The sequence below is a fragment of the Phyllostomus discolor genome, chromosome 13 (assembly GCF_004126475.2).
Source record: "Phyllostomus discolor isolate MPI-MPIP mPhyDis1 chromosome 13, mPhyDis1.pri.v3, whole genome shotgun sequence".
In the NCBI taxonomy this organism is placed as follows: Eukaryota; Metazoa; Chordata; class Mammalia; order Chiroptera; family Phyllostomidae; genus Phyllostomus; species Phyllostomus discolor.
The window spans coordinates 51,361,334-51,586,135 of NC_040915.2; the positions used below are offsets into that span (position 1 = coordinate 51,361,334).

At 54.0% G+C, this 224,802-nt stretch overlaps 6 protein-coding genes, 1 long non-coding RNA gene, 3 other non-coding genes and 2 pseudogenes across 17 annotated transcripts; 3 read left to right on the forward strand and 9 right to left on the reverse strand.

Moving 5' to 3' along the window:
* Nucleotides 1-4,518: 4,518 nt before the first annotated feature.
* On the reverse strand, nucleotides 4,519-62,830 carry GCN1 (GCN1 activator of EIF2AK4). Its single transcript, XM_028528847.1, has 58 exons — nucleotides 62,780-62,830; nucleotides 58,410-58,512; nucleotides 52,752-52,815; nucleotides 51,576-51,707; nucleotides 51,010-51,118; nucleotides 48,028-48,126; nucleotides 47,800-47,934; nucleotides 46,953-47,021; nucleotides 46,714-46,822; nucleotides 45,544-45,618; nucleotides 45,128-45,256; nucleotides 44,017-44,067; nucleotides 43,569-43,667; nucleotides 43,178-43,351; nucleotides 41,497-41,649; nucleotides 40,178-40,270; nucleotides 38,572-38,647; nucleotides 38,257-38,416; nucleotides 37,101-37,290; nucleotides 36,884-37,008; nucleotides 36,028-36,206; nucleotides 35,446-35,539; nucleotides 34,165-34,278; nucleotides 33,851-34,049; nucleotides 32,524-32,679; nucleotides 31,888-32,069; nucleotides 30,571-30,651; nucleotides 30,074-30,217; nucleotides 28,949-29,076; nucleotides 28,625-28,814; nucleotides 28,343-28,413; nucleotides 27,531-27,696; nucleotides 27,007-27,201; nucleotides 25,744-25,990; nucleotides 25,231-25,352; nucleotides 24,827-24,941; nucleotides 23,732-23,911; nucleotides 21,320-21,540; nucleotides 19,575-19,643; nucleotides 19,237-19,375; nucleotides 18,952-19,148; nucleotides 18,613-18,755; nucleotides 17,433-17,550; nucleotides 17,104-17,319; nucleotides 15,826-15,990; nucleotides 14,313-14,474; nucleotides 13,949-14,041; nucleotides 13,557-13,700; nucleotides 13,203-13,472; nucleotides 12,845-12,958; nucleotides 12,151-12,381; nucleotides 10,282-10,475; nucleotides 10,060-10,174; nucleotides 8,088-8,184; nucleotides 7,550-7,698; nucleotides 7,044-7,151; nucleotides 5,708-5,926; nucleotides 4,519-5,205 (listed from the first exon to the last, which is right to left on the reverse strand). Exons 1-58 carry the CDS (start codon nucleotides 62,795-62,797, stop codon nucleotides 5,080-5,082), a joined length of 8,016 nt encoding a protein of 2,671 aa, XP_028384648.1. The 5' UTR covers nucleotides 62,798-62,830; the 3' UTR covers nucleotides 4,519-5,079.
* A 1,253-nt stretch (nucleotides 62,831-64,083) lies between these two features.
* RPLP0 (ribosomal protein lateral stalk subunit P0) lies at nucleotides 64,084-67,797 on the reverse strand. The gene is made up of 8 exons (XM_028528194.2): nucleotides 67,707-67,797; nucleotides 67,344-67,445; nucleotides 66,292-66,467; nucleotides 66,096-66,183; nucleotides 65,757-65,903; nucleotides 65,451-65,636; nucleotides 64,704-64,844; nucleotides 64,084-64,319 (listed from the first exon to the last, which is right to left on the reverse strand). The coding sequence occupies exons 2-8, from the start codon at nucleotides 67,395-67,397 to the stop codon at nucleotides 64,155-64,157; spliced, it is 957 nt and encodes a 318-aa protein (XP_028383995.1). The 5' UTR covers nucleotides 67,398-67,445; nucleotides 67,707-67,797; the 3' UTR covers nucleotides 64,084-64,154.
* Nucleotides 67,798-71,014: 3,217 nt separating this feature from the next.
* Nucleotides 71,015-116,947, reverse strand: PXN (paxillin). 3 transcript variants are annotated; one of them, XM_036014426.1, is made up of 15 exons: nucleotides 116,769-116,947; nucleotides 82,556-82,782; nucleotides 82,153-82,268; nucleotides 81,666-81,802; nucleotides 81,369-81,570; nucleotides 80,434-80,569; nucleotides 77,982-78,884; nucleotides 76,808-77,083; nucleotides 76,281-76,592; nucleotides 75,648-75,749; nucleotides 75,246-75,416; nucleotides 74,990-75,163; nucleotides 74,263-74,344; nucleotides 73,995-74,143; nucleotides 71,015-73,137 (listed from the first exon to the last, which is right to left on the reverse strand). In XM_036014426.1, the coding sequence occupies exons 1-15, from the start codon at nucleotides 116,779-116,781 to the stop codon at nucleotides 72,871-72,873; spliced, it is 3,267 nt and encodes a 1,088-aa protein (XP_035870319.1). In that variant the 5' UTR covers nucleotides 116,782-116,947; the 3' UTR covers nucleotides 71,015-72,870. The 3 variants fall into 3 exon arrangements, with proteins under 3 accessions (XP_035870319.1, XP_028383838.1, XP_028383839.1); XM_028528037.2 differs by lacking the exons at nucleotides 76,281-76,592; nucleotides 76,808-77,083; nucleotides 77,982-78,884 and having other exon boundaries at nucleotides 116,769-116,939; XM_028528038.2 differs by lacking the exons at nucleotides 75,648-75,749; nucleotides 76,281-76,592; nucleotides 76,808-77,083; nucleotides 77,982-78,884 and having other exon boundaries at nucleotides 116,769-116,937.
* Nucleotides 116,948-122,551: 5,604 nt separating this feature from the next.
* On the reverse strand, nucleotides 122,552-122,645 carry LOC114510459 (annotated as a pseudogene).
* Nucleotides 122,646-128,160: 5,515 nt separating this feature from the next.
* LOC114510515 lies at nucleotides 128,161-128,301 on the reverse strand. Its single transcript, XR_003685679.1, has one exon. It is a non-coding gene; the product is annotated as a U4 spliceosomal RNA (small nuclear RNA).
* Nucleotides 128,302-128,915: 614 nt separating this feature from the next.
* Nucleotides 128,916-129,056, reverse strand: LOC114510516. The gene has a single exon (XR_003685680.1). It is a non-coding gene; the product is annotated as a U4 spliceosomal RNA (small nuclear RNA).
* A 3,966-nt stretch (nucleotides 129,057-133,022) lies between these two features.
* Nucleotides 133,023-141,734, forward strand: SIRT4 (sirtuin 4). Its single transcript, XM_028528472.2, has 5 exons — nucleotides 133,023-133,201; nucleotides 135,748-136,245; nucleotides 138,800-139,094; nucleotides 139,212-139,424; nucleotides 141,303-141,734. Exons 2-4 carry the CDS (start codon nucleotides 135,749-135,751, stop codon nucleotides 139,362-139,364), a joined length of 945 nt encoding a protein of 314 aa, XP_028384273.1. The 5' UTR covers nucleotides 133,023-133,201; nucleotide 135,748; the 3' UTR covers nucleotides 139,365-139,424; nucleotides 141,303-141,734.
* A 4,622-nt stretch (nucleotides 141,735-146,356) lies between these two features.
* PLA2G1B (phospholipase A2 group IB) lies at nucleotides 146,357-151,512 on the reverse strand. The gene is made up of 4 exons (XM_028527148.2): nucleotides 151,197-151,512; nucleotides 149,381-149,543; nucleotides 148,771-148,898; nucleotides 146,357-146,568 (listed from the first exon to the last, which is right to left on the reverse strand). Exons 1-4 carry the CDS (start codon nucleotides 151,435-151,437, stop codon nucleotides 146,444-146,446), a joined length of 657 nt encoding a protein of 218 aa, XP_028382949.2. The 5' UTR covers nucleotides 151,438-151,512; the 3' UTR covers nucleotides 146,357-146,443.
* A 5,239-nt stretch (nucleotides 151,513-156,751) lies between these two features.
* MSI1 (musashi RNA binding protein 1) lies at nucleotides 156,752-179,845 on the reverse strand. Of its 5 annotated transcripts, none has more exons than XM_028528482.2 (15): nucleotides 179,665-179,822; nucleotides 179,458-179,498; nucleotides 178,816-178,897; nucleotides 178,633-178,717; nucleotides 175,677-175,718; nucleotides 173,768-173,860; nucleotides 170,123-170,171; nucleotides 168,842-168,924; nucleotides 168,231-168,348; nucleotides 165,510-165,590; nucleotides 164,220-164,276; nucleotides 161,341-161,409; nucleotides 160,404-160,558; nucleotides 159,881-159,944; nucleotides 156,752-158,544 (listed from the first exon to the last, which is right to left on the reverse strand). In XM_028528482.2, the coding sequence occupies exons 1-14, from the start codon at nucleotides 179,721-179,723 to the stop codon at nucleotides 159,903-159,905; spliced, it is 1,056 nt and encodes a 351-aa protein (XP_028384283.1). In that variant the 5' UTR covers nucleotides 179,724-179,822; the 3' UTR covers nucleotides 156,752-158,544; nucleotides 159,881-159,902. The 5 variants fall into 5 exon arrangements, with proteins under 5 accessions (XP_028384283.1, XP_028384282.1, XP_035870510.1 ...); XM_028528481.2 differs by having other exon boundaries at nucleotides 160,404-160,591; XM_036014617.1 differs by lacking the exon at nucleotides 164,220-164,276.
* Nucleotides 179,846-179,865: 20 nt separating this feature from the next.
* On the forward strand, nucleotides 179,866-185,111 carry LOC118498010. Of its 2 annotated transcripts, none has more exons than XR_004900531.1 (2): nucleotides 179,866-183,067; nucleotides 183,328-185,111. It is a non-coding gene; the product is annotated as an uncharacterized LOC118498010 (long non-coding RNA). The 2 variants fall into 2 exon arrangements; XR_004900532.1 differs by having other exon boundaries at nucleotides 179,867-182,567.
* A 2,741-nt stretch (nucleotides 185,112-187,852) lies between these two features.
* On the reverse strand, nucleotides 187,853-189,949 carry LOC114509385 (annotated as a pseudogene).
* A 25,743-nt stretch (nucleotides 189,950-215,692) lies between these two features.
* On the forward strand, nucleotides 215,693-215,796 carry LOC114510498. Its single transcript, XR_003685673.1, has one exon. It is a non-coding gene; the product is annotated as a small nucleolar RNA U13 (small nucleolar RNA).
* Nucleotides 215,797-224,802: the final 9,006 nt, after the last annotated feature.

The window sequence follows — 224,802 nt, forward strand, 5'->3', positions numbered from 1 at the left end:
GAAATGAGCCAAGATGGGGCACTGTCCAACATGCTGGCCCAGGAGGGCAGGAACACAGGAAACAGCACCGGGGTCTCCTTTGACGGAACCGTAAACCGGCCCTTCATCCCACACCTGCATGGCTAATGCCACACCTAGAGACGTGGCAGCGGCCTTGCCCTGCCCTTAGGTAGAGGTCTCAAAATCAAGTGGACATTAAGTACCTTGACTGTGGGGATCACCCTGGTATCCTCTGGGGCCCTAACACATGGTAGGCACTTGGGTGCCTACTGAATTAAAGTGAAGCCACACAGCACGTGAAGAATCAGAAGGAATATCAGAAATAATGTGGTGGAACCCTCTCAAGGTTGCTTTACGTGGGGAATGGGCCAAATCTGGGAGCTAAACACCCCCACTCCCACCAAACTCTTCAATGCATCCCCTCATCTTTTAAATCAGATCAGTGGCTCTCCAAGTACGGCCCGGGGACGCTGGGGCTCCCTAAGCCCTCTCTCAAAGAGTCAGTGAGGTCAGAACACTGAGATGGCATCTGCCTTTCCCACTCGCTCACTTACGCGTCTGCCCTGGGGTGTTCCAGAGCCCACGTGGCATGTGACACGGAGCAGACGGACTGCAGGAGCGGGCTCAGCAACTGGACCCCAAACAGACGTGCGGAAATGGGAAACCATGCCCATCTCACTAAAGTGGTCTTTGTTTTGGAAAACAAGTTACATTGGTCATGGACAGTTTTTCGTACAAACAGGTAACGGATTTATCATTTTTAAATGAATAAAACTTTTAAAGTTGACCAGTTTGGATGCCTAACACGGGGTCCTCAATAATTTTTCTAAGTGTAACGGGGCCCTGGGGTCGGTGTTCGAGAAACGCTGGATTAGATTCAGCTGCACCCCAGCTGCCCACCTCCCTTTTTTATGGGAATCTGCACGGTCAGAAGGGTCTCCTCCAGCCTGTGGCCGGGCGCCACCTCCCAGCAGCACCGGAAAGTGCCTGGTGTGTCCCACCCAAAGTCCCACCGCAGTGGTGGCCCTTGGACCAGTTGCCTGAGCTTTGCCACCTCTTCCGAGTTGCCTGAGCTTTGCCACCTCCAACACTGCCCACCCCACTGCAGGCTGCAGGGGACCTCCTATCAGAACCAAGGGGCAGCTGGGGACCACCCAGGGAAGTGGCTGGGCTCAACCTGTTATGGGAAGTGGAATCCAGTCACTCCGCAGAGCTGCATGCCAAGAACTTGGTTACGTTCTTTTGTTAAATTAATTCACCTTCCCAAAATTATTTTTATAGAAAGGCCCTGGGGCTTGGTGACCAGAATATCAAGAAATATGGGTTTTTCCGGTTAGGCAGCCAACTAACTGGCTGCACAACCTCAGAGATTCTCCTTCCCATCTGCACCTCTACCTTCCCCCTCAGAAAACCAGGACCAGCTCCTCCGGCCTCCCCCACGGGTGTGCCAGAGCACAGCTCCGAAGGCCACGGCGCAGCTTCCCCGCCCGGGCACGGAGGACAGGGCCCGCCGTGCGCGCTCACGGGGTGTTCCCGACCCTCAAACCCGGTGACTGCCGCTCCTCGGAGAAACGTTTCTGTTAGGGCTTCAAACTTCAGGCTCAAAAAGTCACCAACACAGCTGCAAACCCTGGGCCCAGCAGGTTCACCCCAACGACGACAAGAGGGCTGTCCCGGTGACACGCCCCGGGTGGGAACAGGCGCCCGGCTGGTGTCCCATTTCTCTCTGCTGACACCTCACACGACTCGCAGCAGCTGCGAACGTGCACCTGTGTGTCCCGGCCCGGGCAGCGTGCATCGTCACTCGCCGCAGGCAGGCCTGTGAGACCGGACCGTCACCGTGCAGACACGTGACACAAGGACGCCCCGGGAACACACTGGGGGTCACGTGGGTGACCCCAAAGTGGCAAAGCTGAGGTTCAAACCTGACCTCAGAATCCGTGCGGCTCCGCCACACACAGTACGCTGTACTAGGACTCGAAAGCGCTACCCGCATTTCCTCAAAAATATTTAGGACCTAGATCTTTTAGGTTTGGCTGCTTATTTCTCCCCATTCGAATTTAGAAAGGCTCGAAGGCAGTCTAAGACACATCCACACAGGCCCATACTTATATATGAAAAACACTCCTAACTGCCAACTTGTTTCAACATCTGCCCTCAGTAAAGTGTCTCCAAGTCCCTGCAAATAAAAGAGTCCCTCCGGCATGTCCTCTGCCACTCTCCTGAGCCCCTGGCACCACGGCAGTGTGACCGGGCAGCTTAACCTGTGGGTTTGGTTCCCAGAAGGGGTGTGACGTGTCATGCTTTCCCACATTTTAAAATAACCTCGACGCTCAGGATCCCCGAGGTTCCGAGGGTGAGAGGAAGGACTGAGAATGCTGTCCCGCCTCCCCGGGCTGGCCAAGGGCCTGCCCTATCGTTGCCTTTCAGGGCCATGGCAGAGAAGGAGGGGCACCCTCTCTCCGGGGGGCCACTGAAAGTCTTGAGACAATAAATGTCTCTTCTAAAGACCTTCCTGGCGAGTGTCCGGGGAACGGGGTGAGGTGTTGCCGACCAGGCTGCAGAGCAGCTGGGCAAGGCCTGGGGTGGAGGAGCCGATGGCCGGCCATCCGGAGCAGTGGCAGGGTGGCAGCCGCTGGGCGCTGGCTGCCAGGGAGTGCTCCGGGACAGAAAAGGCTCAGAAACACTGTTCCTATGAATGAGCAAGGCTCCTGCCTCACCAGCCAGCACGGAAGGAAGAGCAAGGCTGAGGATCTGAGCTATGGAGGCGGACTGCCGTTTATTAGCCACGTGACCCTGGGCAAGTGACTTCTCTGTGCCTCAGTTTCCTCTGGGAAACACTAGTAACGAGACAACCCACCTCATAGGCTGAGAAGATTAAATGAAAAAATGCCAAATGTCATCTGTTACAATTACTATTAACCCCTAAAGGGCAACTTGGAGAACAGAGATTTTGAGAGAGCTTCCATTCCCAATTCCCCATTTATAGGTGACAAAACCGGCCGACGCGGCTGGCAGGCTTGCCCGAGGTTGCACAGCCACACCAACCACCAGGGCGGACAGCGCTGCTTCTGGCGCCAGTTCCTCCGGGGTGTTCAGTCTGAGCCGACCATGCCTCTCCGTCAGCTCCACGGTCAGGACCGGGACAGCCCTTCAGAGCTCCCTCCCTGGGGGCCCGCATGCCCCTCCACACTCAGGAGTGAGACTCGCCGTGCTCTGGAGCCTCGAGTCGCCCGCCCGCCCACCCTGAACAGAGGGCACTTGTCCGCCTCCAGTTTCTGGAACTGGAACCTGCTGTTTTCCCTTCAGATTTGGTGGAATGTCTCCCACCTCTAAGGACCTCAGGGGCCCCTCCCAATGTCAGAGTGTGGGCTGAACACCAGAGGTGGACCCGGCATCAGTGCGAAGACCCCACAGGAAACACCAAAGACCACCACAGGGGCTTAGCAGAGGTTCCCAGCTTACAGCCCCTCACCCAGAAACCTCACCTACCTCCCCGTGGCTAACCGGCAGCGCCGGCCACATGTGCAGACAGCCTGCTGGACGTATGCCCCAGGCAGCCGGGAAGACGCCGATGACTGCATCCCAGAAGCGGGGAACAGTTACAGTTGCCATGACTACCAAAAGCTGAAACCACTGGCCGCTTTGGCTATGGAGACTGTGGAGACTCGGCTGACCTCTCAAGGTCCCTTCCAGCGCTGGGACTCTACAGTTACACTGAGCCAGCTGAGACCAGGTCTGCTGCAAGAAAATAGAAAGTCCTGTGACATGCAAGGCGTAGGCATCGAAAGCAAGGATTTCATCAGAAATATCTTAAGAGGTCACCTCGTCTATCTATCAGAAGTGCTGAGTCACAGGCCTTTCTACCTCTGCCACATTATTAACAAGCAAGGCCTGGCTGTTTCTGGTGTAGCACTCTCTGGACCTTTGCAAAAGGGAGTTCACTACCTCCACGTTTGACGTTTCCTCCTTTTGCAGCTCTGATCCGTAATTTTAATAGAGGTTTATTTCACACTGTGACCAGGGAAAACGGCCCAGAAACACTTGCGTCACTAAGCCCAGCAGGGTGTGTGCCACCAGACAGGACGCAGGGATCACGAGCCTTCTAAGAACCAGGAGGAAGGAAGTCATTCATAAAGGAGCAGATGCTGAGCTGCCACTCTGACTTCCCCTGCAAGTCCTCCGCCCGCAGGAGCGGGGTTCCCGCTCCACAGAGGAAACAGGGAGCTCTTTAAAGCCTGGCTGCAGAAGCTCCCCACGTCCCTGTGTCAGGACAGAGCAGGGAGTGGCTCATTCCCCACTCCAGGTAAGGTCGCAGGCCTGGCCGCACAGCTTTCCAGACCGGACCCCAGGACAGAGGAGTCTACAGACACCTATGCCACTTCCGACAGGAAGAGAGCACACCCAGAGGCAGAGTGTTGCGGCCGCTTCATGCAACAGCCGCCAGCCTGCCTTATCCCAGATGCAGGAGGCTTCGTGTTTAACGGGTGTCCGGAGAGTTTTAAAAATCGGCTTATGTCAAGATTTAATCAAAGCCTTTATTAAACATTCCTCCTTCAAACAACCTGCCTTTAAACCTGTCACCCTTCCCCGACCTGTGAACTCCAAGGCGTCATGAGTATCGTGTTCACCCGACAGGGGTCAGATCTACTTGGGCCACACAACACGGAAAAGCCACACCAAGACACACCACGCTGGGCAAGCCGACGCAGTCCGGCGCCCCACTCAGGCCCTGGGCCACAGGCTGGCAGCGCCGGCTCTGGAACCAGAGCTGCTCGAACCCAGAAGCAGCAGCCGAGGCCTGACCGGCCGTGCTGCCCTGGACGACCGGCCCTGGGCCTCCGTCTGGGGAGGCTCGCGCCCGAGCACTTTCCTCTCCGGAGGGGCGGGAGGGCGGTGGAGGAGGCGTCTTCAGTCGCGTGTGGGTTTGATTTAAGGCTTTGGCTGCGGTCTGTTGATGTAGTAAAATACTCTCTGGGAGTGCCATCTCCGAAGCTCCCCGCTGGAACAGGCGTGTTTTCAAGAATGAAAACACCGCATGAAGAGGTGGAGCCGAGATGCTCCCGGGGCCCAGGCCCCTCAGGTCAGGATGGTGTCGTCCACTGGCTCCGTGGAGTCGGCCTGGCTGGCCAGCTTCTTCAGCGACCTTCGGTTGCACTCGTTCAGCATCTCCAAGCTGGCCCCGTCCAGGATCTTGGAGAGGGACTGTGGAAAAGACGGAAACGAGGGGGCAGAGTCAGAAAACAAGGCTTCAGGTTTCTCCGACCGAAGACTGAAATGAGTGTTAACCTCAGAGCCAGAGCCAGAGCCAGAGGGCGACCTGGCCAAGTCCGATCACCTGGCTCCAGGGAAGGCCAAGACCACCACTCGCTGCACAGCACGCTGGCAGTGGCTTGGGCCTGCAGCGCTCTGACCATGGCCCAGGCTCGGGGCTCAGTGAACTTTGACGGGCAGCCCGGCCAGCACATGTTTCACAGGTTTGGGTGCCACATGACATTTGATCAGAAAAAAATGGCTCTGTTGCCAAAACAGGAAGAGAGGACTGTTTCCGGGCACTAGACCAGCCACCCGGTCACGGTCGGACCCCCCACACTCACACACACAGGGGCGCACGGAAGAGCAGGGCGTTTAACACTGTCCCGCAGGAGACCTGCAGGACGAGCCCCCACAGCCTGCCCTGGGGGGCGCTCCAGTCCCAGGCTCCCACCTGAAACACCTCTTCGCCCTGCCTCATCTTGAGGAGGTTGACGATCGCCTGGTCGCTGTAGGCCCTGACGACGGTGTTCTTATCCTTGGTGTTGTCGAGAAGAGCCTTGAGGATGGGTTTGATGGCTTGGGGGTCCAGGGGAGGCAGCGGGTCCTTATTTGCCCACCAGATCATCTTCTCGGCCACCAGCCTGATGTCGCTGGACGGGTTCTGCAGACACTGCGAAGAGGCGCACAGGCTGTTTCAGGCAGGCACGTCTGGTCTGTTTCTCAAAGAAGCCCCCGTTCCCCCCCGACACTCTCTCCATCACGGAGACTGGCCCCACTGCTCCCTTTCGATGCCTCCCCTCGCGTGGGAAGGTGACAGGGTGGGATGCTACTTCATCTCGTGCCACTCTCCCCGTGCTCGCTATTCTTGGCCTGCACCGGGCTTTCACTTCCTCAGACGCACCGTGCACCCTCCTGCCTCGGGCCTCTGCACTGGCGGGTCCCCTGCCTGGGACGTGCTTGCCCCAGATTCTCGCTTGGTGGGTTCCTCTGTGTCCACGCTTCCAGCCTCAGTCCAAACGCCAGCCTTCAGAGGTCTCTCCTGACGGCCCCATTTAGGTCAGCACACTCCCCCCGGCTCTCTGCGCACCCCCAACTCAAGATCTTGTCTGCCTGGTTTGTCTCTATCCTTCCGGGGTCCAGCCCAGCCTCGGGCACAGCAGGGCCTCAGTAAACAAATGCTGATGAAGAGCTTCCTTCAGGGAGATGTCTGCAGAGGCCCTGAAAACACTCAGCAGGGATCTGGGGGTCTGCAGGGTGGGGGCCTCCACCCTTGGGGACCTCACTCACTGCTCAAAGCGAGGTCCGTGCACCAGCAAACCGCCACGGCCTGGGGACTGGCCAGAGGCAGAATCTCAAGCCTGGTCACATCTCTTAAGTCGCAGGTTCTGGTCCTGACTCGTGCGTGCAGTAACGTTTGAGAAGCGCGCTGTGTTACACAGGCTGCGGGGGCCCCACTGTCTGGCTTCCCGGCGTGTATGCCCCACAGCAGCCACGCCAGCAGGTGCCACGCCCACTAAAGGGAGGCGCGTCCCTGGTTTTACAAAATCAGGGCGCCTAGGGAAAAGTGCTTAAAATACTGGCTCTTGACTGGGGTCACAGGCCTGTTTGAGAACCTGACAAAGGCTGGAGGAAATGCACACACAGCCAGTCTGTGTTCCATCCCTCAGGGCTCGGAGAGGTGCCTCGGGCTCCCCGGGGAGAAGTCCCCGGGGCACGGCCAGTCCAGGCGCTCACCTGCGGTGCTCTTGGGTCAGGGGCCCTCCCACAGGCCAGTGGGCCCCGCTCACCTTAACAAACAGGCTGGAGAGTTTGGCGGGCAACTGTCCTCCTGCCGTCTCAATGTGGTGCTTCATCAGGAAGCCCATGCCTCGGACCCCGCTCACCGCAATAGGGATCTGTGGAGGGAGGAGAGAGCTACAAAGGGCAGCCTCCTTCCTTCCTTGGAGCAGCAGGGCAAGGCACGACCCCGTTCCCCAGGACTCTCCGGGATCCCGGCTCTGCACCAGCAGCCACCCGACCCCACACCCAAGACTCCTCGACAACCCCCCGCCGACAGGCTGCCCTGGCCGGAGGCAGACGAGCAAAGTCCACGTCACTGGTCCCGGGAACAGGGCTCAGAGACTTTCTCCCTGGAAAGGACCCGTAGACGGTTCGACCCAAACCACTCGCTGTTTAGATGATGAAACTGGGGCCAGGGAGAGCAGTGACTGGTCCGAGGGCACAACAAGCTACCAACGGCAGAGGAGTCTGGCCGGGGGCGGGGCGGCCTGGTCTGGCTGCCGCGTAGCCTTACCCTGTCTGCCATGGCGTTGCTGAGGATCATGTCCTGAACTTCGCTGCTGTATTTGCCTGTGCAGAGTCTGCTGGGAGCCACACTCACAGCCACGGAGAGGGCCAGGCTCCGCCCGTGCCGAACCATCCAGTCGATGCCAGACACGTCCGCTGGGTGGAAGGACACAGTGGGGTCAACCGGCACTTAACAGCATGTCCCCTCCAAGCCCACGGGCCTGCCCCACCTCCGAGAGACTAGCGTGCCAACTCATCCTGGTGGGAACCCCGGTCCACACTGCACTCGGGCCTCCTTGCCCACAGTGGCACGTTAAGGAGAGGATCCCGCAAACCACTTCAGACTTCCAGCTGTGTCCTTCGAGCAGACACTCAGGGCTACAGGGGCACTAGAAACTTTTGTTTTAACAGCTGGAGTCCCAAGGAGAGGGCAGTCCAGCTGCCAGAACTCCCTCTGAGGGGAAGGGGAGACAGGTGTCCGCGGCTCTCTCCCAGGGCTGAGAGGCTCAACTGGGAAGCCACCCCGCAGTGCACAAAATACCTACCCAGCAAGCACTGCTGAAGAACGGCGCTCAGCTCCTCTTCGGTCAGGAAGGCACACAGCTCCCCGAGGCACCCAGCCGAGGAGATGCGGGTATTGTCCTGGCGGAGCAGAGAAGGGGCTGAAAGGTGGCGCCAGCCATCCCACCAGCTCCACCGTCACCCGGGTGACAGTGCCCAGGGCGGACAGCAGACCAGCAACTCAGGAGCTCGAGGTGCTGCCCTTTCTCCAGGCTCTGGTGCCCCTGCTGCCCGACCAGGGTGGCCACTCACTACAAATGCCACTGATGCGGAGTGAAAACTACTCACCCAACACCCTGCTTAACTATGAACCTCCAGGGTGGGCACCTGGTCATCACTGCCGTAACGGCAGTAACGACTATCTTTCCACAGCACCTCGCTTCTTAGGAAGTCTGCATGCCCCACACCATTATCTCAAGTACTATGAACAGCCCTGAGAGGCAGGGAGGGCCACAGAGAGGGGAGCCCCTGCCCACCCAGCTGGAGAACCCCTTGAGCTCTTTTCCCCCCCACAATCCTGGGTGTCCAGGGGGACTCGCTGCTCTCTATGTGGGTGTGCCACTGCCACCTATATTAGGGTTTGTCATAGAAAGTCACACTGAAGCCACTAGTCAACCCAGCATCTGAAGACAGGCCAAGGCCAAGCGTTTTCAGTTGAAATCGCAGTCAGACTCACACACGGCTCCTCCCCAGTCGGCTGACGACGGGACGCTGAGCGAGTGGACGTCAGGTTCTATGCCGCAGTAACAGCAAGTGCCAGCCTGACGCACCTCCCCCCACACCAACCACACCACCGACCAGCGACTCGACGACCCACGGGGAGGCTAATGCCGGGGTGGCCCCCTGAGTTGCCACTTTCGGCCCAGGGGAGGTTCTGAGTGGGAGGAGGGGGGTCTGTCGGCCAGCACTTTGGGCCCCCGAGCTCCGAGCGGAAGCCCAGGTGCCCAGGGGAGCTAAAGATGGCTCCTCCAACGCTCACGCTCTCCAACAGGATCTATTTTAAGCTCCATTGTGGTGAAATGCAAATTGGTTTAAATACTCACTTTTGCTTCCACTGTCTAGGGCCCTGTAAAACCCTGACAGACTGTGACTGAAAGAAGGTAGCCTCCCTGGGGAACCGCGGGGAAGGCGGGCTGCAGTCAGGGAGGCGGGGCTGGGGGTCAGACCAGACCCGAGGAGCCGTGACAGGTGCGGCGGTGGCAAGGGCCGGCCCGTGTGTGGGCGTGCAACGCAGTGCACGCGTGAACCCAAAGGCCATTCCCCAGAGACCAGCCCCACAGATCAAGTCCAGCCACACAGCAGAAGGGAGAGAGAACGTTCCTACCCACAGACGCAGCCCCTGCTGCACCTGCCACGGTGCTGTGCAGCCAGTGGGCCATTAACAAACGTTTCCAGACTGGGGAGGAAGGGCCGGCTACACCGACAGAACCGGGATAGGACCGGGAGTCACAGGGCTCCGGCTCTGGCTCCGACTCTGCCACGGGCTAGGGTGTGGGTGCGCCAGGCACGAGTCTCCCTCTCCCACAGAGCTCCGGCCTCCCACGGGGACAGACACCAGACACATTCTCCTGAAGGCTGTGACCACGCGTTAGTCAGCTCTGGGCTCAGCCCTTCTGCTCAGCAAGTGCTTTCCAAACCAATGAATGAACCTTTGTCTTACAAAGGGGGAAGCGAGGGGTGAGAGGGAGAGTGACCTGTTTACAATCGCAGAGCAAGCTCTCGAGCGACCTGAGACTCGAGGACCCTCCCTTCCCTCGTCCCTGTGTAAGACAGTGTCATCCTCAGTACTGCCGGCCTCGTGGCCCCCCACAACCACAGGCCAGAGAACCACAAAGGACGACGTGAACGTCAGGAATGGCGACGACTACGGACCCACTGGCAGCTGTACCGAGTGCGTCTAACGCGACGCAGAGCCGCCAGCCAGAGGACACAGCCCACCAGCCCCTGCAGCCGTACCTCGTCGTGTCCCAGCATGCTCAGCAGGAGGGAGATGATGTTCTTCCGGATGGCCGCGTCCACCTTGCCCCCTGCTCCCTGGATCACAAACCTCAGGGCCTGCAGCATGGTGTCCCTACAGAACCAATGCACCCTGCTGAGACCCCGGCTCTCCCTCACGACCGCTCCCGCCCCACAGGCCTGGCCTGGCCTGGCCACGGCACAGCCCTGCCGGCCCCTCACCTGACACCTGGGTCCTCCATGACACGGATTCCATTCAGCAGCTCTGTGAAGAGAGGGTCCACCTTGATGTGGATGGAAATGAGCTTCCCCAGCGCATCCGCGGCCTTCAGGCGCACGCCCCGGTTGGAGTCCTGCAGCGCTTTGGTGAACGTGGTCTGCAGCTGCGGCAGGAAGGGCTTCAGGGCGATCCCGACCTGGGAGGAAAACCCACCCCCGACAGCACGGCTGAGGCACGGCCCAGGCGTGCTGCAGGCACGGAAGTGCCGGCACACACCAGCAGGGGCTGGGAGCAGGTGTCCTGGAGGACAGGGTAAAGACGGGATCAAGTGCCATCACACACCAGCTGTCACACGCGGGCTGGGAACAGGTACCCCGTACACGGGAGAGCCCAGCGCAGGCAGGTCGTGCTCTGCCTCCTCTTGTTTTCAGCGCCCTTCACTGCACGGGGAAGAGTGGCGGGGGAGGAGAAAGAGCTGTCAGCTTGGCCCGGCGGAGACCTGCCCACGTGGGCCAGTGACTCGGAGCCTCTGTCTCCGGACACGTCACAGAGCAGGCAGGCAGGCAGGCGCTGTCTGCGCAGCTGAAGAACCGTCCTGGTCAGAGACGGGGGACGACCTGGGCGCACAAGGACGGTGCCATCTACCGAGCACCTGACATTTGCCCCCAGCACGGTCCCATGAAACAGACGACCTCTGAAAGGCATCCCTGTGCACATGTGCACCCCCCTCCTCCCACGGGAAATCCAGTGTAACCCCTGTCCATCTGCAGAAAAACAGGTACACTAGTGACAAAACGCAGACGCGTCCAAGACTAAGGGTTTCCTTATTGCTAAATGGGAAAGCCAGAACAGCTCCCTGCAGGCCTGCAAACCCCGGGGTCGGCCGGCTGCAGCCTGCTGGGAGGCGCACTGGAGCGGGGGCGGCAGGTACGTGAGGCGGGAGCCACCCGCCTACGAGTGGTGCCTCACCCGGGGCCTAAGGGACAAATTCCATGAGGGGCGGGCTCCACTTGTAGGCAAGAAGGCAAAGTGAAGATGATACCTAATTTTTAAAAAAGGGCTCAATTTTCTACAGATGGAGGCTACTGATGCTCACCATCCCATTTTTAGCTGGAAGTTGCTCCCCACACGTACCTCAAAAAGGAAAATAAAAAAATGCTAAAGATGTTAAATTCACTTTTGTTTCCCAACCTCAAGTTATTCATTATTTTTTATAATAAATCTTGGTTCTGTTTATCTTTTTTTACATCTAAAGGGCTTATAATTATTGCCCCCCAAAACATCGGAAATGGTTAATATTTTGGGTCTTTGCTTCTTACACTTTTGGCAAAAAGTAGAGTTACTTCAGCTGCTCTCCAAGTTCCTTTTCATTCTCTCATCAGATTCTACCTTTCCCTTCATGAGGAGGAAGAATGGAACAACAGTGAAAGCATACTTAAATAACGTTTTAGTTGTATTTACATGGCCCTGGATTTTTTCCTTTGAACCAGTAGATCTTCAAATAAGACCAATAAATGTGCACCGAGTGCTCAGAATGTGCCGGGCGTTACCTCCTCTGAGGCCCCGTCTCACGGCCCGGCGCGAGCAGGCAGCACCAGCGCTCTCACGCTGTCAGCGAGGACACAGGCTCAGTCAGAGGCTAAGGGCCTTCCCGAGGTCACTGCAGCCACACAGCCCTTCAGTGGCAGGCCTGTAGTTGAGCACTGTGACGTGTGAGTCTAGAATCCGAGCTCCTCACGCCCTCTGCTATGCCATTTCTCCACGATAAGCTGTCACTCTCTGCCACAGGACACCTTGGACCAGTCTCCTGCAGACAGATCTATCCTCCAAGGTCCAAAGGGACCAAGAGATTGAGCCCAGCAGTTGCTCACCTTGGCCAGCAAGAGGCTGAGGGTCTCGAGCAGAGCTGCCTTCACGTTCCAGCTGAACCGGTCCCCCAGGATGCGGATCAGGGGGCCGGTGATGCTGACCACGGAGGGCCTCAGGGCGTCGGCCGAGGTCAGGCGGATCACCAAGCCCAGAGCTTTGGCGGCTTCCTCCTTCTGCTCCGGGCTGCCAGTCAGGACCCCCTCCCGCAGCACTGGGAGAATGGACGTTACCCCCTGACAAGAGAATCACGCGTGAGAGTCGAGTCTCAAAGGCACTGGGCCCAGGCCTCTGAGAGTCCAAAGCAAGGCGCTCCCATCACCACCCTCTCTCTGCACAGCTCCACATGGGAGGCTGACACAGGCTGTTGGGATCCCAGCTGGGGAGGCTGCCAGCTGGGGAACAGCCTTGACTTGATGGTGACCAGAAAATAAGAGTCCCACCAGGCCTATCACACAGGCGCAGGCACTGCGGTCACCTTGGTGACTCACCCCACAGCTTAAACCGAAGGTGGCATGAACCCTGTCCCCATGACCACCACGGGGAAGGAACACACGGTCTGCGAACGTGAGGAAGAGCACCTGGTCCGCTGCCCAGTTGACACACGGCTGCCCCGGCTGCCCCTGGCCAACCCGGCCGAGGGTGAAGGCGGAGGGAGGCTGCGGGCCCCCGGCACCCCGCCCTCGGGCCCTGGCTCACCTTCTTGGGGAGGCAGAACCCGGGCACGTGTGCGCCTTTGCTCTCGTTCCCCACGAGCCGGATCTCCTTGTGGAGCTCTTCGATCAGCGCCAGCTGGTTGCCGGCATCCAGCTTCTGCGGGAAGCCAGGGCAGAGCAGAGAGGCTGTCAGAGCTCTGAGCACAGCCCTACTGAGACCACTTCGCAACAGCGTAGCAGGGGGGAGGGTGTGGGTGGGCGTGTGAAGGAGAGTGGCCGTGAACAGAGAGATACAGGAGCCAGGTAACAGCTACACGGGGGTCATTTTAAGAGTCTAGTCTCGTAGGCGTCTGGAACTGCCTACAGCCAAAAGCCAGTTGTGGGGCCAGCAGTGCCCTGACCTTGGTGATGGCGTTCAGCGCGTCCCAGCTCTCCTCCAGGACCACAGGGCTGGAGTCGTTGAAGAGGCGGATCAGGCCCGAGACCAGGCTCCGCAGGTGGCTGGTGTAGTCAGCCTTCGAGCGGGAGCAGTAGATGTTGAGGATGATGGCGGCGGCCTGCCTCATGCCCACCTCGGGGCAGCGGGTGGCTTCCAGCAGGTCCTCGATGATGATCCGGTGCCCGACCTCATCCTCCACCGAGAGGATCACGGCCTGGCAGTTGGCCATCTCCTGCAACCACAGGGGACGCTGGGCTGAGCACCACGAGGCCAGACGGGACTGCCGGGAACCGCCGGGAGCGGCCCTGACACTCACCAGCTGCTCGTCTGGAGTCCCTAGCTTCTCCTTCAGGGCCAGCATGACCGCGGGGAGGATCACACCAAGGTGACGGGTCAGGGCGTCACCCGCCACAGATGAGAGGAAGGCCAGCACCCGCGTATTGACGGGAGGGGTTGTCAGCTGTAGAGTGACAGATGCCGTCAACTCGAGGAACACCGCCCACGCCTGCTGCACTGGGCTCTGGGGGCGCACGTGCAGCCCCCCTGTGCTCAGGGCTCAGCGTCCGCTCCAGGGCGTCCTACGTCCTGCACCCACCACCCCCCTCCCCCCGTATCTGAGCTCCTCACAGGTCTCCACAGCAGGCCCGGGAACAATGAGGCGGCTATACCTTCTGGGCCAGAGGGGGACCGCCACCGGGTGGGAGTTACCTTGGGCACGAGGTAGGGCAGCACGACACGACTCTTGATGGCCATGACTTGCTTCAGGCCATCCAAGGCGTATTCTGACACCTTGTCGTCCTCCTACGGGGGGACAAGGGGCGACACTGAGGAGCTGGCTGCTGTCCCCACCTCTGCTGTCTGGACCAGCCACCACCGACTTCCTTCTCCACTCTCCTCCCTCCCGCACTGCACCCACACTGTCAAAGGAGAAGCACAGAGCCCCATCTGCTGCTACCACACCCACCCTGCCGGGGCCCACACCGCGGCTGCCTTGGCACCATGAGCCCCTTGTGCTTCGCTTCTACGGAGACGGTGAGAGCCAAGCTGGTGGGTGTGTGGCAGACCCACTCACCAGCTGCTTCAGCAGAAAGGGGAGGATGTCCTCCAGGGCCTGGTGGCCGATGGTGGAGTGCAGCTGCTCGAAGGTCTTGGCCGCCGCCTCTCGGACCTCCTCCAGAGGGTCGCACAAAGCCTTCCTCGCCGTGGGCACCAGGGACTCGGAAAAAAACAGCACCTGCAACAGCACGTGTGCTGCACCTGACGTGGTGGGGACGGGGGTGGGCAGGGGGGCAGGAAGGACAGCCAGAACCTCTGGCCCAGCTGGGCCACTCCCACTCCCAAGGCTTTTCCTTTAGCCTGGCTGTCTTAGGGGAAACGTTAAAATCTAAGACGGCGGAGAGGGTGTGTGATCCGCCTGTGAGGCGTCTAAACCCAGACTTCACAATCAGCAGCTGGGTTTCTAGGCTGAGGCCTCCAGACGCTCTCCGCCCCCTGCAGGAGCTCCAGTCCTGCCCAAAGCGAGGCTGCCCGGCGTCGCCTCTCCTCGCCCAGCTCATTTCTCGCCTGTCCTCTCGGAAAACTTCAAGTTCTTCTCCAAGTCACACTCAAAGACCTGCTCCTTTATGGAGCCCTGGGGCTATCGTGGGGCCAAAGACAGCTCTGTTTCCCTGGCAACCAGTTCCACCAGAGCAAAGCTGCCTGCGAACCAAAGGGCTGGTTACAGCTGGCCTGCCACTGGCAAGGCCTCCGTCTTTGGGGACTCAGTAGCTGCTCAAGGAATCACAACTCTCTGGTGACAGAACTGACTTGTATTCTTTGCCAAATGCAAATAAAACCCCCAAATGCAATACTTATACTGATACACACAGGACACAGATCCAGTAAATCCGATGAGGATGCCCTGGCTAAGCCACTGGCCACGTACTTACATTTCTGACCAGCCACCACGTCACCACTGTGGTGCCTGCCTCCCGACCGGGAGCCCGTGTACACACCCAACCCACCCTTCAGGAAGGTTTCAGGGATCAGTGACCTCAGACAGCAAGTAGGGTCAGTGAAAAGGACTCCCAAAGCCCCTGAACTACCACGGGAACAGTACCGTTGCTGGAGACGGTACACTCCCACCTGCCAGGTACTCCCCCTCATATACTCTACTCCTGAGAATGAGTGTACAGCCTTCCTGCCCCCACTGCTCCCCACCCCTCACACACAGGCACACCCCCCTTTGCCTGCACAGGGTACCGCATACTTCAACTGAACTGATACATTGACACAAGGGAATAATTGAGAGCAACCTCAAGAATGGTGAGGAAAAGACCGTCTGGGATTTCCGAAGGCCACTCAGAGCCTCGAAATCATTTAGTTCTCAGCCAGCAAGTCGGATAGGAAAGCTAAGGGGCAGGAAACTCTGGTCCGCATGGGCCCCGCCAGCTTGCCAGCAGTGCCCTCCGGAGTGAGGTGTGCATGTCCTCACTTGGCTGACGTGAAGTGTCCCTAGTGACGCAGCTCCTCCTGGACCCGCCCAGCAGCCCGGAGTCAGGTCACCTGCAGGTGCAAGGCCCGCGGCGCCCACGGAAGACACTCACAGCGTCCCGGCTGGTGGACTTCATGATCTCGCTCAGCCCGATGCACACGCCCTGCCTCTCGTCGCTCTTCGGAGACCTCAAGCCTTCCTCAAGGATGGGGATGATCTCAGGCAGGATTTTCTCCCCCAGCTTCCGCACGAGATCTCCTAATGTCCTCGCCGCAATCTGTCAGCAGAGATCAGACCAGGACATCAATTCCCTGCGAACTTCAGAACGAGGGCCCTGGAACCTCCTGGACTTTACCCGAGTCACTGATTGGACTTCCCCAAATGCTCTTACCCCTGCAGAGCCCCCACAACACCACACGATGAGAGGATCTGGGTGTCACACACACCTACACAACCTGAGGCAACAGCCGGCACCTCGCATGCGAACAGGAAATTCAGCATGTGCTCTCCAGTCAAGGGCCAGTTTCCCCGGACTGAGACCTGCAGCCTAGAAGTCACTTAACCCTGTGCCCTTGCTCAAGGGGAGCTGAACTTGGAACCAGCACTTTAGGGAAAAAACCATTTCCTCTGAGGTCTCATGCAAACCCTTCTTCAGAGCCAAATATTTAGTTTGTCTGCCAGGGATGGGGGCTGGGAGTGGGCCGAAGGGGACGGGCAGAAGCGAGCATTGGCGGGGCCGGCCCTTCCTCCCAACGAACACTGCCCCGCCCCCAGCCCAGCACGTCAGCCGCATCTCACACCATGCTCGCTCCTGCCTGCCTTCTCTCTCCAGACCTCAGCCCCTACAGTTGGCATGTTCCTGCCCACCGCAGGGCCTTTGCACATCCCGTCCTTGTATCTAAAGCACTACTTCCTCTGTTCGGAATAGTCCTTTATCACCTCCTCCCCTGACTACTGGTTACTAATCTTTCATCTTCAAGCACCACTTCTTCACAGAAGCCTTTCCTGACACCCAAGCTGGGTCAAATGTCCCTGTTATAAGCATTTGCAGCACCATGCAGCACTTGCCACAACTGCATAAAGCTCCTGTTTGTGTATTTGATTAACATCCATCTCATCTACCAGACTGTGCTCCAAGAGGACATGGAGTACGGCTGCCTCTCTTCTCCATTACATCCCCAGTCTTACAACCCTGCTTAGCAGATAACAGTTGCTTAATGAGCATTTGCTGAATGACCAAGTAAATAAACACGTGCTCCCTGTTAGACAGAAGACCCGAGGTGCTCTCCCAGTCTCTGCAGACCCGTCTTTCTAGCCTCTGAAAGGAGGCCTCAGGGGTTGCTAGGTCAAGTGTTGCCAGGGGTTGCTGAACGAGGCCCAGGAAACTCACCGTCCTCTTGTCCGCACACGTGCTGGCCAGGAAACCCAGCAGCAGCCCGAAGAGAGTGGGCAGGATCTCGCGCAGGGTGCGGGGAGTGTTGGAGACCACGATCTTCCAGACGTGCAGCGACGCTTGCCGCACGACCAGCTGGGTGTCCGAGCGGCCCATGTACAGCCCCGCCAGCACCCGGTTCCGCCGGTCCACCCCCAGGGCAGTGATGATGGCCTGCAGCCGGCGGAGAGCAACAGAGAACACGGGGCGGTGAAGCCCCCGCAGCGTGAGGGCCCAGCACGTGCCGGCCGCCGGCACGGCAAGGAGGACAGAGTCTAGGCACGCACCTTGTTGGACTGGGCCGTCCCAAAGTTATCGTCCTCGGAGGCAGTTTCCGTGGTCATCTTTCCGGTGACGCCCGAGATGTGGAACAGGAGGTCCCCGAGGAGCTGGACGGAGCTGAACCTGAGAGGGAAGCCAAACGCAGAGTCACACAGCGGCGAGGGGCAGTGCGGGGCCCAGCCAGGCAGCGGGCAGAGAGAGGCCGTGAGGAAGAGCACCGGAGACATTCACGGTGGCTACTCGGGGGGGGGGGGGCGGAGAAGTTACAGGCGATTGCCATTTCTTCACACCTTCCCATGAATTTTCCTGCCAAGTTTTCTACTAATGAACATTAGTAATGAAAAAGAATAAGTACTTTTCAAAAGAATACGTGAAAATGTCTATGATAAGTTACTTTAAAGAGAAAGACAGCACAGAGTGAAGCATTAGCAGGAGCCCAGGAAAGCTGACCACCTGGCCTGGAGGTGTCCAAAGAGGCCCAGAGGACAAACGGCATCTCTCTTCAACTTAAGTGAGGCTTAACGATCATAAAAAGTAACAGTCACAAACGTAGAATTCCAAAAATACAGAAAAATATAGAGTATGGGTAAACCATCACCCAAACCCCACTATGCAGGCAGCCACCCCAACACTCCAGTGACACCCTGTACATCCCCCAACAGTGACACGCCCTCCCCCCTGCCCCCCGCTCGGTGCGGGAAGCGAGCCCGCAGCTCGGGCGCCGCGGTCCCGGCAGCTGCGGGCCGAGGAGCTTGCTGCGCCAGCGGACAGCAGTCCTCACGCCATTCCATGTGACGGCTGATTACAGGTTCACAGTGTGGGTGTGCTGCGACTTTTTTAAGCCAACCTCCGATTCTTCAAGTGATAAACAATACTGCAACGGACCCCCTTCTAGCTACACCTTTAAACACTTGACCAAAGTTGTCCTTGAAATAAGTTCCCAGAAGAAAACTTTCCAGGTTAAAACGCATTTGCGTTTAAATTGTAATAGAACCGAAGGTCTGACTGAAGACAAGCTTTTACAGGAAGACTCTGAGTGAGGACATTGCTACAGGAAACGGGAGAATCGCCAGATGGTCAAAAGCAGAGATCTCCTTGGCGACACTTCGCTCTCTATTTCCCGGCAGAAGCTCCCCGAGTGCACAGCTGGGGCCCTGGGCCGTCCCGTCCCGCCTGAGCTCGCACCTTATCCTCCAGAGGTCGTCGAAGAGGCCCTGCTCCAGCTGGGGCAGCAGCAGGGCGATGGCCGTCTCGGCGTACATGGAGATGACCCGCTGGCCCGCGCGCAGGGCGGTGTCACGCACAAACTCGTTCTCGTCGGCAAGAGCCTGTGCACAGAGCGTGGGTCAGCCAGGGCTGCCTCCCCGAGGCGCCCAGACCCAAAAAGAAACGGGACTCCCTGGACAGCAGGGTGCGGACTCCCGCCACCAGCCCCAGTCGGCAGGCCGCCCTCGCTCGCCAGGAGGGCACACGCATCCCACCCTCCTCGGTACCCGTCTCCTGGGCCCGGCCACCAGTGCCTACTTTGAGGATACAGGGGATGATGGGCCCCACATAGGGAGTGAACTTGTCCCCGAAGGTGATGGGCAGGTAGTTGAACATCATGATGTAGCCATCTCGGACGTGGGGCGCGATGTCCACTTTGCTGGCTGTGGCCACAATCTCTGGCATCAGCTTCTCCAACTTCTCCACCCCCAAGCCAGCCATGACCTCGGCCAACCCTGCAACAGGAAGACAGAGTGAACCCACCGGATCCGAGGCCCCTAGCGGGCACTCCTGGGGCGGCCCCTGGGCCTGCGCCGGCCTCACCCTGTGCAGCGCCGGAGCGGTCCACGGAGCTCTGCTCATAGGTCAGCGTCTCCATCAGCCACGGCAGTAGGTCCTCAAAGCACGACTCCCCCATGCCCTTCACCATGGCCCCGAGCGCCTTTGCAGACACCGTCCGCACCTGTCAGGTAACCGAGAGCAGGCGTGGGGAGGAGCTGAGGGTTCGAAACTAGGTGACCAGGCAGGAGCAAGGAGGGGTCCCTCCGGTCTCCTTCCCTTTACCAAACACAAAAGCAGCTTACAGGAAACCCTCAGGAACCAATTTTCCTGGGGACCGGGCTGCAGTGACGAGCTCCTGCCCTCTCTCCTCCCAGACTCACCTCAGGGACAGGGTCCAGAAGAGAGGCCTTCAGGCCCGGCGTCACACTCGGCAGGTAAGGAGCCAAGTCCTGCAACAACACAGGCGTGACTCAGGGGGAGGCCGGACCTGCTTCCTCCAGGACCCGCTCGCTCTGCCAGGGGCACTGCACTCACGACGCTGCCGCTGGGAGCACTCGGCGGGGGCGCTCCCAGACAAGGCGGGGAAGGGCACTGCTGGCCCCTGGAAGGGCCCCGAGGCCCGTCTTCGAGAGGTCGGCAGAGCCGCCAGCTACAGCTCAGTGCTCTCACCCTCCTGCCCTTCTCTTAAAACCGAGGCCTGCCCCGCCTCTGGAATCTTCAGGAAACTATTTCTGGTGTTCTCCTTTCGGACTTGCATTATCATTTTCCCTTTGATTTTTTAACAAAGATGTTATTTATTTTTAGAGAGAGGACAAGGGAGGGAGAAAGAGAGAGAGAGATCATGCAAAACATCATCAATGTGCAAAACATCAATGAGTTGCCTCTCGCACACGCCCCAACCGGGCACCTGACCCACAACCCAGGCATGAGCCCTGACTGGGCATTGAACCAGCGACCTTTCAGTTTGGGGGATGACACCCAACCCACTGTGCCACACCAGTCAGGGCTCATCTTCCTTTTCTTCACCTTAAAAGGTTTACATCTCTTGATATAGCATTCAGCTTTAGGGAACAGTTTTAAATATAGAAAAAGCCTTATGTTCCTAACGGCAACATCTAAAATGCAAAAAACCCTGGATACTATGTGACCAATGATAGGATTATGTAACTTATAGTATATGAACTTGTTGGATACATAATTATTAAAAATCACTTTTGTGAATAACTCATTAAGCTTGGAAATAAGTTGATGTTCAAGAATATGACTTGTTTAATCCTCATCCCAGGATGTATTTACTGATTTTTAGAGAGGGGAAGGGAGGGGGAGAGAGAGAGAGAAACATCGATGTGAGAGAGCAACAGCCATCAGCTGCCTGCTGTACACGCCCCGACCAGGGCTTGAACTCACAACCCAGGTGTGTGCCCTGACCGGGGGTCAAACCCACAGCCTTTTGGTGTATGAGCTGATGCTCCAACCAAATGAGCCACATGGCCAGGGCAGGAATATAACTTTTTAAATGTAATTAAAAAAAAAAAAAGGAACATGAACAGGAATTGCTTTAGTGCTGGAGGACTATGGCTTCTCCACAAAAATTTTTTGTTTTTCCTGTTTTTCCATTTCCCAGATTTTCCGGGATGAGCCACCCTCCCACTTTACTCCTGCCCCGCAGCTCAGTGAGCCGGGCAGAGCTGGGCAGTGCGGTCACACGGGCAAGGCCTCGGGAGCAGGTAAGCAAACAAGGTCCGTCCCCCCTCGTTTCCTGAGAGGCTCACGGAAGGGAAGGCTGGAAACAAGAACACGCTGCAAGCAGTCAAAGCCTCAGCCACTTTCCCCACACTCCTGAAAGGTCAGAGGTGAGGCTGGACCTTTCCTGCACTTCAGTCTGTAAGAGGGGCCCATGGTGAGGGGCCTCCCCCCAGGCTGAGCGGACAGGGACTCAAACGCTGTGCTGCGAGATACCCGGAGAACCTCAACTCCTACCCTCCGCCCCAAAATGCTCCGTGTGTCCTCCCAAACACAGTCAGAGACCCAGTGCCCACACCCCCCCACGCTGCCTGTGCAGGGACTCCGGGCCCTAAACCAGCGTCCCTGGTCCGTCCTGCACCGGCCCCAGCTGGGCTGCTACCTTCTGGTCTGTCAGGGAGTACATGTTGCCAATGATCTGGGCTGCCATCTTCCGCGTGTCTGTGGAACGGTCCTGGAAGGCCCTCTGGACGATGGGCATGATGAGGGCCAGGGACGGCGCGTCAATGAAGTGGACAAACTTGGTGTCCAGCAGGGTCTGCAAGCACTTCTGGGTCTTCCTGGAGGGGTCGGTCAGGGCATCCAGCAGCACTGGGGCAATGGCTGCGTGTCCAAACAGAAGAGAGGCTGCTCTGTAAGAGTCTGTGGTGTGGCAAAGCCACCGGGCCCCCAGAACCAGAAGGATCAGAGGAGAAGGGAGTCCAGGGCAACCGCTGCCGGAAGCCCCTCGAGTCACAGCCCGGGAGGCCGGCCTGTCTGCAGAGAGCAATCCTTGCTGCGGGAGCAGGAGCTGGCCCGCAGGCGGCAGCTGCCAGCCCTCTGCAGGGCGAGGCTGTGCGCTGGTGGGACCCTGCGGGCTGGCTTCCGTGGGCACCGGGTTGCATCCCAGTGCCGGGCCTCACAAGACCGCTTGCTCAGGCACCGCAGACCTCATTCAGAAGGCGGCGGCCCAGAGTGGTTTTGTGAAGGAACCTTTGAGACATCAAAACCAGCGATGGGAGTGAAGCGCACCACGCACGGAGCAGCTACGCCCAGATACGATGAGCCCTCGAATTCAGCGCCATCGGTCCCGCAGGAGGAATTCCAGGAGGAAAGCCTGGTTTATCTTTCCCATAAGCCCAGGAAGTTCAGCCATTATAAAGCCCATGTTGCTTGTCAACAATTTTTTTTAAATCTAATGACCCCATTTAAAAATAGGCAGAGGATTTGCACAGCTCTCCAAAGAAGATATGCAAATGGCTAATAAGCACAAGACATTCAACATCACTAGTCATTAGGGAAACGCAAATCAAAACCACAAGGAGACGCCACTTCACACCCACGAAGGCAGCTGTAGGCACTGTTGGTTTTGCAGATAGTGACAGTGCTGGCACCTGGAATCCCGCTCATGCGCTGCTGCTGGGAGTGTGGACGGGTACAGTCGCTGTGGAAGACGGTCTGGCGGTCACTCAGAAAGTCAGGCACCGTAGGACGAGCAACCCCACTCCCGGGGGTGTCTAACCAAGAGAGCTCAAGCCTTGTCTGTAAAAACAGACTTGCGCACAAGTGTTCCCAGCAGCACTGGGCTGAACAGCCAAAAAGAGGAAACAACCCAGGTGACCATCAACGAATCAGTAAACAACACGTGGCCGGTCCGTGTGCACGATGGACTGTCCCTGGGCCACAGAACAGGATGCAGCACTGATACAGGCTACGACATGGGGGAACCCCGACAACACTATTCTAAAATGCTAGACACAAAGGCCACATGTTGTATAATTTACATGACAGGTCCAGAATATGCAAACCCATGGCAAAAAATAGATTTGTCAGGGGCTGAGGGCAGGGGAGGAAATGAAGAGTGAATGCTAATGGGTATGGGATTTCTTCTGGGGGCCATGAAAATGTCCCAGAACTAGAGAGTGGTGATGCTTATGTATAAAAACCACTGTATTATACCTTGTTAAAAAGTGAATTTTATATTATGCAAATTGTTTCAATTAAAAAAGAAACAAGTCTGGATTCTCAAAATGAAGCCACTTCTACTCATTTGGCGGAGATGAGGCTACACCGGGCCTTAGATAGCCCCGGGGCCACTGGACATTGCAAAAAACAGCAACACAATCCAAGGGTACCTATTCATCCCTTAAAAACAAACAAACAAAAAACCCCCACCCTTTTCTGAGTGAAAGAAAAACCCAGTAACTCAGCCTGGGCTGAGCGGCTCTGGGTGGCACTGAGACTCCAGGCTGCGGCTGCCGCCTAGAATTCCACACGTGAGGTGCTGGTGGAGGTGGCTGGCCAGGCTTCGTTTCCAGAAATGAGCCTCTGCCCACCACTGCAGAAAGCACCACGGTCGAGAGCACAGGGCAACAGCAAAGGGAAGGGACCACCTGCCCCTACCTTCCCCTCTCTCACAGTTCCTGCCATGAGCTAGGCTGGGAAGTCCCCACCGACCCTCACGCTGTGGATGCCGCTGCTATGGTCCAGGGCTTGTCTTCCGAGTCCGCTGACCTCAGGGCTCGGCTCAGCGCACAGGGCTCCCTCAGTCAAGGTGCTTCTGAGCCAGTGACTCAGTTTCCCTGCCTGTGCCGCCAACGATAACCGCTCCAGACAAGCAGGAAAACCCACCACTTCCAAACTACTTCCTGTTCATCATTCTAGAAAAAGGGCTTCCCAGAATTTACAGTTTACTTCACTGTGAACATATCTGTCCTCAGAAAGCAAAGATCTTTGCTGAATGAATGCGTGCTCCCTGCAGTGTCCCGGGACGGGGGAGGGGCCAGGGCCGCGGCCCGCTGTGGGAGAGGCCTACCCAGGATCTCCGGGTTCCTGATGACGGAGCCGATCTGCCGGAGCGCCTGCTGTCCGGCCTTCTGCACTTTGACGTGGGAGTCGGTCAGCACCTCCGTGAGCTTGGGCACGATGTTGGGCAGACAGGACGACAGCTGCTTGGGGGCACAGTAGGCCATCGCCCCGAGCAGCTCCACCGACCCTGCAGACGGCACAGGCCAACAGTCACCTGGGTGGGCCGCCTGGAAGGGACAAGCAGCCTGCTCCTCTGCAGACTACGCTCAGGCAGGCCCCGGGCAGAGGGCAGGGGGCAGAGGGCAGAGGGCAGGGCCGGGGAGACTGGCTTGGTCCTGGCCACACTCCACGGCCAATTCACTCAACTGAATTTCTCCGGCCTGTCCCCTCATCCGCAAGTGAGGACACTGATTTAGAGCTGTGATTTTTCAAACTGGGGGGCAAAGCCTGAGGGGAAGCCAGGTGAGAGGCCCCAGACCTTGACCCTCCCCAGACCACAGTAGCTCTGCTTCTATCTCTCTGCACATTAGGATTCCAGGTAAGATTACAATTTTTAAAAAAGATTTTATCTCTTTATTTTTAGACAGAAGGGAAGACAGAAAGAAAGAAAATGAGAGAATATCCATGTGTGGTTGCCCCTTGCACGCCCCCTACTGGGGACCTGGCCTGCAACCCAGACATGGGCACCAACTGGGAACCGAACAGGCGACCCTTTGATTTGCAGGCCGGCACTCGATCCACTGAGCCACACCAGCCAGGGCAGATTACAATTTTTAAAAGGGGTCTAATGGGGCAGGGAGTTGGGGGAAACACTTAAAACTCACAGAACTAGCCACAGATCAGCTTTAAAACTCTGGGCTTTCCTGATTTAGTCCCGCGGCTTCTGTCGGAGGCCTGTTCTTTGCGCTTTCAGCAAAGAACACAGACCAGTGAGGGGCTGGGCTGCCTGCCGGCACAGAGTCTCGGCCTTACCCCCAGGCCCGGGAGCACACACACAGGACAAGCGCCGTGGCTGCCTGGAGCCCCTCCCCCCCCCCCCCCCCCCCCAGAGCAGTTTTCGGGGCAGGAAGTTGAGACAAAGACACAGAAGGGAGCGGCTTACCGGCTTTGGTCCTCCAGGACTCCTCCTCCAGGGCGGCCAGCAGGGAGGGGAGCACCAGCTTCACGCCGTGCGCACTCAGGTTGCTCATCACAGCCTTGGCACAGTCATCTGCAGCCTCGAGGGCGGAGAGAAAACGTTCAGGGGCCTCCCCACCTAAGCAGCGGTCAAGGCCGGACTCGAGACCAGCCGTTCCCCAGGGAACCAATACTTCTTGAGGGGTCTGCTGTGTCGGACCCCAGGGCCTGCAGGTACAGCTGAGGAGGAGAGCCGAGGCTTCTCACCTCATAAAGCTTCATTCAGACTTTTACTGAGAAGCAGGGCAGCCCACACCGATAACTGGGGCCCAAGGTACAGGCAGGGACTCTGGCAGCACGGCAGGTCTCACGTGCAGCCTCGGGACTTACCTCACGCACATACTGGTTCCCATCCCCGAAGCACAGCAGCAGGTGGGGCAGCACGTGCACCACGTACGGCTCGAAGAGCTTCCCCAGCATGGTACAGAGCATCTCGAAGGCAAAGAGGGCTCCTGGGGGAAAGAAGGCAGGGCAGCTGGGGCAACCTCCCTGCCACCTTCTCACCCTCTGGAGACACTCAGGGCAGCCGTGGGACTGAAGTGCTGCCCCACGAAGGCACAGCCCCCTCTGTCTTCCTCAGCGGCACAGATGCGGCTGAGCAGGAACGGGAGGGAACAGGGGAGCATCCATCACTTCTTGGCACTAACAGCCAGAAGGGCAAAACCTCCCCCAGCTAAGACATCGCTGAGTTAGAAGGTCCAGGCCACAAAGCAAGAACCAGACGGCACGAGTCACACACAGCTGCCCCTCTGCAGCACACTCACAAACATCGCCCCCCAGAGGGGAAGGGAAGACCAGTTCCTACCTCCAGCAGCCATGGGGACTGAGCTCAGAGATGCTTACCTTCCCTCCGGCGGAAGTTCTTCTTGTCCTGGATGGCATCGGTCAGCGCCGCCATCATTTCCTGCTGCTTCAGCGACAAAATGCCCAGGCCCTTCACCAGGCCCGCCAGCCCGTACGCGGCCCCTTTGCGCTCGGCATACTTGTCCGACTCCAGCAGCTGCTGCATCAGCCTCTGGATCATCCCTCCGGCATCCTCCTTGATGGCTGGCACGAGGGGCGGCAAGCAGCTGGCCACGGATTCCTGGACCTAAGGGAGGGGTCGGCCTTGTCAGGAACCACAGCCTTCCCTGGTGGCTGACACAGCCCTGCACGGCATCTCCCCATGGATGTCCCTGAGCCCCATCTCAGCCACTGCCTGTCGGCCAACACAGGAGGTCAGAGAAGCGAACCGAGTAACACACTCATGTATGACAAGGCCCCATCAGCTCGCTCACTACACCTGCCCTCGACGAGCACAGCAACCATCACGGTGCTGTTTCTGGTCCCAAGGGAGAACCTGGGCCTGAGTGGGTAAGAAACTCCAGGAAGACTACACCCGCTCAGAGTAAGATCCAGAAAAGAGCATGCCACTGTGCCCCCACAAAACCGACCCACATCTCCCAGTTTCCGACCCTGTCCAAGCCACCCGGAAATCAGGCCGGGCCTGACAGGGCCAGGACCAAATCGAATGGAACCAGAAGATGCTGGCAGTCGCACCTCCCAGCCACCACGCCGTCAGCCCAGCTCGAGAGCAGAAAAGCATCCTGCTACCGGGGCCCAGGCGGGACCTCTGCAGGCCAGGTTTTCTGACAACGTATTCAACCACAATTTTGAGAGCCTGCATTTGATGAGGGCATTCTGGGTGGTCCAGAATGCAAACTGCAGAAAATATATGTAAATGTGTTTTTCAAAAAGAAAAAAAAACCCTGCACTGTGGCTTGGAGGCTGAGTTAAAAGGCCACTGAAGCATGTAACGAACACGGAGAGAAGCTCAACACGAGGCAACCACTGGCTTTTTTAATCTCTGTATCCCTAACGCCAAGTTTACACCAAATGCAAAGAAGACTGTTAAAAAATGAATAGAAAACTCAAAACTATCTAGGAGGTCTGCCAGAACAAAGAAACAAAATAATCCCGTTTGGGGGCGCTCCTGACCGTGAACCAGGCTGTGCTCTGAGAGAGGAGACAAGTCTGTGTGGAGAACTGGGCCTTCGGGCCCCTGGCACCCAGCTCCCCACCGGCAGCCCCCTGCCCACCCGCAGTCCGGCCGCAAGCAGCAGGCACCTGCTGGGATGGGGTGGAGAGGGCGGCGATGAGCTTGGCAACGATGGGCTTCACTTTGGGGTCGCTCTTGTCCAGGTGCTTGGCCAGAGAGCCCATCAGGACCACCACGCTCTGCCGCACGGCGTCGTAGCTGGCATCGTTGGGTGCGTTCTTCAGGAACTCCTCGAACACCGGCAGCAGCGAGTTGACGTTTTCCTGAAAAGCCAAGTGTGGCCAGGGCTTCCTTTCACGGCAGCCCTGCAGGGGACGGCAGTCTCTGCCCCAGGACCAAGCCCCAGCTGCTCCGGGACAGCCACCCTGACAAGCCTACCAACAGTGCCAGCGGCGCTGCCAGTGTTCTGGCAGGACTGCAGCCAACTCTGAGGAATCTAACTCCCTTTGGGGGTCTTCCTTGGTTCAAAATAAATACAAACGGAATCCTCCATGGGGCCGGGGCCGCACCAGAATTGCCACACTCAGCCTCCCTGAGTCCCCCCTGCTAAGCTCAGCCATCTCCCCGGCCCTCAGCCGGCTGGAAGCCTTACCTTCCCGTGGGCATTGAGTGTCGCAAGGGCTGCATCCAACATGCACTTCCGCACATCAGGGTTCCGGTCATTGAGGGCATCAGGGACAAAAAACTGAAAGAGCGGCTTCACCTGAGAGCTGTCCAAACACTGGGAGAGCTTGTTCAGGGCCAAAGCCAGGCCACACCTGGGAAAGGAATGGGAGTGTGTCAGGGGATGAGAGCCAGCCACGGGTTCCTCTGTGCAGGCATCTGGCCCGGTGAGCCACAGGAGGGAGCCTGCCAACCGCAAACCCTGATGTGCAGGGCAGAGCTCGGCATAATCCCATTGGCCAGCGCTTACCCCCTGGTCTACACAACGGTCTGGCACAGCCCACCTGTCCAACAGAAACCTGCCATCTATATACCCGGAGTCTCCCACCTGCAGGGGACCAACTCTGCCTCCGTCTCCCCACGTGAGTGCAATGCCTGCCCCTCCACCTCCAGGGCAGACTGTGGGAAGAGGTAGGTAAAGGAATCGGATGTGAAGACACTCGGGAATGGGCCTATTCTACAAAGGCAAAATGACGCTATTCTTTTTAGCTACAGAGCAGTAAGAAGGTCCCCAAGGACCTCTGAGGACACAGAGGCTGGAGGAAAGAAGAAACGTGCCCAAGGCCACATAGGCCGGGAGAAGCCAGCACGTGAATTCCGGTCTCTCTGACTCACGGGGAGGTCTAGTCCTTTTCTGCCACTGTTCAACTGATCTGTGCTGCCTGCTCGCGTCACCCAGCCCAGCCAGCTTGCTGCCTCTCGGCAGTTCTGGGTGGAACAAGGGCGCAGCGGCTGTTATACCTGGCTTCCCACTGATCCGGAGGCGATTCTGAGATAACTCGTCCCAAAGCATCCAGCACCGGGGGTGGCCGCTGCAACAGAGAGGTTGACAAATGAACTGCGGTGCTCCTCCCAGCCAGGCCGCGCAAGCCAGCCACCTGGGTGTGAGGCTGCGGTCATCGCAGCCACCCTGAGCCACCCCAGTGAGCTCCCAGACTCCTGTCTGGAGCAAGTTAGAGGCTGAGCAGAGTCCGACCCACACTCTCACCACTCGGACCGCTTCCGGGCGCAGAGGCTACTCACATAGAGCTTCTCCTGGTAAATCTCCATGAGCCTGCCCATGACCTCGGCCGCCTGCCGCTGGTAGCGTGCCACGGCCTGGGAGAGGGCTTCGGCTCCGGCCTGCCTCACAGCTGCTTCGTGATAGATGACGTCATCGATCAGCAAGGAGCAGAGGTCCGGCTGCAGATCTAGGCCCATCATCAACCAGAGCCTGCACAGACCGCAGGGTCGGGGCTGGTCAGACAAGGCTCTGCCTCGCCTGCCCTGCCAAACCCCACCGCCCAACCCTTCCCTTGCCATAGGCTGAGCAAGCCGGGTGCAGCTGCTTCCTAAGGCGGCTCTCACCTCTCTGCCAGCTTCCGGATCTCCTCCTCCTTGTCAAACTTGACCACCCAGAGCCTCCGCAGAAGGTTCAGGCCATTCTTCTCGTCGGTGTCAGGCGTCGGCAACACCATGTGGAGTTCCATCAGCCCCTGCACCAGAGCAGGATGGAGCCACGTGAGGCACAGCCTTGCGAGGCGCCTCGACCTGCCTCCTCACCTCACTCTAGGGCCTGTGCTGTCCAAGACGTAGCCCCCAGCCACACATGGGTCTTCAAAGTTATATCAAGTAAAATGAACTATAAGTCCTCATCGCACCAGCCACATTTCAAGTGCGCAATAGCAGCATGCTGGCTAGCAGCTACCGCACTAGACAGCACATACCAAAGTATTTCCGTCAACACAGAAAGTTCACCAGACATCACTGATCTAGGGCATGCCATGGATCAGCTCCACTACTAGCTGCTGTCTCTTCAGATGGCTTCTCTTCCCCTCTCTCTCTCTCTCCCTCTCTCCCCCTCTCTCTCTTTCTTTCTCCACTACTAGCTGCTCTGTCTCTTCAGACGGTCTTTCTTTTCCTCCCTCCCTCCCTTCCTCTTTTTCTTTCTTCCAATAGCTTTTCTTTTGTGAAATGATAGTATGTGGTGGTAGAATCTTTTCTAATGTAAAATTTTTTAATTTAAGTCTAAACATGCCAGACAGACAAAATCTCAAAAGGAAAGGACCTTCATTCACTTCAAGTTGTTTTTAAGAAAAGACATCGACAGCAGGAAGCTACAGCCTGGTGTTTGGGAACCACTGTCTCATATTCCAAACAGATCCTTTAGTTTTTGGTCCAAAAATACCAGGAGAAGCCAAGGGCGAGGCTGTGGGATAAACTAATCCTATGAGTCATATCTGTCCTATAAAAACACTAAGATCCACATCCCAGTTTACAAATCAGGTGAAGTCTTCCGAGGAAGAAAAAGTAAGACAGCCGTGCAGCAAAACTGCTTAGTCATTCCGGTTCCAAGAATGACGCTGACCCACACCCTGCCACCTCTTCTCTCTGCCTCCCAGACACAGCGGCACGAATCTGAGGCCTCTCCCATCAGCTCAAACCCTTGCACAAGGGAGGCCTCAGGGGCTCTGCGCGGACGCGAGCACGCACCCGGAGCGCGGTGTCCCGCACGCTGGCACACGGGGACTGCAAGGCACAGAGCAGCACGTCCACCTCCTCCTGCTCCGCGAAGGCACAGCCTTCCTTGCCGCTGCTGCTGGCACACAGGGTGGTCAGGGTGTCTGAAGCCAGAACCTAAGGAAGACATCGATCCTCTGGGCTCAGTTCCACAAAGTATTCACTACCACGGAGTCAGGCAGGGGGCTGGGCAATGGGCAATGGGGCCAGAGAGGGGTCTGAACTGGGAACGCCCACCCCACAGCCCAGCTAGGGCTAAGACCCCAGCTCTGGGGCAAGGCCAGTGGCAGAACCCAAGGTGAACCCTTCACGAGCTGAAAACGGTGAGGTTGTCTCTCAAAAGCAGCCCTTTTGCTCAAGTGCAAAAGTAAGGGCTAAGCAAGGGAACTAGGACTCAACCCCACACACCGTGACCCACGGTCAGAGTCACAGACCGAGTCGCAGCCACAGCCCACTGAAAACCAAGTCACCTGCAGGCGAGGAGAGCCCGACTCGATCACCCCAGTCAGGAGGCGCAGCATGGCCACCCGAGGCAGCAGCTCCGGGCCGTTCTGGGAGGGAAGAGCAGGTAAGGCAGGTGAGGCTGTGGGGAAGGGCTGTAACCCAGCCCTGTGGCACATAATGCAGCATTCGCTCGCCCACCGCGTGGCATTCTGGGTCTCTTGGCCAACTCCATGGCAGAAACCCCGGCAGGTTCACAGCTAAACCCACACTAGCCAACCCCAGTGAACCAGGATGATCCTGAGGGACTTAAGAACTAACTAACTCTGAAACTCCCTGGAAACTCACAGGAAAAGAAATACAGGTGGCCCATAAACATATGGATACTTAACTTGACAAGTAAGTAAAGAAATGCAAAATAAAAGGAAGTACCATTCTCTCAGTCATTGTTGGCGAAATTAACTCTGTCTGAGGCTGCACTCACTTGGGAGAAAAGGGAACCTAGTAAAGCTGGAGCTCAGAACATGGCGCATCACCTACCAGTCCCGCACCCAAGACTCTGTCCTATGGAAATGCTCACGAGGGTGCGCCAGGGGCATATACGTACAAGGGGGCACACCACAGCGCAGCTCAAAATAAGGCGAAGTCAGAAACCACCTTAAAAAACGGTGCACCCACAGCACTAAGTTCCACGCAGCCTGTACGGTCGGTCAGGGCGACCCACAGGCACCGCCTTGGGCGGAGACCCAGCGCAGAGCCCCAGGAAAGAAGAGGTGCGATGGCCTTTGCTCTGCGGAGCATGGGGTGTGAGTTCTGCGTGTGCAGTGAGTTCTGCGTGTGCACAGAGAAGAGTCCACAAGGGTCTACCTGCAGTGGTTCGCACACATTACCTCTGGAAGTGGCATTTCTTTGCTTCTTTATTGTTGGAATTTTTAAAAATAGGTGTGCACTGCTGTGGCAAATTTTTAGAATATAATCTATTCCAAAGAAAACCTCTCAATAAACGAGGTTCAGTCTCATAATTATGAGCAAACCAAAGGGAGAGGGGCCAGCACTGTCTTCTGAGTTAGAAACAAGAGAAGCACAGTAAGTTGGTGCAAAAATCCTTCAACTTCCTCAGGTCAGAGGCTCTCAGGCACCGGCGGCCTGCACGCTGCCCCGAGGCCCTGACAGCTGCCGGAGGAGAACGCCTGGGCTCTCCACGCCCCCCCCCCCCCCCCCCCCGAGGGCTCTGCAAGCACACGCTCCACTGCCCCACCAGGACTGCCCACGGGCCAGGGAGTGTCGAAGGCCCCAGCCTCCTGACCCCCCTCCAGCCAAAGGGAGAGCTCAGCTCCCCTGCCAACCTCATCCACACGCCCCGGCGGGTTGCTGGGCGAGGCCCTCAGCTGGGCATGGACAGTGAGGATCTGAAGAATCTGGGCCATGCGCTCTTCTTCCTCCTCGCTGCGGTGGGGCATCTCGGTCAGCACCATCTTCAGAAATGGGAAGACTAAGGAAAAGGCTGGCGCGGACAGGGGCGCAGCATCTGTGAGCAACAAGCAGATACGACCCTGACCCTGCAGGCAGGGCAGGGCACCAGGCGCCGCTGCCTCGCTTCCATCCTCAGGGCCAGTGGGGAGGGCTGCGCCCCTCTCTGACACCCCGAAGCACACGGGATGACACGGGTAGCCCAGTTCTGAAGCCAACCCGCTCCCACCCAAACACTGCCCAGCTCCAGAATGAGAGTTAAAGCAGACAAGTAGGTTCCAGCGACAAAAAGGAAACCGTCAGTGGGGGCTACAGTGCCTCGCAGAATACCCGGACTGGACTCGGAAATCCTCCACCTGGTCCGACTCCCCCGTTTTTCAGATGAGGAAACCAAGGCCAGGGAGCGGGGAGACTTGCCCATGGCCACAGCCTCAGGAGGCCCCAGGGGGTGAGGCAGTGCACTCACTCCCTGTACCAGCTCCCACCACCCCCCTCCTCGGCGCCGTCCTTACCTGGCTCACTCTTGCCCACCCTGCTGGTGATGGTGTGGCTATGCAGCAGGGCCACCGCCCTCTTCACGGCCACCGGCAGCTCCTCCTGGCACCACGACTTGTCCAGGGCACACTCTGGCCTCAGCAGACGCAGAGTCACGTGGCTCACCAGGGTGCCTGCGCCCGAGAACAGAGACCGGCGGGGGATGAGCCGCACAGATAGAAGAACCTGGCCCAGCGCAGAGGGGCCACGTCCCTCTGACTCCACTCCGCCGTGCCAGAGAGTCCCTGACCTAAATTTTCGTCTCCTCGTCAGGACTGCACTGAAGGGGAGGCGGGCAGGCGCCGCCCTGACACTAAGATGCGAGAAGCACACAAGGGCAGGCAGGAGCCCCCCGAGGTTATCCAGGCAAGAGCAAAGCTCCTGGGGCCCCGCCCTCCACGCACCAAGCCCCGCTGGCCAGGTAACGGTCTGGCAGGCTCCACGTGTGCTGATCCAGAATGGCTTTCCAGACTCGTTGTATTTGAAGTCTAGTTTTCAATTACAGTGTACGTTCAGTATTACTTCGCATTAGTTTCAGGTGTGCGGAATAGCAGGTAATCATCACACACCTTACAGAGTGTTCCCCTGGCACTCCCAGTGCCCACCTGGCACCCCACACAGTCATCCCAGGGTTACTGACGGTGTTGCCTACGCTGTTCCTTCCGTCCCCGGGACTGTTCTGTGACTGCACCTGCACCTCTCAATCCCTTCGCCTTTCTCACCCGGCCCCACACCCCGCCCCTCCGGCGACCATCTGCCGTCTGTTCTCCGTCAGACTCATTTCTCCAGAACTCATTTTCACTCAGTGCGGTTCCCACATTCCAGCCGCACCCAGGGGGCATTCCCTTAAGGCCAGGAAGGAAGTCTGCTCAGCTCCCGGCCACGGCCACCCTACCCGGTCTCTGTTTCACCGGGGCCAACGGGATCTGAAAACCAGAGCGCTCTTGTCACTGCCACCTGGCCGCTCAGGAGCTCCGGGCTGCACGGACCAGCCACGTGGCACCGAACCCCCCCCTGCTGCCACCAAGTTTCTGACTGCTTAGGCTTAAACTGCTGTGGAAAGGTCGCACGGACCAGTGTCCATACCCCGGGCCTCGGAGGGAAGGCACGGCAGCATAAACGGGACAGAGGAGAGGCCCCACGCCCCCCTACAGATACGCAGCTGCAGGCTCCCAGGCTGCTTCCACGTGGAAACAAAGGTCAGTACTTAAGTCACCACGTGGCTCCCTGCCATGTTCAGGGACACCCCCGCCCACCTCCCAACCCGCCCAGGGCCAGGCCCACGGCCAGGAAACGAGGACTGACCCAAAGCCTTGAGCCGAGGGGGCATGACACAGGCAGCCAATGACAGGAAAGGGTTCTTGATCCGGGGAGCGGCCAGGGGAGACTTCAGCAAGGGCAGGAAAGAGTCGACCAAAACAGGGATGTACTGGGTCAGGCCAGACGGGTTCTTGGCCAGGATGGTGTCCAGCAGCCCTAGCGCCGCCTCCAGCTCACCGTCCAGCTGCAAGCAGATCACCCGGAGACAGGTCAGAGGGGCCCTGCTCCGGGACGGCGCGAAGCGGGCCTGGGGCACCCAGCACGCTCACAGACGGAGTGTGGCGGTGGCGGCCACTCACCTCCTGCAGCCGCCTCCGGATCTGCGCCTCCTTGTCCAGCTGCGCCTGCAGCATCTCCTTCTGCTTGCTGGTCAGCTGCACCTCCTCTTTGATGCCTTTCTTCTTCTTTATCTCCTGGAGGCAACGAGCACAGCAATTCCATCTCCAGGGAACAGACCTCGCTCCCCACCACGGACAGCAAGCTCGGCGCCACGGTCAGCACCATGCCAGCTCCCAGTCTGGGACCTGGGCCCCGAAACCCAGCGGGTGGCCTCCTCGCCCCACCTCCCATGAAGCCCATAGCCACCCGGATCCTACAGAACAGGGAGAGCAGTAAAGAAGCGATTTTTTTAGTGGGTTCTCTACTGACAAACACAAGGAAGGCCTTTTCATGTTAAGAGAAATGAAAAATTTCTCAATGTGCTAAGAAGGGCATTCTGGTCCACACAGCTTCAGAATCAAAACTTCAGCCTCGCCTCCTGCCCCGTCCCTCCCCGAGGATAAGCCCAGGGCTAGAAAGGGCCAGGAGAGCACTCATTCACTCGGCGAGTACTGCCTGCGCCGCGCACACCGCGCACACTGTGCTCGGCACCTGCACTGCGCCGTGCACACTGTCCATGCGGGGACACCGTGGGGAGTGAGACCACACCCTGCCCTCACAGGGCGCACAGCGTAGTGGGTGAAGACAGCCGATGAACATGCAACCAACTACGCAAACAGGAGGACTTCAGACCACGGGAAATGCTGCCAGGGGAAGAAGCATGATGTGCAGTGAGCAAGAAGAAGGGCGGGGTCTACCCTGGACCGAGTGAGTGGGTGGTCACCTGTCTGAGAGGCAGACATGTGAACACGTGGGCTGAGACGTGGAAGACAAGAACCCAGACTCATAATGACCAAGGGAACAGCAAGGGCTCTGAGACAGGGAAGCACCGCGCATGTTCTGTTACAAGCTGAATACAGCCACCGACCCATGATCCCCAGGGGCTGCCCCAGCCTTCAAGGGGCTGGGTGGAGAGGCATGAATTCAAGCAACAGCACTCAGTGAAGGAAATGTGTGAACTGTGACTGGCACCCAGCAGAGAGAAAAGTATTTCCCTTGAGGTTCGAGTAGAGAAAGCTACTAAGAAAGAGTAAATAAAGGGGGTGGCGGGATGCCCCCCAGAGGGGTAGGGGGCATCAGAGGAGCGTGCCACTGGCCTCAGAGTGACCCAAGGGAAGAGCGAGCGTGCAACAGGAAGTGCCACCAGCTCGGGGCCACCGAGCTCGGCCAGCACCCCTTGTGCAACGCCTGGGTGTACTCACCTCCTTCAGCTCCAGCTCGATAATCTGCTCCTTGAAGGAGTACGCCTTGTTCTCTCGCTTCATGTTGGCTTTTTTCATGCTGTCCTGCTGGGCGCTGAAACAGCAGAGCAGGTAATCAGCCAGCCTCAGAGCTGCCACCCGCCCTGGCCGGGTGGCTCAGCTGGTTGGAGCACTGTCCCAATACACGGGGGTTGTGGTTCAATCCCCAGTGAGGGCACATGCAAGAATCAACCACTGAGTGCATGGGTAAGTGGAACAGTAAACTGGTATCTCCCTCTTCCTCTCCCTCTCCCCCCCTCTGCCCGGCTTCTCAAAAAAAAAAATAAATAAATAAAGCACACAAGTCCCATCAGCCTCCCGCCAGCTGTGAAGTCCCAGGTGGCTTTTAAGTAGCATGCACCAGCAAAGTGCTGAATACTCAAAATGCCCTTGCTGAAGTGCATGCCTGGAACAGAGCAGGCACTTGCCCAACGAATGGAGACTTTCCTTCACTCCTACAAAGGAGGCATCATCTCCATCCTATACACAAGGGAACTAAGGCTGGGGCAGGAATGGCAACGGAGCCCACGAGTGGCATCTCACCCCTGGATGATGGATTTGTCGTACAGCTCCCCGGCAGGGGTCTGCATGATGGCAAACTCCTCCCGAGTCACCTGGAGCAGTGCGGGGTTCTGCACGGAGGCAGTGATGGTGCTGATGAGCTGCGGGAGGACCCGGTCTGGGGACAGGATGGAGAGGGAGCCCATGGCGTTCATGGAAGACTGCCGGGCAAACACAGGCGCGGTCAGTGTGCACCAAGGCTGGCACTGGAAAGGGGTCCCACCCGCCGAAGTGCCCCTGGCAATCGACTCTGCTTCTTCTTGCACCTGCCCATTCTCTCTGAGCGTTACCCACGGCAGTGGAGAGCGGTAGTAGGTGCTTGCCTCCTCAGCGAGCCTTTACTACTCATCAGAGGTGGGCATGTAACCCAGACCAAAAGGACCGCCCAGGGATGAGCAGAGGACCCAAGTCAGGCCAACCAGGCCGGTGAGACCCCAGGCCAGCTGAAATGGCTGGAAAATGAAGGCTCCGCCCACTGGGGTCTATGGGGGACAAGCTATACGCCTGGAACTCCAGCCGCTGTCCTGCTACCAGAAAGGGCAGCTGGAGAATGGAGCCCACGTCATGGAAGGCAGAGAGACACAAGTGGAAGAGACACACAGAGTAAAAGAGGCACCAACAACAATGTCCTGACAATGACATCGAGTCCCTGTCCAGGCAGAGCCTGGGGCTTAGCAGCTAAATGAGGCAGCACATTCCCCTTTGCGCTCCAACCAGTCTGCATTTTCTGTCACCAGCAACCCAAGGGTCCAAACCCGCATTTCATCTCCACCCGTTTGTTCAAAGTCCCCTGCGGGCACTCTGACCGGAGGCCAGAACCAGCTCCTGTGCCAATCACCTGGTTCAGGGGACTCTGCGTGGTGATCCTGGGAACGATCTGGTCCAGGTGCCTGGTGATGAAGGCTTCGGGGTCGATCTTCATTCTGGCCAGGAGTGCTGGCCAGAGCCCGGCCTGCGCCGCCACTGAGGAGCAGGGAAAATTGAGGCCTTGTGCTGAGGGCACTCACACCTGCCCGGCACAGCCCTGACTCGCCCGGCCCGCGCCAGCCACGGACCTAAGGATGGGTGGTGGGAGATGATCAGCATCTCCTGGGCCAGCTGCTCCGTGTTGGCGACGTCGCCCTCCAGCCCAGGCACGCCAGAGATGAGGCACAGGGCCTCCTGAAGGACCCGCGGCGGCACACAGGCCTTGCCCGTCTCAGCCACCTCCCCAGCATCGGCCACCAGAGCCTCTAAGGGCAGCACCTGCGAGAAGACAACATGTGAGCCCCCACCGCCCAGAGTCCTGTGCGGGCCTGGCGCACAGTGATGCACGGCTGCCTCCCACGTGTGTCGTTCTCAGGGGTCCGCGCTCGAGTGGAGACTGATGCCCAGCTCCCTGCGCTGGGGCCCGCGACGGTGAGCGGTGCCTGGAAGGAGGAAGCACCGTGACTCCGCACCAGGTGAGGGAAGAAGGCAACAGAAACTGGTCCGGGAGGCCTCGCCCGAGACCACAGGTCTGTCCCGGGCCCGCACCCTCAGGGAGGCTCAGGGAGGGAGGGGAGCCGGGCACAGAGGGCACTGAAAGAGGACGTGGGTCTTTGGGGTCAACTCCCAATTCTGCACCCAGCAGCCGAGACACTACGCCATCATTTCGGCTCCTGGAACCCTGGACCACTCATATAAAACAAGGGCAGTAAGCCTATCTGCCTTTTAAAGATGCTGTGAAAAATCAAAAGGGAAAATGGCAGAAAATGCTTTAAAAATTATCAAGTACTTTAAAAATATTAAATGTCACTCAATTACTCAGGAATAAAAAGGCTGAGCTACATATCAAACAACATAGAGAGAGTCTTTAGAGAGGAAAAGCAATTAGAGCAAACTCTTGAGCACCATGGGTTTGCAACTGGACCCACAGTTCAAACCACGCTGATCAGTTGTTCAAGGGTCAACTCTGCACACGGAAGTCCACACATGCACAGGGCCGACGGGAGTTACAGTTGAATTTTCGGCTCTGAGAGAGGTCGGTGCCCCTAACCTTCGCACTGTTCAAGAGTCAACTGTATACGAACTTGGTATTACTGGAGCTTAAGGGCGGGGGGAAGGTTCTGGAATCACAGAGACTGAGTGAATGAGTGAGAACGGCCCAGGAGCAGCCCATCCAAAACCCACGGCATGAGCAGGGCTGGAGAGGCGGGTCTGAGCCCCAGCTTGCAGCCCAGATGCCCTCACCTTGTGAGAACTGAGGACAGTCTTCAGCTCCTCCAGGAGTCCGTACGCCAGCTTAAAGCCCCCGAGAGAGGACAGCAGCTTCCGAACCGTCTGCTGGGCCTGCCTGCGCACGTGCCAGGTGCGGCTCAGGAGCACCGCCACCAGGGCCCGGTGGTACTGCCTGCAAGGACAGGGCGAGACCATCCTGGTGGAAGGCCGGGCACGGGGTTCTCCACAGCCAGCCCTCCCACCACCCCCTCGGCACCCCCATTTCTCAGGCTCCTGCCAGGTTCGCCTCCTTTGGCCCAAGGGGAAAGGTAAGCGAGCCTCACGTACTGGACTTTGCTGCCGGCGAGTCTGTGCGGGTGGTCGAGGAAGAGTCTTTCTGTCAGATGCAACATGGTACACAGGGCTAGAAGGGGAGAGAGACAGCACAAGTGTTTTTAAAATAGAAAACACAGCCCTGGCTGGTGTGGCTCAGTGGGTTGAGCGCTGGCCTGCAAACCAAAGGGTTGCTGGTTCAATTCCCAGTCAGGGCACATGCCTGGGTTGCAGGCCAGGTCCCCAGTTGGGTGCAAGCAAGAGGCAACCACACATCGATGTTTCTCTCTCTCTCTTTCTCCCTCCCTTCCCCTCTCTCCAAAAATAAATAAAATCTTTTTCTTAAAACAATAAGTAAATAAATAAATAATAAAATAAAATAGAGAACACAGCCCTGGCCAGTGTGGCTCAGTTGGTTGGGTGTCATCCCACAAACCAAAAGGTCGTGGGTTCAGTTCCTGGTCAGGGCACATGCCCAGGCTGCAGGTTTGACCCCTGGTCTGGGCGCACATGAAAGGCAGCCAGGCGGTGTTCTCTCACATCAATGTTTCTCTCTCTTTCTCCCTCCCTCCCCCTTTCTCCAAAAAAATAAGTATTTTTTAAAAATTGAGAAGAAATCCAGGAAGAACTGGAAAATGACCATCCAGATGTATGTGTGATCCTCACTGGATGTGGACTGAAAAAGCTCATTAGAATTACCTTCGTTTTGCCTACTATGAACACGTGTGTGGAATAAGGAAAAGTATACACTTTCTTTTAATGAATTAAAAACTACTGTCACTTCTGAAAATAATTAAAACATTCATTATACGCTGACACAGAGTGATTTCCAAATCCAGACAGCACACTGTATATAGCAGACAAGCTACCACTTGTGTAAAAAAGGTAGAGAACTAACACATAAAAGATATCTACTGGTACAAAAATACAGTATCAAGGATGCACAGAAGTGAATAAAATTGGTTCTCTCTATGGAAGGGAAGCTGGGTGACCAGAAATAAAAGCAGGGGTATGATTTTCAGTGTGGACCCTCTTGGATCTTCTGTTTCTGTATTAGGTGAGTGTATCTCCTACACAAAACTATTTCTTTTAAATCAAGGAGTGACTAACAGTTGTAGCTCAATAATAGGATGTTGTGATTTATGGGTCAAAAGACTTTTCAAATCACCGATCGGGGCAAACATCCCTAAGGCAACCCAGGATTTCAAGCATGCATTTCAAGACCCACGGCTCCCCCCCTCCAACAGAAACCAGTCATTTCTGTGTCTCCTGCAGGGGTGGAGCTAACCACACTCCACCAGAGCTTCTCAGCGGCTTCGCAGTATCAATACAAGAAAATCTCTGCGACAGCACCCACCAATTACCCAATTAGGTATAATTACACCTAATACCACAGCTCCACAGCGATCATGCTCTGTCTCCATGAAACTCCCACTCCCCCCACCCTCCCCGTTTCCCTAACCCTCCTGCGACAGCAAGCTCTCGGCCAGATCACTCTGGTCCAGGGTTCTGCAAAGCCGACTGGTCAAAACAGCAGGCAGTCAGGGAACAGTCTGCTCTGAAGACCCTCCAGCGAAATTCAATCCCAAACTTGAGTTCAAATGAGGGCACAGTAACTCACCATCCTCCGAGGCCAGGAGGAGGAACTTCTCAGACGTGAACACCTGCTTCTTCTCGTCCACAATCAGCTGCCAGAAACTGCTCAGCTTGGCCTCTGCAAGAAACAAAAGGCCCCTCCATGACACAACTCGCCACGCCCACCAGGGCTGGTCCCCTGCATCCTGAAGCTGCTGCCACTGGCTCTGCCGACAGACCCCCCACTGCAGGGACAGGTCACTGCTAGGCTCTCCGTCCTCCCCGGCCTGAGAACTGACCGGTCCTTCTGGTATCACCACCCATATGAAAACCCTCAGTGGCCCTCTGCTGCCCATCTGGAATGCCCACCTAGTCCAGCACCAGGCTGAAAGACTTGAGGTTCACACAGGGCGCTTTCCCTGCTCTTCCCCCAATGGGGCTGGTCTGACCCACACTGCACTGTTCCCTCCCAGCTGGCCAAATCCTTCCCAGCCTCCGGGGCCTGGCTCAAACATTCCCCCCTTTATGAAGCCTTGATACCCAGCCCCTAAACTAAAAGCAATCCCTCCTTCAAAACTGCATTAATGCCACATTTTGCCTTAAATGGCAGGTATACTTTTGCATCTCCCCTCTCCCACTAGACGAAAGCCGTCTGAAACTTGCAGAAGCAAGGTCATGCCCCCCAGACAGCCCAGGGCCTTGGCACTTACGCAGACGGCCCGTGGTACTATGTGAAAAGGGCTAAACTGGGCTTCTAACCGCAGGAATAAGCTCAGGTCTGTCCCCGTGCAGAGCAGAAGGTGGACTAAAGAAAGCATGGAACACCACGCAGCCACAGAAAAGAACAAGGAGGCTTTCTGTGGTGCTCCTTTGGAGTCTTCTCCAAGTTACGCTCAGGACAGAACATGCCACCATGTACAGTACGTGCCCGGCGTGTCTCACTGCCAGCACACTGTCTGTGGGGACGAAACTGGTGCCATTGTCCAGGGTGGGGGCGGACTGAGGCTGGAAGACGGACAGGCTGGCTAAAGGGAAGCTTCTCATGTGACACCCCACAATGTATAACCGATGTTTAAAAAGCTCCGCTACTAAACCCAGGTCAGCCCGGACACTATCTGCAAGTCCGCCTCCCAGAGCGCTGGAGCAACAGGGTGAAGGAGGACAGCGACAGAGGCCCTGGCTGCACTCCCGTCACCCAGTGTGGCTCTCAGGCTCATCCCAGCAGATGACAAGCTGCCCCGTGGGCGACCCAATTTATAAGTGACCGAGCTGATGCCGTAAAATCCCAAACATTGAGACACTCCTCCCAGGGGCTCTGAAAGAGGCCCTCGTCTGCGATCTTCCTGGGCGTCTCTGGACTCTTACCCGCCTGGGCATCAGCCACCGAGAGCTTCGAGAGCAGCAAGGCTGCAGCGACCCCTTCGGTGACTGTGGGAACCTGAGTGCTTTGGGAGGCCGCCTTCTCCACAGTCTGGGTGAGCAGGGGCAGTAGGTCCAGGGCCTGCAGTAGCGTGTCACCTGTGGAGAGAGTGCCAGCCCTGTACAGAACACCCCACTCCTCGGGAGCGGGAGGGACCTGAGAAGGGAGCCACCCCCCAGGTCTGGGCTGGCTGGCTGAACCCTTCCGTTACCCCGTGAAGTACCAGGAAGAACTGGAATCAGAACCTGGGGCTTAAATCAAACTCTACAACCATCAAGTAGGAGCGAGGAGGATCCTTCCTAACCCAAAAGCACGGCTGTTCGCTTGGTGGATAAGGAAACAGACCGAGAGAGGCTGAGTCGCCCAAGGCCACACGGCTAGTTTGAGAGAGAGCCGGGCCCAACCTCGTGCCCACCCATTTGTTTCTGGGGCTCTCCCCCACACCAGACGGCCTCTGGACCCAAATTCCAAAACCAAAACCAATCTGCTGACCTGTGAACTAAACCCACTCAAAAGAAAAAGCAGGCCCTGGCTGGCGTAGCTCAGTGGATTGAGCGCAGGCTGCGAACCAAAGTGTCACAGGTTCAATTCCCAGTCAGGGTACATGCCTAGGTTGTAGGCCATGACCCCCAGCAACCGCACATTGATGTTTCTCTCTTTCTCTCTCCCTCCCTCTCTCTCTCTCTCTCCCTCTCTCTCTCTCTCTATCTCCCCCCTCCATTCCCTCTCTAAAAATAAATAAATAAATAAAATCTTTTTTAAAAAGGAAAGAAAAAGAAAAAGCAGCAACCTGTTAAAACTACAGCTGAACTCATGTTCATTACTGAACTGGTACACCTGAACATTTCATAATGAAACAAGTACTTCATCCAGATGATGTCACGGGTTTGAATTCAAGAAATGCTTGTTTTAAAGGCTAACGTTATGTTTATTCTAAAAGCATAGAGCAAAACTGGCTCAAGCCGAACAGACTAGGTCCAACTGAGTCTCTGCACCCTGGAGCCCAGTCTGAAGTCAGGGGTGATCGATGCAGCAACACGGCAAACCGACACGTGGGGGCGGGCGGAGGGTGTCCGCTCTCTAGAGGCGGCTCTGGAGTCCCCCCATTTCTTTAAACACAGCGCATCCTCAGTTTAAACTTTAAAACAAAGGAATGCAGGCCTGTCGCAGAGGTGGAAATCAGTATTAGAGACTTTTACCTTGCGATCAAGCTACAGAGATTCGCAAGTTTCCCCCAGCTGTTTGGGAAGGGGGCGGGGGCCCAATGACAGGGCCGTCAGCACTAAGGCAAGGGCAAAGGCTGTTTTTCATCGATCCACAGTGCAGTTTATATGAGCCGGACCCTCTAAATCAGCCCTGTCACAATCACTCCTCCATGATTCCAGATACTGTCGTGGCAGGCTCCGGTTCTGGGTCCTCCCAGAAAAAGCTTGTCCTTTAAAGGTCTAGTACCAGGGAGAAGCCAGAACCTGTTATGAAGATTGGGCGGGTTCTGGGATATAAGGATGACTGTGCGCACGCCCCCAGAGGCTCTGGAAGAAGCAGTGCCAACAAGCTGGACAGAAGGGGAAGCCTGACACGGTGAGACGCCCTGAAGACGGGGCCGCCTCCGCGGGGGCCTCTCACCTCGGAAGCAGGCCAGCATGCACTGCAGGTAGGCGTGCCTCACCGCGGAGGTGGAGGTTTTAAGGCTGAAGGCTTTCTTGAACCATTCGGTGAGCTTCTTGGGGACTTCCGTGGTGAACCGGTTACACCAGAGGGCCAGGACGGAGACGGCGTGCACCAAGGTACCTTCGTGAACTAGGGCGAGAAGCACAGCCCAGTCAGTCCGACACCTCGGACCTGCGTGGAACCACAGCCAGCGGCACGGAAAGCCGGCAGGAGCACAGGGGAGCGGCAGCAGTGATGCTTCGGGCGGGCGCGCCCTCCGGAGGGGCTCACGGCAGGCCGGCCCCGACTGTGAATACCGGGGCAAGGATGGGTCCAGACTGATCCTCGCCGCACCGCGCAGAATTACCTTCTTGCTGGAGGAATGGGATGAACAGCTCGGCCACGGTCCCATTCAGGACTTGACTGGAAGGCCCAGACACCACGTGATGACTGACACTCCCGATCCCTAGAAGGCAGGAGAGCCCCGCTCAAGTCCTCTTCCACACAAAGCTACCCACACTCGAGTCTTCCTGCTGCCGCCCTCCTCCCCAGCAGCCAAGCCTCTCCTCCGGCCGCCACTGGTCCTCCTTCTGCCCCCTTCCCACGTCCCACCTTCCCCAGATGCCAGGCCTCCCACTAGACTTCAACAGGGCCCACTCGCCCAGCAGGCGGGCAGCAGGGTCCTGGGAGCCAGGCTGGGGTGTCCCAGAACGTCAGAGGGGTCAAGTTCCAAAGGAGGACTCTCCTCACCTAACAAGTTACATTATACCTCATCTACTAGCCCACTTCCCGGGGCCTGTGGGAAAGTTCTGTACCTGAGAGGACGCCGATCTTCTGGGCCACGACGGTGAGCTTCCCCTCCGAGCCTGGGAGGAGAGATGGCAGACACTCGAGTTCACACCTGCCACACTCCCCAAGGGCACCGTGCGTGCCACGAAGATACAGTTTTTGTATCCAGAAGTGGCCTTTCTAATGTGCAGCGTTAAAGCTGGGTTTAAAATAATACTGGTTTGGCCAAAAAGTCCATTTAGTTTATTCCATAAAATAAATGACACATTTTTCATTTGCACCAGTAACTTCATTGATATTTTGAGTATGTCGGCTATCTCCCACTATCGGCTTCTCGTGGGCAGAGGCCAGGGCTGCTGCTAAACATCTTCCAGTGCACAAGACAGCCCACAGCAGAGCATTATTTGGCCAAAATGTCAGTAGTACCAAGAAACTTTGCAAACCACTTCTGACACATTTGATCAGTCATGGTACTTTCTCCATACGCCACACAAACCTCTTTCTACATTTCCGTTGCATTTTTCTCTTTCTTGAAATAATAAAGCATAATACGCCAAAAATGTGTATTTTGTTCCATCTTCAATATTAAAATGGCTGCACAAAAATTCACCAATTTGCATGTTTTTTTAAATGCATGCTGATACGACAGCTGTCACAATCCAAGCCAAGAAACCTGTTTCTAATGAAGTTGAAGACAACCGAGCGCCAGCAGAGTCATCCTATGGACGAAACTAAACAAACTTTTTGGCCAACCCAGTATTTCCCAGTTTTTTTCTTCCTGACTAAAAAATGAAATATGATCTTACAGAATATCTGAGGAACAGAAAAAAATCAAGAAAAACACTTAAAAATCACCCAGGTTCCCAAAGACATCATCAACATTTTGGCATATTTCCCTCCGGTTTTCCCCTCAGTCACGCACACACTTACAAAAGTCAGAGCGAGACCGCCCGACCTCACCGCCCTGCACGGGCCTGTGTCACCACTGCGCATACTCGCCCTCCGCCTGGCACCTCCCCCGGGCCACCCGGCCTTGCCACACGCAGACTCAGGGCACCGGCCCCCGGCGGGTCCCAGTGAAGGGGGAATGTCAGGCCCCACACCTCAGCCGGCCCCTGGCCACACAGGCGCGCTCACCTCCGAGGATGGCGAACAGGTGCCTGGTCAGGGCTTCCGTCGCCGCGGAGTCGCTGCACTGGCGGGCCAGGTTCCGCAGCGCCAGCACGGCCTCGTCCATCAGGCGCGGGCTATTGGACTTCAGCTGACCTGCACACACGGACGGACGGACCGACGGACGGCCACTGCTCAGGAGCCGCCGAGGGCTGAGCGGCCAGGCTTTTATCTCTGGCTTTGCCAGGCTCCCAGCGCTTCAGTCCTAGCTCTAGCGCTCACTCTGACGGGCCTCAGGGAGGAAACTATGCGAATGTCATTGAGGTTAAAGCCTCATTTCTAACCTGAGCTGTTCCCATCCCCATTTTCTATGATAACTGGGACAAGTACAACCAAAACCCACGGTGCCATTCCTGGGGCTGGTGAGGGGGCGGGGCACTCACTCGCCAGTCCTTTCACGATGTCCAGGGCATACTGGCTGAGGTCGAGGGTCACTGCCGCCAGCAGGCTGGAGATAGCTGAGGGGGACAAAGCACTGACCTCGTCAGCTCACATGTAACACTCACTTTGCCCTGCTCCCCACAAATGCCATGAGGCCTGCCGTCTAGCCATACAGAACTGTGACCACTCTTCACCTCCAAATGGCCACATGGGTGGTCACACCGTTGTCCCTAAGCTCTGCTGTAAAGCTGTGTACTGCCCCATCCCAATCAGCAAAACCACCCACACTCCTTAGCAAGATAAAAAAGGGCAGCCCTGGGCGGTGTGGCTCAGTGGATTGAACACCAGCCTCCAGACCAGAAAGTCACTGGTTCGGTACCCAGTCAGGGCACACACCTGGACTGTGGGCCAGGTCCCCAGTTGGGGGCGTGTAAGAAGCAACCAACTGATGTATCTCGAACGCATCAACGTTTCTCTCCCTCTCTTTCTCCCTCCCTTCCTGTCTCTCTAAAATAAATAAATAAAATCTTTTTTTTAACACATAGTATGGTATCTGGCTCATGACTATGTTTAATAAATATTTCCTTTCTTCATTCCCTTTTTTTAAAGATTCATTTATTTATTTTTAGAGAGGGAAGGGAGGGAGAAAGAGAGAGAGTGAAACATCAATGTGCAGTTGCTGGGGGCCGTGGCCTGCAACCCAGGCATGTACCCTGTCTGGGAATCGAACCTGCGACACTTTGGTTCGCAGCCCGAGTTCAGTCCACTGAGCTACGCCAGCCAGGGCAAATAAATAAAATCTTAAATAGAAAAAAAAAAAAAAGGACAGAGACTGAACCCTCACGTCCCATGGTTTCAAGTGCCAACTCCACACCAAGTTCAAACTGTCCAGAGCAGAGGTTCTCAACTTGAATGGTCTCCAGAAGGTCCCTGGACCCCTAACATGGTGTGCAGCATTCTCAGCTGACATGCTTTTGTACATTCCTCTACCAAGAGGGCCGATAAATTCCAACATGTCCTGAAAGGGTCCCTGGTCCCTCTCCGAAAGGCCGGATGAGGTACGCAGTGAACACACCCCTCACCTCCCCCCCAGCGCTTCCCACCGCCAGGTGTCGGGGATGCCGCTCCTCAGGCAACTCTCCCTGCCACTGCCCAATCCGGCGGCAACCTACTTTCAATGACGTTCTCCGGACTCCGCAGCAAGGACTTCTGGATGGTGGGCAGTATCAGGTCCTTGAACTCCGAGTGGGACATGTATCGCAGCAGAGGGGCACAGGTGTCCTGTGAAGAGAGAGGAGTCAGGCACCCAGCCCTCACGGGCACAGACGGAGAACGAAGGACAGCTCTGAGTGGCAGCACTGCAAGTGGGGCTGAGCTTGGCCAAGGTGCGTAAGCCCCACCCCTCACTCACCAACAGATACTTCTGAGGCTTCACTTTGCTCATCAGGACGTTCTTCACATAGAAGTCCAGCAGGGCACTCTAGAGAGCACGAAGGCCTGGTCAGACCCCGGCCTTCTGAAGTATCGCATCCCTGGCCTAAGGGATCCCTCTGGTGGGAATGTCTCCCAAAACATACAAATCAGTGCCCCAAATTGTATGGGGTCAAACACAGAGGTGCCACTCCCCGTTTAGAAATCCTTCACGGCTTTCCACCATTCCTGGGATCAAGTCCAAAGTCCACAGCATAGCTCACGCGGCCTGCCTGGTACCCCGCCGGCAGCATCTCACACACCTCTCCACCCCAAACGAGACACTCCAACCCCACTGGCCTCCCCCCACAGGCTGCTTTCTCTGCCCAAAATGCTACTTCTCGCCTCTTGACCTTGCTAAAGCCTACCTGCCCTTTAAGTTTCCCCATTAGAGATGTGTTCCCAGACTCATAATCTAAGTAAGGTCCTGGTTACAGAGTATCATGGGCTCTTGCATTTCCCTTTGTAGTGCTCATCTCAGATAGATTAGGACGGGATTCACAGCTCCCATGCTCACTGCCACACGCCCAACACCTGGCACAGTGCGGGGCACATGGCAGCTGCTCAACTGTGGGAGAACAAATGACCACAGGCAAAATGAACAGGCAAAACTATCATCTCAGGCTATGCCAGGGCTGGAGCAAAAACTTTCCAACTTCTCAAAGTTCATACATCACGGTGAAAGGCTGGGGTCCTGAGTGAGAAAACTAACAAGCTCCAGACGGGGCCAGCAGCTGGGGCCGCCACGACAAAACCAGGTCCCCCCGCCCTCCAGCGAGCCCACATGCCTTGTACTGATTAACCACGTCCGTCTCCTTGTGGCTTGTGCAGAACTGCACCAGCAGCCCCAGCATGCCTGCGTAGCTCTGATTGGGCTCCAGGCTGAGAATGGCCGATAAGTACTGCTCCACCAGGCCAGGGTTCTGCGGAGGAAAAGTGCAAAGCAGATGTGCCACGTAGCACCGGGGGTAGCACAGGAGAAGCGATGCCCACCACCCCCTGCTGCCGCCTGTCACCTCTTTCCACAGTTTGGTGAGCTTCTTCACAGCACCGGCCACGGCGTGCTTGTGGGAGCCGCCCAGCACCTCGAGCAGGAGCAAGCACTGCACCTCCACCTGCCGGAACCAGGAGGCTGAGGTCAGCACATGAAATGGGAATGGAGTCCTCGTGGCCCTCATGGCCTGGCCAAGGCCTCCATTGGGCCAGCCACATCCTGCAATCATGCCCACTAGGGCTCTCCCACTCGCTTCCAGCCACACCCTCCTCCCTCCACCCCCGTGGAATTACATCTGGCCACTCAAGCGCTTCATTCATAAATATTTGTTGAGCACCTTCTCTGAGCCAGACAATGAAAACACAGGGAGAACAAGACAGATGCGGTCCCTGTTCTCGTGAACCTTATAGTGAAGAGGAAGACGTATTAAACGAGTAAACACACAGACGAACATATAATCCCAGACGGGTTCGGTGCCATCAGAAGAACAAGTGTCCTCCTCCATGTATTCGTTCACCTGCCTTAACTTGCACCGTGTCGGCACCACAAACCCCTACTGGACACCGAGTGAATGGCAGGCACTGTGCTAGGCACTGAGAGACGGAAGAGGAAGACCGGCCAGTGAGACGGCCCCGGCCCGTGTGCGGCTCGCTGCAACCCCGAACGAAGCACATAGTGCAGACTCAACCAAAACACCTCAAAGAGACCCTATGCACCGCAAGTGCCAAGGTCACTGGTGAGCAGCATGACCTGCCGCCTGAGGAAAAGGGCGTCCTTAAGAAGGGTGCTGAATTCCAGTGCGTGTGTCCAAAACGGTACCTGTCCAAAGTTATTCATTGCCACACTTTCTATAACAATAAAAGACTGTAAACAACACAGATGCCTACTGAGGGGGACTAGCTACACATTGGTGCTGTGGCACGCCCACTCAAAGGACTGGCCGACAGTTACACAGAACAAGAACTCTTTACACACTACTCTGAAACAAATTTCCAGACGGGCTGAAGAGAAGAAGCAGGTGGAAAGGAAAAAGCACACCATCACTGGTACAGATACATCTGCTTGGTCCTGGCCACGGAGAAGGGACCCGCACACATCAGGAACTTGTGGCGGTGGCGGTGTCCTGGGCGGCAGGGGCAGGGGCCAGCAACGAAACCAGTATATCCTTCTACGCCTGCTGAACTCTGAACCATTTATTTCTTTAATTAAAAAGAATTTAAATTTAAATTTTATTTTTTAAAGATTTTTTAAAAGATTTTATGTATTTATTTTTAGAGAGGGAAGGGAGGGAGAAAGAGAGAGAGAGAGAGAGAGAAACATCGATGTGCGGTTGCTGGGGGTCATGGCCTGCAACCCAGGCATGTGCCCTGACTGGGAACCGAACCTGCGACCCTTTGGTTCACAGCCCGTGCTCAATCCACTGAGCTACGCCAGCCAGGGCTTAAATTTAATTTTTAATGAAAATAATAAGCTTGCTGACATTGCATTCGGAACAATATTGCTGTTCCCTCCTCCTGGAATGTGCCAGCCTCAACCTGGGCTTGGCTGGCTCCCCTGCAGCCGTCAGGTCTCTGCCCAAACGACACCCCTCGGAGCAGCTTTCTCCCAACACCACCCTCCACCATGTTCCCTCCCTCTGCCCACTTTCCCGCCACAGGACTCCACGTGTTCTCGTTCGTTTGTGGGCCTGTCGTCCACCTTCTCCACAAGGGCGCAAGCACCACGACAGCACGGTCCTCTGTCACACTCCCTGCTGCAGCCCACGTGCCCGGCACTTCGGAGGCCCCAACCTGAGGCAACTATAACTTGTCAACATCAGCAGCGAGCAAAGGATTCAAGACACAGAAAACACAGCTGCGGTCCAAGCTCCTGATGCTTTTGTTCCCATGAACACGACATCCCAGTGTTCGCTCCTCCTGCAGGCATACTGACCCCAGATACTGGTTATGAGAATTCATTGGGGATAAGCCTAGGAGGGAGCCCATGATGAACCATCTTATAAGGAGGCCTTTTGTTGCCAGTGAAAACCCACACTGTGAACGGAGTCCAATTCCAGCACGTCCACTGCCTGGGAGGTTTCAGTGTCCGTCCCCGTCAGCCATTACCGACGGCCATTCCACGGTCACCCGCAGACCTGCGCTGGGTGAGCTCCCAGGGACAAGGCTGTCAGCGCATCTGACCAGCTGGGGCTCCTGGTTTTCTGAGCCCACTCCCCACTTACCTGCACGGCCCTGCCCGAGTTCTACAGCCCTGTCGCCTGGTCTGAGCCCATCTTCATGGCGGCTCTTTGAGGCCGGGGACGGGGTTGGTGGTATTTTTTCCCATTTTGCAGGTGAGGAAATAGGCTCAGAAGTTACATACTTGGCCGAAGCTCATGCCAAGACACAGACCCACATCAAGGTCCTCGGAGTCCTTTTCACTGAACTGCAAGACCACTCCTCTTGCCTTCCACGAAGCCCATCTAGACATTCAAAAGAACCGCCTAACCTGGCCTGCTGGGCCATCTCTGGTGAGTGAAAGGCAAGGCAGGGAATGTGAAAGGAGGCAAGAATTTAAGGACCAAAACACCTGGCAAGAACTCCATTCCATTGGCCAGTTCAACACTGAGACCCAAACCCAGGGAATGGAATGGTGAGCAAAAAATCCCCAAGTGAGTTACTCAGTGTTTTCACCAGTTTATTTGCGCCCTGGCTGCCTGCCCCTGTCCAGCCTGCCACGTCTTCCACATACGCCAGAAAGGCAGGGACCACGTTTCTCTCACTTGTTACCGTATTCCCAGTGCCTAGCACCATGCCTGACACGGAGCAGCTCCAAGACGGCTGATAAACAGATGAATGTATCATGTTGCTCTCATGCTCATCCACAGAAGTCACACACCTCAGGACAATCCAAAGTGCCAGGCCACCATCACCAAGAAGAGCACTTGGCAGAGAGAACGTGCTCGAGCATGCCCCAACTGTGTGCAGAGCTAACCGCCACGACTCTGAAGACCTGAGGGACCTACCAGCTTGTTCCAGGTGTCCCCTTGCCGCTTGGCTCTCGAGGGAAAGACAATGCGCACCAGGAGGCAGGTCCAGGACAGGGCCAGCAGGGCGGCCGAGCCACTGCTCTTACTGCAGAGGGGGAGAGGGCAGGGCAGGCAAGCGGTGAGTGCAGAGCAGCAGCCTCCACCTTAAGGACAAATGGTCACCGCAAGGCCCTGATCGGTGTATAGGACCCGCCCTTGACCTACAACTGAGAACTTGGAACTAGCTCCCAGAAATCATCAGTGACAATTCAGGACAAAGGGTGCAGGTCTCATCGGCCAAACTACCATCTTTGTTGCACTCACTACTATAAAACATAACCAAAAGGATGGTTTCTCCCATTTGGTGCCTGGTGGGCATCTGGTGTTCCCTCCCGCCATGCGGGCTCCTCCCCCCATTGCAGAGGCAGACTGCCGGTGCCATTCACAGTCGCCAGGGGAAAGGGGGCAGGCATGCTCACACCTGCTCGGTGCAGCTCACCTGCATCAGATTCCCCCGAGCAGGACCCCGCCAACCCCTGCGGGCCGCCACCTCTAAAACTGACCTGGGGACGCCTGCCTTGGAGCCAATGCCCGAAGACTGCAGGGAGTGCAGAAGGTTCTTCGCAGTGGCTTCTGGCTGGGCCTCAGCCAGCTGCTGGATGGCGGCCTGGAGGGCCCTGCGGGACGCCGCATCTCTAGGGGGAGGAATGAAGGAGACACGTGAACACGGGGCGTGGGCCGGGGCAAGGCGGCTTGGGCCAAGTGCTGCTCTTTTCCTGATCTTCTCAGAAAAATCAGGCTGCACTGTGTTCCAGAGGATCACAGGCAATGGGAGTAGGAAATAACTAGGTAAATCTACCTCCTCCAGAAATTCTGGAAGCAGCTAATCAAGGGCAAATGAGCCCCGGCTGGTGTGGCTCAGTGGGTTGAGTGCTGGCCTGCAAACCAAAACATGCCGTTTCAATTCCTGGTCAGGGCACATGCCTGGGTTGCAAGCCAGGTCTCCAGCTGGGCGTGTGGGTGAGGAAGCCAACTGATGTTTCCCTCTCTTTCTCCTTCCCTTCCCCTCTCTCTCAAATAAATAAAATCTTTAAAAAATATATAATAATAGCCCTGGCTGGTGTAGCTCAGTGGATTGAGCGCGGGCTGCGAACCAAAGTGTTGCAGGTTCTATTCCCAGTCGGGGCACATGCCTGGGTTGCAGGCCATGGCTCCCAGCAACCACACACTGATGTTTCTCTCTCTCTCTCTTTCTCCCTCCCTTCCCTCTTTAAAATAAATAAATAAATAAATAAAATCTTTAAAAAAAAAAGAGTTAAATATATATATTTTTATATTTAATTTATATTTATATATATATATATAAAATAAGGGCAAATGAGCCATTAACACTGTAAGGGCGACACCTACATTTAAGGAACACTTATGGGCCTCAGACTAGGCCAAGTGCTTCGCACGCATGACTAATGTACTCACAGCGTGGCAGGCACTGTTCCAGGCATTTCGTGCTTTCTAACCTCGACCTATGAGGTGAGTAATGGCATCATTCTGCCTCCAGGCGAGGAACCTGAGGCACAGAGAGGCTAAGGGACTTGACTGGGGTCCAGCAGCTAGTAAGTGACACAGCCCAGACTGCACCCAGGCAGTCCCACTCTGAGCCCTGGGGTCTGTCCGCTACCCTCTACCGCCACCTGCCGGCGCAAAGTGCTCCGGACTCTGGGCCTCCGGCTGGGACTCACCTGTACCGATGCAGAGTCAAGCAGAACAGCTTGCAGAGCCCTTTCACTGCTCCCTCCGGCAGATCTGAAACCAGAGATTATACAGAGACTAGTCAGTAAAAACCGCTTCGTGAGCATCTGCTCGAGCCAGGCATCGTGTCCGGCGCGACCTCTGCCCACTGGACACTCCCTGTTCATGCGAAAGAGAACTCCCAAGAGGAAAGAGCAAGGATAAAACAGGCCTTTAGGAAAACACCAGGCACAGAAAAGCTCTCAGGTGGGCATTTGTTAAATGAATGAAACTGAGGCAATACAAACAGCCTCAAAACTGAACAGGTGGGACTTCCGGCCAAGATGGAGGCATAGGTAGACACACTGTGCCTCCTTGCACAACCAAGATAGGGACAACAACAATTTAGAAACAGAATAACAACCAGAACTGACAGAAAACTGAACTGTGGGGAAGTCGGACAACCAAGGAGTTAAAATAGACACGTTCATCCAGACCGGTAGGAGGGGTGGAGTCGGGCAGCCAGGCAGAGAGGGGTCAGGGCACAAAGAGCAGTGGGACCAGGCGTGTAAGGCATCCCGGGCGTACAAGACCACAGCAGGTGGACCCTAGGCGCGCAGGCGGTGGCTGGCAGACCCCAGCCGAGGGGTGGCAACCAGCAGACCCAGCAAGGCGGCGATTGCGAAGTAAGGCACTGCTCGCAACCCAGGGTCCCAGCGCTGGGAAATAGAGCCTTGGGCACTGATTGAAAACACCTGTGGGGGTTGAGGCCTCCCAGCCTCAGAGGAGAGTTTGTTGGAGAGACCCACGGGGTCCTAGAGCGTGCACAAGCCCACCCACACAGGAATCAGCACCAAAAGGGCCCAGTTTGCTTGTGGGAAGTGACAGAAGGGACTGAAATCCAAGAGAGAGCGAAGCAAGCACCATTGTTCCCTCTCGGACCCCACCCCCACATACAACGTCACAACCCAGCGACTAGGTTGCCCCACCCTGGTGAACACCTAAGGCTCCACCCCTCATATGTAACAGGCGCAAGACAAAATAATAATAATTATTATTATAATATATATATATATGTGGCCCAAACGGAAGAACAGATCAAAGCTCCACAGCAAAGACAACTAAGCGAGCCAACCTATCAGATGCACAGTTCAAAGCACTGGTGATCACGATACTCACAGAATTGGTTGAATTTGGTCTCAAATTATATGAAAAAATGAAGGCTACACTAAGTGAAGTGAAGGAAAATGCACAGGGAACCAATAGTGATGGAAAGAAAGCTGGGTCTTATATCAATGGATTGGACCAGAAGGAAGAAATAACCAAATAGAAAAGAATGAAGAAATAAGAATTTTAAAAAATGAGGAGAGGCTTAGGAACCTCCAGGACATCTATAATTCGGACGTTCCAACATCCGAATTATAGGGGTACCAGAAAGGGAAAAGGAAGAGCAACAAGTGGAAAAGTTATTTGAACAAATAATAAAGGAGAACTTCCCCAATCTGGCAAAGGAAATAGACTTTCAGGAAGTCCAGAAAGCTCAGAGAGTCCCAAAGAAGGTGGACCCAAAGAGGAACACACCAAGGCCTATCACAATTACATTACCCAAGATTAAAATGAAGGAGAGAATTCTAGAAGCAGCAAGAGATAAGGGGACAGTCACCTACAAAGGAGTTCCCATCAGACTGTCAGCTGATTTCTCAAAAGAGACCTTGCAGGCAAGAAGGGGCTGGAAAGAAGTATTCCAAGTCCTGAAAGGCAAGGACCTACATCCAAGATTGCTCTATCCAGCAAAGCTACCATTTAGAATGGAAGGGCAGATAAAATGCTTCTCAGATAAGGTCAAGTTAAAGGAGTTCATCCTCACCAAGCCCTTATTATATGAAATGTTAAAGGGACTTATCTAAGAAAAAGAAGATAAAAAACATGTATGGTAAAATGACAGCAAACTCACAATTATTAACCACACCTAAAACAAAAACAAAAGCAAACTAAGCAAACAACTAGAACAGGAACAGAACCACAGAAATGGAGATCACGTGGAGGGTTAGCACCAGGGGAGTGGGAGGAGGAGAGAGGGGGAAAAGGTACAGAGAGTAAGTATCATAGATGGTAGGTAGAAAATAGACAGGGGGAGGGCAAGAATAGCATGGGAAATGTAGAAGCTACAGAACTTATGACACATGGAGATGAACTAAAGGGGGGAATGTGAGTGCTCGGAGAGGGTGTGCAGGGTGGAGGGAAATGAAGGGGGGGTAATGGGACAACTGCAATAGCATAATCAATAAAATATATTTTTAAAAAAGAACTGAACAAGCTATTGAGTGGAGGTGCTAGCATGCTGGGGCTCTCCTGCTTCTCCATCTGGATGCTGGTTACACGGGTGTGTTTAGTTTGTGATCATTCCGTGAGCTGTTCCTTATGCTATGCGTGCTTTTCTTCATGTACATTCTAATCAACGGTTTTAAAACCTAGGACAAAAATTAGAGTCGTAGGAGGGATCAGAATGGGGAAAAACATCTGTACCTGGAGTGTTTTAAAAATGCAGACGTTTGGCCTAATAGGTTAGCAGGCTATGGAAAAACAGAAAGGAGGAGACATACGTGCCGGGTGGCGTTAACATAAGCCAAGTGCAGGGGTGGAATTCGCAATGCCTGTTCCGGACGCAGGAGGAGGCACTGTAAGTCCCAGCACTTCCCCAGTGCGCCCAAGGTGCCAGGCCCTGCCCTGAGCACTCCCCACACGGCAACCCACTGAATCCCCATGAGATGGGTCCCAGGCCTGAGCCCACTTTAAGACGAAGAAACCAGCCCTGGCTGGCGTAGCTCAGTGGATTCAGCGCGGGCTGAGAGCCAAAGTGTCACAGGTTTGATTCCCAGCCAGAGTACATGCCTGGGTTGCAGGCCATAACCTCCAGGAACTGCACATTGATATCTCTCTCTCTCTCTCTCTCCCCGCCCCCTTCCCTCTCTAAAAATAAATAAATAAAATCTTAAAAAAAAAAAAGACGAAGAAACCAAGACACAGGGAACCAAGCAGGCCAGCCAAGTGAAAGAGCAACTCTGGCTGAACAACAGGGCTGAATAATGGAAGCCCACCTGGGACGGGATCTGCACGCCAGACGGAAGCACACAGACGAAAAGGAGAGGGGTCTGAGCAGAGCGGGGTGTAAGCTGCAGCGTGAGACCAGCATGGAGGCACCAAGAGCAGCAGGCCCGGGGAGGGCTGGCCTCACCCTTCAGGGGCCTGCCCAATGGAGGGGAAATAAAAGAGGGGCGGGGCCAGTTCCCCCAGGCCCAGAATACTGTACTGGTCCATTGGATTTGGGGCCATTTCGGTAACCAAGGAAAAGAGTGACTAGGATCAGAACCAGGTAGTAGCCAAGAGAACAGTAACAGTGACAGCTAACACACACCAGGAGCTTACCAGAGCTGGCCAGGCACCGCGTGAAGCTCCATCCATACATGTTCTCTGCACTCACGCCTCACCCCAATCCTGTGAGCGAGGCACTACCGCTCTCGCCACGCTCAAAACAAGGAGTAAGGCTCAGACAGCTTAAGTAGCTGGAACCAGGTCACACGGCCTTAGCGGCTGAGCCGTGGCTAGAACACAAGCCTGTCTGAGTACGGAGCCGTGCCCCTCATAGCCGACTGCTGCAGCAGAGGTCCGTGACTGGGAAGATCAGGCACAGGACCTGCTGCATCCCAAAGTCTCAGGGTTCAAGGACATGACGGCAGGACTGAGGGGAGCGTCAGAGAGGCCTCAGGGCCGGGCCGGGCTGAGCCACGCTGACCAACTGCATCGAGGGTCAGAGGGCTCTGAGAAAGTCTCCCACTCCTCAGCCGGACCGAAAATACCTCACCCCGCCTTCGGTTAACTCACTCGGTACCAGCTTCCCCGCCAAAAGGAGAAGCCAGGATGACGGTCACTACGCAATGGCTCCTGCTGCGACTCAGAAGATTAGAAAATTGAGAACTAACGATTTCGTGCAGAGTAGTTAACTTCCCACAATCAGCTTATATATCAAAAACTAGAAACATTTTAGAAATATCATCCACCCTGAACTGTATTAGCATTTCAGGGTGACTGAAGAGTAAAATCTCCCTGAAAGATCTCCACACACACACACACACACACACACCCATACCCCTTACTCCATAAGAGGGGAAAAACTGCAACGCCCAGCAGCTCCTTAGCAGGGCCAGCCAGCCATTAAGGTTCAGAAGGTGTGTACAGACAGTAAGCTGTCAACAATAGCCTTGTCTAATTGGGACCCTGCTGGGAAGAGTGACCAGAAAGACTTTTGAAGATGCCATAAAAGTCACACACTAAAGCACTAAGACCTGGGAGACTCTCGTAGAAGCTCACAAACAGCAATTCACTTCACTCACACACCACTTTAACAAGCTGGGGTACGTTACCAGGCAACAGCAGACCAGAAGCAGCGAACGAGAACTCGGGAAAGAGCGGTAGAAAGCGAGCTCTCGACTGAGGAGAGGTCAAAGCTGACGGAAAGGGAGGCCCGACCCTCTACAGCCACGGCCCTCGGACTTCGGAAACACAGGACTCACCCTGAGCGTTTGTTAAAACACGGACGCTGTGCTCCCCTCTCCCCCAACCCAGGGTTTTCAAATTGGTGTTGCTGGGGTAGAGCTGAGAATTCGTTTCTCAAACCAGTTCCGAGGCGCTGCCGATGTTGCTGGCCTGGGGACCACACGCCGACAAACACCGCTGCATTTGCGAAACACGCCACAGGAAACTCAGAAACTAACCAGGATCGCCTGGGCAAAGGCAAACCAGTCTTACACACCCCGGCCGGTGGCAGGGACAGCCCTCAGTTACAGCACAAAATCAGGATGAATGTATGTGCTTAGTTAGCATCTCCAAAGATGGGTTCCCCAGACCCTGAACGGCTTTCAAAAAGGGCAGGGGCTGGGAGGCTGTTGGAGGAAAATAGGAAATTAAAGAAAGCGTTATAAAATTAAAACACCTTCCTGGAATACGCTGTGAACCTCTGGTGGGCATTAACAGATGTGACATCTCCCACACTTATTTGAGTTTGGAATCTGCTACTGGCCAATCACCTGCTACCATCTTGCTGAGTTCCACCCAACACTGACTGGAAAAATTATGTCCCAAGTCACAAAGAAAATGTTTTTGCATCTGGTAAATTACTTAAGAAAGACAGTTGGGCCCCAGCTAGGGTGGCTCAGTGGACTGAGCGCCAACCTGCAAACCGAAAGGTTGCTGGCTGGATTCTCGGTTTGGGGCACATGCCCGGGTTGAGGGCCAGGTCCTTGGTTGGGGGTGTGCAAGAGGGGACAGATCGATGTTTCTTTCTCACATTGATGTTTCCCTCCCTGTCTTTCTCCTTCCTTTCCCCTCTCTGTAAAAATAAATAAATAAAATCTTTAAAAAACTAAAAAGAAAGAAAGATTGTTACTATCTTTTAGAACTGTTTCCAATTAAAATGGTTAAAACTATTCAAACCTTTGGTACCTAAATGGATAAACTAACCAACTGTTTCAATGCAGATTACAACAAGGAAATACAGAATGTCAAAGTAGAAGTGGTTACAAGGAGGGGAAAAGAAGGCCATGGTTCTAAACAGAGAACAATTGATTTTGAAATGGAATCACCTCTAGGCCATAGGGGTGGAAAATAAATACCTTTTCCAGCGACACATTTCCCCAGGTCACTAAGGATTTCTCGCCGTTCCTTCACACTGGCTGTTGTCACCTTCCCTGCGAAACGCTTTAGTGTCTCGGAAACCTGTGAAGATCAAGCCCACAGAGAAAGTGTCACCAGTCAGACCACAGATCGATGAGTGTGTGAGTGTGTGTGTGTGTGTGTGCACGCGCGCGCAGAATTCAGGAAGGAGCTCTCCAACCCAGGGTTGCTCAGCCTCCACACTACTGACTCTTGGGGCCGAACAACTCTGTGGCAGGGGCTATCTTTATCCGCACTCCCGGGAGGCACCCAGCAGACCCCAGTCACAGCATTCCGCTCCCTCCAAACGGCCTCCGGATGTCATCAAATGTCTCCCAGCAGGCAAAATCACCCCTAGCTGAGGTGCACTGCTTTATCGCAGTCGGCCGACTGGTCACTATAACTCACTTACACTTGAACAAAAAGAGGCAAGACAAAAGGCAAAAACCTCAGGACAGAAACTGTCTGTTCAGAATTATGCAAACACTAGCGAGGACCTACTATATGCCATGTATGTTCCCTTTATATTATCACACATTAACAGCCCACAAGGGGCACATCAGCACCCTGGCGCGTCAACAGTGGGGCGTAAACATAGTGGTGGGAGGGTGAAGAAAGGCTGAGAATGAATCCCAGCTCTGCCTCTTACTACTACCTGTGGACACTCATTCAAATTATATCATCTCCTTGGTATTCAGTTTCTCCATCTACATGATGCAGATGATAGCACCTACCTCATGGCTGTTATGGCACACAGGGCTACACACAAGTGAGATAAGGTATGCAGAGCATTTACTCTCATCACAAACACAGAGCTGGCTGCTACTACTACCAACCAGCCTTCCAGGCGGGCAGCAGTGTCCTCATTTTACAGGGGACAAAGGAACTAACTGAGAAGGGAAGTCAGTCATTGCTCAACTGGGTTGGAGAGCCACCGCACCTGCATTTTTGAAACTAAACCTGAAACCAGCACGTCTATAAACTCATGCCAACCAGTCCTTGGCTTTCGAGCCCCATCCCAATCACCACAGCTGCACACCCCGAGCCTAAGACTCAGAGGAGGGCGGTTTGTAAACGCTCCTCCATATTCTCCTGAGCGGTGTTGTACACAACGGGCAGGGCGTGGAGCGGGGCACGATAATACCCAAGTAACTGACACACTAGTGCCATCCTCTTTTCGGGGACATTTCAGACAGGCCTTATTAATAAAATATGATTCATGGGTACAGAGAATAAAATAACGCAATTTTCCTTATATTTCTATCCCTGCTATAATTCTACTGGCAGTGAATAAACTCACATCCAATGCTGGCTTCTGTGTAAATGATTTGTTGTTTTAATATTGTCTTTTGTCTTTCCAGTCATATACACACACACACAATTAAAGAGTCAAAGTCAAAGAGTCCTGGGAGGTTTGCCATAAAGACTAGCCCCGCTCTCACTCTCCGAGGGCACCTGCTCTCACCAGTTCTGGCTGGTTATTTTGGTAGTTATCTCCATCTTCCTAAATAACTTGCTGATGTTGCTACTTCTTTATCTTTCAGTTTTACTGCCTTTCTACCATAGGTCTCTTTTCCCATCCAACCCCACCAGGCACACCCCCCGCCACTATACTCCCCATATAATTCCTCAGTTTCACAAAACAGGCTAGCTCAGTAGTCAGTGGTAACATTATACACGTATGGTATTAACTCCCATTTAATAAACTATGTTTACTATCCTGCACAGCTTTTTAAATTAACCTTCAAGTCCTTAATTGCCTTTTCCCACCTCACCTCCCTTTGCCTTGCTTTATCTGTTCTAAAAGTAACTCGATCCCAACATTTCTAATTGTTTAAATCTCAGTGCATTTCAGCAAATCAGAAAGTCTACCAAATTTCGATTCCTGAAGAAGCCTCTCCCAGAGCCTCCCAACCTGCTCCAGTTTGGCAGGGAGTCCGCTAGAGCTGGGACCCAGAGAATGTCATCTTCCTCATGTTTGGGGAGCACAGCCTCTGTTTTACGAAGTCCTTGCCAGTTCGAAAACGCCCTGGCCTCCTACCTGATTTAAGTTTGTCTAGACACAGAATTCTGGGTTGAAATCATTTCCTCAGGAAGACTGAAGACATTTCTCCACCGAGTTCTAGTTTTCAGTATTGTGAAGTCCAATGTCACTCTGATTGTGGGTCCCTCGTGTAAAACCCGATTTTTGCCCCCTGGAAACTTTCAGAATCTTCTCTTTGTATCCAGCACTCTAAAATTTCACATGGACGTGCTCTATTGTGAGTCTGTTTTCATCCACTGTGCTGAGCATTTTCGGTCTGGAACACATCCTCCAGTTCAGGGACTGTTTCTTGAATTACTGACTTGATGATTTCCTCGGATACAGGACCTCCTGTGCTAGTCCGCCCAGGGATCCTGTTTTACACTCCCAAAAGAGAAAATGTCCGGTCTTTTGCCAAAATGGAGAAAGAAAGCTGGGGATCTGACTGTATCTGAAAATGGCTGTCAATCAATCCTAAAATAGCCCTTCCTACTCTTGCACACTCCCAGAGATTAGCTGATACACCCAATTTCCAACCAGTCAGAGATTTTGCCACGTATGAGTACCTGCAGTGTGAATCTGGTTGGTTCTCAGCTTTCCTAAATGTTGCCTTAGTATTCATTTCCCTGGGGTCTGCTATGTCCTTTCCCACTTACCACTTGCCAGCTTCCAAAAGTTAGCTGCTGTTGCCTGCTCCTCTTTCTCCCCATCTTGGTGGAGCATTTTTTTTTCTTAAACACTTACTAGTTTTAGTGACATTTGAAGAGATGGCAAACACACATGCAACGTATACAATCTACGTCTACGGACATAAGAGGAGCCCTACTTTATCTCAGGGAATCCTCACAGCACCCTAGAATTCCCACACAATATCATTTTTGGTCTTTCCATGACAATATCAATTTCCTGACTATAGTTTCTCTCACAGAGATGAAAGAGCTTTTCAGGTTCAAGGCTCTTTCTTCCTTTCCTCAATCAGAAAATGAACGTTAGCCACTTGGCACTCTGTCAGAACAAAACTGAGGAAGGCATACTGAGATCCTTCAGAAGAGTCGTATCAGATGCACACAACTTTAAAGTTCACAGATTTCTCTCCAGAGTAGCACATCCACTAGAACTTTCTGTGGCAATGGACATGTTCTTTGGCACTGCCCAATACAGTAGCCACAAACCACATGTGGCTACCCATGCACTGAAATGTGGCTAGAACAAGATCCGAATTTTTTCATTTCATGAATTTAAACTAACTCATGTAGCTACTTGGCCAAATTAGCCATGTGGCCAATGGCTACCATACTGAACAACATAGCTCGAGAGGTTTTTTTTTTTCACTTTAGAGTGTTAAACTTTCAACATGTGTTCCCCCAACCTAAGAAACTTTCAAAATAACTCAACTTGAAACAAATTAGCTGCCCCTTGCACAGGAGACTCTCAATGAGCATCAGCCTCCGGCATCAGGGCCACATTATCACAGTCAATGCCCTCACCCTGAAGACCCACGGGGGCGAGCCAGGCTGTTCCTTAGACACCTGCTCCTTTCCCCTTAATGTCGTCTTTTCACTGTAAAACACAAGCACCAACGAGGCTGGGATGCTCTCCCTGAAGTACAAGGTACCCAGAGCTGACAACACCCAAGGGTGAAAGACTCTTCCTGGGTATTAACAGATTTTTCTTAATCCAACCCTGGATCTAATATTAACAACCATCGTATAAGGAGCTCTACTTTATCTGAGTCCTCACAACAACCCTATACAAGGGATACTATTGTAGCCCCATTTGACAGATGAAAATACTGCGACTTGGAGGAGTTAAGTTACTTGCCCAGCGTCTCACAAAAAAATCAACAAGCTGGAGCTCAAACTCAGTTCGGTATGAATCCAAATACTATGCTGTAAGTCCCTGTGCATAGTAGGTGCTCCATAAATATTTGCTGAATTGTTAAGTTTAAGCAAGAGTTGGCGCTGGCCGGGCTCACTGTTGGGGGTCATCGGAGAAATGGGGTAGGGTCTCCAAAAGGTGAACTGCAGCTATTTCAGGGTAGGGGAAGTCCCTGCCGGGCTCCAGCTGCCGAAGCCCAAGCCAGAGCCCCTGACTCCTCCAGCCCCTGTTAGGGCTGCACCGCCCCAGCCGGGGGCCGGGCCGGATCCGGAGCTGGAGCCAGGAGCGAACAGCCTGGGGCGGCCCCGGGCCGCGCCTTTCGCAGCCATTGCACGCCCGACCCCTGGGCTAACGACACCTGCGGTCCCACCCGGGGGCACTGTCCGCGCCCAGTCGCTGGCCACCTTGCCCCGCAGCCACCCGCCTCACCTGCGTGTCCGCCGCCATCCTACCGGCGCTGACTCCGGAACCATTTCCGGAGCGCTTCCGGGTCACGGCGCGGGCCCACGCGGCAGGGCGAGGTTCGCATCTCTCTGTGGCCACGGCCTGGCGCCCTCGGGCGGAACGGCGGTCACGGCTGCACAGCCCAGGCTCGGAAGTCAGGCAGACGGACCCAGTTCCCGGGCCCACCACTGACGATCTGAGCCTCCTCGCCGGCCCTGCTCCTCGGCCCGGGGATCCCGGTGCCCTTCCCGACCTGGCTTCGTGGCAGATGAGTCTAGGGGATTTGTAACTCGGTGAAACCGCCCTGCAGCCTCCCACCGTCTGCAGGTCTCATTTTTGGAGACACCTAGTCTCTTAGATGGCAGGAACTGAAGTAGGTAACAGGGAGACAGGGAACTAGGGTCTTGTCCTCAGAGTTCGTAACCCAATGGTGCACCAGAGGTGTTAGGAAACAAGGATTCAGGAGCTGAGCCTAGCCAGGGGAAAATGCTGAATGCTCCAAGGTGGGCGCTTACACAAGGCTACAGGACGGGAGGCTAGACGGCAGGAAGGGCCTCATGGTTCCTGGTGAGTTGTCAGAGTTCTATGAACTGTAGAATGGGGTCTGCATGGCTTAGTTATTGGCCCTCTACTACTAGTGCTTTGGAACTTTTGACCTGAGACCAAGTCACAACAAATACATCCTTGTACAAGTCACGACTACCCTTGCAACAATCAGGTGCTTTCTCTTAATATGGTCACCATCCAGTTTGAAAAACCCTGGCACTCATTGAGTGCTGACCTTTACTATCTTTTAAGCCTACTCAAAGAATCAGAGGAAACTTGACTCATGGCCCACAGCCATGGAAATAATTCTAGAATTTTAAAATACTATCCCAGTACATTTTTTAATTTTTAAAGATTTTACTTTGAGTGTGAGGGGAAGGGAGAAGGAAACATCGATGTGACAGACACACATCAGTTGCCTCTTGCTCACTAACTGGGGACTTGGCCCACCATCCAGGCATGTGCCCTAACTGGGAATTGAACCAGTGACCTTTTGGTTTGCAGCCTGGCACTCAAATCACTTGAGCCACACCAGCTAGGGCAAATTTAATTTTTTAAAAAAGTTACAGTTAAAGCTGGCTGGGCTTAGAAAAAGTATTTTATGTTAGGAAACCATCATTACACTTGCAAAGAGGACACCCAAATGCCAACTCCAAATGAAGCTCTATGGTTTTACCATGGTTTTAGTTTCTGGCATACAATGCTAGAAACCTCAACATACACAAAATGAAGAGCCCAGAGACTTTTAAGAGAAGTAAGCCTTTATTTCCTTGTTTCACAAATAAAGCTGGCCGAGCAGGCTCCTTTTTGGCGATTAGTCAAAGAGACCAAATCCCATATCCTCGTCCGACTCCTCCGACTCTTCCTTTGCTTCAACCTTGGCTGGGGCTGCGGCCGCAGCGGCAGGAGCAGCAGTGGTGGCGGCGGCCACAGGGGCAGCAGCCGCAAAAGCAGATGGGTCAGCCAAGAAGGCCTTGACCTGAAAGCAAGGGGGGTGGGGGGAGGAAGTTCAGTCAAAATGGGCACCCACGACCCATCAGCCCTTGTAGAGCTCTAGTTTAATGAACAACTTCCAAGACTTCCCTGAAAGTGATAGGGCAGGATGACAGCTTCGGGCATGGCCCAGTGAGCTCAGGCCCAGCCCTTACCAATTAACTAACCCCTCTTAGGGCTTCTGGCCATTCATAAAGTCAATGACACACCCCCCCGCCCCCAACCCCTCAAGTATACTTAAACAAACAAACAAACAAACAAAAAAACACCGTATCTGCTATGCAAAACTTAACCATACAAGTGCTCACTCAGCAGACTGCCATTTACCGCCCACCCAACTGCCAGGCCCACCATGCTGGGTTCTTTTTACCTTTTCAGCAAGTGGGAAGGTGTAATCAGTCTCCACAGACAAAGCCAGAACCCGCTTGTACCCATTGATGATAGAATGGGGCACTGAAGCAACAGTTGGGTAACCGATCTGCAGGCAGACGCTGGCAACGTTGCGGACACCCTGTGGCGGGAGGGAAAATTACGTTTTAGGTGAGGCATCTTTGAGAAAGAGAAAGGATAGTGAAGACCAAGCAAAGCTCAGTGCAGACAGAACTTGCTGGGCTGACATCTCAGGATACTTCATCTCATACCAAATGATCTTGGGCAAGGGAATTTAGACCCAGCCATTTATAATTGCTTCTTACCCTTATTCCCAACATGGGCATTCCCTATACAGTCACGATGGTGATTATTACAAAAGCCACCACTTTGTGAAACAAACTGTTAACACAACCATTGAGTTCCATGAGAAAAAATGTGCAACTACTGTCGGATAAGAATTTTTCATCCACTAGCAAAAGTCCCAAAAAGCAGGTCGAGTTAATCATGGGTTATTGCAGGCCCCGGAATAGCCCAGCACTGTTTTCTGAGGCTTTATTTACTCATGAATTCATTCTCCCCCAACACTCTTCTATGGTTACTGCCATTTCACAGGTGAGGAAACTGAAGCAGAGTGAACTGTCCTTGGTCACATAGTTGGTTTCCACGGAAGGGCCAGGATTCAGGCCAAAGCTAGACACGCTCTCAACCATTCATGTAAGAAGGGCCTGGAACGGGCAGCACGTACCTCCAGGAAGCGGGAGTGCAGAGTCTCCTCAGTGATGTCCAGCACTTCCGGGTTGTAGATGCTGCCATTGTCAAACACCTGCTGGATGATCAGCCCAAAGGAGAAGGGCGAGATGTTCAGCATGTTCAGCAGCGTGGCTTCGCTGGCTCCCACTTTGTCTCCGGTCTTAATCAGCTGCACGTCACTCTAAAGAGAAAGGCAACCGCTGGCAGTGAACATGTGAACATCCTGGAGATGGACCGTCACCGAGGGGAGGGGAGCCCCCACTACCGGCCTGACTGGCATCGGCAAGCCAGGTCCACTCACCAGGATTTCGATGGTGCCCCTGGAGATTTTAGTGGTGATGCCCAAAGCCTGGAAGAAGGAGGTCTTCTCCGGGCCCAGACCAGTGTTCTGGGCTGGCACGGTGACTTCACACGGGGCTATGGCACCAGCACGCGCGGCAGCGGGCACCTGAACAAAGAACAAGGAATGCGAGTTCTCGCTCCACAGATACAACCTGAAAATGGTCAGTTTTACTTTTTTTTTATTCTTTATTGTATTTTTTCCATCACCATTTAGTCCCCATATACCCCCCCCCCCAGCTTTTATTTGAAGGAACCAAAATTGATAATGTCTCTTAAGGCGACCTGATTCTCCTCTTACCTTATTGGCCAGCAGCATGTCCCTGATCTCCGTGAGGTCCTCCTTGGTGAACACGAAGCCCACATTTCCCCGGATATGAGGCAACAGTCTACAAAGACAAGTTCACAGACAGGCGGTCAACTTTCAGCACCATTCTTCTCCAGGACAAGGGAGAAGGGCACAGAGGAAGACAGAGCCGGCCAGATCATTCACTGACTTCTCCAGAGCGGGGTTGTTTTCCAGGTGCCCTCGGATGGCCTTGCGCATCATGGTGTTCTTGCCCATCAGCACCACGGCCTTCCCGCGGAGGGACATGCGGATCTGCTGCATCTGCTTGGAGCCCACATTGTCCGCTCCCACAATGAAGCATTTCGGATAATCATCCAGAAGTTGCTACAAAAAGCAGCCAGAAACAAACCAAGTTTAAGTGGAAGAAAGGAGAAAACAACAGGAGAAACCAAACCCCACGACAACTGGTTTCCATCTCCCTCCCTTTCCCCTATGCTTCTGAAGTGACTCAGATGCGGGCTGACGCCTCCCACTCGGAGCCACCTGAGCTGTAACACGGCCAGATTTGTCAAAGACTGGGGTTTGTACATTCAACCGGAAAGATTTTAATTTAGGCCTCATTTTTTAACTTTTCCCAACTTGAGGATCTGTTTGACTCACTAAAATGACTTAAAAGAAAAAGAAAACTGTGTCAAGTAAGGCTGGATTCACAGCTTTCAAAACACAACACAAAGCAAATACCATGAGAACTGACTTGTAGAATCTAGGTCCTGCTAAATCGGCATTGTGTCTGAAAACCTTCATGACAAATGGGCAAGAATATAAGCTAAGCTCCACGCTCCGGCAGCAGCGTTGTCAGAATTTCAGGATAGGGAGGGCCCACTTACTCCAAAAAGTAAGTGGGTGTCTTGACCAACAAGACCTAACTATGCAGCAACTTGCCTTTTTAGACTGAGGCCCCCACTGCCTCACACTGTCCCAAAGACGTAAGGAGAGGAGTAAAACAAAGTGTGATGAGCGCTGTTTGGATGCCAAACCTGGGACTGGATCCCACTTAGTTCCATCTCAGGAGGCACTAAAACCGCCTGACCCTGTTTATCTGCAACAGCAGGTACGCACGCAGGGGTGGCAGGCATTTCTTTGTGAACTCATTAGACTAAATGAGATTTGCCCAACACGGCCCAATTCAGCCGCTGATTTGTCCCTATTAGCCCGCGGCGCAGGCAGCACGTTGGGCGCCTCCACCCACCCCGCACTTACGATGATCTTAAGGAAGTAGTTGGACTTCCAGGTCGCCCTGTCTTCCCTGGGCATCACGGCGGTGCGTCAGGGATTGCCACGCAGGGTTTAAAGACGATGTCACTGAGGAGAGAGAGGGAGCTCAGAAACTCCGACACCCGTCCCCGTACCGCCCCGCCGGACTCAAAGCCAGAGGCCTACTCGGCCACGCGAGAGTGCCCGCCGGCCTGGCCCGCGTTGCCGCGGCCACCACTTGGAGAGCGCGAGCCGCTGCCGAAGCCCCAAGCCACACAGGACTGGACCCCGCGGGCTCCAAACCTGCCCGCGAAAACACCCATCCTTCCCGCAGCCTGTTCCCCCGGCGCCATCTGGCAACGCACGAACCTCTCACGAGGACGCCTGGAGAGAGGAAGGCCCTACACCAAGAGCAGTATTTATAGGCGAACAAAGTGACCAATCAGAAGCCTCAGAAAGCGCCCCACCTGTTGGCTGGCGAAGTACAACTGACGTCGGCAGCCATTGGGTGATATCGCTGCCAGTCATTGGGTAATATCGCTGTCAGCCAGCCTACCGGAAGCAGCTCTAAAGACGGAAGTTAAGGAAGAGTTCCTATTGTTGCAGAAACCTTCTCAGAGCTGCTTCCCTCTGCTGGGCGGGAGCTGCTTTTGTGCAGGCGCGAGAATTTGTGACCTTCACGTTTCCCGCGGCACCTGCCCTGTCGCAAACTCGAGTATAACGCGGAGCTGCGAAAGAGTTGCACGTGCCTTAGAAAGAGAATGGTCTCTGCCTCCTCTTCAGTTTGTTCTTCCCTCTACAAAAGCAGAGGGATGGTTTAAAAACAGATCGTTTCTTCAACTGCTCAAAATTCTTCAAAAGCTCCCCATTTCCCACAAAGTAAAAGCCCTAACTGGCCTACATTGTCACCCCCAACCTCTACCCCTGTAATCGCATCTCCTATTTTCCTGCCCATTTTAGGGCTCTTGCACCCGTTATTCTGTCTTCCTGGAAGGCTCCTAGTGGGTATCCACCATCCTCCATCAAGACTTGGCTCAACTATCACCTGCTTAACCAGGCCCACTCTGATAGCCTTATTTAAAATTACAAAAAATAAAAAATAACTCACTCCCCCTCCCCCCTTACTCTGTTCTGTTTTTTCAGTAGCACTTATGCTTTCTAACCACTATATAATTTATTACATTGTTCTTTGAATGTCTCTCCCTGCAAGAATGCAAGCTCCACAAGACAGATTTGTTTCTTTAAATCCTCACCTGAGGATACATTTATTGATTTTTTTTTTAGGGAGAGAGAGAGAAGGAAACATCGATGTGAGAGAGAAACATCAATCGATTGATTACCTCCCTTATGCACCCCAACCAGGTATCAACCCTCACCCAAGGTATGTGCCCTGACCAGGGATGGAATCGGCAACCTTTTAGCTCATACAGGAAGACATTCCAACCGAGCCACTTGGCCAGGGTCACAAGCCAGAATTTTTTGCCTTGTGCCTAGCACGCTGTAGGCATGTGATAAATATTTGCTCAATGTATGAATGCAGGGTTTGCGGTCACATGGCCAGGATCTCCGCATTCTGTTAGTTCCCATCTATGTCATCTTGGGAAGTGGCTTCACCTTGCTGACTCTGTTTCTCATTACTTATCTGTAAAACAGGGTAATAGTATCCACATTCTAGAGTTATGGGTATTTCATGAGATATTTGTTAAGACTTAACAGTTCCTGCAATGCAGGAGGAACATTGTAGTAACATTGTTACCACAAATGTTAGCTTCTTTTATTATATATTCGTCTAACACTTACTTGAACAAGTGTACTACCTCGGTAAATATATTTTTAGCTCTGACCAGTGTGGCTCAGTTGGATGGGCGTCATCCTGAAAAGCGAATGGTCACCAGTTCGATTCCTGGTCAGGACACATGTCTGGGTTGGTGGCCTGGTCAGGATGCGTAGAAGGCAACCAACCTGTTTTTCTCTCACATCGATGTTTCTCTCCTTCTCTTTCTCCCATTCTTCCCTCTCTCTAAAAAATTTAAAAACCTAACTGGGGTGGCTCAGTAAATTGGTCCTTCTCCTGCAAACCCAAAGGACCCTGGGTTCCACCCCAGTCAGGACACACTGCCTGGATTTCTGCCTGCCCCCAGTGGGGGGCATGAAGAGGCAACAGACTGATGTTTTTCTCACTCTCTCCCCCTCCCTTCCCCTCTCTCTAGAAATAAAATCTTTTTTAATAAATATTATTTAAATTATTTTTAAATAAATGTGCTTAGAAGCTACAGCAAAAGGGGTGTTTCTCCCTATCTTTACCCTTTGCACGTGACCAAGTTAGAAATCTATATTTTGTGACGAGCCAGTGTAGAGAGATGCTGGAGTTGATTTCTGCTAAGACCCTTTATGAACAGCGAGGTATTACTGCATGCTCAGCATTGTGCCAGGTGCTTTGTGCATACTACAGTTTGTTAGTCTTTGCAACAACCCCCTCCAGAGGCACCGTTTTAGTATTTCCATTTTATTGCTGAGAAAATTCAGAGAGGTTAAATAGTTTGCCTAAGTCCCTCAGTCAGCTAATGATGGCTTCAGAACTTAAATCTAGGAGCAAGTTCAAAGCCCATGGGCCTCACTATGCTCAAGTCTCTTCTAGACCCTGAGACTGTCTCCCCCTAAACACACCTTTCCAGGGATATACATACTCACAGATACCTTCCCAAGGACATCCCAGGTCTGCTGATTTAAGTACTTCTAATTTCAGTACATCAATATAGTGGAATGCCATGAAACCATTAAAAAATGCAGATCTATATTTATTGGCATGGGAAAATACTCACAGGGGACACTTGAGTGAAGAAGCAAATTATGAGGCATTGTATTATATCCATTTCTATAAATAAAATAAGTGCAACATGGGCTGGAAGAATAAGCCAAGTCATTATTTTTGGTTGAGAGTTGAAGGTAATTTTCACTTCTGAGCTCACTGTGAAATGGGCAGGGTTCAGACTAGAATTCAACCTGCGGCATTTGGAGGGACATTCCAAACAGGGAAACTGAAGCCACAGCTGAAGAAGGAACAAAGCTGTTCAGGAAGCTCTCGAGGAGGCCAGGGGTGGGGTGTGACCAGAGGAGGAGGAGGGGCAGAGAGAGCAGGCAAAATTCTGGCTAAGCGCGAGGAAGCCTGCAAATATAAACATAACCACCAGGGGGCAGTACGGACCAATCGCCAACTGTTAGACTGCCCCCTTCACCCAGGAGGGTTCTACACCCGGGAGTTGTGCCCGCCCGTGGTGGGGGTTGAGCGGTCAATGCAAGAACACAGGCAGAGGCAAGCCCTAGGTTCATACATCTTGTCTGTGCATTGCTCAGATAGCCTGCTGCATGTTGGTTCTCCCCGAACCTCTTTCCCAATCTGCAAATGAGTGTAAGACCACACACAGGCTCCTGTGAGGATGCCCTTGGGGAATCCAGGCAGGGCTGAACAAAGCAGTTCCTCAGCCTTCCCTGACCACCCGGAGGACCTGCCCTCACAGAGTCCCTGAGACAGGGGTCCCACCCCCGGGGCTTTCTGCTTCAAGTAAGAGAACACTGCCCTTGTGAGCCTGGGACAGTTTGGGTTCCCTTTTGGGACTACGGTTTCTCTTCTGGGACTGAGCTGTCATCTCAAACCGCAAGGAAAAGGCACCACGAGCACAGGTCAAAATAATGGCAAACTTTATTGGCATAAATCACAGGAATCGAAATGGGGAAGAGCCAGGTTAAAAGTTTACAGAGAAAAAAATTAAAATCACATCATCAAATAACCAGTGACCCGGAGGATGGACCACAGAAACCCCTTCCTCTAGGGGAGGGGTCTGGGTGGGTCATTGTAAACTGAGCAGTAAGGCCTATGGGTAGAAGTGGAGACGTCGGACCTTTGGAGGGGCCTGGCTGACCTCCCCAGAGAGCCCAGCGCACTCGGCCTCTGCTGGGAGGCTAGCAGAGTGGTCTGGATTGTCCTCACTTTAGACCCCACTGGGGCCCCTCTCTGCTGACCAGGAACCCCAGGCCTGCCGGCTGCGGCTTCATCCTCGGCAGAGAAAGCTCCAGGGGCTTCCCATGGCTTCAGCGGGATCCTGGCCGTCTGCCCGGAATCCTATCACGCTCCCTTGCAACGACCGGGGCCCCATTCCCCAGACCTCCGGTTTCCAAGGAGGGCAGGAACCTTGGGGGAAGAGATGCCCAGTGGAATCAACAAGACCAACGGTCAGGGTCAGACACCAGCTTTCCCGAGGAGGAGGAGGAGGAAGGAGCCGCCCAGAGGCGGCGAGGAGGCCAAGAATGTTCGGTGGGTTCTTTAGGTCACAGGGGAACAGACGCTCCTAATGGCTTAGACGAAAACAGAACCCCCAAAGTATACTTCCCCCTTCTCCTCCCTCAGGAACTTGATGGATGAGGTTCGACAATCCTAGGCTCAGAAGGGCAAGACACCCTTAGGCCAGTTTCGGTTAAGAGCTTGCTGGCCTGGGTGGTAAGGAAGGGGTTTCAAAATACAGCAGTTTATAAAACAGTCCTGGTGAGCCGTGAAGTGAAGGAAGGGGAGCCTCAGGGCCGCTCCCGCTTCACCTGCTTATGCTGAGAAAAAACAAAATACAAATGGCTTCCCTGCCCCCAGCCCTCAGTACAACGAGGCACACCCCGGCCCACAGCCGCTGTCGCCCACAGCACCGGTGGCGACGGACAAGGAGGGGATTACAAAAAGGGGGATGATGTCTTTAAAATCTCTTCAAAATCGTTTGGATAGAGAAGTAAAAGCAACTCAGACGAAATGAATTCAAACCTCAGTGTAGAAATCTATCAAAGTCGGTACAGTGTCCAGGCACGAGGTGAAACGCCCCGCCCACGCCGTCCCCAGGGACGGAGGAAGTGACTAGAAAACATTATTGCTGGAGAAGCCTGTCTCAGTAGAATCAGAGCAGTTGCGGAGGGTGGGGGGCCGTCGCCCAGGCCTGGGGAGACTGGAACGGCAGGAGGAGCACAAGGAACCCCCTGTGGCCCCCCGCCCCCGGGGCACTTCGACCCTCGGATGGACGGATTTATGCTGGCATGGTCTGGAGGGAGCAGTGTCCCCCGATACTCTCAGAGCAAGGATGATTTGGTCAGAGGGAAACAGATAAAAAGAGACCCCATCGGTCCCCCCCACAAAGGGGGCTGCCTGCCCTACCCCCGGCTCCGCTGCAGAAATGGGAGTAAGAGGTGGCTCCAACTGCGCGGCGCTGGCCTGGCCGGGAGGGTCTGTGGGCGGGGCCCTGCAAACCCCGGTCTGCAGGAGGAGGAAGAGGCGGCAGCCTGGGGCAGCTGCAGGAGGAGTGAGAGGCCCAGAGGCTCCGGCAGAGGGAAAGAAAACAGGTGGAGCCCTTTGAGGCCCCCTTGCCACCCTGCACAGCCGAGGACACGGGTTCCAGTTTCAGTGGGGCTTGGCCCTTCACGCCTGGGCGAGGCCTCTGGGTCACAGTAGCAGTTGGGGAGGCTGGGCCGGGGGACGGGGCGGATGCAGGGACGAGAGCACCTAGCAGAAGAGCTTGAGGAAGCAGTTCTGACAGTAAGGCTTGTCGTTCTGCTCCTTGAAGGTGCCCTTGTTGAGCTGCTTGAGGCAGAAGGCACAGACGAAGTGCTCCGGGTGGAACTTCTTGGCCATGGCGGTGATGCAGCGGCCCGTGATGGGCTTCTGGCAGCCGGAGCACAGCGAGCCGCGCCGCTCGTGGTAGTGCACCTCGCAGTAGGGCTGCCCGTCGTGCTCGAAGAAGCTGCCGTTGACGAAGGGCGTGAAGCATTCCTGCCGGGAGAAGGGGGAGGCGGAGGAAAGGGGGCTCAGCCTGGGGCGGGGGGCGGGGCGGAGTGGGGGGGCGGGGCTGAGGCAGAGCCCTGTGCTATGGGCTGCCATGGTTGGGAGACAGCTGCGGCCGTTTCTCTCGCACTTGGGAAGCGATCCCTCCGCGCCAAGCGCAGCGCTAAACGCAACGTAATTCTCCCAACAGGGGAGGCAACTCCGGCCTGAAAGTTAAGTGACTTGCCCAAGGTCATGCAGCTACTAAGCTGTGCAGCCTGGACTTGGAGACTCAGGTCTGACTCCGGGGCTCCAAGACCGGAGCCTGAAGCCCTGGGGCAGCAAGAAGGGTTCCGAGGTCAGACTCCGCACCCGCCCTCCTGTGTGGAGACACACACGCCCACTCGGGCGTACCAGGCCCCGACAGGTCCTGCAGTGAACAGCGTCTGCCAAACTCGTCTGGTCAGCGGGCCCTTGCTGGATCCCCAATATTACCTTTATGGCCTCCCATTGCCCCCCAGAGTTCAGTTTGAAAACTAATGGCCGATTCTGTTGAGACTGGGAAATGCTTGCATTATCTCACTCAGTTCTCACGTGCCTTCTCCTGGACGGGAGGGGCCGCCACACAGGCCGAGGCTGCGGACACAGCTGCCTTGCAGCCGGCCTCTCCCAGCCTCAGGACAAGCCTTGGCCCAGGACCCCCTGGACCTGCGCAAGCGTAGCCCCTGCCTGTTCACCCCGTTAATAACCGCAAACAAGGCCTCCAAACTGGACCAGAGAGCACAGCAAGGGGGGAGGCCCTTCCGTCCCCACCGCAGGGGGGCCCTTCAGATGCAGGGGGAGAGGGCGGCGCGGCGGCTGCTCACCCGGCACACGAAGCACTCGGGATGCCAGAGGGTGTTGAGGGCCGAGATGTAGTTCTCCAGGATGGCCCGGGCACAGCCGCCACACTTGGGCGCGAACATGTCGAAGTAATCCTTCCGGCAGTAGGCCTTGCCGTCCTTCTCGTGGAAGCCTGAGGGGCGGGGGCGGGGTCAGGGCCTCCACTGGCGGAGCCCCCCAGCTCCAACACCAGCAACGCCCCCCTCCCCGATGCGCCGGGGGCAGCGAGTCGGCCCACCCGCTGCTCGGTACCTTCGGGCCCGAAGAAGGCGCCACACTGGGCGCAGAAGAAGTGCTCGGGGTGCCACGTCCGGTCGAGGGCTGTCACCACTTTCTGCGAAAGCCAAGGGCGGGGTCAGAGTCGAGCCGCCGGCCCACTGGGCGGATCCCACCGCGGAGACTCCCTGACAAGGCTCGCCTCCTGCCTCCTTCCCACCCCCCGGCCCCCCAGCCCAGGAAAGGGCAAACGTCGCCCAGATGGGGGTCTCCCCTCACTGCACTCTGAGTACCACTGAGAGCTCGGATTTACTGAAGGAGGTGACATGCCAGACACCTTCTCCTCTGTCCCCACTGAGGCTCCACACGGAGGGGGGGAGGGTGTCACAGGTCCGAGTGTGTCCATTACTTTATGTGACGAAACCCAGGCTCAGCGAGGCTGGGCATTTCCCTGTCACGGCCCAGCGGGAGAGGGGGAGCCAGCTCTGCACCCCCTGGATCTGGGCAGGGCCCCCAGCCTCTCGGTCTCCACAGGAGGGAGCCCCAAAAATGGCGGGAGACAGGAGGTGGGGGGCCTGACCTGCATTAGGGCCGCAGTGCATCGGGCCTGGGTTTGAATCCCAGCCCCACCACTTCCTAGTCTTGGGAGCCCGGGCATGTGACAGGACCTGGGTGAGCCTCGGAGGGCACCCCCGCACCCTCTGAGGGTGACTGTGGTGCTGTGACCAGCCGGCACCGCCCCTGCTGTCGGGCCCGGACTCACATCCAGGATGGGGCCGTTGCAGTAGTAGCAGCGCGGGGAGAAGAGGGTGTGGTAGTCCTTTTCACAGTAGGGCTGCCCGTCCCGCTCGAAGAAGTTCCGGGACCCGATCTCCTCCTGGCAGTGGGTGCAGACGAAGTGCTCGGGGTGCCACGTCTTCCCCATGGCCGTCACGACCTGAGGAGGGAGGCCGGGTGTGACCCGAGGCCCTGGCCAGACACGGAGCAACCCGCCCTGCCCCACCCCCGCCCCACATCACCTGCCCCGCGATGGGCTTCTTGCAGGCCCCGCAGACCCCTTTGGCGACCGTGGCGACCCCCAGTTTGTTCAGGTCGGACTGCAGGCTCCCCAGCATGCTGTCTAGCTGGCTCCCGGGCTTTGGGGGTCCCCCGGGGGGAGAGCTGCTCCCCGTCTTCCCCTGGGCCATGAACTGTGGAGACAGAAAGGATGGATCAGGGCCAGGGGGGCCTTCTCCCCTCTGGACACGTGGGCCAATGGAGGCGTGAAGTGCAGCCCCCTCCAGGGGACTCGAGAGCCCTGGGGTCGGGGGTGGCGTCCAGAAGACGTCCCTGCATACGAGGGGCTCAGGTACCACAGTGACCCGACTGAGGCCGGGGAAACACAGCAAGCGGGACACGGAGACCCCGGCCTTGGCACTGACCCTTCCCTCATGCCGCCCCTCGGGGCTGCTCTGCCTGCCGCTCGGAGGCCAGCCCGCCGCCCGGTGCGGCTCTCCGTCTGCCCTTTGCTCCGGGCCCTGGGGCTTAAGTGGGGGAGAACACGAGAGTGAGGCTGTTTCTTCAGTTCGGGAAGGAAGCAGAGGCCGTGTCATCGGACCACTCCACAAAAGGGAGTTGAGGGTGAGAGCGTCCCCACCCCCCACCCACTGGCAGCACCGAAATCTGGAGGAAAAGGCTCGAGTGTCCCAGGAAGAGCAGAGAGAGAGGGGAGGGTGAGCCAACCGAAGGCAGGGACCCCGGAAGGGGAGGGGACCGAGGCCAGAGAGAAGAGGCTTCCCAGGCACCGCCCGGCCGGGGGACTGCAGGGAGGAATGGGTTTTTGGTTTCCCTTCTGGGCCTGGCTTCCTCAGGTGGGCCCGGGGCAGGACCGAGGGGCAGGAGGAAGGAGCAAGCAAGACACCCGCTGACATCCCGGGGGGGGGCGGGACACCGGGTTAAGTGAGGGTCCGGAATCGGAGAAAGGCCTCGGGAAGGACCGGGGAGCTGCGCTGGGCTCGTGTGGGCACGCGTGCCACGGGGGACCAGCAGGGCTCACGCGGGGCCCCGGGGCCTGCCTGCATCGGGGGGAAGAGCGGGTCCTCGTCGGTCTGGCAGCCCACGGACCTCACAGTGCGGGGCGCAGGAAGCGGGGAGGTGGGCCGCCGCGCGTCTTCCTGCGGCCCCTCCCCCGCATTCTGGCCCCTGGGAGACCGACAGGGGAGCTCGGAGGGCCCCGGGGCGGAGGGGGCGGGCAGGCTGGGCGGGGGAGAAGAGCCGCTGGCCACGGCATCGCTGCCGCGCTGGAGCAAAGGGACAGGAGGAGGAGGAGAAGGCAGAACAGGGAAGGTTCTTCTCAGGGGAACGGGAGAGCCGGGAGGAAAAACCACCTGGGGGGAGGAAAGGAAGGAGACAGATGAGGGTGGAAGAAACACGAGCTCAGCAAGCGGGGGCGCGGGGAGGTGATACCCCCAGGCTTCCCCAGGCCTTTCCCACGCTGACCCACCCACAGACATACCCCGGGCTCCCCTCTGACCAGAGCTGGGGAGGGATCGGGCCGCCAGCTGCCCTGCCGCGGGCCCGGCCCTGGGCACCTCCCCGCTACCTTCTCTACCAGCTGCCCCTCAGCCCGCCGCCCTCGAGGCTGCACGGTGATGACCACGCCCTCCGTCATCCAGTCCTCGGCGCAGGCCCCCGCGGCCCCTGCAGCCCCCTCTGCCTCCGGCTGGATGCCCAGCCGGCCCTGCAGCTCTGCGATGAGCCGCTCCTGGGAAGGGTTCCTGCTCAGGGTGGCGGGGTCCAGCCGGCGGCGAGGGGAGGGCTCCCGGGACATGGGGTGCGCGTGGCCCGTCTCCCGGCTCCTCCTGATCATGGAGCGGATCTGAGGGGGAGGGGGAAGCTGTCATGGCCCCACTCTGGGCTCTGCCAGTGCCGCTCAGTCCACACGCAGGCGCCCGGGCAAGGGAGGGCCGAACAAAACCACCGGAGAAGAGCCAAGCTGAGGTGCGACGGAGGCGGGGGGGCAGAGCAGGCTCTGGGTGCTCAGCTCCAAGTCGGCACTGACCTTGGGCAAGACAACTCACTTGCAGGGACCTCAGCTCCTCCATCCTTGAAATGGGGTGACAGCATTTTCTTGGCTGCCTTGTAGGGTTATTGCTTCTTGTGTATAACCTACTGGTTTGTAGTGGTTTTGGGTTTTTGTTTTGTTTTTGGAAAGGGCATGAAGTTTTAATCAAGCAAGAAGCAAATACTACCAGTAACGTCAGCCCTGGCGCCGTGAGGACTGCGTGCTGTGTTCTAAGCACATTCCAGGCATCATCTCATTTAACCCCCTGGACAACCTTGGGGAGAAGTGCTCTATGATTACCCTCATTTGAAAGATGGGAAGCTGAGGCTGGTGGGGGGTTGTCCAAGGTCACACACACAGCAAGTGTTGGGGGCGGAGTCTGTGGTCAGTTCCACGCGGTCCCAAAGCCCATGCCTTTAACCATTCCGAGCACGTGACCTCGGGCGTCAGGGGGCGTGCACCCAAAGGAAAAAGCCTTAAACGAAAAGCGGGCTGCCACCAAGAGAGGTTCCCAGGCCCAGGGAGCTCCCCTGGTCCCACAGAGACCACCATGGCCGGAGCCTGGTTGTCAGGGTCACAGGTCTGGGCATCTCAGGACTTGCCACTCAGGCAGACATGCGCAGACTGGGAGGCGGCATGCAGTTAGCCAGGAGCGGCCCACACTCAGGCCCGGCGAGGGCCAGGCCCAGCAGCCGTGCAAGCCGGCGCCTGCCTGGCCGGAGGTGGAGATCCTCTCGGTGGTCTTGGGGGCGTCCATGACCACAGCCTGTGGAAGCTCCGGCCGCTCCCTCGTGGCCTCGGCGGCAGCTTCGGCGGTGCCCCCTGGCCTCCGGTGTGTCTCGGGCCCCTGGGCTGGCCTGGCCGGGCTTCCCCTCGTGGGCGTCCCTCCACCTAACTGCGCCTCACTGACTGGGGCAGGGCGGCTGCTCCCCGGCCCCGCTGGCCCTGGCCTCGCCCTCTCCCTCAGCTGTCCACCTTGCTTCGTGAGACTCCAGGTATCTGGGAAGATGGCCTGACGGTCTACGGCCACGAGTGCGGGCTCGGCTACTTCCTGGAGGCGGGGCACAGCTCCGCAGGGAGTCTCGGGCCCAAGTGCCCCCAGAGCCCACGGCTGCTCCAGCGTGGCAGCCAAGGCCTCCTCTGGGTTCTCGGGGTTGGCCGACAGCCCCTGGGGGTCTCCAGGCTCCGGGGGACCGGTGCACTGAGCCCCGGGTAGAGTGGGGCCTGGGGGAGCCCTGGGGAGCTCACTGGTGAGGGCTAGCACGTCCCTGCACACTTGAGCCTGGCTCTCTGCACCAGATGGCCCCAGAGAACCCTCTGCAGAGGAAGACCTTGAGTTGGGGGTGTCAGGTGTCACCCCTAAACCAGCTGTCACCCCCAGGCCAGCCAGATCAAGCCAACTGGGGGCCACAGGGGCTAAAAGGCCCTTTCCATCAGCATTATCCTCAACGCTGAGGACCTCTGGGGTGTGATCCTGGCCTCGAGGGGAGGGTTTAGGAATGGATGGCCCGGGAGGAGGAGGAGGGGGAGAAGGAGAAGGAAGTATGTGGTGTGAGGACGGAGCTGAGCTGGGCAGCAGCCCCAGGGAGTTCAAGGCCACAGCCGAAGAGCTGGTCTGGAGGAGGAGAAAGACAAAAGGCAGCGGGGAGGAGAGAGAGAAAGAAAGAAAGAGGAGAGGTGAGGGAAGACGCTCACTGCAGGGGGTGGGCTGGACCTGGGGCCCCGAGAGCCGCCCTCTGTGCTGGCCGGGGCGGCCCCCGCAGAGCGAAGCACAGGGACTGGCCCCCGCAGAGGACCCGGGCACCCAGCAAGGGTTTCCTGGGCCACGTGTGCTTGGCCCCCGTCAAACCCGCGCAGCAGGAAGCAGCCTCTGCGGGAAGCCTGTGGAGCCACCCCAGGGAGGGTGGGTAAGAGGGAGCAAAGACGAGGGTGAGGTGGCCATGGCAGACAGGCGGCCGGTGGCGGGGCGAGCCCAGGCCCAGGCCCAGGCCCAGGCCCCATCGGGGAGGATCAGCCGCAGGCGGCCACTCCACCTCTTCCAGCTTTGGCCCATTTCTCAGCTGGGCCCCTCCCAGACAAACACGGCTTCCGGACGTCCCCCCCACCTTGCTCTGGGCACGCAGTCAGACCCAGCTCAGCCAGCACCAGCTCAGCTGCCCATGGAGGCATCTCGAAACTGGCTCTCAGAAAGGAACACCATTCTCGAGGGCGCTGGGGTGCGGCTCCCCTCAGCCAATGCCCGGGCCCAACCGACAGGCTTGCTTCTGACCCTGGCTGCTCCGAACTGCGGTGGTTCGCCGCCCTCCCTCCCCAGCCCCACTGCCACCCCCACCACAACACCCCAGTGGAAGGGAGGCATGGAGGCGCCACTGGGACCAGGAGCACACAGCCCACTGGCTCCCCTTCTCAGGTTCCCCAAGTCATACACCAAAGTCGTGCACCCACATGGAAGGTGCAGTCAGCAACTGCTGGAGAGTCAGTCAACAGTAACCCCCATGGAGGCCCTGCATCTTCTCATAACACATCTCCGGCCTGGCCGGCCTGGGGAGGCCCCGGGGGCGGGGAGGGGGAGGGGCAGTGCAGGGAGCCACATGCGGGACTTGCCCAGTGGCCTGAGGAACTAGGTTTCCCACAGACAGAACCTGCGGGGGATTGAGAGGCCTGCAGAGGAAGAGCGGGTAGGAGGGGAGGCTGGACAGGGAGGCGTGTGGACGCAGGGGCCAGGGGCAGAGAGAGAGGATGTGATGAGGACAGCCGGCCGGCGTGGGAGTGGGGCTCCGGGGCAAATGACTCCTCAGGCACAGGATCCCACGTCCCATGTGACCCAGAAGAGAATGCCCACCCCCACCAAGACCGGCCGTCAACACAGGGCCCTTTGTCCCAGCCTCCTGACCCCTGCCCTGGGTGGCTGGGAGCCGGGAGCACCCCGAGGAAGGAATGTCCCCGCTGAGCACTTCTCTGCCTTCACAGAACCGGAGACGGCTCGGGCCCCACCAGCCGGGCCTGGCCCCCCCATTCCCTGGCAAGCCCGGGGCACGGCGGGGTCCCCGGCTCAGGGCAAGACACCCAAGCCGAGGGGCCGCGTGCCAGCTCCTCACACTGAGGTGTGGGAGGAGGAGGACAGGGGAGACACGGGGCAGGAAGGAAGAGGAGCCTCAGGGCACCTTGAAATCCGACAGGGAGGCCATCAGCTCGTCCAGCTCCCTGGTGGCAGAGGAGGCCGAGATGCGCGTCTGCTGCTGGCTGGGGGTGACCCGCTGCGGGCTGCTCATCTCGCCCTGGTTCACAGTGATGGCGGGGCTGGGGGGGGCGGGGGGCATGACATCAGCAGGGATCCCAGAGTCCAGCCCCGTGCTCCCCCCGCGCGGCGGCCCTCCCCGCCTCCGGAGAGCAACACGGCAGCTCCGGCACTGGGATCCCGCCCCCCCCCGCCCCAGGGAAGCCCGGCAGCTCCTGGTCTCTTTGCAGGGAGAGGGGGTTGCCGTCAGCCAGGGGAGGGGCCCGAAGGTGAGCCGGCACGGGAGAAGAGGGGGCTGCTCAAAGGACAACGTTTGCAAGTAGACGCCCAAGTTCAAGCGGGCCGGTTAAATGAGCCCGAGCACCATGTGCGCACTCGTGCAATCGCTCCGACGGCAAGGTCACACTGAGAAGAGCCAACGCTCAGACAGCAGTCGCCGGCCACCTCACCTGCTACGAGCCAGAATGCAGGGCTGCGTCTCACCCTATTGAGGCGGGCGGCCTCATCCCCGCTGTCCCACATCCCTGACCCCATTTTACAGATTGAGAAACTGAGACTTGAGAGAGACACTTAACAAGGGCAGAGCCAAGGCCTGGGACCCCGCTCGCTGTGCGGCTCCCAAATCTGTACTAACGGCCACCAAGCTACAGGCGCCCACGGCAGGCGTGGCGGCTCTCTTCTGGCGGGTGGTGGCGGGCGGAAGGCGGGAACGGTGTCTCATCGCTGAGTGACTCACCACCACCCTCCCCGGGTGCCTGGGGCGGGGCCCGGTAGTCGACAGGCCCTCGCGGAGGGGAGAAGGGGTGACGGGGGGGCCGAGCGGGCGGGCCCGGAGCGGGGGCACACCCGGTGGGCACTCACACGGGGCTGGGCACCGAGCTCTCCAGCTCGTCCAGGAGACTCTCCACACTGGGCCGCACGTCCTCCAGGCCACGGGCCCCGTTCCGCTTGGGCTTCTCTTTCATCGGGGGCCCGGCTTTGACGCCCAGCAGGCTGTTATTCTCGGGGATGCCGTAGTGGGGGCTGAGGGCCCCGGGCAGCGGGGGACTGGAGTTGGCCTCGTCTTGGGAGAGGGAGAGAGAAAGACACTCAACCCCGAGCCCTCCGGGGGAGTCCTCCGGGGAGGGGGCAGGCCCCGCCCCAGAGACCCGGCCCCACCTGTGGGGAAGCCCGGCGGGTTATGCTGCACGGCGTTCAGCTCCAGCAGCAGGCGGTCAAGTTCCGAAAGGTTGCTGCCCAGGGAGGAGCTCATCATGGTAGGCGAAGGCTCAGCCGACTTCTGCTTGTTGGGGAAGCTTTGAGAGACAAAGGGGAGATCGCACTGAGATGCGCTCCCCAGCTCGGGCGCCCCCCAAAGTCTCCAGGAGGGCAAGGCGGAGGAGACATGGCGTCTCCACGGCAACAGGGCTCAGAGTGGGGAAGGGATGTGGTGAGAAGAGGGGAGGAAGGAAGTCTTGCCTCAACTGCTCCACTGCCCGGGGTGACGTAACAGCTGGTGTGTGTGCATGGAAAAGGCAGCAGGGGGTGGGGGGGCGCAGCAACAGGGCCGCCAGCCAGTCGAGGGGCACGATGGGCTCGCCAGGAGCCTCGGGGACCCAGGCTTCCCGAGCAGGAGGAGGCGCGAGGGCAGGGGCCGGGGCAGTACCTGTACACGTGTTCCTCCTCGCCAGCGCGGGGACACGGGGGGCCAGCGCCGTCCTGGGGGATGCAGGCGCTGGACGTTTTGGCACCGGAGCCGGACACGGGCGGCGGGGACTGAGGCTGCAGGAGGGAGCGTGCTCAGAGCCTGCCGGGGTCCCCCCAGCGGGCTGCTTGCTCCCAGGCAGTCTCACCAGGGAGTTTCCACACTGACTGGAGGCAGGTGATTAATGCCCAGTCACTGCCCCCCGCCCGTCCCGTGGCGTCTGGTGGGGAGGGCCAGACGTCCCCTGGCCTTCTCCCCTTCCTTCCCCTGAGCCCGCTGCTCCCCTGGCTCCCCACACCGCGGCCAGACGAGCTCCTTCAGCCGCAAAGGCCTCTGGGAGCTTCGGCCTCTCGCCCCCACCTACCTGCTGGTGGGTGAATCGGGAGGTGCTGGGCTGCCACTGGTCTAAGGGGTCAAGGAGCGCACCGTTGAGGGCCTCGCTGGACGGTGGGGGAGGGACGGGGGGCGGCACGGCAATCTCCTGGTACGTATGGTTTCCAGTTGGGTAGGAGTAGGGGGTCTCCTCAGACAAGAACACGGGCCGCTTGGAGATGTGGGAGGTGGTGGACTCCAAGTCCTCCAGCAGGGCGTCTGCGGAGAAAGGGCCCAGGGAGTGGGTAAGAAGCAGGGACCCCACGGCCTCCCTGCCTGCACCTGCCCCGCCCATGGGAGAAACAACTAGCCTCGGGTCAGGGAGACACCAGCCCGGCCCGGCCCGGCTAAGAACCAGCTCCCAAAAAAGCGGCTCTCTTCACCGCCACCCAAACTGAGGGTGCTCTGGGGGTTTCCTGGAGCCGCCCTTGAGGCTCTCCTACCTCTGGGAGTCGGGTACCTGCGTTCCCTCGGGACAGGGACAGGGCCATGCAGCTGGCTGGCTGGGAGTCAGAAATGCCTGCCCGTGGCACTCAGGGCCAGGCGGGGAGAATGGGTGGGAGGGGCCCCACGTCACTGGGAGGGGCCCGGCAGGGCCAGGTCTCACTCCATTTCCAAGAGCCTAAGCTTTCTCAGCTTCCACACTGGGGGAGCCCCCTGGGGTGGTACCTGCCTTCCTGACCACCTAGAAGCAGAACCTCAGGCTCCGGGCTCCTTGAGGTGTGTGTGGGGGGGGGGGGGGGTGCTGGGACTAGGCTGGTGCGTGTTCCCTACCTCCCTGGACCAGCCAGGGTGGAGTGCAGTGGGGGGGGGGCCGCAGTGGCAAGACTGCTCCATAGGCTGTTTCTGTGGAAGCCTGGCAAGCGGCCCGGCCCCAGAGGCTCCAGGGCCCCCCTATTCTGCTTTTACCAGCAGCAAAGGAGCTGAATCGGCCCTCGGGTGCTGGCTCCGCCCAGCCTCCAGACAAGAAGGGCACAGCAAGAAGGGCAGGGGTAGCAACTGTGGACCTCCCCTCTCCTCACCCCTCCCCTCACCGCTCCCTCCCAGGACCTCCACCAGCCCCACAACCGGAGAGCCTGGCCCCACGGCCACACCTGCATTCCTGCCACGCTCAGGGGCTTGCTCACTCTCACCTCTCTGGTGACCTACTGGGGACTCAGTCCCTGGCCCTCGGGATAAGAACGTGAGAAAGCAGTGGCTGCACTTACTGCCATTTCCTAGTGACGGGCACTAGTGACAGGCAGCGTTGGGCACTTTCGCATTCCTGATCCTTCTACTGCCCCACGAGGTAGAATTCTGACCCTTCCTTCGCAGATGGGGAAAGCAAGTGATGTGGTGGGACTCGCCCCAGATCACAAGGCCAGTGACCGACAGGACAGCCTGACTCCTCAGAAGCCCTAAAGCCCCAAAATCTGGCCTGCAAGAGGCTGCTGTGAGCACCAGGTGATGCCATAGTTAAGGGTACAACCTCCCAAAGGACAGGGCCCACGCTGTCAGGGCTGCCAGCCAGATCCCTCCTTGTGGCCCTGGCCCCCACCCCGCCCCGCTTTAAGACAGTGACAGGGAAGCAGGGCTCTCACCAGGCCCTGGTCTGAAGGCCACCCCCTCCTCCCGGCTGCCTGCCTGGGTCTCCTTCCCCCCAGGCCGGCCACACCTACCGCTGGCTCCTACCCAGTGGCTCAGAGGGGAAGCCTGCTCCCAGGCCCGGGATCCCAGGCCCCGCAGCCCAGCCCCGATCTCCTGACTCCCGAGGAAGGTCAGTCCGGCAGCCTCCTCCCACTCCAGGTCCTTTGGAAGAGATCTGACTTCCTCCCTCTGGCAAAGCGGAACTAGACTGAGTTGGTGTCTAGGTAACAGCAGAAAAGGAACCAGCGTGCGGGGCCAATCCCAGTGGCCTCTCCACTGCCACACCTGCCGGCCTGGCTTCACGCAGAGAGAGCCCCGATTTTCTCTGGCCCAACCCGGTAAGGGTGGGGCTTCTCGTTCTTCCTCATGGGCGGAGTCAGACGGGAAACCCCGCAGGGCTCCCCAGAGCGGGCAACCAGCGCAACCCAAGGGGGTGGTGGCAGGGGCAGCGGCCGTGCTTGAGCCCTCGCCACATGCCAGGCGCTCTGCCTGGGTTACCTCTCTCTCAACGACACTAGTTCGGATGGTAAGACTGAGGCTCAGCGGCCAAAGCGAGTTGAAGTGACACAGCTTGGACAAGAACTTGGGTTTCTTGGGCCCCAAACACTCAACAGAAGACAAGAGAGTCAACCTTCCCCGTCAGACCGTCTGAGCCAGGGACGCCAGGCCCTCTGCATGTAACACCTTCCCGCGTCCCTCGAGACACGGCTCTCAGGCGGGCTTATTGGTTTATGGGCTGGATTCTGGTTTATGATTTCAACGGGCTCTTCCAACACGGATTACACCTGGTGGTCTGAAGTTGCAGTCCTGGTGTGCAGAGACAAAAGAGTTGAAGTTCTGGAGTTGACCCAGAGCTGAGTTCAAGCCCCCGCTGCTCTCTCCATCACCCGTGGCCACGCAGCAAAATCACGCAGCTTCCCCGAGCCTCAGTCTCCCCAGTCAGCTGGTGTGGTTTACACAGGACAGTGGCTCCAGCACACACAGGAAGTGCCGACACCAGCTCTTATTGGCTTTGTGGAATTCAGAAAAATAACCTTCCTTCAAACAGATGAGGGTAGGACGCAAAGCACTGAGTTCTCCTACGACGTCGGCGGTTAGGGTGCAGGCAAGGCATGGACAGGGCGGCCTTACTAACACAGAGAGAACGGCGAACTAATACAGCGACACTGGCAGGGAAATACGTGCGGACGTCAGGGAAAAGGCACATCGTTTTCCAAACTTCTGAATGGGCTCGAGGAACCCCAGGGAGGCCACGCAGTCGCAGGGCCTGCCGTGTAGCTTCCTTCTCTCGCGCCACCCCTCGTCTCTGCTCAGAGAGTAGACGGGGCATGGCGTCACTGTCCCCCTCTATAAACACCTCGGGGGAGAGAGCTGGGAACACAGGAGGCAGCTGGGGAGCACACTCTGACCACCGCTACCTCCCCCAGGCGGCTGTATGGGGGTCACAGGTCAAAGTTTCCTTCCAAGTTCAGCCAACTCCTCTGCTTGAGTCAACAGAGGTGGCGGAGTCCGCCCGCAGGCAGCGCCCCGGAGGGAGAGGGCCCCCAGTTCTCAGTTACAGCCACTGCCTGGAACCCACCCCCTAAATACCCTAGCGGTAGGCTCAGGGGTTCCTCCAACCCAGACCCCAAAGAAGGCGTCCAGAAAAGGGGGCCGAGGGGAACACAGGTGTGGTAACGAAAGCAGTCAGGGCTCACTCTTCAGGCTAGGGAAGGCCGCCAACCTCCTCAGCGTCTCCCCAGGCTGGGGGACCCTCCCAGCTAGTCAGAGCCATCCGGAATGCCCCCAGTCCAGCTACGGAAGGAAGCTCTCTCCCTGGGACCTCCCAGCCACTTTCTGGAGGAAACCACCTAGATTCTGAAAAGTTTTTGCCTCTCTGGGCCACGTGAAGAAGGCCCTGGCACTTCCCTTCCAACGTCTGTGTGGAGAGAGAGGTTCTCCTCTCCAAACTGGGGGCCAAGAGGGGCAAGGACCCCGCGTGCCAAGTCTCCAGCTGTCCAAAAGCCACTCAGCTACACCCTGGCGACGAAGGGGTGTAGACCTTCCGCTGCTTCCCGCCAGAGGGCGCTATTGGCCCACCGGCTCCCTGCCGCCAGGAGTAACCGAAGGTAACCTCGCGCAATCACGGAATTTCGGGCTAAGGAAGCCCCGGGAGCCCAGCGCCCCCCGCCCCCACTCCCAGGCCCAGGGTAAGATTCAGCACCGGGAAGCTGGGCTGAGCTGGAGGGCAAGAGCAGAGTCCAAGGAGGAGCAAGAGGCGGGCTGGGTGCCAAGCCTCCGGCCCGTGCCTGCCGCACACTATCATTTGAAGGTGCGACCCAAGAGTGACGCAGCTGCGGAGATCCACAGGACTCACGCCCTGGCTGCAGGCCCTGGCTGCCAGCACCGCCCCCGCAGATGCACCCACGCAGATGCACCCACGGCGGTGCCTGGCCTCGAGCAGCGCTCAGAGCACCAGCGGCTTCAGGCCCACGGAGCACTTGGGCCAGGCGGAGGAGAACAGGCCTTATCCCGGTCCCAGCCACTGAGTTACGGTGCGTAATCCTGAGGGCCTGTTGGGCGCTGCCGGATCTGCAGCCGCGAGTGCGTTAAGACACAGGTGCCGGGCTCATTGCCCCTGGAGGGGACCGAAGGGCAGGGCCCGTCTGCCCGCATTCCAGGGCCAAACACCCCCAAGCGTTCGGGACCAAAGAGGGAATCCGGGGGGGGACACTCATCCTCCCAAGGTTGGGCATGCCCCCGGACTCTGGCTCTGGGGATGCAGGCTGACCCGCTGACACATGGCACCCAATAAGTTAATCAAAGAATCCTCTCCATCTCTAACTTCGACTAGCATATAAAAACAGGTCAGAGCTCTTTAACAAGACTGGCCTGCCTCTTCCTCCTCCCACCCAAGCCCCAGCCACTCCTCAGTCTGCGATAAAGACTATCAAGAGGTCTAGAGCTGAACAGGCACGGAGGGAGCGAGATAAAGGTCCATCCAGGATCGTGTGTGTGTGTGTGTGTGTGTGTGTGTGTGTGAGAGAGAGAGAGAGAGAGAGAGAGGGGAAGAGAGAGAGAGAAAAAGAGAGAGAGAGAATCCTGACCCCTTCCCTCCCCCCAGGCTCTGAGTCTGAGCACACTAAGCTGTTAGAACTCCCACGGGGGGGGGGGGGATTCCGAGTCACATGGACTCGGCTCAGTGGCTGAGCTGCCCAGCGGGGCTACTTAGCAGTTCCCGTGCCCCGGTGTTCCTGTCTGTCAGATGGGAATCCCACCCCTTACTCACAGGAATGAGGATTACAAGAGAAAACACATATCGAGTCCTTGCTCAGCACAGTGCTGGAATAGGGCGCACACTCAGTACGTGGGGGTTGCTCCCCGCTCCCAGAGAGGTGGTTAGACCTGGAGGGGACAGAGAAAGCACCCCTCATGCTACCCCACTCCTGGGGGCAAAGGATGCTGCAGTCGCGGGCCAGCAGTTGGGGGCACCATTCTGGGGAAACCAGGCCCCCTGGAGAAGCCTCCCTAACAGGGCTCCAGGAATGGGACGGGTAGCAGTGGGGCACCTTCGGGTCCCCGAGTCCTCACTGTCAGACCTGCCCCAGCGCTGGGCCCCTCGACGCTCCTCCCTTCGGCAGCCCCAGGCAGAACTAGAAGAGATGGGGTCCTCTGGCCACCCCGAAGACCCCACCTGGACAGGCCTAGGAGAGGCCCACAGCGAGAACAAGTTGTTTTTCAAGACTCGGTCACTCGCCCTCTTTCTGCAGGCCAGGTCAACTCAGCTCTCACCGCCCCCGGCAGGGGCTGCCAGCTTCCTGAGGAACTGACAAGCAGAAGGAAGGAGCAGCAAAGGCGTCCAGAGAGCCGCAGCACGGGGCTGCCGGAGCGCAAGGGCCATCCCCACAGCCCAGGGCCCGCTGTCCATCCCGCACTTAGCACAAGACCCAGACTCTCAGAGAGGCAGCACCCCAGCTCAGCAAGGCCCTTCCCTGCAGGTCCTGGATCGGCCCAGCCTTCCCGCCAGTCTATCTCGCTGGGCTCAGACCTCTGAGCAAGGGAGGTCTGGGGCCCCGCTGCTGAGTGCCTGCTGGGTGCTGGTGGCCCAGAGTGTCAGAGAAGCTACCCAGCGGCCTCCTCACTGCTGCCTGAGCTCAGGGACTGAAGCAGTGAGCAGGGCTGGGCCCTTCCTAAGGAAGGAGCTGTGTAAACAGGCAGGGCCAGCGCCTGCGGATGGTCTCATCTCGGCCCCTTTCCTGAAACGCTTCCAGATTAGGAAGGAGAGCAGAAGGAAAAGACGGCTCTCCCCTCCCCCAGCCCCGAGCGCAGGAGCGCACGAGCAGAGGTAATCCAATCCGCGGCAGTGGGGTGCTTTTGCTCCGTGAGTAACTCCCCAGGAATGGGGAGCTGGGTATATTTATCCTGATAACTGTCCTGGGAGCAAAGGCAGACCTGTGGCCGGGAAGGGCCAATCCACAATTAGGCCAGATCTGCTCTCCCCCACCCAGCCTGGGGACCCAGGGCCTGGACACTGACTAGGAACTCAATCTCCTGGAGGGGACTTTCCTGCCAACTTGGGTTCTTGTCAACTGACTGTCTCCTCTCCAAGAATTCAGCTCTAGAGAGCGGAGGCCCTGTCTTGCTCATGCCATGGCCCCAGCAGCTAGAATGAATGGCTGGCTGGCAGAGGGACCGAAAGGCGGAAGGACCGAGAGGCGGAGGAAGGCAGGGAAGGAGCGGCAAGCACACGGGACGGCCAGGAGGCTACGAGTCCAGGCCCAGCCAACTGAGTGCCCGTCCACAGGTCACACCACGCCCCTGGGTCGTCTTCTCTGTCTGTAAAATGGGCAGAACCCAATTTGTCCCCATTGCTGGTAGCAAGCTCAGAGGAAGAGATGACACAGTTTCAGGTGAGAGCTACGGAACTTGTCTCCATCCAAGATAGTGCTGCCCCGGGCAGGAACAGCCCTCCCTAAGGGGCTGGGCAGGAACCGATCAATCCCAAAGTGCCATCTGAATATGCAATAACCATGCCTGGAGGTTGTGAAGACGCAGCCGCCCTTCCTCCCCTCCCTCGGCTGACTCATGCCTCACTCAGCAGGAACTGCCGTTCTACCCTCTCGCCCCGAAGGAAGTGCAGGCTTGGTGACACACCGGAAACCAGGGGAGAAGGCCGGGTCTTCCAATCTGCGGCCGAGGGAGGTGGGAGGCGGCCCGGCCCTTCCCGGGGCTGCCCGCAGGCTTCGGGGGGACGTGGTTTCCTGCTGCCTCCAAGCCCCTCCTTGCAGGGCTTACACAACAAGGAGTGTCCCGCAAGCCAGCTTTCTTTACTGGGGGCCTGGCCTGTGCCCAAGGTCACGGAGCACAAGTAACACAAGTAACTGGAGCCTCGGGAGAATAAAGGCGGAAAGGCAACGCCCAGAGGTCACCGTGAGTGCCAGGCAGAAGCCCGACCAAGCCAGGCCGCATGGGTACCTGGCACCCACCCAGGACCCCCCACTGATCAGGCTCTCAATCTGATGCGGCTCCAGGAGGTTAAGCAGCAGCAGGTGGGAGGAGCCGCCCAGGCTTACCCAGCGCCCCACCCCCCACCCCCACCCCAGAGGCACAGGAACAGGTCCAGGCTGGCAGGAGAGCAGCCTCTTTTCTACTGCAAATAACTCATCTCCCAGTACAGGACCAGCGGGCCCCACCCTCCCCGCCAGGTCCCAGAACACCCTGAACACATTTCATTGGTCAGATTTCGGCCACCTCTTCAGGTCACCCAGAGACACCAGGCTTTTTAAGGTCACGTCTGGGGCCCGTCTCCAGACCCATCCCACAGTCCCCTCCGTGGGTAAAGCACGGCTCCACACGCAAAAGGGCAGACAGCCTGGAACCCTGCAGCCTCAAGTGCTGGAACTCTCCTCAGCTCTCGCAAATCCGTCCGGTCCAGTCCTGCAGTCTGGGCTCTTCCGGGCGAGGCAGCCTGTGGCAGAGCGGCAGGAAGGCTCCGTGGGCCCCTCACCCCCAGCTGGTCACCAGCAGGGGTTCGGAGGGGCTCAGAAGCGAGAGTCCTACGCCCTACAGAGACCCGAAAGGGAAGTTCAAGAGTTTGCCCGCCGCAGTGAGGAGCTGCAGCCTTTTCACCCCTCAGTCGATTTCACAGCACTGGCCACCCACCCACTCTCTGCCAGTTCAGGGTCTAACCAGTGAACACAGCCCACGGTGGCCACGGAGCAGGTCAGGGCCTCCCGGCCTCAGGGAGCTGGGTCATTTCCCTAGCTCTCTCTGGTCTGCCTCCGCCAGTCCTCCTACAGCACCCCTAATGGCTCCTGCATTTCACTGGTCCCCAAGTCGCCTCAATTCTTCCTGCACGAGGACTCTCCCCCTCACTTTCCTCCCTTCCTTTTTGTAACAGGCAGGAGGCAACCTGGACTGGCACCTGAGCCCACACTCGGCCCCTTCCCGAACTACTGGGCTGCAGCGCCCTGCTTGGGGCTCCCCACGCCGATCCAGCAGTCTGAATGTGTCGGACGCCCAACCGTTTTTGCACACACCCCCCACCCCGTCATTCCCGCCCCTCCCACTAGACAGCACGCCCTCCGTGGACAGAGACCTCACTCCCCTCACTGGATCCCCAGCACAAGCACCCTCATGGGCGGGCGGACGAATGCCAGAGGAGGAGGAGTCACAGTGCTCTGCCACCCACAGCCCTCGCTGCCCACGGGGTGACACAGGAGCCCTGGGGCTGGCGTTCTGGTCTGCAGCTTCTCAGAACACGGCCCCAGACTAGCCTTCGCCGCTTCCTTGGGCCCCCTCAGGGCAACCTGCCTCTCCTACCGAGCTGGGCCCCGCCTTCCCTTCCCGGGGGACTGCCGAGTGCCTTGACTCACAACAGCGAGTGTGCTCCGCCCCGTTGCCCTGTCCACAGCCAGGATATTCCTGCCTCCGGGGGGCCGGTGGGGGCGGGGCACAGGAGCCGCCTCAGGCTGAACCCAGAATACCTTTGGAGGATCCAATTTACTCGGGAGTGAGTAACTCAAACCACTGCCTTCACTTCAAACAAGCCCGGCTAAATTTAACTGTTAAATTAAAACAAGCAAGGTTATGGAGTCGAATACGAAATGCACATGAACTGTAAGGTAAAGAAGTGAGGCTGCAAGGAGGCCTTTTGCACGTGCGCTTTGGGGAGCGATGGCAAGCAGCACCACAAGGCCACCGCTGTCCACACAAAGAGCCACCCCCGTCCAAACCGCAGGTCTGGCTCTCCGCTGGCACTGGGAGCAGGGACAGTAATGTGGCTGGGTACCCTGCTGGCACCTGACCAACACGGCAGTGTGGCAGAGTGGACAGAACCGGCCTCCAGGAAGTGAGGTGGGCAGGTCCAGGGCTACTGCTCACCAGCCTGGGTAGCGAGTTCCTATACCACTCTGGGCTCCTGCTCCTCAGACGCCTCATAGAGCACACAGTGAGAAATCAATGAAAACGCGTTCGAAAGCCACCGTGAAGGCTGGGGAGCCTCCTCTGCCCTCCCACCGTGACACAGAGGAGACGGTAAATAAACCCCATTACTGATTTTCATCTGCCTTTTGGGCAGGAGCAGGAGGAGGTGGAGCCAGGGACCGAGGCCAAACATCTTGGGAGCTGAGACAAGTCCGTCACCAACTCAGGCCTCCTAGCCGAGCAAACCACTGACCTCACCCCTCCCTGCCTCGGGCTCATTCCAAGTCCTCCTCGGAGAACATCGGCTGAGCCCAGCAGCCTCCGGCTCACTCCCCAGCAAGGACACAGGCAAGAGAGCAGAGCGAGGAGGTGTCTGGGCTCCAGAGCCCACCCCCACCGCCACCCCAGCTCTGCTGCCTGCAGGGAAGTCACAGCTATGGGAGCCCTGTGGCTTTGAACCAGGAGTCAGAAAAACAGAAGGAGCCGCCCAAGTTGCACGGAAGCTCTCAGCCCCCGCCCTCCCCAAGGAGGAAGCCCCGAGAAGGCCACCTCTGCCCCTGCCGCTGAGGCTCCGGGCCCAGCAGAGGGCTGCAAAGGGCCGACAGACAGGGCTGTGCGGCCAGAAAGCTCAGATGGGGGAGGGGGAGGAGAGTGACATCATCCTTCCTGAGCCTCCACCAGGACCCTGGCCGCACCCCCATTTCCCAGATGCGGACACGGGCTGGGGGACGTCCAGTGAGTGTGCTCTGCAGGCAGGCACGGCCCCCACAAGGTCAGCTCTGCCCAGCGGCACGGGCCCGTCTGCTGTCCTCCCTCCACGGCCCACGGAGAACAGCTGTCAACAGCCTTCCCTCGTGCCGCCTGTCGCCACTCTCTGGTCCCCAGGGTCCCGAGAACAGTCCAAAAGGGCTGGCTGCGGGGTGCCTGTCCACCACTGCCCAAGCACCCTGGTGCTCATCCTGCTCCTCGCCCCCTCCCTTCTTCACCCTCCGCCTGAGGCGGGGCTCTGACCCACCGATGAGCCCCCACAGGCGGCACATGGGGCTCCAAAAGAAGGCTGGACCTTCAAGTTCTAGGCCGACCTGCTGCTGTACGGTCACCGGTCACCATGCGTGTTTCCGTCCTGTGACCGGCCTCGTCTGAGCCTCGAGGTGCAAGCCAGGGCAGCCCAGGCATGGACCTGCATCCCCACTGGCAGCCAGGGGCCTTCCTGCTAGGCAAGGGGCGGGCCTGGGCACAGAGGGGTCAGAGCCGGCAGAGGCAGCAGGCGGTCAGGGCCCCTCTGGGGGAGGGACAGGGAGCAGCTCAGGCCCGAGGTGGAACCGGCCGGCCGTGAGGGGCGCCACTGCCCAGCCGCCCGCCGGCCCTGGGCAAACGGTCACGAAGTGCCGACATCTGCAACTCACTTGCTTTTTTTTTTTTTAAGATTTTATTCCTTTATTTTTAGAGAGAGGGGGAAGGAGGGAGAGAGAGAGGGAGAGAAACATTGATGTGAGAGAGACAACAATCAGTGGCTTCTCACACGCCCCCAGCTGGGGACCCAGCCCACAGCCCAGGCACAGGCCACCACTGGGAAGTGAACCAGTGACCTCGCGTCTGCAGGCCAGCGCTCAATCCACGGCGCCACACCAGCCAGGGCACAGCTCATTTGCTTTTAATTTTAGAAGACAGACTGAGGGGCGGGGGGGGGGGGGGGGAAGCAGACTGAAGCAAGTTCAAGATTATCCCATGACCATCAGCCCCACACACGAGTGTTCCAATATGATTTCTTTTTTTTTTTTTTAAGATTTTGTTTATTCACTTTTAGACAGAGGAGAAGGGAGGGAGAAAGAGAGGGAAAGAAACATCAATGTGTGGTTGCCTCCTATATGCCCCCATCTGGGGACCTGGCCCACAACCCAGGCATGTGCCCTGACTGGGAATCGAACCCGCAACCTTTTGGTTCACAGGCCAGCGCTCGATCCACTGAGCCACAGCAGCCAGGGCCCAATATGCCTTCTTGCACGAGAGAAAGAGCTCAGGAGTGCACGGAACCCCAGGTGTGGCCTCAGGAAGAAGGACAGGCAGCGCACAATGCTCATCTGCCAGAAGTGTCGTCTGCAGCGCAGCTCCCTGCGCGACTCGGGTTGGAACCGCCGACGGAGACAGGCAAGAGCCCGGAGACGGGCGGATGGGAGGGGAGAAGAGCCAGGGCCGGCTGCCCTCTGCGTCCCACAGTTGACCCTCCGTGACACTTTCGCTTCCCCAGCGGCGTGTGCACCACCCAGCCCTGGCCGTCTCAGCCTCACAAGTTCTGGGCGTCAGCTGCTCAGTTCTGGGCAAGATGGAGTTCTCCCGGGGCCACGTGACAGCTGGTGTCACACAGTCTGGCACCTCCTGAGGCCAAGGGCACAGTGTAGGGAGGGCCCATCATGTGCACGGGAGCCTTGAGCCTTTTCCCAGGCCCTCCCGCCCCACCCACCCCCAGCCGCAGGTCCCCTGGTCCCCGTGCTGGCAGGCAGCAGGCCTGCCCCAAGTCCCTGGCAGGACGGTGTCGCTGATCTACAAAGGAAGGGTGCCTATGGCCACTGCCCTGAGGACACAAATTTTTTTAAAGAAAGATTTCCTTCCTTCCTTCCTTCCTTCCTTCCTTCCTTCCTTCCTTCCTTCCTTCTTTCCTTCCTTCCTTTACAGAGAGGGAGGCAGAAGAAAGAGAGAAACACTGATGTGAAAGAGAAACATCCATCAGTTGTCCCTTGTACGCACCCTGACCAGGGACAGAACCCGCAACCTACGCACGTGCCCCGACCGGGAATAGAACCAGTGAACTTTCGCTTTGCAGAACGTCGCCCAAACCACTGAGCCACACCAGTCAAGGCACAGCTTTTGCAAGAAGCCCAGATCCCTGCCAACTCTCCACACTGGGAAACCGGCCTCTTCCTAGACAGGGAGGGAGCAGATAGAGGCCGCAATCCTCATGGCCTTGGCTAACCAGAGTCACACCAGGAAACCACAAGAGAAAAGAAGGAGGAAAAGACGGACTTTTCTGAAACAAAGAGCGTCCAGAGAGACCTGGGCTGTCGGTGTTGCCAGTGGGGCTCCCGTGGAGGGACACCACCATGCAGAGGAGGGCGGGGCGGGAACAGAGCCAAGGTGAGACCCCATCGTCTACCTGCAGGAAGCCCACCCACCCTAGAGCTGAGGCAGAGAGCCAGGTGGGCGGCAAGCCTCAAGGGGGAGCTGAGCGGGTGGCCCACGCCCTGGGGCTCACGCCGCAGAGAGGGTCCCCGGGCCCCAGGTTGGCGCGGTGCGACCTGGCCTGGCGTGGTGCGGTGTGGCCAGCCGGTTACACCAGGAGACTGGAGGGGGCGGGGGAGGTGTCCCCCTCAGTCCTAATTTGGATTTAATTGGAGGAGACACACTGGAGCTCTGGGAATTCGCCCCAGCAGAACCAGGACAGATGGCAAGACACTGCCCAGCCACAATGCCAAAAACACCACAGAGGACGCCCCCCCAAGGTACACACACACAATATTCCAAAAATCGGTTTGGAAGTTGGATTGTAAATAGTGGGGACTGTCTTCCAATGGAAGCAGTGCTTTGAGGGGGATATCTGGGTGACCCCCACTGGCCCTCGGGGTCTGCAGTGTCTGCGTGGAGTGCTTTCTCGCTCTGCGGAGGCCCCCCGGGCCGGGGGCAGGCCCACCAGAGTCAGGAGCATCCAATCCCATCGCTCCATGCGCACAGCGCCTGCTCTGTGCCCGGCGGTGTGCTGTGCGCACTGAGGGGGCGGCTGCCCTGGATGCGGCTGGTCTAAACTTCCCAAGGATGGGCAGGCCCAGAAATCCTGTGCCTCTGTCCCCAAACAACTGTACAGAAAATCGGGGAGTCTCATGTTTACCCTGGCAACCTCTGGTCGCAACGCAACTGCCAGTGGGGGCCGCCACCTCTTGCTGCCGCCTCCCTCTGTGGCCACACAGGAAGCGGTCACCAAGGAAGTCAGAGGGCTGACCGAGCGCCACCGGCCACTGCCCTCGCCGACACCGCCCTTTTCTCCTTCTTAAAAGTGGAAGTCTCGGTCCTGGCCGGGTAGCTCAGTTGGTGGGAGCACTGTCCCCACACACCAAGGTTGCGGGTTCGCTCCCTGGGCGAGGCAAATATAAGAATCAACCGGTGAACGTACCCATAAGTGGAACAGCAAATCCACGTTTCTCTCTCTCTAACTCTCCTTTCCTCTCTCTCTAAAATCAATAAATTAAAAACTTTTTTTTAAAAGTGGACGTCTCTGCCCCATCCACCCCGCCACGCTATGCCCACAGTCTACTGTCTTCTTCCGTGGGCACCGCCCTTGAGAGGGGTCGCCTGCAAGCACGGGATGGGGGTGGGGTGGGGGTGGGGCGCCTGGCCCCCTGCACTGTCTCGCTCCTCACCCAGGTGAGGCAGAAGCTGGGGTAAGAGGAGTCACATATCTCTGGCTGGGAACAATGGCCCCTGGGGACAACTTTCAAAACACGGGCACCAAGAGCTGCCACAAGACTCTCCCCAGTGTCCGGGTCCTCTGAGGGAAGCTCCCAGGGGCCGCGTGCGCCCTCGGGGCCAAGGGCAGCTCGGGGTGGAGTGGCAGACAGCAGGAAGTGCCGGTGGCTGCTGCTAGCGGTGGCCCCAGGGAGCTGGTGGCAGAGCCCAGGCTGCTCAGGCCGGTGAGCAGCGACGGTCAGGTGCACACTCTACCCTCCCTTCTGCCTGATGCTGCAGGTCCTTCACTTCCCACCCTCCCTTCTCGCTGAAATAGGAATTGTAAGTGGTTACAGGCTGGCTCGGAGAAATCTTCAAGGCCTCTTCCAGCAATGAACTCCGATTCTTATCTTCCCAGAGGGGACTCTATAGGCAGGGGGACCAAGGGAGGGGGCGGGTGAGGGAGGCCGTCAAGACTGCGAAAGAGGTCACCGGCCTGAGCCCTGCAGAATGACCCCCACCACGGCCACCTGGACGTGTGTGTGCTGAGTTAGTCTTAAGAAATCAGGGGATTTCACACCCAAGCCAGGATTTCTGGCTTCTCAGGAGCAGTCAGAAGAGCCGGCCATGCTGGTCCACGTCCCTGCGGGACAGCCACTGGCCACAGCACGACATCTAGGTCCCTTCCTGTCCGGCCCACTTCATCCATGCACAACGCCTGCCTGCCTGGCCCCAGCAGGTTTGCAACATAGTGCGGCGTGGACTTTGTAGTTGAACTGGACGACACCGCACCTCTTTGAGCTCAGTGCCCTCATCTACAGAAGGGTGTGGTAACAGCCCCCACACCACTGGGTTCCCAAGGCTTATTTGCTCCAGCCATCCGGAGGACTGAGTGAGATAACAAATGTAAAGCAGGCCTGGCATATAACAGGCACGTGGTCCATATGTATCATTAGTGCCTGCCTCACCAGGTGACTCCAGGTGACGTCCTTGACCGCCTGCCCCAAGGGGTAAAAGAGCACCCAGCACAAGCCCTGAGCAACTGTGGAGGAAGTGCTCTGAAAGGTGCCAGGTGGGGGGCCCAGCTCTGGCACTCTGCCCCCCACTTCCATTTGCTAATATACCAGGACTGGACCGCTGGTCCCTGCCCACAAGGACTGGGTGGGTAAAAAGTTGACAGACTCGTGCAGGACCCAACTAAAACTGATCTCTCTCCCCCGCTTCAAAGCCATGCCCAAGTTCAAAGACTTGCCAAGCGGAAGCATCCAGAGGCCCCTGTGCTCGGGGTGTGGGGAGCTCAGTACACAGAGCCAACGGGAGGAAGGGCACTGCCGGTCCTCCTGGAGGTCCGGTCCAAAGGCCAGCCTCCCCGCCCCCAGTGCCATCTGCTCTGGCAACTGCGCTGCAAGGGAAAAGCCCAGCGATGGGCCAGCGTGGTCCTTGCTGTGCCTGCCCGTCCGAGGTCTCCGACTCCCGCTTCTGCCGAGGGTTCAGCCTCTGGGGCAGCACTGACACGGGCCACTCTGGACGCACTGACACGGGCAGTCCGAGGCTCTGCGTGTCAGACAGGACAAGCGCCAGCTTGCACTTGGCCCAGCACCCCCACCCCCGCCGGCTCAGCTGAGCTTCCCACCCGCGGGCACGAGGGTTCCTCACCCCCCCTTCCCAGAGCAAGGGAGGCGGACAGCCAAGGAGGTGGGAACCTGGCATCCACGGAGGACCCTCTCGGGACTGTGCGGGCCGCCTGCGCGGTCTCACAAAACGGCGTGTGCGTGTCCCTGCAGCACTGCGCTGGGGAGACGGGTCAGCTTCAGGGCCCAGGGGGCCTGGGAGTCTGCAGAGGGAAACCGCTGCCGGGACGACACCAGCAGCTCACCGGTGGGTCCACTGGAGACAAGTCTCATCGCTCGGGGCCGAAGCAGCCTCCCCTCGGCCTCAGGCCCAGGGACCGAGGTGTCTGGAGTGGGCCTGCTGGGCGGGACGCCGGCAGCACACACCCTCCTCTCCAGCAGAGCCGCCGCCCAGGAGGGCGCACGCAGCGAGTGGGCACCGCCTCCCTTAGTGTCCAGGGCCCCCCGTGAAGGAGGGCGAGCGTCACACACCTGCACCCGTCCCGGTCCCACCTGCCTCCTCCAGTCCCTCCCACCCTCTCTGGTGCCGCATCCTTGCCAGCGGCGTCCCCAGCAGTGCTGGGCACGGGGGAGACAAAGACGCAGCATCTTCCCCAGGAAGCACTAAGCGGGGAGACTGTCCCAAAAGGCAGGGGGAGAGGAAAGGCGGGGCCTCCCTGGCAGAGGAAGGAGCAGAGGCAGAGGTGAGGCGCAGCCTGGCGGACAGAGGGGCTGGAGCTCAGGGTACAAGCCCCAGCTTGGTGGAAAGGGAGTCAGGGACCCAGGGCCGGCGGCAGGACCCGGCCTTACAAGGGCAAGCCCAGGGAAGCTGCCGGCCAGCCAGCAGGCAGGGCCAGGCTCGTGTGTCAGACCGCTGGGGCAGCGAGTGCGGGAGAGGCGGGGAGGGGCGGGGCCGGGCCGGAGGAAGACCAAGAGTCACAGCGCTCTAAATAAACCTGGCTAAAACCAACGAGACCTGGTCACTGGGTGGCTGTGGAGAGACAGGGAGGAGCGCAGGATGCCTCCCACAGTCTGCTTCCTGTGCGAGGACGAGAGGACGGAGCAGGCCCCCGTGAGACGGGGAGACACGGGGGAGCAGGAAGGAAAGACAGTGCACGGGAGGGTCGGGGTGACAAGGGCAGCGATGGAGGCCAGGCTGACCACCGGGCCACACAGGCCGGGGCCTGCTTTCCTTCCCCAGCGACATCGCCTAGGAATCTCCCGGGGCCCAGAAAGCGGCGGTTCGGTTCGGGACACGATATGGGGCTGCCACTCCAGTCTGCTCTTCCCTCTGAGGGCAAGTGGTCCTCCCGGCCTGGCCTTGGGGGCATGTAGCCCGCACGGCAGGCTGCCAGCCCCAGGCGTTCTCAGAGTGTGCAGGATCACCTGGGGTTCCTCCCTCCGACCCCAAGGCCCAGTGCTGAAGTCTGCCCCTCCCCCAACAGCTCCCCTCCAGGAGAGGGGTCAGGCCAAGCCCCATGACCAAAAAGCAAGTTCGGGCTGGTGTGGCTCAGTGGGTTGAGTGCCAGCCTTTGAACCAGGGGGTCGCAGGTTCAATTCCCAGTCGGGGCGCATGTGGGCTGGGTCCTCAGTGGGGGGCCTGCAGGAGGCAGCTGAACATTGATGTTTCTCTCCCTCTCTTTCTCCTTCCCTTCTCCTCTCTCTAAAAATAAAATATTTTTTAAAAAAGTTCTTCCTGACAAATGAGCACGGGGGATGGTGGGAGGGGGGCGGGAAAGGAAGGGGACTCACCACGCACCCTCCACCCCATGGACAGCCCAGGACAATCTCCGAAGCCTTGGGGAAATGCCCTTTAGAACTGGCCCGGGGTCCCAGCCCCGTGGACCCAGGGAGAGTGTGACACACAGAGCTCAACATCTGACGGGAGGATAAGGGAAGCCCCAGAGGCTGGCCCCACCTCAGCTGTCACACCAAAGCCACCCCCGAACCGTCGTGCCGCTGAGGGAGTAAAGGCTGGCGGCCACCACCGTGCAGGGCCCCGTGGCTCAGGCTGAGTTTCACCCTGGGGAAACCACGGGGAGGACACGGTCGCAGCCCCCTGCCGGTGAGCTCGGCCGGCACTCGGGAGCCTCCTGCTGCTGCGCCTGCGTGTGCGCTGCTCCCTCCCCCGAGGCCGCCTGCCTGTCTCCGTACCAGGCGAGTCCTCCCTCTTCCCTTGAGACTGATCACGGCTCAGCTTCCTCGCGTGCAACGTAAGGATAAAAAGATCCGCCTTGCCCACCTAAAAAACGGGAATGTGCAGTTTCTGTTCTGCAGGCCTCTTCTGCAAGAGAACCCCAAATCTTACTAGGGAAATGCTTATTGACGATATAAAGGATGACAGTTCAGGGCTTTTTCTAAACGTCAAGATTCCAATCAAGATGCACAACAGAGAGTCAGTTGAGGGTACCATGTCTTCCAAGAAGCCCTCCCTGACCACATTCCCAGCACAGGGTTCAAGACCCCTTTCCTCTGAGTCCCCAAAGTACTGCTCACTTCCTCTGAGAACACACATTACACGGGTAGAAACTGTCTGTGTAGATGCCTGTGTCCCACCAGCCTGTGACAGCTCAGCAAGGGCCGGGGGTGTGGCTTCACTATCTACCTTCAAGTCTTCAAACAGGGCGGTGCCTGGCACACAGGTGCTCTGCGGACAACGACGGGGTGAATGCCCCCCACCGAGCCCATGTGCTGCCGAGATCTGCCCCCCCACCCGCCCACCCACCCACGGCACCCAAACCACCTGTGGTCTCCACAATGGCTCGCCACAGGCAAACCACCGTGGGCGACAGCCACACACGAGAACACACAGGGTCCAGGCCCTCCCTGCTCCTCTGACCCAGAAATCCCCTCGGCTGTGACCTAGTTCACACCACCCCTCCCCAGCCCGCACCACTCCTACCCTTAGAAAATATATATATATCAAAGGAACACGCCACAAGACTTTGCGGCCAGAGCACAGCAGCCCCCTGTGGGCACCTAAGGTTTAAACTCACTGTGTGGCCTGTCTGTCTCCCTCCGGGGTGGGGGGGCAGTCAGTGAGGGGGGGCGAGGCCCACAGGAGTAAGGCAGCAGCAGGGAGTCTGGGTCCCAGGCAGAGTCAGGACCAGGGACGGGACGGCACTTGCACTTGTGCCGGAGAAGGAGGCGGAGGAGAGGCATCGGCAAGCCCCCGTGTCTCGCCAGCTCATCTGGTCACACCTCTCCAAGGTGTGACAGGGGAGGCAGGGGACATGAGCTGAAACAGGAAGATTTTTCTGAAACGTGCGTCACCGGAATGTGTCAGCAACACCAGCCGGGGGCTCTGCGGCTGGGGGTGGCCGGGAGCATCACAACCATCAGGACTGACTGAGCCTCAGGGAGACGGACGGACGGATGGAACCACAGAGCATGGCACGCACCCGAGACCCACAGTGCCAGGGGAAGCTGGCCAGGGGGAGGAGGAGGGAGACGGGATTTGGAAGAGAAACTGAAAGGGAGAGGAAGGCAAAAAAATAATGTTTTGCAAACTTTTTGTTCATTTCTTTCGACTTTAAAAGGCCCTTTTTACAGAGAAACAAAGGATGCCAGAAATAGTAAATTTGTGGGTAAATATAAAAGGCTAAAAATGTGGTCTGAGTATTGTGATACATGTAGACATAAAATTTATGACGACAATTACAAAGGCCCGGCGGGAAAAATGGAAACATGCTGTTGTGAGGTTCTTACATCATACGGGATATAGTGTGACATGGTTTGAAGATCGATTATAAGTTAAACCATAAAAACCACACAGCACCCCGGCTGGCTCAGTGGATTGAGCGTGGGCTGCGAACCAAAGTGTCGCAGGTTCGATTCCCAGCCAGGCCACATGCCTGGGTTGCAGGCCAGCTCCCCAGCAACCACACATTGATGTTTCTTTCTCTCTCTCTTTCTCCCTCCCTTCCCTCTCTAAAAATAAATAAAACCTTTAAAAAAAAAGACAGAGAAAATCGACTAAAATAAAAATTTAAAAAAAAAACACACAGCAACCACTTGGGGTGGCGAACACACAACACAATACACGGGTGATGTGTCCCTGAAACCTGTATCATTTTATTTACTTTAAAGATGTTTATTTTTAGAGAGAGGGGAAGAGAGAAAGGAAGAGAGGGACAGAGCGTCAATGTGCCACTCGCACGCCCCCCGCTGGGCGCCTGGCCCGCAACCCAGGCATGTGCCGGACGGGGAACGGAACCAGTGACCCTTCGGTTTGCAAGATGACATCCAACCCACTAAGCCACACCAGTCAGGGCCTATATAATTTTACTAACCAATGTCACCCCGATAAATGCAATTTAAAAAATTTCAAAACCATACAGCAACCACTAAAAACGGCAAGCCAATGAGGTACAGCTAAATAAGCCAACAGCAGAGAGAAAATGGAATCCTAAAAAATATTACATGAATCCAAAAGAAGGAGGCAAAAGAAAACAGACTAACGGACAGATGGTACAAATGGAAAACGAGTTTTAAGATGCTAGACACACCCACTCATGCAGATAATTACTTTAAATGTTAGAAGGGCTATATACTCAAAAGGAAAAGATTGTCAGACTGAATAAAAAATGCAAGATTCAACATATACTACTTATAAGAAACACTTTATTTTCTTTAATGTTTTATTTAGTTTTAGAGGGAAAGGGAAGGAAAAGAGAGGGAGAGAAACATCAAATCCAAAAAGAAACATCAATTTGGTTGCCTCTCGCACGCCCCCAACTGGGGACCTGGCCCACAACCCAGGCACGTGCCCTGACTGGGAATTGAACCTGTGACCCTTTGGTTTGTAGGCTGGTGCCCGACCCACGGGGCCACACCAGTCAATGCTACAGGAAACACTTTCAATATAAAGACACAGACAGATAGTTCCTACTGGTTTGATGTGTATAAAACGATGGAGAAAAACAGAGCCTGCTAACAGTAACACCCAGAGGGTTGGAGCGGTTCTGTTAATAATATCAGACGAGGCGGCCTCCGGGGCAGGAGCGTTATTGCCAGGGGCAGAGAACAGCATCTCGTAATGATAACAAGGTCAAGACGTAGCGTCCTGAATGCACACACATCCAGTGCCAAGGCTTCAGACCAGACGAAGCAAAAACGGACAGAACTGAAAGGAAAACAAGACAAGCCTACGATCACAGCTCGAGGTGTCAAACTCTGTTTGTTTGAGAAAGGTCAGTCCCTGAGGAAACGCCCTTCCAAAAACAGCCGGAGAAGAAACAAGCACGTAATCCTGGAGCGGAGGAGCAGCAGGCAGGACAGGGGCCGACAGCGGCCCGGGTGCGGGAAGGCTCGGGACCCCGGGTTCTGCTCACGGAAGCCGAGGGGGCTGGGGGGGCAGCGGCAGAGCAGGCAAGGGTCCCTTCCTTTTGCTGGAACCACAGACTCCCCCAGCTCACGCCACACCCCCCGGCGGCTGTCAGTCCCTGACAAATCCCGGTGGGAGGCCGTGTTCAGTTCCACCCCTCACACGTGTGGTGGGCCATGTTCTCAGCCACGGCACTCCCAAGCACACTGTGGTCCACGTATAGGAGTCACACACACACACACACACACACACCAGCCTGTCCCCCTGTCCCCGCCTTCCCCACTGGCACTGGGTAGCATCACAGACTGACAACTGGAAGCCTCCATAACACACCCAAAGGGGCCACAGTGCACTGGAGCTGCCTGTGGACCCCAGTCCCGGCCCGGCCACCCACCAGCACCCACCCCAGACGGGCCGCGCATCCTGTCTAGGCTTCGGCAGCCGCGTCTATGAGGGCACCTGCTTTGCAGGGATGATGTGAGGTCAAAATAAGGTGACGCACGCGACAGGGCCTAGCACAGAGGGCATTACGTTGATGCTGGCGGTTACCACTCCAACTACGTAAACACACAGGCACTGAGAAGACTTTACAGAAACTCATCAGAGTATTCGCTATGGGTAGGACTGGACAATTATCTCTCCAAGTTCGTAACTACTGTTTTCTTTGTGCACCTCTGTGGTTTTCAAATTTTCTACAGTGAACGTGTATAACATTGATAATCAGTAAAAAAAAAATTAAATGTCAAAAGGCACACGAATTAGTCCTTTCAACAGACATTTATAATCTAGAAAAGTAAACTTTAAAAACAGTGACAAGATATAAACCCCCAAAGAACTGAAAACAGGTGTTCAAATAAGTACTTGAGCGTGAATGTCCACGGCAGCACTGGTCTCAACGGCCGAAAGGTGGACACAACCCGAAAGTCCACCGACAGGTGAATGGACATCCCTACGATGGAATATTACTCAGCCGTTAACAAGGATGCAGTAATGATACACACGACGACACGTATGAAGCTCAAAAACATTATGCTACATGAAAGAAGCCAGTCATGAAAGTCCATGTTTTATACGATTCCATTTATGTAAAATATCCCAAACAGGCAAATCCATAGACAGAAAGCTGCCCATGGTTGCCAGGGGCTGGGGGAAGGAGTACGGGGAAGAGACCTCGCAGGGGGGACAGGGTCCCCTTTGGGGGTGATGAACCTGTTCTAGAACGAGATGGAGGCGACAACCGCACACGCTGGGAATGTACCACACGCCTCCACGGGCTTGTTCGGGTTACAACAGCTAACTGCACGTGATGTGAATTTCATCTCAGTTAAAACAATGAAGCATATGTGTATCAACCGTATGCACGCTTCTGTGTTTACAAAGGTGTAACGAACGAACGGTTGGAAAAGATACACACCGAACTATTAACAATGGTTCCTGCTGCCTGGTAGGGAAAGGAAGACCGGACTTTGTGCCCTTTTTTCCTTCTTCCTCCTCCAATAAGCACGTATCTTCTTTGACGTAAAGAGTTTAACAAAAGTAAATAACCTCAGATACAAAACGACAGGACAAGGTCTCTAGGAACAAAAAAACAAGGCTGGAGGCTATGATGGCCCCCAGAAGGGGCAGAGAGAGGAGAAAGCACAGGCCTGCTTTGCTGCAGTGTCCTGGGCAAGCCCTTTCTTCTCTAGGGCCTTACTCTGTCCATCTATAAAATGGGTGAGTGGAACCTCGTAAGCGATCTTCAAATGTTTTTACGTTTTTTAACTTTCAGATTTTTAAAAAGCCACAGAACTCCTTCTACAGTCATAACCTTCAATGGAAACCCAACACGTAAACAGATAAAAAAGTGAGCAGTTCTAACTGAAAAGGTGATGGCTGGAGACACCCCCCCAAACCCCAACCACGGGGGTGACACCCTGAGCCCCTTCGAGCCCTAGAAGTGCAGCGGTCCGGGCAAGACTGAGTCACACCAGAGCCACAGAGAAGCAAGTGTTGCCTGTTAACCCCCCAACAGGACATTCATTTGGAGGAAAGTGGGCAGAAGAGAAAAGGGCAGAGCTGGGGGGAAGCCCAAGCCAGTGACACCAAAAGGAGCTGCTACCAGCAACGCTATCAAGAGCCAGTGACCAGGAAGTCAAAGGTCCAGGGGGCAGATGGGCGGGGACAGCCCGGGCCCCCACACCTCTGTCAAGGTCAGGCAGATAACAGCTATCTCCGGGCCAGCGTTCCTGCCGCTGTAGGGGCACAAACAGGATGTTTGAAAACAGATGACCAGAAGTGACCACAGGAAGTCACGACAACCACCTCCAGGTAACACTCCTCTCCTCCCCCCAGCTTGTTTCCGGTGTGGCTGTCTCAGCAGGCCAGGCAAAAGGACATCGAGTGCTGCCCTTGGCCCCGTGGCTCAGCTGGCTGGAGTGTTGTCCGTACAACAAAAGGTTGTGGGTTCGCTCCCCGGTCAGGGCACAGGCCTGGGTTGCGGGTTCGAGCCCCCACTGGGACACCTGTGGAAGGCAACTGATCAACGTTTCTCACATCCAGGTCTGTCTGTCTGCGTGTCTGTCTCTCTCAAAAAATCAATAAACATCCTCAAGGGAGGATTTAAAAAGAAAAAGATGTCGAGCGCTAACTTCCAAAGAGAGAAAAAGGGCAGGAAGCCTTGGAAAGTCCGGAACACAGCAGAAGAGGCCATCCCAGGCGCTGAGACAGGGAGGGAACAGCCCCAGCGGCCACCCTGCCCCAGAGAGCAGCCAGGCTGACCCTGTGAGGAGGGGTGGGGAAACCACCCGGCCATGAGTGAGCACAGAGAGGACTTTCCAAGCTGGGCAGCCCAGGACCAGGTGAGCCCGAGGGGCAACCAGGCTGAGTCTGCCCGCAGTGCAGTGTCCCGGGTGCCTCGGCCTCTCCATCACACCCACCTCGAGGGGCCAGCCAGACTCAACTGTCCTGGCGCTCACCCATGAAGGGAAGCCACCCCGGAGGGCCAGCCGAGCCGGGAGTCCACGGGGGCGGGGGGGCTCAGGGCAGGGAGTGGGGGAGGGCAAATCCAGAGGAAAACGGGGCAGGCTGTGGGACACGCCCATTCCCACCTGAGGAAGAGGGGCGTCCCTGGAAACCGAGCGAGGGAAGGCCTGGCCAGGACTCTCTGAGCCCCTTCCACTGCCCGACGGGGCCCAGGGCTACGCCAGCAGATCGACTGCCCCTGACAGGGCACGGCGGCGGCAGGGCAGCCGGCTGCTGGGTGGGCTTCTAGCTCGCGGCCAAGCCCGCTCTGCTGACAAGGACCGAGGTCCGTGGTCCAGAAAACCGGTCGTTCCTTTTCTGCTGCTACCAGGGGCCGCACTGGCCTGGCCCCACCCTGAGAGGCCTCCTGGGTGCCACGGGGCAGCCTCCACAGCCCGCCCCGCCCACAGGAGGCCTGGCGGGCGGGTCCTGGGAGAAGCCGGCGCTGCCCTGGAAGCAGGTCCTGGCGAGGGCCTCTGCGGCAGGTCCGAGACCAGTGTTATGTGAGTGATCAGTGTGAACCAAGCCACCGAGCAACCTCCTCCCCCAGCCACTTCCTCCTCAAAGCCACCAAAGAGGCTCAGGGGAGATGAAGCATCACACAACCAAATCCCCACGGACTCTGGCGGCCCTGGGGTACGACTGAGTCCCCTGCGGAGCAAAGCCGAGCCGAGCCTCCGACGCCCACCCAGCGGGGCCAGGAGGAGTCCTGCATCGCACTCTCCTGCAGACGACCAGAGTCAGAGTCCTTCCTGGGGCCCAGCTGCGCGGCCAGCCAGGCTCTCATCTGTGCTAAGTGCTCGCCACCGAGGCCACAGCAAATGCAAGCAGCGGCTTCATGGGGAGGTGACAGAGAAAGTCAAACTCCCAGAGCAACGCCTCGCTTAGCCGAAGGAGGAGAAATACTGAGCACTTTAAAGCCATTTCAGGGAATGCACCTGTGTCACAGATCAGGGGGCTCAAGTCTCGGGGTGAGAGGTCATCTGCCAAGGTCACGCAGTTGGCAAGGGGCAGCACCCATGCAGACCCGGGTGGGGCAGACAGCGGAGCCTGCGTTCTGTCCGTGGCATCAGGCTGCCTCCCACCCGCCCGGGGCCCAGAGGGTTCCTCGCGCTGGTTCTCCAGAGGCGTGGTGTGCTGGAGGTTAGGCGTCAGAGCGGATGTCCCTGGTTCACACCCATTTAACTATCAACCGACACCCTGTATGAAGCAACTGCAGAGAGAACCCAGCCATACTGGGTGGGAAGGGACATTTGAAATGCAGAAAAGATCGCTGTCTTCAGGGAGCTTATGGGCTGGGGAGAGAGGAAAGGGAAGAAGCCAATTTACATAAATTCACCAAGTTTACTAAAGTGGAAGGGTCAAGAGGTTAGGGGTTTCACCCGGAAAAAAGTCTGGCAGAAGGAGGCCAAGCTGAGCCCGTAAAGGCACTGGGCGAGGGGAGACGCAGGGGGAGGAGGCTGCTGTCGGCAGCGTGGACAACAGTCCGGACTGCAGGCGGAGGGCAGCGCCCGGAGCGGTCAGGAGTGAGGCGTAACTCAGAGGATGCAGTTCAAGGAATCCCCAGACTTGGCAACTAACTGTGTGTTCGCTGTAAATATAGGGCAGAAAGAGCATTCTTAGAACCTCCCCAATCAGGGCCAGGGGGGAATGCGCTCCCGGGAGCTGGGCCCTCTGCAGGCAGCAGAGCCGAGGTGGGGGCTGCACTCGTGGGGGCCAACCAAGGGGTGCCGGGAAGACAGGTGACCAGGGTGGCCAACTCCGGCTTTCCAAAAGAAACGGCCGACCCAACCGGTGTGGCTCAGGGGGCTGGGGGTCGTGCCACAAAGTGAAAGGTCGGGGTTCGATTCCTGGTCGGAGCACATGCCTGGGTTTCGGGTTCAGTCCCCGGCCAAGGCACGTGAGAGAGACGCCCAGTCCATGTTTCTCTCTCACACAGACGTTTCTCTTCCTCTCGTGCTCCTTCTCTTCCCCCCTCTCTAAAAACAAATAAATAAAATCTTTTTAAAAAGATCCTATTTTAAAAAAAGAAGAAAAGAAACAACATACAGGTTTTGTAGATGTGATCTCCTGATGCTTTAAATGTTAGCAACTAATTTGGAATATTTCAAATACCGTTAAGGCCAAGCAACGTGGGTGTGCGGGCCAAGCCAGCCTGCGATTCCTGGTCTCCGCCTGGAGGCGCCCAGCGCGAAGAACCGAAAAGGGAGTGTGGGTTGGGTGCACGAGATCCACGATAAAGTTCTTGCACCCTTATCTGTGGTGACACTGGGTGTGTCCCCTTCCTCCGAGTCCCCAGAGTTTCAGTTTTTCTTCCTCATCCGTCAAACGGGGAAAACGGCCCTCCGCCCCGAAGGCTGGTTGTTGGAATCGTCAGAGATGACGGAGCCAGTGAAACTACCACCCGAACCTGGAAGCGCGACGCCAAGTGCCCGTGGCTTCACACGGGCCGAGGGGGAGAGGGGACGGCCCCAGCGGCGGCGGCAGACAATGGGAGAGGCCTCCAGGAGAGGCTGAGAAGGAAATGAGTCGGGTCTTTGCTGGCGTGCAGGCCGGAAGAATCCGGACAATGGAACCCACGTCAGGGGTGGAAACACAAACTTAGGAGCTGCCAACACACAGCGAGAAAAGAGGTCACGCAGGTAGATGCGCTGACCCAGGTGCCTGGGAGGGAAACGGGGGGGACCCAGCGAAAGCTGTGGGGGACGCAACAGAAGCCAAGCTTCAGGAAGGGAGGGGGAGCTAGGGCGGCCAAAGGAGGGGAGGTGGGCCTAGCGAAAGGGAAGAGGGGCCCGGATGTGCTAAAAGCAGAAAAAGGAGCAAACCAAAGACGGCAGAAAAGTGAAAACAGAACCGGAAGAAAAAGGGTCACGAGGGGAACCTGCAGACGCACCGATGGGAGACACGGGCTGGGAGGGCGCTGGGGCTGTGCACGGTGTGGAGGCGGGAAAACACACGTGGGGGGTGGAGCACAGAGTGAATGGACAAGGAGGGCCTCCTGGGGGGTCCGTCTGGTCCGTGCTAGACACCTCCAAGTCCCTCATAGCATGGGGCCGCCCAGCCTCCAGAAGGCAGGGTTTGGGCCCACGCACAGCCTGCTCAGCACAGGGTGTTTCTGCTGTAGCCAGCGGCCGTTCTCCACGGCTCACTCCAGAAAGCACACAGACTGAGGGCCGGCGGAGAACCCGGACGCCGGAGGATCCCTGGGCCCACTGGGAGGCGCTCTCCGGAGGCCCCTGCCCACCTTGCCCTTGCTCACCCGGGGCTCCACTATTGGAAACAGCTGGAAGCGTGTGCCCCGCTCTCCCCAGCGAGAAAACAGAACAGAACATGGCTGCTTCTGCCAAGTGAGTTCTGAATAAGCTGCATTCCATTTCATTAAAACAATTACCTGAGCCCCAGCCAAGAATTACATAAAGCTTCCTCCCGGCACCACCCCTCCCCCCATAAAACACACATCACGCTGCTTTTGAAACAGGCGGAGTGAGGCCGTGACACACTACGCCGAGACCACGCCGGGAGGATCCCAGGAGCCCGACCGGGCGGCCGGCCCCTGCGTCCCGGGACGCCAACAGGCAGAGGTGCGGCTCCGAGGGGACCTCCACACGAAGCATGAGCCTCGCCAGGGCCTGCCGGCTGCCCGCAGCGTTCCCGGCGGGCAGCACAGCTCTCAAGGCCAAGGGGGCCGCTGGCGTCCGAGTCCAGCTATTTGTCTCACACAGCTGGGAGGCCCGAGTGGCCCGGCTCTGAGCTGGCCCAGAACAGGACCAGAGGGACCTAGCTAGGAGCGGGGACCCCAGGAGAGGGGGCCTGAGGTCTGGGGAGCGAGAGGTCCCACCCCGCTGTGACCAGCGAAAGCCTGGGACCGCGCTGGCCCACACTGCCCGCAGGCTGGTGGAGTTTCTCGGGCCACAGATAAGAGAGGGTCATGACGTAGACTGAATAGCATTTCACCCCCTCCCCCAGGCTCCCGCGGCCCGGAGGCTGTTCTCTGCCTTTCCGTGGAGCGCGGCTCCGCCTCCCCACCCAGGCAGCCCCTTCCGAACCCCCCGCGGCCTCCAGGCCCGGACCCTGGTCATCGCCACACCCAAAGGCACCCCAGAGCGCGCCTCCAAACACTGGCAGCTCTCCGGCCGTGGCTGGCCCTGTTTTTTTTTTTTTTTTCCTGCAAAGGTCACGGTGGCTGTGCGCCCCTGTGGCAGCGGACAGTCGCCGGTCGCGATCTCGCCAGGCCTGCTTGGCTCCCGTCTCTGTCCACCCAGTCTCCGCACCAGCCGCGCAGCCGTCGCGGGCCCAGGGTCACTCATGCCCACCACAGGCGGCCGCTCCCGAGCACCCCAGGCCGGACGACCCTGAGCCCGCCGTGGAAAAACAAGGCTTCCTTCCTTCCTTTTTCTGACTTTTTATCGTGAAAACACCTAAACACATACAGAAGCGGAAAGCCATTACAATGAGGACCCATATACCCTCCACCTAGACTCAAAATTAACATTTTGCCCTTTTGTATAAGAAAACACGTGCCCCACCCCCATATATACAGGGTGGAGCAAAAGTAGGTGCACCGTCGTGAGTACGTGAAACCATTTACTCTCTGTCATTCCCTGTAAATCACTGCTGTGTTCCCCGTATGAACCGCAGCCCGACTTCCACCCCACCCCTGCACACGCTCACGCAGCCCCCTGTCACTGCGTTACTTAAAAGAGTTGCCCGCATCGTGACGTTTCACTCCCAAATGCTTCGGTGTGCACCTCCTAACACTGGCAGTGCTCTCCGTAAAACCACAATACCACAACCCCACAAGAAAGCGGCATTAAGAGGCCATCTCTGAGGGGAAAACTGGCCACCAGGGCTCCGCGGGGCCTGGCCGACCGCACATGCTGCCTGCCACGGGCCCTGGCCCGGCATCCAGGCCTCCCTGGAGAGTCCGGCCCTGAGCCCCACTAGCCAGGCAATCGGTCCGCTGGCTGGAGGGCTCATCGGGACTCGAGACTCCTGAGGAGACCAGGACCGAAAGGGCAATGTGGGCGTGGGGGGCTGTGGAGGTCCCAGGCCTCCCCCAGGTGAGCAGACAATCCTGGGTGCCCCTCACAATCAGCTGCTTTGTCAAGATTTCGGGGAAAACTCAGCTTCCTGATTCTTCCTCTCCCTCTCTTCTCCCACAGGACACCCTCGATTCTCCACCTGAAAGGCTGTGGACAACTTCCTCCTGGCAGCCACGTACAAACGACAGGAGGGTGTCTGTATGGGGAGCGGGACACAGAGGCTTCTGATTCCACCTGGAAGGGGAGGAAGAGAGACCGGGAAGGACCACCCCAGGTCTCCCCCCGCACACCTGTGCGGCACGCTCACAGCTCTGTCTGGAGGGTAACAGGCGACCGGGCTGGTGACACATGGAGAAGCAAGGCCCTCCACTGAGCAAGAGATCCTGCTACAGGTGCCCAGCATCCCAACCTGAGTCCCAGAGATAGAACAGAGGTGGAGAGAGAAGAAGCCACAGAGTAGAGGGGGAGGACAGATGTGGCTTCTGAACAGAGAATGGAGAGCAATTGAACCAACAGGCAAACGAGATGCGATCCAATGTCATGAACTGACAAGTGAGGGCGGGTTACAAACTCAACTCCGCATGAAAATCTCAGCCCTGGGTCTAATCCTGTCCTGCCACTCACTAGTGGGTTCACCCTCTCTGTGCCTATTTCATCATCTGTGAAAGGGGTGGCAGTAATAATAATAATAATAGAACCTGTGCCTCTGGTGGCCCACGTGACTCAACAAAACAATGTATGTCAGGCGCCCAGGACAGTGCCTGCACATAGTAAACGCTCAGTAAATACTATGGAGAAGAGTTCTGCAAACGCTGGAAAAAAGAAAGCTGTTCTACAGAGGTTTCTAGTCAGTGGAGACAATGAGACCAGGACCACCAAGGGGAGGGCTGAAATGAGAATGAAGCTACGAGGAAGTGCTTTTAACATCTCTGATCTTGAAACAAGGTAAGGGTCCCAGGGAAGCTTTGGAGGGTAGACTCACTCCAGGTGAACGGAGGGAGAGGGCCCCGGGTGGTGTGGGCAACTGGCTGGGCAAACCAACAGGTCTCCGGTTCGATTCCCGCTCAGGGCACATGCCTGGGTTGCAGGTTCAGTCCCTGGTCATGGGGCGTGCAGGAGGCAACCAATGGATGCTTCTCTCTGACATCAATATTTCCCTCCCTGTCTTTCTCCCTCCCTTCCCCTTTCTCTAGAATCATTTTTTAAAGATTTTATTATGTATTTATTTATTTTTTAGAAAGGGGAGGGAGAAAGACAGAGAAAGAAACATCAATGTACAGTTGCTGGGGGTCATGGCCTGCAACCCAGGCATGTACCCTGACTGGGAACCGAACCTGCAACACTTTGGTTCGCAGCCCGTGCTCAATCCACTGAGCTACACCAGCCAGGGCGGAATCATTTTTTTTTAATGGAGGAAAAGGGCTGCTCAGAGAGCATCAGTGGTGACTCTGTCCTTCCACCAGCCCCTCCAGCTAAGGGCCCACCCACTCTCACCAATGCACGGCGATCACTGGGGAAGCTGGAAGGAAGACGGAGATGTTCCCTTGGAAGACCTCAAACCCACAGTGGTGGGGCTGCGGCCCCCAGAACCCCAAACCTTTCCACACTAGCGAAGCCGTGGCTGCCCAGGCAACAGACAGCTTAGCGCAGCAGAAAGGGCGCCTGCTAAGAATCAGACACACCAGGGTTCAAATCCCAGCCCTGCCCCTCACTAGCAGAGAGCCCAGAAGCCGCTCTGGCACTGCCGCAGGGCCCCCTGGGAGGGCACGCCACTCACTCCAGGAGGGCCTCTGCCACAGGCCCAGCAGCTGGGTGCCCTGGCCCTGGCCTAACACACACAGGCACCACAGACAGGCCAGCCCGAAGTTCAGACTTTCCATACAAACAGGGAGGCTCCACAGCCCCAAATGCCCCAGGCAACTCCCCTGCTCCCCAGCCCCCCCAGCCCCCCCAGCCGCTGTACCCCTCCAAGGACAATGAGGCACTGTTTTCTGGAGGGTCAAGACTGCTGAGAAGCTGAGAGAAGACATGTCCAGATTCCAGCGGTGGCTGGGCATTGCCAACAGCCGGCTGTCCCCTTGGGAGGGGAGGACGGCAAAGCTACCAAGGTCTGACCTGGCCCCTACCCTGCCCAGCACCACCATAGAGGCCACATTCTGGGGATGGCCCCCGGGGGAGAATTTTAAAGGTCACTAGCAGTCACTCAGCAAACCCCATGGCTCATTCCCCCTCTCCCACTCCCCGATTAGTCACTTAACACTCCTTACTTTATTACGATTAAAAGTACCAGGACCTGAACTGGATCAGTCTGGGTTCCAATCCCAGCTCCCCGCCCCCACCCCACCCCATGGCCCTGCCAGAGCTCAGGTTTCGGCATCTATAAAACGGAGAGAAAACATCTCCCTCAAGCCCTGGCTGGCGTAGCTCAGTGGATTGAGCGCGGGCTGTGAACCATAGTGTCACAGGTTCGATTCCCAGCCAGGGTACATGCCTGGCCATGACCCCCAGCAACCGCACATTGATGTTTCTCTCTCTCTCTCTCTCTCTCTCTCTTTCTCCTTCCCTTCTCTCTAAAAATAAATAAATAAAAGCTTAAAAAGAAAACACCTCCCTCTCACCAAGGCTGCGATGAGACTCACCGAGTGCCCCGGCCCCTGCCTGTCTCCCGTCCAGCAGAGAGAGCATCACTAGGGGACCACAGCTGTGGACACAGGCCCCCCGAGCACACTGTCCCCCGGGAGTGAGGGGCGGGCAAGGAGTCAGGTCAGAAAGTGCATGCAACCACCGCACACCTCAGAGCTGTGGGAACTCTGTCCAGGAAACTCCGGCCAGAGAACAGGGCGAACTCTCGGCCAAACCAGCGTCGAAAGAGTAATGAGAAAAGCCGCCCTCCAGCACAAAGCAGAGAACACACAGGGAAAGGCTGTGTTTATGTTTTTCTGCCCGAAGACTTACAAATTTGTAACTTATTAAGTAGCAAGCACATGGGGAGTCTGTCACCAGCAGCCTTGGGGAGGGGTGAGTTCCCCAACTTTTTAAAAAGATTTTATTTATTTATTTTTAGAGAGAGGGGAAGGGATAGAGAAAGAGACAAAGAGAAACATCAGTGTGTGGTTGCTTCTTGCATGCCCCCAACTGGGGACCTGGCCCCCAACCCAGGCATGTGCGCTGACTGGGAATCAAACCGGCGACCCTTTGGTTCGCAGGCTGGCGCTCAACCCACTGAGCCACACCAGCCAGGGCATCCCCAATTTTTTTAAGACCAAAAAGCAAAGTCACAGCATGGACTCTTGGCTCCGCTAGCCTTGCCACAGGATGACCGTACGCTCATCCCTGTCTCAGGGACCCGGAGCCTCCCCCAGAGGCTCACAGCTGAGGGCACTCTCGGGAGAAAAATAAAAACAAGAGGCCTGGCCTCTGCGTCCACCCTAACTAAGGAAAACAGCTGACGGGAAGGGTGCGCTGAGCAGTCAGCCAGACAGCTGATGGGGCCTGAGCACAGAGGCAAATTCCTCTCCCCTCCTGCACGCCTCATTCCTCCCACCCCAGGCTCCGGTCAGCCAGGCGTGGCTGGCCCCCTGGGAGCTTAGGCCACCACGGAGCCTGGGCAGCCGGGATCCAAACAACGGGGGAGGCTGTGGCAGAAGGCGGCAGAAGTTACAGGTGGCAGCCCTCACCCCGCTGGGACCCTTCCTTCCCGAGCGGCTCACTCCCTCCTCAGGAGGAAGGCCCTCTCCTACACCACTGCTGCAGATGGAGGCGCCAGCATCTGGGCTTCCAGTCCCGGTTGCCGCCTGGGGGCTGTGCAGCCTTGGGCAAGTGAAGCAACCTCTCTTAGTCTCCGTTTGCTCAGTCTGTAAAAGGCAGGTAGTAATGACAGTGGTGGCCCTGGGGGGCTCATATAAAGGGCCGCTGGGAGGACAGCACGAGTAGAAAGGAGCCCGGGGAAGAGCTCCACGGACAGCAGATTCAAAGCCCTGCAGCGCCCCTTGCCAGAACACCCTCCTTCCCTTCAGAGACAAACGCGGTCTCCTGGCCGTACATGGAAGACTGTCAGGAGACAGGAATTCAGGGCTTCCGGCTGCAAACCTGTTACAAGGCCTTTCTCCTTCACACAGCACAGGAACTGTGTAGAAACCTGGAGACTTTCAGATCCTGATTTTAAAAATATCTCCCAGCCTCCTTTCGGCTTACTTATTTTTATGTGAAAAAAAAATACCTGCCCGGAAGCCATGCCAACCTTGAGTGTGTTGGGAAAGTGGGTGCCAAGCCCGACCCGACGGCTGAACTGCGCTTGGCAGCCATCGCGCTCTGCAAACAGGCAGGATCGGACCCGCGCCATCCCCAGGGGGGGCAGGGGGGTCGGGGACGGGGGTGGGGGTACATGATCCCAAAGCAGCAGCCAGGCAGCCCTGAAGTCCTAGTCCTCCTCCCCAGCCCCCTGGAAGGCCCGTGCCGACAAAGGGCCAGCCTTAGCCTAGTGCCCCGTGCCCTCGGGGGAGGCCCATCAGTGGGGGAGTGGATGAATCCACTCCTCAGAGCCTGCGACAGAGGAAGCACCGATGGTCACACAAGGCACCCACAGTCCCGAGGGGGAAGACAAGGCTCCTACAGAGAAGAAGCGTCCCCCCTCCTCACCTCCCCAGCTCAGGGCCCTCCAGCTCCAGGCAAAGAAGGGCAGGAAGAGCGAACGCTCCCGCCCCAGAGTTCACACTGCTCAAGGCATTCCTAGAACCCTGGCACCAACCCCCTTGGCTGCAGTGTCTGGTTCCAGGAGACACTCTCCCTGCCCTAACAGCAAATCAAGACGGGAGTGAAAAGAGTGCTTTTGGAGCTCCAATAACACGAAAACAGTGAAACTCTGTTCCGGGCATCCTGTCCTCCTTTCCCGTGCGGCTTCCAGCAAGGCCTGATGCTAGGTGGAGTGGAGGGACTCTGCCAGCCGACATGAGTTCAAAGACGGCCAAACCTTGAGGCCCACTTCCCTCCTCACTCCCCTGGCATTCCATCTCACGGGCGTCTGGGAGTGGGGTGAGAATCCTGTTTCCCCAGATTAGTCTGGCCCACGGGCAGGAGAGGGCAGTCAGCGAAAGGGAGTGACCGGCCCGTGAAACAGGGCGCCCAGACCTGACCTGGGGGGTTAGTGGGGCACGCGGGAAACTTGTCTCTTTGTAGGGCAGCGGCTCCTCTCTAACTTGTGAGTCTGACTAGTGACCCGAAAGAGGTGGGCTCGGAGAGGTTATCGCTGAAGTGGCAGTGGTCCCGGAGCGGGTGGGAGCGCGCCCTGGAATTGAGGGACCAGCCTGTAAAACTAGGCAGCTGCTCCCCGACTTGGGCAATCTGTGAGGTGGGGGTGGGGGAGAGCTCTGTGAAGTGAGGGTCCCAAGGCTGGGGAGGTGGTCTGATTCAGGCAGTGAGGTCCTGCCCCCGAAGCGGACGGGGCGGGTTTTTGAGGTGCAAGCTGGTCCCTGAGGCTAGTGTGGGAGATGGGGGTGGGTCCCTGAGGTCGGGGGTCTGGAGGTGGGGCCGTCCCCCAGGCTGGGGATGGCGGCTGTAAGGACCGCGGCGAGGCCGGCCTGGTCCGGGACTCAGGCCCGGTCCGGGATCCCGGCCGCGCGGAGCCCCGGCCAGCCGGGACAAGAGCGGAGACCAGAGCCGCCGAGGGTGAGATCCCGCGGCCCCAGCCGATCGCTCGCGCCCGCCCGGCCCGGGGCCGCGCGCCCTTCGCTGCCTCCCAACCTCGGCCTCCCGCTCACTCACCGAGGTCGTCCATGGCGGGGCTGTGGGAGCCGGGAACCGACTCGACGTCGCGCTCGCTGCCCGTCCCGGGGACGATCCTTTCCGCCCTGCAACTTTTCCGCCGCGAGCTTCGGCCCGGAACGGAACGCGCTGCCGCCGCGCGCGCCCGCGCCCACAGCGCGCCCCGCCCCCCGGCTGTCCCCGCGAGCACGCGCGCCCCGCCGTGCGCCCCGCCTGCGGTCGTCCCCGGGAGCAAGCTGGCCCCGCCCCGTGCGCACGCTAGCCCCGTCCCCTCCGCGCCCGCGAGCGCGCACCCAGCCCAAACGGTGGGCGAAGCTGGGCGGGGCGGCGGCGCCCCCTTGCGGCCCAGCCGACAGGTGGGCGCCCCCCAGGCCTTAAGGTCCTCCAGTCGGTCTGTCATCTCAAAGTCACTTGCCTGGCTTCATCTGGACGACAGATCCATCGGCCTGTCTTGATATCTCAGTCTGATCTGTGTCTGTCCATCCATCAGTTGGAGAGTCAGATTTGTCTGCCTGTCTCCCAGTAGATCACCTCCCAGGAGAACCCTAAATCAGTACCAGGCCAGGAACCTTTGGAGGACCTTTCCTGGGGTCGCCCTCAGGGCCCATGGCAGTGTAACTTGAAGCCCAGCCTCTGGGGTCAGACTCACTCCCTTAATCTTCCACATGTCCACCCTCTCCAGAGTGAGAGTTCCAAAACTCTGCATGGAGCAGAAGGGACCCCACCTTACACATGAAAAGAAACACTACAAGGGGGTTACAGCTAGCGCCAGGCACAGTGTCCTGGAACACCCACTGCCACCCCAGACCCTGGAGGGCTCCGCTCCCATAGACTCAGAAATCCAGTAATAATAATAGCTGCCATCCCCTGGCTGGCATAGCTCAGTGGATTGAGCACGGGCTGGGAGCCAAAGTGTCCCAGGTTCGATTCCCAGCCAGGGTACATTCCTGGGTTGCAGGCCATAACCCCCAGCAACCGCACATTGATGTTTCTCTCTCTCCCTCTCCCTCTCCCTCTCTCTCTCTCTCTCTCTCCCCCTCCCTTCCCTCTCTAAAAAAATAAATAAATAAAATCTTTAAAATAAATAAATAAATAAATAAATAATAGCTGCCATCGATTAAGTGCCAGATACCATATAGCTGTTACCTAAATTAATTCTCACACAGGTGGTTATTGCTCTTAGCCCTTCCCCACATTTTTCAATGGGCCATGGTAGTCTGTCGATTTTATATATAAATGCACTGTAAGCACAGATTCAAGCTCCCCTCCCAAAAGAATGCAGCCCCGAGACCCTCTGTCAGGCCAGGTCCTCCCGGAAGCAGAAACCAGAGCGAGCTGAGCTGCGGTTGGGCCTGTGAAAGAGATGGGGAAGAAGCGGGACCGGGTGAGGAGAGACTCAGGTCTAACAAACAGGAAGCCCCAGAACAAGAGGTCAGAGAGGGGTCCCTGCTGGGCAGAAGCGTCTAGGCCCCAGTTCCCTACCATGCTCAGCCATTGGCTGGGGCTGCCCGGGACGAGTGTGGCCTTGCATCTGGAAGCTGTCATTCCTTGAGCTGGAAAACAAGCTCTTTTTTGAAAGCAGAAACAAGAGGTTCACGTCTGCAGCTGCTACCGCCTCCTATATTAAAATTCAGGAACCCAGACTGCCCCACAGCCAGGCAGTCACTCTGCAGCTTGCCCTCCCAACTGCTGTCTTGTGGACACGTCTCACAGCTGCACTTTACCCTCAGTGGGGGGATTATCTGGTAAGGTCTCTCTGCCTACCAGGCTGAAAGCACAGGAGGGAGGAACTGTGTCCGTTTCTGCTCCCTGCGTGTGCAGACTTAGTATGTGTATGGCAGAAGGTGCTCAATATACGTTTGCCGAATGCCTGGCAGGCATGGCAGGAGTTATGCAAACCACAGCCCCTTCCACAGTTTAATAGAAGACTCTGAAGATTAAGACTGGGCGGTAACTCATTCACTTACCCAGGAGCAGAACAGCGGGGTCACAGATAATGTTTTAAAAATGTATATTTAAGTCTCATCTTCAGTCCCCTGCTTCAACACCCTAGTGGCTTCTGTTGCCCTTGGAATAAAATCTGGACTTTTCTGAATGGCCTCGAAGGCCACCTGTCAGATTTTGTCTTCTTCCAGCCTCCCCTGGTCATCCCATTCCAGCCACACGGGCCTTCACTATGTCGCTCGAGCACGGCGAGCTAGTTCTGACTTCGGGACCTTCGCAGCTGCGGGCCCCTCTCTGGAATGTCCTTCCTAGATCTCGGCACGGCTGTTCCTGTTCAGCATTGTAGACTCCGTTCACGTATCACCTCTCTGCAGGTCCCGAACATTTTCTCTAAACTCTTTGCATCCCCCATTAGACCCCATCCCCATATCCCGATTTATTTATGTTCACCTGTTGACATTATGTTCAGTATTTGTTTGTTTGTTTATTATCTGTCTCTCCCGTCCTCGCTAAAGAGTCGGCACTCTGAGATGAGGGACTGTGCCTGGGTTGTTCACTGCTTGCTCACCAGTGTCCGGCATGGAGGCTGCTCAGTAAATACTGTTTGAAAGCACGAAAGGCCGGGGACACAGAGGTACAAAGAGACAAGTGGGCTGTGCTGTGGAGTTGCCGTAGCTGCAGGACCAGGGTGAGAACCCCGGGATCCTGGCTCCGAGCCCACACCTCTTTCCTCTGTCCCAGGCCACTCACAGAGCTCTTCTAGGGTGACAAGCCTCCAGGGCAGGGTGCTCAGCGGCAGTGCTGGTTGTAAGAGCAACGAACTGGAAACGACCCAAATGTCCATCAGTAGGAGACTGGTTAAATAAATTACAATCAGTTCTACAAAGGAAAATCATGTAGCCACAGGGAGATCGAGGAAGCTCTTTATGGACCGCTATGAAACAGTTCTAAGATCTAAAAGTTTAAATAAAACTGAGCAGTGTGTGTAACATGGGTGCCTTGGTGGAGAGAAGTGGGAAACGGTTTATTTGTCTGTGAGGTGCGTATACATGCTGCAGCATCTCTGGAAAAATAACTCAACTCTAGTGTCACTTGGCAAAGGGCGGGGGTGGGGTGGGGGAACAGGTGGCAAGGGGGGGGTGGCGGGAGGGGGGAGGAGATTTCACTAAATACCCTCTGGGATCTTTTGAATTTTGAACCACACATGCAATTTCACCTATTCCCAGAATGAAATACATTTGCAAAATAAAATGCCACTGCGCTGTAAGAATGATACTGCAGACACCAACGTGATTCAACTGCCCGAGAGTAATTCAGATGAGGCTTGGAAACTGTTTCCTGGAAAAGAGCTAACTCTGACCTGATTTTTGGAGACTAGGAGGCTGTGGGAAGGGCACTCTGGAAGGAGGGGTCGATGTTGGTTCGGAAAACAAACATGCCGAGGGCTCCAAATAGGGTGCAAAACTAGAAGTTTCCAGCCTCCCCTGCTAATCACAAGGATGAGCCAGGTGACCCAGAAAGTGGGTGGAAACCCTTTAGGGTCTGGAAGTCCCAAGACAGACAAAGGTTCAAATCCCAGCTCTGCCACCTGTCAACTGTGCAGCCCTGGGCATAATACCTCACCTTTCTGAGCCTCAGTTTTCTCACCAGTACAATGGGCATAAGGTTCTGCAGGTTTGACATTTAACTGGGTGATTTGTGGCAAGTGGCTTCATCACACTGAGCCTCAGTAGTCTTCCTTGTGAAATCCGGATAATAAAACGTTGTGTGGATTCAACAACAGCAACCAAAACGCAGGAAAAGAACTGAGAAGCGCTAGCTACAGACGATCATGGGAAAACCCAGGTGAAACTTTAGGGCAGCAAAGGATAGATTTGGGCATTTATCTAGCAACCGAAGGGTTGCAGAATCAATGTCATGGATATTATTAGTAATTTTAATAATGATTACATTAAAATAATCTTTTATATCATTATTTCATTTAATCCTTGCAAAGATCCAATGGGGGTTAAGCCCTTTTTACAGGCTAGGAAACTGAGATTCATAATTAAAGTCACCTGTCCAACGCCACACAGGTACGAAGTGGCAAAGTCAGGATTCAAACCCAGGACTGTCTGACTCCAGAATCCATGTGTGGCTCATGAAGGGGAGCGTGGGGGTTGTTTCACAGTCCCCTGGCAAGTTCAAGTTCCCCAGCCGGCTTGGACACAGTGCCTTGAAAAGGCTTTGCTGCTTCTGAATTTGGTGGTGGTGTTGGGGGAGATCCCTGTCTAGGTCTCCATTGCCCTGCTCAAAACTCTCATGATGCCAAAATAAAGCCCAGTGATTTTCTATGACCTCTGACCTCATCTGAGGACCAGTGCGATGTGTTTTCTCCCCAGCTCCCCCTTTTTCCTTTCTCAGCTCCAGACAAAGAGAATTACTTTTAACCTCTCTCCTGGCTCCAGACCCCTGCAGGTGCTGTTGCCCTTGCTGAAATGCATCCTGTCCTCTTTCCTCCTCTGCCCCTTCAGTTCACAGCTCAGGTACCCTCTCCTCCAGGAAACCTTCCCTGACCACCTCCCAGGCTTGGATAATTGGTCCCACAATCCCCATCCAAGCATTTAATTGTCAGGTACCATTGGAAGCACTTTTCCTATATTATTTCATAAAATCTCTGTGGCAATGAGTCCCTTCCTTGGTGGCACACGGAACTACGTAGGAACATTTAAAAATGTGTGTGTGTGTGTGTGTGTGTGTGTGTGTGTGGTCCAAGACTAACCTGCAGAAATTCTGATTTGATTTAATTGGCCTGGAATGCAGCCGGGGCATCAGAGCTTTTCAAAGCCCCCCAGGTGATTCTCGCGCACAGCCAGAGTGCAGACCCATGGCCTCTGAGGCAGATGTGATCCCAACGCTGCTTTTACAGCCAGGGACCCTGAGGGACAGAGGAGTAAGTGGCCTAAGGTCGTGCAACTACTGAAGAGTGGTGTGAGGATTGGAACCCAAAGCTCCGTGGCAGGTAGAAAAGCAACCGGCCTCAGTCGGTATTCCCAGGGACAGAGAGCTGTGAGCCAGCTCTCTTCAGAGACGGGCACTAAGGGGCCTGTGGGCCCGGGGTAGTTCTACCCTGAGTGATTCTTGCAGACATCCTGCAGTGACTTAAACACGGAGATGACTGGGGCTGGCGGACCCCTGCCCTGCTGAGGTAGGCCTTGGGGTGCAGGCTGGCTCAAGTCACAGGGTGGGGGCACTGGGTGAGGGCCCACTCCATCGGGGTTGATGTTTACAGGGACACTTCCTTACACGGAGGAGGGGAGAGGGCCAGGACTCCCTCCCCCAGCCCAGCCCCTCCTCCCTGCTGTCTGCCTGGGAAGGAGCTGGAGAACAAACAAGTGTTAGAACTGGATATGAGTTCCCCTCCTCCCTCCCACCCCCCTCCCCCAGGAGAGTCCTGTGAAAACTGCAGAGCGTGTCCAGACAGAGACGCGGGACATTCCCCACATGCTCTCCTGCGTGGCTTTGCGGGCGGATACGGCGCTACAGCCGGCAGCCAACACGAGGGCACCTCATTTATTTTTATTTCTCAATCACAGCTGACACAACGTTATTCTGTGTTCGTTTCGGGTGTACAGTACAGTGGATGGACGGACAATCAGGCATTTACATAGAGTCTTCCCCCTGATATTTCCAGTACCCCCCCCCCCCCCCCCCCCGGCACCATGCATAGTTATTACACTTTTATTAGCTGTATTCCCTGTGCTGCACTTTCCATCCCCGTGACCATTCTGTAACCACCAGTCTGTACTCCTTTACCTCTGTCACCCAGCCCCTCCCTGGTCACCATCAGCCTGTTCTCAAAAAATATGGAACACTTGGCCAATGTGTGTGTCATCCGGGCTAATCTTCTCTGCATCGTTCCAGTTTTAGTGTACGTGCTGCAAAGTGAGGCAGCGGGGGGCGGGGGAGGCACCTCTTATAATGCAAAGTACGTACGCATGGCCTTTGTGCAGGCAATCTCACTTGCAGACAGTTACCCTAGAACGACCCCACCCATAGGCAAAATTCCCCTAGAGAGATCCCGTGGATCAGCGAAGATGCGCACCCAAGGGTGTCTATCACAGCATTGCTCACAACCGGAAAACCACCTAATGTTCATCCCCAGGGGAGTGGTTAACTGCGGTGGGCTACAGCTGTCAGGGACGAGGGGAGCTGTGTGCTGGCTCGGAAAACACGTCCACAGTACGCTGTTTGGCAGAAACAAAAATAAAGCAGTAGAACTGTATGGAGAGTACACCCCAAGGCTGTTTTATAATTATGTTGACGCGTGAATAAGTGGAGCAAGAAAAGGGATCTGTGGGAAGTCACCTCGCACGGCGATCTGGTCATGGATTCCTAACTGGGCGGGTCCTGGTGTGCAGTCACGCCCCGGGCCTAGAACTTCTTCAGGAAATGGTTTTCAGCAAGCCCTGGCCATCGTTTCTGCGCATCTAGGTTAACTCACCTTTGAAATTCCCCCCTTCGGTCCCTCAAGAGAGCACATAATCTTAGGTATCCTGAATTCCCATCCCCACACTGCTTCCTCCCACTGTCATGTACTTTTCCTTACTTTCCTCCTCAATCTCAAAAGCATAGAAAGAAGCTGCAAAACTCATTCCCGGGAGGGTTTGGGATCTCGCTCGCCAGCCTATGTCATTGGTTTGGCTCAACTAAACCCTCATAAAAATTCTCTACCTACCAGTTTGGACGTTTCTTACACTGACAAATAGAACAATTTGAAGGAATAATTTCTGCCTCGGTCCGGCCGCAGCTGGGTCCAGGGGTTCCTGAAAGGTGGGTAAGGCGTCGGCGATGGGACACAGATGACAACATGACTCAAAGGACCGTGATGCTCTGTTCCGTTTATTGTAAGTACAAACAGGTTTTTATATTTTCATTTTTGGTAGTGATTAACATTTGCGGTTAGGTGAAGCAGAAAAAAAATTAATACAAAAGTAACCAGGAAAAGTATGAACGTTTCCATAGATTCAGTTATATTAAACAAAGATTGTTTTGACCAGGAGAGCCATAAATCAGACAACTAGAAATAGCTGTACGTACAGAATTTGAGTGTCTTATTGTTTATTAAAGTTCTCAGAATTCGTCATGGGGCAGAAGGATACACTAGATTGAGTAGAGGTTATAGGAAATTTATTATAAGGCCTTTGTGATGTCTAACTTAGCTATTTATCTTTTCTGTCTAAAATGTTTCTCTATGCACCATGGACTCTGACTCCCTGGTAACTTTCTACGTACTTAGTTTGTAATACCTAACCAGCTTTTCTTATTTCTTTGCCTGTCTAATTCTACTTGATATACATTCCTATTCAAGGTAAAGGAGGGGCTGTTACTCCAACAACTTTTAGACATTCAGGGGCTATTTCATTAGAGGGGATTTTGTTCTCTGGTCAAGAAATTATCTTGTACAACTTTATTGGAATTAATGCAAATCAATAAACCTGAAACACAGATGTCTAACAATACCACCACCTTTCGATCACCAAAACAAACATGTAAGGAGAGATAAACAGGAAATCCAGCTACAGTAAACCATTTTTGTTCCTTAGTTAATAAACACCAGGGAGGTCTGCTTCGAGCTAGCCTTTCCATGAAATTTAGACTATTATAAGGCACTTGGACTCCATCCTTATTGACCATTCTAATGCCATCCTCATTATATGCTCCTGTATAAGGCAATGAGGGATCTGGAACCCTCTGGAGACTGTTAGTTCCTCTTGGGGGATACCATAATTTGCCATTAATCCAATATGCCACCCAGGGGTATCCCTGAGCTATGAGTAGGAGTCTATATAGTTTTTTCTTGTTTTCTTGGAAGACTCTTTGTATCTATGGATAAGGAACAGGCGTGGGAAAGTCTGCCAATAATTCAGCCTGTTGTAACTGATTCATGAATTCTTTTATGAGAACAATCGGGGATAATTTCTTATTCAGGTTTATAAACACCTTGTTTAAACAATTTGGGCAGGATTCAATAGTCTGGGGAGAACTAGTTGTCCCTTCAGAATTTCCCTCAAAGTTAATCGTTGACTCACTTCTAGCCTTTTCCTCCTCATGGCCTGTTCTTATGGGAATCAGGGTACAAAGTAAGACCATGATTAATATTAGCAAGGAAATTATTAAGAGCAATCCCCAGGAAAATTACCACCCCCCTTTGTATGCCACACTCTCTTCCAGGAAGATGAATTCCTTGAATTCCCTCTCTCCACATTCAGACCTTGTCAGACAACATGGTTGAAAGAGAACGTGGCAGATTTCCCTCTCTGCGACTATCTTCCTTAGCTGTGGAAATGGGATTACAACAAGGGGATTTGTCACTGCTTCATACATGCAATGTTTAGGTTTTATATACGAACATCCGATAATTTTGTACACAGAAAAAAAAAACTAGGTTGTGAAACAGCCTATGATACTATGTAAAAATTGCATGAACCCACTTTACAATGGTTAATTTTATGTTATGTGAATTTTACTTCCATTGAAAAAAAAAAATTGGGACTCAAACTCCCCAGCCAAACGGGAGATTCCAGCAGAGCCGAGAACAAAATATCACAGGTATATGTTCCCTAACTTTTACCTGTTTTTTTAAATTGTTTTGCTTTTCTTAAGCTGGTTGTTCATCTTTTTTATGTTTTTTTTTTCATCCTTTCTTGTGTTTGCTTACCAATGAGTCATTATTTTAGTTACTTGCTGTTATGAATTCTAAGAAAAACCCCACCTGCAGAAACCACCGGGTCAGTGTTTGCCAGGCCGTCATCCACACACAAGTTGCCTTGGGAGGAAGCCCTCTTCTTCTACTTTCTCAGGCCTGTTTTGACAACCAGATCAGCAGCTGAAGTGGAAAGAAACAGTTGCAGTGCATTTTCGGATCCCACTGTGAAGGGTATTTATAGCTCCTTGAAACTTCAGCCTCTGGGCTGCACACACCCGAAACTCTCCTTGAGGCTCCAGGATGCTCCTTTGAACAGTTATCAGTGATTCACTCCATCCACACATTTGCTGGGTTCTGACACACTGGCTTACCGGGGGATACTTCTTGACTTCCCGGGACCATAGGTCCTGAACACAGGCCCTGATCCCCAAAAACCTACCCTGGGTTCCCGAGAAGAAGGGATGTTAACACAATAGCCAACTGGTGTGAATGAATCAAAATTATACAAAATTATACCTATTTTGGGGGTTAGATTGGCATGAAATATAATTTTTGGAATGCCACAGAATTTTACTAATTAGTTTATGTATGCCATAAGATGAAAAAGGTTGAAAATCAGTTATAAACGACTACAGATGAAACGTAAAATGGTAAAGCTGGTCTGGAAAATAATCTGACATTTTTTAAAGAGAGATTTTTTTTAATATTTGTACTTTAAAAAGATTATTTATTTATTTATTTTTAGAGAGGAAAGGGGGAGAGAGAGAGAGAGAGGGAGAGAAACATCAATGTGTGGTTGCTGGAGGCCATGGCCTGCAACCTAGTCATGTGCCCTGACTGGGAATTGAACCTGCGATGCCTGGTTCGCAGTCCACGCTCAATCCGCTGAGCTACGCCAGCCAGGGCAAGAGAGAAATTTTATTCATTTTTAGACAGAGGGGGAAGGGAGGGAGAGGGTGAAAGAAATATCAATGTGTCGTTGCCTCTTGTGTGCCCCCAACTGGAGACCTGGTCCACAACCCAGGCATGTACCCTGACTGGGAATTGAACCAGCAACCCTTTGGTTCACAGACCAGCACTCAATCCACTGAGCCACACCAGCCAGGGCTAATCAGGTATTTTTTAAACAAAACTCAACATGTGATTTATCATAGAGCCCAGGGACTTAAAAACTTATGCTTATACAAAAATGTGTACAGGACTGTTCTTAGTAGCTTTATTGTGATGGCAAAATGCTGGAAACAACGCCAATGTCCTTTAATGGGTGAATGGTTGAACAAACTCTGGAACTTCTGCACAATGGAATTGTGTGGGTTCCGGTGAGTGTGAATTCCTGGTGCACATGTATTAAACTTGATTTTCTCCAGCCAATCTGCTGTATGTCATTTGAATTATTCAACCAGCTGGAAGAATTAATGGGGAAAGTTTCCCCGTCCCTAACAGAATACTACTCAGCAGGAAAAAAGAATGAACTCTTGATACATGCAATGACCTGGATGGATCTCCAGGGCATTATGTTTAGTGAAAAAAGTCAAGACTCGAAAAAGCACCTATGATCCCCTTTGTACAAAACTCTAGAAAATGCAAACTAATCTACAGCGACAGAAGTGAGGTGGGGACTGGGGAGAGACAAATGGATTACAAAACAAACAAAAACAGGAAACTTTTGGGAGTGGTGGATGTGTTCACTGTCTGGCTTTCGGTAATGGTTTTATGGTTGTTCGTGTTTCAAAGCTTCGGACTGTATGCTTTGAGTATGTGCAGTGTATGGAACATCAAGTATACTCAATAGACTTGTGTATGTGGTGTCTGTGTTTCTAATGGGAAGAAGGGTTTCTGTGAGGACTAAACAAAATACTGAGCACTTTGTGTGGGATCCAGCACACAGTAGTAAGTGGTCGATAGTTGCTGCTGTTGGGACTTGGCTGGTCTTCTGGATGGCTTCATTACAGCTCCCTGTTTATTTTCTTCAGAGCACTTGAAATATTCTGTAACTACCTAACAGTTTATATATGTGTTCACTTATTTGACGTCTGTCAACACCATGAGGTCCCTGGAACCCAGTGCCACTTTGAGCCAATGGATGCCGGTCACTTTAGTGACCACATCCTTTCCTTAAGAGCCAGAGGAGTGTTTGATGGGTGGTGGCCTAAGCAAGTCCAGCTAGATCTGTGTTGCCCAGAGGTTGGACTCCTGAGGGCTTCTGTGTAGGGACACCCTTGACCTTCCTAACAGGACAAGACTAGAGACAGTGTTGAGGAAATCCAGTTCCACAATGGGGCCTGAACCAGTCTAACTGCATCCGTTTTTCCCTCTTGGTCTTTCTAAAAGGAAGCATTTGGATGAGATGCTTTCAGATTCTCCCCAATGTCTGCAAACCTGAGACCCCCCTCTGGAAGAGAGCGCCTACCTGTGCAATGGGGATGGAGGTGAACACTGCCGTCTGCTGAGTTTCCGGGTAAAGAATATATGAAACTATGACAACCAACTGGACGCTCTGTACAGTGCAAGGTTTCAGGTTGCACGGCCGGAACACAACCCTGAAAAGGAAAAACGAACACCCCCCCCCCCCCCCCCCCCCCCCCCCGCAAACCTTGCAAAATCCGCAAACACCAAACACTAATACAGAATACACAAAACAACCAAGACAATGAGGAGAAAAAAAAATACTACTCCGAAACAAAATAAAGTAACAAAGAAAACATACAAAAAAAGATACTGTATTCTTCACAAACTCTCTTTGACACATTTAAGGCTCAGTCTCCGTAGAGACTGTCAAAAATTGCCAGTGCCGACTATATTTCAAGTCGTCACGGCGGGGTATTGGGAAAAGTTTTCAATTAGCAATAATCGCGCCTCGGATAAACCTCATTGGCTACGATACTGCCACTGCGCAAAGCTGGAGGTTGCCGCCATGAACCACATTCCCCGACGGATGAAAATGGCTTTTTCACTGAGGGTGAGCAACTGCCAGCGACTTCATAAATTTAACGCGTTCCCGGGCAAGTAGTTATATTTAGGGCCTGTTTACATAGGAGGCTTCTTGTTGTAGGACCATCTCGAGGAAAACGTTGAGATTTTGGAAAAAAAAGAGCACATTCGCTGGGGATGCTGGGGAATTTTATGCAAATCACCGTAACGTCACAGATAACCACATTGACTTGAATCTTGAATGAGAAAGAGTGGCGAGAGGTCTGCGAAAGCAAATGAGTCGGAGAAGAACGCTAAAGGCTAGAAAGAGTATTTCCGGAAAAGCTGAATCTGAATGCTAGCGTGATCGAAACAAACAAACAAACAAAAAAAATGCAACGAGCACAAAAGAAAACAACTAACGAGCCACTCCTCACAAACCGAATACTTCTAGAAAAAAAGCAAAACGAAACAAACAATTGAAAGTAACAATGACACACCGAAACAGTGAACTTACCAAAAACCTTACCAGAAATGAAACTCTGAGCGTTACCGACATGCGAAAGCTAAAAATCAGTTGTTTTTTTTTTAACCAAATTAATCAGTCTCCGTAGAGACCGTCAAAAATTGCCAGTGCCGACTATATTTCAAGTCGTCACGGCGGGGTATTGGGAAAAGTTTTCAATTAGCAATAATCGCGCCTCGGATAAACCTCATTGGCTACGATACTGCCACTGCGCAAAGCTGGTGAGATTTTGTTCTATGCATCATCCCGAATAAGCAAGATTCCTATTTCAAAAAAGCGAGTTTGAGTCTCATGGAAAAACCTTCCATTATTGTTTGGATGAAAATTACACAACCATACCCGATTTCTCAGAAATCATATAAGCTGTTTCTGAAGGGTTCTTGCTTTATTTCACTTAACTAGATTTTGGTGGAGCATGAAGCAAAGCATTATGGGAGGGAGCATGCTAATAACCTAATGCAGAATATGAATTGGACCAGATGAGACATGTGCTCAATGTCAATGTATTGTTCACTTGGCTCCCAATTCACAATGTAACTAGCCTCTCCAAAATAAATTGTTTTTATTATGGTAAAATACACATAACATAAAATTTACCATTTTAATCATTTTTAACTGTGCGGTTCAATAGCACCAAGTACATTTACATTGTTTGCAACCATTAGTGCTTTATATCTCCAGAAATTTTTCATCATCCCAAACTGAAACTCTGCCCATTAAACATTAACTCTCCAGGTCCCCAGGCCCTGGCAACCTCTATTCTACCTTCTGTCTCAATGAATTTGATTCTAAGTATCTAAGTATCCAATATTTGACCTTTTGTTTCTGGCTTGTTTCATAGCATAATGGTTGGGGTTTTTTTATGATTTTATTTAATTTTAGACAGAGGGGAAGGGAGGCAGAGAGGCAGAGAAACATCAGTGTGTGGTTGCCTCTCACGGGCCCCCCACCAGGGACCTATCCTGCAACCCAGGCATATGCCCTGACTAGGTATCGAACTGGTGACCCTTTCATTCACAGGCCGGTGCTCAATCCACTGAGCCACACCAGCCAGGGCTCATAACCTAATGTTTTTAAAGTCTATCCGTGTTGCGGTATATCTCGGAATTTCATTCCTTTCTGTGACTAATACCCAGCTGTATGGAGCTTTGTGAGCTGTTGGTTCTACGATGGACACGCACTGGCTTCTGCCTTTGGCTACTGTGAACAATGCCCCGTGCACACCAGCATGCAAGTACCCGTGTGAGCCCTTGTTTTCAGTTCTTTTGTGTGCACACCTAGAAGGGGAGCTTCTGGAGCATGTACTAATTCTGTGTTTAATGCAAAAGAGTTTTCTGTGAACTTCTTCATTTGGAGGAGAGAGGCTGAGAGAAAGAAGCTGTTTCCACAGAAATGTTCACAGTTCATGAAGTCTGAAGTAACTCTCCCTCTCACGGCCTGTTTTGCCCCTGCAAGAGGACAGCTGTTAGAAACCACTATACAGATTTGTTTCATCCCTGAACTATAGTCTCCAAAATACTTTTGGTTTTTGCTACTCATTAAGATGCAAATAGTAGACTCTGAGAAAGCAACATTCTCCTGAACATTTTTTTATAAAAACACTTCAAACATGGCCCTGGCTGGGTAGCTAACCTGGTTAGAGCACTGCCCAAATATGCCAAGGTTGTGGGTTCAATTTCTTGTCAGGGCACAAGAATCAACCAATGAATGCATGAGTAAGAGGAACAACAAATCAATGTCTGTCTCTCTCTCTCTCTCAAATCAATAAATTTTTAAAAATTAAAAAAAGAATCAACCAGTGAATAAATGGAACAACAAATTGATGTTTTTCTTTCTCTCCCTAATCAATAAATGATTTTTAAACAAATAAGAAAAATTTCCAACATGAGATATTTGAAGTATTGCTCAGTGAATGAATATTCATGTAGTCGGCATCTAGATGCAAAAACGAACATCTTCAAAAGGCCTGTGTGATGCTGATGTGCAGTTTATTTTTTTCCCCAGCTGTAAGTACAAAAAAAAAAAACAGCAGGGGAAAAAAACCACTAACAATCTACTTAATTTAGATTAATTTACTTTTTATAAAAAATATTTTATGTTTTAGAGAGAGAGGAAAGGAGGGAGAAAGAGAGGGAGAGAAACAACAATGTGCGAGAGATACATCAATTGGTTGGTTCTTTCTCACACGCCCCCATCTGGGGACCCCGCCCTCAACCCAGGCGTCTGCCCTGACTAGGAATTGAACCTGCAACCTTTCAGTTTACAGGCCAGTGCTCAATCCACTGAGCCACACCAGCCAGGGCAGATTAATTTACTTTAAAACATTTTTATTTTATTTCTCACCTGAGGATGTTTATTGACTTTAGAGAGAGAGGAAGTGGGGGGGGGCATCCATGTGAGAGGGAAACATCGAGGTTGCCTCGTTTATGCTTCCCATGGAACCCACAACCCAGGTGTGTGCCCTGACCAGGGAGCAAATCTACAAACTTCTGGTGTGCAGGACCACGCTCCCACCAACTGAGCCACCCAGCTAGGGCTTGTGTTTTAAAAAATTAATAGATTGATCTTAGAGAGAGGGAGGGAGGGATGAGTGGGAGGTGGGGGATGAGAGAGAGAGGGGAGGGGAGAGACAGAGAGAGAGACATCGATTTGTTGTTCCACTTCTTGATGCATTCATCATATGTGCACCGACCACAGACGCAGCCTGTGTCCTCGGCACACAGGGACGACACTCTAACTAACTGAGCTACCCAGCCAGGGCTAAATTAATTTTCTTTGATATAAACAAGGACTTAGCCATTAATTCCTGATGTGGTAGAGTTGTGGGAAATAAAAAGACGAGGGTTATTCAAAGAACTTAGCCCTTAAGAAGGTCCTGATTGGATGGCTCACTGCATCCTGTCAGTGGCTACCAAGGGAAATTGCGTGTTTCACCAGCTGTCCTGGATGACTTCTCCTCCGCAGGAGACTTTGCCGCACTGTGAGAAAGATGGAAAACTTGGCTAACTTCTCACAGAACATGAGACTCTTTGGGGCCTAAAAGCACAATAGTTGTGTATTCCTAGCCAGTTTCACTTGGAGAACTGAATGATGCTCATTCAGTTATGGTGCTCGTTTCACTTGGAGAACTGAAAAATAAAAAATAAATAAATAATGTGAGTTTGTAATTTTTCATACTAAAATTCAGCTGGGGGGGGGGAGGAATGTCACTTTGGGGCATTCTGCGGTGTTGATCAAGTACCCACACGCTTAGGAAACGTTCTGGATGACAACTGCTTTGACTCAGTGGAAGTTTCCAGTCCACGTTTTGGCCCGTCCTTGCGGCCAGCGGGGACAGGCTACAGAAGGCACAAAAGGCCGTCATGCCAGGTGGGTCTCCCAGCTTCAGGGACCTGTGTGAGCTGTCGCTGAAGACGCTGCTCCCAGACGACTAAGCTGAGTTACTTTACCGATATTGACCTCCGTGCCTTTAACGAGAGGACCAGGAGTCAGACCCCCGCCCGACTCCAGCCTTCGTGCTGCTCCTCTGGGCTTCAGCTCGTCACACACTGGGGGAAGTGGTTCCCAAGGTGGTCTTCAAGGTCTCTGCTAGCTGCCCTTTGATTATGTTCCAAAACACTTACAAACTGATCCACGTCTTGTTTAGGTGAGGCTACGGAGCAGCGGTTCTCACAGGCTACACGTTAGAAACAGCTAGTAAGTTTGTAAACCGACCTGATGCCCAGGCGCTTCCCCAGGTCCATTAAATCTATCTCTGGGAGTGAAAACCAGGCGTAGTGTTGGTTACTTTAGCAGTAATAAAAATGCAAGATAGGAAATAGCATTGGAGAAGTCAAGTAGGTAAACACGTTTGTTCCTGTATATTGGATTTGGCTTTATTTGTTCATTAATATGTAAAAACATCAGTTTTTTTGGTCGTTGGGAATGTACTTCTTGACAACCCACAGCAAGGTGGGAACTTGATTCTGTCACGGTGAGTGGGAAGGATCACTAACACTGAACTTGAGAGTGAATCAAATCTAAAACCATTATTAAGGCTTCTATTTTGAGAGAGAATGAACTCCCTAGAGCGGTTTAGTGTACGATTTTGCTCTCAGGACATTAGGGTGACGCTCCAAATACTTCTCAGAGAAGACGATGTACTGATGGCCTAGGTAAGATAAGAGCAGAGCACCTCGGAGGCCGAGCAAGGTTCAAAACCTCTGACCAGGAAGAGCTGACAAAGGGCACAATGGTGAAACCTGGAGAATTGTGGGACTTGTAGTTTTTCTTGCATTAGTTAAGCTTTGTAAACTACATTTCCCAAAATGCAAATCTAGCCAGTCAGTCCCAACTGTCGGGTTGGTGTCCCCTACGCAGTGAAAGGTAAGTGTGCTCTGTGAGGGCTGCAGGCTTCCAGAAGTTGTGGAGTTCTTGTAAGGTATTCCACTCCTCCCTTTTGCCCTTTGGTGGGATCTGGGAGAGAGCCATTCTTCTAAGAGAGCTTGTTTTCAGAGGGGTTTCCCAAGCCCTTTGGTCTCAGGAATTAGGACTCTGTATTTGTTCAGCTGTTCGCATGTTGCCGTGCAACGTGGAGGAGAAATCGGGCTCCTGAACCTAGATCTGGAAATGCAAGCGTAAGATAATGTTTACAGGGGGGTGCGTGTCGCTACAGAATTTCTGCATTCTATCACGTAAGACCAAAGCCTTGTTTTTACAGCTAGAAAGCAGACACGCAGGGTAAAACGTCTTGCCGGGGTCTCACTGCTCTTTGCTGTGTGCAAGTAGCAGTTTGAGGGTAAAGTAAAATATGAGAATAAAGAAAAGTGTGCGTGCGCTATAATATGCTAGTAAAATAAAAAGCTGAAACAGTCTGAGCAACAACTTCATCAACACCTGGTATACCAGAACTCAAACGTGCTTCCCTTAGCTTATGAAGAAATAAGACAATTCTAATATACAAAGTGGGATGTAGGTTTATGGAACACAGAGTTCCCCAAGGGATAGTATTAACTAAAATACTCGTATAAATATATTCCTCTGACAGAAGAATACTATTCCTCTTACATTAAAAAATTTAAAAACCCCTGGCTGGTGTAGCTCGGTGGGTTGAGCGCAGGCTGCGAACCAAAGCATCGCAGGTTCCATTCCCAGTCAGGGCACGTGCCTGGGTTGCAGGCCACAGCCCCCAGCAACCGCACATTGATGTTTCTCTCTCTCTCTCCTTCTCCCTCCCTTCCCCCTCTAAAAATAAATAAATAAATGATTTTTAAAAATTAAAAAAAGTAATAAGCCCTAGCTGGCACAGCTCAGTGGGTTAAGTGTGGGCTGCAAGCTGAGGGGTCACCAGTTTGATTCCCAGTCAGGGCACATATGAGTTGAGGGCTAGGTCTCCAATGGTGGCAATGTGAGAGGCAACCACACATTGATATTTCTCTCTTTACCTTTCCCCCTCCCTTCCCCTCTGAAAATAAAATCTTTAAAAAAAATAAATACAAATAATTAATAGTAATTTCTTAATACCAAACATCCAGTTAATGTTTAATTTTCCAATTGTCTCATAACTGTCATGTTTTAAAAGTTTGGCTCAGGACTCAAACAAGGCCCATGTACGATTACAATCTTCTAATCTACACGATGCCCCCCTTTGTGTCTCTGTATCTCTAACGCTTGCAGTGTATTCGCTGGAAGAAACTGATTTGTCTGTCCTGTAGCGTTTCCCATAGTCTGGACTTCGCTGATTGACAAATGGTATCATCTAAGGTCTAGAGACTTCATCAGAGCTAAGTTCAATTTTATTTTTTCTGCCAACGTCACATCGTGGGTGGCAGTGTGCCCTTCCACTAGTCTCATCATTCTGGTTCTCTCTTTTGTAATGTTGATACTCAGTGCCCAGCTCCTACCCTTGTTTTCAGCTATAAAAGTGAAGTTCTGATACAGTCTCCTTTCCTCCAGCTCCTGGTAACTACTAATCTACTTTCTGTCAATATGGATTTGCCAATTCTGGACATTTTTATATAAGTGGAATCATCTGATTTTGTCCTTTTGTGATGGGCTTCTTACACCTAGCAAAATGTCTTCAATGTTTCTCCATGTTGTACCATGTGTCAGAACTTCATTTATTTTTATAGCTGAATAACATTCCACTGCGTAGACAGACATTTTATCTGTTCATCAATTGATGATCATCTTTGGTTTTTTTTAATATTTTATTTATTTATTTTTAGAGAGTAAGGGAGGGAGAAAGAGAGGAAGAGAAACATCAATGTGTGGTTGCTTCTTGTGGGCCCATACCAGGAACCTGGCCTGCAACTCAAGCACGTGCCCTAACTGGGAATTGAACATGTGACACTTTGGTTCACAGGCCCGCACTCAATCCACTGAGCTACATTGGCCAGGGCTACTTTTGCTTATAAAAAAGTTTTTTAAAAAACTTAAGAAACTGAAATAAAACCCACACACAACAAAACCCAGTTTCTAAAAAACAACCCCCCCACCAAGCTCACAAATGCAGAGAATAGACTAGTGGTTGCCAAAGGCCAGGGGGTGGTGGGACGCATAAAAGTGGTCAAAAGGCAATAAAATTCTAGTTATGAAATAAATAAGTCATGGGGATATAATGTACTGCATGGTGGCTACAGTGAACAGTACTGTATTGCATATTTGAAAATTGCTAAGAGAGCAGATCTTAAAATCCTTTGTCACAAGAAAAACATTAATTCCTGTAACCATGTGTGGTGACGGATGTAACTAGACACACTGTGGTGATCATTCTACAACGTATACAAACACTGAACCATTATGTTGTGCACCTGAAACTAGTGTGTTGCATGTAAATTACACAAGAATGAATATCTAAAACTAGTGCATTGTATATCAATTATGAATAAACAAACAAACAGATTTTTCACATGAGGTTTCTTTCTCTCTAGAATGAGGATGAACTTTGGGTTGACTTTCAGGGCGGCGAACGGCTGCTGGAAGGTGAACCTCAGCCAACGGTGCTCACGTGGACGCATTGGGTTATTTGTGCCCCCGAGTCCTCCTGTGGACGCCGAGAAGCTTCAAGAGTTACAACGCTTCGTCACGCTTTCCAAGAGAGTCCTGGTGATGACTGGGGCAGGAATCTCTACCGAGTCAGGGATCCCAGACTACAGGTCCGAAAAGGTGGGACTTTACGCCCGCACGGACCGGAGGCCCATCCAGCACCGGGATTTTGTGCGGAGCGCTGCAGTGCGCCAGCGCTACTGGGCGAGGAACTTCGTAGGCTGGCCGCAGTTCTCCTCTCATCAGCCTAACCCCGCGCACTGGGCCTTGAGCAACTGGGAGAAACGCGGAAAGCTGTACTGGCTGGTGACCCAGAACGTGGACGCCTTGCACACCAAGGCGGGGAGCCGGCGCCTGACAGAGCTCCACGGATGCATGCACAGGTGCAGGAAGGTCTAAACGGTGCGAGTGCGGCAATGTGGGCTCCGTAAGGCAGGGACCTTGGCTGTCTTGATCCCTGTTGCCATTAGACCTTGAGAGAAGGGTTTGGGAGCAAGCTGTTACATGTGGAGTTGATCTCAGCAAACTCAGTGAGCGAATGGGGAAGGAAGGAAAGCCCAGAAAGGTACAGTAATGAAGGGGTTACTGCGTTGGGCAGCTGGAGCTCAATCCAGCGAGGGGCCCTCTGACTCCCTACAGCATGCTTCGGAATTCCCACTGAACGTCCCGGATGCTGGGGTGTCTGTCCACCGTCTTCCGTCCCTCACTGGTCAGGGATCAGTCTTGGGGAATTAGCTCCCTAACGCTGACTCTGCTCCTCCAGACGCGGCTTCCCTGCCACAGGAAGTTGCTTAAGAGAGGACCATGGGCAGCGGCCTCTAGCGGTCCTGAGGGGACTAGCAGCAGAGGCCCCACCGCAAATGCTACAGACTGCGTCTCTGGCGCGCAGACAAGCAGAACACAGTACAGTGGGCACTCGGAGCCCCGTAAACGTGCTGGAAGGAACACGTGGGGCCCTGGCAGGAATTTGTAGCTAGCCGGAGGCCACTTCCTTATCTTTAAGCCCCAGAGGCCCTCCTGCGAACTGTAAAATATTTATTGGGTGCCTGCTACCTGTGGTGTGCAATTTGGCGTGGCGGGATCATAACCCGAGTATAAAACTTGGTCTCCTTTATGTTTGAGAACTTTGTAATCTGCTTGAGGGAGACCCAAAAACAACATGTTTAACGACAAACAACTCCACACACGATTGTTAAACGGGGTGGTCCTTGATAGACATGCTTTATGAGTTCAGAGAACCAGATTTAGTAAAGATTGGAGAAATTGGGAGCTTTTATGGGTAAGGTAAAGCTTGGCCGCGGCTCAGCTGGGACCAGGCAAAGGAGGAGAAAAAGAGCTTTCCAAAGGAAAGAACTCTGTACAGCCCAGAAGAGACTAGTTGGGAGACCAGTATGACATCGGATGTCTGGGAAGGCTGCGCCCAGCTCACGAGTGCATCTGAAAATCCGGCGGTGCAATTTGGGTCTGCTGCGAGACCCAAGGGGAGCATTAGTGGTTTCTGAGCGAGGAAGTAGCATGATAAAAATAACACTTGAGGAAGGTGACACGGGGTTAGAAAGAGGGGCTCAGGGTCAGCCTGAAGGACCCAGACTAAGGGGGACGGCAGGGGAGTGACAGAACTAATGATGGCTAGGGGTCCATTTAAAAAGCCCCCCCAAATCTTTCCCATTTCAAACATCCACAAAAGTAACAAGAGCACTGTAATAAACTCCCATACGCCACTACTCAGATTCAAAGATTTTACATAGCTACTTATCCTTTCTCTCTGTCTCTGCTTAAATATTTCAAAACAGGTTCAACTGCTTATCATTGCAGAGGGGGCCTTTTAAATTAAAAAAAAAAATCAATGTAATCGGATGGCTGACTAGATAGAGGAAATGGAAAAAAGGGGGTAACAAGTCTTCCCCAAGGGTTTCAGCCCAAGTAACCGGAGAAATGATGGTGACAGAGAAGCTGGGGGTGGGGCCGCACCAGTGGCTGGAGACAGAAGGTGAACCTGACAGGTCAGGCGAGGAGCTCTGGAACTGGCCCTGACCTGTGTGGCTCAGTGGATTAGGCACCGTCCCTGGAAGCACCAAAGGTCCCTGGTTCGATTCTGGTTGGGGCCCAAGCCTGGGCTGGGCGTTCGGTCCCAGGTCCGGCACGTACAAGAGGCAACCAATCGATGATCGATGTTTCTCTCTCAAATGGACGTTTCTCATAAATCTTAAAAAAAAAAAAAGATTTGGAGTTGAACTCCAGCTTGGGGGAGAGGGCAGCGGCGGAGCGCATGCAGAGGAGGGAACCGTGAGCACAGAAGCACTGAGGCGGTGGGGACAGAGCTGCTGGGAATGCAGAGGGAAAAGATGCTGGAGGACTGAGGAGCGGGAGGAACCCACAGGACCACCTTCGGTTCTTGCTTTCGACAGCTCTTCCGTGGGCAGTGTTCGAGGGGTGGTCACGAGCAGTGGGCTTGCCAAAAGAGGATGGGACTCCAAGTTCCTGCCCTCACAGAGCCCATGCTCTGGTGATTAGAGAAGTGACAAGAAGACACCGTGTCACAGGCACTAAGGGGAGACAGTGACTTTAGAGAAAGTATGGTGATGGAAGGCCACACAGCAGACGAGGACAGCAGAGCACGGAGGGAAAGGCTGGTGGAGGCACTAAGGAAATCATCTGGGACGGAGGTGGCTGTCGTGCAAAGGACAAAAACGAGCTGGCAGAAGGCGAAGCAGGGGTTGTTTTGTTAGGAAACAGATGCACCTGTTCTAGGAGGTTGGAACAGGAAGGTGAGAAACGGCGGTAGCTGAAGAGGTCGTGAGAAGCTATCCCTAAACCCGGGTGACGGGAAGAGGGAGCCGGGATGGGGGTGCTCCGAGCGGTTGGGCGTGAACCGTCTTCGGCAGCCACGTGCCTCCCCAGGGCAGACCGCTCAGTGGGCCTCCTCTTCGGTTTCAGGGTCCTCTGCCTGGATTGTGGCGAGCAGACTCCGCGTGGGGTGCTGCAGGCGCGCTTTGCAGCCCTGAACCCCACCTGGAGTGCCGAGGCCCACGGCCTGGCTCCTGACGGCGACGTCTTCCTCACAGAGGAGCAGGTGCGGAGCTTTCAGGTGCCGTCCTGCGCTCGGTGTGGCGGCCGCCTGAAACCAGACGTCGTTTTCTTCGGGGACGCGGTGAACCGCGACACGGTCGACTTTGTGCACAGGCGCGTCAAAGAAGCCGACTCCCTCCTGGTGGTGGGATCGTCCTTGCAGGTATCTGACTCGGTCAGGGCGGCTGCCGTCCCCTTGGCCAGCCTCTCCCAGGGTCCCCGTCGGGTTCATCCCTTCCCGCATCTACAGATCTCTTACCGGTGCTTTCTCCTTGTACAGGTGTACTCTGGTTACAGGTTTATCCTCACCGCCCAGGAGAAGAAGTTACCAATTGCAATACTGAACATTGGGCCCACTAGGTCGGATCACCTGGCGTGTCTGAAGCTGGATTCTCGTTGTGGGGAGCTGCTGCCTCTAATAGACCCACACTGACCACAGCCTGACACTCCTGAGCCAGACGCTGGGACTTGCACCCACATCCTGCTGCTAAAGGTAAATCCCTTCTCGGATATCAAGATTCCAGTTCCCTTGCATCTGCAAGCACTGACAAAGTGTACAAGGTCCTAGGCTCCTTAATGTGTGGCCATTCTTAATTAATTTATCTTTTTAAGATTTTATTTATTTAGTTTTAGAGAGAGGGGAAGGGAGGGAGAAGTGGAAGAGAAGCATCTGTGTGTGGTTGCCTCTTGTGTGCCCCCCACTGGGGACCTGGCCTGCAACCCAGGCACGTGCCCTGACTGGGAATCGAACTGGTGACCCTTTGGTCCTCAGGCTGGCACTCGATCCACTGAGCCACACCAGACAGGGCCTTAATTTATTTTTTTAATGTACATTAAGCTATATTGTTTGGAAGCCTAAATTCCAGGCACATAGCTATTTAAAACTATGTTCCCAAATCCGCTGTAACTTTTTTCCATTTTTAAAAAATAACAGCTTTATTGAGATGTAATAAATGTCACCCTTTAAATGTACACAATGAATTGTTTTCAGTATACTTACGAAGTTGTACATGAATTACCACTACCTAATTTCAGAACATTTTCACGATCCCAAGAAGAAACCTTGTACCCATTAGCAGTCATTTTCCATCCCCCATTGCCCCTGACTTCCTGGCAACAACTAACCTCTCTGTTCTAGACATTTCTTAGAGTATGTGTGTAGCCTTTTGTGTCTGGCTCCGCTTCATGTTCTCAAGGTCCATCCACATGGTAGCACGTGTGAGTACTTTGTATCTATTTTATGTAGACAGCGTTACTGGAACAAAACTCACATATCATACAGTTCATTCATTTAATGTGTAGAGTTTGTTTTTAGTATATTCCTAGTAGAATGCCACCACTTCTTTAAAGACGGCTTTTTAGAGCAGTTTTAAGTTCACAGAACTGAGCAGGAAGCGAAGAGTTCCCATACACCACTTGCCTCATACACTCACACAGTGTTCGTCATTCACCTCCTAGGGGACCTCTTAGCTGCTTCCAAATTTTTGTCAATTATAAATAAAGCTGCTATAAACACCCGTGTGCAGGTTTTTGTGTGGACATAAATTTTCAGCTCATTTGGGTGAATACCAAGCAGTAAGACCATTGGATCATATGATAAAAGTATGTTTCATTTTGTAAGAAACTGTCAAACTATCTTCCAAAGTGGCTGTACCATCTGCATTCCTACCAACAATGAATGAGAGTTCCTATAACAGCCCCTTTTTAAAAACTGTTTTAACTGTGCCATGGCTGGTGTGGCTCAGTGAATTGAGCAGCAGACTGCAAAACAAAGGATTGCCAGTTCGATTCCCAGTCAAGGCACATGCCTGGGTTGCAGGCCAGGTCCCCAGTAGAGGGGTGTGCACAAGAGGTAACCACACATTGATGTTTCTCTCTCCCTCTCTCTCCTGCTTCCCCTCTCTCTAAAATAAGTAAATAAAATCTTTAAAAAATGCAAAAACTGTTTTAATTGAACTATATGTACAGAGAAGTACACACATAAGGAGGCAGCTTGATGAAGGCCTACACTCCTACAGCATCTGGATCAAGGAACAGAACATTCCTAGCACCCAAGAAGTTCCCTTGGCCCAAGCACCTTTTAACTGGCTTCTTAGTACTACTGTGTAAGTTTAGATGATGCATAAAAGTAAAAAGAACACAAATTACCCATAATCCCACCACTGAGATGACCAAAGTTTAACATGCTGGTGTAACTAAAGCTGTTTTTACAAATATTGAATCATGGTGTTTTATTCTATCCTATTATATAGTTGCCATATTTATGTGTCTTAAAAGCTGTAAGTTTTTGAATGGGAGGCTGATGTTCCCAACCATTTCCCCTACCCTACTCTTGGCTTATTTTGGCATGAATTTGTTTATTTCTTTTCAGATCCCTAAGGATTCATCCCTTCTCCAACTAATTGAAGTTCAGAGTGCAGCCTGTAGAGGGCAGCAAACCGCCGTCTCTGCCAGCCCGGCTCGGAACCTGCAGTTTCAGAGCCAAGGAGTTTAGATCTTTAGGCTGATGAGATTTGCCCCTGAAGACAGACTTTTTCCAAGCAGGAGCTTCTCCTGATAGGAAAACTGCTAAACTGCTTTCACTTCCTTTTTTATCTCATCAAGAAGAAGAAATGGCCCAAGAACTATGTAGGTCAGAATGGTCTTTAGAGTAATAACCCAGGGATCGCACTAACGTGTGTGTGTGGGGGAGGGGGGTGACGGTGGGGAGTACGGGGGAAGGAAATGACTTAATTTATAATTCTGAATGGTTAGATATCTTTAATGGAACCATTTTGGTTTATTTCTTGAAAAGATTAACTATACTACGAATGAATTTCTTATTAACCAAGGAATAAAGGAATCCTTTTAAAAACGGCACACCAGTTGTGGGCTGTATGTTTGTATCTTTTAATCAGCTAAAAGCAAACAGGACTTTGAGACGTGCTTCTCTAAGGATTTCTGCTTCATTTCAGCCAGAATGAGACACCTGCCTTGAACCTGGTCTACAGAGAGGAAACAGTGAATTCCCAAGTGGGACCTTAAATTGATTTCTTTCTGCCGGGGAAAGCAGTTTAAGACGTGTGTGAATGCTGCGCTAGCCAGACAGAATCATTGTACCAGGCCAAAGCTTTCTGCACAATCTCATCAAAAAGTGAAGCGGATGAAAGGATCGCAGCCTATTCTGTGACTGCGGTCTTTTGTCTACAATTAGGGCAAGCGATACACGTTCATTCTGCACCTGCCGAGAAAGCAGATTTCAGTTAACTGGGATAACCCAAGATCTTGAAAACACAAAGCGTTCTTTTCACCTGCACAGCTGTAGGTTTGCCCACAGCCAGTAATTAATTCTGAAGAGGTGTAATGTAAGGTTGCTGTAAATCTCGTTCCCTTTTTTTTTTTTTTTTTGCAGATGGAGATCGTTTTGAACCAGATTTGCTCAATTATCCAGAGTCAGTACCAATAATTGTATTCAGTCTGGGTCTTTTGAATCTCAAGCCATTCTTGTCCACAAAGCTCATGAATGGTCATGGGCAGGCACTGTGTTAAGATACGAAGGCTACAAAGATACAACTTCTTGCTCTCAAGTGGCTCACGGAGGATATGCTATTTCCCCAGCCTCATTCTCCCCCAGGAAACGACGAGTCACACAAAAATTGACAGGCTAAGAAAATTCAGTCCATCCCCCACTCCTTTTTGAGGAAATTAAGACCCAGACTTACCTAAGGACACAGTACCTAGATTCAGAGCCAGGACTAGAATCCAAGTAGATGTTCTTCCCAATTCTTTTCTTTTTTTAAACAGCAATGCTTCTCATTGGAAGATTACAGTCAGAAAGAAGTCAGCCTGGAGTAGGAGCAGAATCCAGCAGCACACCTGACCAAAGAGACCGGAAATGGTTCGATGTGGGCAGTGGAGAGTGAGTGAGGTTGCCAGGGAGAGGAGGCAGGCTCTTTCATCACCTAATGTTGGCACGATTCATGAAACCAAGTCTTGAGGGCCTTAGGAATGTTCCCTTTTGTTTTCCTATTTCTTCCTGAGATGGAATTCTTTCCAAAAAATTTGCCTCAAGAGGAACTTGATTATTTCCTGAAGCGTCTCCGTACTTCACATCTCTAGCTTCCCACCAGCATGGCATTCCTAACGCACTCCGAGTGCCCTTGGCTAGAATAACAAACACCTCCTAGTGAGCACTAGCAGGTTGTCACTGCCCTGGTTACCTGGTTCTCATTGCATAAGCCTGGCTTTGGACGTGACTTTCAGTCATACTCTCCCTTAGTTGCTTCTCTGCATCTGCTCTGCTATCACCCTTTTAGTAAGCAGGAGTCACTAAGGCAAATCGGTATACGTAACACTCAAACGGTTCTCGCCACTAACTCATGTTTTCTTTCTTATGCTGTCACAAATGGAATATCCTTTTCACACTCGTCCCCTAATCGTAGCATTACTGAGCACACATCCCAAGCACCATGAGAAGCATTTTACAACCCGTTAGCTCAGTAAGAATTAACCCCACAAAAGACGCTTGGGCATGAACACGGGTCTTCAGTGAATGCCAACCTCTTCTTCAGAAGATCAAAGGAAGGACAGATAAGAAATTCCACGCTCCTAGGTTGGGCCACCACCTGTCCCCACATTGCCCTGTACTGCACTGCAGGCCTTTTCGTGCTCAAACCAGGATGAGCCGGCCACCTGGCTGTCAGGAACAGCAGAAGCTGCCACGGGACATTAGTTCATTCCAGACATGTTATCCTCGCCGAGACTCAAGATGGCGCTCCAACATGCAGATTAAGTTTTTTTTTCATCAGTTCTACTTCATGAAAACAAAAGAAATTAGACCCATGCATGAAAGGAGAGTGCCAACGTATTAGAAAAGGAGTATAACATGGAACGGAAACTCCTTGGGGCCAGGGGGATTTCCATCCATGTCCGGCTACATACTCGTTAGGTGAACTTGGGCAAGTCGTTTTATCTAATCGTCAGTCTTTTTATAAACGAGGATAACAGTAGCTACTTCATTGGGCTGTTCCAATGAAGATTAAACAGGGTAACGAAGCGTGTGAAGCTCACAGCAGTGCCTGGCACACTGCAAACAAATGCCAGCCACCGTAATTCGGCCAGGGGCGGAGGGTGGGATGGTGGAAAGGCGAGCCACGCCACCTGCCAAACCTTTGTGCCAGCTTTACTCCCTTAACTAGACTCCCAGGAACCTTCCCCAGGGCCCTGTTTCCTTCCTGCGTCCCTGTTTGTTTTTTTTTAAAAACTACAAATGTCTGGCTTGATGCAACAAAGCCTTTCTAAAGAAAATAAAAAGTGAATATCCTTCCTTCTCCATTCCCTTGGGAAAATAACTTTCATTAAACATTACTACACAGCAAACTCTGCATGAAGCATTTTACAACTCATAGGTTCACCCACAGCCAACCCTACCCTACCTATGAACATACGCACTATTATTTCTTTTGACAGAGGACGCTCCTTGCCCAAATGTCACCTAGGGTGACCAGGTCCGTGCCAGCTCCTTAGCTTGCTCTCCCTCGTTAGCGCATCAGAAACCGGGTGAGGTCACTAAGCAACCGTGCTTTGGGAGAGAAGAAGGGCAAGGCTCAAGAAACTTCCAGAAGTGACTAAAGTTAGGTGCTGTAGGATGAATAGGCATTCACCAGACGGGAAAAGGGGAAGCATTCCAAATGGAGAGAACAAGAAATGCAAAGCGTGGGGGTCAAACCTGCAAATCCCTTCACCTAAAAAAAAAAATTCTTGAAGGTGGGTGCGGGGACTCAAGTGTGCACTTGGGACGACCCAGAGGCCCGTGGCTCCGCGCAGAATTCACTCGGCTCTGACCCGGGCAGTTCTTTCTCGCCACTCGGATTCCCGCTGCTTCCCCGCCCCGGGATCCAAGCAATGGACGTGCCCACGTGGGAACCGGCAGGAGCCCTGGGGGAGAAGGGGCGTGTGCGCAGGTGTTAAAAATCCCAGCCAAGGACGAACACGGAAGGAAAGTTGGACTCAACGTCACACCCACGTGTGCTCGTCTTCTCGCCACACAACCTCCACCCCCGACTCTGTTCTTGCAGGGCCTCACCTCCCCAGGACGCCGCCTCACGCGACCATTACCAACCACCGCGCCTGCGCCGGCGCAGACCCCACTCCCCAGAGAGGAGGGGCCTGAGTCTGGGCGGTGCGAGGGTAATCCGGGATCGGCCTCCGGTCAACAATAGAGAAAGAGAGCGGAGGTCACGTGCCCACAACGTGCCCAATCACGTTTTCTCTTCCGAAAGCCTCCTGTGGCCGGCGGGTTGACCGGGTTGGACGCAGAGGACCACGTGATTCGAAGAGGCAAATACGGCCACGTGCCTTTTTCCTCGAGGCGGCAAATCGTGGTACCTCCTTGTATCTTCGTTAAACGATTACTTAATCAGCATGTGAGATATGCTAATCTCTGTGGCTCCTAACACTAGGGTATAATCCCAGCGTCAAGTTACCTTCGGTCCGGTATATTTGTTTACTCGTTTAAGCCATCCCAGATGTTGTTCTAATGTTCCCTGTTTCCTGTACTGAGCACTAAGCAGAAGCTCATTGAAAGATTGTTAAGGGAATTTCCTCGTCTTGTCGCCTCCTCACTCTGGTGTATTTCGGTGCCAGTGTCCTAGCAGAGAAACTTGGTTTGAGCAACCTAATGGTGAAGAGGTCAGGCGTTGCTGTGGGGCAGATCTAGTAAATGTCCTGATTATGCCACTTGGGTGATCCCAGGCAAGTGATTTCTTGAGCTTTTAGATTCTCATCTATAAAATGGGGGCAATAATGTCGACCTCACAGAGCTGGTTTGACTATTTAATGAGAGGAGCTGTAGAAAGCCCTTAGCACGGAGTGTTATGCAGTAAATGTTCAAGAAGTGGAAGCTGTTATTTATTATGACTGCAATGTAAACATCAGCTTGTAGAGTGTGGTGAAGTCTTTGAAAGGCTTAGAAAAGAATTGTAGGAAAACGGTTTTACGTAGTTGAAAATGGAGGCAGAGAAATCAGAGGAGGGGAGATTTGGTTCAAACTGCAACAAGAGCCACCTCTTCAGGCAGGTAGGCTAGTGTGGGTTAAGAGTGTGTGCTCTCTTGGACTTTCTGGGTTCAAATCCCTTCTTTGCCACTTACTAGATGCTTAGCACTGGGCAGGCAACCTGTCCTATTGAAGCTTAGCTTGGGAAAGTAGGATTTGCTAATAGTGGCAAAACCGTATGGGATACCCAGAGAATTTTGAGACACACTGTCCCAGCACACAGTCAATACTCAGTGGTGGTTCACCATAGTTTGGGTCTCATGGTGCTCACATTCTGGACACATCCCGTGTGATTCAACTTCCAAGGCTGGAAGGAATGATGCTCACAAAGGACTAGGAAGAGACTTAATCATGTTTAGTGGCTAGAGAATAAAGGAATTTCCAAACGTGAGGCCTTTCAACAAGGTGCTTTACTGGAGCAGTGTAAAGGTGAAGTGGAAGGTGAAGGTCACAGGGATGATGCTTTAGAGGGGCAATACTCAATCTTTGCAGAACTTCTTTTCGTCCAGATTCTTGTACTCCTTGTTGTATGGAGCCTTTGAAAAGCAGATGGCAGCTTTGCGGTCACACTCGCAGATGAAGGCCTGGCATGCTTTATTTTTGCCTGGAAAAGAGCAAGAGGAGGGGACTGAGCCAAGGTGGATCCTGTTTTGTACAACCCGCGGACAGGAAAAACTAACTGGGACAATTCAGTCACTATCCCATCAGTGCAAATTTAGGGTTGACAGATGAAGCAATGAAAATACCAGAATTTCAGATAAACAATGAATGCAGTGTTTGGGACATAGACTGAAAAATTGTTTATTGTCTATGTCAAGGTCAAATTTAACTGGGCAGCCTGTGTTTCATCTCGCAGTCCTAGGTGTGAGTGCTGCCGTTTGAAAAGCCTTGTTTATTTTGCACCCTGAAATGAGCTCCCTGCTTGGAAAACCCATATAACTACGGATCTCCGATACATAGACAGGCAATTATAAACCATATGGAAAACACTAAACATACATTTGAGGCAGCAAAGCATTTTACATTTCAACTTACTGAAGTTTAGTGAGCCAATTTTTCTACCTTAAAGCACATATTTAAAAAAAATAGAATATTATACAGACATTTACAAGAATTCAGCATGTCTATCTGTGGAAATATTTATAAGATATTGTATTAAAGGAAAAAATAACTAGTAAAGCCTACAAAATTTGAAGGGATATATATCTAGCTGGTTATCTATGGGCAGTGGAATTTTAGGTGCCTTCCACTTTCCATGACATGTGTTTCTGTAGAGTCTGATATTACATTGCTTTGGCCTTGTCTGCTTATGTAACCAAAAGAAACAGCACAGATAACATTTAAAATGCACGTGAACTTCAGTATCCATAATTTAACAGCTCTGCTTACCTTCAGCAATCTTATTAAAGCTTGTTTTTCTCTGCTCCTTTCTTTTTAAACCCACAAATGTTTTCCTTGCCCAGGGAATGTCCATTAAGGCATAAGTTAGTGGTTAGATTATAAAGTGCACAATGAAGTGGTTATTTAGCGAGGTATTGTTAATTAATATGAATAAACATTCTGTGATGCAGACTCCTTGACCTGGTTGGGTGGGGAGGGCAGCTGCATTAAAGATAAATTATTTGCACCCTGACTGGTGTGTCTCAATTGGTTGGGTGTCGTTCTGCAAAGCAAAACGTCACTGGTTTGATTCCCGGTCAGGGCACATGCCTGGGTTGCGGATTTAGTCCCCGGTTGGGGCACGTGAGAGAGACAACTGATTGACATTTTCGATGGTCACATTGATGTTTCTTCCTTTCTCTCTCTTTTCTTAAGATTTATTAATTTATTTATTTTTAGAGAGAGGGGAAGGGAGGGAGAAAGAGAGGGAGAAAAATATTGATGTGTGAGAGAAACATTTGATCTGTTGCCTCTTTCATGTCCTCATCCGCTGCAGCCCAGGCACGTGCCCTGACTGGGAATCGAACTAGCGACCTTTTGGTTTGCAAGACGATGCCCTGAGCCACACCAGTCAGCACTCTCCCTCTTTTTCTCTCTCCCTTCCCCTCTCTCTAGATAAATAAAATATTTTTAAAAAATAAATTATTTGCAACTTCTGGGAATGGTAAGGGCAAAAAGGAACATGGAGGCATGAAGCTGTTTATCTTTTATGGTGGCGGGATTCTGGATAACATTTTTCTTAGCACTTTTGGACTTGAATTATGGTTATTCTGATGTTTGCACAGCTGCGACAATACCCTTCCTCTCTGAATTGTCTGCTCTTCAGAACTGCCTTTGGGGAGGGGACACATTTCAGCATGAGTGCTGCATAATTTTCTGGTTAGAACCAGAGACCTTGAGGTGAAAAGCAAATGAGTTCAAATGCTGGCCCTGTCACTCATAAGCTGTGTGATTTGGGGCAAGTGACTATTCTTGAGCCTCGGCTTCCTAACCTGTGAAGTGGGGTTAGTAAAACCTACCTCACATGCATGCCTCACCTAGTACCTCTCATGTAATAAGAACCTAATAAATGCTAGTTCTGAACTCTTTTGTGAAATAACTGAACAGCGTAACGTGGCAGTTAAGAGCGGAGGCTTTGGAGTCCTACACACCTATGTTCAAAAACCAAACACCACTATTTACAAGTCATGTGCCCTTGGGCAAATGGCTTAGCCTTCTAAGCCTTAGTTTCTTCATCTGCAAAACGAGGATAATAATGGTACACTTCCTGGCACCAAGAACATAATCGATAAATGGTAGCTGTTGTTAATATCGTGTCCCCTCTTGCTTACTGAGGGCCCACAAGCCAACAAGGGGGTATACGTACTGCTGCAGGTGATATCTGATCCAGAGCATGAGTATGAGTATGGTTTAGTGTACGGGTTGTCCAGGATGAATTTGCAGCTGTCCAGCTTCTTGGCTTGGTCATAGCAGTGGTCGTGTGTCTCACAGCACCTGGGGAAGGGCAGGGACAGAGCTAAGGCAGGAGCAGGTGCCCGGGCAGCAGGTCAGCCTGCATCTGCTCTCTCAAAACAGGTGGGGATGTTTTAGATGACACTGCTACGGGAGGTTGTGGTTCTGTGGCTTGAAAAGTTTTGTCTCTTTATCATGTTTTTTGAAGGCGATTTTAAAAATGGTTGCAGGAATACAGTACATCCTTATGATGTTTTGTGTTGCAACATTCTGCCACTAGAGGGCAGCAGCACCCACTACCTCACATCGACGTTCCTTTTTCATCCCCAATAGGGAGCGTTGGATTCCAGGTCCTCTTGGAACATATTTGTTTATAGGACAAGAGGTGAAAGTACGTTATCCTTAGAAAATAAGCAAATCCCCTTTCTGTGCCTCTTCCTGAGATCCTTGGCTCATGCCCTCCTTCCCCCCCACCATCCCCCACCCCCGCAACACTCCACTCTCCCTGCAGATCAATCACTCACTTGTCCAGCTCATCCACAGGTTTACCGGATCCACCCAGACCACAGTAGCAGCCGTAGTTGTTGTAATCTTTCAAGGGATTGCTTCCAGGGATCGTGCACTTGATCATGTTGCGGAACTGCCACACTGCCCGCGGGCTGGCGCCACCCTCGGAAGCAGCGCCCACTGCAGGAAGACACGGCCGGAGTTCAAATTCATCCTGGTGGGCTCCGCCAGCATCCTAGGCGTGCCCCCTGCCTGCCTGCTCACTCAGGCCCCACGCTGCACTCCTGACCACTGCCAGCTGCCTCCTCAGAAGAGAGCTGGACAAAGAAACCTGGCAAAGTGACTATGGACTTTTAAAATGAAAACTGTTAAAAAATATTTTGAATTGACATCAAAGTCATATAACAAAGAATTCACTATTTTAGCCCCTTAAAGTGTACAATTTAGTAGTTTTTGGTAAATTCACTGAGTTGTGCAAATATCACCACTCATTCCAGAACATTTTTATCACACCCCACAAGAACACCCTATACCAATTAGCAAAAGCTCCTCTTTTTCCCCTCCCCTCTGGCAAACACTATTGGGGTTTCTGTCTCTATTTGCTTTCTGACTGCTTTCTGGATTTGTCTGTTCTGAACGCATCATATAAATGGACCCATACCATATGTGACCTTTTGTGACTGGCTTCTTTCACTTAGCATCATGTTTTTGAGGTTCATTTATGTTATAACACATGTTTAGTACTTTTATCATTTAAAAATTTTTATTTAAATACCTTTTAGAGAGAGGGGATAGGAGGAAGAAAGAGAGGGAGAGAAACATCTGTGTGAGAAGGAAACATCAGTCGGGTTGCCTCTCGAATGTGCCCTGACCGGGGACCGAACCTGCAGCCTAGGCATGTACCCTGACTAGGAGTCGAATCAGCAACTTTCTCTTCACAGAATGACACCCCGCCAACTGAGCCACCAGCATCATTCCTTTGTCCCCTGTCTCGCCCTGTCTTTGTTTGGTCTGCTGGGATACTGGAGTCTCTCCAGGTGCTCAAGCCCCGGGGCAAAGGAGGGGCAGCAGCTGGTCATGGTTCCCTGGGAGCTGTGTCCAGGAGCAGAGGCCTGGAGCCTGCTCAGGTGGGAGTGGCTGGCTGCCCTGGCCCATCTCAGACCCCACACCTGCTTCCGTTTCCTCTCTCTCTAATCCCACCAGCTCTGCCTTTGCAGACGCCAGATCTGCATGAAGCTACTGTGCGAGTGTACGCTTGCACCCTCAGACTGGGAGCGTGACTCATTCATCTCAGACCTCAGTCTCAGGCCAGAGTTTGGTACCTCGGTGGCTCTGATGCCATCGATGTTGAATAAATGAATGAACAATGGATGAATGAGGTGGGATTTGAATTCCAATGTATCAGATTCCATTTATTCGTTTGACCATCAGTGCAAACAGCACTATCTCTGCTCTCATGAAGCCCATGTGGGTGAGGTGGAAAAAAAAAGGATCAACAAGATACACATTGCAAGCAAAGATGAGTTGCTGGGAAGACCTAGTACCAAGGCGATCTGGTAGAGAGAAAGAGAGGGGTCTTCTTCCTTAGTCTGGATGGACAGGGGGACTTTTTAAGAGGGGTTATCTGAGTTTAACCTTCAAACCTGAAGGTTCAAAGGTGCCAGCTGGGGTGGGAAGTGGATTTGAGGAAATCCCAGTACGGGAGCTCTTACGCCCCGCAGGAAGCTCTAAAGAAAGACTCCAGGTCTGGCCAGCCCTGTGCCCTGTGGCCCCCATCCCAGAGGGCTGAGATCCTAGCCGAAGACATGGAGGGAGCTGGACAGACTTGCCTACCTGTGAGCAGAGCAGCCAGCACAAGGAGTTTCATCTCGTCCTGAAGCCGGTGAGAGCGAGAAGGACTGACCGGACTTAAGGCCACCCTGCTTATAGTCACCCCGAGGCCCCAAGATAAGGCTGCAGTGTTTGCCTTTCTCCCTGCTGATTTCGGATTGCCCTTGAGTCTGTCTGTTTTGGGTGGCTGACAAGGGAGCCCTGCCAGTAAGAGGTCATGGAAGTAGTGCGGGTCATTGGTCATCAGCACTTTTCAATGAAAGGGGTTATTTCTGAAGTCGCACACCTTGGAATCTTGGCCTTCGTTCCCACCCCTTGGCACTCACCCCAGTTTCATCGTTGCGGGGGGGGGGGGTGGCAAAGCTGTGGACCCTGCTGAACAACTGGGAGAAGGGGACAGGGAGGAAATGACCGCTCCTCCCTGCCTTCTCGTGTGCCTGGGTCTGAGCTAGGGGTCTTGTTGAATGGTGCCATCAATCATGCACTTTGCAGGTGAGGAAACAGATTCAGAGAGGTGAAGGAACCTGCTCCAGGTCACACAGCTAGCGAATGGCAGAGTAGGGGTTCAGACAGGTATGTTGATTCTGAGGCACACGTTTTTTATTTTTTCCCCCCATCATACCAGTACCAGTCCCTCCCCCATTTCCTACTGCGGGTTTGTAAGAACACCCCCAAAGAAAAACCCCCAAAGTCTTCTAGAATGAAAAAGTGTTTTAGAATTGTCCTATCCAATGCCTATATAACATTTTGGGGGGGAAATGCACACGGCAGAAAATTAACCATTTCATTTCTAAAGCGAACAGTTCAGCGGCACATAGTGCCTTCCCCGTGTGCAGTGACCACCAGCTCAGCTTGATTGAGTCCCAGGACATCCTCCCTCCCCACCGAAGGGAAGCAGGTGCCCGTGAGCAGCCGCTCTCTCTCAGCCCCAGGCACCTGCGGTCCGCCTTGTCTCTGTAGATTTCACTTGTTCTGGATGTTTCATGGAATATGTACTTTTTATAATTGGATCACTCTGTGTCTTCCCGTTGCGCTCCCATGTGACCTCTGCAGCGACCCTGTGTTCATATTTTATTTATTCATTTCCTCGTTTCTCTTGAGCAGAATTCCCACACACCCTCCAACCCACCTGCCTCATCCTCTCTCATAGTTTCACTGTTATTAACCTCATATAGTGTGGTAATGTGTTGTGATTCATGAACCATTACGGAAATATTATTATTATCAAATATAGTATTAATCAACCCAAACCCACAGCTTATTTCTATTTCCTTAGGGTTTTTTTAAAGATTTTATTTATTTATTTTTAGAGAGGGAAGGGAGGGAGAAAGAGAGAGAGAGAGAAACATTAATGTGCAGTTGCTGGGGGCCATGGCCTGCAACCCAGGCATGTGCCCTGACTGGGAATCGAACCTGTGACACTTTGGTTTGCAGCCACGCTCAATGCACTGAGCTATGCCAGCCAGGGCTATTTCCTTAGTTTTTACCGAATGCCCTTCTCCTGCTCCGCTCTCCAATCCAAGGTCGCACGTTCCCTTCAGCGGTCATGCCCCCTTAGGCCCCTCTGGGCCGTGGCAGTTTCTCCGACTCCCTTGTTGGTGACCTTGACAGTCTGGTGGACAGTGGTCAGGTGTATCAGAGGGGGCTCCTCCACTGGAATGTGTCTGGCGTTTGACTCAGGATTAACCTGGGGGGCTGGTTATGGGTCTGGGGGAGCACACTCACGGAGGCACTTGAGTGCGCTTTCATCACACGGCCCCGTAATGTTGTATCGTCTCGTCCTGGAGGCCCCTCGGTCACTTTCCAGAGGCGGACCCGGCAGCTCAGCCTCACGTAGAGCTGCTGTGGCTGTGACCAGAGATGAGCCCACACCCGCCACTTCCCGCTGAGCCCTCCCCCGCAGCCCGCGCAGGGTTATGTTGTTTGCGAGTCAGCGCAGGGTCGACAGCCTCAACCTGACGCCGTGGCCTCGGCTCGTGCCCCCAGGAGTCCACCTCTCTGTGCTTTTCTCTTGAGCGTGAACCGGGGCCGAGAAAAAGGAAATCCATCCGGAAGGGCTTCCCTGTCTCATCTCAAGTCCAGGAGTCCCGGGAAAGGTCCCTCAGCTAATGAGATAACACCAAACAGCATTTAGGAAGCAGATGGGGAAACTGAGGCCCAGGAAGGGGAAGTGATTGATTACCTGCCACCTCTCTCTTCGTCGGTTTCTACATCCGTCCAGTACGGTAGCCACTGGCCACAAGTAGCTACCTATTTAAATTCACTGCAATTAAATAATATTAAAATCCGTTTTTTCAGTGACAGGAGCCCCATTTCAAGTGTTCAACAGCTACACACAGGTGGCTAGTGGCTGTCGTATTGGACGGCGCAGACACAGAAGGTTCTCGTCATCAGAGAAGGTTCTATGGGACGGCTCGCTGTTCGGGATGTCGCAGAGCCTGGCTCAGAGCCAGGCCAGAGACGAGTGGGGGCCGTGAGAGTTTAACTAGAAGGAGAGTGGGGTTAGCTCAGAACCCCACCTCAGCCTGACGCGTGGATCCACCTCTTTAGCCTCTAGAATGAGTGAAGGCTGCTTAAGGAAAGGGAAGGGACGGCCAGCAAAATGCTAAGTCCCCCTTCTGAGGGTTCTTTGGGGTCAGGATGAAGCAGAGGAACAGGCGCTGCTCCTGTGGAGGGTGGCCCGAGAAAGGAGGCGTAGCCGGTGCTGCAAAAACCCTCTAAGGCTAACAGTATTACCCATCCTTTTACTGAACGCTAACCCTATTCCAGGTCCCATGCTAAGCACCTGGCACAGACCTCGAAGGTAGGTCCAGTTGCAAACTCCATTTTATAGAGAAGACAATGGAGGCTCAGAGAGGTTAAGAAACTGCCCCAGTGTCGCACAGCAGGACCAAGATGTGAGTTGGATCTGTTATCGTGTACTATATCACCTCATGAGGGGAAACTGTAGTAGAGGGTGGGAGTGTGGAAAGCCCTCAGGGGCCAGGAGGAGGTTTACCCACTTCTCTCCCGGCCCGCCCTGCCCCCGCCAGCTGGAGGCGTTCCACAAAGGCAGGCTGCACGAATTCCCAGGTGCAATTCCTGCTGGGGCTTAGGCAGAGAGCACCTGGCGGGGGAAGGTCAGGCAGCTACTGGAACCTTCTCCTCCTGGAAAGAGACCTGCTAAATGAGACAATCCAGACCTCCACAGGGGACCCAGAGGTGGCCAAGGAATGGACTTGGCAGGTCACCGGGGAGCCTGTGACCACCCAGCCCCTACGCCCTTTGTGCCATGACGTCCTGCTGCCCCAGATGCACGCACAGGTGTGTCCAGTACAGCTTCTCCCAGCCTAGGAAAAACACACTCTCCAGTGGAAAGAACAGCTAAGGATAGCTTCTTGGCCCCTTCAGGTGACAGCATACCCACACTCCAGTGAGGTCACACTGACCTAGTTCCTAGAAGACAAGGCTCCTGCTTCCAGGTCAAAGCAGCTACCATTGGGTGTGTGCTTCTGTATGCTTTGCACTGTGCTAAGGGCCGTGTGTGTTTGTGTGTGTGTGTGTGTGTGTGTGTGGTTTTTTAGCCTAACCCCAATCTCCTGGCATAGCTATTGTTGTTTCCTCATCTTCCCCTTTTTACAATGATAAAAGAGGTTCAGAGAGCTTAAGTAACCTGCTTAAAGTCACACAGCTTGAAAGACAGGGTTTCAACCTGTGTACCTACTTCTTAGTCCAGGGCTTCTAACAACAACAACAACAACAACAACAACAACTAGCAACAGCAGCAAACATCCCTTGAAGGCTGTGCCAGGAAAGAGACTGCGACCTTCACACAGGCTAGCCCACGGTCAAGGTCTATTCCGTTGAAGCAGCACATCCAAGTGTCTGCCAGGGGTGTCCGACCTCTGGCCCACAGGCCGTGTGTGGCCCAGGATAGCTGTGAATGCAGCCCAGCACAAAATTGTAAGTTTACTTAAAACCTTTTTTTTTTTTGGCTTATCAGTTTTCATTAGTGTTTGTGTCTTTACTGTGCGGTCCAAGACAACTCTTCTTCTTCCCCCGTGGCCCAGAGATGCCAAACGTGTGGACCCCCTGAACCTTTTTCCACACCAAAGCCACCCTCTGAGGCCTCTGGGTTTTCATGATGGTCTTCTAACTTATCCATCCGGAGATGGTGCGCTTTAAATATCCTGGGTGCTGGCCTCGCCCTGGACGGTCGCAAGCCTCTTCTCCCATCCCGCAGGCCGCCTTCCTCTCTGCTGTGTCCTTGGACGCACGGAACTCTTTTAAGTCTGACGTAGTCCCACATGTCTGTTGTTGCTCTTGTTGTCTGTGCTTTTCGATGTCCTTTCCCATAAGTCATTGCCAAGCCCAATGCCATGAAGCTTTCCTCGTGTTCTCCTAGGAATCTTGTAGTTTCAGATCTTACATTGAGGTCGATTCATTTTGATTTAATTTTTGTAGATGGCTCAAGGTAAGGGTCCAACTCCATTCTTTTGCGTGGAGATATCAAGTTTTCCTGATTCCTTTCATTGGAAACTGTCCTTTCCACACTGGGTATCCTAAATGACCACCCTTTATCGGAGGTCATTTGCCCATATTAGTGAGGGCTTATGGCTGGGTTGTCTTACCGTATTTCATTGTCTTCATGCCAGTACCTTACTGTTTTGACGACCATAAGGTTTGTAATGTACTTTGAAATCAGAAGGTGTGAACCCACCAAGTCTTTCAAAACTGCTTGGCCTATTTGGGGTCCCTTGACATTCCATATGAGTTTTAAGTGCCCTTGGGGCTTTGATAGGTATTGCGCTGAATCTTCAGATTGCTTTGGGAAGTATGGACATCTTAGCGTTAAGTCTTCCGATCCATGAACACAGGATGTCTCTCTGCTTACAGTGTCTTCTTTCATTTCTTTCCGCAATGTTTGGTAGTTTTCACAGTAGAAGTCCTTCACCTCCTTGCTTAAGTTTATTCCTAAATTTTGATGCAATTGTAATATAATTGTTTCCTTAATTTTCTTTTCTGGTTGTCCATTGTTAAGGGTAGAACCATGGTTGATTTTTGTGTGGTTTTGTATTCTGCAACTTTGCTAAATTCTTTTATTAGTTCTAACGGTTTTGTTGTGTTTTGTTTGGTGGAATCTTTAGAGTTCTTCACATATAAGATCATGTTATCTGCAAACAAAGACAATTTTACTTCCTCCTTTCCAGTCTGGATGGCTTTTATTTCTGTTTTCTCTCCCAGTTGTTCTGGCGCTCGCCAACACTGTATCCAAGAGAAGCGGCCGGACCGGGCTTCCTTGCCTGGCTGCTGATCTAGAGAAAAGCTTTCAGTAGAAATGTAAAAAGAAGAAAAACAACACACCACAACACCACAATCACACCTACCAAAAATAAAACAATTTTCAAAGGCTTTGGTCTCAAGATGTCTTCTAGTTTTTCCAAAATCACATCCAAATAATCGATGTTTCCTTATGTGGGAATCAGGCACCGTTCCGGGAGAAGAGGAACAAGAAGGGACGGGAAAGCCGGGCGGCACTGCGGTCCCTCGATCTGAATGCACACACACCACACGGAGCACCGTTTTCAAATAATTTATTAGGAATTTAAAACTGAAAATAAAACCTGGAAAAAGAAGTTACAGATGTGGAGAGAAGAGACACCGGAGGGTGGTAACTTGCTGGCTTCAAAACACCATGTAACATCTTTAAAAAAAAAAAAGAAAAAATTCCCCGAACAAATCAGAAAACGGAATTTCAAGGCCCTGAGCCAGCCCAGGGGCGGGCCCAGTGGGGTGGGGGTGGGGAATCACAGGGAGGGAGTAGGGGGAAGCTCAGTCTCTCGTGACTCAGCTCAAATGTGTAGAAAATTAAAAATAAAAACCAATAAAATGCAGCTTCTCTTTTATTAGGAAACATTAAAAAAAAAAAAAAAACGAACACGAACAGCCGCGCATCTCAGTAACAAAGATTATTGCTTTGTGTTCTCAGGGCTAATAGGTTAAGCACCTCACACAGACAATTAACTCTCCAAAGGGGGTCGTAAGAATGGGGACTGGGACTGTGATGGGGAAGGGAGCTTCGGTCCCCAGCCTCAGACCTGGGGAGAGAGACATAGAGGGGGTGACAGGCGGCCTCGGCCCTGCCACCCCAGCCAGGTCTCTCGTGCTGTTCAGGAAGTCAAACCCTGAGCCTCTTTCTCCTTCGAAGGGGGCTCAGGGGTGAGGGGCTGCCAAGGGGCTCTGGCCGTGGGACCATCTTGGTGGGATACTTCAGTGAGAGAATGTGGGGGTTCCCTGAGAAGCCCGTTGCTTTCCCCTGGGGTCCGCCCCTTCCCGAGTGCCCCCTGATGCCCACTCATGGGGGGCTCAGAGCAGAAACCATGAAGGCCTGAGCTACGGAGGGGGCCAGGGGAGACCTTTGGAGAGTTAATTCATTTCCAGCAGTGGCTCTGGGGGAGCCCTTCTCTTCCCTCGCCCCTTGCCCCTACACTGGGTTTCCGGGGTGAGCAGGCCCAAGGCCTTGACCCCTAGGGCCTGAGAGAGCGGGCCTGCCTCGGCCACAGATGAGGCCCGCAAGCTTACAGTAACGGTGTCTGAGGAGGGGACAGAAACACGGGAGGGAGACCTTTGCCTGGTGGGGACAGGCCACGCCCTCGCCCCCAAGGGATCGTCGAGAGGGCGGGGCTTCACCTCACAGTATTTACATATGATACAGGACGGGATGGTTCCAGGGGCTCGGCCTGGGCTACGCAGCCCTGTCCTCCTCTCCAGGGCTGGAGGGAGGTGGCCAGGGGCCCGCACCCACACAGACGCTTTGTTCTCGGCTGGTGGGGGGCACCTGGCCCCTTGCCCCCTGCGGCCTGGGGTTTCACATTCACAAACCTAGAAATAGCTTTAAAAAGTTTCCTTAAAAAAAAAAAAAAAAAAAAAAAGGAGGAGAGAAAAGGAGGGAAAATCAGAATAAAAAACCCGGGTTGGGGCTGCAGCCGGTAGCAGGCCCCCTCCGCCCTCACTCTAGCTATGCACAAATACAAAAGCCTTCTGGGGTGGGTCCTATGGGGCGCGGCAGAGAGGGGGGTGCAGACCCAAGAGGGGAGAACCAGGGGGCGGTTGGGGGGCGGGCAACTGGCTAATCCAAAATAAATAAAAGCGGGCAGGTCGGGGAAGGGGCGGAGGCGGAAGGGGGCAGATTAGTAGGGGAGCCAGACGTTGTCCAGGGGCAGCAGGGCAGGGGCCGGGGCCCCGGGAGTGGGGGCGGGCAGTAGCGGTCCGAGTCGCTGCGGGGAGGAAGGGGCGGCGGCGGCTGCGGCTGAGGTGTCCCCGCCCCCTCGCTGGCTCACTTGTGGTCCTCAGTCAGCTGCAGGCTGGGGCGCTGCAACACACCAGGAGGTTGTGGGTGCCCTGGAGGCTTCCTGCCCCAAAAACCCTCTGCCCCCCACTTTGGGGGGCCCCCGGAGCACAGGCATCCTCCCCACATGGGCCTCTTCTCCTAATCCCGTTCTACACGCGCGGCATTCACGTGCTTGGCACTTCCGATTCCCATCTGCAAAGCTCTTTCCCTAGATTTTAAATGCCTGGATTTATTCAAACGACACCTTCTCAGAGACGCCTTCTCTGACCCCCTGAAGTAGGCCCCTCACACACCACTCACAATGATCTCCCTTGTTGCTTTTTGTCTGTAGAACGAGAGAGGAACCTTGTGTCTTAAACATCCCCCCTTCCTGGAATACTGCTCAACAAATAGTTATTTGAATGAATTAAAAGAAAAAAATTAGCCCTGGCTGGTGTGGCTCAGTGGATTGATCCCAGGTCTGTGAACCGGAAGGTTGAGGGTTCGATTCCCTGTCTCAGGCACATGCCTGGGCTTCGCACAAAGTCTCCAGCAGGGGGTGTGTGAGAGGCAACCACATTGATGTTTTTCTCCCTCTCTTCCCCTTTCTAAAAATAAATATTTTTAAAAAATTATTTTACTTTTTTAAAAGAGAGGGGAAGGTGGGGAGAAAGAGAGGGAGAGAAACATCAATGTGTGGTTGCCTCTCATGTGCCCCCCCACCCCCACCACTGGGGACCTGGACCACAACCCAGGCATGTGCCCTGACTGGGAATCGAACCGTCAACCCTTTGATTCACAGCCCATGCTCAGTGCACTGAGCTACATCAGCCAGGGCCCACGTCTCTCTGTGTGTATGCATCTGTGTCAACAGTATTCTGCTTTAATGGCCTCGTAATATTCCACTGTATGTATCCACTCACATATTTGACCACTCTCCTTTTGATGGGCGATTCAGCTACTTGCAGTTTTTAAAATAAATGCCCAGAAGTGGGATTGCTGGGTCCCGGGGATGAACATTGAAAACCTGGGTAAACACTGCCCGGCCGGCATTTGGAAACCCTAAGCCTATTTGCACCGTTTCTCCTGCGCCCTCATCAGTGCTGGGCATGAGCAAAGGAGAAGAAATCCCTGCCTGACAGGTGGAACGTGCTGCCTTATGGTTTTCATTTACAGGGTTTGTTTGTTTGTTTGTTTGTTTGTTTTATGCAGCAGGGTGAGCAGCTTTTCATGTTCATTGACCACTGCTGGTATGAAGGTCTGTTCCCCCCACTGAACAATGGGCTGTGTGAAGGCAGGGACAGGTTCTGTGTGCCAGACTGGCCTCCCAGCACCGGCCTTCCCAGCATCATCCCCACCTCAAGGCCCACCTCCTCACCTCCTGCCACCTGTCTCCTGCTTCAGTGGTACCCATTGGTGAAAGCTGTGGCAATCAAGGGGCCCTGGAAAGAAAAGGATGTGACTCCTAGGCTCCCGGGGGAAGCACAGAAAGCCCGGGGCCTCCGCTTCTCCCACAGGGAAGCTGAGGTGAGGCACCGACCCGTCTCGGGCCCTGTCCGTGCCACTCCCCCTGCAGACCCACTGGGAGATCCTCCAGGGCGGGGCCGGGGACCTGCATATTACCAGTCCCCTCGTTAAAGTCAGGGCCCTCCTGAGCTGGAATCTAGCCTCCGTGGGGACAGAGATGGTGAGTCTCGTTTGCACAGTACCCCCAGAGCCCACCTAGTGCCTGGTGCATGGAGTGCAATCATTCAATGCCCACGGAGTGAATGAGGACCCCTAGCCGCCCCCTTGGTGACACTCTTGCTCCATTCATTATCCCTTGCTTCCCTCTGCGATCTCAGACGGAGAAGGCCTTTCCTTCCTCCAACTTCAGGGGTCCTCCAGGACTGGCCACTCACCCCAAGACTGTGGCCGAAGCCGGTGCTGGGGGCGGGGCTGGCAGCGCTGATGTAACTGCTGACCCCTGAGTCCTGGTTGGCTGCCCCATAGAGCTCAGCCATGGGACCGGGGCTGGTGGTCCCCAGGAAGCCCCCTGTGCGGCTGGGAGTCGAACCTGGAGGGGGAGCCATCGTCCAGGGGTGAGAGCCTGGCAACCCAGAAAGAAGATGGTGATAGCCCCGGAGCCTTCAAACCTGCCCTGCCCACCCTGACCTTGACCCCGCCCCAGCCTCATCCCGTCAAGGCTAGTGGGTCCACCTCCTGGAGATCCCTCCAAGTCCGTCCACCCCGCCAGCCCTAGCCCAGGTCCCATCATCTCCTGTCTGACCTCTGCGCTGATCTCCAGGCCTCCCCTCCTGAGCTGCTTTGCACCCTTCCCCTCGCTGCATCCATCTGCCGTTTCCTAAAACCCACATCCCTCCACGGCTTCAAACGTTCTGTGTCTCCTCCAACCTCGCTCTGCCCACGCCTCACTCCCGCACTCCACCCATGCTAACTGGCGGCCAAGCCTTTGCACGTGTGACTCCCTCTGCTGGAAACTCTTTCCCTTCTCTTTGCTTTCAAATCAAAAGTGAAATGGTTTCTCCTGGACACCTTCCCCAGAGGCCTGTGAGCTCCTCTGGGGGATCCCCTGGCACCTGCCTTCCCCCAGAGGAGCATCCTCCTCCTCCAGAATTATTGCCTTTCCAATACCTGATGCCCCCTCCAGCCTTTAAGCTCCGGAGGGCAGAGCCCAGTCTCCTTCCTGGCTGGTCCACCAGGTGCTCGGTTAACGCCGAGTGAACGAATGTATACAGACAGACGCCCCTCTGGAAAGGGGTGGTGGTGGCTGCCTTCCCTCCCCTCTACACTTCTCTGCACCCTCTTCCTCACTTCCCGCACCCCGGGAGGCCTCACCTGTCCCTCGAACCACAGCTGCCGCCGCCGCCGCTGCTGCCATGGGTCCGTAAGCGGTGAGAGGAATGGCTGAAATGAAAGGTACGGGCACTTCAGCGTGGCAGGTGAGGGGGCAGCGGTGGGTGACAGAGGCCCCCTCTGGGCAGGGCCTTAGCCCACCGCAGAGGTGCCAGCGCAGTCCCAGGGTCAAGGCAGGAAGAACTCTCAGGCCGCCATCCGTGCCCTGACCCTCGGGGGGGATGGAGGCAGGCAGGAGAGAGGGTGGCTGCCCGGCGCTCGGCTCAGGCTCAGTTTCCCCCTGGGCTCAAGGACACGGCTGACCCACCCAAACTCTGAGAGGGCGAGGGCGGGGCATCTCCCCCCCACCGAGCTGCCCCCTGCTCCAGAGAGTGCCCTTGGCCCAACAGGGGCCGCCCAGCCCGCAGGCCTCGGGAGCGCATGTCCTTCTTCCCAACCCCAGTCCCTGGAGTCAGGGGCTGGCTGGCCCGGGGTCCAGAAAGCCAGGCCCTCTGCCTCGAGGGGCAGCTGACCCCGAGGTGCAGTCCGGGGCCCAGAGCTCCCTGTGTGACCCTGCTGAAGCCGGGCAGCAGCTCAGCCCACAGTTCTGCTTTGCTCCTTCCGTTGCCTGGCCTGCTTCCCTCGCTCCCGCTCCCCCGAGAGCAGGTCCTCAGTAAACTGTGTGCATCTAGGGTGCTGCCTCACAGCCGCCCCCATGACTGACCACCAGCCGGCCCGCCCGCAACTACTACTCCCTCCCCCAAACCCCTTCAGCCCCTTTTCTCTGATCCCCTCGTCATACACAGGCATCTTGCTATTCCTTTGTTTGCTTTCTACCTCCACCCCCACCTCCACAGCGCCCAGCACCCGGCCTGGTACACTATGGGTGTTTAGTAAACGGCCCCTGAATAGAAGGATCCCCTAGCTTGGCTTGAGCCTGGGAGTGAGCGCCCCCTACTGTTTGGTTCTGCCACTGCATCCCCCAAGAAGCTACCGCTCAGCACAGAGCCAGGGCCTGCGGAGCTGGCATCAGCCCTCAGGAACATCAGCTTCCCATCCCAAGATGCGCCTCTTGGGGCTGTTTGAGTCACCCTGACACTGAAATGAACTGGACCTGGGCTAGGGACACCAGAATAGGCCCCTGAAAATCCCTGGCATGGCCACTGGGTTGGGCAGAGCACAGAGCAATTCCCACACAGTGGAGGAGCTTTGCTGAAGAGCTTCATACAGTTGGCTTCTTCTCACTCAGATGCCACCTCCTCTGAGAAGCCTTCCCTGACCACTCTCATTCAGGCATTCCCCTGCCTCCAACTCCAACGCCTCACCACATCTCTGTTTTATTTTCCTTGTGCAATTTGTCACCCTCTGAAAGCATCTCATTTACTTGTTTACTTGTCAACTGCTGTCCCCTCCACTAGAGTATCAGCTCCAGGAGGGCAGGGACCTTCTCTGCCTCACTCACGGCTGTGCCTCCACCGCTCAGACGGCATCTGACACGGCAAATACCTATTAAACGTGTGGCAGAAACACCCACGTCTCCCGAAAGCCAGAGAGAAGCTCAGGCCCTTGGTCTCTAGGACAGCCCCCCTCCCTTGCCAAGACATCTGCAGGGGACACTTCCTCCCTCAGTTCTTTGGAGGCGGGGGCTGGACTCGGGGTCTGTTTTCAGTCCCCTTGAGGCATCTCCACACAGCACCGTCGGTGTGGCCCAGCTGAGCAGGTGCCCACGCCAACTGGTCAAGACCACGCATTTGTACAGCGAGCACTTGCTTCCCTCGCTAGACTGCAAGTTCTGGGACGGCAAGGCCTGGCACAATGTCCCGCACAGTAGGTCCTCAACACAGAGCTCGTCAATGAGGAGAAAAGGCCCTCCCCACCCCGTGCTGCCTCCCCCACTGCTGGTCAAACCCCACTCTACTCAGGGAAGGGGCTCTATCACCCCCACTCTGGGGCTCTCTACTCCCTCCCTTCTCTTCACCCCATTTTTCTCTCCCCTCCTCTCCACTTTGAGGGACCCCTGAGCACCCCTTGGAAGGAAGGTCTCATTTAAAGCAGCATCCATCCTCCACACACGGCCAGGTGAGGGGGGGAGAGTCTGGGGGTGGGGGAGGGGAGAAGCAGGTCGAACAGAGAAACCCCTTGCAGCCCGCCTGGTCTGCACACGCCCTGCCCCTCCCCTTGGCCTTGACCTCAGCTCAGCACTGAGCTGACTGGGCCCGCACAAGCTCCAGTTGGAGAAATGACTCTGGTGGCTGGGCACCTTCATCCCCCTTGCTCAGAAGTCCCCAGTGGGCGGCCAGAGAGCTGGACTTGCCCCTCAAATAGGTCTCATTTGGCGTGCGGTGGTTTAAAAATACGGAGTTTGTTGCCAACGCTTGAAAATAACTGGAGAATTCACGTGAAAGCAAAAGCTGGGTTTCTCTGGCTTCTCTTGGAAAATGAGACCTGAACACCCTGGGTCTGGATGCCCTCCCGGCAAGGGTCAGCTCTGGCACGGCGTGCAGGCGTGCCCGCTCCAGTTTGCCGAAGTCCCCACCCAGCCCCCCGTGCTCTGACTTGAGACCCTGGCTTCTTCACCCCTGGGGCCCGGAGCCTGCGTGGTACGTGGCCCCTGGGAGGCGCCAGACACACATCTGCCAGATGGATGAATGGGTGGCTTTGCCTCCGTCTGCCCGGCTTGGCCCCGTGCCCTACCCTAAGGGCCACGCCGCTACGTGGACCGGCCAGTGCCCAGGCGGAGTCTGCCGCACCCCCACAGCTGGAGGGCTGGTGGGCAGGAGGGAAGGGGCCCACTAACGTCCCCCGTCCCCCGGGGAAGGTCCCTGAGTCCTTCTCTGTCTCCCCACGTGGCCCTCGAGGTGTATGAAATCCGAGCCACTGACCTGTAAGCTCGGGGAGGACTGGGGCGCTCGGGAGAGGGGTCCGCTCTACACGGAATTCTAAAATGAAAGGTAAAACAGCTTAGGAAGATGCAGGGGAGGCCCCTCAGGCGCGGCCCAGGGAGGACGACTGCACCCGCGGGGACACTGGGTGGGGGGACGGGCCATGCACAGGACCCAAGAGCTGGGGGTGGGGAGGGCGCGGTCCCGGCAAGCACGGGCAGGGGAGCAGACACGGACACAGAGAGGCGAGACAGGAAGGATGGGCAGGGTTGCCACCTCTACCCTGGGCGTGGGCGAAGCTGCAGCCACCATGCCTGGGGTTTCTTAAAAAGCTTGAGGTTGCACCAAGACATCTCCCAGCATCCTCCTCTTCTACTTTTTTCTGGGGGAGGAGGAGCTGGGGAGGCAGCTTTGGTGAACAGCAATGACCCTAGAGCAGGTCAGGCTCGGGCTGGGCTCCCAGCTCCAGCCCTTTCTCGCTGAGTCATCTCAGCGAGCCGCTTCTCCCCTCTGCGCCCGCCCCCTCACCTATAAACCAGGCATCAGCAGCCCTCCCCCATCAGACCGTTGTCCGTATCAGACAACCTAACGTGAACACGGGCCTCCAGGCTGGGCAGCCCAAGAGGCAAATGATGCACATGCTTAGGGACCCTCTAAAAAATAAGACAAAAAAAAAAAAGAAGAAAGCAGCTTGCAAAAAATGTGATATTTGATATTTCAAAGAAAACACTATGAATAGTCATCACGGGAGAGTTCAGAGCTTTGTCGGGCTCCTGGCCACTTATTTGAAGGCCCCGTGTTATTGTCATTTTGAATTACAAACGAGGGTGGTGACCAGCATGCTTTTTGGTTGTTTTTCAGCATTCGGGGTCTCGTGTCCGCCTCGAAAGGCTCAGTGTTGCGCGTGGTCACTCTATGGGTGTCTAGAAAGACACAAGCCATGCGCCCCCTCATCACAAGCCCAGTGCCCTCTTTGGTGGAAGTGGCAACCCTGGAGTGGGGTGGGGTGGGGGGGGACAGAAAGACAGGGCTGAGAGGTCACCCTGGGAGAGACCGGTGGTGCCATGCGGGGCCGCGCTGGGGATCCTACCCCAGCTTCTGGGGAGGGGGTGAGGAGAGGGTGGGTGGGGAGAGGCGCTCCTTCCTCAGACATGCCCTTCCTTCCAAGCCTCCAGCAGGCAGACCCCCGACCCCCGCCTCAGCCATGCACCCCCAGACCCCACCCTGAGGAGCCAGACTGCTGGGAACCGGGGACATGGTGGCAGCGGAGAGACACTGAACGGGACTTACCGGGGAACTGGTAGGTGTAGCCAGGGGCAAGGCCTGTGTAACTCCGGCTGGCGTAGGTCGTGGCTTGGAAACCGGGGTAACCTGATGGGACAAGGGCTCCTGTCAGATGCCTCACCCACAGCGTGGACCCTGGTCAGCGGGGAACCCCAAGCCACTCGTCTCCCTCTTCATCTCCTCTCACGAGTAACAGTCAGTCACAGGTACCAAATACCTTCCACTCGTACCATTAAAAGACCTATCTTACCAATAAGAAAACTGACACTTAACGGCTAAGAATAATCCAAACCCTTGCCAAGGCCCTTTGTGCGCTGGCTCTGGCCTCCCATCCTCGTCTATACTCTGCCCCTGGTCACTCTGCTCCAGCCACACCCACCTCCCTGCTGTTCCTCAAACCCACCAAGCTCCTCTGCACCTCAGGGCCTTTGCATAGGCTATTCCCTCTGCCTGGAACACTTGTCCCCCCAGGTTTTCACATGACTGGGTTCTCTTTAAAAAATAAATTGTTTTTAATCCTCACCAGGGGACATTTTTTTCACTGCTTTTAGAGAGGCGTGGGGAGGGAGAGAGGAAGGGAGAGAGAAACACCGATTCAAGAGAGAAGCACCGATTGGTTGCCTCCGGTATGTGTCTGCCGTGACCAGGGAGAGTACACGCATCCAGACCTGGGATCGTATGCATTTGGACAGGGGACTGGACCCGTAACCTAAGCATGTGCTCCAGCTGGGAATCGAACCCACCTTTCAGTTATGGGACGACACTCCAACCAACCGCGCCACACCAGCCAGGGCGTGACTGGGCCTTTTTCACTGTGTAAGCCTCAGCTCAACCGCCCCCTCCTCAGAGAGGCCAGCCCCCAAGGGTCTCCCCATTAGTTACAACACTTATCACATCCCCCTGGTTTCCCCTTTCATGGCCCCGGGGATCCTCCTCTGAACGTATGGCAGGATTTCTGTAAGTGCTGATTCTCTGTTTTCCCTGTCTTTTATTTCTGTATCTTCAGCACCGGCAAGGTGCCTGCTACTTAGTATGCATCTAATAAATATTTGTGGCTGTGAAATAAAAATCACTTCCTGAGTAATAATGGTGCAAGTGGGATTCAAATTCAGACCTGACTGGCTCCAGGCTGCCTCACCACCATTCTCGCTGTGAAAGGGTTTCTTTTTCCATTTTCACTCTTTGTCAATGGGGTGAAAAATGAATCCCCTTGAAAGAAAACTTTCTCAATGTTCCAGACCAAAGGAGGCTACGGAGGCAAGACAACTAAATGCAAGACCAGATTCCAGCCTGGACCTTGTTCTGGGGGGCAAAAATATCTATAAAGAACATGGCAGAGTCAAGTGATACATTTAGCTATAGATTCCATTAGAACACTGTGTCGATATAAATGTATCAAGTTCACAATTATTATGTGGTTTCATGAAAAAAAAAATCCCTAATCTTAGGAAACACACAGTGAACTATCTAAGGGTAAAAGGTCATCATGCACGTCATTTGCCCTCCCGTGACACAGGGGAAGTCACAGGTGCACTGCATGTGCACACATATGTAGGCACATATAACACACGTACACACAGAGAGAAAATGGTAAAGCCAGTGGGATACACTGTTAACAACGGGTGAATCTGGCACAGGGGTAAGGATGTTCTGCGTGCTACTTCATTGTTTCAACTCTGCAGAAACTTTGAAACGGCTTCCAAATAAAAAGCCCAGAAAAAGCCTCCTAAACTTCAAGAGGAGATCTTGAGCCACTTGGAGGCTGCTGGCCCCACCCACCCGACCTGCCACCCTAATCCTGACCCTCCCGCCCACACCACAGCCCCCTCCTCGGAGTTCCCCCAAGTGCACACCCGGTCTCTCCAGGGGGCCCAGAGCTTGCTGGGGGCCCGGCTCCTTCTCCCACCCTCAGCCGTGGCCCCACCTGTTGCCGATCCTGTGCCGCTGCCAAGGCTCCTGGCAGCCTTCACCCCTCCCAGAACGAGGGCTACCTGACACCCAGGTGGGTTTAGGTTCCTTCTTGGGCTCCTACAGCCCCCAGTCCCTCTGTGGTGACACGGCTAATTTACTCTTGTCCCCCACTAGACGGGGAACCCCAAGAGGATATTAACTGAATGAATAGGAAGCAGCCTTCTTTTTCTCCAAAGGCCTTCGGGTTTTTGTAAATGCTGTTCCCTCTTCCTGCACACTTTTCCCTTCACTTTCCCTCCAACCTCCCATAAACTAGCTCCTACTCAACCCTCATACTCAGCTGAAACGTATCTTCTTTTCTGGATTCTTCAAGTCTTGGTCAAGTTCCCTACGACCCTATGCTCCCCTGGCACCCTATACTTCTCCATCCTAAATCTATTTATGTTCTTAAGTATTTGTTTCTCCTGCCAGACCGTAAAGGTCCAAGGAGAGTCACTGTTGTACTTCTTGGCACAGCGCCTGGCCTTTATAGTTGCTCAGTAACTATTCCGAATGGATGAATGCATGGATGGACAGGACCAACTAGAGAGTAGCTGAACTATTCTTCTGGCCACCGCCAGAGGGCAGTACCCCACAACAAAACTGCCCCACCTTCCGCAGGCCTGCCAGACCTGAGGTCCTGGGTCCTCACTCCCGCCCAATGACTCAGATCAGGGAGGGCAGACCACAGAGGATGGACAACACCCACGCAGTCCCGGGGAGCCCTGGGAGCAGTTCCGGGCAGGAAGAAGCTGCAGGTGCGGGCCTGGCACATACCCAGCATGCCAATGCCCAGCATGAAGGCGTCCATTCCATAGGGCATAACTCGAGACCTCCCCCGGGCCGAGCCCGTCGGCGACATCACCTCTTTTGGCTGAGCTTTCTTACATTCCACCTGCAAAGAGACCTGGCGGTCAGCTCCTCCTACAGTCCTAGGGTTGCCCACCCTCTTGTTCCCTGGCGGGCCTTTGTATTGTTCATTTCATAGTTACCATTTACAATGTACCCACTGTGTGCCAGGTAGGTGCTGTGTGAATGGCTTTGCATGCCAACAGCTCAGGAATGCTTACACCAACCCAGTGATGAAGCTACTACTGTCGCTCCCACTTTACAGATGAGGAAGCTGAGGCTCAGAGAGGGGAAATTATCTGCCCAGTAAGAGGTGGAGCGAGGATTTCAACCCATGTTTTCTTTCCCCCAACCCATGCTTCTTAACTACCACAGGACACTGCCTGGCTATCCAGGCCTCCAGGGTGTGGGAGAGCTGGCTCCACCCCACGGACCGAGGCCCCTCTGCCTGCCTCCAGGAACCCCGAGCGCCCCGGGGCTGTCTCAGCCAGGAACCCCAGTCTCTCTCTGCACCTCCACCCCATCCAACCCCAGCTCACCATTTTGTTGTTGATTTCATGGAAATGGATTTCACACACTTTCTCCACAATGTCTTCGCTCTCGAACGTGACAAACCCGAACCCTAGAGGGCAAACGCAGCGTCGGAACCGGGCTCACAGTCAAAACCCAGCCCTGCGTTACGCCCACACCACCGCCCTTCTCCCGTGGGTGAGACGCTGAGAGTTAACAGAAGGCTTTGCCCACGCACAATCCAGGAACCTCTGGACTACCTCTTGGGACAGGGTTTCTCGATCCAAATTACAAACGTGAAAACCAAGGCCGGGGAAGTAAAGTGACTTGCTCAGGATCACACGGCAAGTCAGAAAGTGGCTGAACTATGATGCAATTCCACTCAACATGCCCTTCTCTCTTCCTTAGAGGCTTTCCAAAGAGGGAAGAACACACACAAACACTTATTTAAACTTACACAAACGTGTACAGACCCAAACATATGTTTGTACACAGTCACACTCGTGTAAGTAGACACACACACACAGAGGTACCTATACCACTCACACACACTCACACACATACACACACAGGTGCTTCCCCAGAACATAAAGGCCCCTACGCACATGTACACAGTCACCCTGATACAACAGACACACACAAATATTCAGACACTAACACCCTCGCATGCAGGCAGATGTACACACGCGTAACAGCACACAGCCAGCTCCCAGAACAGGTCAGAAGGCCCACAGGCCTGAAGCAATTTGAGACACGGCCCTGCCTCCTCCCGGGTGTGCCCCAGGGACTGGAACGGGACTCTCAGAAGGCAAGGCCTTTGGGAGAAAAACAAGCAGGCTACGCAAACACTGCGGCCCAGATGCTCCCAGGTTCAGGGGCAACGTGGCTGGGGGCTGGGCTCAGCCTGAAGGTGGGGGTGGAGGGCGGCTGCAGCAGGAGCAGGCTGCCTGGGGCTTTGAGTCAGCAAGTCGGCCTGACCCCAGGGTGGCCTGGCCTGAGCTCTGGTTACCAGGACAAGGTAAGCCCTGGTGCAGACGCAGGCTGGGCAGACATCGGGCAGGGTGAGGGTGGAGGGCTCAGTTGGGGAGAGTCTGCTCCTCCACTCCTCTCGGGTGTCTGCAATTCTGCAAGTTTCTAGCACAGGAAACGGTGGGACAAAAGCCTTCTGTAAGGCCAGACCCTGGAGAGGATGCAGATCCTCAGGGATAGGATGTCAGGAGGAGAGATGAAAAGGGCGGCCGTGACCTGCAGCCCCCTGGCTGACCACAGGCCCCCAGCCTGGCCTGGGAAGGGGGAGGGGCCACACTCACCTCGGTGTCGGTTGGTGGTTTTGTCGAACATCAGCATGGCGTCATCCACCTGAAACAGCCGTTTTGGCGTTGGAGGACCCACCAGAAACCAGGGACCCACGACAGTCCCGCAGCAGGGGCTGTGCGCCCTCTCCCCTATTGCCCAGCCCAACCTTTATCTCAAACCTGCCCCCAGTGCTGGGGGCCACTTTCCAGCTGCCACCTCAACTGGATGCCACAGCAGCCCCCTTTCCACCGCCAGATTCTCAAGGGATCAGCCTGCAGATATTAAGCACCACATATATGCCTGGCACTTTGCCCCATCATTCATTCCCTCCACATTCCCTGCATGGCAAGATCCTCATTTTTGCAGATTAGGACATGGGCTCAGAGAGGTGAAGTCACCTGCCCAAGGTCACACAGCAAATCCTCGACCAAGTCTTGAAGGAGGTGGCACTGAATGGGCAGTGGCAGAGGAGGAGATCGAGACCCGAGATGGGGGAGCGAGAGCCTCTTCCCTTTTTGCAAGAGGCCAGGAGGGCAGCAGCCACTCCAGCCAGTCTCAGCTCCCCTCTCCGGGCACAGATCTTTTCCTCTAATTGAGGTTTCCTTTTGCTAGAGGCTGTAATTAAAGCAAGTAGAGTTCATTGCTTGGGCTGCTTGCCTCCCACTGGCTGGGGGAGGGGAGGGGCTGAGGAAAGGGGAGGGTCTCCACTGTCCCGCCTCCTTGGACCCCAGGCTTCTCTTCCTGCTGCCCCCTCAAGGCACCCCCTCGGATACAAGGACCTACAAGAACCTCCAAAGACCTTCGCTGCCCTCCCACAGCCCCACCTCCCTCCCTCTGCCTACATCTGGTGTGTTCTCCTGGCCCTCTTAATTCTTCAGCCAATGTCAGCTAACTCTCGGGGTTAAGCTAAGGTCTGATTCACCCTTGGTGGAAATCAAGGGTTGCCTCTGATACCCCGCCACTGCAGTCCAGCTGCTGACCCTCCCACAAACGGTCAGACACCCAAGGGATGAAGGAGCACTTCCTGAAGCTGTGGGGCAGGGCCTCTCCCCCGCTCTCCCCCACTCTCTTTCCAGGCCTGTCATCCATCCGCCTCCTTGAAGGAAAGGGCAGCCCCTGAACAGGGTGGTCCTCCAGCTCCCACCGGCGCCAGGCTGAACAGGGCCTCTGGCTGCCCGCTGGGAGAGCCAGGACCCCACCGAGACAGCTGGGTCCTGGGGCATCTGGGGAGGAAAGGACACCTCCCTCCCCAGGAAGCTTCCTGCCCTGGGGGTCTGCAGGGCAGGTGTCACCCTCACCTCTGTCCTTAAAGACCCATGCTAAGTCCCAGTCCCAAATGGGCTTGACCGTCCAAGCTAGACGGACACTTCAGGCTCGAGCATCGTCCCCACCTCCTTAACCAATGGAAAAGAGAAACCCGCAAAGAAGGGTCGTGACAAAAACTCGGGCTTTGAATTGGAACCCTAGATCCCAAGCTTGCTGGTGGGGAATCTTGGACAAGTGGCTGTGTCTGCGTGACTCCCATGACTCACCTGTCACATGGGTGTCAGAGCCTCTTATGGGCAGGAGTTAAATGAGATGGTGCATTTAACACTCTGCACCCACAGTACCTGGGATACAGTAAGCGCTTAATCAGTAACGACTGTTATTATTACCTTATTATGGAGGCGCTTGCCCACAGTCACGTGGCGGGGGGAGGGGGCACAGCTGGAGAGGGCGGGACAGCGCCACTCACTGCCTTCGCAGGTTTCACCAGGACGGTGCCTGTGTCAGCTGCCCCTGAACCCACTCACTGAGCACCTGGACTTGTGTTCAATGGTTATGTTTTGGACGGGTGAATGAATGAACGAACTAAGAACCAGCTTCCTGCCAACACTATAGCTTTGAGTTCCTGCCTGACTCACAGACTGACTTCAGCCCAGATCCACAGCCCTTTCCCGCTTCTTCCACCCAACCTTCCCAGCGACCATCCCTGACCTCCCAGAACCCTCAACCCGGGCTCCCGCTGGACAGACCCTAGTGGGGTGGTGAGGTCGAGGCCGGGGTAAGGAGCTAGGAAAGTGGCTGGGGGCCCAGGGGACCCCCACCCGTGTCCCCTCCTGGGGCCAGCTGAGGGGAGGAAGGCTCCCAGCCCGGTGTCCTTAATAGGCTTTGGTCTCCATGGGAACCCGAGGGCAGGGGGGCTTGGGCGGGGGGAGGGGAGGCGGCCGGGGCCTGCTGACCAGTGGGAGCCGCCAAGTTCGGCGGCCTCTAAGCCTGAGTGGCAGCCATGGCGGCTGACCATTGTTCCCCCCTCGGCGGCGGCCCCTCGATCCGGGCGGGGGGGCCCCCCACCGCAGGGCCCTTGGCATTCCCGGCTGTCCCCCTCGCTCCCCGGCAGCCTATTCTCCGTCTCCCCCTGGCCTCCCCGGGCCGGTTTCACATGCCAACGCCGATTTAGGCCCGAACAAAAGACGCGGCCGCTGACGGCTTCTCCTGGGGCCCGGTTGCCATGGCAACGCCGGCCCCGGGGGCAGGAGGCCTCCAATCACAGCTGCTGGATCAGATTAGTGCGAGCTCTAATGCTCGGCGCTCAGACACAAAGACACCCCGCCGGAGAGAGCGGGGCCTGCTGCTTCCCAGGAGCGTCCTTCCCTCTGGGGCCTGGGCCGCCGACCTGCCCTACGTCCTGGACCCGGGTCCCCATGGGGCGCCTGAGCCTCCGCCTCTGGCCCCCACGCCGCTGCCGGCATCCCCTGGCCAGGGGACCTCCCAGACTCTCCTCTTCTACCCTAGAGACAGGGGGCTGGAAACCCACTCAGTCGCCAACTCACATCCCATTTCCCAAGCCACCTCCTTTGCCCTTTGCCTAATAGGGAACTAAAAATACCTTGATGGGAAAGCAGAGGCCCAGCCTGTGGCTGTGTCACGAAGGGCCAGGTCAGGGACCCCAGCGCTAAGCACAGCATTCTCATTGCATCCTCAGACTAAAACTTGGTCCCCTCTTGGCCTTCTCGCTGTGGAACCTGGACGTTGCCACCGCTCACCTTTCCGGGGATGTCCCATTGTCTCACGTCCCCACATGTCCTACTTCACAAACGGCCCAGAAATTAAAGCTGGGTGCACCTCAGAGCTGAGAGCCAATCCTTTGGGCCTGATCTTCAGCACCACACAATGGGTGGTGGTGGGGGGATCAGCGCCCACCCCCACCCCCTGGCTCCTGCCACAAGCTCCCACCTGTGTAAGCAGGGTGCTGAGTGCCATTGGGAGTCCTATTTATTGCCTCCTTATCGTCCCCACCAGGAAGGAGTGGGGGAAGGTGCAACCGCCTATGGCCGGACAGGTGCAAACTCCCAGGAGGCCAAGGGGGTGGCTGGATTGAACTGGCTGCAGGAGAGCAGCCTCCCTCCGGAGAACGAAGATAAGCAAGAGAAAAACACAGGCGAAGGGCAACAACAAGACAGCTACTGTGTGGCTTCTGTCCCTGGGGACGTGTCCAGAGTGTGAGGCCCAAAGACAGGCCAGGAGCCTGCATTGGGTTGGCCTGGCCTCACCCACAGAAGGACCCACCCCTCTTTTCCCCTTTCGCAGGAACTGGAGTGACCTGGCCGGACTCTGCTTACTACTGACCGCTTCGACGGGCCCTTCGCACCCCCAGCAAGGCCCCCCAGTTGACCTACCTTCCCGAACTGCTCAAAGTACTGCTTCACGTCCTCCACCGTGGTGCTCACTGACAGCCCCCCCACAAAGATCTTCTTCGTCCGAGTCACCATCTGTCAGGGGGACAGAATGAGAAAGTGGGCATCTGAGTCCCGTGGCCTACTGCCACCAGCAGGGGCTCGAGCCCTCCTGCCAGGGTGCCAGCTGACAAGCTCTCTGTGGCCCCGGCTACTCGGAAGCCCCCCCCCGCCCCACAAGCTCCCCCTTGGACCCCCGCCTCTAGGCCTGTCACGGGCAGCTGTGCACCCCACACCCTGGCTGGCTCCAGTGTGCCTGCCTCCTGCCTCCCTCCCTGGGGTCCGTGTGGGGAAATTTCCTTCCCTAAAGACCACCATAGAGAAGGGGGTGGGTTAGTGACCCAGACCTACAGCCTAACTTAAAGACCCCACATGTTTCCCCCACCCCCCATCCGCCCCCGGGAGAGGCCAAGGCCCATCACAGGGTCCCCCCTGAACTCCACGCCGACATTTTCCTCATCAACCTCTTCCCAAGCCAACCTTTGGCAGCCCTGTGGCCCCAGCCCTGTTTTAGGAAGAACACATGGTCCTAATTACCCCAGGAGCACATGGCTAATCCACGGCAATTCCCAGCCCCATCCTAACACTAAAGCACCTTCTGTCACCAAACTGCTTAATGGAATTAACCCAATTCCGACCATGCGCTCCCTGGTGCGGCTTCCTCCCAATACCTGCTCCGTGATCGCGTCCAGGCCCTCTGCTGGGCCCTTCCGGAGACGCCCCTTTCCTGTCTCTCAAAAAGCCGTCCCTCACCCTGACCATGTGGCTCCGCATCATACCCGCCAAGCGAAAGGTCGCCAGTTCGATTCCCGGTCGGGGCACATGCCTGGGTTGCAGGTTTGGTCCCCAGACGAGGTGCATACAAGAAGCAACCGATCAATGTTTTGCTCTCACATCGATGTTTCTCTCCCTCTCCTTCTCTCTCCCTTCCCCTCTCTCTAAAAATAAATAAATAAAATCTTTTTCTTTTTTAAAGATGCCCCTCTCCCTTCGCTGTGGCAGGAGTGGGGGCACCGTGGCTCAAAGTCCTGAAGCATCTTAATTCCCACCAACCCCCTCGCAAAAAGGAAACCATGGCCTCCTGCAGACGGACCTAGTCCTAGGACCCCTGGCCAGTCGGCAGACACAGGGTCCTCCTCTCCGTTCTGTAATCAGCCGCCCGGTCTGTCCCCTACATTCACCTGCTTCAAAGTTAAGATCTGGCTAGTTGCCCTGGGGCCCGGAATGGAATCTCAGGCCGCTGTCCCGGACCAAAAGTTTTGAGTGCTGTACAGTTCGACTGCGCAGCAATCTGTTTCTTGCCAACCAGAAAAACCTGCCAGAGCCTCAGGGGAAGAGAGCACTTGGGAGGGCAGCCACGGTCACCCAAGTTGAAAGACAACAGGTGACGGACCCCATGGTCCCGGCCCCCTTGAGCCCAGCACCTCACACCCAGAAGGTGGGAGGGTGACTGGGGTCAGAGGCAGCTCCCTGGCCCAACCTAACTCAGCCTCAGGGGTTAAGTCTGTCCTGGATTTGACCCCCAGAGGCACTGGACACAGAGGCTGTGATCTCTGAGGTCAGAATTCGACTCACGGTCCAAACCATGCTAGCTTCAAATACAGGACAATGAGTCCCCCGAGGGGTTCCCCTTCTCCCAACACACGCAGCCCCCTCCCCGGCCCACTCCAGCGCACAGATGGAGCGATGACACATGATGTCTTCCACCCACAGAGCAAGGACATTAAAAATTCTCCCTCCCCCCCCAATCCCAGTCCACACAGAGGTTCCAGAAGTATCCTTCATAAAAAGGAATGCTGGGAATATCCCTGCCCTCTGCAACAGAGCTCCCCACAGACAGAGACACACCCACCTTAGGCTGTGCTCGCCGAGGAAAGGCCACCTTGGGGTCAATCTGCAAGAGAAGGGGCCTTGGTTATCACACTTCAGGTGGGTCGCCACGCAGCCTTCAGCCCTGCAGACCTCTCTCGTCCCAGGACGCAGAGGTGACAGAAGCCACCACAGCCTCTGGCAGGAAAGTGTAGTGGTTACGCACTTGCGCCCAAGAGCCAGGCTACTGGGTTCAAATTCCATTAAGGCTGCTTCCCCGCTGTGAGACCTCAGGCAAGTTACTTAACCTCTCTGAGCCTCAGGGTCAAGCTCACCTGCAAAAGGGGCAAACAGCAACATCCACCTCAAAGGGTCATCTGCAGGTTATATTAAGTAACGCTTGCAAAGCACTTGGCATGGTGTCTAGCGTACAGTGAGAACCTCGAAAAGTAAGCAAAGTCTTACTCCTTTAAGCACCAGGTATACCGAGGACCTCGCCAGCTTCACTGACTTCACACAGATGCCTGTCTAGGTGAGGCATGCAAATTCATACTTTTGAAGTCTTGCAAATGGAAACTCTCTGCTTCAAGATAAGAGTTCATAAACCACCAGCAATGAACTCAGCTGTTCCCTCGATACTATCGGCACCGAACAGTTCTCCTCGAGGGTGCAGACAAACAGCTTCCCGGGAATGCAGCGAGGCTCGGGGTGAAGCGGGGCCCAGGCTTCGGTGACGCGCAAGGGCACGGGACTTGGACTCAGAAATTCCGGGCCCCTGGCCAAGCCTGTGATCTTTGGGAACCTACCCGGCCCCTCTGAACCTCAGTTCCCTCATCTGCAAAGTAGGGACAGTCACACCCACTTTTCCCAGGGGCAGCTGGGGGAAATCAAACGAGAGATAACTCGGGTGAAAGCGGCCCTTTGTGAACTGCCCTCCATTGCACAAACAAAGGTGCTATTACCCGTGGGCTACCTTTGCCCTTGGCTATGAACAACCAGAGAGGAAAAGCAACATGCACCTGAGGATCCCTGGGTACGCTACCTGTACTTAGAGGCGGCAAAAGGCAGGGCATGAGACATTCTGATCAAGGCAGAGCCCATGAGGTCGGTCATTCCAGAGTTTCTTGGCGCCCACATGGGTGGACACCACTCAGAAGTTCACCAGCCAATCGCAGGCAAGATCTATCTTTTCCCAAAGTTCCTTCCGTTCAAAACAGCCTCGTTCAAGGCGACTGGCTCTGGCTCCTCTCTGCCTGAACGGCACAAGCCAGGGACCAGCTTCCTCTAGGATCCCCCACTGGAAGTTGCCCACAGAGAAGGGACCTCCAAAACCCATCTGGGGTAGGGCCTCCTCTCTCTCTCCCCAAGTCCCACTCAGCCCCAGGGAACATCCCAGCTATCCATCTTCCCTGCCTGAAGGTGTGATTTTGTATCTGCTGACAGGTTTGTCCTCCTAGACCTCCTGGAAGCAGCCTCCCAGCCACCAGAGCACCCCTCAGAGAGTCCCCCTGCACAGACCCCTGCAGGGAGATAGTGGCCAAGCCATGTCCCACACACCCACAGACACCCCACCCCTGACAGGCCCCACCTCCACTCTGACTCACAGCTGGCAACATAAATAAAACCGAACAAATAAATAAAAGGTGAAAGTCAGAACCGAAAATAGACTTCCCCACCCTAAACCTCCCTCCCACCGCCCCTAACTCAGGTCGGAGAATGCCAAACACAAGGCCCTTGCCCTTGAGCTCCAAATCTCCGAAGGATGCCCCACTCACCCTCCTTCCTCCCCTCTCTCTTCCCCTTATCAATCCGCCGTTCCCCCACGCCCCAGCCCCTAAATCTCAGCTTCCTGAGCACTACAGAAGCCATCAGTGCATTCTGAGGACAGGGGATGGTAGGAGAACAGGCAGCTTGATGGCAGATAATCACCAAAAACAATAGGCCACTGTCTCTCCATTCCCAGCTTGGGTCACTCCGTCTGAGCCAAGAAGATCCTTTCAGAGCCCGCAAAGTTGAGGCCTGGCCTCGTTTGCTCATTACTGGGAGCAGGAGTGGGAGCCACTAGGCAGAGATAACAGGGGCTGGGGACAGGCGGTAATTTAACAATTTCTTAGGCACAACCAGCTATTGTTGCAGGTAAACAGGAGCCAGTGACTGACCCAAGCAGGGAGGCCCGGGGCTGGAGGAGAGTGGGGGAGTGTGGAGAGAGATTGTACTGTCCCCGGTCCCTGGGCAGATGGTCTCCCCACTCACAGGTCACCCCCATCACAGAGTAACCCCCCCAATCCATGACTTTCTCCTTTGCCCCCTCCCCTTGAGCCAGGGCCTGGGCCAGAGCCCCCCGCAGCACCCAGGACCCCCCGGAGCAGTGGGACAACAGCAAAATGTTCCAGGACTTTGAATAGCAAACAAGCAGCTAAGATCCAGCCCTCAGAAGGCTTTTTTCCAGGCAAGCTAACTCCCTTCTCCTAAATCCCTGCCTGGGCCACACAGGTCTAGGTCTTCCACACAAAGCAAGGAGCTCATGGACCAAAAAATCAGGGGAGGGTGGCGAGGGGGTTCAGTGAGGCTTGGCCATGGGTCTGGAATGAGGGGGTGTCGCAGAGCCAAATACTAGTTGCAGTTCAGAGAAGCCACGGGGTGGGTCTCCGCAGCCCTGACTCACTCAATTTGGGCCAGGGGAGGGACCTAGCCTCACCCCAACCTCCTCTCTGAGGCGTTAAGATTAGCATGTATAGGGAGGGGGTGGGAGCTGATTCTGCCCTCTCCAAGGCTGGACGGGGTGGGAGACGCAGCATCTTAGGGCAGGCCTGGGTTTCTCCTCCTCCCTCGCCCGTCAACTCCAGTGACAAAGTTTCAGAGCCTGGCAGCCCTTCTCCTCGGAAAACTCCCTTCTTCCTTGAGGACCCCGTCCAGCTGTCCCCTGGGGAGAGTCCTGACCCTCTCCTCCGGCGGCCTCCCTCTCCCAAAGGACCCCCGAAGCCCCGAGGGCCACTCACTGTTTTGGAGTCGAGCTCGTGCCGCGATTGCGCCAGCACTTTATCCACCCCCGCCTGGTCCATGAAAGTGACGAAGCCGAAACCCCTGCGCGCCGTAGTGAGGGAGAGGCAGATGGTTACAAGGCAGTGAGTGGCGGTGGAGGGGGGCGAGCCAGGAGCAGGAGGAGGGGGTGAGGGGCTCACCTGGATCTCTTGGTCAGGGGGTCCCGCATCACCAGACACTCCTTCACCTCCCCGAACTGGCCGAAGTATTCGCGCAGCCCTTCTGTAACCACACACCCGCCTTCGGACCAGCCCGGGCCCCGCGCCCTTCCCCCCTCCCCCGTCCTTTGCCCCTTGTGACCCCGGCGCGGCCCCGCCGCCCCCGCGCCAAGCAGCCTGAGCGCTCTCTACTGTGCCCCCCCTACCTCCAGCCTCACCCAGCTCCCGTGGAGCCTCCTGGCGCCCACGGGGGCCCCAGGAAGCCGAGGGCCGAGCTGGGCTGGAGGGGGGACGGCTCCGGCCGGGTTCCCGCCGCTCCGGGAGCCGCCTCACAAAAGTTTGAGCCGCAGGTGCGAGCGGAGTTGGCGCTGCCGCCGGCGGGTCCCGGGGGCCCAGCCCACCCCCCGATGCCCCCTGAACCCCTCATCTCTTCCCCTCCACCCGCAGGGCCGTGCGCGCTTGGCGATCGCCCTGCACTCTCGGGGTCCCCGGGCGGGGCGCGAAAGAGAGCGCAGAGGCGCCCGGGGTCAGTAGGGCGCGGGGCCGAGCTGGGGTGTCCGGTTCCGGGGCGCCGGGGGTCCAGGGTGCCCTGCCGGGCCGGCGGGCGCTCCCGGGCTCGCTCACCCTGCGTAGTCTGCCAACTGAGTCCCCCGATGAACATCTTGCTGCGGGAGGAGAGACACAAAGGGCCCGCGTGAGCGCCGGGAGCCGGGGCGCAGGGGGCGCGGGCCCGGGCCCCGGGGAGGCCCGGCCCGACCCGGATCGGCCATGTTGGCGGGGCCGGGGCGGGCGCGGGCCGGGCAGGCCGGGCCGGGCCGGGCCGGGCCGTACCAGGGGTCGTGCGGCGAGTCCGGGGAGGCGAGGCCGGGCTGGGGCGCGTCAGTCTCCATCGGGAGCCGCGGGCGGCGCGGGCAGTGCAGCGGCGGCAGCGGCGGCGGCAGCGCTCGGCGCGGGGCAGATGAGGTGCGCGGCGAAGGGGGCCGGACGGACAGGCCATGCTGCCCCCTCCCCCGACCCCGCTCGGGCGGGCGGGCGGGGACGGCCGAGGGGAGGGCCCGCCGGGGGCCGACCTGCCGGCTCCTCCCCCCGCCGCCCTGCGCGCATAAAGCCCCGCGCTCGCCGGCGCGTCCGGGCGCCCGTGGAGGCGGCGGCGCCTGGACCCTGCTCTCGCTGGGCTCCCGGGTCCCCGAGGGTGAGAGAGACCCCGAGCCCCGATGCGGGCTGGGACCTGGGCGCGGCCGCAACCCCCACCCACCCCAGCGCGGGGGCCGGGCCGCGGGAACGCCCTCCCGGAACGAAGCGCTTCCCGGTACCTTCAAGGTAGCTCGGTTCCTGATCGGGGACCCCCCAGTCCTCCCTCTCAGGCCCCCGCTGCCCCGAATCGGAGAGGTCCTCAGTAGCCCTGGGTCGGGAGGGAGACAGCCTCACGGCCCCCAGGCCCCTCGCGGTGCATTGGGTGAGAATCCCTCCATCCTGCCAGTCGGAGCGAGAAGCCGCCCTCCAAGCCCCCAGCTGCCTCGAACCTAATTTAGGGTTCTCTCTCAGCGGCTTTCAGTCCACTCCCAGTGTCCCAGATCCCTCAGATCCAATTTGGGGAGCCCTTTCTGTGCCTCGCGTCCCGAGTGGGGAGCCTCCACCCGCACCCCAGCAGAAACCGTATCAGTTTCCCCAGTTGCTCGTCATCCTTGCTGTCCCGAATGAGAACCCCCCTCAGCTGTCCCAAGTCCCTGCCGTCCACAGAAGCCCCCCTGCCCCGAGCCTGTGGGGCACCCCCACCCCGCGTATGAGGAATCTCCACTGTGTTTCTCTGGCTCCCCGGCTCTCGCCCGCCCCACGCAGACCACTGTCTGGATTCGGTAAAGCCGGTTCCGGCCGCTCCCTGGCCCCTCCCCACCCAGTCCCGGGGAGAGGCCAGTGCCTCTTAGAGACTCCCTTTTCCAGTTTAGGGGCCTCCAGGCTCAGCGGGGCGCCTTCCCCCTCCGGATGACCCCCTCGTAAGCCCCACCCCATCGGACTGGAAGAACCTAACTGCCTACCCACCGCGTTTGGAGTTACTTCTCTCTGTCCATCTCAGCTGGAGACACTGCCCCCGAAGGCCAGACACCTTCGGCCCCCCCTGCTCCTCCCCAGGCCCCCATCTTACGGGTCTCTGAGGTCCCCCCGAAGGTTCCCTCAAGACTCCTGGCGGCCCCCCGCAAAAACTCCCTCCCTCCAGCCTGGGAGCCGTGAGCAAGTCCATGCTGGATCGCCCCGGAAGCCGGAGGCGGCCCCCTCTGGGTCCCCATTTGGCCAAATCCATATCCTCTCCTTCATTTCCCAGCCCGGAGTCAAACCAGGAGGCTAAGGCAGCCAGCCACTCCCTCCGTGCCCTGAACTCCCAGCCCTGCTGGGGCGGGTCTCAGGGCCACACTAGCCCCTCCCCCCAACTCACCTCCCACTCTGTCCCCTCCCCTCTCTACCTTAAATCCACGCCGCGTAACCTCGTGACACCCCTTGACGACATCCCATCGCTTCTCACCTTGACATCCCTTCTCCAGTCAGCCACATTTTATCAACGTGCCCAGCAGCTCTGGGCAGCGGAGCCCTGACCTCTGGAAGGGTGCCCATGACCCCACCCCTTAGTAAACGTTCCCCCGCCCGCCCCAATCACCACACGTATGGGAACCTGAGAAACTCAAGTTAATGGTTTCCTCCGGACCTTCTGGGAACACTCAGCAGGTCTATCCTGCCACCCTGTGTGTGTGACGCCATGCCAGCTTGCTTTTTCCTGTTGTTATGCTCCTCCTGGCCCGCAGTTTCTCAGACCCCCTGAACTCGGGTTGGGGGGCTTCCCACACGAGGCATGTCTCACCATCTCAACGCAAACCGGAGCATCAGGTGTGCCCTGGAAGAGACACCCGTGAAGGTCAGTCGGTAGCACCTTCAGTGTTAGGGAACTGACTGTTCCCAGGGCCACACCTCCTGACCCTCGTGTGCCAAAGGGAGCCCATGGGGATGTGCGAGGAGGGGAGAACCCGAAGTGTCCACGGGCATTGGTTTGGGTGCTGGTGCTGTTGGGCAGGTGGCCTGCAGGGTGGGAGATGGGCAAGGGTCACTGGTCCAGAGCCAGCCAAGCCTTCGTGAGCAGTGGATTGAGATGGGTTCCATTTATCAGTGTCCCCACTCGGGAGGAGGAAGTGTATCCTTGTCACCCCCTGGTTTGAAGCACAGTAATGTTTGGGGGGGCACTTAACAGAAGTCACCTCCTCCTGCAGGTTCATCTCAGCTTCGCTGCTTCAGGCCACACTGGCTGTGCACTGGGGGCAAGGAGTCCTCCCGGGGGCAGCCCTCACAGGACAGTGTGGCTGCACGTGCGGGATCCTCACGGTAACCTGAGGGTCTCAGTGGTGTTCAGGAACAATGATCTTCGGGGCAACCGGCCCAAGCTCCAGAATTCAGGGACTAGAGGGTGTGGTTCCGGCTCTTTCTGTCTAGTACTCCACGCACTGCGCATCACTCACAGAACCAAAGAATGACTTGCTTTATAGGTCTTTTTTTTTTTTTAATCTCTTCCAGAAAGAGGGCAAGTGACTTAATGCCGGAGCACTGAGATGCAACTTGGCACAGTCATTCCGTCGACAAATATTTATTGAACACCAGCCGCCCAGCAGCCACTGTCTTAAGCACTGTATTCCTAGCACCTGCCTTTGTGAAGCTTGCTTTCTAGAGACAGGAGCCAGATAATAAATAAATAGGTAAACAGATAAGTAGGATGTCAGTTAGGTGTTGGTAAGTGCTATGGAGAAGGAAGGGGGACAGGGAGGGTGGGAGGTGTGGGGGCGAGGGGAAGACGCAATGTCAACTCAGGCAAGTTCTCATGGGGAGGGGTGATGTTTTAGTAAAGACGTGAAGGAAATGGGGTGCATTGATCTACTGTATTATCCAGAACTGTCACTTAAGCAGGACACCTGCCTCTCTTGAGTGCAATGCTAATTGATATTCACAATTTGACTTTTCACTGCTCTGACAACAATGGTTCCCCAAACTTAATGCGCTTAAAATATCATCCAGTGATTTTTCCAGCAGACACAGGGTAAATGGGGGCTCTGAAAACTGCTTAAAAAAAAAAAAAGGCAAGCAAGCACCTCTATCAGAAGATGCTGATCGCTGAGGTTTTCCTTGGACCACTCTTAAAGAAACACTGCTCTAAAATAAAGAGTCTCCTAGAACGACAACAACAACAACAAAATTATAGGTAAATTATAGTCTATGTGGTTTTAGTGTTGAGAGTATTTCACTGTGTTCTCATGCTTGGAAAATGCAGTACCCAAGCAAAACCCTGGATTACCCAGAACATCCCATTTCTTGTCCAAGCAGGAGAAGGGAGAATTTATCATGAGCTGGTTAGGAGCCAAACATGTATAATCAGTCTGTTTTCACCTCCCCCTACCCCTGCCATTTGGTCCTAATGTTTCGGATACTCTTTCCTTTTCCCAAATTTCTGAACACACCCAGCAAGTGAATGGCTGGGGTAATGAAAGCGTTGGACTGAAAGATGATAGATTCACCACCACCGTTTCTGGTTGAGTCTAGAGGAACACCACGCAGCCTTCCGAGCCTCCGTGTACTCACAGAGTAAGGCTTGCCGAAAGACTTGAGTGAGACCACGTATTTGAAAGCAATCTAAGATCTGGAAAGCACTCTGGAAAGGGGAAGAAATTCTGACTGTGCTTCCGCCGATCCAGTTCATTTGGTCCAGTGTATGTACAGTCACCTTCAAGACAGTGTGGCAGTGGGCACCGAGCTATCCATCTAGATCAACAGAATGGAATGAAGACTCCACAAATAAACCGGTCCCTTCAAAAAAAAAAACGGTGCTGGGACAACGGGAGAGCCGTGTGCAAGAGAACAAAGTTGTACCACTACCTCACACCATGTACGTCCAGACGCCAGCTCGAAATGGATCGAAAATCTAAATGTAAGAGCTACAACTTTTAAAAGAAAGATAGATCACTTGGACATCATTAAAATGAAAAACTTTTCGTGCTCCAAAGGACGCTATCAAGAAAGTGAAAAACAGCCCACAGAAGAGAAAAAAAATTTTTTTGCAAACCATATACTTGATGAGGAACTTGTATCTGGAATATGTAAAGAAGTCATACAATTCAATAATAAAAAAGGTAAATTATTCAATTAAAAATGGGCAAAGGATCTGCAAAAGCCATTTCTCCAGCAAAGATATATAAACGGCCAATAAGCACCTGGAAAAAATGCTCAGCGTGATTAGCCATAAGGAAGTGCAGGTCAAAACCACAGTGAGACACCACTCTGCACCTCCCAGGATGGCTGTGTTATGATAAAAAGGGTAGATAATAACAAGTATCGGTAAGGAGGGGGTGAAATTGGGACCTTTATACATTGCTGGTGCAACACGATGGAAAATGGTCTGGAAAAGCAGGTCCTCAAAAGGTTAGACATAGAATTACCCTATAACCCAGCAATTCCACTCCTAGGTGTATATACTCCAGAGACATGGAAACACGTCCACACGAAAACCTGTACGTGAAGGTTTGCAGCAGCATTATTGTTCATAACAGCCAAGGAGTGGGAGCAACCCGAACGGGCATCACTTCTATACAACGGAGTGTTGTTTGGCCATAAAAAAGAATGCATTACTGGTACCTGCTACAACACAGGTGAACCTTGAAAAAATTATGCTAAGTGAGAGAAGCCAGAAATGAAAGGTCACGTATTGTATGATTCCATTTACACGAGATGCCCGCAGGAGGCAAACGCACAAAAACAGGAATAAATGGGTGGTTGCCTGGGGCTTGTGTGCGGAGGGGTGGAGTCAGGGGAGATCTGGGGGGAAACGCGTACAGGTTTCTATTTGGAGTAACGAAAATATTCTAACATTGATTATGGGGATGGCCGCACAATTCTGTGAATATACGAAAAACTATTGAATGGTACACTTTAAATGGGTAAATTGTGTGGTATGTGAATTACATCTCGATCAAGCTGTTACCCCCCCCAAAAATCACTTACCTATTATAAACTTTTCTCTGATCCCTGTGCCTACGCATCAAGATGAATTTACCCTTTTTTCTCTCATAGCATCTTGTTTTTAACTTTTATCATCATCATCATCATCATCATCATCGTTGTCACTAGAAATAGTTAAATACTTCCCATATACCAGACACTGTGCTAAGTAAGGACTTTTCAGGGATTTTCCCATTTCATTCTCCCGGCAATTCTTCAAGGAAGAAACTATTGTATTTTTGTTTTACTGACCAGAAAAATAAGTCTTAGGGAAGATAAGTAATTTGTCTAAAGTCACATAGTAAATAGGAAAAAATAATAGCTGAGATTTACTGAGCAAGTACTATATCTCAGGCACTGTACTAAGCACTGCTTCAGGAAACTCATTCCCTTCTTACCACTCCATGAGGCAGGTCCCTATTTTCCAGATCTGGAAATAGAAGCATCACACAATAAACTGGCTAATAAAGATCAGAATGGTAGCAAGTGGGGGGAGCTGAGGCTGGAACTCAAGTCAGATGCCAGAATGTCCTGTGAACCTCTATGTTACCTTATGTACCTGTGTAATGCATAGCACCCCACTTGTTATTTTAGATGCTTCTGGGCCATCATGCTGGAATGAGAGCTCTTTAAGGGCAGGGGCCCTGTGCTGAGCCTCTTCACCATCTCACCCACCACCGTCCTTACCCTCAGACCCACACTTTACATGAGGCGCTCGATCGTTGCTCATCAGCCCCTGTGCTAGGACTGGAGGGCGTGATGGCGAGGAAGACAGACAGCTCTCCACACTCTCACGGAGCTTACCGTCCAGAGGCAAATGTTCACGAGGGTTTTACATGCATCTTCTTAACCAAGTCATTTTAAGCACTCCAATAATCCAATGCAGCCTGCTTTATTAATATACCTGTTTACAGAGGAAGAAACAGATTCAGGCAACTGAAACGACAGGTCCAAGGTCATGCAACGAGAAAGTGTGTGGGGGCAGGTCTAAGAACCCAGCTCCACCTGATTCAAACATTGTGTTACATTGTCTCCACTTACCCCTCTGACTTTCCGCCCCCTGCCCCTGGCAGGGAGGGGAGGGAATTAAATAAACTATTCTGCTTGCCCAGCTGAGAACACCCAGGCTGTTCAGACCTGCTGACTCTCCCACTTTCTCATTGTCGCTTCCAATGACGGCCAGAGTCAGTGTGATGTGTCGGTGGAAGAGGGGGATGCTATTGGAGTTTTATGGCTTCAGCATCTGAAGTCGCCCTCTCTGCTGTAATTAGCTATTTGATTTAGTCTGGTCAATTAATAACTCCGTAATTCAGGGGCTGAAGACAAAGATGCTACGAGCATGCCTCCTTTAGTTTAGGTTTTTTTTTTTTTTTTTAATGTTTATTTTCGGAAACTGAAACTGCAGACCTGGAGAACAGAAACCGCAGGTCTGTCGGTGGTGGCTGTGGGGGAGGGGGTGCCAGGCTGTTGGCAGGGACTTCTCAGGACACTCAAGGCAGATCATAAAGATGAGGGGCTGGCTAGAGGAGGGTCCCACTGCCCTGGGCTCAGAAACACCCTCTTCCTCCAGAACATGTATTCGGGGATCCCAGGGAAATCATTTTTTGGAGTCAGTGAATGTAGCAGAAATGAACATTAGACAGGGAGGCAGGAGCCTGGGGCTCCCTCTCAGACCTTGAAGCAGGCTCTTCCTCTCTCTCTGAGCCCTAGTTTATTCATCAGCAAAACGGAAGGTGGACTATCTTAGAGGTGGGAAATTGGTTTCAGTTCTTCTATTGATTAGTAGTGACTGGGGCTGGGCAAGGATAGAAAGCTGTGATTGATTAGCAATGTCTGCCATGGATACAGATAATCAGGGAATAATGAAAGAGCCCCATAATATTTGCCCTCCCTAAGAGTATCCCTACACCTGTCCCAGTTTTGGTCTTCCAGAGACTTTTGAACAAGAAGAGCAAGGATTGGGAGCTATGTAGCCACCCCCAGGGGTCAGGTAGCCAAGGGCAGAACCACCAAAGTGATAGTTTCATTAACAATGATAATACCTGATTCCATATGTGGAGAAAGGGCCAGAAAGGATTTACATTAAACTGTAAAGCATTAACCTCAAACCGGGAACACGGCAGAGGTGGGTGTGGATTTTTTCTGTGAGGATGGTTCCTCTCAACAGTCAAAAGAAAACATAGCAAAAAGAATTTGAACGAGACTATTTAAAGACTCTTCAAGAACTGTCCTAGCAGCATTCTTCACTGTAGAAACTGGAAACAAGCCAAATGTCCATCAGCAGGAGAACAGGTAACTGCGACACGATGGGATACTACGCAGAGATGACAAGGAACGTGTGACTGACTGGCACACGAACGCACCACAAAACCATTGCATTGGACCAAAGGAGCCGGGTCCAGCCCCGGCTGGTGTGGCTCCTTGGGTTGAGTGCCGGCTTGCAAACCAGAGAAGCCAGATACCAAACAGCACATACTGTGTGGTTCCGTTTGTAAGAGGTCCTGGATAAGCAACATGAATCTATGGGGAGAAAGGTCAGAATAGTGTTTATCTTCAAGAAAAAGGGAGCAGATATGGACTGAGAAGCAAGAGAGACGTTTCCGGAGGATAGAGATGGTCTTGTATCAGCGCTGCCCAGTGGAAGTAAGATGCGATCCACTGCTGAGAATCGCACATGTCATTTAAAATTTCCTGGTAGCCACATTAAAAAAAAAAAGTAAAAGGAAACAGTGACATTTACGTTAGTCATATATTCCAAATATTCGATTTCAACATGTGGTCATTATAAAATTATCAATGATCTATTTTGCGTTCATTTTTTTTGCATTCATCAATATCTGATGTATATTTTGTGCTCACGGGACTTCTCAGGTGGGACTGGCCACATTTCGAGCATGCGGTGGCCGCTACAGTAGGAAACACAGGTCCGCATCTTCCTTACTCTGAGTTGTTGTTTTATATAAAAACTCATTCAGCTGAACACTTACAATGTGTACATTCTACTTCGTGTAAATTTTACCTTAATAAAAAAACACACAATAATTTACTAAAAAGGCAAACCAGAAAGAATTTAAAAGGGGGCTAAGGTGAGAGAGTAGGGGTAGACTAACCAGGCAAAGAAAAGAAGCTACACTCATAAATCTATTGACCATCTCAGCGGGGGAATCTGTCCACACTCCAGACCCCCAAGACTAGGCCAGAAAACCGTGAAAGATCAACTTTGGTGGGAGCTACTCAAGAGCCTGGCTTTCCGTTGTCGGCACTCTGTGCTAATCCCCTAGTGTGTTACACATGGCGGCTCACTAGCAATAGTAAAAGTAGATATGGACAACTTTGCCAGACCCTTGCCACGTCCTCAGGATGGTGCTGAGAACTTCCCTGCATGATCGCATCGGATCCACAGCCCTCAGAGGCTCGGTCTGTTACGGTCCTCCCATTTTGCAGACCTGGAAACGGAAGCTCAGTAACTTGGCCAAAGGCGCTCCACTCACAAGTGGCACAGAGAGGATTTCTTTTCTTTTTTGACATTGAAAATAAAAGCATCGCTTCTATGGACAAGTTTGGAACACAGTGGACTTCACAGAACAACAGAAAGAAGACAGTCCCCAGACATGGGAGTGTAACATTGGGGCAGACAGGGTAATTAATACTCTTCGCCCTCATCCTCTCCCTTAGCCGTCTCCACTCCAGCTTCCTCAAGGGCAGCCATGTCCTCACGGCCTCAGGAAACTCTCCGTCCTCCATCCCTCATTGGTATCTACCGGCGGGCAAAGGCACGCTTGGCAAACATGAGGCCAAACTAGCGGTCCGGGCAGACCCCAGCCTCGGCAGTCGCCGTGGTGTTGCTCGGCATGCACACAGCTCACCGTGCTCCGGCCAGGTCTCCAGCAGGCGCCACAGTGGGAGGCTGGTCACGAATGCCAGCTTGAAGCCAATGGGGCCCCAGTCCACACACTGCATGGTACGCTTGGTCTTGATGGCAGCAATGGCAGCATTGGCATCTTTGGGAACCATGTCACCACCGTACAACAGGCAGCAAGCCACGTATTGACCGTGGCGAGGGTCCCACCTCACCATCTGGTTGGCTGGCTGGAAGCACACATTGGTGGTCTCTGCTACGGTGAGCTGTTCATGGTAGGCTTTCTCCACAGAGATGATGGGGCATACGGGGCCAGAGGAGAGTGGATGCAGGGATAAGGCACCAGCTTGGTCTGGATTTGATCAGATCAACACTCAGGGCTCTGTCCAACCTGAGGGGAGCGTGGATGGGAGGACACAGCTGGCTAATAAGGCCATTAAAGTTAGTGAAGGTTGGGTGCTTAGTATCGAGGCTTCTACGACAGATGTCAGGACGGCCTCGTTGCCAACCACGAAGGCACAGCCGCAGAGCCCCAGGGTGCTGTGGGTGGCGAGGATGGAGCTGCAGGGCTCAGCTACAGCTGTGGGAACCTGGGGGGTTGGGTGAGGGAGAACTCCAGCTTGGGCTTCCTGCCATAATCGACAGAGATGTTCCGTCAGCCGGGAGGGGAACCCAGAGCCAGCTCCCCCAGCCAAAGCTGTGGAAAACCGAGAAGCCCTGAAGACCTGTACACTGCTGGTCAGTTTCCAAACGTGGTCCAAGACAAGGTCAATGATCTTGCCAGTGGTGTAGTGTCCGCGGGCATGGTTATTGGCAGCATCTTTCTTGCCTGTGATGAGCTGCTCAGGGCGGGAGAGCTGGAGGTAGGTAGGTATCCGTGTGAACTTCATCAGTGACCCTGGGTTCCAGGTCTACAAACACTGCCCTGGGCCCATGGCTGCCAGCGCCCATCTCACTGAGGAAGACATTGAAGGAGTCATCTCCCCCCTCCCAGAAGGTCTTGTCACTTGGCCTCTGGCCATCGGGCTGGGGGCCGTGCTCCAGACAGGAGGGCTCCCAGCAGGCATTGCTGATCTGAACACCAGCCTGGCCACCGTGGGTGCACTCAATTGTCACTGAGACCCTAGGGCTCTGCACGGCTGGAGGAGGCCAGGGGGCTGAGACAAGGACCTCCCACTGACAGACTACCAAGGAGTAGGGGCCGGGGTAGTGGGGGTGGCAGGCAGCGGGAAGAAGTCAAAGAGGGCATTTCAATGCAGGTTTCCTCGGCTTCCAGCATGATCTTCCTAACCACTACCTCTACTGAAGCTTGAAACGCTTTACTTGCTTTAAAAACAAATAAATAAACGACGAAGAAAAAGAAATAAACAGATGAGGAAGAGTGGATTCAAGGTTATGTCTATAAATAATGTCACTCGCTCCCTGGCCCTCAGACGTGCCCTCCTGACGGAGGAGAGGAGAGCTGGGGTTGTGCGGAGCTTCAGGCCATCTTATCTGAACGCCCAGGGAAGGCTGCGTCCGGTGGGAACGTCCCTCCATCAGAAGTGTCCCAAGTTCAGAGAGGCTGAGAGCGGCGGCCGTGGAGAGCCTCGCATGTCCCCTTCTGGCTTTGCAGAGGGAGAAACAGAAACGCAAGAGGTCCAACAGGAGAGGCGCCTTGCCCAAGGTCACACAGCCAGTGCCCGGTGACTCCATCTTTGAATCTTCGCTTTCCAGCGACTGAATCCGATGTGGCTTTTCCACCGTGGCGGGCGCTTCGGCGGTGTCTAAACCTGAACACGACTCGCTGCCAGCTCTCAAGGAGTTTACGCTTCAGTAAAGGGACGCATTATATCAAGCCAAGAATGTGGACCTTAAGAGACCTCTGGAGGCTCAGGAGAGGGAGGGTACAGCAGGTTGGAGAGGAAAGGGGAGACTGGCATTTCAGCTGGACCGGAAAGCAGAAATAAAGGAGGGGGCACTCCCCAAAGGAGAGCCAGGGGGCACCCGTGTCGGCTGAATTGTGTATTTCCCATCTGCCCAGATAGTACCCTACCTCTACCGTCCTGCATGGTGCTGGGTCTGCATTAAGGCTCAATCGTTTTTGGTTGACTGATGCAGAATGGAACCCATTCATCAAACATGGAAAGAGAACGTAGCATTCATTCATTCAACAAATATTTGCTAAATGTCTATTATGTTCTATGCAAAGCACTAAGTACTGTACCTGGGACTTGAGTCAAATATATTAACTGTCCCCAGGTCCACCTCACTCTACCTGACATAATAGAACAATAACAGTAGGAGTAGGAGCTATAATTATCATTTATTGCATGTTTATAATATGCCAGGTGCTTTGCTCAGCAATTTGCATTAATTGACTCATTTAGTCTTTCCCCCCAAACTGAGGTAGGTTCCATTTATTATCTCTACTTGACAGAAGAGGAAATTCAGACAGAGAGGACGTGTATCATCCTAAGGCCGCACAGCAAAGAACTAGGAAGGTAGGATTAGAACACAGGTAAATTCCAAGCCAGAAGGAATCCAAACACTTGTTTCCATATTCTTGCCCACTACACAAGTCCGGGCACCGCCTCTTCAGCAAGATGTGTGCAATCGCATACTTGAACTTCTGGCAGCTGTCGTTGCCCTCTGCCCCAGATAGGAACCCTGCAAGGACTGCCCTGCACAGGTGGAGCAAACCAAACCTCACAGTGACCTGTAAAGCCCTGCGTGACCTGGTCGCTGCCTCTCCAACCTCACCCCTCCACACCCCCCCTCCCTCCTTCCCTCTGGTCCATTGGCTTTTCAGAGCCTGGAAGTCACCACTCTCTTTCTCAACTGCAGCCCTTGGAACAGGCTTCCTCTAGCCTGGAACTACCACCCTGCAGCTTGGGGCACCCTTGCCTCTTACTCTTCTGTCCGTCTGGAGCACCCTGCCCTCAGCCCAGCCTGCAGCCCCCGTTGCCCATCTTAGAGCACCTTCCTCTTAGCTCGGCCACCCTTCCCCAGCCTGATCCCGCTTCCCTGGCTGGGACATCCCGCTGTTCCTTCCGTGTCTGGTCATTTCCCCATCATTCAGATTTCAGCATAAATGTCGCTTCCCCACGAGACCTCTCCTGATCGGTTCTCTGATCCTTTATTCCTTTTGCCTTTTCCTTGCTCCTTTTTTACCGCACTTGCTGCCCTGTGCGTCTGTGTGGGTGTGTGTTGCTTGGTCAATGCCTGTGTCTCTCTGGGTCATAAGGTTCTTGAAAGTAAGGGCTGTTTTCTTCTTGTTTGCTCTTGTATGGCTGGCATACAGTAGGCACTTTATAAATCTTGATGGAATGAACAAATAGGTAAATAATGTGGTAGGCACAGCAGGCCTCAAATCATCATCATCATCATCATCGTCATCATCATCACTGTTGTTTACTGAGTTCTTACTGCAGGGGAAGAAGCACTTCTGTGCTATTTCATTTATGCATTAGATGACTCTATGATGCATATGTAATGATCATCTCCATGTTACAGATGAGGATTCTAAGATTCCCAAAAGTGTTACCACTTGGCCAAGGTCATGTGACTGATCAGAGTAAGAGAAAGGCCTCAGTCCTGCCTGGTGTAGTTCAGCGGACCGAGTGCCAGCCTGCAAACTGAAAGGTCGCTGGTTCGATTCCCAGTCAGGGCACATGCCTGGGTTGCAGGCCAGGTCCCCAGTGGGGGGCATGCTAGAGGCAATGATTAATGTATCTCTCGCACATCAATGTTTCTCTCTTGCTCTTTCTCCCTCCCTTCCCTTCTCTCTAAAAACAAATAAAGAAAATCTTAAAAAAAAAAAAAAAGAAAAGAAAGGCTTCAACCCAGGCCTCCCTTGCACTGCAGATACGTTGCTCGCATCAGGCCACCTACTGCCCCTCGGAGAGCAGGGCCAGCCCCTTCTCCCTGCCTCCCTCTCCTGTCCCTTTCCTCCGTTCCTCCAGGGAGGGGTTCTTGCCTTGACTCCTTCAGCTAACACAGTGGATCAGAAGGGCTGTCAAGACCTGGCTCTCCAATACGGTAACCACGATCACTGTTACTGTTTACTGAGAGATTACCAGGTACCAGGCGCTGCACTCACTCCTATCAACGCACCAAGCCCCGCCTCCACCAGCCTAAGGAGTGAGGACCCTGATCTGAGGCTCAGAAGGGCAAGGCCCCTCCTCGCCTGAGGCCACACCACTAGGAATTAGAGAGAGCCAGGGTTCAGACGCGTCCTTGTGACACCAGAGTGTGGGACCCAGGAGAGGCAAGTCAGACCCAATCTGGAGAGGTCACTCCCGTGCCACACAGCAGCCATCTGGCTGGCCGTCCCTTTAGAAGGACCGCTGGCCTTGCTGTGCCATCAGGACCAGCGGGCCCCAGCGGGTGGAGAGCCCTGGGAACGCTCCAGCTGATCCACCAAGAAAAGACCAGGCCTTCTAGATGTATTTTTTCTTTTTTTTTTTTTAAAGACTTTATTTATTTATTTTTAGAGAGAGAAGGGAGGGAGAAAGAGAGAGAGAGAGAGAGAGACAGCAATGTGCGGTTGCTGGAGGCCGTGGCCTGCAACCCAGGCATGTGCCCTGACTGGGAATCGAACCTGAGATGCTTTGGTTTGGAGCCCGCGCTCAATCCACTGAGCTATGCCAGCCAGGTAGATGTATTTTTTCAATTCATTCTCTAAAAATGTCTTGTGTGTATGGTTTATAATGGAGATACCCTAACAGTTTAATTGTATACTCGTAGGTATTATGAGTAAGTAAATCTACATATATTAGAGACGTGGGCTCAAAGATCGTTTCCTCTTATGAACGTATGACCACAGACATTTGGAGCTCATTGGTTAAGACAGTGAGGACAAGGACAGAAACAATGATTACAGAATATCTGCATACAAAAGAGTGAGGTTAGGCCCCCGCCTTACACCATGTTCAAAAATTAACTCGAAATGGATCAAAGACTTAAAACTAGAAAACTTTTAGTAGAAAACATGGGGTAAATCCTCATGACCCTGGATATGGCAATGGATTCTTAGTTACGTCTCATCACCAGAGCACACACAACAAAAGAAAAAAGAGATTAATTGGACTTCCTCAAAATTTAACACTTTTATACATCACAAGGTCTTCACTATCAAGTGAAAAAACCTCCAGAATGGGAAGAAATATTTGCAAATCATATATCTGATAAAGATCTAGTATCCAGGATATATAAGAACTCTTACAACTCCACAATAAAATAAGCAACCCAATTAAAAATGAGCAAAATTTGCCCTGGCTGGCGTAGCTCAGTGGATTGAGCACGGGTTCCGAACCAAAGCATCGCAGGTTCAATTCCTAGTCAGGGCACATGCCTGGGTTGCAGGCCAGGTCCCCAGGTGAGGATGCACAAGAGGCAACAACACACTGATGTTTCTCTCCCTCTCTTTCTACCTCTCTTCTTCTTTCTAAAAAAATAAATAAATAAAATCTTTAAAATAGAAAGCTTGTGCATGAATGATCATAGCGGTACCATTCACAATCCTCCAAGGAATGGGTACAACCCAAATATCCATCAGTGGATGAATAAACAAAATGTGGTGTAGCCCTACAATGGACTGTAATTCAGCCTTAAAAAAAGAATGAAGCACTTATACATGCTACAACATGGATGAACTTCAAAAATGTGCTAAGTGAAAGAAGCCAGACACAAGGTCACATATTTTATTATTGCCTTTCTATGAAATATCCAGAACAGGCAAATCCAGAAAGGCAGAAAGCAGGTTAGTGATTGCTAGGGGTCAAGGGACGAAGAAATGGGAATAACTGCTTAAAGAGCATGGGGTTTGTCTTCCCGGTGATGAGGGTGTTTTGGAACCAGATGGAAGTGATGGTTGCACAACATCGTGAAGTTACTGAATGTGACTAAATTGTACACTTTGAAACGGTTAAGTCCCAGCCAGGTGACTCAGATGGTTAGAGCGTCGTCCTGGACACCAGAAGGTCGTGGGCGGGGTTCCTGCTCAGGGAACATACCCAGGTTGTGTGTTCGATCCCGGGTCCGGGCACTTCCGGGAGGCAACCGATAGATGCTTCTCTCACATCGACATTTCTCTCTCTCTCTAAAATCAACAAACGTATCTTCGGGTGAAGATTAAAAAATAAAATAAAATGTTAAGTTTAATAAAACACGATTAATTATTATAAAAGAAATACATGACTGCGATAAGAAAATATTTTTTTTCAAACAGCACAGAGTGGTACTAAGTGATCTCGTCCCACTCCCCACTTCCCCAAAGGAAACAAACACATATACTGCAATTTATTATGTATTTTTCTTCCAATATTTTCTGTACGTGTAGAAATGTACAACACGTGTGTGTTTTTACACTTACACACGTGGGATTATATTACGCCCAGAGTATCATCTTTATTCCCTTGGCAATATTACCCATGACCCTTCCATGTCAATAAATGCTTCTTAACGGCTCCATTTTCTGAAAGGCCCACGCTTTCCTCATGGCTCCATCCTCAGCGTCCCGAGTTCCTACTCCTATTCTGCCACAGACTTGTCTGTGACTTTGACCTTAATTGTTGCCTCGTGACACGGTATTGTGAGGAGTCTCTAATACCCAGCAGGTGCCTGGCCCCTCGGGCTTTGCGAGCCAACATGAGAGCTACTCCCTCTGTCCTGCTCTAGGACCAGCTGAGAGTGCCGGAGACGAATGCTCGGGAGTCTAGCCGCCCCCTCTTACTAACTGTGTGACCTCGGGTGAGTTCCCTAACCCCTCCGCGCCTCAGTTCTGCAGCCGCATCGAGAATAGTAACAGTCCTGCAGGTTGAGGCCCGGGAAGCACTGAGCACGGGGCCCAGTTCGGAGCCAGCGGAGTCATGTGACCTTCCGGGAAGAAAGGGTGGGCCAGAGCCCTGGGTCTGTGGCCACCTGCCTTTGGGCAGGGCTCTAATGTGGGGTGCTAAGACGGAAAGGTGAGGCCGAGCTGGGCGGCCCTGGGAACCCGGGAAGGAGGCGAGGCTGGAGTGGAAACGATTAGAATGAGAACAAACTGGCTCCTGAATAGAAGCTTTTATTCCTGCCGGAGAGGGCTTTGTTCCCCAAACACGTGACACACAAAAGCCTCTACTTGAATTCGGGAACCCTAATTGGTTCTCAGGTGGGGGAGGAGAGGGGTGTCCGGATTTAGGGATTCCTTAAAGGGACAATACTATGGAGAGCTGGGCTCAGGGTTGGTTCTTATTGCCAGGGGGAGGGGCTGGGGTGGGGTGGAGGGGGAAGAGCAGGATCGGTGGGGGTGGGGCAGCTGTTCAGAAAGGAGGGGGAGGGGAGAGGAGGGGACGTGGGAAGAGAGGGAGAAACAGGGTGAAACTCTTAGGCCCTCAGTCCCTGGCCCAGTGCCTGGAAAATAGGAGACACGGAGGAAGGGAGAGAGAGAGGGAGAGGAAGGAAGGAAGGAAGGAAGGAAGGAAGGAAGGAAGGAAGGAAGGAAGGAAGGAAGGAAGTCCACATTTCTCACCAGGTGCCATAAAGCCCTCCCGCCTGGCTAGGGCCCTTCCCCTCTCCCTAACCTCTTCTACCCTCTCTCCCTGTGCTCCAAAGCACAGCAGCCTTTGATCCTCACTCACACCAAGCTGGATCCTGCCCCAGGGTCTTTGCACTTGCTCTCCTGCCCCCATCCCATCTTCTCAAGGACCACTGCCTCAAGACAAGACTCCTCAGACCCGCACGACTCCGGTCTGTGACCCGGCTTCATTGTCTTCAAGGCACTTAGCACTCCCAGAACTTACTTGACTCTCAACAGATTCCAGCTCCAGGAGAAGAGAATTAACAGATGATCTTGGGCTCAGCCATATCCCCAGTGCTCAGCATAATGCTTAACACACAGGAGATGATCAAAAGACCCGAGGCTGGCGGGCTGGCCGAGTGGGGGCGGGGCGGGTAGTGGTCACAATAACGCCTGTCACTTCCTGGCACCTGGAGCCATCGTTTTTAGGGTCAACTGGGCTCATGCCTCCCTTAGAAACATTCTAGCTGAATGACCTTGGGCAAGTTACTTTGTGTCTCTGACTTCACTGTATTCTTCTTCGAAAAGTTCTAAACCCATCTCACAGGGGAGTTACAGGGTTGAGGAGAGAATTCTAGCACCGAGCAGGGACTGGCATACAATAGGTGCCTGATAAACAATACGCACATTGGTAGAAATGCAGTAGATGTTTCTAAAGAAGGCGGAGACAGGACTCCCGTTCCCTGAGCCCCAGCCGTGTGACAGGCGCTCTCATTTTGGCAAATGCTTACACATACATTGACGTTTGAAGCAGGTTTTGATTGTCCCCATTTTACAGATGAGAAAACTGAGCCTCGGTTTGGTTAAGAGACTTGCCCAAGATCACACAGGGGACAAGCAACAGTTAGGATTCAAACCCAGCTCCCTCGCTATGCTCTGCCCATACTAACCCATGTGCCCCTTTTGACGTGGGGTGCTAGGTGGCTGAAGGGGCAAGGAGAGAGGTTCAGGACCCTGAGGGTAGGAAGAGGCAGAAGGAGGACCCTTAGGGACCTGCAAAGATGGGGCTGCCTCAGTGCCCTCCATTAGCACCCGGCCTCGGCCTTATCATATCTACAGATACAGCCTGATTTCTGGAGCCGCAGGCTCTGTGCTTCAGGTGGTTATTTGAACACCTACTCTGTGTCAAGCACCGGCATACAGGTACGAACAAGACATATCCCACAGTGTATGACCGGGGACAAGGAGGACAGAAATAGGACGCACGGTGAAATCCCTGGTGAGGACAGTCATATTTTCCATGGCCTGAGGTGGTGGCATTCACACTTTGTCAGAGCCGAAGGGGTATTGCCAGGGTCCTTTCCTGCTCCCAGTTCCAGCCTGGGCCCTGGGTACAGGGGCCCTTTAAGAAGATTGTGTCCCCCCCCCTTCCTTCCCCCCCTCCCATAATTAGCCAGCTAAAGAAAGGGCTGGCTGGAAATGGGATTGTGCAGACCCAGCTTTGGGCCCCGAGGATGCTGGATCGGGGATTGTTATGCTAATCGCCTGAGATCAGCAGTTCCCGTGCCCTTCAGATGGCAGGTAGCGATGCAGGCTCGGCCCAGCGGCTGTGGCGGCAGTTCTGCCTCCTGCTTCCTGTCCCCCAGCTCGCCCCACCTACCACGTCAGACTCGCCCTGCCTGTCCTCCCACCTGACCCGTGGCTGGGAGGTTTGGCCACCCCTAGAAGTGTGCAACCCAGCTCTGTCTACTCTCCGAAGAGAAACTGGGTCCTGAGCCAGCTGCTTGCCTCCAGCTTGGGTGCTACTGGGGGCCAGAGAGGCAGGAAAGAGAAGGTGCCCAGCTCCCCCTTAGAGCCTGCTCCCTTTTCCAGCCAGGAGCCTCATCCTTCCCGGGCTGCTCCTGGCCCCCAGCTCTGGACACCACACTGGATGGTAGCCTTGCTGCTCACTAACTATGCCATCACGAGCAGGTGGCTTTGCCTCCCAGGGCCTCACTTTCCTCATCTGAAAAATGGGTTGGTAATAATGGGACCTACCTCAGAGGACTGAAATGAGGATGGAACGGGAGCAGCCCTCTAAAATGCCCTGCTCATCAATTGCTACTGCTGGTCCAGTGCTTGACAGAAGCTCTCTCGGGCAGCACCCACTACAGGCCAGGTCTGTGTTGGATCCTTTCGTACATCATTACCCCAGGTCACCCTTCGGCCACCCCCTGGGGTCATCAGCATCATCACTCCCATTTTACAGATGAAGCGAGCAGGGCTCAAAGGGGCTAACTCACGTACCCAGGATCCACCTCGAGCTGCTCTGCGGTTCGGCATCAACCGTGCAGAAGGTGAGCTTGGCTGATTGTGAAGATGCTCCCATAAGTCTGTGTAATAGTTATACACTTAATGTGCAGGAAAAAAAATAAAACTAGCATTTCAAGGCTACAAATCTATCAATAGTATTGCTCAGGTTAAATATGCTGAAGTCCATACAGTGACAAGTACAAGTCTGATCCTAACAGCTTTGCTCACGGTAGCCACAACCTGGGGGCAGCTGAGACGCCCACCGGTGAGAGGAAGGACGCGAGACTGGGGTGCAGCCGTACCATGGGACACTCCTCGGCTGGCAGGGACAGGGAACCAACGACTGACCCAAACCACAACGTGGACGAATGTCACAGACCTAACATTGAGCGAAAGAAGCCAGACTCAAGAAGAGTACATACTACATACAGATATACGGTTCCATCTGTGTGAAGTTCAAGGCCAACTGAAGCCAATCTATGGTGGCAGAAGTCAGAAGAGTGGCTGCCGGGGGGCAGAGGCCTGGCAGGGGAACCACCCAAGGGACCCTCCTGGGGTGGTGGGACTCTTCTCTGTCTTGACCTGGGTGGGTGCAGTCACGTGGGTGTCAGTCACACAGGTAAAAACGCACCCAGAGGCACACTCGATATTTGTTCAACTGGAGGATGTAATGTACGCATCAGTTAATAATTTGAGTTTAAAAAAATACATTCATTTCAAGAAAAATGGCATCTACACAGTAGTTCAAGGGGGATGCAGATATGACCCAAAAGCAACAGCCAAAAACAAACACACACTCAAAAACCTTCAGCAGTTTAAGTTGGGAGACCCAGCAGATTAAGGGCTGGGGAAAGGACCTTTATTTGCCTTTCCTGCTCCTACGGTACTAGACAAAATACAGGACTCCTAGTTAAAGTTGAATTTCAGATTAAAAAAAAACAAATACTTTTTTAGTATAAGTATGTCCGATGCAATATTTGGGACATATTCACACTAAAAATATGTTTTGCTTTTGTTCGTTATTTATCAGCAATCCAAACGTAACTGGGCGTCCGGTATTTTTATTTACTAAACCTGGCAATCTTACCCTCTCCACCCTCGCGGGGTCCCGCCCTGTCTCGCAGCCCGGTACCCACCGCAGGCGGGAGCGCCCTGCGCGGCGCAGTCACGCCGGGCGCAGCCTGGCAACGCCGCCACAAAGGGAGCCCGGGAGGCGGAATCTTTCCACATGCCTGATCAATGGGGGCGCAGAGACGGCGGCGCAAACAGGCCTGAGACAGCCGCACAAAGAGGAGGCCCCTCTGCCGCTCCCGCCTTCCATTGATCCCGGTCCTTTGTGGCTCAGACAACGGGGGTGCAGGAGGCGCTCTCAGGGACTGGGCCCATTCTTATTAGGGGGAGAAGGTCCGGGAGAACCCCCTCCCCGCTAACCTGCCTCGCAGTTCCCTCTCCAGTAGGACCAGGCCGGGGAGAGCCCTGTATTCCAGGAAGGTGTGGAATCTGCCTTTGGGGCCAGCCGCCCAGATCCGGCCTTCTGAGGGCCCCCTCACTCCACCCTGGTAGGCCTCCTCTACCCCGCCTGGTTATAGGCAGGCCTTGCACAGTCTTTGTTTATTTTTTTTTTATTTATTGAGCAAATATTTATTGAGCATTTGCCCCAAGCTGTTCCCACTATCTCCTGCACCCAAAGTCATTAAAAAGCAGCCAACTCCTCCTCCAAGTGTCACCCCTCTGGGAAAGGATCCCTGACCCCTCTCCCACCCCCAGGGGGGGTAGGGAGTCCCCTCTCCCTCTGTGTGTGCCCCCCAGACCCCTGCTCTTCAATAGTCACAGAAACAGCGAACAATTCTCGACCACTTACTATGCACCTATGCGCGCCATGCTAAACATGTGACATCCTGTTTTCTTTCTTCCTCACAGCGGCCCTCTGGGTTGGAGCTACTGTGATTTCCACTTTCCAGAGGCAGAAACTGAAGCTTGGTATGGTCAGGTGGTCACCCAAGATCGTACAGCTGGCAGGTGGCAGAGTGGGGATTCGAACACCGGGACCATCGCGGCCTCAAATTCCAGGTTCTTCACAGGATTCATCCCTGTGTCCCAGCAGGTGCATGCTTGATGTCACATCTAACCCCATCGGAACCTGTAACGCACTGTGTTAGTGTGTCTATTTGCCCATTTCCTTCTTTCTTCCCCACCAGACTGACTGCTCTGTGGGCTCAGCCCCGGGAAGGTGCCCAGGTGCATTTGCTGACCTGACATCCTGGGTCTGAGACTATTCTGCTAGGCCCTGGGGTTGGACATTGAGGGGCGGACCTCAAAATGGATCTGATACAGTTTCTGCCCACTAATGAGCTTGAAATCAGACACTCGAACAATATGAGAAGGTTCGCAGGGCTCTGAAGTCTAGCACGCAGCTCCCCTCCTCCCCTCTGTAAAGGCAGCCCCAGTGAGATACAATTTACAAGCGACGGAACACGCCCATTTCGAGTGTTCAGTTCGATGAGCGTTGACAACTGACTATGCCCGTGGAACGCGCAACACTGTCAGACACGCAACATTTCCGTCTTCCCCAAAAGTTCCCCTGTGCCCCTTGGCAGTCAGCGCCTGCCCTCCCTCCGGGTTCCCAGGCAACCCCTGATCTGCTTTCTGTCACTATAGGTTAGTTTGCATTTTCACATACATGAAATCATACAATGTGTACTTGCTCCTGTCTGCCTTTTGCTGCCCAGCAGTCAAGTTCGGAGGTTCATTCATGCCGTTGACCGGTCCCTTCGTTTCAAATCCCTTCTCTGCTCCTGACCTTGATCTTCAACGTCTTAATCTAGAAAATGGGGGTGAATGCTATGAGGTTCCGAGGAGAGAATGCCTATGGAGTATATAAGACCTGCACGCAGCAGGCACACAATAAAAATTCTAGGTTAGGATAGCTTTCCGAGAAGATTGCAAGCCCCAGGATGTGGTAGGCACCCTGTGGTTGTCAGCACAACCTCTTTGCTACACTATAAACTCCATGAGGACTAAGACCTTCCCTGTTTCATTCAGCACCTTGACTAATAATGGCAAAGGGCTGTCATTTATGACGGATGGTGAACCGGGAGGCTCAGAGAGGTACAGCAACTTGCCCACAATCACACAGCTAGTAAGAGGCAGAGTTGGGATTGAACCCAGGCAGCCTAGTCTTGGGGTCCTTACTTTTTTTTTCTTAAAGATTTTATTTATTTATTTTTAGAGAGGGAAGGGAGGGAGAGAGAGAGAGAGAGAGAGAGAGAGAGAAACATCAATGTGCGGTTGCTGGGGGTCATGGCCTGCAACCCAGGCATGTGCCCTGACTGGGAATCAAACCTGTAATGCTCTGGTTCGCAGCCTGCGCTCAATCCACTGAGCTACACCAGCCAGGGAAGGTCCTTACTTTTTAAAAATCACTATTATGGCTAAATATATGGGTCTCCGCTGTTAACCGTTATACCAAACTCCCTCTCGAGTCATTCTCCTTTCCCACAATCTCCCTGACCCTTCTCATTTCATCATCCTCATCCTTTACCGACCTCCCCGCGGAGGCAGCGTCATGTGAAAAAGAATAACCATGCCATTGCCAATGTGTATTTTTTGAGTTTTGTGCCAGGCGGCCCTCGAAGCACTTTACAGCGGGGTGATTCCCCAACCCTGCTATAAAGTGTTTGTGTTTCTCCCCATTTTACAGGGGAGGCTGTGGTTTTGGCATCAGGACCCTCCTTGTGGAGCCCAGTTTGGCCACACTCTTCCTGGGGCTTCAGGACGTGTGCTCCCCACCCTGGCCCGCCTTTTCGTTGGACACCCCTCTCCTCTGACCCCTCGGCGAAGTCTCCCCTTCCTGCCTGTTCTGAGTTTCTTTCCCCGGTCCCTCCCCAGGCCTGGGCAGGCCCAAGCTACAATTTCCAAAGGAGCTGAGTTCCTTCCTTCTGGATAGGGCCCGGGACCCAGCCCCTCCTCTCCCGTCTTTTCCCATAAACACCCCCTGTGTGCAGCGCCCAGGGGCCCCAGGGAGCCAGGCGGCTGACCTGTAATTAGAAACTTGTCTCCCTTCCCCAGCCAGGAGGAGGGAGCGCCCCAGTCTGCGCCAGCCATCTTGTCGGTCATGAATTATTCAGGAGAGGGGGAGTGAAGTGGACAGGGCCCCTCCGATGACCAGACACCTCAGGCCCTGCCCAGAAGCGGCCTAACCCACCGGGCTCTGTCCCTTTCACCCTTTCAGACCCGAAGAACAAACAACCGGGGGCCAGGCATGGGACAGAAGGGGCTCTCACGGGACCTCGTGAGGGAGGTGTGTTCTCCACCTGAGGAGGGTGACAGGGACTTGCCCAGGGTCACAATGCTCAGAAGAGGACAACTGAGCTGGGATCTGAGCCCAGGAGCGACGCGGGACAGAGGAGGCGGAGGGGAAAAGAAGCCGGCAGGCTGGCGGGGAGAGGCGTGAGGTGCTCTCCTTTCTCCCTGTGCTGTGCCCCTTACTACATTTCTGGGGCGAGGATGAGGGGACAACTCGGAGAACACCAGCTCCTTGGAGTGCCAGCGGGGTGACGGGCAGGCATCGGTCCCCATGCAGTGCCATCCTCACGATCCTTGGAGGAAGGCCTTCCGCTCCTCTTGCAAATGCGGGAACCGAGGTTCAAGGAGATTCAGGGAGGTTATGGGAAGGCACATACAGTTGTCTAGAGGCAGAACGGGGTTCAGCCCTAGCATGTCCCTCCTCTGCCGATGTCCTGATGGGCAGGGAGGCTGAGGCACCATGGAATCCAGTCCCTCAAACCCACAAAGGCCCTTGGATTGGACTCCCCTTGTCGAAGCTCAGTGTCCACAGCACTGGGTCTGTGGCGCTGCCCCAGGACCAGCCCTCTGAGAGCCGTGCTCTTTGTCACCGCACACTGGGTAGCCCTTGCAAGGTAGCCCTTTGGAAGGCTCAGAGCTCTCTCTTTGGCGCCAAACTGGAAATTCTGAGCCCAGCTCTACATGTAGTTCCCAGAGAAGCCCAGAGCCCAGGATCTGTGGTTTCACTTCTTCCTCTCTGCGCGAGCTGGGGCCAGTCCAAACTCTGAGGACCAGTTTGCCCATCGGGGAAGACAGATGATGATAAGGACTAAATATGGGGAATAAATAAGATAATGCATATAAAGCATTTAGCATATAATTCTTGGCCCATAGGGAGTGCTCAACAAGAGTTAGCTATTATCATTGTTTATTATTATTATTATTGTTATTGTTATTCCTGATGACAGGCTCTCCTTAAGCTTGGTTAAGAGACGCAGGAACCACCAGGTGGTGAACATGTATCTTCTTCTGGAAACAGCACCCAGTTTCCCTGGGGAACTCTCCCTCTACCAACATCAGTGCTCTACCTAGGATGGAGCTCAGCTCCTGTGATGGAGCCTGGCCACAGGATTGGTTGAAATATGGGCATGTGACCTAATGAGAGCCAATCAGAGGGAAGCCTGAGATTTTAGCTGGAGAGAGACAGTCTCTTTTCCACTCCAAGAGGGAAGCAAGACTGGAGCTTCTGAGGTCCATCCCATCAGCCTGGCAGGGAGTGTGTCTGCCTGAGGATGAAGCCACAGGAGAAGCGGAGCCAAGATGTGGCAGGACACGGACTGAAATCTTGGAATGCTTGGACGCAGTCGTGAGCCACTAAGTGATAATTATGATTAACTGTTAATATTTTGTTTGTATCTGTTGGAGTTGAGTTTTCTGTTGCTTACAACCAAGAGTTCTGCCTAAATATGCCAATACTATTCTCTCTCTCTCTCTCTCTCTATATATATATATACACATGTATATATATATACACACACACACACAAATATATATATATATATATATATATATATACACACACATATCTTGGATTAAAATGACAGTGTGCACTGAAGACTCGCTTCTAATTATTACTTTTGCTTTACAAACTTAGGTCAAGGGGGAATGTCCAGTGAGACGTTAAGGTTCACAACACCTACGTACAAATTATGGGCCTTTAACTCACTAAACTTATACTGTCATGGAGTCACAGACTTAGAGTCACGGCTTGGCGTTAACCACGGTTTTCCTTTCTGCTTTCGGGAAAACATTTAATTTCCAGCCTGGGCGTAGTCTGTCCCAGCTTCCTTGTGGTGCGCTGTTTCTGTCTGCCTTTTGTCTGCACGCTGGTGGCGGCAGAGCCGGTAACTATCTGTTTACAGTTGCAGAGAGAAGCATTAATTGCCTTTTGAACCTCCCAGTTCCCTCTCGGAGCTCCCGGCTCGCCTGTCTTCCACTGTCTCACTTGCGTTTCTTTCTCAGTTGTGTTTCTGCACAAAGAAAACTGTCTTTACAGAAATAAAGCCTGACCGCCTGCCAATCCCTGCATCGCCTCTTGTGAGTAGGGCAACATGAGAGGAACACAGGTAGGCAGCCAGCTAGGTGCGTCGAACAGAGTTTACAGGACAAGCTGTCACCACCCAGAAGTTTCCAGGCCAAACGAGGAGGCGGCTGTGCGGTGGCAGGAAGAGCTCTGGAAGGAGGGCTGAGATCAATATTGGACATCTGGTTTTGTTACTCCCTGGCTGTGTGGCCTGGGGCAAGTCTCTTTATCTTGCTGAGCCTCTGTTTTCTCCTGTGTAAAATGGGCACACCTAGTCCCTGCTGCACAAGGTTGGCTACACAGCTACTTGACGAAAGGCACTTTTCTCTGGAAAGGCACTTTCTCTGCCCTTGACTCGTCTAGTGTGGGTTCGGAATAATAATAATAATAATAATAATAATAATAATAATAATAATAAAACTAGCATTTATTGAGGACTTCCTACAGGCTCAGCATTATTTCAAGTGGTGTTCAGCCTTACAACAAACCCTGTGAAGGAGTCCTGTTAGACTCCCACTTTACAGGGGAGAAAGCAGAGGATCAGAGAAGGGAAGTCAGTTGCTGAAGGCACACAGCTAAGAGCCTAAGCTGGGATTCGAACCCAACAGTCTCACTCTACAGCCTTCTCTTACCCATGAATACATGGTCCCCATGGAGGTAATAGAGCCTGGGCAACCCCCTGGGAGCCAGGCAGAGCCCAAGGCTGGGATTGCTGCCTTTGGTGCAAAACACACTGTTCTCTGACCACCACCCCCTGCCCTACCCGGCTCACCACTCGGCTTCACAGAGAGCCTGCTATTCCAAGGGTTCAGACCCTACTTACTTTGGGGAGGCACAGTGGAGACTAGGAAATGGCAATTCGGCTCCTGAATCCAAATCCTGCCCTTTCCCCCACCCCACATGCACTCACACCTCCTGTGTATGAAGGGGAAAGAGGAGAAACCAGGGAGACGGGTCCTGTGGGAACCTGAGCATGGTCTCCAGGTGCACAGATGTCCCCAGCAAGCCTTGCTCAGTCACCCTCATGCCAGCAGAGCACACACATGGGCATGCACCAGTGGGGTCACACTCAGTGAAAACACAGGTACCTGTGTGCACAGGTGTGGGCCCATCCCCATCCCCCTGCTCCAACCTCCACCCAGCCACCTCCTGGCTGAGTTCCTGGGCTTGGTCTGAACCCCCTTAGGCCGTGTGTGTGACGGTCAAGTGCACAGACTCTGGTTTGTGACTGCTGGGTTTGATTTCTGGTTCTGTCACATACCATCTGTGTGTGTGACTTTCCGCAAATCCTCTTGCCTTTCTGTGCCTCAGTTTCCCCATCTGCAACCAGGGGTAATAAATAGTATCTACTCCCTGAGATTTATGTCAGGAATTATACATATATGGTACATGTGAGCAGCCTTTAAGAGGTTTATCTTTTATTCAGCAAGTCAGGTTCTATTACTCAGCAATACAAAAGAATGAAATGTTGCCATTTGAGACAATCTGGATGGAACTGGTGGGTACTATGGTAAGTGAAATAGGTCAGACAGAGAAAGATAAATACTGTTTGATTTCACTTATATGTGGAATCCAAAACAAAACAAAACAAAACAGAAACAGAAAACAAACTGATGGTTGCCAGAGGGGAGGAGGGAGAGGGGATGGATAAAAACAGTGAAAGGGGCCCTGGTGTAGCTCAGTGGATTGAGCACGGGCTGCGAACCAAAGGGTTGCAGGTTCGATTCCCAGTCCGGGCACATGCCTGGGTTGTGGGCCAGGTCCCCAGTGGAGGCCATATCAGAGGAAACACATTGATGTTTCTCCCTCTCTCTCTCTCCCTCCCTTCCCCTCTCTAAAAATAAATAGATGAAATCTAAAAAAAAACCAAAACAGTGGAAGGGTGTCCTGAGCGGTGTGGCTCAGTTGGTAGGGCGTTGTCCCACAAAGCGAACGGTCACTAGTTTGATCCCCGGTTTGGGCACATGCCTGGGTTGCTAGTTCATTCCCCATTGAGGTGCTTATGAGAAGCAACTGATCGATTTTTCTCTCTCCCTCTTTCTCCCTCCCTTCCCCTCTCTTAAAAAATAAATAAAATCTTTTTAAAAAGTAAAAGGGAATAAGAGGTATACACTTACAGTTATAAAATAAAGCAGTCACGAGACGTCCGGCACCGGGAGCATAATCGGCAACACGGCAATAACTTTGTACCATGACAGATGGTTAGTAGACTTAAGTGATAATCACATCCTAAGGTATATAAGTATCGAATCGCTATGTGGCACACCTGAAACTAATATAATATTGCGTGTCAGCTATATTTAAATAAACACAAAACATCAACAAGTCAGGTTCTCTAGGAAGCAAACGCCGAGGTGGAGAGCAGCACGAGGACCTTCATTAGAAGGTGCTCTTGTGGGCAGCGCCTGCGGACAGGAAGGGGAGGAGGCGGGCATGGGTAGCGGGAAGAGGGGCTGTGATGCAGCCGCCGGAGCCTCAGCCGGCCGCACCTGGAGCTCTGAGGCTGAGCGGGTCCATCGGCGCCGTCCAGAGTTGGCATGAGAGGCTTGAGTGTATTTCCCTGTGTTGACCAGTCTGAGGATATGACCTGCCCTGAGAAGAGGGCATGACCTTGGTGCCACGGTTCCCTTTAACTGTGGGGGAGCCACAGAGAGAGTTTCACCTGTGAGTAGTCAGCCATCAACACCTCCCACAGCCGGGGAAACACGTGCCTCAGTCCTAAAGGAGGCGCAGGGCAGGGCACCAAGGCATTTGCGACACAGCCCCCCCAGACCACAGTCAAGGGGCCCATTCTCCCCCTTCTCTCACCTCTGGACTCCCAACCAGGACCCCAGAAACAGTGAATCAGGGAACAGGAACCGCAGCTTCCCCGGACCTGGGCTCCAGACCAAACTGTTCACTTTTGCTTCTGTTTCACATCACCTGATTCAAACCTCAGGACCCCAGTTACCACCTCCTTAAATAATAATCGGGGATGCTGACATTCACAAATGTGCTCAGTAGCTATGAACTCGCTCTAAGTCCTTTAAATGGTTTAACTCATTTAACACAACCATCCTATGAGGTGGGCATAATACTGTTATGTGTTCTAGAGGAGAAAACTATGACCCAGAGAGGTTAGGTAATGTGTCTAAGGTCACACAGTTTGTGGGTTTTGGAACCAGGATTCCAACTTGAAGAGTCTGGTTCCGGACTTAGTCCTTAGCATGTCCCTGGGGCTAGTGGTTATGGGGCTCTGCCCATAATCATGCATGGGCAGAAGCATGGGTAGATGGGTGGATGGAGAGGAAAACTGACAAGTGTATGGAAAAATCGATGGCTATATGAATGGATGAATGGATATGTGGTTAGATGGCTGGCTGGCTGGCTGGATGAATACATGGGTGGATGGATGGATGCATGAATGGATGGATGGATGGATGGATGGATGGGTGGATACTTAGTACCCTAGCCCCCCAGAAATTTTCCATCCTCCTTGTTGCCTCCCATCCTTGGCATCAGAACATCTGGGTCCACATAACAGGGAGTATGTCCCAGCTCTGAGCAGGAAAGGCAGGTCTAGAGTTTTGACCTCCTGGGGCTCTGACCTTCAGCCAACAGATGACAGAGCAGGGCAAAGGAGGAGATCTCAGAGGCAATGGCAGGACCGCAGGCTTGCCCTCTCTGAGGCCTGGGGAGCACATCTCTCTCTCTGTGTGTGCTCCAGAGGCCGCCCCTGTAAAGCGCAATGGCTGGAACGTGTACTCCGGACACCCTACAATCCTTTGAGGTGGAAACTCAGGCTAGGGCATCTAGTCCTCTTCCACCTCCAGGGGTGCTGATTCTTCCAGGCACCATCTCCTTCTCCACCGCCTGTTTGTGCAGCCTCCCCCCCAGGATGTTATCCTTCTTTGGGCATTTTTCTTCTCTTCTTCTGCCACTGCTTTTCTGTTCATTGTAATACCTCATGCTCCTACCCAGGGAATGGCCGTGGCTGAACATGCACTGGGGCTGCCCGACTTCCTCCCTGTCTGGGCATGTGGCTGCGTAACTGCTATTTCCTTTTTTTTTTTTTTAATGATGGACAGGCAGCACCCAGCCCTGGAGGGGAGACGCACGGCTGGCACTGTGGTTCTGAGAGACTCTGAATCTTATTGGAACCCCAAAGCCCCACAGGAAGGTTTCCCAAGTCAAAGAACGTTGGAGCTCCCGCAGTCCCAACTCGCTGGATTAGTGCCCTGGGACCAGGGAATGGGAAGAATTCCAGCAATCTGGGCTAGGTGCTTTCTCTGACCGGGTAACTCACATCCCTTTTCTGCCTTCGTTTTTCTATCTGTAAAAATGAGAGCTTGACCCGTCTATCCATTCGTGCAAAGGGAATCGGACCGCCTGGTTCGTGTCTCAGCTGCACCACTTACCAGCTAACTTTCCTCTCTGTAAAATGGGGTTCTTTTGAGATGCAAATGAGATCATGTCTGGGGAATGCAAAGCACTGAGCCAAAAGCTCGGTAATTGCTGGTGTTACTCCAGTGTTAGCAAAGAGAAAGTGGAGACCTGGCAGCAGACGGGCGGAGATACATATTTATATTTCCAGGTGTGCCCCCCCATCTGGCCACGCCCAACCCTCCCCTTCCCACCTGTTCTCCCCCTCCAGAATGCCTTGTACCCATCACACAGCGAGATGGACAGGACCTCTTGTAGATTGTGGCTGGGGATTTAAAGAGTAGTAACCCTTGAGAAAGGACTTGACAATGCTTTTTAAGAGCCTGAAAAAGGGGTGTGCCCTTTAGCCCCAGAACGCCAACTACTGAGACAGGAGGACATTATTAGATACAGAGGAAAAGATGTTAGGTAGAAAGCGTTCATCTGGCTGTTGGTAACCACAAAAACTTGGGAACAACTCAGCAGTCATTAAGAGATGCATGTTTGAGTGAAGGCTTTTCTTGTTTGTTTGCAACTCATTTATAATAACATGGAAAGGCATGTGAAAATAAGCAAATGAATAAAAGGAGAGCACACATTTACATACACAGAAAGAATGGTGTTAAAAAATGCCGACACCGCTCCCCGAAGAAAACACTGCCAAGAAGCATTCAAAGTGTATATTCTAAAATGTAAACAGTGGTTCTTTCTGAGTCCTAGAGTTTGGGTGGTATTTATTTTCTAACTTTTCTACAAATATATCATTTGTGTAGATTTTGGGGTCAAAAATATGTTTATAAATAAAACTAGAAGGAAGTAAAGCAAAATGTTAACAGTGGTTGCCTTGGGGTGGTAGAGGGTCTTTCATCAACACTCTATTCCTTTAATGGGTTTTGTGTTTATTTGTGAACATTCTATTTTCTTTAATGAACACATATTAGAATTATACATATATATACACACACATACATATATAATAGCTAAACTACATTATGATTAGCTAGCTTTAAAAGATTTACAAATGTCATATAGGCTCACATTAAAAGAAACATTCAATCAGTATACAAAGGAATAAGATGAAATGTAAAAATTCTTGGCCCACCTTTACGCCTCAGTCTCCTTCCCCAAAGTAAATGCCACCAGTTTCGTGTCTGTCCATGTATGCGGGGAGAGGGAGGGCGATTCACACAATATGAATGATCCTGAAACTTGCTTTGTTATTCAGTGCTTTGGGGGGTATCTTTGCATGTATGATATTCTGTTCTAATTGCTGTAACACATCCCCACTGCGATGCTACATGGTGACTGGTTTAATTTATCCTGTACTAAGTGACCATCAAGGTTGATGATGAATGCTAGGTCGTTGCCAGCCTTTGCGCTCATAAACACTGCTGCAGGGAGCATACTTGTTCATGACATTCGCCTTTTCTCATTCACGCGAGTGTTTCTGTGAAGTAGAACTTTAGACATGCAGTTGTGGGAGCCCAAGGGTTTGTTTCAAGATTGTGCTATCCAGCGCTGGCCGGGTAGATCAGTTGGTTGGAGCATCATCCCAACAGGCCAAGGTTGTGGTTCCTTGAAGGTCAGATCATATACAAGAATCAACCAATGAATGCGGAAATAAGTGGGACGACAAACCCATGTCTCTCTCTCTCTCAAAATCAATGAATTAAATTTTTATAAACAAAAAAGTTTATTAATCAGTGGATTGAGCGCAGGCTGCAAGCCAAAGTGTCGCAGGTTCGATTCCCAGCCAGGGTACGTGCCTGGGTTGCAGGCCATAACCCCCAGCAACCGCACATTGATGTTTCTCTCTCTCTCTATCTCCTTCCCTTCCCTCTCTAAAAATAAATAAATAAAATCTTTTTAAAAAGTTTATTAAAATATAGCTATCTAGTCACATAAGTATAATATCTATATGTAAAACATACGAAAAGACAAAGGAAAGAATACCTCAATAGCTATGTCAAAAGAATGCATGCAGTACAAGCATGCAAAATACACTCACAAAAATATAAGTGAAAACCTTTGCATAGAAATAAACCGTCCAACAGCATATACCTAAACATTCGGTGACTTTCTTTGGCTAGGATCATGGTGGTTTTATACTTTATTTTCTCACTGTTTCACACTGAATATGAATTTCTTTTCTACTCAGGAAACAGCATCACAGATATCATGAAAAACATCTCTTTCTTTTCTTTGTATTGTTTCTTAAATTTATTTATTTATTTTAGAGAGGCGGGGGAGAGGGAGGGAAACAGCAATTTGTTGTTCCAGTTATTTGCGCATGCTCCGGTTGAGTCTCGTTTGTGCCCTGACTAGGGATCGAACCCACGACCTTGGCGTATCTGGAGGACACTCTAACCACCTGAACTACCTGGCCAGGGCTAAAATGTCTCTTTTTTTTAAATTACAAAAGGCCATACACAGTCATTGCAATTAGTCAAAAATGAATGTTATGCAAAAATGTTAATACGGCCCCTCTCCCCCCCCCCCAGTCAATCCCTTAGGTAAACAGTGTTCAAGGTCTGCTGAGATGACTGGCACACCCTTTTCTAGGGCATGTTATCTTTACACCGGAAAAGAAAGAATGAGTAAAAGACCCTTTTAAGAAAAGTTTTTGTTGTTGTTGTTAATTTAAAGCCTCCCCTGTCCCTTTCGCAGGCCAGCCCCTCCCTACCTCCCTCTCTCCCGAGCCGTTTGCCCTCTTTCTGGGTCCAAACATCTTGCCCTCAAAGGCATCCACTTGGGGCTCTGCTCCCTAGAGGCACCTGCGCCTGTGCCTTGGCCCAGGTTCAGCAGAAATCAAGGCCAAGCCTAGGAAGCACCCGCCCCAGCCCCAGCCCCAGCCACACCGGGGCCTGGGAGAGCCAGCCCGCCCAGGGCCAGGGGAGTGAGGGGCCCCGGCCCGGCCAGGCGCAGGGCTCCCAGCGAGGCCTCCCTCCCACGGGGTGGAGTCTGAACCCGCTCCCTCCCGCCCCGCCGGCTTTCTCTAGGAGTAATTAAGAGTGAAATCCTCCTCCTGGTGACCCCGGTGCTCCCAGCCCGGGCTGATTTACACATGAAAGGTCTATGGAGGGCCCGGGCTTTCTCCTTTTCACATTCACAATGAGGAGCGGCCTATAAATAAAACCTCTCTGAGAAACAAGAGGCTTCAAAAATGTCTTTGTGCGTGTGTGTGAGTGTGAGTGTGTGTGTGTGTGTGTGTGTGTGTGTGTGAGAGAGAGAGAGAGAAAGAGAGAGAGAGAGAGAGAGGAGAGGGAAGAAGGAGAGGGATCCAGGGACCACCTAATAATCGCTGGTGTTACTGAGCACTTACTGCTCACTGTGAGGCAGGCAGGCATCAGGCATCCCCCTTGGGAGAGAGACTTGAGGGTCCCTGTTTTATAGATGAAGAAACTGAGGTTCAAGGAGGAGAAGCCCTGTGGTGAACTAGTTCCCGCAGTGACTTAGGGGGAAAGCACAGACAGAAAATGGGTGAGCCTAAGATGCAAATGATGTGCTGTGTCTCTATTAAGACAGTGGTTACAGGACCGTGTATGGATTTGTCATAGGACTCTGATCTAAAAACAGAGAATTTTACTCTGTGCTAAGCATCTTGCAATAACCTTGACTTTCAAAAGTTAAATATTATACAATGGATACCAAAACCGAAGACGCCAACGGGCCATGAGTGGGGGAAGTCCCCTGGGTGGTTGGGGACTGTCCGTGTCCTTTCCTCTAGCAAGACTGCCTCCCTATTCACTTCTGTATTCCCAGGGTTGGGGCCTGATGCCGGGCCCCATGAAAGTGTGACACCCCAGAAATGTAGATACCCAGGAAATGTTTGCTTGCTTAAATGAATGAATGAGCTAAATAATTCTCTCTGGACCTATTTCTCTATAAAATGAGAAAATGAGTAAACCCAAAGGCTAACTCCTCCCAATCAGCTCAGAAGTCACCTCCTCCAGGAAGCCTTCCAGATCCCCTCCCACTTCCAGATTGGATCAGGAGCCTCTTCTGGGCTGTCAGAGCCAAGTTGTATGCCCATCCCTGCACTGATCATACTGTATAGATTTGTCTGGTTCTGCACGTCCTTCACGTGAGCATTCGAGTTCTCGGCAGCAGGATCTGGGTTTGTTTTGCTCATCTCCGTGCTCCCAGTGCCTGGCACATAGCAGGTGGGATATCTGGTGAATAATGAATTAGTGCATTTATTAGTTCTGGTCTGAGGTTCAAAACTGAATTGTGCTGGTGCTGGCTGGAGCCAGGCTAAGGTCCAAGGCAACAGAAACGGGCCAGGGGACAGAACCAGGAAATCCCTGTGCAACAGAGATGAGTTGAAAGGCCTGACTTCTAGAGCATGAAGAAAACAATCCTGCTGTGACCCCTGCAGGAAATCCAAGCTCCCTCCTGCACGGGGCAGGGGGCCCAGAGGAGAATAGGCAGACTCTTGAGGGCAGATGGTTGGGGGGGATGGGCAGCACTGGGAACTGGCAGTCTGCCTGCATCTATTTGAGGCTGGGGGTGGGGTGAGATGCGTGGGGCCCATGAATGTGGTCAGGTCCCAGCTCTTCTACTTCTTCGCTGTCAAGCAGCCTCACCAAGCCTCAGTCTCCACATCTGAGTAGTGGGTAGGGAGTGTGAGCAATTATACCTACTTCAACACATTTAGAAGGAGGGCAAGGGGCATCTGAGGTCAAGTGCCTACCTTTGTGTAGTTACTCAGAGAAAGTGTGACACCCCCTAACATTGCTTCTCTTCTCTCCCAAATGTTTTGCACCCTGATTAGAGCTGCCGCCCTTGAGTTCCTAATACTAACCTATTCCTAACATCTACTGGGTGCCGGCTATGTCAAGCACCGCCCTGTGCACTTTACCTGGAGTACCTCATTCCATCTTCACAGTCACATTGTAAGGTAGGGTTGCCGTTATCATTTTCCAGAGGGGAAACAAGGTCAGAGAGATGCAGTGACTTATCCAAGATCACTCAGCCTCTAAGCGGGAAACCTGGGATGTGAAGCACCTGTTTACCTGGAGGGAGCGCCATGATCCCTGGGAGTGCTTGTTCCAAGGCAGGTTGCCGGGCCTCACCTCTAAGCTTCTGATGCCACGAGTCTGGGGTGGAGCCTGAGAATCTGCGTTTCTAACAAGTCCCGGGGTGATGTTGCTCCCGCTGGTCCTGGAGCACACTTCGAGAACCGAGTCCTAATACCGACATTTCTCCACCGTCATTATCCCGATTAGGCGTGTAATGTCACGTCCAGACTATTACAATAGGCTCAACTCAGAGAATTCGAAGTCTCGTTATAGTTCATTTAGCACTTGGCACATATACTTTCGTCCATTTTAAAGGTGCAAAAAAATAATGAGAAACTATAAATGAGCAGGAAGGACAGAATTAGCTCTGGTCCCACCAATTACTCAGAGAGATGGCTTTTTGTGAGACACCAGTGTGTAGCAGAAGCTTTCTAAGGGAAGTTCTGTAACTCCCTGGATTAAGAAGCCACTGGAGCTGGCTCCCTGGATCAACAGGCACTCGCCTTGTCCACTGCAAAAAGCCCAGAAAGATGTAATGTCCCGGAGCAGCTGCCGGCCTCCTCTGGGCAGTGTGGGCAGCCACTGACTCCTCCTGCTGCCGTAGTGATGGGACCGCGTGTTTACCAAGAGTCAGCTGGGTTGGTTCTCCAATCGGTTCCCCTTGTTATTAAATCATAGGGTTGTATCTGACAAACAGATGACATAGGAGTGGGCAAAGAAAACCGATGTTTCTATAGACACAGTTGAATGCTTTGGAAAGACTCTTCAAAAGTGAGTTGGTGCATGAGTGAACCCTCATGAGAACTATGGACTCGGGGTGATAATGACATGGCAGTGTGATTCCTTCATTGTGACAAATGTCCCACTCTGGTGTGGGGGATGTTGGGAATGGCGAGGCTACGCATGTGCGGGAGCGCGAGGTATATGAGAAAACTCTGTATTCCTTGTCAATGTCGTGAATCTACAAATGGTCTAAAAAGTAAAGTCTAAAAAGAGAGGAAAAGGAAGGAAGGAAAGAAGGAAGGAAGGAAGGAAGGAAAGAAGGAAGGAAGGAAGGAAGGAAGGAAGGAAGGAAGGAAGGAAAGAAGGGCAAAGCCATATTCTAGGAGCTAAAAATAAACTTTTGTCATAGGCCACCGGGGGTGGGAGGAGTTAGTGGCCTAGACTACTAAAGACTATTGGGTGGGGGTGAAGGTGAAATGCTGATCATCTGGACAACTAGAGCCTTCCGATCTGCATCAACTCTTAAGAAGTCCAAGCTAGAACTCCGGGGAGTGGTTCATGCAAGGAAGATGCGGGGGGGATGCCAACCAGCTGACTCAGATCAGGCTCAAAGAAAAGGCTTTGGCCCTACATCAAAAGATCGGTGAATTAATATAGAGCAATAGGACTTTAAGTTAAAATGGAATATTTAGATCCTTTTGTAGTTCACCACGGTGGTGATTGAGTGTTCACGCTCTTGTGTGAGCTGCACCTCCCTCAAACCTCGTTAGGACATTAGCACATTACCTTTCTGACATGAACAAAAGAAAGAAAAAAAAAGAACATTTAAAGGTTGTATTTTTTTCATCATTTTCTGCTTCAGTGGACTTTTTCGGTAAACTTACCAACTACTCCTCTGATCAGAGTGTATTTAAAAAAAAAAACCCTACTGTAAGTTTGTTAAAAATTGAAAACAGGGAGGGGATGGTGCAGTTCTTAATTATTTATTGATTTCTGTTTCATCTCTCTCTCCAGCCAATTATATCTAACTAATATTAGCACAGCGCTTTGCAGGTTATAAAGTACTTTCAAGTCTATTTTTTCCCTTTCATTCTCACAAGTCCAGGCAGCAGGCATTATTACCCTCGTTCTCTAGGCTGGGAGACTGAGGCTCAGAGAAGGGAAATAAAGGTTCGAGCAAAGCTACCAGTGAGGCATTCGACTGGGGCAAGAACCCCGACTTACTCGTGGAAGTGCCTAACTCCCCCCAGGGCGCTGTGTCAGCAGAAGAAGGGAATAAAAGCACCAGCCCTTCCCAGCTGAGGAGGAGGTGCCTTGGGGGCAGGAGTTAGGAGATAAGGAATAGAGACTAAGATGAGTCTCTGTCTGCATCCTGGCACACAGTAGGCCCTCAGGAAATAGTTGGTGCTTCGTGGACAAAATGAGGCATGAATGAACCTGCAAACGAATGAACCAAGCCAGAAAAGGGGAGCCAGACCGCTTCTCTCTCTGGACTCAGTTTTCCCGTCTTTAAGTAGTTGAAAGCTAACACTGTCCTCCTGAGGACCATGGACTGACACACGTAATTTTATACCCTGTGTCCGGATGTTCAGGGACCACCCTTTCGAATGTCCACATCCATGGAACCCTGAGTGGGGATCCTATGAATGCAAGGATCTGAGGTTTCTTCCCGCTCCGACGTTGACGGTTGCCATGCCAATAACAACGACAACAACAATAACGGGACCCGGAAGTTTTGGGACGCCTACACGGGACCAGGCACGAAGCTAACAGCTCTGCCTCATTTAACCTTGTCACGGCTCTACGAGGCAGCCATTCTGTTTTGCAGATGAGGAAATCGAGGCTTAGAGGGACTCAACTTGCTCAGGTCACACAGTCAGGAAGTAGGGTCCTTGGTTTCCAGCTGAGCCCTGTGGACACTAGAGCACGGACACCCTCCCACCTCCATTCCAAGGAAGTAGAATCATAATCCACGTGGCTCTTTCAAGGCCAGACTCCAGTTGCTGTATTTGGAGAATGTATTAGGATGCTGGCAGCCACTCATTCATTCAACCGACGTGTTTGAACACCTCCTGGGTTCCAGGTACAGCCTGGCTAACAGGGGCTCATGGTTACCATCGCCCTTGCCTTCAAGCAGCCCACGGTTATTGCATTGTTCCTCCGATGCCTCCCACACCGCAGTCATGGTGTGAGCTGTCACCATGCAGATTCTCAGGCCCTGCTCCAGACCCAGAATCAGACACTGTGAGCTTGGAACCTGGGAACCTGTCCCCCTACACTCCCCAGGTGACTTACAGACGCTGAAGTGTGGGAGCCCCTGGATGGAAGGAGGGGTGGCCTAGACAAGCAAAAAAGCAATTCTTACACACACACACACACACACACACACACACAAGTGTTCTATCCAGATTATGGGGGTTGCCAGGAAAGGCTTTTTGGAGGAGGTAGCCTCTAAGATGAGACCTGAGGGGTGAGGAGAAGTGAAGATGCCAGGGGTCAGAGGGTAAGAAGAAGAGACACGGCCCAGATGAAGCCGGGGTGAGGGCAGGGGCCAGTCGGGGGAGAGCCACAGAGCAGGATGGTGCACCACCAGGTGGAAAGAGGCCCCTAGCACAGTCTGGGGCATCAGGGGAGACTCTTGAGTTTGCCGGTGCTTTCTTGGATACAAGCTTTTCGGCTTCATCTCCTCTTGGAGGAAGACAACGGGTGTGGAAGGGAATCGGGGCTGGCAGGGAGGAGGTGTGGTCTCCCAGGAACGTTAGAAGCCTGTTAGAAGCCTCTTATCAGCCGGCTAATGGTGGGCGGAAGCCCAATCTGCCCTCCTCTAATCTGGATGCTGTTTTCACCTTCATTGTCAATGCTAAGCCTTTGTTTGTTTGAACTAAGTCCTACTATCTCCAGTCCTTAGTGCCTGCAGTAAATGGTGACATTTGAATAAGCGGAGGGGCATCGCTTTGTAATGGGACCCGGAGAACACCTGCTTCTTAGGTCCACCTATCACAGAGGGATTGCAGGTGTTCTTCCTTCTCCGGATGACCCTCGTGGCCACCAATGGTGACTCAGCCTTGGGTGGTAGTAGGACTCTGGCCAGCCTGGATTCGAATCCCCTCCCAGTCACTTTCTGTCCCCTTCCAGTACCTCAACATCCTCCTGTGACCAGAGAGGCTAATAGTACCTACTACATCCAAAGGGCTGTTTGGAGAATGGGGTGAATTTTCCTACGAAATGCTTAAAAGAGTGCCTGGCACACAGTAGGACTTCAGGAAATGTTGGGCATGACCACCTGACTCACCCCCACAGGCTGGCTGGCCCCCGGGCTGGGCTGGGTGAGTATTTCTTCAAAGGGCTCACTCTCAAGCACGACCAGGAGCCTGCGGAGCCCAGCGGCCTTTAGGGGGCCCCTGTGCGTCCCCCTCATGTCTGGTTTCTGCCAGAGCCCCTCCCTGAGACAATGAGGCATCCTTTCAGCCACCCTGCAGCCCTCTCCCATGCACTGGACCAAATGGAAACAGTAAAGCTTTTTGCAGAAAAGAAAAGAAAAGAAAATAGAATGTTGGGTATTAGACAGGCCTCAGAAAGAGTGCAAAGTGCTGAAGATACAGAAAGAGAAGTGAAACGTCCTCACGGAACTTATAGTTTCATGAGAAAGATAACTAACAAAGTAAATTAAGGAGAAACAACAGCACAGATGATGATATTTGCTACTAAAAAGTACGGCACTTGCTATGAAGAAAGAAGGGTTCCTCTAGAGAGAGTGACCAAGGAAAGCCTTTCTGAGGAGGTTGATATTGCGGGGGAGCCACACTACACGACAGGGAGCAGGGAAGACCGTTCCGGGCAGAGGGTGCAGCCGTTGCAAAGGCCCTGAGGTGGGTAGGAATGAGGCTGGCTCAGTCCAGGAACTAACAGAAAGCCAGTGTGGCTGCAGTGTGGTCCTGTCCTTGACGTCTCCATTTCACAAGGAAGCGAGGAGGCTCTGGGAAAGCAAATGACCTGCCCAGCGGCACACTAAGTGCTGGAGGCAACATTTGAACCTGGACTTAGTCTGACCAGGAGTGTTGTCAAATGTTTTAATGTCACCATTTTGAATCAGGGTTCAAGCTCATTCAACATGCATGAACCTGAGTGGAGAACTCATCTGATTTAAGCCTGAGAACAGTCTCCATCACTGGCAAGGTTTTAATAGGCCTCCTCTCACCCCGAGTCCTTGTGCCAACACCTGCTGATTTCAACACGGACAACGGATACTGGTGGGGTCAATGCTACGTTTGTAACTTGGGGGCGGGGCTTAGAAATTAAGGAGAGAAACTGACCGTCCAAGGCCAGGCTCACTGGCAGGCCAGCCTCCCTCTTCTTCCTCTCCTGCTAAGTCTGCAAAGGAAAACAAGGTCACAGGTGCCATTTAAATCTGCAGTGGATCTACAGGGTGAGCCCACGGAGCACTCAGACCTTGTACTGTATTTGTGTCTGAAGTTTTTACAGCAAGCCTATTTTCTTCTGGCATCAGAAGAAGAACAACAGCAGCAAAATAACAACAGAAATATTTCATGCAAAAATATTTTAGAACGATCAGTGTTTATGACTGTGCAGGCTGTCATGAGAAATGCAGACGTGGGGGCGTTGTGATCGCCCGGGTGGAGTTTAGGATATAACCATGAAGCACATAGGACTGTTAGATTAAAAACAGAAGACATGACATTAAATTGCACGTGTCATAACTTCAAGAAGCAGAATCACCTCGTCGAAAAAATATTGATTCAGCGTCTGGTTTGCATCAGTCACTGTGTTGGGCACTGGGATAGGGGAGTAAGCAGACAAACAAGGCACCTGCTCTCACGGAGCTCCCAGACCACTTAGAAGTTAGTGAAATGACGAGTGGGAAGAGCACTCAGGAGGACACAGCATGAGCAAAGGCCCTGAGGTTGGAAGGGGCCTGACCTATTTCAGAAACAGAAGGCTAGTTCAAAGGATGCATGAGGCTTCCTTAGTGAAAATGGTGGAGACAGGCAGGGATTGTGTCCTTGAGGACCTTGGGGGTCGGAGTAAGGCGTCTGGGTTTTATCCTAAGGGAGCAGGCAGCCACTGAAGGTTTGCAGAGAGGCATGGTGGGAGGGTAGACCCGCGCTGGAGAAGGGCCACCCTGGCTGCTGTGTGAATAGGCTGGAGCTGCGAGGAGAGAGACCAGCCCGGAGGCCACTGCAGGCATCCAGGGGAGAGGGAATAGTGGCCACAACTGAGCAGGGATGGAGAAGATTACACAGACGTTTCAAGGTAAAAATCCACTTGATGGTTGATTGAATGTGAGAATGAAAGAGGAGACGGTGAGAAAAACGAACTCCTAGTTTGTTAGCTTGGGGACTGGGTGGCGCTGTTATAAGGTCAACCTACCCAGTGACGACAGATGCCTGAAATTAATAGTGCAGTCAGGAGAGCCAGGCATGGAGACCACCATCCACCTCGCATGGTACAGCAAAACGAGCTAAAACAGAGACGCTGGCTGGGCCTCTGGGCGCAGGGAGGGGGCAGGGGTCGATGCTGGCTGGGGAGCCTCAACAGGGGAGAGATCCCAGTAGACAGAGCAGTTGGAGAGAAGCTGGAGACCAGGAGACTGAAAGGGTGACGGCATGGCACAGAGTTTGGAGGAGGCCTGTGAGGCCGACACACGGAGTGAGCGGGGGGGGGGGGGGGGGGGGCGTGGGGGGGGTGCCCCCAGGGGGCCCTACGTGCCAGGCCGAGGAGTCAGTGAGGAGAAACGACTTCAGCTCCAGGAGAGGAGAACTTGGTCCTTCCTGTATTTTACAAAACCGGTGGTGAGCGTGTGAGAGGCAGCAAATTAGGGGTTCGTCTCTGTAAGAAATATCTGTAGAAGGTTCAGCAGAAAACTCTAGGATGGTAACCTTTGCAGTGAAACTGGCCGGCCAGAGGATAGGGATTAGGAGGCTTTTCCTTCTTTAATTTTTTTTTTTGTGTGTAACTTAAACCATATAGATGCATTATCTAGTCAATACTTTAATACTTAAATGTTATGAAAAAATGTACCAATTGAAAGCAAAGACTTTGGGGTCATTCAACATGCACTTGAACCGTGGCTCTGTCAGGCGTGTCTCTAGCTGCGTCAATTACTGCCTTGCTGAGGCTCAGTTTCCGCATCAGTAAAATGGGTTTTTTGTTTGTTTGTTCTCGGTTTTGTTTTGAGAGAGGGGAAGGGAGGGAGGAAGGGAGAAAGAGAGAGAGGAAAACATCCAAATGAGAGAGAAACATGGGTTGCCTTCTTGTAGGCACCGTGACCGGGGGATTGAATCAGCAACCTTACCCTTTGCAGGACACCGCCCAGCCAGCTGAGCCCGCCAGCCAGTGCTGGAAGGTTTAAATGAGATAATATATGTCAAGTGCCAGCACTGCAATAAGCATAGGCTAAATAGGTACTATTAGTATTAATAATTAATAACGGTTAGTCAGATGGGCACACCCTCCAAGGAGGTCTCAGCTGACATACAAGGGTGGGTCAAGGGAAGGGATTTGGAATCAGACACAGCTGAGGTCTGGCTCTCCAAAGAGCACTACTTCGCTAAGCCACAATGGCCCTCCTATGCAAACTGGGACGCTAACACACCTCCCTCCCCAAATCCGGTGGGGGCGGTTCGTCAACTGCCAAGTGCATTGCCCTGTGAGTTATGTTATGAAGATAAATATTTTCAGGAAGGCCTCTCTCTCTCTTTGTCTCCCAGGCCCAGATGGCCTTTCAGTCACTCCTCTCTGCTCCCCACTGGGTGTGTGTAGCAGGAGGAGGGGGGGCGGGGAGTAAGGTGGGGGGTGTATTTTCTAGGAAGAGAAGCTTTCTCCTCTTCTTCTAATCTAGGGAGGCTTCAGGAGAAGTCCCAGAGGCAAGGCCTTAACAAGGAGTCCCCGAGGTCCCGCCTGACTCCCTGTATTCCTCTCGCAAGTTCCACCGCCCTCCCTCCTTCAGGGATCCTGAGACCAGACAGCCACGTTGAAAGTCGCAGGCACGACTCATCTCTCCAGCCAGACTTGTGGGCGGCGCCCGCACATGTGGAGCCTGCCACCCACAGGGAGAGAGCGGTACTGCAGGCGCGGGCGCCAGAGGAGCCCCCATGCTGACCAGTCAGTCACCTTTCGGTCGATATTGACTCAATGCCTTTTCTGCGCCAGGCCGCCAGGCGGAAGAGGTCCCTGCCCTGATGGGGCTTACAGTCTAACGGGACCAATACCAACAACGGAAGCGGTAGTAGCAGCTTCATAAACTGCTTTTTGGCGAATGCCTTTGTTCTTATAACACAAGTAGTATATATTCATTGTAGAAATTTAAAAAGAAAATTAAAACCCAGACATAACTTTTGTTATCATAAGAATATAACCCTTACAGTATTTTTCTATGCATTTTACATAAACAAAAATAGCCCTGGCTGGTGTGGCTCAGTGGACTGAGCACCGGCCTACAGACTGAAGAATCTCTGGTTCGATCCCCAGCTAGGGCACATACCTGGGTTGCAGGCCAGGTCCCTATTTGGGACCTGTGTGGGAGCCAACCAATCTATGTTTCTCTCATACATTGATGTTTCTCTCCCTCTCTTTCTTCCTTCCCTCCCCTTCTCTCTAAAAATAAATAAATCAGTCTCTCACAGAAACCGAAAATTTACATGTCATAATATTTTGCAGCATGCTTTGTAGTGTTTAACAGCTTTGTTGAGATACATTTTTCATACTAGACACTTGCTTTGTTTTTAACTTACTGTACCAGTAGATGATGGATAATAATATGTGAATTGCTGCTACTCGTTGAGCGAGGTGCTAAGTGTTTTTACACACATCATCACATCCAGTCCTTCCAGCAACCTTCTTAGGTAAGTGCTATCATTTTCTCCATTGTCTGATGAGGAGGTAAAAGTATCTTCAGACCAAAAACAATGCGAGCAACTCCATAAGATTATAAATGCTTATAATAGGGTAATTTACCTCCAGGGCTGTAGGGTTGGAGTGGACCGACGGCCTAGCAAATTCTGCACAAAATATTTTCCACTACCAGACCCCTGTTAGGGTACTTTAAAATTTTTTTTATTTTAGAGAGAGAAACATTAATTTGTTGTTCCACTTGTTTATACATTCATTCATTGATTGATTCTTGAATGTGCCCTGATGGGGGATTGAACCCACCCACAACCTTGGCAGATTGGTGATGACGCTCCAACCAACTGAGCTACGTGGCCAGGACATTTTTTTAAAGAACATTTTGGAATTCAAATATTCTTTTTTTTAAAAGATTTTATTTATTTATTTTTAGAGAGGGAAGGTAGGGAGAAAGAGAGAGAGAGAGAAACATCAATGTGCGGTTGCTGGGGGCCATAGCCTGCAACCCAGGCATGTGCCCTGACTGGGAATCAAACCTGCGATGCTTTGGTTCACAGCCCGCACTCAATCCATTGAGCTATACCAGCCAGGGGGCCAGGACATTTTTTAAAAAATAGAATAACTTAGATACTAATGACTGACAAGACAAAGGGACAAAGAATGCAGCACGTGCCAGGCACCATACCTCCCAGTGGTCTTGCATGGTCATAACTAATACCATCCCTTGCTTGATATTTATCTCAGTTGTCATGCCAGTCCTCTGTTACTAACAAAAATATTTATGGCTACATTTTATGGAACACAGATAATCATCAACTAGAAGGCTTTCATGTGTTTGCTATACACAGTGAGGTTGGTCACAGGTCACAGCGTGAAAAGTTGAAGCTGGAAGAAATCTGGGAAAACAAAGGTGGAGTTAGGTTTGTTCACATCTGTAGCTGCACACCCATTCTTCAGATGAAGAGACTGAGGCACGGAAAGGTAAGTGATTTGTCCAGCAAAAGTAGCAGAGCCAGCGTTTCAATCCAGCTCTGTCTGAAAACCTGAGTTCTTAAGCATTTGTTGTGACTGCTCTGTGCCAGGCTGCTTTGGGAGTGAGAGGAATCTGGAAAAAAAAAAAAGTGTGTGTGTGAAGGGGCATCTCCTGGAGCTCATTGTAGAAATTGAAAAGACAAAGTGGAATAGTCCTCATAAAAGGTTTAGTGAGCTGAAACATCACCAGGGACCCAGAGGCCCGGGGGCACAGTGTAACCAGGAAAGGCTGCCTGGAGGAGGTGAGGACTGGGTGAGGTATGTGCAGACTGAGATGGGCAACAGCGTGGGAAGGGCATTTCCAGCCAAGAGGGGCCAGCTGAGCAAAGCCTCAGGTCTAGCCAAGCATATGAGCATTAAAAGAACCAGAAAGGAAAAATAATGGAGCATCGAGTTCTACAATATTACACAGATGGATGATGCCTAGGGTCCATCCCCCCAAAACTGACAGCCATCTAGGAGAAATGCTGTGGGGGAACCACAGAAATAAATCATAGTTACCTTTCACTATACACACTTCACATGCCAGGTTCTCTGCCTCTACTACACTGCTATCACCTTCTGCTCACAACAGCCCTGGAAGATCGGCAGTTATGAGTCCCATTCACAAATGGAGAAGGAGTCTCAGGAAGTGGCTTGGTCCAGGTCCTCCGGGCAGGGAGAACTAGGGCTGGAAGCCACAACCCAGGAGGCTCAGCGACCAGGTCTGGTGCAATAACTTGCACCAGTACACTCTTCCGCCTGCTCTGAATGCCCCATCTCACCCCAAAGAAACAGATAATGTCACACCCAGCCCCCTACACAAAGCCTTTAGGTGTGTTGCAGCCTGGGAGCTTTCAAAATGCAAAGTTGACCCCCTCTCTCCTTGCTTCAGACCAAAACTCCTCAGACCCTGAGGATAAAA

What these genes read in the sequence shown, in the direction of transcription:
- GCN1 (XM_028528847.1), bottom strand. An exon ending in TGCCCTACCTCGTGCCCAAG is followed by an intron (nt 13,701 to 13,948) that starts GTAACTCCCACC and finishes GTCACTCTACAG; the next exon opens with CTGACAACCCCTCCCGTCAA. An exon ending in GCATGCTGGGACACGACGAG is followed by an intron (nt 8,185 to 10,059) that starts GTACGGCTGCAG and finishes CTGCTCCGCCAG; the next exon opens with GACAATACCCGCATCTCCTC.
- RPLP0 (XM_028528194.2), bottom strand. Translation starts at nt 67,397, where the DNA reads ATGCCCAGGGAAGACAGGGCGACCTGGAAGTCCAACTACTTCCTTAAG. An exon ending in AACAACCCCGCTCTGGAGAA is followed by an intron (nt 66,184 to 66,291) that starts GTCAGTGAATGA and finishes TTGTCTTTGTAG; the next exon opens with ACTGTTGCCTCATATCCGGG. An exon ending in TGCACTCCCGCTTCCTGGAG is followed by an intron (nt 64,845 to 65,450) that starts GTACGTGCTGCC and finishes CTCCCGCCACAG; the next exon opens with GGTGTCCGCAACGTTGCCAG.
- PXN (XM_036014426.1), bottom strand. An exon ending in CCTCCCTGTCGGATTTCAAG is followed by an intron (nt 78,885 to 80,433) that starts GTGCCCTGAGGC and finishes CTCCTCCTCCAG; the next exon opens with ACCAGCTCTTCGGCTGTGGC. An exon ending in GCAACGGCCCCATCCTGGAT is followed by an intron (nt 74,345 to 74,989) that starts GTGAGTCCGGGC and finishes TGGCTTTCGCAG; the next exon opens with AAAGTGGTGACAGCCCTCGA.
- SIRT4 (XM_028528472.2), top strand. Translation starts at nt 135,749, where the DNA reads ATGAGGATGAACTTTGGGTTGACTTTCAGGGCGGCGAACGGCTGCTGG. An exon ending in CTCCACGGATGCATGCACAG is followed by an intron (nt 136,246 to 138,799) that starts GTGCAGGAAGGT and finishes CTTCGGTTTCAG; the next exon opens with GGTCCTCTGCCTGGATTGTG. An exon ending in TGGTGGGATCGTCCTTGCAG is followed by an intron (nt 139,095 to 139,211) that starts GTATCTGACTCG and finishes CTCCTTGTACAG; the next exon opens with GTGTACTCTGGTTACAGGTT.
- PLA2G1B (XM_028527148.2), bottom strand. Translation starts at nt 151,437, where the DNA reads ATGACCAATGACCCGCACTACTTCCATGACCTCTTACTGGCAGGGCTC. An exon ending in CCTGTGGATGAGCTGGACAA is followed by an intron (nt 148,899 to 149,380) that starts GTGAGTGATTGA and finishes GCCCTTCCCCAG; the next exon opens with GTGCTGTGAGACACACGACC. An exon ending in ATCAGATATCACCTGCAGCA is followed by an intron (nt 146,569 to 148,770) that starts GTACGTATACCC and finishes GCTCTTTTCCAG; the next exon opens with GCAAAAATAAAGCATGCCAG.
- MSI1 (XM_028528481.2), bottom strand. Translation starts at nt 179,723, where the DNA reads ATGGAGACTGACGCGCCCCAGCCCGGCCTCGCCTCCCCGGACTCGCCG. An exon ending in ACTTTGAGCAGTTCGGGAAG is followed by an intron (nt 170,172 to 173,767) that starts GTAGGTCAACTG and finishes CGGCTGTTTCAG; the next exon opens with GTGGATGACGCCATGCTGAT. An exon ending in AACCACCAACCGACACCGAG is followed by an intron (nt 168,925 to 170,122) that starts GTGAGTGTGGCC and finishes TTTGCCCTCTAG; the next exon opens with GGTTCGGGTTTGTCACGTTC.